This window comes from Lissotriton helveticus, chromosome 10, assembly GCF_964261635.1.
Source record: "Lissotriton helveticus chromosome 10, aLisHel1.1, whole genome shotgun sequence".
In the NCBI taxonomy this organism is placed as follows: domain Eukaryota; kingdom Metazoa; phylum Chordata; class Amphibia; order Caudata; family Salamandridae; genus Lissotriton; species Lissotriton helveticus.
The window spans coordinates 1,798,605-2,014,215 of record NC_136071.1 but is presented as its reverse complement, the minus strand read 5'-3'; the positions used below and the strand labels follow the sequence as shown (position 1 = coordinate 2,014,215).

The 215,611-nt window shown below is 51.7% G+C and overlaps 1 protein-coding gene across 4 annotated transcripts; it reads left to right on the top strand.

The window, feature by feature from the left end:
- The first annotated feature begins 22,717 nt into the window (after nucleotides 1-22,717).
- On the top strand, nucleotides 22,718-148,130 carry G6PD (glucose-6-phosphate dehydrogenase). Of its 4 annotated transcripts, none has more exons than XM_078664501.1 (13): nucleotides 22,718-22,859; nucleotides 55,551-55,687; nucleotides 89,197-89,234; nucleotides 91,044-91,152; nucleotides 94,839-95,056; nucleotides 97,557-97,715; nucleotides 98,584-98,709; nucleotides 117,383-117,476; nucleotides 121,581-121,767; nucleotides 134,369-134,604; nucleotides 135,894-135,970; nucleotides 145,022-145,114; nucleotides 146,131-148,130. In XM_078664501.1, exons 1-13 carry the CDS (start codon nucleotides 22,811-22,813, stop codon nucleotides 146,219-146,221), a joined length of 1,614 nt encoding a protein of 537 aa, XP_078520627.1. In that variant the 5' UTR covers nucleotides 22,718-22,810; the 3' UTR covers nucleotides 146,222-148,130. The 4 variants fall into 4 exon arrangements, 3 of the variants coding, with proteins under 3 accessions (XP_078520627.1, XP_078520629.1, XP_078520628.1); XM_078664503.1 differs by lacking the exon at nucleotides 22,718-22,859 and adding an exon at nucleotides 22,961-23,076; XR_013602033.1 differs by lacking the exon at nucleotides 22,718-22,859 and adding an exon at nucleotides 48,793-48,930 and having other exon boundaries at nucleotides 145,022-145,220; nucleotides 145,303-148,130.
- Nucleotides 148,131-215,611: the final 67,481 nt, after the last annotated feature.

Sequence of the window (215,611 nt, the reverse complement as noted above, 5' to 3'; positions counted from 1 at the left end):
TCAACCTGGACAAATCTCGCCCATAATTAAAAACCCCAATGCTGACCCCAATGACCTAAATAACCTCCGCCCCATCACTAACCTCCCCCTTCTCTCAAAGGTCCTTGAAAAATGTGTCCTACAACAACTAGACAAACATGTCGAAAACTTCAACCTACTCGACCCCCTTCAGTCTGGCTGCAGGAAAGGCTGCAGCACCGAAACGGCAATGCTCAATGTCATAGATGACATCCATCAATCACTCGAGACCTGCCTTCTTATGCTCCTTGATCTCTCCGCAGCGTTCGATACAGTCAACCATTCAGCCCTACTTAATGTCCTTAGCACCCGTTTCGGTCTTAATGGTACCGCCTACAAATGGTTCAACTTTTACCTACAACACCGAACTCAGCAAATCAAAATTCAAAATTGTCTCTCTAACCCCACTCCTGTCTCCCTTGGAGTCCCCCAAGGATCTATTCTCTCTCCCTCCCTCTTTAACCTCTTTATGGAACCCCTCACCCTCATTCTTAAACAAGCTGGCATCAACTACCAAGGCTACTCCCTGGAGTTTTCCCGGAACTGAAAACATCCAAACATCACGTAACATAAAGCAAAACCAAACCACTGCCAATGACTCACAACTGGAAGACCCACGTTTTAAGACTTTTCCTAAAGGAATGAAGATCAGGACTCTGTCTGATCGCGAAAGGAAGGCTGTTCCACAGCCGTGAGGCAGCTGCATGAAAAGAGCTGCCCCCTATCTGGGCCCGTAGCACCCTAGGAGTAATGATCACGAGTTGAGATGAAGATCTCAGGGTGCACTGAGGGAGATAAGGCTAAAATCTGTCCCTAAGATAAGGGGCTCCAATCTTATGGAAGGCTTTAAAGAACAGAGCCAGGGCTTTAAACTGAATTCTCTTCTGTACCGGAAGCCAATGAAGTGAAGACAGGAGCTGGGTGGTATGAGTTCTAGAACCTGTCAAGAAAAAGGCTCTGGCTGCTGAATTCTGGATCACTTGTAGTCGGCTCAGAAGATATTCAGGGAGGCCGAGATACAAGGAATTAACATCGTCCAATCTGGACATTATCAACGCCTGGACCACTGTCTTCCAGTATGGAATAGAGAGCAATGGGAGGAAATTTTGCAGCACTCTCAACAACTCAAAGCATACCCCGGCAACCGAGTGTACTTGGGCCTTCATGGAAAGAGTGGAATCCAGCTCGACGCCCAGATTTTTCACTGTGGAAACGGCCGATGCAGGGGGAGACATATCCTGGGGCCACCATTCATGCCAGATATCCGGTGGCTGAGGCCCGAAGAAGATAATCTCAGACTTCTCTGAGTTGCATTTTAAATGATTGTGACTTAACTCATGCTGACATCGTATACCTGAACAACACCCTTACCAAGATCCAAACCTGGTTCCATTCAAATCATCTCAAACTTAATCCCAATAAAACCGAAATCATTCTCTTCTTTTTTTTTTTTTTTTTTTTTTTTTATAGAGGCTTTTATAACGCGCTCTGCTACTAAATAGTATAGTATCCTGGCGCGAAGAGAAAAGAAGGGGACAGATCACAGTAAATGCAAAAGAGGGACAGCTATTAGGCATTGGTGTTGAAGAGGTAGGTTTTTAGGCCTTTCCTGAAAGCCATGATGGTAGGGGCTGTTCTCAGTTGCAGAGGCAGGGTATTCCAAGCTCTCGCTGCTCTGACAGAAATGGATTGTCCACCAAGCCTGCTATATTTGAAACTTTGGTACAGTCATTTGATGAAGATTGCTTGATCTGAGAGGGCGGTTGGGGGCATAAAGAGAGAATCTTTTTCTCAAATAGGTTGGGCCTGTTAGGTGGAGTGCTCGGTATGCTAACACAAGGATCTTGAATAAGATCCTTTGAGCCACTGGAAGCCAGTGAAGGTCTCGGAGTGGTTGGCGGACGCTAGATCTTCTGGGGATGTTAAACAGCAGCCGAACCGCAGTGTTTTGGATGACTTGGAGGCGGTGGATCAGATAGGCTGGGAGTCCGCAGTAGAGAGCATTCGCGTAATCCAATCTGGATAATATCAGAGCGCGAATGACCGTCTCCTTAGCTGATCGCGGAAGCAGAGGAAGGAATCTGCGTAGAGTTTTGAGAGTGGAGAAGCAGATTCCGGTGAGTTTTTTCAGGTGATCTTCAAATCTGAGATTATTGCTAAACCAGATTCCTAGGTTTTTTGCAGGTCCACCTGTGGATTTGGGGCTGGGAAAATCGGTGGGCCAGAGAGAATCGTAGAAGTTATCTGGGAAGGAGCCGTACAGCAGAATCTCAGATTTGCTCTCATTACACTTAAGTTGAGCCAAGGCCAGCCAGCGGAAGACCGATGATAAGCAGAATTGGACTCTCGTTGTGTCCAGGTTGTTTTTGGGCCATGTAAACAAGAGCTGGGTATCATCGGCGTAGGCCATAATTTTGGCCCCTAGCTGTTCCGCAAGATAGATAAGGGGGGTCATATAGACATTAAAAAGCAGGGGGCTTAAGGTGGAGCCCTGAGGTACGCCAGTTGAGAGTTTTTTGGGAGAGGAAGAGAAAGGCGGCATCCACACTTGCTGGGACCTGTCATCTAAGAAAGATCTTAGCCATCCGAGGGCAGGGCCAGTTATGCCTATATCTGCTAGTCTGGTAAGTAGGAGGGAGTGAGGGACCGTATCGAAGGCGGCAGAGAGGTCCAATAAAATCAGCGCCGCTCTGCCACCTCCTTCTAAGCACTCACGAATAGCCTCAGAGACCTCAACTAGGGCCGTCTCTGTGCTGAAAGCAGCTCTAAAGCCTGATTGCGCAGGGTGGAGAGCTTGAGAGTTTTCAACGAATCGGTCCAACTGTGAAAATGCAGCTTTTTCGCATATCTTTGTTAGACCTGGCAGTAAAGAAATGGGCCGGAAGTTAGCGGGAGTTTGTGGATCTAGGCCATTTTTCTTAAGGAGTGGTAGCAGTTTTGCCTGTTTCCAGCAAGCTGGGACTGTGGCGCTGGAAAAAGAGAGGTTCACAATATGCGTCACCTCTTGGCCGACTGTGTTAGCCAGGCCTGCAAGGACTCTGGCTGGGCAGGGGTCCACAGGGGAACCTGATTTTAAGGTAGCCAGAATTTTCACGACCTCAGTTGTATTCACTGGAGTGAAGAGGGCAAACTGGTCCGTAGAAGTGGGCATAGTGGGAATAGGAGTAGTCATGGAGGCTGGAAAATTGTTACATATAGTAAGCAGATCATCTTGAATTTTGTCAATTTTTTCCACAAAAAACACAGAGAGTTCTTCACACCATTTTGCCGATGAGGCTAGAAGAGGGTGAGCGGCGCAAGGGGACACAAAACTTTTGACAACAGCAAAGATTTCTGCGCTGTTGTTATTGGCCTTGGAAATGCGCCCTTCATAGTATGAGCTTTTTGCCGCTTTAATTGCAGCATAATATTTCTTTTGAGCTGTTCTAAGTTCTTTCTTGGCCTCGGGGAGGTATGCTTGTCTCCAACGTCTTTCGAGTTTTTTGCAGCCTGATTTAAGATCACGGAGGGTGTTGGAGAACCAGGGTTTAGAAGGGGAGGAGCGTCTCCCCGTTCAATAATGGATTTCTGACCTTAATGCGCTCAACTGCTCATTCACACTGTCCAACTCCGTCAAATCTCTTGGCATTTCTATCGACAACACCCTAACCCTTAACGTTCACATCGAAAACTCTGCCAAAGGAGCCCTCTTCACTCTCCGTCACCTCAAGAAAATCAAACCATTCATACCCACCGATGATTTTAAACTTGTAGTTCAGTCACTTGTTGTTTCATGTATTGATTATGGCAACAATAACTCACACATGAAAGGGGAGAGGACCTACACACAACTCTGCCACCCCGAACCCCCTAAAGCAAAACCTGTATACACAGAAAGCGGTGGAGGGGGAAAAAAACCTATACAGAAGCGTCTGAACAGTGACACATTAGTGTATTGTGAAAAACTGCCGTCACTCACACACAATGTGTGTGACATGCTTCATCATCTGGTCTGCGTCGCAGCAGGCGTAGCAGGCGTAGCCACGTACTGAGCGGAGCATAGGGAGGGGAAACATAAAATACAGAAACAGAACTCAACACAAAAAAACTAAACGTGACCTATGTTACTGTTAGAACTGTTATGAAAAAAAAGAAAATTGCATCCTTTATATAACATCAAAAAGCATAGTCGAATCTGCATGTGCTTATTGTACATTTCACTTGACTTCGTGATGTATTTGTGGCTTTCATGATTTGCAAATGCTCAATAAAAATATTTTAAAAAAACAAAAAAAAACAACAAAACGTGACAACAGTGTTCACGACACAATATAACAAACCAGGACTGGGTACAGTGAGGGCAGTTTTTCACAATACACTAATGTGTCACTGTTTTACCTTGATTATGGCAACGCCATTCTCAACGGAATCCCCAAGGTCCACCTTGCTCCAAACAAAGCTGTGCTCAACCTTGCAGCCAGGCTCACCACAGGCTGCAAACGCTTCAATCATATCTCCCAGCGCTCAAATCTCTTAAATGGCTCCGTATCGAAGGCAGATCTGCTTACAAAACTGCCTATATTACTCATAAAGCCATCCACCAAAACACTCCGCAGTACCTCTCCAAGAAACTCCTCATTGCGGGCACCACACGACCTCTGAGAAGCACCAACGCCCTCCTCTAATCCCACCTCTGCATAAAAAGGAAACCACACAATCTCGCTCCTTCTCTGGCAATGCCCCTACTATCTGGAATGCCCTCCAAAACTTCTGCGCTGTAACCTCCCCTATTCGAGGTTCAAAAAAAGACCCCAAAACCCACCTCCTCAATTACTATTGGGGATCCTAACCTGTGCCCGACTCCTGATCTCTTATCACATGCTATATTTGTTCAGTAATATATGTCCCTCTTCCTCAATTCCATTCAACCTAATTCCTCGGAATGTATGGCTCCAGCTCCTGTTTATCTATCTTGATTTGTATGATGCTCATGTTGTTCTTACTTGTCAGTCAGTCAGTCAAACAAAACTTTATTTGGTTTGTTACAACCATAAAAGTACAAGTTACCTCGTATCCTGATAAGACATGAGAAACATAACACAGCGGTATCAAAAAAAGTATTGCACATCAATATACAAATAGTTTAACTTCCTTTTTAAAATCGGAGTATTATAGCATTCTAAAGACGCATAGACCTCTCCGCACCGCTAACCGTCGCATAGACCTCTCCGCACCTCTAACCTTCTCTCCCCGTCTGACCTCGCTGACCTATGCAACTCCTACCTTCCTAATGTACCAACCCTCCACTCCCCTACGCCCCATCCCTGTTATCATAGGGACAAATAGAACCCCCTCCTCCCCCGCTTCCGCCCGACCACCGCCCCAACTCACGTCGATCCACTCTTGCCCACCTTCCATATACAACCCCACCCCACTGAAGTGCACGCTCGTCAACTGTACCTCCGCTGTCCTACACGCCACGGAAATTTCTGAAACAATCCTGAGTGAATCCATTGATATTGCATTTCTCACAGAAACTTGTCTCAATGACCACTCAACGAGCACACTTGACCTACTCTCCCCTCCTGGATACTCTATTCTTAGAAATGACCAGACAGAGTTGGGGGTGGACTAGCCATTGTCTTTAAAAATGAACTTCAGCTATCCATTGTCGCTAACCAAGGCTACTCTTCCTGCGAATACTTGAAGCTGAACTGTCAACGCAAAACTCCCTCCCAATTCGCCTACACAACATCTATCGCCCCCCGGGACCACCACAGCCCTTCATTGAGGACTTATCTGAGCTCTTGACGAAATCTGCATTATCCAACTCAAAAAATCTCTTTCCTGGGGATTTTAACCTCCATTGGAACGATATCAATGACCCCACTATCTCCCTCCTCACTACTCTTCTTGATATCAGTGAACTCAAACAACTTTGCCTATCCGCAACACACACTGAAGAAGCCATACTTGACGTCATTCTGTCTAACGAAGTTCTGACCTCCGTGACCAATATCGTCCCCATTGACTGGTCTGACCATCACCTTATATTGTTCACCATCGATACCTCTGCAAGCCTCCCCGCCTCTAAAGTAAACAGACCTAAGAAATTGACCAGAAACCTAAAAGGTATCCCCCCAGATGTTCTCCAATCTAAGCTCCAAGCTCAACTTCTTCTCATTCCTCCATCAAAAAATGCGAATGAGCTCACTGAACACTTTAACGATCCTGTCACCGGCATTCTTGACCAACTGGCCCCTCCTAAACTCAAAAACCAAAGAAATACCCCCTCCAACTCTTGGTTTAATACCGAGCTTAATAACGAAAGAAGGTCACTCAGACTGTCGGAAGGAACCAGGAGACACCAGCCCTCACCCTCCCATCTTGCACTTCTCAGACGTAATAGATCCACGTACAAAAAACACATCCTCAAGGAAAAGGCATCCTTCTTCCACACTCAACTTGATCGTGCCAAAAACAGACCCAGGGAGCTCTTCAAAATCATTCAAAACCAAACTTCCCCCGCACCTCCAAATATGACAGCCTCCTCAGCCAGATGTGAAGAAATTGCCCACTTCTTCTCGGAAGAAATTTCCAAAATTGATCAATCCTTCCTTCCCACAAAACTACCCTCCAACTCGCTCCCTAACGACCCTTCTCACCCAATCACCTCCCTACCCCCAACCACTCCACTGGCCTCTCTCCTACCACATCACCGGTTACCAACTCCCCTGACTCACAACTAAAGAACAATGCCTCCTTGCTCAACTTCCTCCCCGTCACTGAGCTAGAAGTCCTTAAAATAATTGGCAATCTTAAATCGTCCTCCCACACAAAAGACCCCGTCCCTCTAACCTTGTCCCTACCCTTAAGCACATCATCACCCCATTCTGGACCACAATCATCAACACCTCCCTCTCCACGGGCTGTGTCCCCACCTCCCTTCAACCTGGACAAATCTCGCCCATAATTAAAAACCCCAATGCTGACCCCATTGACCTAAATAATCTCCACCCCATCACTAACCTCCCCCTTCTCTCAAAGGTCCTTGAAAAATGTGTCCTACTACAACTAGACAAACACGTAGAAAACTTCAACCTACTCGACCCCCTTCAGTCTGGCTGCAGGAAAGGCTGCAGCACCGAAACGGCAATGCTCAATGTCATAGATGACACCCATCAATCACTCGAGACCTGCCTTCTTATGCTCCTTGATCTCTCCGCAGCGTTCGATACAGTCAACCATTCAGCCCTACTTAATGTCCTTAGCACCCGTTTCGGTCTTAATGGTACCGCCTACAAATGGTTCAACTTTTACCTACAACACCGAACTCAGCAAATCAAAATTCAAAATTGTCTCTCTAACCCCACTCCCGACTCCCTTGGAGTCCCCCAAGGATCTATTCTCTCTCCCTCCCTCTTTAACCTCTTTATGGAACCCCTGAATGAATGAATGAATGAATGAATGAATGAATGAATGAATGAATGAATGAATGAAAGGAGTCTTCTAAAGCACAACTTAGCCCAAGGGCATAAAGGCGCATAAGCAGGTCATGTAGAGTGGAGTAACCAGAGAAGTTCTTACAGATACACTTCAGAGAAAAGCCAGGTTTTCAATGCTTTGTGAAACAGAGCAAGAGAGGGTTGCCTCAGGAGCTCAGGGGGGAGAGAGTTCCATAATCTATGTGCAACCATGGAAAAAGCTCTACCTCCCCATTTAGCCTTTACGAACCAAGGTACCTCAAGAAGATTTTTGTTAGAGGAGCGAAGGGATCGGCTAGGAGCGTAGAGATGAATAAGTGACCTGAGACCCTCAGCACCTGTACCATAGAAAGCCCCATGGGCAAGACAAAGAATCTTGAAAGGAATCCTAGACTGAATGGGAAGCCAGTGTAGGCTTCTACGGGCTGCCGAGGCCAAGGCAAATCTGGGGAGGTTGAGAACCATCTTTGCAGCCGCGTTCTGAACCATCTGGAGGCGATGGATAAGACTCTTATTAATGCCCACATAGAGGGCATTACAGTAGTCCAGTCTTGCGGAAACTAGTGCCACTGTGGCTTTAAAAGGCATCCAGGAACGTGGGACGAGTGGCGGTGAGTGAGCAGTGGCAGGGCTCGCAGCTGCTTTGCGCGCTGTTATTGTGTACTGTGTTTTTAATTGTGCTCACGTAGCGCTTTTACGGACTGTGCTGCACAGCATACCTTCATTTTTAAAAATCTTTATTTCTGCACGGTAATTGGATGCACTCTTAGCAGTGTCTCCGCTAAAGCTAAAGCCATACCCTTAGCGGACTTAGGCTTCTAGAACCCCCCCGGACCCCCTGACTCACCAGACGCTTTGGGGTGCCTGTCTTGTCTTCCCTCCTCCACGCCTCGGTCCGACAGGGTGGCTAGCACCGTTGAGCGGAGGGCGTGGAGGTGAGAGACAGTCACTTCCGTTTCCGCCTGCGAGTGGCCGGTTAGCGGTCTAGTCGCGGTGAGACAGACGGGCTGAGGGCTTTAAAAGGAGGATGGCATACCGGGAGCGCAGCGGACGTGCGCAGCGGGCGCGACGAAGGCGCGCCGAAGTGTCGCCAAAGTCGAGCCCGTCTGCGCCCGTCCGCGGCCGGTTGCGGGCTAGGGTGACGACCCCTGGTCGTAAGATCCGCTGGTCTAAGGAGCAGCTCCTTGGCTTCCGACCGCGCACTAAATCCAAATGCATGCATGGTATGACGAGTGATGATAGGGATTGTCCTCAATGCGGCTACTGCTTTTCTACCTTGCTGCGGGACACTACGGAGCAAGCACTTTCTTGTGGCCTCCTTAATGTAAGATCATTACGCAAACATAGACTTGATGTCTATGAGATGATCCTTGATAAAAAGTTTGACCTAATGTTTCTTACGGAAACTTGGTTAGACCAGTTTTCCGACTCAGATATTATTGAGGCCACGCCGGAGAACTATTCTTGGGTTAGGCAGGATAGGCCTGAGGGGGTGGGAGGGGGGATTGCTATTATTTTTAGGAATACTTTGGGCTGTTGTTTGGAGCGCATGATGATTGTGGAGAGTGAGGCGGGAGTCTTCACGATCCAAATCAACGGGGGCACAACGATTAAAGGCTGTCTGATATATCGGCCGCCAGGGGCCTGTACTAAGTTCAGAGAGAGCCTGCTTGAAAATCTTATGGAGGCCACCCTACGCAGGGATAAATTCCTCCTTTTAGGAGACCTGAACATTCACTTAAATTGCCCTGAGGAAACAGGGGCTAAGGACTTCTGCCGGGATATGCTAGCTCTTCAACTTGAATTGAAGCTATCGGACCCCACGCACCGCCAGGGACACCTGCTGGACCCAGTTTATGCTAACTGGGGAGGTATGGAGGTGTCCGGTATAGAGCCTATCCCTTGGACAGACCACTTTTTGGTGGCATTCTCCATACAGAGCTTAAAATCCAACAAAGCGAGTCAGGCACCCCCCAACTATCTCAGGAGGAAGTGGGCCAAATTCTCGGTGAAAGATTTCAATCAAGCTTTAAGTAAGGGTGGCCAGCCGGGTGGCGAAGATATTGAAACAGTGGTCTTAAATCTGAACCAGCGCATTATTGAAGCGCTTGACCAGACAGCCCCTCTCTGCCGCACTGCCATGGGTGCTCGGAAAGAACGCTCTGCCCCATGGTATAGTAGTGAACTGAGGTTAACAAAGGCAGACTGTAGGCGAGCTGAAAGAGCATGGAGGGTGGCGTATGACAATCAGGCCAGAGAATTGTTCTTGGAAAAAAGGCGCCTGCACCATAGGCTGATCAAAAAGTCTAAGGCGGCCTACTATGCTGGACAAATCCTGGGGTCGAAGAATTCGGCCAAAGAACTCTTCGGTATTTACAAGTCTTTGACCACGGTAAAATCATCTACTGAGCCGGAGAGTTCCTCTACGGAGTCTTGTGACCGTATTGCCGAATATTTTTCAACTAAAGTCGAGAAGATCTACTCGACTTTCCCCAACCCGACAACAGGGATTGACCTCGCAGCAGCCTTTGCGGACACGGAGTCGGCAGGGCACCTCACTAACTTCTACACCCCTCCACCTGAGGACTTAGTAGTGGTGTGCCGCTCTGTTAAATCAGGGTCCCCGTGGGACCCAGTGTCTCCCAAACGCCTGGCGGAAAGCCTTGAAGTTTTGGAACCTTATATGAGGCATGTCCTGGACATCTCCTTCAGTGCGGGGAAGCTCCCTGAGGGATGGAAACAGGCGGTGGTGCTCCCGCTCCGAAAGAAACCCCACCTAGGCTTCGAGGTATTAGAGAATCTGAGGCCCATCTCCCTCCTGCCGTTTCTGTCCAAAGTGGCAGAAAAGGTGGTTAATACTCAAATTATGAAGCACGTGGAAGAGACGGGATTGCTCCACGCGACACAGTTTGGCTTCAGGCCACGCCATTCCACCGAGTCTGCCCTCCTTATGGCAACGGAACATCTGAGGGAGGGGGTGGATGCAGGCCAAACTATGGCCCTGATCTTGTTGGACCTCAGCGCGGCGTTCGACACTGTAGCTCATAACATCCTGCTACAGTGTCTGAACAGAGGTGGCATCTCTGGCACCGCGCTGAGATGGATCCAGGACTTCCTCATGGGGAGAAGCTTCCGAGTTAGGCAGGGAGACTGCTATTCAAAGGGGGTTCCCTTGGGCCAAGGCGTACCGCAGGGTTCGTCATTGAGCCCGACCCTTTTTAATATGTATGTCGCGCCGGTTGCCTCGATTGTGGAGAGTCATGGTCTCCAATTGGTCTCGTATGCCGATGATACGCAGCTGGTGATCTCCCTATCGCACACGCCCTGTCTTGCTGCCGATGGCTTCCGCTCGTGCATGAAAGATCTTGCCGAGTGGATGGCTATCAATTGTTTGAAGCTTAATGGCAACAAGACAGAGGTGCTGGTGGTGGGGAGAGCCCAGTCTGCTTGGTCGTCGGCATGGTGGCCTCCTTGTCTTGGACCAACCCCGACCCCCTGTCAAGAGGCACGCAATCTCGGGGTGTGGTTTGATGCGGATCTTACTTTTGGCCCCCAGATTAATCGGGTGGTAGGAGTCTGCTTCGGGATTTTGAAGAAGTTGAGAAAGGTCCTCGACCTGCTCCCGATTAGCGCCCGTCAAACCCTGGTTCATGCCCTGGTGACAGCTAGGTTGGATTATGGGAACCTGCTGTACCTGGGGGCTTCGGAGAAAAGCATGGCACGCCTGCAAGTGCTGCAGAATGCGGCAGCTCGTTTGATTCTTAGGCTGCCCAAAAGGGCGCCTTCTAAGGCGGCGCTTCAGAAGCTACACTGGCTCCCTGTAAGGAGAAGAGTGGAGTTTAAAGCCCTCTGTACCTGTCATCGAATTTTGAATGGCAGGGCACCCGGCCCTCTGAATAAATTGATCGAAGTGTATCAACCAACACGTGCGCTTCGATCCGCAGGGGGCGGTCTCCTTAGGATCCCTAGAGTCAAGAAAGGCCGTATGGGAGGCAGGTCCTTCAGATGCTTGGCGGCCAATAACTGGAACAAACTACCAGTGGACCTGCGCTTGGAGCCGGAGGAAGCCAGGTTCCGAGCGAGACTGAAAACATTCCTCTACACAAAATAATGGTCGGCTCTGTCTTTGTGATCCCTGCCTGCTGCCTCTTCCTCTTTCAGCGCGTGGACACGCCGGTGTGCGTAACGCAGCGCTCTACAAATGTCCCAACAACAAATGTCCCAACAACTTGTTTCCGGGCATCAGGAGACAGGTAGTGAGCAATTTTTCTAAGAACCCTGATGATACCACAACAGGTGGAGACGGTCCTACTGACCTGACGGTCAAAAGAGAGTGCGGAATCCATCAGCACCCCTAGGTTCTTAGCAAACTGACGGGGGAGGGCAGTCCCCGAGAGAAGCCGGCCCCCAGTCGTTAGACCAGATATTCTGACTGCCCCCAAAGATCAACACCTCCGTTTTCTCCCCGTTCAGTTTCAGGAATTTCTGTATCATCCACTGAGACACCGCCTCCATGCAGTTCCTAAAATTCAGGGCAGAGTCCTTCACAGGCTGCAAGACAGAGACCATTATTTGGGTGTCATCAGCGTACGACAGTACTTCCAGCCCAAAAGATCTAACTATCCTGGCAAGTGGGGCCACGTAGATGTTAAATAATGTAGGGCTCAACGAGGAGCCCTGGGGGACCCCACAATGCACAGGCTTAGGGGCAGAGAGAAACTGGCCCAGCTTCACTCTCTGTTCTCTTTCATTAAGAAAGGAAGACAGGAGGCTCAGGGCAGGACCTCCAACCCCTATATCCCGGAGGCGGGAGACCAGGATAAAAGAAGATAGGGTATCAAAAGCCGCCGTCAGGTCTAACAGGACCAGGAGAGTAGTATGGCCCTTATCGACCTGGGAGCGGATGTTGTTAACTACTGCCGTGAGGGCGATCTCAGTACTATGAGATCTCCTAAAGCCATGAAGGGCCGAGTCCCCAAGAAAGGAGCTAAGATGCCGATATGGGATTCGAACATCTTTGCCGGGGCAGGGAGGAGTGAGATAGGGCGGAGGTTTTTCAAGACCCCTGGATCTAAAGTAGGCTTCTTGCGAAGGGGTTTAACAACCGCCATCTTCCAGGAAGATGGAAATACTCCTTCCGAGATCGCATGATTCATGACATTCATGAGGGGGAGAGTAACTACATCCTGGCAGGACTTCAGGACTTTAAGCGGGCAGGGATCTAAAGGGGAACCCGATTTGGTGTTGTCCAGAAGCTGAGTCATCAGCTCAGGGGTAAGAAAGGGGAAGGACAAGAAACTGGGGGGGGGTGTCCACCAGACGGGCTCCAAACTCTAGAATGGGCCAGAGTGTCGGGAGGGGTCATACCAAGATTTAGTGATTCAAGAGAGCTAAAGATATCCACGATCTTAGAGTGGAAAAAGACCGAGATATTGTCACACAGCTCTTGAGATTCCACTATTGAGTCAGCTCCCTGGGGGAAGATAAATACTCAGTTTCAGTTTCATAAACTTTTATTCGATTATAAGTTTGTATAATCATAAAAAGTACATTTATATATAAAAACACAGGTTTGCACAATTAAAAAAGAAAAGGGTCATTTACATAGACATTTATATGTTTAAGAAACAATTTCACGACGAGTTATTATTACTGATTTTAAAAAGTTCGCCATCATTTTTGCCTCGTGAGGGGTTTTCGGTGTCTGGAGATAAGCGAGTGCTGGATATGTATATCTGAGTCCATTTAGTCGGAGAAGGGGCAAAATCCATTTTTTCCTTGCTGGACTATAGTATTTGCAGAACAAAATGACATGGACCGTTGATTGTTTAGAGAGTCCGTCACAGGGACAACATGTCATGTTCCGTGACCAGTTGTTCAATTCAGGGAATGAAACTATGCGAAAGAAAAGGTCGAACCGTAATCTTGTCAATAGGAATTTTTCATAGTTTGAAAGAAAAAACCTCAAATAGGGCTGCATCAGTTTCTCTGGCTGCAATATGCGGATTTTTTCATTTTGTATTTTAACGATCTCGGCTTGATTTCGAAGCTCTCTTAAATGTCCCATGCAGAGTTCTTTAAGTTGTTTCTTTGAGATGTCTTCTATTGAGGGTGGTTCGAGGAAATATTGCTCTCGATCTAGATCTTGGAAAAATTTATGGATATAGTTGAGCCATGGTATTTTTTCCCAGTGTGCTAGGCCAAGGCATTCGGTGATAAGGGAACGTGTTATGTGGCTTGCAGGGTTGCACCATATCCGGTGCCATAGTATGAGTGGCTGGCATCGTATGGTGTCTGTTATATATTCCATGCCCAGCTCCCGATGTGTAGATAGAGTCGGGGAGCTTTGAGGAAGGGCTAGAATATATTTGATAAAAGCGTTCTCCGTTACCTGAAGTTGATCAATGTGGCTATGGCCCCAAATGCCTGCTCCGTACGTGGCCACACTATGGCATTTTGCGTAATAGATCGTCAGCAATTCCGCTGGTGCGGGTTTACCAAGTTTCCTAGAAAAAGCACTTAGTGCTGATACTGCTCGACGAAAGTTGAGGTTCCTGGCTTCGATTGCTTTGTGCCAGGCCATTTTCTCATCCACAAGTATACCCAGATATGGGTATACCGAAGTTTTATCCAGTCTGTTATTGTTGATAAATATGGATTTTAATGCTCCCCGTTTTGGACCAATGGTCATTGTGAAGGTTTTTTTGATATTCACTTTTAGGCCTAAAGAGTCCATGTATGCCACGTATTTGCTCAGCTGTCGTTGGAGTTGGTTGGGTGTCCGAGCCAGGATGACCGAGTCATCGGCATATAAAAGAATGGGTATCGGGCGGTGTGCGATCTGTGGAAGGTCCTGGCTCCCTTCCAACATAGCCTGTTCAATCCCGTTGGTGTATAGATTGAACAGGAAGGGAGCCAGCACACACCCTTGCCGTACTCCTTGTGATATTTTGAAAGGGCGTGATAGTTCGCCACCAGTGCCATAACGAACTCGGCCCTCCGCGTTGGTGTATAGTTCCCTAAGGAAGGCTAGTATCGATGGATCCACTCCAAGGCCTGCCATGGTCTGCCACAACTTTGCATGCTGAACGCAGTCGAAAGCCGCGCTCAGGTCTACATAGACCAAGTAGATGTTACCTCCCTTCGCGCGTGTATATTTCCCGGCCAAGAGGATTAAATTTAGGGCCTGTTCCACCGTCCCCAACCCCTTCTGGAAGCCGTATTGCAGGTCTGTGATGATACTGTTTTCCTGGGCCCAAGATTGTAATCGGTCCAGGAGTAGTCGACCTGCAATCTTGCCCGTGGAATCCAGAAGGGAAATTGGTCGGTAACACGCGGGGTCGTTGCGGTCCCCTTTCTTAAATATTGGCAGAAGGGTAGATGTTGACCATGATGGGAGGAGTCCAATTTCGGTGACTGCGGACATTACCCGGGTTATTATTAATGACCAATAGTCACTTTTGTGTAGAAACAAATCCATGGGTACCCCGTCTGGGCCCGGGGCCTTACCGGTTTTTGAGGCTTTTATGGCTTTACTTATCTCAGTAACTGTAAAACGTAGGTTGATGGGATAGACGTTATTTGTTACTTGTTTCTGGCATTCTGATTGTGGCGAGTCCGTTATTGAGCCAAAGATTTTTTTAAAGTGGCTGACCCAGTCATTCTCAGTTATTGCCACATCTAAGTGGTGGGGGTCGGTGCGGTTATCCAGAAAAGGTGATCTTACTGTCTGCCAGAAAGAAATGCTATCTTTTTTTAATGCACTCTCGTGTAATTGGCGCCATAGGTCTTGCTTTATCTGTCGCCTACGTTTATTCCGAGCGTTGTTGTACTGTTTCCGCCGGTGTGAGATGAGTTGGACATCTTTGGGTTTTTGGCGAAGAGCTGCTTTGAGAGATGTAAGGGCCTTTCGACAATTGGAATCAAACCATCTCGTCGTTGGGGGTTTTAATTTATTTGATGTGTTTTTGTGTAGCTCTTCCCTTATTACTCCTTGGATGTTATTAAAAGAAGTAATAATTGATTCAGGAGATGCTTCTGCGGACAGGCAGTCAGTTAGCCATATCTGCGTTTTTGCGAATATCTTTTGAGTAGTCTCTTCAGGATCGATCTTTGACCATTTAATGGTGTAACCATTTTTCTTCTTTATGACTAATGATTGTTGGTCAAGAGAAGAGGCTTTTGCTGAATATAAACCCACTTTTCCCATGAGGAGTTCCACACTCAGGGGATAGTGGTCACTAATTGGACTGGATCCTACTTTGTAGTTTTTTAGCGAGCCTTTACAGGTGTTTGATGTTAGGATAAAATCAATGATTGTCGTACAGCCTCGCCCGTGGAAGGTAGGTAGAAATTCTTGTTCCGGGTCGACTAGTTTATTGACAAAATCTAGGTCCAACGTGAAGAGAATTTCGTTGAGCTTACTTCCGCCAGGAGTGTGAGCAAAGTGGGGAACGGGTGTTTCAAATTCGTTCTGTAGTCCACAGATCCCACTTTCGTAGTTTGAACATAGTGTTTGATTAAAGTCACCTCCCCATATGAGGTTAAACGTTATGTTGGGATTTGCGCTTTGAAATGATAGTATAAATTCCATCATTCCGTCTAAGTGAGAGCAGCGTTCTAAGGTGCCTGCATTGTTATAATAGTTTATAAGTATAAATGAATTTTCCGTTTCTTTCGTTTCTGCCACCAGTTGGGTAATTTGAATGATTTGGAAGAAAGGTGTTTCCTTTAATAATTTCACTGTAAGTGGGACAGTGTTAGAGACGTAAATTATAAGACCGCCTTTTGGTCTTCCCATGGCGCTAGGCGTTGCTTTGGTAAAGAAAGTCTTATAGCCTACTAGATGGAGAGGGGTTATACGCCAGGTCTCTTGGAGGCATAAGATTTGATAAGACCTAGCGGTGTTCAGCCATATGGGGCATGTTATTTTTGCGGTTAGGCCCGCAATATTCCAATAGGCTATATCTACGCTCATGAGTTCTTTGTTGTTCACATTGTTGACTGTTGTTGAGTTGTTAGTATTGACTTCCCTGGCTATAACTAGCTCTGTGTTTGATCTTTGACTGATATCAGCTTCTGCTAAGGGAGTACCAATCCGAGGGTCAGTTAGATGAAAGAATGGAGTCTCAGTTATAGGGGTCATCTCTGTTTGTACTACGTGTTGTTTGTCTGGCAGGGAATATTGTATGGTATCAGCTTTATGGTGACTAGATCTGTTCAGAAATGGTCAGTCGACCGTTTCGAGGCAGTCGAAACGGTTTTGAGTAGGGAAGCCATGCCATCCCTCATATGGTTGGTATGATCTACCTTGATGGTAAGGAGTTTGGCGTTCTACATACCTTTCTCTCGGTCCACCCCTAACTGGATAATCATACGGGTATTCCATCTGGTTCCACGGTTCTTGATACCATGGATCCTGATTTCGGGGATCTTTGGGTTGGTGGTGCCATACCCACGGAGGGGGGTTGCGATGTTGCTTCACTGGGGGGTAGAAGTAGGAAAGATGGCGGGCATCTATTCCCCCTTTCTTATCAAGTTGAGGCCAAGCACAAATGTAATCTACAGTAGCGGGATCTCTACAGGTCACGATGATGCAGTCACCGCGTATGTTTTTTTTCGTTTTGCCTACCCAGGCTACCCTTCGGGCTGCGGTGATCCCTCCCGAGAGATGCGATTCAAGGGGTCTGTTAATGCTAAGCCACTGCATGGTTTTATTTTTAAGTGACCATGCAGTTTCCGATATATCGTCTGTTAACTCGGGTACTCCTGTTAGTATTATTGTATGTGGAGTGGCTTCCGGGGGCAGGTGGGCAGGACGTCTAACTGTAAGGGATTTTTTTGGTGTGTTTTTGGGTATATTTTGGGGAGGCAGGGGCTTTGATGTGTGGGGTTCAGATTTCTCTGGACAAGTTCTACTAGGGTCTATATTTGCTGCTGGGCATGGAGTACTCGCTATGGTTGTGTCTGTTGACACTGTTTGCTGTACTGTTTTCTTAGGTGGTATCTCCTTCTGAGGGTGGGACGTATTCACATTGGATTCAGATATTGTGACAGATTGCTTTGAGTTCTTTTGCGCTAATGGTGCTTGGTTTGAGTGGTGAACATTTGTCTGCATCTGTGATTGATTTTGCTTTTTTGGTGCGTGTGGGATGTTACGCTGCCCTTTTATGTCTATCCGGGTATTTGAATCTAAAAGAGTGGCCGAAATTACTGTTAGCTGGGCTTCAAGATTTCTGATACTTAACTGAATTGGTTTTAGGTATTGATACAGTAAGTCTTTAGTTGTGGTAAGTACTTGTGAGGTAATACTACACGTCTTACATTGGTTGGGAAAGTTATCACTTGAAATTGCCTTGTGTGGGAGAGTTGTTTCAGGGATATATAAAATGCTATTAAGTGTTGAAGAGTTTGAATGGGACGTTGGATGGTCTTGGCAGACTAAGCTGTGTGTATCTCCACTGTTTGTAAATCGAGTTTTCGGTACAGCTCCTTCTCTCTCACCTAGCTGGGGCAGGTTGTCGGTGGTTTCGGGCTCTCCCTGAGTTTGACAGCCAGCTAAGTCGGGAGTTGCTTCTAGGTCGTCCATTGTTATGGAAAGATCCGTCTCAGAGTGCGTAACCGATAGGTCAACTACTGATGGTACGGTATTTAAGTCTGGAGCTATTAGAGTCGCCGGAAGGGATATATTCTGGGTGTTAGGATTGATTGGGGAGGCTGCATTAGCTATGGCGCCTAGTGAGGATCGCTTAGCGTTTGCACTCATAAGGTCCAAGGATACTCTCTTCTCCATGAGAGCTATACTTTGATTTATAGTCTCGTTTACCCGCGTTATAAAAAGGTCAATGGGGCCTGTCACCTGTGCTACCTCCTGAGCATGTTTGGATTTTGGTTTTGAAGTACTTCTTGTTTTTGCTGGCATATTTGCTTAACTCCTGTGTCGTGGATAAAAGAGGGGTGGCCTGGACCGGACTCTATCGGGCACTAACGGGCAACAACGGGCCCGCCCTTGGCCCGGGCTTCGCCCCGGGCTGCGTCCCGCGCGCGTCCCGCGCAGCGGGTGCCGCGAGATGTTGTAGCGGTCTGCTGGGGGCGGGGCACTGGAAGGGGGCGCGGCTCTCGCAGGAAGAGGACCAGCTGGAGATGGTGAATGCTGGTCCTCGCAGTCCTGGGGCCGGCGCCTCGACCTCCTCTGCGGCCTCGCGTTCACTCGCTCAGCAGGGCTCTGTCAGGAAAGGCTGTGCTACTCCTGTAGCTAGAAACCAGTGGCAGGAACAGGAAACAAGAGTCTCAGGACGGTGGGTCTTCCACGAGTGGCAATACTCTATAATTTTAAAAAATATCCCTAGGAGAATTAAGGGAGACAGTAATCTTGGAGAAATAATCCCTCTTTTCCTCCATGACAGCTAATTTGTAGTTCTTTAGGCGTAGTTTATGTAGTTCTTTCTCTGAGGGATCCAGCTGGGTCCTCCAGTGCCTCTCCTGTTTACGACACCCTTTTCTCAGCAGCCTAAGTCTGTCCGAGAACCAGGGGGCCGAAGGGCTCTTTCTCGCGGAGTAATACTTTTTAAAGGAGGCCACGATATCCAAAGCCCCTGAAATGGTGCTTGCGAGTTTAAGAGCAGCAGAATTGGCACCCTGCAGTTCAGCGGGCGTCAGTTTGTTCAAGTAAGGAGAGAGAGCCTTATTGTTGATGGCTTTAAGGTTCCTTCTAAGTTCCCACTTCTTAGCGTCCATGGGAGAAGAGGATGTGTCCTGAAAAGACAACTCTAATGGAACAGCCAAATGATCGGACCAGGCTAGGGGAACTGGAAGGCCCACCTTCAACCTGGGGTCATTGGAAAAAACTCTGTTGAGTGTATGCCCAGCCAGGTGGGTAGGACCTACCACCAGCTGAGTCAGATCACAGGAGTCCAGAGTATCCAATAAGGTCTTGGTATCTCTGGATTCCATATTTTCCAGGTGAAAGATCCTGACTAAAAGAAGATCTAGGGCCCGGCTGTCTATAAAACAGGAGGCCGGAGAAGGAGATAGAAGGGTTAGAGTTGATGGAAAAATAAACAGCCTGAAAAGCGTCAGGAGGAGTAGACAGAAACTCAGTACGACATATAAGAGAATCCTTATATAGAATTCCTATTCCTCCTCCACAACGACCAGTTCTATCCATCCTGGCGAGGGCATACCCAGTGGGAATAGCATCTATCAAATCTGGTCCCGAATAATCAGATGCCCAGGTCTCACCCTCATTCTTCAACAAGCAGGCATCAACTACCATGGCTACTCCCTGGAGTTTCCCGGCGCTAAAAACATCCAAACGTCACGTAACATAAAGCGAAACCAAACCACTGCCAATGACTCACAACTGGAAGACCCACGTTTTAAGACTTTTCCTAAAGGAATGAAGATCAGGTCTGATCACGAAAGGAAGGCTGTTCCACAGCCGTGAGGCAGCTGCATGAAAAGATCTGCCCCCTATACGGGCCCGTAGCACCCTAGGAGTAATGATCACGATTGAGATGAAGATCTCAGGGTGCACTGAGGGAGATAAGGCTGAAATCTGTCCCTAAAATAAGGAGCTCCAATCTTATGGAAGGCTTTAAAAAACAGAACCAAGGCTTTAAAATAAATTCTCTTCTGTACCAGAAGCCAATGAAGTGAAGACAGGAGCTGGGTGGTATGGGTTATAGAACCTGTCAAGAAAATGGCCCTGGCTGCTGAGATCTGGATCACTTGTAGTCGGCTCAGAAGATATTCAGGGAGGCCGAGATACAAGGAATTAACATAATCCAATCTGGACATTATCAACGCCTGGACCACTGTCTTCCCGTATGGAATAGAGAGCAATGGGAGGAAATTTCGCAACATTCTCAACAACTCAAAGCACACCCCGGCCACCGAGTGTACTTGGGCCTTCATAGAAAGAGTGGAATCCAGCTTGACGCCCAGATTTTTCACTTTAAAAATGGCCGATGCAGGGGGAGACATATCCTGGGGCCACCATTCATGCCAGATATCCGGTGGCTGAGGCCCGAAGAAGATAATCTCAGACTTCTCGGAGTTAGTTGCATTTTAAATGATTGTGACTTAACTCATGCTGACATCTTATACCTGAACAACACCCTTACCAAGATCCAAACCTGGTTCCATTCAAATCATCTCAAACGTAACCCCAATAAAACCGAAATCATTCTCTTCTCCCCTAAAAATAACCGTCTCCCCGTTCAATAATGGATTTCTGACCTTAATTCACTCAACTGCTCATTCACACTGTCCAACTCCGTCAAATCTCTTGGCATTTCTATCGACAACACCCTAACCCTTAACGTTCACATCAAAAACTCTGCCCACATCAAAAACTCTGCCAAAGGAGCCCTCTTCACTCTCCGTCACCTCAAGAAAATCAAACCATTCATACCCACCGATGATTTTAAACTTGTAGTTCAGTCACTTGTTGTTTCATGTATTGATTATGGTAACGCCATTCTCAACGGAATCCCCAAGGTCCGTCTTGCTCCAAACAAAGCTGTGCTCAACCTTGCAGCCAGGCTCATCACAGACTGCGAACGCTTTCATCATATCTCCCCAGCGCTCAAATCTCCTAAATGGCTCCCTATCGAAGGCAGGTCTGCTTACAAAACTGCCTGCATTACTCATAAAGCCCTCCACCAAAACACTCCGCAGTACCTCTCCAAGAAACTCCTCTTTGCGGGCACCACACGACCTCTGAGAAGCACCAACGCCCTCCTCTAATCCCACCTCTGCATAAAAAGGAAGCCACACAATCTCGCTCCTTCTCTGGCAATGCCCCTACTATCTGGAATGTCCTCCCAAAAATCCTGCGCTGTAACCCCTCCTGTTCGAGTTTCAAAAAAAGACCTCAAAACCCACCTCCTCAATTATTATTGGGTATCCTAACCTGTGCCCGACTCCTGATCTCTTATCTCATGCTACATTTGTTCAGTAATATATGTCCTTCTTCCTGAATTCTATTCCACCTAATTCCTTGGAATGTACAGCTCCGGCTCTTGTTCATCTATCTTGATTTGTATGATGCTCATGTTGTTTTTACTTTGTATAGTTCACATTCTTGTTTCTTTACCTTTTATATGCTTTAACACCTTCTCATGACGAGCTGAGCTCGTCATGAGCACGGGGGCGCTGGGCACCTCCCCCAGCACAGCGGGGGAATTACCCCCGCACGGAAGGGGTTCATACCATGTTTGCCTTATACTATCCTAATCGTGTGAAGCGCTCTGATCCCTCTGGGCCTCGCCAGCGCTATTTAAAACTTTTTAAAATAAAAATAAATAAAATAAAATGAATGCGCCCGAGTCTAATTCGTTTAACTGAAGCCGACGGACCCCGCGGCATTAAATGCATTAAAGTGCTCGGTGCGCGGCTCCCGGGCTGGGTTTGGGGGCCGATACCGTGTATCACACGGGGGCGCCCTGGCAGTGGGCATGTATGTCCTCGTGGTCATGTATGGCTCATGTCATGTGCTGCATCAGCACGCGCGTCGCCTACACCTGCACGCAGAGGAGGCGGAGCCTGAAGCGCGCGAGTGGGCGGAGTCACGCTGGGGGCGGGGCTACGCATCAGCACAGACTGCCTGCAGGCAGAGGAGGCGGAGCCTGAGGCACGCGGGTGGGCGGGGCCTCGATATAGGGGCGGGGCTACGCATCAGCGCAGGCTGCCTGCACCTGCGCGCAGAGGAGGCGGAGCCTGAGGCGCGAGAGTGGGCGGGGCTACGCTGGAGGGCGGGGCTACATCCCAGGAGCTGCATCAGCACAGGCTACCTGCACCTGCACGCATCGGAGGCGGAGCCTGAGGCACGGGTGGGCGGGGCCACGCGGGAGGGCGGGGCTACGCATCAGCGCAGGCTGCCTGCACCTGCACGCAGAGGAGGCGGAGCCCGTGGCGCGCGGGGGGGCGGGGCCACGCTGGTGGAGGGGCGGGGCTAGCGGCAGGCGTGGCAGGCGCGGCCTCATCTTATTGGGCGGGGCGAGGGAGGCGGGGTTAGCTCGTGGTGCCAGGAAGCGCTGGGGTTTGGAGGCTGACGCATGCGCAGTGCCGTGTTCGGTTCCTGCGGTGGGTGTGTCGGAGTCAGTTGAGGACGGTGGGCGTGGTTGTCTACGCCATGACATCATTGGCTCTAGAGTTTGTTTTGATAGGCGGAGCCTGCCTCTACGCTACCTGATAATAGCCCTCAGGGATTGGTGGAGCCACGCTGAGCCCCTCCCTGACCTCACGCCGCGCCTCTCACGACGTCCTCGCTTCTGTCTGTGATTGGCTGGCGCGCCTCGAGGGGGCGTGACGTCACGGCGGAGGCCATGGGCAGCAGAGCGAGCGTGAGGGTGGAGCAGGGAGCCGGGGAGCCCGGTGAGGAGGAGGGAGGGCCGGGGCAGGAAGGGGAGGAGGGGCCGGTGAGGAGGAGGAGGAGGGGAGGAGGGACCGGGGCAGGGAGGGGAGGAGGGGCCGGGGCAGGGAGGGGAGGAGGGTGCCGAAATAAATAAATAAGGCGTGTGGAGGGCGGAGGAGGGCAGCCAGCTGAGGAGGCAGCTGTGTGAGGACCAGTCGGCTCTAACGCCAAAAAGAGGTAGGATTTCAAAACTAGCACGATGACGTCACACGCCCCTGTGCTGACGTCACACGCCCCTGTGCTGACGTCACACGCCCCTGTGCTGACGTCACACGCCCACCACTGACCCTGTAAGAGTCAGGTTGAAGCTCAGCAGCCAAAACCTGGAACTCATAACTGTCGTGATATCTATGAGGGACCTCTGACCCTGCGGCCGCCTTTAACTTCACAAACAAATCACTTCAAGCCTCTTCAGTGGCGCACAGCTCAAGGTGACTGGCAGCTTTCCATACCACTCAATGCCACTCTGCTCATTGCCCACAATTACACCACACAAGCCCTCTCCAGCCACATCATGTCTTTCTACTCAATGCCACGCCATGCAAGCCCCCACCCACACAGCGCCACTCTACTCAATGCCACGCCAATCCACGCAAGTTCTGCCATCCACACAGTGCCAGGCCATTCCACACCACACAAGCCCTCCCCATCCAGGCAGTGCCCCTCTCCTCAATGCCAGCCATTCCACACACCACACAAGCCCCCCCCATCCACACAGTGCCCCTCTCCTCAATGCCACGCCATTCCACACACCACACAAGCCCCCCCATCCACACACTGCCCCTCTCCTCAATGCCAGGCCATTCCACACACCACACAAGCCCCCCCCATCCACACACTGCCCCTCTCCTCAATGCCAGGCCATTCCACACACCACACAAGCCCCCCCCATCCACACACTGCCCCTCTCCTCAATGCCAGGCCATTCCACACACCACACAAGCCCCCCCCATCCACACACTGCCCCTCTCCTCAATGCCAGGCCATTCCACACACCACACAAGCCCCCCCCCATCCACACAGTGCCCCTCTCCTCAATGCCACGCCATTCCACACACCACACAAGCCCCCCCCATCCACACACTGCCCCTCTCCTCAATGCCAGGCCATTCCACACACCACACAAGCCCCCCCCATCCACACAGTGCCCCTCTCCTCAATGCCACGCCATTCCACACACCACACAAGCCCCCCCCATCCACACACTGCCCCTCTCCTCAATGCCAGGCCATTCCACACACCACACAAGCCCCCCCCCATCCACACACTGCCCCTCTCCTCAATGCCAGGCCATTCCACACACCACACAAGCCCTCCCCATCCAGACAGTGCCACTCCACACCATACAATGCCATGCCAACCTGCCACTTCACTCAATGGCACGCAAATCCACGCCACACGATGTTACTCCACTCCACACAATGCACTCCACTCTGATGCACAGTTTCCACATCAATGATTACAGGATTCAACCTTAAAACAACATATATACAATACTGGAAATCATACTCTCTTTTCCCCAAAAACAGTTTCCACATGCGCTGGAACATTGTGTTCTCCTACCCGCAATCACCTGTTGTTGTGCAATATATTCACACTGTGGGCGACAGACATCATTTAATTAGCTGGCTAGCCAGGGCAGTGGGCAAGCTCTCAGAAATATCTCTGTCAACTCTTTGTGATAAGTGGGAATCAGAAGGGGATAGAGTAATCCATGTTCGAGAATGGGATTGTATTCTGTATACGCTTCCAGTTTCCAAGTTCAAACTTGTACAGTTCAGCAGCCTTCATAGGGCATACCTTTCCCTTCCCACGAATAGCACATTTCCCCCAGGAGCCCCTACCTGCTGTTCTTGCTGTAACTCGGTAGAAGTAGAAATGCTATACATACACTATGCTTCTGCCTGTCCCAGTCACAATATTGGTCAGTGGTTATGTTGCTCTAGTTCAAATTCCTTAGAAAAAACAGAAGACAAGAGGCGTTTGGGAAACAGGAACAGTTTGTTTAATTAAACAGTTCGGCTGGGAGAACAGTTACAGGCATACGATCTGAGTATTGTCTCAATTTACATTGGGTTGTAGCTCATCTTTTATACAAAATTACAACAACCAGTAAAAGTTAATGGCATTTCATATATGGTGAGGTGTCATGTAGTTCCTACTAATCTGTAGGATCTGCGCACTGTTTGGACAACATAAACTAGGGGCTTGGTGCCAAGACTGAATCCGGACACCCCACAGGATATGTTGGCATATAGACCAGCTAGCTCACAGTGCCACCGTAAGCCCCCCTAACCTATTAGGGAGCGAATGTTTTTCTGGCAACCACTGAACATGACAAGCCTGACCCCTCAGCAATCGTAGAAACAGTACAGAACTTTTCGCTCAGTCACTCGTGCTCACTTATTCTCTGAGAAATATACAGAGAATACACAGTGGGATTTTTTCAATAATAATTATTGAACCAACGTTATACTTGCATAAAATGTCTGGGAACGGGATTTAGAACGGGGCTTGGGACTAGGAATACAAGAGGTAGCACACATGCTGCAAATCGCAGGGCCACATTGTATACAGAGGCAGCAGCTAAATATGATCGCTACTGCAATACCTAGAAAGGACAGGACTTTCCATCCCCATGCGGAAATTATATTCCAGAACCAACCGGACCATGTCCAGGTGCCTGGATCTTGATGTAACAGATGGGCAATTTTATGGAGTCTGGTTATAGCTGAATAAACAGACGGCGCGTTATTTGGAATGAAAATGCAGCAACTAGATCCGATGACTCTACAGGCCCCGCCCCTATCGGCCAGTATGACGTCAAGGACGAGACGATTTTGCAAAACGACAAATCTCATAGCAGATTGTTCTTCGGTTAAGTTACCTAGAGCAGAGGCAGTCTCATTTACTACAGCTTCAAGGGTTCTTGTTAACCTACGGATCAGTTTACTATTCTGGACAGGTCCTACAAAGAAGAAGAAACCTTTATTGAAATCTGTATACTGTTCTAGAGTAGTTTCAGTATAATCGACAATTGGGGACTCCCTTCTATGTCTAATGTGTACTAGATGTGTGTTTCTGTGATAATCAGATGGGGCTAGGAAAACAGGTGGCAGTAGGAAGGCAATGTAACAGGTTCCCTCCCAATCGAGGGGCAGACGGACATATGCAGTTTGACCACAAATAAAATAAGAATGACGTGAAGCTTTGAAAATAGATTTCCCACTGTCACTATACTTGATAACAGTAGTACATTCACTATGACCTATGTGTACAGAACCATAACTACGGACACATAATTCGCCTTTGACAGGTAGTACTGAAATAGCAGGTAAGTCTGGAGTAGTATCAGACTGAACATTCAGGACCATGAAATTCGACGAATAATTACCTAAATTATATACTTCGTTTTCTAGATCTAAACCTGTTCTGTGGGGGAAACCTTGCTTGTCTGAGAAACATGTACTGTTAAGAAAAGACATATCTGTTGAGGATGACGTTAACGTGGACCATGCTCCACACGAACCATTGTGTGAGAATGGATAAGGAAACAGTGGCAGAACTCCCTTCGGTGTCTGGAAAGGGGGGAGTCGACCACACACCCAACAATTAGTGGCATTGCTGGTCTGGTGTGAATAATGTAACATACGGATAAATGTGTTGTTACGCATAGCGAGGCGGTAAGAATATTCGTGAGGAGGCAGATCACTAAACGTGTGCTCTACTGTAGCATTAGCAGACATATTTACATGAGGAACTGGAAAACACAGGAAAAGTGCGTAGCTGGTGCAGGAAATCATTATGCTGAGAAATAATATGAAACTCAGAAAAACGATACATTGAAGTGAACTTCGACTGACTCTCTCACTATGGGGGTCTATTTTATACATGTCAGAAACAGTCTAACCGTTTCACCTAGGGGAGGACTTATACAATCAAACTGACTGACTTATTTTACTAGACCTTAGCTTTAACTTATACTCCTGTTGCGGAGTTTTCTCTAACAAGGGAGGGGTTGTAATAATGTCTTGTGCGGGACAGTCCTTTAAAACAATGTCTTGGCAATCTTTCGAATCCTGGAAATCCTTGGAAATGTTTTTGGAGACTGATTTCAATCCATTGAAAAGTTTTACATGAGAAAGGTGGACCCACCCCTTCCTGCCTTCCAACTTGACGGCAGTACGGGTGGTCAAGAGGACCTGACGTGGCTCCTTCCAACGTGGTTCCAGCGGACTTGATCTGTCGAAATTTCGGACCATCACAAGGGAGCCTGGAACGACCTCATGCGGTGCCACCTCGGTATTGTCTGGAAATGCGGCGGCAACCTGTGAACGACATGAGTTGAGGGCAGACATCAAGGAAGCTAGGTAATCTGTCAGCATATTACATGAAACATCAGTAATACTTCGGGGTCTAGGAGTACCCCACATGTTAGGGGGGCGGCCGAATACGACCTCATACGGGGACAGACCTGATCTGGAATGTGCGACCATGCGCATATAAAATAAAGCGACTGGCAGAGCTATTAACCAGTCTACACCTTTGTCCTTACAGACTTTTGCAATACGGATTTTCAGGGTCTGATTATGTCTCTCTACGAGACCGGCTGCTTCAGGATGGCGTACACAATGGAACTTCCACTGGTACCCTAACAAAAGGGAAACGTGTTTCATGAGTTCGGATGAGAATGGCTGACCGTTATCAGAATATACGACTCTAGGGAGTCCATATCTAGGGAAAAATTCACGAACCAACTGCTTGGCAGTGGTCGCGGCTGTGTAATCTGGGACTGGATATGCTTCTGTCCACCTGGACAAAGCGCATACAACTACAAGGACATACTTGAAACCTCGACATCGCTCCATCTGAATATAATCCATCTGGAGGACCTCAAATGGGTGGTCAGGGGGCTGGAAACCACCTTGTTCCACCGGAACACTTTTACCTGGATTAAACTGACAACATATCATACAGGTGCGGACTTTCTGCTTGGCTGCAGCTCGTAAATGCTTGTTGAACCAAATGTTCTGGATACTGTCTAACATAGCTTTTTCTCCTAAATGTGCTGGACTATGTGCGGTATTGATAATGACTTGAACCATAGAGTCGGGGAGAAACCATGTGGCTCTACCCTTCGTTAGCCATCCTTGATCTGTCTGGACCCCTCCTTGTTCAGACCACTTCTTGATTTCATCGGGAGTAGCATGTAACTGGATATCTATGACATCTTGTGTAGGGTCCTTAACTGTCATGCATGTAGTCGGATCTGGAGTATGTGTCTTGTTAACTGGAATGTCTGGAGTCTGTGCGGTAAGCTTGGCTGTGCGGTCTGCTAGATCATTACCCTGGGAGATAATGTCTGTAACTTTCGTATGTGCTTTGCATTTCATGATAGCAATGGATGTCGGTAAATGTATGGCATCTAACAGGGCTTGAATAAGGAGACCATGCTGAATCTTGGTTCCATGAGAAGTCATGAAACCTCTCTCCTGCCAGAGCACTCCGAAGTCGTGTACAACTCCGAATGCGTAACGTGAATCTGTGTAAACATTAACTTTCAGGTTCTTGGCGTGTATACAGGCTTGTGTCAGAGCGACTAGCTCTGCTGCTTGAGCGGACAGAGTATCAATACGGTGTGTTTCAATAACTTCGGTGTCAGTAGTCACTGCATACGCGGCGACTAGTTCTCCTGTACTAGTTCTCATACATGAACCATCCACATAAAGTGTCAGGTCCGGATCTGATAACGGAATATCTGTCAGGTCTTGTCTTGGTTTTGTCGTAATATTAACTACTTCCACACAGTCATGTGGGTCTGGATTTGAATTAACTGATGGTAACAGTGTAGCGGGATTCAGAACGTTGCAGCGTCTAATTTCTATGTGTGGCTGGAACAGTGTCAATTCATAACCTGTTAAACGTGCAATTGTCAAGTGCTGTGTTTGTGTTCGGTTTAAAAGAACTTCTACTGAATGTGGGACTTGTACTGTCAGGGAGTGTCCTAAAACTATAGAATCACTTTGTCTGATAGCTAGTGCTGTGGCTGCAACTGACTTGAGGCACGCAGGCAACGCCTGGGCGACTGGATCTAATGTGCTAGAAAAATAAGCACAGGGCTTGTTTTGTCCTGCTTGATCTTGTGTGAGAACAGATAATGCTGTACCTTCCCGTTCAGTAACGAAAAGTGTAAAAGGCTTACTGTAGTTCGGTGTAGCTAGAACTGGAGCTTGACATAGGGCTTTCTTTAACTCGTTGAAACTAAGTGTATGGTCAGATGTCCAATGGAGGACAGTCGATGCGGCTGCCTCCTGTGTCGTTAACTGTATCAGTGGCTTGGCTAGAAATGCATACTGGGGAATCCATTGTCTACAATAAGAAGTAAGGCCGATAAAGGCACGTACCTCCTTCTGGGTTCTGGGCTGGGGAAGACTCGCTATTAACTGGATACGGTCTGGTGTCAACTGCCTACCCCTCTTGGACAGCAAGTGTCCTAAGTATACCACTTGCTGGACACAGAATTGAAGCTTCGAAGGTGACACCTTGTGCCCCATCTCGGCTAGAAAATACAGAACTGTAAGTGATGCTCGCTCGCAAGCACGTTCAGAACGGGCTGTGATCAGTAGATCATCAACATACTGGAGCAGGGCAGTGTCAGTTGGCATGTGAATGTTGTCTAGTTGTCTCTTGAGTGCTTGACTGTAAATACTAGGGCTTTCTGTGAAACCTTGAGGAGCGCGTGTGAACATATAGCTCCTTCCATTTAAACAAAATCCGAAAAGAAACTGGCTGTCTGGATGAATTGGAACACTAAAAAATGCATTCTTGAGGTCTATGACAGTGAAAAACATGGCTTCGGAATCAATGGCTGTTAACAGGGAAGAAATATCTGGGACAACTGGGTACTGAGGAATAATACATTTATTAAGCTCTCGTAAATCAATCACTAATCGATATACTGGGGGTGCATTTGGATCAGTACGTTTCATGACTGGAATGATCGGAGAATTACATACATTGGAGTCAGTTTCTACAACTACTCCTTGAGCCATGAGCTCGTCAATAATTTTAGATAAGGCTGCTACAGCCTCAGGCAGCAATCTGTACTGCCTGATTCGTGGTAACACTACACCTGGCTTGAGAGTCACACGATGGGGTGTGATTTGCATATAACCTACATCAGTTGGACCTTGCGCCCATAAGTGCTGCGGAACATTAGACAATCTTGAATCAAAATCTCGTAATACATAGTGACCCTTAAAGTCACGTAGGAACAGACGTATTCCCTCTGGGGAACAGCAAATAACTGCACCTAATTCTTTCAGTGTCTTAATGCCTAACAGATTTTCTGGACATGACTTAGTAAGTAACAGATCAGTAGTACGGGACAATGGACCTACTTCTAGAGTAACTGGCTTTGATATCTCATTAACTATTGGTTTTCCTGAAAATCCAAGGGAAACATTTCTTGAGCCTGAGAGCGGAGCCCCTGGAACTTCGGCATGACTAATTGTGGTCCTACTTGCCCCTGTATCGATCAAAAACTTTCTGTCTTTCCCTAATACTTGACTATGAACATAGGGACCTTCTTGATCTACAGGTATCTCGATGAGAGGCAAGCCTACCTCCCTCTCTAGGCTGTTTCATGAATATGACTGATACTCTGGATACTCAGACTGTGCATACTGGTACATCTGTGATGTAACATGCTGTGTTGCAGCAATAGGCTGCGGTGCGGGAACTGTCTGTTGTGCATTCTGTGACTGAGGAATCTGTGAAACTTGTTCTTGTCTCGGCGGACGTGGTCTTTCTTTAGTCTTACCAGTAGCTATATTATGTTTCAGAACTGCACACTCGTTTATAAAATGACCTGGCTGTTTACAATAATTGCAGTTCCCTTTAACGGGAGCTGCAGGATGACTGGCTTGATTCGGACCCCTCTTCTGACTGTCTTGAAGAACAGTTTGTGCAACTAGCACTTTCATTTTCGTGTCTTTCATACGTTTTCTTTCGTGTTCCTGCTCTTCCCTGATTCTATTCTGGTGATACTGGAGCATCTGGGACGGGGTATTTGCTTGCCAGGTGCTTTCGACTTTCAAAACTCGATTTTTAATTTGTGGACTTGAATTCTCGACTAATTTGGTAACGAAAAGGTGAGGGTATGACTCACTACTTGTCTTGAGACCACTGTTGATACTGAAACATTTCTCAAATCTAGAATAAAAATCACTAATATCTTCATCTTGCTTCTGTTTACAGGCTGAGATTGCATCCCAGTCTTCTTTTCTCGTTGTCAATAATCTGGGTAAAACTTGAATCAATAATTCTGGTAATTCTTTACATTTATCTCCAAGACCGGTACCTGGTACTCGTGCCTTGTCTTCAGCTTCTAGAGCTGCCCAATCGATCTTTTTCTCTCCCACCTCCCATTCCTTTTCCTTTAGCTTTTCATACACCCCTGCGGGTAACAGGACCTTTAACATTTTAATGATATCTGGGTAAGTATATTCTCCCATACGGAGCATGTCTTTTAATTCTCTATGGAACCCTGCTGGATCTTTGTCATGACAGGGAATTAATTTCTTCATTTCAAGAAGTTCCATCTTTGATATTGGAGTGTATACAAACACTCGTTGCATTACGCCACCCGCCCCTTGGACTGGGTGGACTTCTCGTAACGGATTCTGTCTGTCTATGTAGAATGATTTACTTTCTGGGGGTGAGACATGAACAAAATGCGGGTTCAGAAACGTTCTGTATTTGTGACGCTGTTCTAGAATGACACTAATTAAATCGGTACCTAAACCTCTCCATCTATACTGGAGTAACTCGTTCAGGATATCATGCAACGGACCTGGATCAGAATGTTGACCCTCATACAGAGTGATGAGGTACTGGATCATATACATACCCACCAGTCGCTGCTCGGCTGGGGGCAATTTCAGAAACATTTGTGCCACTATTTCGTCTGGAAAAGTGGTAGAATCAGTAATCCATCGGACTGCTGATCGGGCTAGTTCTTGTTCATGCATGGTACTTAATTCACTATAACCGATTCGTGATTTCAGAATGTGATCGGTAGCTTGAAATACTTGTTCTAGAGAACCTTGTTCTGGTGCTGGATGATGAAAAATAGACTTGTGTTCTAGACGTAAATGACGATCTGGAAATCTAGATTTTCCCACATACGCTATTCTGGCGGAATTCTCGTCTTCCTCTTCAGGATCAGAGATACTTTCTTTCTCGCTTACTTGTGCTGCTTTACGCTGTTCGTGTAACCTTATTATTTCTTTACGAATTTTCTTGTACATACTTTCCATGGCACTGACGGTCTTGTGCTTACCCTCGGCTATATTATCACTCCACCTTGTCAGGATTCTCATTTCGGCAGAATCTTTAGACGGGTAATCTTGTTCTCTTATTAGACAATTGATCAGGAACTTTAATATCATGAGCTGGATCTCGGCTTTCCTTTGAGACATAATCTCGCCAATACTTTCTGGATCATCCCCTGTACGGATGAAACGATATATTCTGTCTAGATCTTCTTTCATATTCGGTAAGGTGACTAGATACTCGGTCACTTTTCTTACGCGGAATGAATATAAAACCATATTATCCTCGCCTGGGACTGGATCATAGCAACATTCGGCAAGGGATTTTCTTATTTCTGCAACAGACTGATATCTGGGCGTACGCTGTGATGCTTGTGCATGTAATTCGGCTAACGTTAAACGCTTGTGTGGCGGCGGGGTTTGAGGAAGACCTCCTGCGGCCCCTAGACTGGAGTCGTCTACTGAGGCTCTACGTCCTGGCAGAGTGGGAAATGGAACTGTAGGCTGGACCGGGGGTACCGTAACAGGTACTCCGGTGTCTGGAGGAGCGGGAAGTGCCTGATTTACAGGGACTGGCGGAGCGCGAGCAGGATTTGCATATTCTGGGACTGTGTCGTCCAGATAGGACGAAATAAAAATATCAGCTGCGGTCGGTTTGTGACGTAGCTTGGTCGGAACTAATGGCGGCGGGAAATTACTGGATGCCTCTGGGGTCGCTTTTGGCAAGCCTTCGGCAAGAAGAGGATACATACCCTTAATAAGGGCATGCCTCTGTCTGTCTGACTGTTCGGCTTTGACTTGTTCACCTATCTCGATTAATTCTCTTTCTTGGGCTCGTTCCTGGGATTCTCTACTTAACTCTGACTTTCTGACTTCCTTTTCCGTTCTTCTATGAGCTTCCTTGCGCCATAACTCGATGGCATCTTTCTGTGACTGTCTGGCTTTCTTTTTCCATAATGCTTCTTCTACTCGCATGATACATTCGGCATCCCATGTACCCGATACGGGCCATCTATACTTTTCTTCTAACTGTTTGGTATACTCTACCCATAAATCTAGATACAATATGGCGCTTATGCCATGTTTCTGATACATAAAGTGACCTGGACTGTCCCTAGGCGGAACAGGAACCGCTTCCTCTAACAGACCCTTTCTAGTTTTTAACTGACGTAACTTGGAAAATATAGGCATGACTGAACTGTAATCTGGACAAAATACAATACACAATAAAAACACGAAATCACATCGCACTCATACCACAACAGTAAATTACATGAAGAACATTATAAATAACAGTTCGAACAGAATATTACCTGGAATACTGAGAACAGAAAGAGAACAGATTTCTCGAGAACGGAACAGACTAGAGTTACTGGATGCACTGCTGTAACAGTGCGGAACATACCGGTCCCATAAAGGGACACATCAAGACCCGTATCCACCTAGGTGAACACTTCGTTTGTGAGTCTGGGCACCACCAACCCACGGACCAGGAGTCAATTTAGATTGGTCCTGTCTAGATACTACCCCAGCAATGGTACTCACCGGGCAGCACGGAACGGAAGGCCTCGGACGGGACTGGACGACGGACGACGAACTTCGGACTTCGGACTTCAGTTACAGGTGGGCCTCCGGATACCTCGGACCTTGTACTCTCGGCTTGGGCTCTGGTCGGGACTCGCCGCGTTCCTCCACCGTCTCGTTCGGATGCTGGACCGCCTCCTCCGTCTCCTCCGTGGGCCTGAGGGATACTTGAGCAGAAATATCTGCCACTGCGCAGAAGAGTTCCGTCACGACTGCAGAGGGTCAGGGGGTCGGCGTGGCTTCACCGACGCGTGGGGAAAGGGCAAGTCCCTGTTCGGGCGCCATTATGTGGTATATAAATAAATAATACCGGATCTATTTTTGGATGAATGAATGAATAACAGATAGCTCAATAAAATAAGAGTCAAGATTCGAGGTAGTAGGAGTTTCTGCAGGTTTATTACAGCATAAGGACAGGATCAGGACAACCTGCATAGAACAGAGGTGACAGGGCCCAGCAGGACAACTGGGGCCCAGCAGGGGAAAAGAGGCCCAGCAGCTGCTGGGGCTAGGTCTGGGATGAGTGCGCTAACATTCAATAACAAAACACAGGCATATATACATAGCGCGAACACATAGCATTACATTGCAGTAGGCGTAGCAGTGGGTGGAGCAGAAGGTGTGACGCGTAGCAGTCGCGAAAGATAACAGTAAAAAGAGGTGTAACTGGGAGTATACATAGACATGTGATGCAAACGTAACAGAATATGTCATGAATGGGCGGAAACTTTGGAGGGGGCTACCTAAGGAGCCGGGACCTCTAACCTAATGGTGCGCGTAAACTAGCAATGACGTGTTACTAGGAGAAGCTGGGGGCTACGAACTCTGTGCTAGGAGCAGAGACTAAAGTCTGGAGGGTCGGAGCGACATGTACCTAAACCCTATCTGGTATCTGGTGTTTAGGGAACATGTTGATATAAACTAGAAGTCATGAGGGGAAAAGCTAACTTGATTCTAAGACTGGACCATGCATTATTCTACATGTAGTGCGTGATGAGGAATATTAAATGACCATTAATACAGTATTTCTCTAACGTGGAGACGAGAAGGCTAGACAATGACGGAAACTATTGATGCAGTTCAGTAGCTTAGGAATGCAGAGAGGAGGACTGAACTGATAACTGGAACTATAACATACTTTTGGCAGACTCAGAGGCAGAGCCAAGCTGCACCGGGCACTGCGAGGCAGGAAGTAAGTGAAAGGTCGAGGATACAGGTGGGGGCTGTATCGCTCCTCAGCGAGGCTTTCAGGAGACAGGAGCTGAATCTGTGGTCCGGGCCCTTTTGAGGCCTGGAAACGGGGACTTTATAATGGAATAACGTGCACACTGGGAAACGTGGCAACATTACTTTACATAGGCCTGATATTCGTAGTATTCACGAGGACTGGAAAATAGCATACTAGAGGTGGACACAACTGGAATTGCGTCATTAATCGGACATGGGGAATAACATATGCATATTGGTCATGCACACATAACATATGATGGATGAGGCGTAGGGACACAGAACATGGCAAAATTTACTTTTCCACAACACCCCCAGAGCCAGCCACACACACCCCCAGAGCCAGCCACACACACCCCCAGAGCCAGCCACACACACCCCCAGAGCCAGCCACACACACCCCCAGAGCCAGCCACACACACCCCCAGAGCCAGCCACACACACCCCCAGAGCCAGCCACACACACCCCCAGAGCCAGCCACACACACCCCCAGAGCCAGCCACACACACCCCCAGAGCCAGCCACACACACACACACAGAGCCAGCCACACACACACACACCCACACACTCAGAGCCACCCACACACTCAGAGCCACCCACACACTCAGAGCCACCCACACACTCAGAGCCACCCACACACCCAGAGCCACCCACACACCCAGAGCCACCCACACACCCAGAGCCACCCACACACCCAGAGCCACCCACACACCCAGAGCCACCCACACACCCAGAGCCACCCACACACCCAGAGCCACCCACACACCCAGAGCCACCCACACACCCAGAGCCACCCACACACCCAGAGCCACCCACACACCCAGAGCCACCCACACACCCAGAGCCACCCACACACCCAGAGCCACCCACACACCCAGAGCCCCACACACACCCAGAGCCCCACACACACCCAGAGCCCCACACACACCCAGAGCCCCACACACACCCAGAGCCCCACACACACCCAGAGCCCCACACACACCCAGAGCCCCACACACACCCAGAGCCCCACACACACCCAGAGCCCCACACACACCCAGAGCCCCACACACACCCAGAGCCCCACACACACCCAGAGCCCCACACACACCCAGAGCCCCACACACACCCAGAGCCCCACACACACCCAGAGCCCCACACACACCCAGAGCCCCACACACACCCAGAGCCCCACACACACCCAGAGCCCCACACACACCCAGAGCCCCACACACACCCAGAGCCCCACACACACCCAGAGCCCCACACACACCCAGAGCCCCACACACACCCAGAGCCCCACACACACCCAGAGCCCCACACACACCCAGAGCCCCACACACACCCAGAGCCCCACACACACCCAGAGCCCCACACACACCCAGAGCCCCACACACACCCAGAGCCCCACACACACCCAGAGCCCCACACACACCCAGAGCCCCAGACACACCCAGAGCCCCACACACACCCAGAGCCCCACACACACCCAGAGCCACACACACACCCAGAGCCACACACACACACCCAGAGCCACACACACCCACACACCCAGAGCCACACACACACACACACCCACACACACACACACACACACACCCAGAGCCACACACACACACACACCCACACACACACACACACACACACCCAGAGCCACACACACACACACACCCAGAGCCACACAAACACACACACACCCAGAGCCACACACACACACACACACACACACACACCCAGAGCCACACACACACACACACACCCAGAGCCACACACACACACACACACACACACCCAGAGCCACACACACACACACACACACACACACACACACACACACACCCAGAGCCACACACACACACACACACACACACACACACACACACACCCAGAGCCACACACACACACACCCAGAGCCACACACACACACACACACACACACACCCAGAGCCACCCACAGAGCCCACCTCTGACCCCGGTGCAACCTGAGGGGTTAAACCCTAGGTTGGGAGAATGGTGTTCTGAGGGTACCCCTCGCAGGAGGAGGAACCCTAAAAGAAGAGGTAAGGGGAGGAGAGCCTTCCCTGAGACTCCTGGTCCACCTGAGGTTGTAGACCCTAGGCTGGAGAACCAGTGGCAGTCTAGCCCTGTATCGCAGACAGGAAGAGTGGAGAGTGGCTATTATGTGCCTGGGGTTACTACCCCCCACTTTGTGAGTAGGCAGGAACCAGTGGCACCTGGGTGGCCTAGGGCCTGGTCTTGGCCGAGGGCAGCTGGAGAGTACCAGTGGGGTAGCCCAGTTAGTCCCTACAGTAGTTTTAGAAGGAACCCCAGGGGTTCACCGTGGCGTAAAACAGGAGGGTGTCCCTGCAGTTGCGGGCCAGCGTCCGTGTTTTATTGCCCCAAGCAGGGAAGCCCATCACGGTGGTGATTGGTCTGCCCTGCGTTTTGGCTGGAAGGGGGTTGTGTTGGACTTGGCCCTTAGGGCAGGTTCACCCCTAAACTTTTTGCTTTTATTTGTGACCCTGTGTTAGTGATTTTTGGGTCTCTGCGCACTTTTTCCCTGTGTCCCAGAGTAAAGTGCGTGCGTGTAGTATGGCTGGCCTGTCCTCCCATAGGAATGCATGGGGAATGTGTGTGTCCCTGGTAGTTCCTGATGCGTGGGGAGTGCAGGCTCGAGTTTAGTATGTGTGAACTCGTGAGAGTGAATGCTGCGAGATGGTATGTGCGGCATGTATGTGTCTAGTAGGGAAGTGCCACTTCCAGACATTGATGTGTGTGCAGTGAGGGTGCTGAAGCGTGATTGGCTGGAGCTGGCTGGCATGCCAGGCTCCAGGAAGTCTGGATGGGTTTGCCCGGTGGGGAGTGTGAGATTAACATGAATGATGTGTGGGAGGAGTGTACCTGTGTCCTGAATGGGCTGGGTTTTTCCCCACACAATGCTGGCTCCGCCCCCCTGTGGTGTGTCTAACGACCCTAGCCTCCCCAGTGAATGAAAGGGGTGGTTGGGCCATCAAGGGTGCTCCAAGACCAGCTGCGACTGGTCTCCCCCCCCCACCCTGCACCTACAAACAAAGGATTTCAGAGTATAAGAAGGGGCTGTGTCCCCATGAAATGTGTTCTCTTTTCTGTTCCTGCCAGAGGGGGCTGCTGCTGGGGCCAGGAGGACCTCCACTTGGACTGTCTCCCTGCCTGGAGACCCAGTGTGCTGGCTCTGGGCCCAGCCTTGCCCCCCCTGCCTGCCTCCAGCTCTTGCTGGAGCCTTGTCCTGTCCTCCAGTGCTGGGGAGCACTGAGGATTCCTTGCCTAGCGCTTGAGAGCGCTTCATTTGGCTTCTAGCGCTGTGAGCGCTTTATCGTGTCCCCTGGCGCTTGGGGAGCGCCTTTCCTTCGTGGCTAGCGCTGCTAGCACTTTGAGTACCTTCGCCGGTGCCCACCCGGCATCTGTTCGCCCCGTGTGGTGATCTAGCGGCGCGGGTGTCACCCCGCTCATTTGCCGCCTTCCTTTGTCCGTTTTACATTGCTAGTTGGAGCCAGTGCCCACCCGGCATTGCCCCGTGGTTTCACCGCCACAGCCCTGGACCGAGAGAGTGCAGCCACTGACGTCACCCGGAGAGCCGCGCTGTGATTGGTTACAGCTGCCGGAGGCTCGCCGGGCGACTCGCGATGTGATTGGCTGCGAGGACCGAGGACCGGAGAAGCAGGAAGCAGCCTGCCGCGTCTCACCGAGGCTCCCGAGTGAAGGGGAGCCCCGCCCGCGGCCCCAGCAGAGCCGCCGAGGAGCCGTCCCGCCAACGAGACAGCCGGTGAGTGGGGCCCGGGAGTGCAGATTCGGGGAGGAGGGCGTCGGGGCACATTGCCGGTGCCCGCCCCTCCCCGTCAGAGTGAAGAGCCGGTTGAGGCTCTTGGGAGCAGTTGCCCTTGTTCTGAGTCCCCCGTGAGGGACTCCAACGTGCCGCAATTGTAGTTTTGCGTCCCGAGAGACTCAAGGGGGCATTCCTTGTTTAAAGAGCCCTGAGAGGCTCGAGGGCCCATTCGATTTACGAGCCTGCGAGACTCGAGGCGCCATCTTTGTTCTTGAGCCCCGAGAGGCTCCACCGTCCGGTGGGGCAGCCTTCCTTCATTTTTGAGAGCCCCGAGAGGCTCCAGGCGCCACCTCATCGTTCTGAGAGCCCAGTGAGGCTCTGAAGGTGCCATTTGCTTAGCGAGCCCAGAGAGGCTCGAGTGCCCATTCTGTGAGAGCCTGAGAGAGGCTCAGGGCGCCATTTCTTGTCTAGAGCCCAGAGAGGCTCATCGCCCACATTTATCCTAGAGCCCAGAGAGACTCCGCAGTGCCACAGTGGTGGTTCTTGAGCCCACGAGGCTCCAACGTTGCCCTAACTTTCCTGCACCAGTTGCCCAGCACTTTGTGGGCAACTGCCACGTTTAGGCCCCCTGACTTTGGGACACAGGGCGTCCTAGCCCTAGAGAGGCCAGTTGGCCTAGGGACAGTCACAGGTGGTGACTTAAGTGAGTTTGGCGCAATTGTTATTGCTACACCTCTGAATGTGTGGATACATCATGTGTTTTCCTTCTTTCCCTTTGCTAGGTGTTATGCTTAGGTGATTGCTTTTCCTTCCATAGGTCCTGAGACTAAGGTCCTAGTTACCTGCGTGATTCGCCTAGAGTGATTAGGGTTACGTAGGAGGGGTTTACCCCTTACCAGGAAGTCCTGGTTGTGTGCTACATGTGCTATTTTGATGCTAAAGTCATTATATGATTTAGGTGCTGAGTATTGTTTCTACCAAGTATTCTTTCTAAAAGTGTTACTTCTAAAAGTGCATACCCCTGACAGTGGTCCAGGTGGCCCTGTCCTGTACATTTTCCCTTGTAAATTCCGCCCGTGCCTGTTGGCACAGTGTAACAATATGTGTGTTTTATCTAATGTATATTTATTATAATACAAAGGCTATTTTCATATAACCTTGTGTGGAGTTTCCTTTGTGGTGGGCCTTGGGAGTTGTTGCTGGGGGTGCGCGCGCAAACACTTAACTTACATCGCCTCCAAGTTTAGCTTTGCTGCTCGCGCCACGTTACCTAGAGGGTGAGCAGGGGTTATCTTGTTGTGTGACTCCCTTGCCCTGACTTGGGAATGGGGATCTCTGACTGACTTTGGCGAAAGCCCTGGCCAGCCGGGGGTCCCGTTTCCAACACATCCATGACCGTTTCAACACCATGACCGACCCGACCACGCCAGACTCCACCCCTCCTCTGAACACTCAACAACGCCAACCGCCTTACCTCCTGGTCCAACGTCGACGACGAGACACGCCAGTCATGAACTCCATCCACTCAGGATCTCTGACAGATTCGTGCCCACACCACATATTCAACAAGGCAGACGCAGCCATCTCCCCCCAACTGCGGAAGGCCATCAACATCTCCTTCGAAACAGCAACATTCCCAGAAAGCTGGAAGCACGCCGAAATCAACGCTCTTCTCAAGAAGCCCAAGGCAGACCCCAAGGACCTCAAGAACTTCCGGCCCATCTCCCTGCTCCCGTTCCCGGCGAAGGTCATCGAGAAAATCGTCAACATGCAACTGACCAGCCACCTCGAAGACAACAACATCCTGGACCCGTCCCAATCCGGATTCAGACGAAACCACAGCACCGAGACTGCCCTCATCGCCGCCACAGACGTCATCAGGCACCAATTGGACAACGGCGAAACATCAGCCCTCCTCCTCCTGAACCTCTCGATCGCCTTCGACACGGTCTGCCATCGCACTCTAAAAACACGCCTTCAAGAAGCCGGTATCCAAGAGAAGGCCCTCGACTGGACCACATGCTTCCTCTCCGGCAGATCAGAGCGTCCGCCTCCCACCCTTCTGATCCGAGGCCAACTGACATCATCTGCGGCGTCCCCTAGGGCTCCTCCCTCAGCCCAACGCTGTTCAACATCTACATGGCCCCCCCTCGCACAAGTGGCCCTCCACCACAACCTCAACATCATCTCCTACGCCGACGACACTCAGCTCATTCTCTCCCTTAACAAGGACCCACGCACCGCCAAAACCAACAACCACGACGGAATGAAGGCCATCGCCGACTGGATGAGGAGCAGCCGGCTGAAACTGAACTCTGACAAGATGGAGGTCCTCATCCTCGGACCCAACTCCTCAACCTGGGACGACTCCTGGTGGCCGACCCCTCTCTGGACAGCACCGACACCCACCGACCACGCACAAAAACTAGGATTTATCCTCGACTCCTCCCTCTCCATGTCCAAACAGGTCAACGCCGTCTCCTCCTCCTGCTACAACACCCTCCGAACGCTTCGCAGGATCTACAAGTGGATCCCGACCGAAACAAGAAGAACGGTGACACAGGCCCTCGTCAGCAGCAGGCTGGACTACGGCAACGCACTCTACGCCGGAATCCCAGCCAAACACCTACGACGACTACAGTGCATCCAAAATGCCTTGGCCGACTGATCGTCAATGTCATCCGCCGCAGCCACATCACCCCCACCTGACAAACCTACACTGGCTCCCCGTCGACAAGAGGATCACCTTCAAACTCCTCACCCACGCACACAAAGCACTCCACAACACCGGACCAGCCTACCTGAACAGCAGACTCAGCTACTACACCCCCACCCGCCAGCTCCGCTCCGCCAGCCTCGCCCTCGCCGCCGTCCCCCGCATCCAACGAATAACCTCCGGCAGCAGATCCTTCTCCTACCTCTCCGCCAAGACCTGGAACACCCTACCTACCCACCTACGACCGACCGAAGACCTACTCGCCTTCAGAAGACTTCTCAAAACCTGGCTCTTCGAGCAGTAGCGAACCCCCCCCCTCAGCGCTCTTCGAGCAGTAGCGAACCCCCCCCTCAGCGCCTTGAGACCCTCACGGGTGAGTAGCGCGCTTTACAAATAACATGATTGATGTAATTCACTCAATGACATTCTGTTGCCTGTAATTTTTTGAAAGGAAATGGCAGCCAGTATTACATGTCACAAAGTCCACAAACCCTGAAGACCTTCCCCAAAATACATCGCAGGCCCACACTTGAAGGTTGAAACGCGTCGGCGTAGATGTACACGGGGCCAACAGCAACTACCACCTGGGTCATCTTGTGCACACAAGTTGTGCAGTACGAGAGATGGAATCTAGGAGCCCATCCTGGCTTTAACTCGCGCTCTGACTCCATTCTCAACAGAGTAGCATTTTGCACTACATCTAAGAGGACTGAAGTGGTAAAATACCCAAAAAACATACATCACAGGACACTAGTCTGGCATCTGCACCCGGTCTGTTGCACGTCGGCAAACCGTATTTTTTTAATTTTTTTTTAAGACCTTTATTGCATTGTTTCACATTACACAGCTTCCAGCCTACAACCCATCGGGCCGGCCGCAACTCCACTTCAAGTTATGCATTAATTCCTAGAGAACACAGCCCCCTTGCCGTCAACCCGGGGGGTACAGCGGCGTTACAAAGTGCGTGTGCATGTGGTTCACTTTTAGAAGGCAGATCAGTGAAGGTCTGATTTTTATCTTTATATCTGTAAACATACTATACGTTTCAGTCTTTTTTAGGTAACAATAGAAACAAAACAAAAGAACAAACCCCCCCCCCCTAACACGGTCATCAAGTTACAGCATGATCGAGTCCACTGCTGTCCCGGTGATACATTGACAGCTCAGCGTGTTCCAAGAGTTTAGAGCCATTGAGAAGTGAAAGTTATTCCATATCCACTGAGCTAGCCAGCGTGGTATGTGGAGGTTCGCAGATGTTCCCCCTAAAGTCATTCCAGCTGGTCCATATTTCTACCCATTTCCGAGGGCACCCTCTTGCTACATACACTGTCTCTTCCTGCAGCATACACCAGTCCATGTCGCATTGCCAGTCTGTCAGTTTTGGTGGATTAGGGCTACCCCACAGTCTAGCAATGTTCCTTTTCGCCACCATCTGTCCAAGTGTCACCCACGTTTTCCCTATTGGTGACCGGTCTGTAGGCTCCTAGATATTGAGGAGACACCTCTTGGCTTCTGGACGAATCTCCACCTCCCACACCTCCTGCATACACTGCACCACCCTTCTCCAGTACCTTTGCACCTTTGGGCAATCCCATAATATATGGAAAAAGGTACCTGTTCCACCACAACCCCTCCTGCAGAGTCCCTCACCACCCCTCCCCACCATTTGTAATCTAGTACATGAAATATATATTCTGTGTAAGATCTTCAGTTGGATTAGTCGCAGTCGGGCTGATATCGCCACCTCCCGTGGGGAGGCAAGAGCATACATCCATTCTTCTTCATCTATTTCCAACCCGTCGGCGACCCATTTCTCTTTTAGGGGAAGGAGCATGTCTGGGGGGGTTATTGATTAATTTTTTATATGTGAGAGAGATGGCGTGTACTGTCATGTGTCCATCAAGTAATCTGTCTTCGAGCGGGGAGATTTGTGGTAATTTAGTCTCTGGTGGGATATTCGCCTGTAGGGAGTGTCGCACCTGCATGTATCTAAAATATTCGGTTTGTGCCAGCTCATACGTGTCTTGTAAGTGGGCGAATGTGTGAACCCCTTTAGGGCCCCATATATCTTTGATGCAAACCATGTTTTTAACTGTAATCAAGATATAGTGTTTGTTTTGTTGCAAATAAATAGTTTCCTTGATTAAGTCGCCACATGTATTTATGAAATGTCGTCATGTAAGTTGTGTTTTGTTTTTGTTTTTGTCCCATGTCATTACGTATGCAAATGTACAGCACGCTCTTCTTAAAAAAAAAAAATGGTGTAAAAAGAAGCAAAGAAAAAAATGATAAGATTTAAGAAAAAAGATTTGTGATTCATCTATACTACTATTATAAAGAGAGAACTGGGAACCTTTGAGGCGGGTAAACTTGGGAACCACAGCGCCAATCAACACACCCAATACATCATTGGAAACGTCAGGGTAAGCAGATGGACATAGGCTATATACCATAAAAAAATATACCTTAGAAGGGCAAAGTACGTTCTTTCACAAAGTAGTCCCTTGGAAGTAGCGCCATGTCTGAGGTGGGCGTGTGCGTTTTATGCGTGCTGACGTCACAATCACGGGTCTGCCATTTTAGTAAAGTTGTAAAGTGGTCGGCGAGGAGCCAAGAGCGGACAAGAGCGTGGCCAGAAGCGGGCAGGACAGGAGCGCCGAACCAACAGCCTCCGGAGTCCGACATGCCAAGAGCGGACAGAAATGTGGGCAGAAGCGGCCAGGAGCAAGGAAACGACACCCTGCGCACGTGATGCTGGGGAGTACGCTCTGCTGCTCCCGCTGCTGGCCGCTCTGCTGCGCGTCTCCTGCAGCGGTGCTGCCCCCAGCCCCCTTCTGCCCCAGACGTCGGGCCGGGCTGCTATTCTCGGATAAAATGATACAGTACTTCTTTCATTTCATCTTTATTCGGCATCAGTAGAGCCATAAAAGATACATACATAAGAAAAACATGCAGAGGAAGAGAATCGCAAAATGAATAAATACTTCTTGCAAAACAACACAGGGAGCGATACTGTGCAATCGAATCTCTGCCGACAACATGATGCAAACCATGTGGCGGCATAAAAATGGGATAACCCGATCAATGTACCGCGACCCCTACCCACACCATGAACCTCTAAATGATCACAGACCCCCCACAGCCTCAAGCACTGTTCGAGGTACAACACTGGCCCACTTTCGGGGGTCTGGGATCCAGTGCACCCTGACATCTTGCCCTCCATCGATTTTTCTGCATCTCACAGCTGCTTTGAGAAAGGAACAAAGTCTAAAACAAACATCGGTGCTGTATAGGAGCTGAAGATAAAACAGTGCATCCCTACGCTTCCTGAGACTCTGGGGGGGGGGGGGGGAGGGCTTTAAAAACCACTCGATAAATAACTTAAAAGGTGGAATATAACATTTGCAGAAGAGCATGAAGTGCACCAGTGTTTGCACTGACTAACCATCACATGGGCAGACTGGAAATGTCCTACCCAGGGTACCACACGCATCTGGAGAGCACAGAATCGCAGAGACGTTTTAAGGCATGGGAAAGTGGGCCCTAGCCCAGGGTCTCAGCCTCTCAAGGGGCTCCCCTATTCTGCAGAGTTTCTTGCCCTGACGACTTGAATAATTCTTGAACAGATTGTTTTAAATATCGTTTTCCTTTAATTTATTTTTAATGTTGGTGATGTATGGGAGTCTATCACAGGTATTTGGGAGAGAAATATTTGTGTTTCAACATTCATAAAAAAGGTTTCCTTTAGATCAAAACTTGACCTCACATATGAGAAATGGAAGGGAGTCACAGAGATTGTTTGCAGTAATATTAGTGAGATGCTGATGTGTTACAATCTATCTATACTACTGTTATAAAGAGAGAACTGTGTCCTTTGAGCCAGGTAAACTCGAAAAGTACACCACCAATCACAACACCCAATACAGCGTTGGGAAGGGGAGGTCCAGGAGATGGACATAGGCTATACATCAACACACCATATACATTGGGGGGGGGGGGAAAGAACGTTAGGGGAAAAGTAGTCTGTATGGGCGTATGCATACAGTGATTAGACGCGCGGTGTTCCACGTCACAATTCTTGCGAGAGGCGCAATGGCGTGTGGGCGTCGCGTTACGTAAACGCGGCGTTCGGTGTCGGACAGGAGCGCTGCAAGGAGCAAGGGACCAATACCCGGCATGCGGAAGTGCCCAGCTGATGGAGTGCCCAGTGTGGGGAGGAGCCATCGCACAATGCAAATATTGTGAGTAAGTAGTATAGATGCACACTTTACATGTTTGACGGCGTGTAAGGAGTCACACTTGACCGTGTTAGCAAAACGCTCTTTCGCGCTGAACGTGTAAATAGAGCGGGCTGTGAGTGCAGACAGTGCCATTTGCTTCTCAATGTTAGCTGGGGGGGGCCTCAGACATGTAGGCCCCGGCGCGCCCCACCGCAGCTTGCACCTCTTCATATTATCTGGGGGAATGTCTCCCATTCCAGTAAAATGTGCACCCCGCCACCTTAGGATCTGGCACCCTCGGACTGTCGCATGGCACTAGCTCCCCAAACACACCCACCCGCCGCAGGATCGCCACATCAACAGTCAAGTGAGCCCTCCTTCAGACAGCGCGGTACACTCCAACTGCACTTCGCCAACACCTGCAGGGTCAGAACAACAGGGCGGGCAGGGGTGCCGAGCCACTTCAGCGGGCCTCAGTAGAGTATGGGTTCGGACAGACACTTTAGAAGTGCACAGCAGATGAAGTGCCCAGCGCGGGGAGGAGCGGCGATGCTGGTCAGTACTACCCGGACAACGTCGGGACGGGCTGCTAGTGAATAAATATAGACTCAGTCGTAGGTATATTGTTCGGACTTGTCCAGCCGGATAGAGGTCTAGTATTTACTTGTGATTAAATATAAGAAAGGTTACACAACAATTCACAAAAGTGGGGCACAAGCCTGCACCCTACTTAGCACATGTGCAACAGACATATAGTGACAAAACTGGAACAAAAGAGCTTGTAGGCAAAAAGCATGAGGTTTGAAGTACCAGTAATTGCACAATGTCATGCCACCTCAGACCATAACAAACACCTTTACATTAGTAGTACACATTAGTTTTTGAGCTTGTATAAGGTGTTATGAGAAGTCGACGGCGTTTCGATCCGTTATCTTGATACACGGAGCATCATCAGGACATAGATATTATGCCTAACAATTGTAGCCTCAGATGCCGATAGGCTGAGCCAATTAAGGTTGTGGCAGTAGGTCCTGCTGCTTAGAAGCGGTAACGTTCTGTGATGCTGCCCTAATGTTTGACGTTAGAGGCAGAACTGTCAATACGGGCGACCAAACCGTGGTTAGGATGGGTCGGCTCAGTTTCGTCCAGGGGCCAACGGCATGATGGCCGGACAGTGGAAGGTGTAGCGGCGCAATCGCGGGGTCTACAGGGAGAATATTAGGGAAGCATCACAGAACGCTACCGCTTCTAAGCAGCAGGACCTACTGTTAGGCATAAGATCTATGTCCTGAGGATGATCCGTGTATCAAGATAACGGATCGAAACGCCGTCGACTTCTCATAACACCTTATATAAGCTCAAAAACTAATGTGTACTACTAATGTAAAGGTGTTTGTTATGGGATCCACAGCCCTCACCTGAGGTCACACAGCTCTGCTGGGGAGGCGCTGGGATCCACAGCCCTCACCTGAGGTCACACAGCTCTGCTGCGGAGGCGCTGGGATCCACAGCCCTCACCTGAGTTCACACAGTGATGCTGCGGAGGCGCTGGGATCCACAGCCCTCACCGGAGGTCACACAGCTCTGCTGCGGAGGCGCTGGGATCCACAGCCCTCGCCTGAGGTCACACAGCGATGCTGCGGAGGCGCTGGGATCCACAGCCCTCACCTGAGGTCACACAGTGATGCTGGAGAGGCGCTGGGATCCACAGCCCTCACCTGAGGTCACACAGCTCTGCTGTGGAGGCGCTGGGATCCACAGCCCTCACCTGAGGTCACACAGCTCTGCTGCAGAGGCGCTGGGATCCACAGCCCTCGCCTGAGGTCACACAGCTCTGCTGTGGTGGCGCTGGGATCCACAGCTCTCAACTGAGGTCACACAGTGATGCTGGAGAGGCGCTGGGATCCACAGCCCTCACCTGAGGTCACACAGTGATGCTGCAGAGGCGCTGGGATCCACAGCCCTCACCTGACGTCACACAGCTCTGCTGTGGAGGCGCTGGGATCCACAGCCCTCACCTGAGGTCACACAGCTCTGCTGTGGAGGCGCTGGGATCCACAGCCCTCGCCTGAGGTCACACAGTGATGCTGCGGAGGCGCTGGGATCCACAGCCCTCACCTGAGGTCACACAGTGATGCTGCGGAGGCGCTGGGATCCACAGCCCTCACCTGAGGCCACACAGCTCTGCTGCGGAGGCGCTGGGATCCACAGCCCTCACCTGAGGTCACACAGTGATGCTGCGGAGGCGCTGGGATCCACAGCCCTCACCTGAGGTCACACAGCTCTGCTGTGGAGGCGCTGGGATCCACAGCCCTCACCTGAGGTCACACAGCTCTGCTGTGGAGGCGCTGGGATCCACAGCCCTCACCTGAGGTCACACAGTGGTGCTGCGGAGGTGCTGGGATCCACAGCCCTCACCTGAGGTCACACAGCTCTGCTGCGGAGGCGCTGGGATCCACAGCCCTCACCTGAGGTCACACAGCTCTGCTGCGGAGGCGCTGGGATCCACAGCCCTCACCTGAGGTCACACAGCTCTGCTGCGGAGGCGCTGGGATCCACAGCCCTCGCCTGAGGTCACACAGTGATGCTGCGGAGGCGCTGGGATCCACAGCCCTCGCCTGAGGTCACACAGCGATGCTGCGGAGGCGCTGGGATCCACAGCCCTCACCTGAGGTCACACAGCTCTGCTGCGGAGGCGCTGGGATCCACAGCCCTCACCTGAGGTCACACAGCTCTGCTGTGGAGGCGCTGGGATCCACAGCCCTCACCTGAGGTCACACAGCTCTGCTGCGGAGGCGCTGGGATCCACAGCCCTCACCTGAGGTCACACAGCTCTGCTGCGGAGGCGCTGGGATCCACAGCCCTCGCCTGAGGTCACACAGCTCTGCTGCGGAGGCGCTGGGATCCACAGCCCTCACTCACAGCGATGCTCAGCAGAGGCTGATACCAGGGCTGTCTCCTCCCACCCCTGCTGCTGAGTCTGGGTGACTGGGCAGAGCGGCCCCTCCCTCCCTCTGGTCTGTGACTCCACCCTCGCCTGTATAAAGCCTCCGCTGCCTCTAGGCGGGTCTGTGCAGCAGCTCCGGAGCCTGAACCCTGTGCGCACCTGAAGCCGCCGCTGCAGATCGACCCGACATCGGAATGACTGAGGGCACCACGACTCCAGGTGGGCACGACTCTCTTCCCTGCGCCTCCCTGGCATGGCCCCCCTGGCACTGGCACTCATGCGTCCTCCGTGCCTCACGGGCACTCTGTGCACTCCCTGAGCCTCCCCTGTACCTCACTGGCACTCCTGTCTGTGCTTCTTTCGCACACTCATGTGCCCCCCTGTGCCTCACTGGCACTCCTGTCTGTGCTTCTTTGGCGCACACCTATGCCCCCTGTGCCTCACTGGCACTCCTGTCTGTGCTTCTTTGGCACACTCCTATGCCCCCTGTGCCTCACTGGCACTCCTGTCTGTGCTTCTTTGGCACACTCCTATGCCCCCTGTGCCTCACTGGCACTCCTGTCTGTGCTTCTTTCGCACACTCCTGTGCCCCCCTGTGCCTCACTGACACTCCTGTCTGTGCTTCTTTGGCACACTCCTGTGACCCCTGTGCCTCACTGGCACTCCTGTCTGTGCTTCTTTGGCACACTCCTGTGCCCCCCCCGTGCCTCACTGGCACTCCTGTCTGTGCTTCTTTGGCACACTCCTGTGCCCCCCGTGCCTCACTGGCACTCCTGTCTGTGCTTCTTTGGCACACTCCTATGCCCCCTGTGCCTCACTGGCACTCCTGTGCCCCCCCATGTGCCTCACTGGCACTCCTGTCTGTGCTTCTTTGGCACACTCCTGTGCCCCCCGTGCCTCACTGGCACTCCTGTCTGTGCTTCTTTGGCACACTCCTATGCCCCCTGTGCCTCACTGGCACTCCTGTGCCCCCCCATGTGCCTCACGGGCACTCCTGTCTGTGCTTCTTTGGCACACTCCTGTGCCTCACTGGCGGTCTCCTGTGCCCCCCCTGTGCCTCACTGGCACTCTCTTGCGCCCCGTGTTCTTCGCTGGCGCTTTCCTGTGCCCTCCATGTCCTGTCTTTGCGCCCTCACCCCTCTCTGCCACTTTAACTCCAGTGCCCCTTTCCCTAGCGCTCTCTGTGCCCCTGTGTCCTCTGTGCACATCTTCTCTTCATCACAGCGGTCTATGCTTCCCTGTGCACATGAGCCCCCCGCCCCCCCAGCGCCCTGGGAACCAACCTGTCTATGCTCCCATGAGCCCCCCTGCACCCTGCCCCCCCACGGCTGTGCCCCCCACTGCCCCCGTGTGTGCCTAGAGGCCCCTCTGGTGCCCCCCTTCACCTCGTGAGGTGGGCCGAGCCCCCCTCCTGTGGCCGCCCCTGCCCCCCACCCTGACCCCAGCGCATAGAAAAGGCTGAGACCCATCTAGCGCCGGAGTTGCACAACGTGAAACCAGGAAGCGCTGCTCCCTGCGCAACCGTGTGATCCTGGCGCAACCGTGTGACCCTGGGCAGATGCTGCATTTCCTCATCCATCCTTCCTTCCTCGTTGCTTCACGCGGTCCTTGTGAAACCTGTGAGCCCAGGAGTCGTGCCAGCCCAGCTCTGCCCCCTCTGCTGCCCCTAGGAGGGCGGGCAGTGGCCCTCGAGCTGCCCCTGGGCCCAGGAGTCGTGCCAGCCCAGCTCTGCCCCCTCTGCTGCCTCTAGAGGGCGGGCAGTGGCCCTCGAGCTGCCCGTGGGCCCAGGAGTCGTGCCAGCCCAGCTCTGCCTCCTCTGCTGCCTCTAGTGGGCGGGCAGTGGCCCTCGAGCTGTCCCTGGGCCCAGGAGTCGTGCCAGCCCAGCTCTGCCCCCTCTGCTGCCTCGGAGGGTGGGCAGTGGCCCTCGAGCTGTCCCTGGGCTCAGGAGTCGTGCCAGCCCAGCTCTGCCCCCTCTGCTGCCTCTGAGGGCGGGCAGTGGCCCTGGAGCTGTCCCTGGGTCCAGAAGTCGTGCCAGCCCAGCTCTGCCCCCTCTGCTGCCCCTAGGAGGGCGGGCAGTGGCCCTCGAGCTGTCCTCTTCAGACTTTACAATGCCCCCCTGCTTCCAATAACGACTCATTGGGGGTCCGGAAGCATTTAATGACTCAGTGGGGGTCCCCTGCTTCCAGTAATGACTCGGTGGGGGAGGGTGCCCCCTGCTTCCAATAATGACTCAGTGGGGGGTCCCCTGCTTCCAGTAATAACTCAGTGGGGTCCCCTGCTTCCAAAAATGACTCAGTGGGGGTCCCCCTGCTTCCAGTAATGACTCAGTGGGGGGTCCCCTGCTTCCAGTAATGACTCGGTGGGGTCCCCTGCTTCCAATAATGACTCGGTGGAGTCCCCTGCTTCCAATAATGACTCGGTGGAGTCCCCTGCTTCCAATAATGACTCTGTGGAGTCCCCTGCTTCCAATAATGACTCGGTGGAGTCCCCTGCTTCCAATAATGACTCGGTGGAGTCCCCTGCTTCCAGTAATGACTCAGTGGGGTTTCCTGCTTCCAGTAATGATTCAGTGGGGCCCCCTGCTTCCAATAACGACTCATTGGGGGTCCGGAAGCATTTAATGACTCAGTGGGGGTCCCCTGCTTCCAGTAATGACTCGGTGGGGGAGGGTGCCCCCTGCTTCCAATAATGACTCAGTGGGGGGTCCCCTGCTTCCAAAAATGACTCAGTGGGGGTCCCCCTGCTTCCAGTAATGACTCAGTGGGGGTCCCCCTGCTTCCAGTAATGACTCAGTGGGGTCCCCTGCTTCCAATAATGACTCTGTGCAGTCCCCTGCTTCCAATAATGACTCTGTGCAGTCCCCTGCTTCCAATAATGACTCGGTGGAGTCCCCTGCTTCCAATAATGACTCGGTGGAGTCCCCTGCTTCCAGTAATGACTCGGTGGGGTCCCCTGCTTCCAATAACGACTCGGTGGGGTCCCCTGCTTCCAATAACGACTCAGTGGGGTCCCCTGCTTCCAATAACGACTCAGTGGGGTCCCCTGCTTCCAATAACGACTCAGTGGGGTCCCCTGCTTCCAGTAATGACTCAGTGGGGTCCCCTGCTTCCAGTAATGACTCAGTGGGTCCCCCTGCTTCCAATAATGACTCAGTGGGTCCCCCTGCTTCCAATAATGACTCAGTGGGGGTCCCCTGCTTCCAATAATGACTCAGTGGGGTCCCCTGCTTCCAGTAATGACTCAGTGGTGTCCTCTGCTTCCAGGAATGACTCAGTGGGGTCCGCTGCTTCCAATAATGACTCGGTGGGGTCCCCGCAATCATTTAATGACTCAGTGGGGGTCCCCCTGCTTCCAAAAATGACTCAGTGGGGGTCCCCTGCTTCCAATAATGACTCAGTGGGGGTCCCCTGCTTCCAATAATGACTCAGTGGGGTCCCCTGCTTCCAATAATGACTCGGTGCAGTCCCCTGCTTCCAATAATGACTCGGTGGAGTCCCCTGCTTCCAATAATGACTCGGTGGAGTCCCCTGCTTCCAGTAATGACTCGGTGGAGTCCCCTGCTTCCAGTAATGACTCGGTGGAGTCCCCTGCTTCCAGTAATGACTCGGTGGGGTCCCCTGCTTCCAATAACGACTCAGTGGGGTCCCCTGCTTCCAATAACGACTCAGTGGGGTCCCCTGCTTCCAATAACGACTCAGTGGGGTCCCCTGCTTCCAATAACGACTCAGTGGGTCCCCCTGCTTCCAATAATGACTCAGTGGGGGTCCCCTGCTTCCAGTAATGACTCAGTGGTGTCCTCTGCTTCCAGGAATGACTCAGTGGGGTCCGCTGCTTCCAATAATGACTCGGTGGGGTCCCCGCAAGCATTTAATGACTCAGTGGGGGTCCCCCTGCTTCCAAAAATGACTCAGTGGGGGTCCCCTGCTTCCAGTAATGACTCGGTGGGGTCCCCTGCTTCCAATAATGACTCAGTGGGGTCCCCTGCTTCCAGTGATGACTCGGTGGGAGGGTCCCCTGCTTCCAGTAATGACTCAGTGGGGGTCCCCTGCTTCCAGTAATGACTCAGTGGGGGTCCCCTGCTTCTAGTGATGACTCAGTGGGGGTCCCCTGCTTCCAATAATGACTCAGTGGGGGTACCCTGCTTCCAGTGATGACTCAGTGGGGGGCACCGCAAACATTTAATGGTTCAGTGGGGGGCCTCAAAAGCCAAAAGATTAAGAACAATTCTGCATGATGAAGAAATACTTGTGTGTGAATTATGAAGACAGTTTATCATATTGTTTTATTTTTTACATGCTGCGGGCCCTGGGCTCGTCCCCTGGGCTCGTCCCCCGGGCTCGGCTCTCCCAGTTCCTTCGATGGCTCGCCCGCCTATATACATGGCCACGGGCGCACGGTTTCAAGCCGGACGCCTGGCAGGGTGCCCCTAGCCTCACCCCTCCAGGTATTGTGCCCACTCTCCTGGGGTGAATGCTAACCCCTGGCAGGGTGCCCCTAGCCTCACCCCCTGGCATGGTGCCCCTAGCCTCACCCCCCCCCCCAGGGATTGTGCCCACTCTCCTGGGGTGAATGCTAACCCCCTGGCAGGGTGCCCCTAGCCTCACCCCCCCCCCAGGGATTGTGCCCACTCTCATGGGGTGAATGCTAACCCCCTGGCAGGGTGCCCCTAGCCTCACCCCCCCTCCCCAGGGATTGTACCCCCTCTCCTGGGGTGAATGCTAACCCCCTGGCAGGGTGCCCCTAGCCTCACCCCCCCTCCCCAGGGATTGTACCCCCTCTCCTGGGGTGAATGCTAACCCCCTGGCAGGGTGCCCCTAGCCTCACCCCTCCAGGTATTGTGCCCACTCTCCTGGGGTGAATGCTAACCCCCTGGCAGGGTGCCCCTAGCCTCACCCCTCCCCAGGGATTGTGCCCACTCATGGGGTGAATGCTGACCCCCTGGCAGGGTGCCCCTAGCCTCACCCCTCCCTCCCCAGGGATGGTGCTCCCTCTCCTGGGGTGAATGCTAACCCCCGGGCAGGGTGCCCCTAGCCTCACCCTCCCCAGGGTTTGTGCCCACTCATGGGGTGAATGCTGACCCCCTGGCAGGGTGCCCCTAGCCTCACCCCTCCCTCCCCAGGGATGGTGCTCCCTCTCCTGGGGTGAATGCTAACCCCTGGCAGGGTGCCCCTAGCCTCACCCCCTGGCATGGTGCCCCTAGCCTCACCCCCCCCCCAGGGATTGTGCCCACTCTCCTGGGGTGAATGCTAACCCCCTGGCAGGGTGCCCCTAGCCTCACCCCCCCCAGGGATTGTGCCCACTCTCATGGGGTGAATGCTAACCCCCTGGCAGGGTGCCCCTAGCCTCACCCCCCCTCCCCAGGGATTGTACCCCCTCTCCTGGGGTGAATGCTAACCCCCTGGCAGGGTGCCCCTAGCCTCACCCCCCCTCCCCAGGGATTGTACCCCCTCTCCTGGGGTGAATGCTAACCCCCTGGCAGGGTGCCCCTAGCCTCACCCCTCCAGGTATTGTGCCCACTCTCCTGGGGTGAATGCTAACCCCCTGGCAGGGTGCCCCTAGCCTCACCCCTCCCCAGGGATTGTGCCCACTCATGGGGTGAATGCTGACCCCCTGGCAGGGTGCCCCTAGCCTCACCCCTCCCTCCCCAGGGATGGTGCTCCCTCTCCTGGGGTGAATGCTAACCCCCTGGCAGGGTGCCCCTAGCCTCACCCCTCCAGGTATTGTGCCCACTCTCCTGGGGTGAATGCTAACCCCCTGGCAGGGTGCCCCTAGCCTCACCCCTCCCCAGGGATTGTGCCCACTCATGGGGTGAATGCTGACCCCCTGGCAGGGTGCCCCTAGCCTCACCCCTCCCCAGGGATTGTGCCCACTCATGGGGTGAATGCTGACCCCCGGGCAGGGTGCCCCTAGCCTCACCCCTCCCTCCCCAGGGATGGTGCTCACTCATGGGGTGAATGCTGACCCCCTGGCAGGGTGCCCCTAGCCTCACCCCCCCTCCCCAGGGATTGTACCCCCTCTCCTGGGGTGAATGCTAACCCCCTGGCAGGGTGCCCCTAGCCTCACCCCCCCTCCCCAGGGATTGTACCCCCTCTCCTGGGGTGAATGCTAACCCCCTGGCAGGGTGCCCCTAGCCTCACCCCTCCAGGTATTGTGCCCACTCTCCTGGGGTGAATGCTAACCCCCTGGCAGGGTGCCCCTAGCCTCACCCCTCCCCAGGGATTGTGCCCACTCATGGGGTGAATGCTGACCCCCTGGCAGGGTGCCCCTAGCCTCACCCCTCCCTCCCCAGGGATTGTGCCCTCTCCTGGGGTGAATGCTAACCCCCTGGCAGGGTGCCCCTAGCCTCACCCCTCCCCAGGGATTGTACCCCCTCTCCTGGGGTGAATGCTAACCCCCTGGCAGGGTGCCCCTAGCCTCACCCCTCCCCAGGGATTGTACCCCCTCTCCTGGGGTGAATGCTAACCCCCTGGCAGGGTGCCCCTAGCCTCACCCCTCCAGGTATTGTGCCCACTCTCCTGGGGTGAATGCTAACCCCCTGGCAGGGTGCCCCTAGCCTCACCCCTCCCCAGGGATTGTGCCCACTCATGGGGTGAATGCTGACCCCCTGGCAGGGTGCCCCTAGCCTCACCCCTCCCTCCCCAGGGATTGTGCCCTCTCCTGGGGTGAATGCTAACCCCCTGGCAGGGTGCCCCTAGCCTCACCCCCCCTCCCCAGGGATTGTACCCCCTCTCCTGGGGTGAATGCTAACCCCTGGCAGGGTGCCCCTAGCCTCACCCCTCCCCAGGGATTGTACCCCCTCTCCTGGGGTGAATGCTAACCCTGTCCCTCTCTGCCCACAGGTGCCACCATGAGCCACAGCAGCGAGCAGGTGAACCTGAGCCGGCAGGAGGTGTGCGGGATCCTGCGGGAGGAGCTGCTCCACGACGAGGTCTTCCGCCAGGCCTACACCCACGTCTTCATCGTGGTGGGCGCGTCGGTGAGTGTGGGCCAGCCGTCTCTGCCAGTCTGTGCCAGTCTCTGCCACCTCTGTGTCCAAGGAAGGTGCTGTGACAAGTATGAGGGCTGAGAGAAGTGAGGGGGTCCTTGGTCTGAGAGACATGAGGGGGGGGCCCTTGGTCTGAGAGACATGAGGGGGGGGCCCTTGGTCTGAGAGACATGAGGGGGGGGCCCTTGGTCTGAGAGACATGAGGGGGGGGCCCTTGGTCTGAGAGACATGAGGGGGGGGCCCTTGGTCTGAGAGACATGAGGGGGGGGCCCTTGGTCTGAGAGACATGAGGGGGGGGGCCCTTGGTCTGAGAGACATACACACTGCACACCCCCGACCCCTCCAAGGTGCCGCCAAAACACTACCCACCGAGGATCACAGCACATACACACACTGCAAACCACCAACCCCTCCAAGGTGCCGCGTGCTCCCCATCCCGAACATGCGCCTCAGCTCTCCGCATAGAGGTGTGAAGCGCTGAGTAAGCGCTACAATACAACATGGAGCAACAGGGTGAAAGGTGCAGCTTGTCTTATTGTTTCTCTCTGTTCTCTGAGAGTCCATTCTAAACATTGATCAGTCATGTGGAGGATTGAGTGGTCAGACTCAACTGAGAGATGCTGCAGCGAGGACAGCCTCCTGCAGACCCTAGGAAGCCCAGACCCATTGCTCGGTAAAACTCAGCCAGAGTTTGTTTAGAGTTGGGTCAGCGCAGTCTTACCATCATACCCTTTGCTGCCTGTGCTCTGTGTCATAGCTCCTCCTCTCCCTCACCAAGGACCCCACCACCACCAGACTTCGCTTCCAGGAGGGAATGCAGAACCTTGCATCCTGGAAGAGCAAACATCTGCCTGAAGCTCATCTTGGAGAAGACAGAAGTCCTCGTCCTCAGAACCACCCCATCAGCATGGAACAACACGTGGTGGCCCACCGCCCTCGGCACCCCTCCGACCTCCACGTACCACGCCAGAAACCTCGGGAGCATACTAGACTCCTCCCTCTCCATGAACCGACTGGCCAACGCCATCGCTTCCAGCTGCTTCAAAACGCTCTGCATCCTCTATAAGACTATCAAATGGACTCCCCCCTCCCCCCCCCCCACCCCCAAGTCAAGGAAGACCGTCACCAACGCACCCATAACCAGCAGACTCGACTGCGTAAATGCCCTCTACGCCGGCATCAACATGTCTCTACTCTGCAAGCTCCAGACAATACAGAACTCCGCCGCCAGACTCCTCCTCAGCATACCCGACACAAACACATCGGCCAACACCTACACAAGCCCTACTGGCGCCCTGTCAGGAAGAGAATCACCTTCAAGATACTCGCCCACGCCTACAAATGCCACCACAACACCGGACCACAATATCTCAACAAAAGAATCACCTTCCATTTCCCCAAAAGAAACCTCTGATCTGCCAACCTCGTCCTCGACGAAACACCACGCATTAGCAGAGCCAGAACAGGCGGAAGAGCCTTATCCTACATCGCGGCCAAGACCTGGAACGAGCTCCCGATTGACATCAGACGCGCTCCCTCCCTGAACGCCTTCAGGAAGGCTCTCAAGACCTGGCTATTCGGCTGTGGACCCCCACCCCACCTACCCCCCAGCGCCTTGAGACCCTCACGGGTGAGTAGCGCGTTTACAACTCCCTGATTGATTGATTGATATATGTGGATGCTCAATGGACGTGTGCAGCACTATAGCAGGTAAAGGGACGTCAAAGCCAAGCCCATCTACGGCCATCCTGACTGAGCCGGACATCCTGCCCTCTCCATTATGACACTGCTGTCTGCTAGCACTAAAGATTGCCTCAGGGGTGATTCACAGTAGGGAATGGAATAATCAATGGGCATTAGGCAGCAATCAAGACGTGACACCGTATTTAGTTAAAAATGATACCCATGTACCTACTTGTTAGAAATGGTACATCTGAAAGAGACACGTTAGTGAAAGATTCCTTACCTTAGAATATCCCCAGGCGTCGGACTGGATCCGGAAATTTTTGCGTAGCAGTACCCTTGCGCGTTGGTAGGCGTTGTCTGCGGCTCCGCGTTCGGCGTCGTGGGCGTCGTGATGACGTCGTCTGAGTACTTAGGCGCCGCCTCCGCGTGCTGACGTCAGTTCTTTTTTCCGCGCCAGCAGCGCAGATCCAGAAAAAGTGGTACCGTAGTCACTTTTTGACTAAAACTTTTTGATTTTTTGATCATTCTTTTTCGAAGTCTTCGACTCCAAACGGTGCCGGTAGGGATGCCAGGTTTTAAGCCCTGTGAGGATTGCGACCGGCTGATGTCGGTCACCGACCCTCACCCTCGGTGTCTCCACTGTCTCGGCGTCGACCACGATGACAAGACCTGTTCCGACTGCCGGGCCCTGACTTCGAAGGCTAGACGGGAGCGGTCCCGTAAGCGGCTCGAACTCCGGCAGTCGGCCCCGCGCCAAGAGAGGTCCCGGTCCGGACGGAGGCCGAGGGACCGGTCGCGGGAGAGGAGCCATCGGAGCTCCGGGAGTCGACATCACTCCTCCGGGTCGAAGTCGTCAGGTAAGCACAAGAAATCGAAGAGACGTCATCGCTCTTCCGACTCCCCCCCCCTCCCCCCCCCCCCCGACGCGGCCGGGGGTTCAGGTGGCATTGCCCACGCGGCTCCGTCGGAGTCGCCGCGTCCGGCCTCATACCCTCCGGTCCCTGGGCCTAACGCGGCGCCGGAGGAGATCGAGCGGTTCCTCATGGCCATGAGGTCCCTCTCTCCTCAGACTGGCTCCGCGGCGCCTTCGGGCCCAGCGGACCCGTCTGGGGGTCCTAGTGGGTCAGGGGCTATGGCCCTGACGCCGTCTGGTGTTTCGGCTCCGACGCCGCCAGCGCCTTCGGGCCCGGCGCCGCAGAGCCCCGCTGGATCCGGTTCCGGATCCGGGTCGTCGCCGCTGGACTTAAAGACCTCCCCGGCGCCGGCCCCTCAGGTGTCACCCCCGGCGCCGTCCTCGGGCGGCGCCGTCCCCGATGCCTCCCTTGACCCGGCGCTGGAGCGACGCCGCTGGGCGCCGCTTTCGACGCCGTTCGGAGAGTTCACTTTCCATGAACAGGCCCCATCCTTTGCTAACCCTGAGTACCAGGAAATGGGTGATGAGGAGGATTGGGAGGGGTCTGAGGACCCTCTGGCACGTGAATGCCAGTCTCATGAGGACTGGGCAGGTGAACTTGGGGAGGCCAGTGGTATTGACACTTCGCCAGACACTGGCTTTGTCTCACCTCCTACCGTGGCTACGGAGGAGGGGGCAACCTATAGTGTGGTGTTGATGAGGGCGGCCAAGGCCTTGGGCCTTGAGCTCCCCGTCGCGGCCGTGAGGACTAACCTCCTCACTGAGGTCCTTAAGCCGCAGTCATGCTCAGCCAAGCCTCTGCTGCCGTTTAACGAGGCCTTAACCGACGTTCTTTTGGGCATTGGTCCAAGCCCGCTACGGGTTCGCCCGTAGATAGGAACGTGGCCAGACGCCACCGCCCGGCTCCGGGCGACCCATGTTTCCTGTCCACCCACCCCACCCCCGAGAGCCTGGTCATCCAGGCCTCCAATTCCCAGACCGCATTCCTGTCGGCTACGCCGGACAGGGAATCCAAGAGGTACGAGGAGTACGGTAAAAAGATCTTCTCCCTTAGTCTGGGACTGCGGTCTTCCAACACCGCATGCCTCTTGGGCCGCTACACCCACTCTCTGTGGGATACGGTTGCGGAAGTGCTGCCAGAGTGTCCGTTGGAGGTACGGGCCAAACTCAGCCAAGCCCTTGTGGAGGGCCGGGATGCAGCCAGATATTCTATCCGGTGTGGGCTGGATACCACCGACTCACTAGGTAGAGCGATGGCAACGACAGTGGCGGTCAGACGCCACGCCTGGTTGAGGTCCGCCAACTTTTCGGCCGATGTCCAAAACACACTGATGTACATGCCGTTTGATGGCCGTCGCCTTTTTGGCGACAAGGCAGACCATGCGCTTGAGCGCTTTAAGGACTCCAGGGCTACGGCCAAGTCCTTGGGCCTCTCGGCCCCGCGCCAGCAATCGGCTGCCTTTCCCTCCTTTCGTGGCCACCGAAGGGGTGTACCCACACGTGCTGCCAGCCACGCTCCGCAGGGTAATACCCAACGCGGTGGCGGCCGTGGAAACCGCTGTGGTGGCGGTCGGGGTCAACGGCGGTCAGTCCACACCCTCCCCCGCAGCATCGGCCTCAAAACCCTCCTAGTCCGTGCTTTCAGGCCCATGTGACGCCAGTGGGGGGCAGGGTTCGCCATCACCACCTCCACTGGCGCACTGTCACGTGGGACAGGTGGGTGCTGCAGATCGTCCGAAGGGGCTACTCCCTCCCCTTCGAGGCGACTTCTCCAGCCATGCCACCGCAGAACCACCGTGTATCGGGGGATCATTTGCGACTTCTTCAGGAGGAAGTTACGGCCCTCTTGGCCAAGGGGACCATCGAGCGCGTTCCTGGGCCAGAAGTAGGGTGTGGTTGCTACTCCCACTACTTTCTGGTACCCAAGAAGGGCAAAGGGGGCCTACGCCCTATCTTGGACCTACGGAACGTCAACGGCTTCCTCCGGAAGGAGAGGTTCAAAATGCTGACTCTGGCTCAGGTCTTAGCTGCCCTGGACCCAGGAGACTGGATGGCAGCGTTGGACTTGCAGGACGCTTATTTCCACATCCCCGTCCTGCCGGCCCACCGGCACTACCTGCGGTTCACGGTTGGCCATGAGCACTTTCAGTATACCGTGCTCCCCTTCGGCCTTACCAGCGCCCCACGGGTGTTCACAAAGGTGATGGCGATGGTCGCAGCTCATCTGCGCAGGTTAGGGGTTTCAGTCTTCCCCTACCTCGACGACTGGCTGTTGAAGACGGGCTCACCCCAGACAGTCATCAGTCACCTCCAGACTACGGCCGACCTCCTGCAGCAGCTGGGGTGCTCCATCAATATGCCAAAGTCACACCTCTGTCCCTCTCAGAAGCTCCTCTTCATCGGAGCGGTTCTCGACTCGGCGCGGTTTCGGGTTTCTCCACCCGAACAGCGGGTCCGGGATATTCAGGCTCTGATTCCGATATTTCAGCCTTTATCCCGGGTCTCTGTCAGGTTGACGCTGCGGCTTCTGGGGCTGATGGCCTCCTGCATCCTACTGGTGCATCACGCCAGGTGGCGGATGCGGGCTCTGCAGTGGGACCTGAAGTTTCAGTGGGCCCAGCATCAGGGCAACCTGCCCGACCACGTCCTGATCTCGGAGGGCACTGCGACACAGCTGCAGTGGTGACTCACGGACCGCGATTGGGTCAGCGGCAGATCCCTCTCCCTTCCCCAACCGGAGCACGTAGTTGTGACGGACGCGTCCCTCCAGGGCTGGGGAGGCCACATGGGAGAGGCAGAGATCAGAGGCCTCTGGTCTCCGGCGGAGGCCCGGCTCCACATCAACCTTTTGGAGTTGCGGGCGATTCGTCTAGCACTGAAAGCATTCCTCCCCTCTGTCCGGGGGAGTGTAGTGCAGGTGTTCACGGACAACACCACCGCCATGTGGTACTGCAACAAACAAGGCGGGGTGGGGTCGTGGACCCTTTGCCAGGAGGCTCTGCGCCTCTGGCAGTGGCTGGAACGCCAGGGCGTGACCCTGGTGGCTCAACACCTGGCAGGTTCTCTGAACGCCAGGGCGGACGAGTTCAGCCGTCGGTGCATGATGGATCACGAATGGCGTCTGAACTCGGACGTGGCGCAAGGCCTCTTTCAGCGATGGGGAGAGCCTTGGTTAGATCTATTCGCCACCGAAGTGAACGCGCAATGTCATCAGTTCTGTGCGTTGGAATTTCCAAGGCGGCACTCGCTCAGAGACGCTTTTCGTCGCGAGTGGAGTTGCGGTCTGTTGTACGCCTTTCCGCCTATACCACTTCTGCCCAGAGTGCTGAAGAAGATCAAGCGCGACCGGGCCCAAGTCATCCTTGTGGCTCCGGACTGGGCACGAAGGTACTGGTATCCCGAGCTACTCAGTATGTCAGTCGATCCCCCGGTTCGTCTGCCTCTTCAGGAGGACCTTCTGTCGCAGCAGCAGGGGACGGTCCTCCACCCGAACCTGTCTAGTCTCCACCTCCATGCTTGGAGATTGAGCGGCGACAGTTGAGGCCATTTGACTTGCCTCCTGAAGTCTGTAATGTCATTCTGGCAGCCAGGCGTCCCTCCACAAAGTCGGTATACGGCTGCAGGTGGAACAGATTTGTGGCATGGTGCACAGCAAAGGCTGTGGATCCTCTTGCTGCCCCTCGCTCTGAGGTTCTTCTCTTCCTCCTTTCTCTTGCCCAGCAGGGCTCTGCTCTGGGCACTATCAAGGGCTACCTTTCTGCCCTTTCAGCCTTTCTAAGGCTGCCTGATCAACCTTCTTTGTTCAAGTCCCCTATTGTAAACAGATTTCTAAAGGGCATCACACACACGTTCCCTCCTGTTCTGTTTGTGATGCCTCAGTGGGACTTGAACCTGGTTCTTACATTTCTGATGTGCGCTCCCTTTGAGCCACTTCACAACTGTCCTCTCCGCCTTCTAACTCTGAAGACTGCTTTCCTGTTTGCCATCACCTCTGCCAGGAGAGTGAGTGAGCTCCAGGCCTTTTCTTGTACTCCTTTCCTTTCTGTCCATCCGGACAAGGTTGTGTTACGTACTAAGCCATCTTTCCTGCCCAAGGTTGTCACAGCCTTCCACATCGGGCAGTCCATCACCTTGCCAACCTTCTTTCCGCCTCCGCACCCTTCTAAAGAGGAAGAGCGGCTCCACCGTCTGGACCCAAAACGTGCGCTCTCATTCTACTTGGAACGCACATGCCAGTTCCGGGTGGATGACCAACTCTTTGTTGGTTACGTGGGCGCTAAGAAGGGGGAAAGCCGTGCACAAGAGGACCATCTCCCTGTGGATCATCTTGTGTATCCAGGCATGTTACTCCTTGGCTAAAAAGGAGCCTCCTGTTGGATTGCGGGCTCATTCCACCCGAGCCAATGCGACTACAACTGCCCTGGGCCGGGGAGTGCCCTTACAAGACATCTGTCAGGCAGCTACGTGGGCATCACTGCACACGTTTGCAAGACACTACTGCCTGGACAGCCAAGTCCGGAGGGATGGCTTCTTTGGCCGTTCTGTCCTCAAGGACTTTCTGGTGTGATTATTGGTTCGCAGACCCACCACCGGGGTTGGTATTGCTGTGGTATCTATTCTAAGGTAAGTAATCTATCACTAACCTGTCTCTTTCAGAGTCACAAGTCACTACTTGTGTAACGATATATCTTTAAGAGACATTAGTTAGTGATAGATTCCTTACCGACCCACCCATCCTCCCCGTTCTGCGAACCGATATCTAGGGTTAGGGTTACCCCCTTTCAGGGCCCTAGTTTCAATGGCACCAGGGTTGGTTTTTAACATGGCTCAGCGCTTCTGGCGCGGAAAAGCTGTGTCTAAGAACTGACGTCAGCTCGTGGAGGCGGCGTCTAAGTACTCCGACGACGTCATCACGGCGCCCACGACGCCGACGACTGACGCGGAGCCGCAGACGACGCCTACTGACGCGCAAGGGTACTGCTACACAAAAATTTCCGGATCCGGTCTGACGCCTGGGGATATTCTAAGGTAAGGAATCTATCACTAACTAATGTCTCTTACAGATATATCGTTACACAAGTAGTAACTTGTGCTTCTGGTTGGCTGGAGTCTGCACCTCAGCCAGGCAGAACCCACCACTCTAGTCAGGGCAAGGGAGTTACACACCCAAGACAACACCTGCTCACCCCCTTGGTAGCTTGGCAGAGCAGACAGGCTTATCCCAGAGGCAATGTGTAAAGCGTTTGCGCAACACACACACACCAGTTACACACTAGGCACACCACAAAAGAGACTCCACACAAGGTTATATAAAAATATCCATATATTGTGTATAAAGCGATGGCCACAGTTACATGAACCACAAGTCACTTTGCCAACTAGGCAATTATCATAAACATCACAGTTCGTGCAATAAAGTAAAGTTCGAGGCATATGAGCTGCAGATTACACACTGTGCATAGATTGCCACCTAGTGTTGGGCCTGGATGCTTGCACTTGTTTTTGTCCTGAAAAGTTCTTTGGAAGTCACGAGGTAGGTGACTCCTCCTTTGGATCACTTTGCGCATGGGCATCGGCTCCATCCTCAGATTGTTTTTTTCCGCCACCAGGCTCGGATGGGTTTCCTGCACTCCGTGTTGGAACTAGGGGTGGGCGGAATTTGCGTAATCGCCTTACGCAAATCTCCGCGAAATAGTAAAACATCTTCGCGAACACGCAGAAATTCCTCGAACACGCGGAATTGCTCGTTCGCGATGCTTTTTTACTGTTCGCAATCGCTGTTTGCGTGCTCGGGGGAAATATCTCGCTAACACGCATTTTGAGAACGCAAACAAGCAAAGATTTCGCGAAGTCGCGGAACGCAGAATTTTGGGCAATTTCACGTTCTCCGCGGAATGTAAAATTACCCAAATTCCGCGAGCGTAACGGAATTTACCGCCCAGGCCTAGTTGGAACTGATTTTCCTTTGGCGCGCAATCCTCACTTACTCAGATGGTATTGTTTCGAACGCGTTTCCAAGCGACGCTACTCCAACTCCGAATTCTTCGATTCCGGTCGTCGACGAGGCCTCCTCTTCCAGCTTATGGAAAGGACGCCATTTAAAAGATGTCCTCTATGTGGGTCGAAGTTTCCCCACACCGATCTACATGAGGTGTGCAACCTTTGCCTCTCACCGGAGCACGAGGCCAGAGTCTGTTCGGCGTATGCCTCTTTCCATTCCAAGAAAACAATTCGAGATCGACTAACTCAAAGAACAATGGCTCGCTTGTCAGCTTCCATCCCAGACGACATTTTCGAAGAGGGTGTTGACGTCCCAGAGCAACTGCAAGAACATGGCGTTGACAGCAACTCCGAAGATTCAGAAGTCGAGGACATCACTCCGGCGGAGAGGGTTGTAAGTAAGAACGGCAACCCCAACCCTTCCTCGACACCTTCCAAAAAGGCTTCGGTCACACCCTCTCCTTCGGGCACTGGGTGCACACAGAGAGACTGCTTCCCATGCCCTGCCTTTGAGCTTGGCAAAGAAGCCTAATAAGTCTTTGGGCGACTCTGGCTCGAGTCAGCCTACCCGCGGTGCCGGAGCACACCTACCGGCACCGAAAAAGAAGCCATCTTCTTCCTCCACGCTAGCTGCTTCCACATCTAAGCACTCCGCGCCAAAGACTGGCACTGGCTCCTCGGCACTTAAACCACACTCGGAGCCGAGCAAGAAATTGCCACTCAAAGCACTCGACTCCCACACTTCGGAGCCGAAAAATCCCTCGGAACCGAAAAAAGCTTCAGAGCCGGAAAAGCCCTCGGAACCAAAAAAACCTTCTGAACCGAAAAAGACAATTGTTCCATCAAGCAAAGACATTGCCAAGGAACATGTTTCAAAGCCAAGAGATGCTCAAAGTTTGGTGCCCAAAAAACCTTCGGCACCCAAGGATCTACCCTCTACAGAGGGCCTATTCCGTCCAGACCCTACGCAAAAGACTCTGTTTAAATATCCTAAGATGTGGTCTACTGACTCCTACATCTAAGAAAAAACCACTAGACGCACCTGCACTGGCTCCTCATCCTAAGAAGGACATTGCAACATCTCCTCTAAGGATACCTTCACCTTCTCCTCCTCCTACTCCTCCATCTAACATTCCCTCACCACAACCTCCAAGACCACATCACTCCCCCATACCATCTCCTACTCCGTTACCAGATGGCGATGGGGACACTCCTAATGACACAGGGGATGGCGCAGACAGTGAGCCACCAGATAATTCTACTCCACCTGGCTCACCTGACCCTTGGAATGACTATAGCACCCCAGATGTCCCACAAGAAGACGTATATGCCTCCAGGCCTTCCCCACCAGAAGACACTATGGGGTTTAACCAACTTGTACATAGGGCTGCCCAATATCATGGGGTTGACCTGCATACTGACCCAGTGGAGGAAGACTTCCTTCTGGATACCTTTGACAATACACAAAGGTCAACTTCAATTTTACCCATGCTTAAAGGTGTTATTAAGCACGCATCAGAAGTCTTCCAAGATCCGGTTAGGTCTCAAATCATCAACCCCTGAATCGAAAAGAAGTGTAAAGCTGCCCCTTCTGATCCAGCATACATTAAAGGCCCTGCATCATTAGCAACCCTTGTAGTCTCCAACGCATGCAAGAGAGCAAATTCACAAACGTCGGGCGAGGCTCCCCCGCCAGATAAAGAGTCTAAGCTCCTTGACGCATCAGGGAAAAGAACAGCGTCGCAGGCTGCAAACATCTGGCGTATTGCAAATACTCAAGCATTACCTGCAAGATGCAATAGGGCACATTATGAAGAATTAGAATCCATCACGCAGCACCTTCCAGATAAATATAAAAATAGGGCAAATGAGCTTATACAAGAGGGAAAAAATATCACTAATACCTCTATTCGCTGTGCCCTAGATGCTGCGGGTACTGCTTCAAGGGCAATTAATACCAGTGTCTTTTTGCGTAGACCTGCTTGGCTACGCATTTCAGGTTATAACCTGAAGTACAAAGTGGCATCCTCAACCAACCCTTTGATCAACACTTATTTGGGCCTAATATGGACGCATCCCTTGGAAAAATGAAAAAAGATAGACACAGCTAAATCTATGGGAGCCCTGCAGTCGCAGGCTCCCAGACGTTCTTTTCAATGCTCATCTTACAGAAGCACCAACAGAGGATACTCCTCAGATTCTACCTCTTACAAAGCCCCTACCCAATCCACCTATGGCAGAGGCTACCAAAGAGGAGGTTACAGGGGAAACAATAACAAAGGCAGAGGCAAAACTAACAACTCCCGCTCTGCCTCCACCCCCGCCCAATGACTTTCCCCCGCTTCCCCCACCACATTCCACTCGGGGGAAGACTACAACAATTCCTTCCTGTCTGGACCTCAGACAGGTGGGTGCGACAAATAATTCAATCAGGTTACTGTCTAGAAATAACATGTACCCCCCCAAACATACCACCCAGACCGCGACCAATGTCACAAGAACATTTAGTTCTACTAAGACGAGAGGTAACCTCTCTCCTACAAAAAAGCACAATAGAATTCGTTCCATTGCATCAATAAAACAAGGGAGTCTACTCCTCGTACTTTCTTATCCCAAAAAAGGACGGCTCTCTCAGGCCTATTCGAGACCTCAGACCACTTCCACATGGTCACACTTCAGCAGGTCCTTCCTCTTCTGTTACAAAACGACTTCCTTGCTACCCTAGACCTCAAGGACGCCTATTTCCACATTCCTATTCACACAGCTCACATAAACTATCTCAGATTTGTACTAGACGGTCAGCACTATCAATTCAAAGTGCTCCCGTTCGGAGTCACAACAGCACCAAGAGTGTTTACCAAGTGCCTAGCAGTAGTAGCAGCACACTTACGAAGACAGCCCATTCATGTCTTCCCATATCTCGACGACTGGCTCATAAAAGCCAGCTCACACAGTCGGTGTGTACAACACACTCACACCACCAATCAATTACTTCACGACTTGGGGTTCACAATAAACCACACCAAGTCTCACCTACAACTGTCCCATGTACAACAATATCTCGGTGCCACAATAAATACCTCAACAGCGCTCGCTTATCCCTGTCCTGTCAGGATAACAAATATGCAAGCCCTACTAACAAAATTCCAACCGCAACACTCTCTTCCAGCCCGAGTGTTCATGCAACTCATAGGAATGATGGCTTCTTGCATATTCATAGTACCTCATGCAAGGCTACAAATGCGTCCTATTCAAGAGTGCCTAGCACGACAATGGAACAAGGCTCCAGGTCAATTGACAGACCTAGTGTTGGTAGACTGTCGAACTCACCGCTCTCTGCAATGGTGGAATGCCAAAAATCTTTCCACGGGCCGACCGTTCCTAGAGCCAGTCCATCAAATAGTCATAACAACGGACGCATCGCTCCCCGGCTGGGGAGCTCACCTACTGCAGCACACCATGCAGGGCAGGTGGATGCCGCAACAGAAGTTACTCCACATCAATCACCTAGAGTTACTAGCCCTATTTTTAGCACTAAATGCATTTCAAAAATAAATATCGGGCAAAGCTGACTTAGTCCGCACTGACGACTTGACAGCCATGTACTACATAAACAAACAGGGGGACACAAACTCTCTGCAACTCTCTGTTAGTGCAGCAGATTTGGAGATGGGCCATACCACTAAAGATTTTTCTCTTAGCCCAACATGTTCCAGGAGTACAAAACTCCATAGCAGATCTGTTAAGCTGTCAAACGCAACAGATTCACGAGTGGGAACTTCATCCACAGGTCCTTCAACCATTCTTTCAGATGTGGGGACAACCTCAGATAGACCTCTTCGCTACCCACAAATGCAAAATGCCCAAGCTTCGCCGCCAGATATCCACACCCGCTGTCCAAAGGCGATGCGATATGGATAAACTGGTCCTGCAAATTTGCGTACGCTTTTCCACCTCTCCCACTACTTTCATTAGTGGTACGCAAACTACAACAGCATTCCCGGACATTCATTCTGGTTGCTCCAACTTGAGCCAGACAACCGTGGTACACCACACTGCTGCAACTTTCTGTGGTACCACACCAAAAGCTGTATCTATCTCCACGCTTATTAACCCAGAACCATGGAGAGATCAGACACCCGGACCCAGCTCAACTTGGCGATCTGGCTCCTGAAATCATAGAGTTAGGTTACCTTAACCTTACCCCAGAATGTATGAACGTTATTAAAGAAGCTAGACGTCCCACCACTAGGGCATGTTATGCAGCCAAGTGGAAACGTTTTGTAATATACTGTCAAAACAACCAAACCAATCCTTTAGATGTGTCTATTCAACACATCTTAGGATACTTACTACACCTCCAAAAATGTAACTTAGAGTACACGTCTATTAGGCTGCACCTTGCTGCCATTGCAGCATACCTACAAAATAGACAACATCTATCACTTTTTAGAGTACCTGCCTTAAAGGCTTGTTCGAGGCATGTGGGCGTCTGAATTCATATCTTAGCATAGATCGCCGCCTAGTGTTGGGTCCGGATGTTTGCACCTTGTTGTCTTTGAAGAGTCTTTGAAGTATTACGAGATAGGTGACTCCTCCCCTGGACTACAGTGCGCATGGGCATCTTCTCCATCATCCGATTGTTTTTTTTTCCGCCATTGGGTTCGGATGCACTTCGACAGCTCCAACTTCGGGACCGAAGTTTTCCAACTTTCTAAGGCCAAAACCTTCTACATTCAACGGTATGGTTTCCGCTCAGTATCCCTCGACTCGACAACACTTCCACTTCTCTCCGGTCGTCGACGTGGGCCGTTGGGCCTTTTCGACGCCATGTGAGCCTCCTGCTGATGGAAAGGACCCAGTTTAAAAAATGCCCAGTGTGGATCCAAATTTCCACACAGTTATAAGCATAAAGTTTGCAACAGGTGCCTATCTCCGGAGCACAACGAAGAACACTGTCCAGCTTGTGCTCTGTTCCGGTCAAAGAAAACTATCCGAAACCGAAGAGCTGCTCGACAAGAAATGCAGCGGCAGGCACTAGAACCGGAAAACATTTTCGACGACGAACATGAACTCCCAGAGGCGGAGGGCTCTGAAGACCTGGAAATAGTCGCCGTAGAGGACCAGCCGGACTCCGATGACCAGATCACACCGGGGCAAACCGTGAGTACCAAAGCCCCTACCCTGCCTCCACCTCCACACAAGGCTCCGGTCAAAGCATCGCCTAAAAGCCTTAGCCGCTACCGAAACACCGCTTCAGAAGCCCCGCCTTCCGGCTTGGCTCCGAAGACCACACCCAAGCCTTCCGGTACCCCGGGAATGAGCAAAACACTTCCCAAAGTGGCCTCAGCATCGAGCAAAACTGCTCAACCCAAAAAAGTCGTCTAGCACAAAAAAGCCATCGACCCAAAAACGGCCGCAGAGCCGAAAACGGTGTCAACACCAAGAAGGTCGTCGATCCGAAGAAGGCCGTCGACCCCAAGAAGGCCGCAGATCCGGAAAAGGCCGTAGATCCTGAAAAGGCCATTGAGCCAAAGAAGGCCGTCGAGCCGAAAAAGGGCGTTGAGCCGAAGAAGGCTGCCCATCATACAAAAGACGTCCAGTCTAAAGACACTCGACCCGAACAAATCCGTCCAGCCGAAAAAAGCTCCACACCCTGTGTACTTCCTATGCTAAAGGAGTACTAAAGCACGCACCAGACATCTTTAAAGACCCAGCCAGAGCGCGTGTCCTCAATCCAAGAATTGAGAAAAAATATAAACCGGCCCCTACAAACCCCTCTTATATCAGGTCTCAGCTACCACTAGACTCCCTAGTTGTATCTAATGCTAGGAAAAGAGCAAATTCACAAACAGGTGATGCTCCACCTCCTGACAAGGAGTCATACATTTTAGAAGCCTCAGGGAAAAGAGTGGCCTCTCAGGCAGCAAGCACTCGGAGGATTGCCAATACCCAAACTCTGACAGAGCACACTGTGACCAACTGGAGGGATTATTACAACACCTACCGGAACCCTAAAAGCAAAAGCAAACAACCTAATACAGGAAGGGAAATTCATCACTAACGCATCCATAAAATGCGCCCTTGATGTAGCTGATACAGCGGCTAGGTCTGTCAACACTAGTGTGTTGCTACGCCGGCATGCCTGGCTCGGCATCTCAGGTTTTAAGAATGAGGTGCAATCTACCATACTCAATCAACCCATTAACCAAGATTTCTTATTTGGCCCTGCGGTTGATACCATCTTAGAAAAGATGAAAAAAGATACTGACACCACTAAGTCCATGGGTGCACTTCAATTTCAACCGTCTAGGAGCTCCTTTCGTCGCTCCTCCTTTCGAGGCTCAGACAGAGGCAACACATCACAAACATCTTCATCATTCAAGAGCACTACACAAGGCACCTTTAATAAAGGTTCCAATAGAGGAGGTTATAGAGGGAACTGTAACAAGGGCAGAGGACGTGGTAATAACACCCGAGCCTCCACCGCCAACAGTGACTTTCTCACACTCCCTCCAGACCTCTTAACACCAGTCGGAGGCAGAATAACACAATTCCTACCAGTCTGGAAGGCTATCACTTCAGACAGGTGGGTGAGACAAATTATCCAGTATGGTTACTGCCTGGAACTCACTTCTACTCCACCCAACATACCACCCAAACACCGTCCAATGTCCAAAGAACACATCACGCTGTTACAACAGGAGGTCCTATCCATGCTAGAAAAGGGTGCCATAGAGCCAGTCCCATTACAACATCAAGGGACAGGGGTATACTCTCTATACTTCCTCATTAACCAAAAAAGACGGGTCCCTCAGACCAATATTAGACCTCAGACCTTTGAACCAATACATACTCTCAGATCATTTCCATATGATCACTCGACAACAGGTACTCCCACTACTCCAGCAAGGCGACTTCCTCGCCACATTAGACCTCAAGGATGCATACTTTCACATCCCCATACATCCAGCTCACAGAAGATACCGGAGGTTCACAATCGAAGGTCAGCACTATCAATTCAAAGTTCTCCCCTTCGGAGTAACTACAGCACCAAGGGTTTTTACAAAATGCCTAGCAGTAGTAGCAGCACACCTCAGAAGGCAACACATCCATGTATTCCCCTACCTCGACGATTGGCTCATAAAAGCCAACTCATACGCAGTGTGCCAGCCATACCTCACAGACAATCCAGCTACTGCACAGTCTATGATTTTCCATAAATTACCCAAAATCACATCTGCAACCCTCCCACATACAGCAATATCTGGGAGCTACAATAGACACCTCCGTAGCAAAGGCATATCGAAATCCAACCAGGATAGCCAACATACAGTCTCTCATTCAAAAATTTCAGCCACAACACTCCCTGCCAGCTCGAGTGTTCATGCAGCTTATAGGCATGATGGCCTCCTGCATATTCATCGACCCTCATATTCTGCTTCAAATGCGCCCCTTACAGGAATGCCTAGCACGCCAGTGGAACCAGGCTCAGGGACAATTAAAAGACCTAGTGTTGGTAGACAGTCACACTTACCGCTCTCTGCAGTGGTGGAACCCACAAAACCTTTCCAAGGGGCGACTGTTCCAAGAGCCGGTTCCACAGGTAGTATTAACAGCGGACGCATCACTGACAGGTTGGGGAGCCCATCTCCTTCAATATACAGTCCAAGGTCTCTGGACAGTCAAACAAAAGACTCTACATATAAACCACTTAGAGTTACAAGCAGTATTCCTAGCAATGAGAGCCTTTCAGAAATACGTGCGCAACAAGGCTGTGTTAATCCGGACGGACAACACGACAGCCATGTAAAACATCCAAAAACGGGGGGGGGGGGGGACACACTCTCAGCAACTCTCACCTAGCACAGAGCATATGGAAGTGGGCAATTCCACAAAACATTTATCTCCTGGCAGAACACCTCCCAGGGATAGACCACCAGATAGCAGACCTACTAAGCCGACAGTCGGCAGGTACACGAATGGGAGATTCATCCTCAAGTTCTCAAACCATTCTTCCAAAAGTGGGGACATCCAGACATAGATCTGTTTGCCACAAACAAACTCAAAATGCCCGTCCTTCGCCGCAGGTTCCCACACCCGTTGTCACAAGGCAATGCGATATGGATGAACTGGTCAGGCAGATTTGCGTATGCTTTTCCACCAACCACACTGATTCCATTAGTGGCACGCAAACGAAGGCAACAGTCACTCACAATGATCCTGGTTGCTCCCACATGGGCAAGACAGCCATGGTACACAACGCTCCTAGAACTCTCAGTGGTTCCTCACCAAAGACTGTGCCTCACGCCACAACTTCTAACACAGAACAATGGCGAAATCAGACATCCAGATCCCAATCGGATGAACCTAGCGATCTGGCTCCTGAGGTCTTAGAGTTCGGATATCTTAACTTGCCTCCAGACTCTATGAACATTATCAAGGAAGCAAGACGCCCCACTACCAGAGCATGTTACGCAGCTAAATGGAAGAGATTTGTTATTTATAGTAATAATAACCAAATCGATCCATTGGATGCTTCCATCCAAAATGTAATCTGTTACCTGCTACATATTCAGAGATGTAACAAAGCACACTCATCCATGAGGCTACACCTCGCTGCTATAGCAGCTTATCTTCGAAACAGACAACACTTGTCCCTATTCAGAATCCCACCTATCAAAGCTTTTATGGAGGGACTTAAAAGAATTATCCCTCCAAAGCATCCACCTTCGCCAGTCTGGAACTTAAACATAGTACTTACCAGACTCATGGGACCTTCCTTCGAACCACTTCATTCATGTGAACTACAATTCTTAACAAGGAAGGTGGCGTTTTTAATTGCTATTACCTCCCTCAGATGAGTGAGTGAGCTACAGGCACTAACCATTCAGGAACTTTTTATGCAAATACACAACCATAAGGTAGTGCTTCGTACAAACCCTACATTTATGCTAGAAGTTATATCCACTTTCCATATCAATCAGTCCATAGAATTGCCAGTTTTCTTTCAAAACCTGCAATCCGTGGCTGAAAGAGTTCTACTCACACTAGACGTTAAAAGAGCTCTGTTATATTACGTTGACAGAACAATATCATTCAGAAAGACAAAGCAACTATTTGTCGCTTTTTCACCACAACATAAGGGTAATCCCATTTCCAAAGCAGGATTAGCCAGATGGATAGTTAAATGCATTCAAATATGCTATCAAAAGGCAAAACGCACTCTAACAGTTCCCTCGAAAGCACACTCTACGCGCAAAATGGGGGCATCCATGGCTTTCCTAGGAAATATTCCCTTAGACATATGTAGAGCAGCTACATGGTCACCATACACACTTTCACTAAACACTACTGTGTTGATGTGCAAGCTAAGCAACAAGCTGCTGTAGGCCAAGCTGTCCTTAAAACTCTTTTTCAAACCACTGCAGCTGATACAGGCGACCACTACTAGAGGAGATACTGCTATACAGTCTATGCACAGATATGAATTTAGCAGCCCACATGCCTCGAACTGAATATGCTACTTACCAGTATGCATCTGTGCGTGGCATGTAGGGCTGCAGACATTCATATCGCCCGCCCTCCTCCCCGGTACCTGTCGCAGCTGCAGCATTATCTCTGGCATGCCCATCTCTTACTTTACTATACTCCATCTTTGCCACAATGGCGAAAAACAATCTGGGGATGGAGAAGATGCCCATGCGCACTGTAGTCCAGGGGAGGAGCCACCTATCTCGTGATACTTCGAAGACTCTTCCAAGACAACAAGGCGCAATCATCCGGACCCAACGCTAGGCGGCGATCTATGCACAGATATGAATGTCAGCAGCCCTACATGCCAAGAACAGATGCATACTGGTAAGTAGCATTTGCTTTATAGAGGGCCTCAAAAGAATAATTCCACCTAGAACACCACCTTCACCCGTGTGAAATCTGAACATTGTTCTCACAAGGTTAATGGGACCTCCATTTGAACCTTTACATAAATGTGCGCTGCAATTCTTAACTTGGAAAGTAGCTTTCCTAGTAGCTATTACCTCTCTCAGAAGAGTTAGTGAGATGCAAGCATTCACCATTCAAGGACTTTTTCTGCAAATGCACCACAAGAAAGTTGTTCTACGAACGAATCCTAAATTCCTTCCAAAAGTCATTTCACCTCAATCTGTAGAGCTGCCAGTTTTCTTCTCGCAGCCACAAACAGTCGCAGAAAGAGCTCTTCATACCTTGGATGTCAAAAGTGCGTTACTCTACTATATTGAAAGAACACAACCTTTTCGCAAAACAAAACAACTTTGTGTGTCCTTTTCACCACCACATAAAGGCAACCTTAGCTCAAAATCACGGATAGCTAGGTGGATTGTCAAATGCGTACAGATTTGTTACCACAAAGCTAAACGTACGCTATCTGTTCCTCCTAAAGCCCACTCAACCAGAAAGATAGGGGCTTCAATGGCATTTTTAGGGAACATTCCCCTAGACGATCTATGCAGAGCAGCTACATGGCTTACACCGCACACATTCACAAAGCACTATAGATGTGCAAACTAAACAAGCTACTGTGGGCCAGGCTGTACTCAAAACACTGTTTCAAACTACTGCAACAGATACGGGTGGTCGCCGCTAGGTGTGGGTACTGCTATACAATCTATGCACAGTGTGTAATCTGCAGCTCATATACCTCGAACGGAAAATGCTACTTCCCAGTATGCATCTGTTCTTGGCCTGTAGAGCTGCAGAGTTACACACGCCCACCCGCCTCCCCGGCTACCTTTATCTTAATTAAATACAGCTTGCATGGGCATCCTTCCTTTTGTTGCAAAGCTCCATCATTTCCCTAATGGCGAAAAACAATCTGGGGATGGAGCCGATGCCCATGCGCAGTATCACCCAAAGGAGGAGTCACCTATCCCGTGACATCACAAGACTTTTCTACAACAAAAACAAACTGCAAACATCCGGGCCCAACACTAGGTGGCGATCTATGCACAATGTGTAACTCTGCAGCTCTACATGCCAAGAACAGTTGCATACTGGTAAGTAGCATTTTCCTTATGTTGCACACGTCATCAAAAATCACCATCACGGTACATATTGGGAGATCCTGAAATGAGACTGTTATCCTGTCATTGCAAGGAATCAAACGACATGCGTCCTAATATCAGGGTACTTACTGTGAAGCATGTTGAGCCAAAAACACACAACTTCTCATATGTCAGCCTGATAACATGGCATGAAATGCAGGAATCATGAGTAGTGGGCATGCAATGCCATGACTTGGTACTTGTTCTCCTGGAAATGCAAGCGTGATGCGTATCAGACCAGCAGCATATGTAATGCAAGTTAGAATTGGCACCGGAGCATACGAATGATCATATCTCCTACCATACGTAGGGCTCCTACCACTGCCCCCAAGGGATGTAAAAATATAGGGGAGGGGGCCTGAGGGGGCCCACCCACTGAAGGATTCATGCGGAGAAGCCCTGCTCGGTCCTCCTCGCTGTCGCACCAAAGCTCCGCCAGGGACCCTGGATGGCGGGATATCCCCCGTGGTGCTTTAAAATCAGCGGAGCAGTTACTGTCATTTCTGCGTAGGGGCACCGTAACCTTCTCTCTCTTCAGGAAGGTGCAGTATGGCCTTAGGGCTCTGCCAGCTGCCGCGCCCGCACTGCAGCAAGAGGAGTCGTGCTCCTATATGGCCACCAAGACGGGTCGGAATGAGTCGAGGAAGACGTCTGCAGCCTCGCACACAGGGGCCGCTTTCCTAAGGTTAGTCGTGCTGTCGGCTGGTTCCGAGTGGCTGATAGGGCTGGGGTGTGCTGGGATTGGCTCCGCTTCGGGTGCTGGGCCCTGCCTTCTGCAGGCCTAGGCATTGCCTACCAATGCGGGGGGCTTCGGCTCGGGCTTTCTTCGGCATCTCTGCGGCTGTGGCCGTACACACCATCGGTGGAGTTGGGGAGCCCTTCACCTCCAAGCTCTCCCCTCCTGCTGCCCTCTAATACCAGGCACAGGGCAGCGCTGAACGCGCTCCAGCGATAGAAATGCAGACCTCCTGCTCCACGCTCGGGCGGTAGGACAGAGGGCTCCACACACCCTGCTGAAAGCGTAAGCTTGTGCCTCACAGTGAAGCACTCAACACATGCTTACTTCTCTGCAGAAGGTAAATGGACAGCCCAGTCCTCCTCCTGCTCCAGACAGGAGCCGCCACTGCAGGCCTGGCCCACCCCATGCACCGCTGGGACAGCGCTGCTCCAGACCGGAGCAGCCACTGCAGGCCTGGCCCACCCCATGCACCGCTGGGACAGCGCTGCTCACATCGTGCTCGCAGCCGCCCATCCAGGCAGGCCACTTGTAGATCCAACAAGGATCTTTTTCTGAAGATTTTGATTTCCCTGAGACTTCAAATAGGTGGCAAGCACACACAAGCCCTTGGAGATTCCCTTCTCAAGCAGGATATCACAGCAGGGCAAAAAGTCAGTCCTCCTCCAGCACAGACCGAAGCAGCAAGTGCAGGCCACCCCACAACTCCCACAGAACAGGCATCACTCCTCGCACAGTCCTTCCGCTCTTCTAGGCAGGGTCCTCTTGTTTCTTGAAGTAATCTAAATCTTGGGGTTTAAGTTCCAATACTTACACCCCATTTTGTCATTGTTCTCTTTGTGGCAAGGGTCTCTGAACCCGGTCCAAACCAGTTCTGTCCTCCCTGTTGCAGCATGACCACAGGGGGTGGAGACCGCACTCTGCAAAAGAGACGCAGCCTCTTCAGGTGCAATGAAAACTCCTCTAAATGCCGACCAGGTCCATTCAGCCCAGCGATGAGTCACCCACGCAAGGCGGGCGCACCTCAACCCCTCGTGTGTCTGTCAAGAGGGAATGCACATCCCCAGCTCCTGTCACTCCGAAACCAGACGCTGAATACACAAACAGTCCGAGGCACGCAGAATGGTAAAGCAAGAAAATGTCCACTTTCTAAAAGTGGCGTTTTCCAACACACCATTTAAAAAACACCTTTACCAAAAAGTGCATTCTGAGTTCAGAGGGCCTAAAGTCCATTTTTCAATTTTTCACAATTGAAAGTTATACACATGAAATGTTAGTGCCACCCCAATGAGTCTATGGGACAGACATCCTTACAATAGTGAAAAACGAAATGCACAGTGTTTCACTATCAGGACCTGTCACACACACCAGTATATGTCCTACCTTTCACCTACACTGCACCCTGCCCGTGCACTTTACTAGGCACTTACCAGTAAATCCAATGTGCCAATCATAGATATAGGTGATGGGGCTTCGACATCTGCTCATATGCCGACGATCCGCAACTACTGATCCTTCTGGATGACACGACTTGCTAACGCTGACACTAAGAGCAAGTAATTAACTGCCTCACCGAAGTCGCAACTTGGATGACCGATTACTGCCTAAAGCGAAATGCTGGAAAACCCGAGATGTTGCTCTTCGGGGGTGCACACTCAATTTGGGACAGCAGCTGGTGGTCCCAAGCGTTGGGAACCGCCCCTCAACCCAAGCGAAACATCTGGGCATCCTATTCGATAATGCTCTATCCATGCAGGACCAAGTACGTACGTTATGTGGAAAAAGTTTCGCTATTCTGAAACTTTTCTGCAGACCTTTCCCTTGGATTCCTCTGAATTGCAGAAAAACGGTCACCCAGGCCCTTTTTCTGAGTAGACTGGACTACGGAAATGTACTTTACGTGGGCATGCCCGATTACATGCCCGATTACCTTTTTTCTCGCCTTCAAGTAGTCCAAAACACAGCCGCTAGACTGATCTGTAATAAAAACAGATCCAGTTCAGCATCCGACAGCATGCAGGCGCTACACTGGCTGTCGGTGCGACAAAGAGCCGAATTCAAGCTCCTCTGCCATGCTCACAGAACTTTGCATAAGACCGGCTCACACATTTTGCGAGACAAAATGGCATTTCTCGTCCCATCACGTAACCTGGGATCGCGCCATCAGGCCCTTGCAAAGGTCAAACGTACCTCCAGGGTCAGGATGGGAGTTCGCTCCTTTTCTAGGTCAGCCGCTGTTCTGTGGAGTGACCTCCCACTTGACTTGCGCCTGACAGACGACTATCTGCTTTTTAGAAAGAAACTAAAAACCTTCCTGTTCCCCAGATACGGAGTCGATTAGTCATTCATTAAGAACAGCCCACGCCGCAATCAAATACCCTCTTTCTTACACCGCTCTGTGTGCTATCCTAGCGCCGTGATGACCTTCAGGATGAATGGTGCACTCTACAAATATCCAATCAGAATCACAATTTACACACAGAGCATATGCACTTTAGCACTGATCAGCAGCAGTAACGCGCCCAGAATCCTATAGCCAGCAAAACATGGTCTGAAATATAGGCAGGCAAAAGGCAAAGATGTTGGGGATAAACCTGCCAAAGGGCCAGGTCTAATATTACTCATCTTGAATGTTGCGGTCGTGGCCTTCAGTCTGGCTGCTGTGCTTCATATTAGATCCCTTCCCCAACTCCAAGAAGGCCGCCTTTTGTTACTTACTGAATACAAGGCAGCGTTGTGCGTGTGACAGAGCTGGGCGAATGAAGGTTCTGGCCACACGTTGGTGGTGGTATTCCCACCGGCTTTGAGGTGATACATAAAGACAGGAATAACCGAGCAGGAGGTGGATTTCACTCATTTATAAAGAACACTCAAAGATGACTGCAGATCGTTTGATCAAACCCAATGTGTGCTCGTTGGAGGTTATGGGCTGTGAAAAGACCTTCTCAGCCTCCGATTGTATCCATTATTTGATCCTTTACAGAGTACAGGGTGCTCCAGACTCTTTTTGGGAAAAGCTCGGAGAAAAAGAGTCCGGGTTTTTATTGGCTAAAATATTCCCAGGTGTCTGTCCAGGCTGATTTTAACCTTTTGCTTGACTCCTAAGCAGGCGTTCATCAGTGTTTCTGATCTCAGGACTTCGACCTAATGCGAATCATTAATTAACCCCCGCGTGGCCTCACATCAGACCTTGTTTTGGGATCCGCTGGCAAAAGGTTAAAATCAGTCCTGCTTTCCTGGCCTTTTTTCTCAGCATGAAGAGAGGTGGACGGAAGAAGCATTTCTAGTTCACGTTTGATATTGTTTCTACTGTTCCCTTAAAAAGGAAAAGGCTCATATCAATCCCACTCCATGTTAGTGTTGGAGTGAGAGGAGCTATGAAAAGCCTCCAAATATTCTCAGAGGGGTGGGGAATAACCCTCCAATGGTGGACTCTAAAGCCTTGTTTTCTTAGTTTAATTTTGTTTTCTGTGGCATTTAAGAGTCCGTACTGACCAGTGCCACCAGAGCTCCTTGTGGGCGACCCTCCCAGCTGTGGGTCCACCTCTCCATGCTGAGAAAGAAAGAGCAGGAAGGGGCTGGTGTCGATCTTATGACAACCCTGCAGTGGCAGCTTTTAAATGAGTTTAGAAGCTACTGAAAGTGTAGTTGTCCAGCTAAATGTTCCTCCCTTTGAACCCTAATTAACACCTCTAACTCGACAGGACCCTGTTCAAAGTGCTTGGAGAGCTTCTAACCCAGCTTGCTCTTCTACCACAATCATTCCTACCCAGAAACAAGTTTAAAAAAGTGTCTCATCTTATATAAAGCTTCAACGTATCCCAGTGACAGAGAAGATAGGATTCATGAAGGGGTGGCTTCCACGACGACAAGAAGGCTCAAAAGTGAGCCTGATCTGAACTTCTCAGGAGGACAACCCGGTCCAAGACCTGGAGCCTGTCGCGTCCGGATTTCCTGGTGATGTTTGCCTGATCCGAGCTCCTCAGGAGGACAACCCGGTCCAAGGCCTGGAGCCTGTCGCGTCAGGAGCTCCTGGTGATGTTTACCCGACCAGAATTGTACATGACACGGCAGAAATAGTGACTCCTGCTGTCGCAGTCATCCAGCACCATCGTTTGCGTCTGGGCCGTGCCAGTAAAATGGAGAGAGTTGTTAAACTGCTGCTGGAAAATAAAAGCAACCGCCACCCAGTGTTTGAGACCAGTGACCGGCCAGTATCTCTCCGGTCTTCTGTCTCAAATGTAGGCGATAAGAATCTTGCTAAGTGGCTTTCAAATCTATTATATAACAAATGAATCTACTGGCGGTAGCTCCAACTGGGTTTCGACCTCAGGTGGGCACCGAAAGTGTTCTGTGTCCATCGTGAATGAGTTACGGTGGAGTCTGGGCCGTGGATATGGACAAATGTCATCCTCCTCCAGCTCTCCGCAGTGTTTGAGACGGTCGTCCATGCATCATGATCACCCATCTGGCAGAGACCGGCCTGTCATGGTCCGCCTTTGCACGATTCTCTTCGTTCTTGACCAGTAGAAGTGACTTATCAATGTCTTTAGGTTCAAGGTAACTCTGTTGAAATGAGAGTCCCCCGAGCTCCTCTTTGCTCTGGTTTTGTGTAACCTTTGTGTTCAGCCGTTGATTCTTCGGACTCCTTGCTTTGGCGATGGACCTTACTGCGTCTGCGGACGCCGCTTCGCTTGCTGGCTTCAGCTGTCCTACTGGATAGGTTTTGCAGTTTCTTAAGCCCGGCCCGTGCTGCTGTCCAAACCTGGAGGAGTAACTATTTGTTAAAATTGAATGGAGACAACTTTAAATATTTGGCCCTGGCGCCTTATGGAACATCAGTTTCTGAACAATGAACTTGTTTGCCAACAAATTCAATCACTGGGATAAGAAACCTAGGCCTTAAACAGACATGTCTTTGTAGACACAAATTAATGCTGTGGTGTCGTCATGTTTCTTTAGAAGTAAACTCTTTAGGAGAAGTATCCGCGTCATCCCATCGTTGCGTCGGGCTGTGGGGGTCACTTCAGCCATCCTTTCCACGATCACTGTCCGTGCCAAGTGCCTGTTGACGGGCTTCACTGACGCGGGATCTCTGACATTCGAGCACATCACTCAAGCCAGGAATAACTTTACTGCCTTCTAGTTAAGCTTCAAGTTAATAAATGTACTTTTTAAGGCTTTATGCCTGCCCTGAAAGCAAAAAGCTATTCTGGTGCCCCCCCCCCCCCTCTCATGACAAACGTCACCAAATGTAGCCCTTGGTGGATTTTGGGATCTCCCTGGGAGTCTGAGCAGTTGTTCCCAATTCAAGAAATCCTAAGAGGAAAGTCTTTTCCTTCGAAGGCTTGGAACCATCTCCCAAGTGACCTCAAACCAATCGGGATCACAGAGTCTTTGGCAAGAAATTAAAACCTGGGGGGAGGAGCTACGCTACGAATCAAGATGGCCGCGTAAGCTCCCGGCTCCGCTGACCTCCGCCAGCAGCTCGATTATCCTGTCTTCAATCCTGACCTTACACCTGATTTCCTTGTTTATGAAGGTCTACTGCTTCTAAAGGTGCAATCCCGAGATTTCTACCTCATCGGCTGACGAAGATACGCCGTGTTTCCATTCTCGGCCTAACAACGTGTGGAAGCCGGGGCCTCGATTTCTAGACTATCCGGGTCAGAGTTGAACAACATCGGCCGTGAGACCTGGACTGAGCCCGGTCTCCCGAAGAGTGCCTGAATTGTTGACTTTTTGTGACGATCCTTTGAACGATCTACACCGAGGACACACCAGCGTGCCACGCCGGCTGCTGTGGTTGGGGTCCGGTGCCCGGAGACCTTGCTGCCCTCCCGGGGTCGACGGGCTGGGGCCCTCTCTGACGGCGAAGGTGTGTTCTGTAAGACGAGGAGCGCCCATTCCTTGATATCAGATTTGCGTGGCCTGCGACTCCGGAGCAGCCGGCCTCCGGGGTTCAAGTCCGGCTCTGTCGCCTATTGAGAGGGGATGGAGCGGACGGAAGGCGCGCCATCGCTGCAGGCCGTTGTGGCCGCCATTGGGGCGCTCCATTCGCACAGTCGCTGTGTACCGGACACTGATGGTGAAAGTGGACGGTATCCTGGAACCTGAGGACGACACCTCGATTGGTTTCCAGCTAGAGATGGTACCAGCGGTGCATTGCACATCAGAGGTCGAGATCCCCGTGCATCACCCGGAGTTCATGAACCTTGACGGTCCCCTATTACCGTCAAGCCAGCCCGTGCTTCTCGCTAGCGTCTCTTGCCTGATCCTGCTGCCGCCTAACGCATCTATAGACCGTCTTCCATGTTGCTACGAGTTCCTTGGTGATGGTTTGGGATACTCGCTGTTTTTGGACACCTTTCCTCGTTCGAGCCGTGAACTTTTATCCTGTATTCGATCCTCCTGTGCTGACAAGAACTTTTGTGGACGCTTTGCTTTTTCCTTCAAAATGGCGGCTCGAGTGGCAAAGACTCTTATGACGGACCGTACTGGCCAGGGCTGAACTTTATCGCTGGGTTCCGATACAATAGCTTTTAGCGATGCCGGGGTTGTGCCTATATTGTGACGAGAATTGGGTGGTTGTTGTTTATCCTCCCCTGACTGGTTTGTATAATTGCTAAATATTGATTTTACCATGTCTCGGGGTGGTCGCTGTTGGCGGGGGGTACGGGAGACCGGGAGTGTTTGCTTTCTCCTCCTCCGCTTTCTCCTCCTCCGCTTTCTCTTTTCCCTTCCTTTAGGGTAGTTCTTGGGCGACAGGCACGCTGCTAGTGGGGTTAGGCCGTAGCCATTGCAGGGGTGCAGGGTGGGGTTTTTTATTTTGCCTTCTTTTGTTCTATGGCCCCTTTTGTCTTTTCTTTTTCCTTCTACGAGAGATGGGCTGTTTATTTTTCACGAATCCTTTATTGTCCGGGTGTCTTCGCTGGCTTAATTATCCTGTAACATTGTGGACGAGGTCACGCGGGTGGGATTGCTTTGATTGCTTAATAGATTGCTTATTTCCTATTTCCGTTATGTGTACCCGTGATAGGCCTTTTACTTACAGTGATTATTATTTGTATATTTCCCCCGCCTGGCCCTGTTCTGTATTTTACTGCGAAACACCTGATATCTGTATTGCCTGCTCTTGTCTTACTGTTAAAATAAAAAATATATAAAAAAAAAACATTAAAAAAAATTAAAACCTATCTTTTTGTCAGAATACAAAGACAATTGTGACCTACCTGTTAAGATCACTTCCGGGTAGTCTGTGACACAATGCTGGTATTTTGCTCCTTCTTTTCCTTGAGCTCTTCTAGCGCCAAGATGCCTCTGTGGTGTAGGGTTGTGCTTAATAAGTATTTTATTTACTTAGTCATTCATACTCGTATTTGACATCCTCTCGTGTCAGCCTGGTGGACTCTGACAGTCGGATCTGCCCCACCACGCCCCCTCTTCTTTACTTCTCCTGCCTTGTTTCCGTGCCTTCCCTATCTTGTCGTGATGCCTTCCTCACTTGCTTCCCCGCTTCCTCCTGTCCACTTCCACCTCACTCTCTTCTCCTTGCTCCCTCTCCCCTTTCACTGTGTCCTGCTCCTTGCCTCTCTCGTCTCTCCCTCTCCTCTCCCCTTTCACAGTGTCCTGCTCCTTGCCTCTCTTGTCTCTCCCTCTCCTCTTTCTCTGTGTCCTGCTCCTTGCCTCTCTTGTCTCTCTCCCTCTCCTCTCCTCTCCCCTTTCTCTGAGTCCTGCTCCTTGCCTCTCTTGTCTCTCCGTCTCCTTCCCTCTCACTATGCCATGCTTCTTCGCTCCCTTCCTCCCCTGTGCCTCTCACCATGCCCCCTCCTTTGCCCCTGATCCTCTCTCCTGTCAGGGGTTCTAGCTGTAATCTGCTGGAACTGGTCATTGTCCCCATGGCTCACAGTGCACATATTCCCTTCCTTGTGTCTCTCATCATGCCATGCTCCCTCCATTGCCTCCCCCCCCCCCACAGCCTCCATTGTACAGACCCCCTCCTTCCCTTCTGCTGAGTCACTGCCGCTTGCAGTCATCTCTGCCCTTCTTTCACCTGCAGTCTCTTTCCCTCCTGTGCACTCAGCTGCCTTTGTTGTGATAATTCCAGTCAAACAGTGCTGAGAGGCCTTCTGGCGAGCATGACCCTTCCTTGTGCACACAGAGTGCCGCACCCTGGGCCTGACTTCGCTTGCAGGAGAGAAACTCCCCAAAGCCCTTCTTGCCTGAGCATCTCTCTCGAAGGGGGTGTTTGTGGAGGGGTTTGACTTGTTTCTTGTAGATCTGCCCTCAACCAGCTTCCCCCTGCAGCGGGGGTGAGAGAGCCAAGCACCTAGAGGACGTGTATCCCCCTAGATGGCGCAATACTTGTGGCCTGTCACTCCAGTGGAAGGCCACAGTCACCACAGACTGCCCAGCACCCCTGGCACAGGTTCCACTAGGGGCAGCATGCCTGGTGGCTCATGTCCTCAGTCCTGGTGTCTGAGGGCCACAGGTGCTTATCTCCAGGATTGGTTGCGGAGTGGGCCTTTACGTGTCCTGTGTGCCTGGACCCCACCTCGGCTCTTGTGACCCTTCCATGACCTCAGGTGGTTCTCAGTGCTTGTGCCACCTGCACCCAAGTCTGGTGGGAGCGCATGTAATGTTTCCACAGTACCCCAGTTTCTGATGGATACATCTGCCAGTGGATTCCTCACCTTGTGAATATTCCCTGCGCCAGCAGCATTCGGAATTTTTTTGTAGCTCTCCATGCCGACGTCACATAACCATGGCTCTGCTCACGACTCCACTGACGTCACTGGAGCCGTAAGAGCCTCGTCGGCGTGATGACGTCGGTTCCCTTTTTTCCGCGCCGTCGACGCGAACGGTTTTTCTAGGACTCAGTAGTTTCACTTGCTACTTTGTGTTTCTGGCTGTATTTCTGAGCTTCTTGTTTCCTTTCAAGGATGGCGTCAAGGAAGTCCGGGTTCAAGCCCTGCAGGGAGTGCGGAGGACATATGTCCACTACAGATCCGCATGAAGATTGTGTTTGGTGTCTGTCGTCGGATCACGATGTCGAGGGATGTGCCTGCTGTAGGAAAATGAATCTGAAGGCATTGAAGGAGAGAGAAGCGAAACTCTTCGTGGCGAAGATGAGGAAGGAGAAAAGAGGTAGAAGGTCGAGGTCGAGGTCAAGGTCGAGCTTGAAGTAGACGTCGGGACATGCTTCGAGAGCCAAGAAGCATAAGAAGAGGCATTTTGCAAAACGCCATTCTGATAGAGAAGTGGCGCCGAAGTCGACCTCTCCAGCTCGTTTACGCCGTAAGGACTTCGTGTCTCCTTCTCCCTCGAATCCGTCTTCTCTTGCAAGATCGGCTTCTCCTGCAGCCTCTCCAGCTCGATCTCCGACGCCGGTTCATTCACCGACTTCGGAACATTCTCCAGCTCCAGTGGAAGAGGTTCCTGTGCCGGATGAGCAGGCGACTCCATTGGCTCTGCCATCGGCTGGCCCGAACACGCTAACACCTGCATCATAATCTGCCCTGGGGGCCTATCCTCCTTTCCCTGGCCCGGGTCAAGATCCATGGCATTATCTTAATGGTATGTATGGAGTATTCCATAGAGCTATGTACACCTCTGGAGCACCTTCGAGTCCTATGGGTCCATTAGCGTTTAATCTGGGGGTTCCTCAGGCCTATGCCCAGGCCGCTTTCATGCCATTTCTTCCGGCGTCGGACGTCCACGCCGTTTCCATCATCTCCGGCGCAGTCAGCTCAACATTGTTCGGCGCAGGCTGTGCCGACAGATCCGTGTACGACGCCGGCTCCAGATAAATCTGAGTCCGTCTTGGCTCCACCGACGCCGGTACCTAGAATGAGGTCTAGGAGAGAAGCCCAGAGGGTTATAGAGGAGCAGAGGTTTCGTATGGAAGAAATGGAGGAAGGTGAGGTTCAAGATTCAGATGACTATTTTGGAGAGTTAAGGGAAGCAAGTGGCCTTGATGTGTCTCCAGAGTGGGACTTTCGCCTACATCTGATGCTCCATCAAAGGATGTGGTCCCCTAACACACAGTGATAAAAGCAGCAGAACCTTTGGATCATTCAGCTTCCCACTGCTGAATTTAAATCCAACATTTTGACTGAAGTTCTTCATTCACGTTCTTCTGTAATGGAGCCTTTACTGCCATTCAATGAGGCGATCACTGAGCCTGTAATGGAGGTCTGGCGCAAGCCATTTTCAGCTCCGGCAATTTCTAAATCCATTGCCAGGAGATACAGGGCGGCTTCAGGGGATCATGACTCTTTATCATCCCATCCTTCTCCTGAAAGCCTTGTGGTTCAAGCTGCCTGCTCAAAAATATCTTCTGGTGCCTTTTCACAAGTTCCGGCTGACAGGGAGTCAAAGAAACTCAACCAGTCTGCTAAAAAAGAGTTTTCCTCGGCAAGCATGGCCCGAAGTCCACTAATGCTACCTGTCTTTTGGGTCGCTATAGCCATGCTTTAATGGACTCGGCGAAACAGCTTGCACCTAAGTTGTCCGAAGAAGATAGAAAAAACTTTAATGAGGTCTTGCAAGATACTCAAGCGGCTGCTCGTCCGGTCATACAAAGTGGTTTAGACACTGCTGACTCTGTCGCCAGAATCATGGGATCTTCTGTGGCTACTAGGAGTGCATGGCTGAAATCAGTGCATTAGAAGACTGCCTCCCTGCTCCTCTCGCACCTCTTCCTCTATTGTACGATGTAGAGATGCGGGAGGAGCAGGGAGGTCGTCTTCTAATGCACAGATGGTTCATTGATAAGCCATTAAAGGCGGACTTCAACTATAAGCAACGCTGGTATTAAGACATAGTCACATGCGCAACCCAGGCCTTGTCCCTTTATTAGTTACCTTGTGAAATAACACAGACCTCGGTGGCTCCCTTGCACATACGTACATCCGAAAATTTAAGGTTTGCTAACTCAAGAGGATTTTCATTCCGTTCATGTGATGGAACAAAGTTTATGAAACTTAAGAAGAGCGCTTCAAATTATCGAGAAGTCTATTGACCCTTTGAGGGCTCGCTTATCCAATATCCTTCAATTTGCTCTTTCTTTAGCCCAGCAGGGTTTTGTGGTGGCTACTGTGAAGGCTACTGTGAAGGGCTATTGATCGACTTTGTCGGCGTTCCTTTGTTTGCCGGACCAGCCGTCTTTGTTTAACCCCTTCACTGCGGCGGCTATTCCGCCGCAGTGCTAAGGGGGCGGGGCGGGCGCGCGGCGGCCGCATGCTGGTGACGGAACCGCTCCGTCACCAGCGTCGGTTGAGCTATGCTGGTGACGGAGCGGTTCCGTCATGGCCCGCCCCGCTCAATAGAACCCTCAGCGCAGGCGGGAATTCGCGCCGCGCATGAGCGTTCTATCGAGCGGGGCGGGCCATGACGGAACCGCTCCGTCATCAGCACAGCGCACCCGCAGCTGATGACGGAGCGGTTCCGTCATCAGCATGCAAAGGGTTAAGTCACCTATTGTGTTACGGTTCATTAAGGGTCTTACTAACAAATTTCCGCCCACTCCATTTATTGTGCCGCAATGGGACTTAAATCTTGTCTTAACCTACTTGATGGGTTCTCCCTTTGAGCCTTTGCACAAGTGTCCCTTGAGACTTTTGTCTTTTAAAACTGTATTTCTTATTGCCATTACCTCGGCAAGGAGGGTAAGTGAGCTTCAAGCTCCGAGTGCGAAACCCCCATTCTTGACCATTCATGCTGATAGAATGGTACTCAGGACCAGGGCTGCTTTTCTGCCTAAAGTGGTAACTCCCTTCCATATGGGGCAATCCATTACCCTTCCTTTCTTTTATCCTCCCCCCTCACCCTTCCAAGGAGGGTCACCGTTTGGACCCCAAGAGGGCTGTGAGTTTTTACCTCGATAGGACTAAGGACTATCGTGTGGATGACCAGCTCTTCGTGGGTTTTGCTGGCTGCAGGAAAGGCAGAGCAGTGCACAAGCGCACCCTTTCCAGGTGGATTATCTTGTGCATCAAGATTTGTTACTCTTTGGTTGGTAAGGAACCTCCAGAGGGTTTAAGAGCTCATTCTACCAGGGCAAAGTCTTCTACGTCTGTTTTATCTAGAGGTGTTCCTGTGGAGGACATTTGTAGAGCGGCACCTTGGGCCGCCCTCCACACTTCGGGAAGCATTACTGCTTAGATTCCGAAGTGAGGAGGGATGGACACTTTGCGCGTTCGATCCTCAGGACTGTTTGGTATAGGAGTGGACACCCTCCTCCGGGAGTGGGGACTGCTGTGGGACTCTATTCACAAGGTGAGGAATCCACTGGCAGATGTATCCATCAGAAGAACAAGTTACTCACCTTCGGTAACGCTTTTTCTGGTGGATACAGTATCTGCCTGTGGATTCCTCACTGACCCACCCACCTCCCCGTTGTCTACCCTTGTATACCTGCAATTATGTTGTTTTATAACTTATTTTCAAAGAAAATAAGTAATTCCTTTTGCATTACTGCATTGACTTAACACTTTGTGTGTTGGTTTGAATACTGTGTACACTGTGTATATTTGTGTTGGTCCGCCGATGTGCCTCGCAGGCACGGAAAAAAAGGGCGGAACTGACATGCCGACGAGGCTCTTATGGCTCCAGTGACGTCAGCGGAGTCGTGAGTGGAGCCATGGTTCTGTGACATCTTCCTCGTCGGCGTGGAGAGCTACAAAAAATTTCCGAATGCTGCTGGCGCAGGGGATATTCACAAGGTGAGGAAACCACAGTCAGATACTGTATCCACCAGAAAAAGCGTTACCGAAGGTAAGTAACTTGTTTGTTAGTGGGATCTCGTAGGCTTGGAGGATCTAGAAGAGGCTTCCTTGACAGGAGACCACCTCAGTAGCCACCCCAAGGGCAGGGTCGTGCGAGGTCCTTGTAATCCTATAGGTGTCTACGGGGGCCTTGGAGGAGGGTTTGAGGGCATCTGTGACCGCGGGTCCTTTGGTTTCCATGTTAGTGGTGATTTGTGCGTGATATCAAATTAACATAACATGTTACATGTGTATGTGAGCATCTTTCGACTTGTGATTTGACCCTGAAACCTGCTTTTCTTGTTGTCTGGCAGGGAGACTTGGCCAAGAAGAAAATCTACCCGACACTCTGGTGAGTCTACAGGGGGCGCCACTCTTCTTATTCACGGGCCCTCCGGGGGGGGGGGGGTGCCTCTGTCTGTGTCCACTAAACCACTAACCCGTTCAGCAAGGGCATCACTTCCCCATTGGATTACTCCCAACCCATTGAGCAAGTGGATTTCACTGTCCCTGCCCAGTCACCCCTAACCCATCCATCAAGGGGGCAACACTCTTATCCATCTTCCCCAAAACCACCTGCAGCAGGCTCCCTTTCTATCCGCCTGCATCTAAACCATCCAACAGAGGGCGCTACCCTCCCACCCCCCCCACCGCCCAAACCCATCCACCAGCAGACGATCCTGTCCCTATCAACCGATCCCAAACCCATCCATCAGGAGGCGTTACTCTACATACCCGGTTAACCCTAAACCTTCCATCCAGAGGCTCTACTCTTTACACCCGGTTACCCCCTAACCCGTCCATCCGGGGATGCCATTTCTCTCTATCCACCGAGCCCTTCTAGTAGCAGGATCTACCATCCCTAGCAGTTATCCATAACCTATCGAGCAAGGGCTGGCACCACGCTCCATGTCCAGTCACCCCTAAAGCACCTGACAGCAGACTCCCCTTTCCCTGTCGAAGTACCTCTGAACCCATCCCTCAGGGGGCGCTACTCTCCACACCTGATTACCCTGTAATCCATCCCTTGGGGGTTTTACTCTATCTGGTTACCCCTAACACACCTGGCTCCCCTGTGCATCTACCTTTTAACCCGTCCATCAGGGGGTGCCGGCCACTCTCCTTATCCACCTGTATTCTTCCCAGGGGTGTTCATCCATGCAGGACAGCGTGACCCCCCATAAAAAGCTCAGTGCTTGTTTAAGCCTGCAAGATTGCCCAGGTTGTCCTCTGCTTTGTGAGACTGTGCTTCTTCTGCCCTGTGAGACCACCCGTCACTGTCTGTACTCTGAAACCACCCAGCACAGTCTCCTCCTAGGACAGTGTGGGCCTCTTTCACCCGAATATGATGTTCCTGCCTGTATCCCACAATGCTTATACAATTCTACGTGGCCCGCCCACAAAAAACAAGAGTCCGTTCACTCAATGATGAATCACACCAATCTGTGTTTCTCCTATCTTTATTTCCTTATTTGATTTCTGCAGTAGCCCGGCTCTCTGCTGGTTGCCGCACCATATATTGATATCATTCCTGGCTTCAGATAAGTGCGGTATCGTTTCCTAGATCCTTGTGTGAATCATTTGCTGTATCCCACAATGCATTGCTAGCTCTCTACTTTTCATGATTCTGTTCAGGACTCCCTTTCATTCCTTATAGATAGTCCTAGGCTTTCTTTCAGAAAAGAGGCCACTCTGGGTTTGCTCCCGTCCTCTTGACGGAACTCAGTTTTTCTCTTATCCCTTAGCCAAGAACTGGGGTTGCTGTTTTCCCTGTGAAAGAGCCCAGGCATAGATTCCCCCCCCCCCCCCCCCCCAATGAAATAGCCCTGGCAGAGATCTCCCCAACCCCCAATGAACCAGACCAGGCAAAGATATTTCACCCATGCAAACAGCTGTTGGTTTCTCCTGTCCCCAAGAGACCGCCCAGGTTTGCTCTCCTGTGGTTGCCCCGGTCTCATGAGGCAGCATCTTTTGGTTGTCCCTGTCCCCAAGAGACAGCCAGGTTTCGCTCTCTTAGCTATGTAAAGAGAGCCCAGGGTTCACTCTCTAACCTGTGCAAAGCGCCTGGGGTTTATCGCGTGGACATTGGAGGGCCCAGCCTGTGCCCCCGCTCCACAGTAATCATTTCCTGCTTTTGAAAGCTTTTGCTCTCTGCCTCTAGGTGGCTGTATAATGATGGCCTGCTGCCTGAAGACACCTACATTGTTGGCTACGCCAGGTCAAAGATCACAGTAGAGGACATCCGGAAGCAAAGCCAGCCCAATTTCAAGGTATTGTGTGTAAAAGATGGATGAGATGCTAGGAGGGGCTGGAGGAGGTGAGAGCAGCAGCATGGAAGCCTGAGCTGAGGGGCGTCGTAGAGCTGGGGGGTCGGTATGGAAGGGTTAAGAAGGGTAGGATGGAAGGTACGGTGAGGCTGGCCGCTCTCCAGGGCTGCTCTGAGAGGCTGGCCGCTCTCCAGGGCTGCTCTGAGAGGCTGGCCGCTCTCCGGGGCTGCTCTGAGAGGCTGGCCGCTCTCCGGGGCTGCTCTGAGAGGCTGGCCGCTCTCCGGGGCTGCTCTGAGAGGCTGGCCGCTCTCCGGGGCTGCTCTGAGAGGCTGGCCGCTCTCCGGGGCTGCTCTGAGAGGCTGGCCGCTCTCCGGGGCTGCTCTGAGAGGCTGGCCGCTCTCCGGGGCTGCTCTGAGAGGCTGGCCGCTCTCCGGGGCTGCTCTGAGAGGCTGGCCGCTCTCCGGGGCTGCTCTGAGAGGCTGGCCGCTCTCCGGGGCTGCTCTGAGAGGCTGGCCGCTCTCCGGGGCTGCTCTGAGAGGCTGGCCGCTCTCCGGGGCTGCTCTGAGAGGCTGGCCGCTCTCCGGGGCTGCTCTGAGAGGCTGGCCGCTCTCCGGGGCTGCTCTGAGAGGCTGGCCGCTCTCCGGGGCTGCTCTGAGAGGCTGGCCGCTCTCCGGGGCTGCTCTGAGAGGCTGGCCGCTCTCCGGGGCTGCTCTGAGAGGCTGGCCGGTCTCCGGAGCTGCTCTGAGAGGCTGGCCGGTCTCCGGAGCTGCTCTGAGAGGCTGGCCGGTCTCCGGAGCTGCTCTGAGAGGCTCACCGGTCTCCAGGGCTGCTCTGAGAGGCTCGCCGGTCTCCAGGGCTGCTCTGAGAGGCTGGCCGGTCTGCTGAGCTGCTCTGAGCGGCTTGCCGGAACCCTGTCGGAGCAGCCTGGAGTTCCTTTATGTCGCAACCGTGGTTAACCAGTTCTGTTACCAGATTACATCCCCAGTGTATTCTTTACGCACCAGCGTTTGGATAAAGCCTTAAGATGATGCTCTGTGGCCGGTGCCATCCTAGGGGCATGCTTCGCTCGACAGACCTGGTGTTCTTGACCTGAAACTCTGGGTGTTTAAAAGATCCAGGATTTTGGTTCTTTCATTTGGTGAGAAATTAAAGAAAATTCATCTCTAACAATTGTAAGAATTGCTCCATGGTCCTTAAATTAGATTTTTTTCTTCTGGCATCAATAATCCCACATAAGACCTGAAGAAGAGCCAGCAGCGAAACACGTGTCGTCTGTGGGACGACATCAGCTATATTTTTACAAATTCAGGATTATGCTGTTGGAGTGAGATACATTGAGAAAGGAAATCTTTACAATAGACGTATAAAGTATATTATGGTTTATATCTTTTTTTTTTTTCTCTTTGTGATGCTAATAAAAGAAATGTTCATAAATATTTCCTAATTTGGATTTGGGACTCTTTTACTGATTGAATAGATACATTGCCTAAGACTTTCATTAGAAGCGTAGTGTTTAGATCCGATAGATTACTGATCCCTTAGATTGAGTTGCACGGGGCCAGTCAGATCTGGAATCTATGTTTTTGTGTTTCATAGAAATCCTGTTATGCTTATGTGATAATCCTGGACTCTAAATTATAAAGATTATGCATTTTCTCATGTACACTCTGGTCTGAGTAATGTATGTTCTCAAATGTCGTTGAAGAGTCTATGCTGATTGGTCGGTAGGTAGTCATTTAGAACTTTCTGCTGTATTGTGCTGAGGGTGGCTGCCAGGTGGTATCTGTGGGGAAGAGTTGAGCCTTGCGGCTCGGACATTTGTTTGGGTGGTGGGTGGGTACTGTGAGCCACAAGAACAGCAGTTGTGACGGTCACGTGTACTGCGTCTGCAATGCTGTACTTATTCTGTTCACACATTCAGGGCTCTAACATGGTGTCTTGCGCAGTGCCCAATTCAGGGCTCCTAGAAGGGTGTTTTATGCAGTGCCAAATTTAGGGCTCTAAGAGGGTGTGTTATGCAATACCCTGTTTGGGGCTGTGAGAGGGTGTGTTATGCAATGCCCATTTTGGGGCTGTCAGAGGGTGTCTTCTGCAGGGCCTAGTTTGGATGCATTAAGAGTGTCTTGTGCAGTGCATAATTTGGGGCTGTCATAGTGTCTTGTGCATTGCCCAGTTTGGGGTTGTCAGAGGGTGGTTTCTGCAGTCCCTCGTTTGGGTGCACTAAGTTTTTTGTGTAGGGCCTAGTTTGGGGCTGCCAGAGGGTGTCTTATGCGTTGCCTAGTTTGGGGCTGTCATAGGGTGGCTTGTGCAGTGCCTAGTTTGGGGCTGTCAGAGGGTGTCTTATGGTTGCCTAGTTTGGGGCTGTTTCCGGGTGTCTTATTCAGTGCCCCAGTTCCAGGGTGTCTTCTGCCCTGCTGCAGTTCAGGGCCCTGAGCAGGCGTTCAAGTTCAAAAATGTGTATAGCGCGCTACTCACCCAGAGGGTCTCAAGGCGCTTGAGGGGGGGGGGGTACTTTACTTATCGAATATCCAAGTTTTTAGTTGCTTTCTCAAGGAGGGGTGGTTCTGTGTAAGTCGGAGGTGGGTGGGGAGAGAATTCCAGGTTTTGGCCGCTAAGTAGGAGAAAAGGATCTTCCCCCCCCATGGTGGATCTATGGATGCGCGGAATTGCGTCGAGGGCTTGATTGGACGATCGTAGTTAGCGGGTGGGGGTGTAAAAGGACAGGCGCGTGTTGAGGCATTCGGGTCCTAGGTCGTAGAGGGCTTTGTGTGCGTGGGTGAGGAGACGGAACGTTATTCTCTTGTTGACGGGAGCCAGTGGAGGTCTTTCAGGTGGCCGGAAATGTGAGTGTGACGGGGGATGTCCAATATGAGTCTGGCTGAGGCGTTTTGGATGCGTTGGAGTTTTTTCTGTAATTTGGCTGTGGTTCCGGCGTAAAGGGTGTTTCCGTAATCCAGTCAGCTTGTGACCAGTGCGTGGGTGACCGTTTTTCTTGTTTCGGTGGGGATCCAACGGAAGTTTTTTTTGAGCTTGCGAAGGATGTTGAAGCATGATGATGAGACTGCGTTGACTTGTCTGGTCATCGAGAGGGAGGAGTCCAGGATGAAGCCTAGGTTACGTGCGTGGTCCGTTGGTATGGGTGCGGTTCCCAGGGCCGGTGGCCACCATGAGTCGTCCCAAGCAGAGGGGGATGAGCCTAAGATGAGGACTTCCGTTTTGTCCGAGTTCAGTTTTAAACGGCTGTTTTTCATCCACTCGGCTACATCTTTCATTCCTTCGTGTAAGTTGGTTTTAGCGGTGTTTGGGTCTTTGGTGAGGGAGAGGATCAGCTGGGTGTCGTCTGCGTAGGAGGTGATGTTGTGTTGGCACGCGATGGATGCGAGGGGATTCATGTATACGTTGAAGAGGGTGGGACTGAGTGATGATCCTTGTGGTACGCCGCAGATGACTTCGGTGGCCTCTGATCTAAAAGGGGGAGGCGAACTCTCTGGGTTCTTCCGGTGAGGAACGAGATGATCCAGTCCAATGCTTTTCCTTGTATTCCGACGTTACTGAGGCGTTGTATGAGGGTGCTATGACCTCTGGCTTCTCGGTGGGTTTCTGATGTGGGATCCAGTGGCCTCTGGGAGGCCTTGTTGGCTGTGCCACTGACTCTGCATTTGTTTTTCTTGCTTCTGTTTCCTCTTCAGGCCACCGCTGCGGATCAGCAGAAACTTGAGAAGTTCTTTGCCCGAAACTCTTATATCTCTGGCCAGTACAACGATCGGACGTCCTTTGAGAAGCTCAACACCCACATCAGTTCTCTGCCCAACGGCAAGATTGCGAACCGCCTCTTCTACCTCGCCCTGCCTCCCAGTGTCTACGAGGATGTGACCAGGAACATCCGGCTGACCTGCATGAGCACCGAGTGAGAGCCGCTGCTGTGGTTGAGAGGGGAGGAGCTGCCTGGGAGGGCCTGAGGGTCTCTAGACAATCATGAGGGCATTAAAGGGTCTCTAGACCATCATGAGGGCATTAAAGGGTCTCTAGACCATCATGACGGCAATAAAGGGTCTCAAGACAATCATGAGGGCATTAAAGGGTCTCCAGACCATCATGAGGGCATTAAAGGGTCTCCAGACCATCATGAGGGCATTAAAGGGTCTCTAGACTATCAGGAGGGCATGAAAGGGTCTCTAGACCATCATGAGGGCATTAAAGGGTCTCTAGACCATCATGAGGGCATTAAAGGGTCTCTAGACAATCATGAGGGCATTAAAGGGTCTCTAGACCATCATGACGGCAATAAAGGGTCTCAAGACAATCATGAGGGCATTAAAGGGTCTCCAGACCGTCATGAGGGCATTAAAGGGTCTCCAGACCATCATGAGGGCATTAAAGGGTCTCTAGACTATCAGGAGGGCATGAAAGGGTCTCTAGACCATCATGAGGGCATTAAAGGGTCTCTAGACCATCATGAGGGCATTAAAGGGTCTCTAGACAATCATGAGGGCATTAAAGGGTCTCTAGACCATCATGAGGGCATTAAAGGGTCTCTAGACCATCATGAGGGCATTAAAGGGTCTCTAGACCATCATGAGGGCATTAAAGGGTCTCCAGACACTCACGAGGGCATTAAAGGGTCTCCAGACCATCATGGGGGCATTAAAGGGTCTCCAGACCATCATGGGGGCATTAAAGGGTCTCTAGACCATCATGGGGGCATTAAAGGGTCTCTAGACCATCATGAGGGCATTAAAGGGTCTCTAGACCATCACGAGGGCATTAGAGGGTCTCTAGACCATCACGAGGGCATTAGAGGGTCTCTAGACCATCACGAGGGCATTAAAGGGTCTCTAGACCATCATGAGGGCATTAAAGGGTCTCTAGACCATCACGAGGGCATTAAAGGGTCTCTAGACCATCACGAGGGCATTAAAGGGTCTCTAGACCATCACGAGAGCATTAAAGGGTCTCTAGACCATCACGAGGGCATTAAAGGGTCTCTAGACCATCACGAGGGCATTAAAGGGTCTCTAGACCATCACGAGGGCATTAAAGGGTCTCTAGACCGTCCTGAGGGCATTAAAGGGTCTCCAGACAGTCCTGAGGGCATTAAAGGGTCTCCAGACAGTCCTGAGGGCATTAAAGGGTCTCCAGACCATCCTGAGGGCATTAAAGGGTCTCCAGACCATCCTGAGGGCATTAAAGGGTCTCTAGACCATCCTGAGGGCATTAAAGGGTCTCCAGACCATCCTGAGGGCATTAAAGGGTCTCTAGACAATCATGAGGGCATTAGAGGGTCTCCAGACCATCATGAGGGCATTAAAGGGTCTCCAGACCATCATGAGGGCATTAAAGGGTCTCTAGACAATCCTGAGGGCACGAAAGGGTCTCTAGACCATCCTGAGGGCATTAAAGGGTCTTTAGACAATCATGAGGGCATTAGAGGGTCTCCAGACCATCATGAGGGCATTAAAGGGTCTCCAGACCATCATGAGGGCATTAAAGGGTCTCTAGACAATCATGAGGGCATTAAAGGGTCTCTAGACCATCCTGAGGGCATTAAAGGGTCTCTAGACAATCATGAGGGCATTAGAGGGTCTCCAGACCATCATGAGGGCATTAAAGGGTCTCTAGACAATCATGAGGGCATGAAAGGGTCTCTAGACCATCCTGAGGGCATTAGAGGGTCTCTAGACAATCATGAGGGCATTAGAGGGTCTCCAGACCATCATGAGGGCATTAAAGGGTCTCCAGACCATCATGAGGGCATTAAAGGGTCTCTAGACCATCATGAGGGCATTAAAGGGTCTCTAGACCATCCTGAGGGCATTAAAGGGTCTCCAGACAATCATTGGGGCATTAAAGGGTCTCTAGACAGTCCTGAGGGCATTAAAGGGTCTCTAGACCATCATGAGGGCATTAAAGGGTCTCTAGACCATCATGAGGGCATTAAAGGGTCTCTAGACCATCATGAGGGCATTAAAGGGTCTCTAGACAATCATGAGGGAAGGAAAGGGTCTCTAGACAATCATGAGGGGACTGAGGGGCTTCAGGGCTGTGAGGGTTCTTGTAAGACGCCCAGGAGGACAGGGTAAGACCTGCTCCTTCTGTTTGTGGGGCTCATAGCTGGTCCTGAGGGTCTCTCGTCACTACTAAGGGGACTGAGGTGTTTCTGGGCTGGTTGAAGGAGATCTGAGGGCTGCTGTGAGGCGTCCATGAGCAGAGTGAGCTCTGCTGATTCTGCGTGAGGGACTCTGAGCTGTCTGGCAGTGCCCGACGGCTCTCGGGGCTTGTTGTGAGGCCTCCAGAGCACAGGATGTAACATCAGAGATGTTGGTGTCTTCCTCTCTGGTGTCTTCCTTTCTGTTGGTGTCTTCCTCAACCCTGGTCCTTATTCTTCTCTTTCTTGGGTTTCTCTACAGAGGATGGAACCGGGTCATTGTGGAGAAGCCCTTCGGGAAGGATCTGGACAGTTCCAACAAGCTGTCCAATCACATCTCATCGCTCTTCAAAGAGGAGCAGATCTACCGCATCGATCACTACCTGGGGAAAGAGATGGTGCAGAACCTCATGGTGCTGAGGTGAGTCCCTCATGACCCTTCTTGTGTGTCCCTCACCACCCTCTTGTGTGTCCCTCTCGCCCCTCATTGTGGTGATTTGAACCCTCTGTTTCTTGTAGTTCTCTGGTGTTCTCTCGCATGTTGTGTTCCCCACATGGTGTTTCTAAGGTCACAGCGTGTCCCTGTGTGACGCTTGTGTGGCTGTGGTGATCTTTGTATCCTTCTTGGTGCTGCAGTAAGCGCTGTGTGTCGAGCCCTGTCTTCCTTCATGATGTTGCAGTGAGCCCTGTGTGAAGCGTGCGAGGCTCTCTTGCTTATCACCCCCTTGTCTCTTGCTTCTCGCCCCCTGCTCTCTCGCTTCTCGCCCCCTGCTCCCTCGCTTCTCGCCCCCTGCTCCCTCGCTTCTCGCCCCCTGCTCCCTCGCGTCTCGCCCCCTGCTCCCTCGCGTCTCGCCCCCTGCTCCCTCGCGTCTCGCCCCCTGCTCCCTCGCGTCTCGCCCCCTGCTCCCTCGCGTCTCGCCCCCTGCTCCCTCGCGTCTCGCCCCCTGCTCCCTCGCGTCTCGCCCCCTGCTCCCTCGCGTCTCGCCCCCTGCTCCCTCGCGTCTCGCCCCCTGCTCCCTCGCGTCTCGCCCCCTGCTCCCTCGCGTCTCGCCCCCTGCTCCCTCGCGTCTCGCCCCCTGCTCCCTCGCGTCTCGCCCCCTGCTCCCTCGCGTCTCGCCCCCTGCTCTCTCGCGTCTCGCCCCCTGCTCTCTCGCGTCTCGCCCCCTGCTCTCTCGCGTCTCGCCCCCTGCTCTCTCGCGTCTCGCCCCCTGCTCTCTCGCGTCTCGCCCCCTGCTCTCTCGCGTCTCGCCCCCTGCGCTCTCGCGTCTCACCCCCTGCTCTCTCCCCAGGTTTGGTAACCGCATCTTTGGCCCCATCTGGAATCGAGACAACATTGGGTGTGTGGTGCTGACCTTCAAGGAGCCCTTTGGAACTGAAGGTCGCGGGGGTTACTTCGACGAGTTTGGGATCATTCGGTAAGTACAAAACTAAGGCCTGTTTGAGGTTTTGTAGGGGGCCCCATGGTTTCTTCAACTTTGCTTAGCCTATATAATCCGCTGGCATTGTTTTCTCTAAACCCCTTTCCTTCCTGAAGTATCCACGAAGGCTGCACCATGCTGTACTGTATCGGGGAGCACAGACCCCTCCTTTATACACATGGTATAGTCCTCCTGTATGGTGTGTGCCAGAGCCCTGGGCACTGCTTAGGGGTCCACTTAAAATTCTTGGGGGTGCCTTGGTTTTCTCCAGGTTTAAAGTATCCAAGACCATCATAAGTCGCTGTGCTGGTGACCCGAAGTGCAGCGACCCACACTTGTCCGCCATCTTCAAACTTAAGTTTCCCTTAATTATTTTTGAAAAAGTAACTATATAGCAAACATTCCATTTTTAAATGCCATCTCTCTCAAGAAGAAACGTTATACAAAAGGCTAAACATAAAATACTGCAACCTTGATGTACAAAAAGATTCTTATTTATTCATAAATTTTTAGTTAAGTGATTGCATCAAGTAATCTTATATCATTAAGTACATTCATTTACAATATTTGGGAACGATTTAAGTGAGAATAAATTCATAATATACAATGCAATTTACAAAACAGAACAACAGAAAAACAGAAACATAATATACAACAAGTCACACTGGACCGGTCAAAATTCTATAGTAATGGGCAAAGCGGTTGGTTGAGACTACGCGCGTTTCGGCAAGTTGCCTTCATCAGGTGACCGTCATTCGCACAACAGACTGGACAAAACACAGGACAAATAACTGTCAAGCTGATAGGGATCAAAAGTTATAGATCTGTTCGAGATCGTTTCTCACTTTGGTTGGTAGTTGATCCTTCAAATCAATGGTATTGTCTTGATTGCGTAGTTAATCTTGTGTTCCGAACAAATAACATATTTGCTCGTCGGGTTCTTCAACTCGCTTCCATGGCCTACGGGCCACACCCGGTCGGGCCTCTTCTACTTTTACAGAATTTTCGGAGCGTGAGCTGCTGATGGAACACACTCCATTCCATTTCTGTCCGAATTGCTGCTCCAAATACCCTCAAACCGACCAACGTTCAGTTTGCCATTTATTGCCTCTCGCCCGATCATCGAGAGGATACCTGTGAGATCGACGGGCCTGTCGTCAAATGCTTTGCAGACAAGCAGATGACTCATCGGAAATCTTTAGTTGACTGGAGGAAGAAGAATAAGAAGAGGCAGCAGCCCAAGGGAAATCCCTGTCCATCCATGATTCCGACTCTGGTACAGACATAGAACAAGATTCAGCCAGTCACAAGTCCGCTCAGAAACATCGGACCATGAGTGCAACTGCCGCGATCAAAAATCAAAAAAACTGTTCCATCCGAAAAAACTGCTCACGGTTCGCCACTTCAGAAAAGACATACAGATTTGGAACCCCACCCTCTGGCTTGGCTGCGAAATCTCGTCCTACAGCAGGGGCCTCCACTCCCTCAAAGTCCGATTCGGCTCCTCACTGAACTTCCACTTTGGTTCTGAAAGGCAAAAGTCATGGTGCTTTGGGTCCGACCACATCGGCACCGAAACATTTTTCGGGTCCAAAATGTTACACATTCGGACCAAAAACGTCACTCAAACCAATCCTCGATGTTACGCAGTAATTGCTTGTTCCGAGGCAAAGAATATTGCTAATTCAACCTGGAATTTACACGATAATTCTTCAGCCGGCAAAGCCTCAGTCCTTCAAAAGACAATTTGCTTTTGAAGAGGCTATAGACATTCCTGTGCAACCTTTCAAAAGAAGAAAAAGGATATTGCTACTAGCCCTTTACACATTCCCATGCCTACGTCAATAAACCCACCAATACCACTCCCAGCAACCACTCCACCACCTGATTCAATTTTTTGTGGATGAGAGGCAACATAAATTAGATTAAGTTATAAAAGCAAAATCAGATTAACAGTGAGTCTTGTGTTGGTATTCTTCTTTTATTTTCAGTCGTGTTGTTGGTATGCACAGAAATAGAATCAGCCAACGCGTTTCGCCCAGAGAATGGGCTTCTTCAGGGCTGTAAATATTGTGTATATATCAGTATTTTAAATCAAAGAACATACCAGAATTCCACAGAAAGGTTGCTCCGATAGTTTAAGAAAGGCGAAGAGAGAGAGAAGAAAATGGAAAGAGTGGTGATTGTATTTAGAGTGGTGGCGGGGAAAGAGTTGGTGCAAGTGACCTGGAGAGAGAGTTTGAGCAACAGGCACTCTCTGCCGTTTTCCACAGTGCGGTATGGTGGCGCTCGCTCAACTGCTTTACTTTAGGAAACATGCGCGTTTACGTAGCTCTGCCGTATACTATACTGCGAGCTACCCCCTATGCTCACCTTCGATCTCACTCCAGATATATATGGCACTCTCTAACGTGGTATGACGGCACTCGCTGAACTTTTTCAATCAGTGTAACATGGATTCTCATCCACAAAAAATTGCTATATTTTCCATGATCTACTGGCAGCAGGTCGTTTGAGGTGGGCAATATACGATAATAATCCCGTGACTTGTCCTGGTGGTGCTGTCTGCTAGAACCCAGCTGCTTGCTCCCACAAGAATTTCACTACCTGATTCACCACAAGATTCTGAAGCAGGCAACATGTCCCCTCATTCACCCATCATAGGTGAGCATGATATCATGCCAGAGGACACATATCCTGGGGATGCTTATGACGGAGCGTCACGGGGGCATACAGACCCGCACCTTCACCCCACACGTCCATGAGCACCGGATGTTGCCTCTGCCTACCAAGATCTAATAGACAGAGCTGCAGCTTTTCATAACGTGCCTTTACATAAAGATCCTATGGAAGATGACTTCCTTTCGGAACACTATCCACTGCTCAAAGGGGGTCACAATGTTTACCACTCCTTAAAGGAGTGCTACGTCATGCAGGCGACATTTTTAAGGCCCCTGTAAAGACACAAATCAGAACACCACGAGTGGATAAAATATATAAGGCTGTACCATCTGATCCTCTGTACTTTAGGGGACAATTAACACCGGACTCGCTGGTAGTGGCTAATACACGCAAAAGAGCAAACTCCAAAACAACTGAGGTGACACCTCCCGCAGAATGGAGTAAAAAATGATTGACGCCTCAGGTAAAAGGATAGCAGCACAGTCTGCTAGTCAGTGGCGTATTGCCAACGTGCGGCTCTTTTAACTCATTACGACGGGACTCTTTGGGATGAAATGGAGGAGTTCATTCAACATCTCCAGAAGAATACAAGAACAAGCATTTACAATGCAATGGTTTTGCCTTTGTTAAAGTTAGAGCTATTGGCATTGCTCTTGACATTATTTTTATTTATGTGTTTTTTTTAAAACATAAATAAATGGCATTGTCATTTACAATGCCAATAGCTTAAATCGCTCGCAAATGCATGACCTCTTGCATTTTACACCCACACACAGAGTCTGAATCTGCACTCTGAATCTGCACTCTGAATCTGCACTCTGAATCTGCACTCTGAATCTGCACTCTGAATCTGCACTACAGGCTTTGCCAATGCTTCTTTGGTGACACAACCCTAGTATAATGGACTAGCTGTAACCTTCATGCCATGCTTAGTCTACCTGTTGAAGAAGGGCACGAATACTCTTAGAAACCAATAATTTCATACTTAAAAGCGACCATTTCCTCATCTGTCATATAAAATTGTTATTGCGCATGTATTTTTGTGCAGTATAAAACAGTCTGTTCATTGCCAGCGCTTGTGGATGCGTGTGAGCAGACCTGGAAATAAAACTCCTCCCAATAGCCCAAGGTCTAGTAAAATGTTACCAGCGCAAGTTGAATTCTGACTGCAATCAATTATCTTCACAGGGATTGTTATGCGTGAAAAATTGGGAGCCGCCCAATGTTTAGGGCATAATTCAGAGCTATGTGGTAATGTTCAAGTGCATGTTTTCCCACTTTAAAGCAACCAGTTAAACTCCATCCTGCCTTGTCCCACACTTTGAAGTGTGGGTTCCTAGAAATACTGGTGGCCAAGCTTTACTTGCACCCTGAATGCGCGTAACACTATCCCGCAGAGCCGAGCAGGTGTTAAGAGTTTATACGCTTGTAGAAATAATGCGCTTAGAAGCACCTGTGGAAAATGTAACATTGACTGAATGCTGATTCAGACGCTCTCCGTCCTCGTACAGAAAATTGTTATTGCGCATGTATTTTTGTGCAGTATAAAACAGTCTGTTCTTCGAGAGGGACGGGGGGAGGGGGGCGGGAGAGGACACGGACGACGGGAGACACCGGAGCAGGAAGGCGGGTGCCGGCAATGCCTGCTGTTTATCGAGAGGGACGGGGGGAGGGGGGCGGGAGAGGACACGGACGGCGGGAGACACCGGAGCAGGAAGGCGGGTGCCGGCAATGCCGGAACAGATTCGGGGGCGTTCCCGGCTTTTGGCTGACGTCGCGTGACGTAGCCAAAAGCCAAAAATTCTCGGGAACGCCCCCGAATCTGGTCCGGCATTGACGGACAGGCCCGTCTTCCAATGGCTAGCCTCCATTTATGGAGCTAGCCAATGAAAGACGGAGGCCGTTCCTGTCTCCCGTATACAAGGTTTTCGCCTGCGCGAAAAAGATGCGCAGAAGCGCATCTTTTCGCCAGGCAAAACCTAAAAAAAGAGGTGGGGGACACTGTCACCGGAAGTGACGTCACAACAGGAAATGACGTCACGAAAGGTGGCTGGCCCCATCGGGCTCATTGCCTCCCCTCGCTTACCCCTTAGATGCGATTGCATTTGAGAAGTCAGCGCGTGATCAGCGTGCTCGTGAGCTCCGATCTCGATCCAGAGAGGCTTAATAGTGAAGCCCAGCTGTTTGTCAGGGGGGACGGCGTCCACCCAGTAAAGTAAGTGGGGGGACGCCGTCCACCCGCGTGGTACCCTGACTCGAGCCATATACATACATCTGAGCATAGGCGTATAGGTTCCAATCCATATACATACATCTGAGCATAGGCGTATAGGTTCCAATCCATATACATACATCTGAGCATAGGCGTATAGGTACCAATCCATATACATACATCTGAGCATAGGCGTATAGGTTCCAATCCATATACATACATCTGAGCATAGGCGTATAGGTTCCAATCCATATACATACATCTGAGCATAGGCGTATAGGTACCAATCCATATACATACATCTGAGCATAGGCGTATAGGTTCCAATCCATATACATACATCTGAGCATAGGCGTATAGGTACCAATCCATATACATACATCTGTGCAGAGGAGTATATGCACCAATATAAATATATGACCTTTTGAAGATGTCACTAGTCAAGAAAATTAAAAGAATACAATGACAGTGAGATAGATTAATTTGCACAGGATCACATAACTGGGGAAACAGAGGAGCTGTGATTGGAACTCCAGCTTCTTATACATATAGACGACTATCTAACCTCTGGGTTCAGATGCATTTGATTTTGAATACGCTGTGCGCATTGCAAGAATAAACAACTTAAAACCCCACGTTATGCCCCAGCAGTGCGCTTCATTCTGTGAGTAATAAGTGTAGTTATTACAGAGTAGTTCTAACCAGACGCATACAGCGCTCAGCATGCCTGGCATGTATAGCGCTGCTCTGTTTGTTTCATATTTACAATGTTTTACGTGCTTCCGGGGAAGCATCTCTTGACACTCTTTCGCTTGCGTCTCTGATGAAAAGCGGCTGCTTTGTATTCTGCATGTTTTCATAAACAACTGCACAAAACTCCCCGTAAAAAGACAAACTCGTCCCGGCTAATGAGCTGATGGTATCTGCGGAGAGCGCGCGCAGCTCTCAGCAGCCGGCAGAAAATTGTTTTATGTCAAGGACCGGATTGAGAACAAGTTTAGCGTCCATAGTCCGCACAAAACAACCCCCACCTATCACAAAAACAGGAAAGATAAAACATATTATCAAAAGTCCAACCACAGAATATTGCTGTACAAGTGCACACACTTGCTGTGTCTATTACAATAACTGCACAGACCCCCTACAATGACAGGGGTGATTTGTTTAACACTCCCACCCACAGCCCTGTAATAAACTGGTACATAATTCGAAATCGAACCCAAAATGTTTCACGAGAACCTATTTGAAAGCAGCTGTTTATTCCGTAAAGTGCGGGGCTCGTGTTGTTTCTGGGCACAGGCCTGTTTTGGCAGATAATGAAACTGGTGGAGAAGGAGGTCACGTGACAGCTCTGCTCACACAGTGTGGGCACGTGGGCATCAGAAGTCAGTCAGTCCCCTTGAAGGGAGGCCTGCACACTCCTCGGGGCAGATGCTTCCATGTTTGTTAGCACACACGGGGTTACACATAATTTCTTACTTTCTTTCAATATCTTCCATTTTTTGGTGACATGAGTTTCAAATTTTATTATACAACTTTGTAAAGAATTCACAGTTTTTAACCTATGGATATTTCATCATATTGTACAATGTTATTTTTGGTATAATTGTTTTATTGATGTCTTAATAAAATGTTTACTTTTAAACTGAAACAAAGGGTTCCAAGTCAGCCACCAAAGTCCTGTGGTCAGCGTGGATCGCCCTTGCTGTGCCAATTGCCAACCAGTAAATTGATTTTTCAGGAGCATAAAATACACGATGCATAGATTTCTCAGTCAAGCCAATGGAACCGGAAAGTACACAAATGTAGTGATGACAGTACCACGTGGTGTGACTGAGCTCCTGACAGTGGACGCCACCAGGCAAGCCCCTCCTGTGTGCAGTGCTACCTGCAGGGGGCGACACTCCTGCCGTGCCCTGGGGTGGCGGCATGTTTTCTGCAACAAATGCACACGGGACGCTGCAATAAAGGTCGAAGTCGGTAGGCAAAGACATATGTGCACTTACCCACACCAAAGTGTGGCTATAAAGGTGCAACACACTGCTGCAAGGGATGCTGCAGAGAAGCTTCCTGCAGCCACTGGTTAACTTCAGGACTGTTTACTGCCCACGTGCCGTGCAGTGCTCTAATGTACATTGCGCTTCAAACGCAAGCACTGGGCCAGGAAGGGCAGAGGCTGTCAGCTTTTCAAGAACTGACTGCTCGTAAACGTATCGTATGTGAATATGCTGAATATACGGCCGGGTATCAGAGTCGGGGCCCCAGGGGTCAACGCGGGGTCACCCATGCCTGGGACAGACATAAAATATTCTTTTTTTTTTTTTTCAGTTTTATATAGCGCGAACTCGACCCGAAGGTATCAGAGCGCTTTACATGTGCACCCAGTGCAATCCAGACGGACACATTCATGTTGTTAAGCACGGGGAGATTCAGGGATGTGCCCAGAATCACAGGATGTTGAGCGTCTCTGCCGAGACTCCAAACTGGTTCCCCAGCTTTAAAGTCGGCTGCTCTAGCCCTTAATCCACATCCTCTTCAGGTAATGAAGGGGATATCCTGATTTAAGACCGTTTTATGGCTGCCATAAGCCAGGTGAAACGGCCTGATCCATGCAGGGTTTTACCCTCAGAAAATCTTTCGAAAGTTTCAACGCACAGCTGTTAGTCTGTCTTAAATGTCGGGAAATTACTTGTAAATAAGGCCCAAATGTCATAGGATTGTATAGCTCTGTATAACTCGGGCCTCTCACAGGTTTAAGGCAGTTTTAGCATTTCTGGACTTGACTTGCAAAGGATTTTGCCTGACTCCAACATGGAGGTTTCCTTGATGAATCGACCACAATTTAATGGTTTAGGACATTCTTAAGACATGCTGCCCTAACTACCTAAAACACTGTTTCTGAATGTAGGATAGTCTCGCTCCTAAAACAACCGTTTCTTTCTTTAGACGATAGTAACTGTGACTTAAGCCGGTGAAAACTGTGCAAAACCGACCCTACTAAAGCATCATTTCAGGGTCCAAGGGATGCCCCCGCCATGAAAAGGACGTCCCGCCGTGACCAGCGCCGGTTGATCGAAAAGATCACACTAAAAATAGAGGTAGTAAGAGCTTTGGGCGGTGTAGACACTATACTGAACACAATACACAAGCCACAACGGTGCAGAAACACCGAATGTAAACAGCTGCGTGCGCCAGCGGCGCGAGTCCCCCTACCTGCACATGCCGGCGCTATAATAATCACTCAAACTACGGGTCAATAGCGCAAAGGGAGAATTCTTCGAAGTGGTCCCGGGGCGGCGGAGCGTCGTCCAATCACGGGCGCCGGGCACTCTATCACAAGTAAACAATTGAGATTCGGGGGCGTTCCCGGCTTTTGGCTGACGTCGCGTGACGTCGGCAAAAGCCAAAGAATCTCGGGAACGCCCCCGAATCTGGTCCGGCATTGACGGACAGACCCCTCGTCCAATGGCTAGCCTCCATTTATGGAGCTAGCCAATCGGAGGAGGGGGCGTATCCCGACCCACACTCACAACTCAAGAGGTTTTTTTGGCACATGCGCAAAGCGCATGGCCAGTCAAAACCTAAAAAGGGTTCTGAAGTTGTTAATGAGGGAAAGCTAATCACCAGTAACGCATAATATGTGCACTAGACTCTGCAGCTAGAGGAATTAACACCAGCATTATTTTACGTAGCAATGCTTGGCTCCGGCTCTAAACCTGAAGACCCACAGGCCATTCTTAATCTCCCCTTTGACGAGGAGCACCTCTTTGACCCTCAAGTAGACACAGCCACTGAAAAAACGAAAAAGGACACTGATGTCGCTAAATCAATGGGGCCCTTACAAACCCCCACATATCGGGGGTCCTTTTATAGGCCCAATTTCAAACACGGTGGTCAATCTGCCTCCATCAACACCCCAGGCTTTTTCTATAAAATCAGAGGCCGTCCTCCACTTGTAAAACCTTTTACGGGGGCCTACAAAGGAAATAATTGCAAGGGCTGAGATCACAGAAATAATATCAGGACCGCAAATACAAACGCCAAACAAGGACTTTCTTTCCAGTCTCCCGGGCCACTTACACCCGTCGAAGAACATCTTCAGAATTTTTTACCGGCATGGAAATCGATCACAACCGATCAATGGGTGTTGGACATTATTCAACATGGCTATTGTTTGGAGCTCATCACAACTCCTCCAAATATTCCACCTCGCAAACACAAACTATCCATACAGCACCAAGCTCTCCTCCAACAGGAGAGTCCAGCTCTGTTACTCAAAGGGGCTATAGAGCCAGTCCTAAAACAGTATCACAGAACAGGGGTATATTCATTGTACTTCCTCGTTCCCAAAAAAGACGTCTCACTTCGACCCATTCTCGACCTCAGACCATTCAATCTTCAAATCCTATCGGAACACTTCCACATGGTCACTCTCCAGGAAGTGATGCCACTATTGCAAAAAAGGCGACTTTGTGGCCTCTTTAGACCTAAAGGATGCCGATTTCCACATACCCTTGCACCCCTCACACCGGAAATTCATATGGTTTCTCTTCCAAGGAAAACAGTATCAATACAAGGTTCTTCCCTTTGGGGTCACCACTGCACAACGGGTATTCACAAATGCCTAGCAGCAGTGGCGGCACATCTGCGCAGATGAAACATACATGTGTTTCCTTAATTTGGACGATTGGCTAATGAAAGCAAACCACTCCCAACTTTGCAAACAGCATACACTAAAAACGCTCACCCTAATACATCAACTAGGGTTTACCATTAATCTGCAAAACTCACACCTTCAACTAACTCCAGTACAGCCATATTTAGGAGCTCTGCTCAACGCTCACTTGGAACTAGCGTACCCAAATACAGACCGGATACAAAACATTGTGTCACGAATCCAACACCTTCAGACCCAAGTCACAGTCAGAATACTCATGTGACTTTTAGGCATGATGGCCTCCTGCATCGCAATAGGCCCACATGACTGTTTACATACGAGACCGCTGCAAGAATGTCTCTCACGTCAGAGGACACAGGGTCAGCTACACGAGCTAGAGTTGAGACAGCCGCACACATCATTCTCTGCAGTGGTGGACTTCACAAAACCTGTCCAAAGGGCGGCCGTTTCTAGACCCAGTTCCCTAAGACATTCTCACAATGGACGCTTCACTAAAGGGTTGGGGAGCTCACCTTCAACAATCTTGCGATTCACAGGGTATGGGACCCCAAATACCAGGGTCTCCATATCAGTTACCCGAGCAATGAAAGCCTTCCTACCTCCCCCTGCACTAAGTTGTCCGAATCCGATTGTGTAGACAATACATTGTTGTCATATTGTCCAAACAGGAGGGGTGACGAACTCTCAGCAGTTATCCTGCTTTGTCCAAACCCAAATCATTTTGCATTTGGCGATACATCACAACATTCCTATTCTGGCAGAACATGTACCAGGGACAAGCGATCAAGCTGCAGACCAGCTCAGCAGGACGCAGCAACAAGTCCACAAATGGGAACTCCACCCCAAAGTTCTCCTGCCGTACTTTCAAAAATGGGGATTTCCACAAATGGATCTGTTTGCAACCCCAGAGAATGTAAAGATTCCCAAGCTTCGTGTCCAGGTTCCCCCCTACCCCCCCCCCCCCATACCCAAGGGGGTGTGGATGAACTGGTCCGGGATATTTGCCGACGCTTTTCCACTTCTCCCAGTACTTCCATTAGTGGTCAGAAAGCTCCGGCAGACATCACTCACCCTAGAGCTCATAGCTCCAACATGGGCTCGTCAGTCATGGTTCACCACGCCACTGGAACTCTCCGTAGTCCCACACAAGAAGCTTCGCCTCAACCCGGAGCTTCTCACACAGAACCGTGGCTGAATAAGACATCCCAATCCCAGGGAGGTGAACCGTGCGATACGGCTCCTGAAGTCATAGAGTTTGGATGCTTAAATTTCTCACAGCAATATATGGCGATTCTTAAACAAGCTCGTAGGCCTAGGACGAGACTCTGCTGTGCTGCCAAAGGGAAACTAGTTGTTTTATACTGACAGTATCAAAAGGTTAACCCATTACAAGCACAGGTACAAACAATTCTTTCATATTTGCTGCATCTTCAAACTTCAGCACCGGCCAGCACCGACAACACCCTGACCACCGCCGAACACCTGCATTTCCAGATCCACACCGACCCGAACACCACCCTCAGAGGCACCCTGATCTACCGACCCCCGGGACCACGCACACAATTCAGCGAGGACATCGCCGACTTCGTCAGCCCGCACGCCCTCCCCTCCACCGACTACATCCTCCTGGGGGACCTCAACTTCCACCTGGAGAACAACAACGACCGCAACACCAGCTCCCTGCTCGACAACCTCGCCAATCTTGGACTCAAGCAGCTGGTGTCCACCCCCACCCACCTCGCCGGACACACACTCGACGCAGTCTTCTCCTCCAGCCCAGACATCGACTTCAGCCACGCCACAGAGCTTCAATGGACGGACCACAGCTGCGTCCACTTCACCTTCAAGAGAACGACGACCCACCACCACCAGCAACAGACCGCCCGCAGAAGCTGGAACAAGATCACAGCAGACCAGCTCGCCACCTCCCTGAGCCAGCACCCTCCTGCCAGCTCAGCAAACCCCAGCTAGGCCGCCGACAACCTCACGAAGTGGATCAGCATCTGCGCGGACGAGCTCGCCCCGCTAAGGACCCCGCCCAGCAGACCCGGCAGCAAGAAAGCCCCATGGTTCACCGACGAACTCAAGAGCTCCAAGAAGAACTGCCGAGCCCTCGAGTCTGGAGAAGGGAACCTACACCGAACAACAGGACCACCTTCAAGCTGGCCACCCGGAAGCACCACCAGCTGATCCGCGCCGCCAAGAAAACTGCATTCAAGGACCGACTGGACAACAACGCACACAACTGCAAGGAACTCTTCAACATCGTGAAAGAGCTATCCAACCCCAGCGCAGGAAACAATGACATCACCCCATCGCAAGACCTCTGCAACTCCCTCGCGTCATACTTCCACAACAAGATCGCGGACATACACAACAGCTTCAGCAACCAACCAACGCACACCAGGACCGAACAACCACCCCCCACCGCCACCCTCCACGCCTGGACCCCGATCAGCACCGAAGACACCATCCAAACGATGAACTCCATCCACTCCGGATCACCGACTGACCCCTGCCCTCACTACGTCTTCAACAAGGCCGACGCTGTCATCGCACCCCACCTGCGAGACATCATCAACACATCCTTCGACACCGCCACCTTCCCTGAGAGCTGGAAGCACGCCGAACTCAGCGCTCTACTCAAGAAACCCACAGCGGACCCCACCGAACTCAAGAATTACCGCCCCATCTCGCTCCTCCCGTTTCCAGCCAAAGTCATCGAGAAGACCGTCAACAAGCAGATGGCCGCCTTCCTCGAGACGAATGGATCCCTCGACCCCTCACAGTCCGGCTTCCGAGCCAATCACAGCACCGAGACCGCCCTCATCGCCGCCACCGATGACATCCGAGCCCTGATGGACAATGGAGAAACAGCGGCCCTCATCCTCCTAGACCTCTCCGCGGCATTCGACACTGTCTGCCACCGCACCCTAGTACAGCGCCTCAGCAACGTCGGAATCCAGGACAAGGCGCTGGAATGGATCATCCCCTTCCTCGACGGAAGAACACAGAGATTCCGCCTCCCACCGTACAAGTCAGAGGCATCCGAAGTCATCTGCGGCGTCCCTCAAGGATCCTCTCTGAGCCCCACCCTCTTCAACGTCTACATGAGCCCCCTCGCGGCCATCGCACGCCAACACAACCTCAGCATAATCTCCTACGCCGACGACACCCAGCTGATCCTCTCCCTGACCAACGACCCAGCCGCCACCAGAGCCGACCTGCACGAAGGGATGAAAGAGGTAGCCGAGTGGATGACGACCAGCCGCCTGAAACTGAACTCCGACAAGACGGAGGTCCTCATCCTGGGCTCTTCACCCTCCGCCTGGGACGACTCCTGGTGGCCTCCCGCCCTGGGCACCGCACCCAAACCAACAGACCATGCACGCAACCTGGGCTTCATCCTGGACTCCTCCCTCTCCATGACCAGGCAAGTCAACAACGTCTCCTCGGCGTGCTTCAACATCCTACGCATGCTACGGAAGATCTTCTGGTGGATCCCCACCGAGACCAGGAAAACCGTCACCCAGGCCCTCGTCACTAGCCGACTGGACTACGGCAACGCCCTCTACGCCGGTACCACCGCCAAGCTCCAGAAGAGACTCCAGCGGATCCAGAACGCCTCTGCCAGACTCATCCTCGACATCCCACGAACCAGCCACATCTCCGGACACCTGAGAGACCTTCACTGGCTCCCCGTCAACAAAAGAATCACCTTCCGCCTCCTCACCCACGCACACAAAGCCCTACACGACCAAGGCCCGAGCTACCTCAACAGCCGAATCAACTTCTACGCTCCCAAACGCCACCTCCGATCAGCCAGCCACGCCCTCGCCGCCGTCCCCCGCATCCGAAGAGCGACTACAGGAGGAAGGTCCTTCTCCTACCTGGCCGCCAAAACCTGGAACTCCCTCCCGACCGACCTGCGCCTGACCCAAGACCACCTCTCCTTCAGGAAGAAGCTGAAGACCTGGCTGTTCGAGCAGTAGCGGCACCCCCCCTCCCCCAGCGCCTTGAGACCCTACGGGTATGTAGTGCGCTCTATAAATGTCATTGGTTGATTGATTGATTGATTGAGTTCTAGCCTTTCAAACTTCAGGTCGAGCCTACACTTCAATACGCCTACACCGTGCTGCCATTGCAGCCTACTCACAAAATAGGCAGCATTTATCTCTGTTTAGAATACCTGCATTAAGGCAGTTATGGAAGGACTTAAGAGTAATTTCAGCTAGGGTTCTACCTGCACCAGCATGCAATCTTAATATTGTACTAACCAGGCTCATGGGGCCTCCGGTTGAGCCGCTACATTTGTGCCAAAACCAATATTTGTTTTGGTTAAAGTAAGCAAATAGCGCACAAAAAGAAAAAGGATAGAAAATGCTGCTACCTAGATGTGGCAGCCATATGTTTGCATTATTATAATCATAAAAATCACATATATTCCCAGTAGAACATTTCTGGTGCTTCTCAGCAGGTGGGTGTACCTACAACAGGTCTAGAGATGGTTTATAGTTTTAGTCCGCCTCACCGGTAAATACATGATCCTTATTGCTGCAAATAAGTTACTATTGGATTTGAATTATTACAGCTTGAAGACAAAGTTTAAAAACACAAGGGTGACTAAAATAATGAATGAATAATGGGAATCAAAAGCACTGACCAACTATTGGCCCACCAGCCCTGGCAGTGACATGCCTGTCTTTTGACACAGATGTGGACACGTGATCAGACAAAATGCCTCCTTCGCTCACTGCGCAGCAGGTCCAATGGGCTGAAGTGGGCTGACCCGTTGTCGCATGCTGCGTGATGTGATTGGGTGCAAACAAAACGTGAACGACCGTTGAACAGACCACTGGATGAGCAGGGCTGCCCCAACGTATCACAATGATGTATACGCGCATCTGCTTTTATTCGTGTATTTACATCACAGGAGGCTGCTGAGGCCGTTAAAGCAGTCGCTAGGCTAGATGAAAACATGCCTCCAGAGAAGTTATGTTCAAACCAGACCCACAAAGGTGACCCAGACGTGCTAATAGATCCAGCATCAACAACTCAGGCTTTTACCCCTAAAACAGTTCAGAGACGCTTCAACATCAAACTTTTGGGAACGAACTCTTGAAAAGGCAGCTTTTGAGGTGGCAATTAATACAGTCCCTGCAATCAAAAGCGAAGCAGATTCTTGGGACAAATGTTCCTCATGACTTGATGACAAAAACGTTTTGTTCTCTCCCAAACATTTTTCTGTACTATGGTGTGACATTCCTCTTTTTTCAGTCAGGCATGTCCATTCAAGGTGACCCATGTTACTTTGATTATCGGATCTGTGCAGACAACCAAAGTGTGTCCCTTCCTGAGCGGGCGGTCACTACTGCCCCCTCCAGCTGGGCTCTCCAGGCATGGGTGGCAGTGTGATTCTTGTCAGGGCCCAGGCCTTACACACATGCCCTAGTAATGAGGCTGCCAAGCAGTTCTCGCCACTGACCGGTGGCGACTGAGTGATTCTCTTCCAGCAAAAGGAGAACATTCCCTAGCCTGCCCCAGACTGCAGAGAGGAAGACTGCATATTCAAAGCCAGTGTGTGGAGAGTCCAGATCTGCATCTGTCGAAGACTGGCTAACCTGTGTCTCCGGAGAGCCTGTTACTAGACTTTGCAGGGCCTGAGGAGCGGGTCTGTTCAGTACGGACGGGCTGCACAGTTCAACGGGTGCCAGCTCTCACAGTTCAACGGGTGCCAGCTCTCACAGTTCAACGGGTGCCAGCTCTCACAGTTCAACGGGTGCCAGCTCTCACAGTTCAACGGGTGCCAGCTCTCACAGTTCAACGGGTGCCAGCTCTCACAGTTCAACGGGTGCCAGCTCTCACAGTTCAACGGGTGCCAGCTCTCACAGTACCGCAGTGCCCAGGACATGTTCCCCAAAGATCCCGGAAGACGTGGTAATCCAAGGAAGGGCGTAGAAGACATGCACGATGGAGGCAGAGAAGGCAGCAATTCTTAGGGTCTGCATAGGGGAGAACTCCAGATGATCTGTGCAATAACACGGGGTCTCTGGCATGGAGGAGACCCTTAGGAAATACCCGAGATCAAGAGTGCTCTGTAGCAAAGGTCCATGAAGGAGGGAAACTGTCACAAGGGACCACAGGTGGCAAAGAGGGTGAGAAATACCCACAGTCAGAAACAAATCCTCAGAACGGTGACTGATGAAGCCACAGCCATGAGTCTGCCCAACACCCGAGACAAGGACAACAGATGCGCAGCAGCATCTAACTATAACAGACCGCTGTGGGCACTGACGTGCAGGCCGCTTACTTTAATTAATACCTGTGATGGTGACTTCACAGCAATGCAAGCCCGCGAGCTGCCGCAGCGTGGACTTTCAGCGGCGTGTGATGAGATCAGTTGCCACAAAAGAAGATGAGTGCCCTGCCCATCGCCCTGACACGCATGAACAGGGCTGTGCTAAGGGGAGCACAGCGGCCCCTGGCACTGGGCCTGTAGTAGCCATACAGGTCACTGTGCATGGATCTCTGGCTCTTTTGTCCGAACCCTGACGCAAATCTGGATACTGGTTAGACTCCGCAGAGGCCCTTGAGGAGAGCTCTTGAAACCAACTGTTCTTCCAGGCCCTTCTCTGCGTCGCGGAGACCTGCTTGTGATTCAAGCCGCACAAACTCCTCGCTTTAAGAAAAGCATCCTGGCACCAAGCGTCCTCTTAAGACCAGCCACTGGTTCTCGTTGTTTAAGCCATTATCATTAAGCGGCTACTAAGATATGTAGGAAGCCTCGCTAGCCATGCACCTGTGGTAGCAGTAAAGGCTTGTTGGTGGCCTGCTGGCAGACATCGCCACAAAACCTCACCACTATGCTGACGATACACAACTCTACTTGAAGTCTCCTCCAAACACCAAACTCCTCAAACACTGCCTGCACCTCAGCCAAATCTGATCGTCCACAACATTGGCTCTCTTTACCGCCCGCGTCATCCTCGAATCCTGGTAGACTCTGGCAATGGCTGTTAGTGGCTGTGGGCACTTACATAAGGTCTGTTTCTGAATGTTTCATAAGCACAGGCTCCTTTTCTGCTCTTTTCAGGCTGAGAAAGGTGCACCACACAAAGGCTGTTACCGGAGTAGGCGGTCAAAACAGGTTTTTGAGGCATCTGAGTGAAGTTCGAAGGAATATGTTAATTGTTTAACATCAAAGAGGAGAGACAAGTAGAGAAAATCACAGTGGACAGAAGACTTGACAGTGGGAGGACGAGGGGTACAGCCCAGGTGACGTTTTAAGGGAGTATGAAATAAAAGTCTGAGTAGAATCATGCACGTGTAATAGTTGAATCAAAGACAACATTGTAGAATTATTGCATTTGCAGTTCAGCAAACCAAGAGAGAGAGAACACCACTTGATGAATTGGCATTGCATTGTTATTTGAATAAACTCAAGGAGATGATGGTCGGAGCGCTGAAACCTTTCAGACACTCACCCGCAGTCAACTGATCTGGGTTGAATCCATCGTCGTTCTTTAGCCCACTCTGCCACCCCAGTTCAGACATGGCTATATGCAAATCAGTCTGACCATGTGCCTCATGGGAACAGTCCAGCCCGAACTGCCAAGCCATGCCTTCCCTGGACCGGAAACAAGCATCCGAGGACCGGTTTCTGGCATTCCAGCCGTCTTCAGCCCGGCTTACTTGAATCCAGTGGCAAAGTGAGCAAGGGACTCACGTCTGAGCATACCCTGACACACTTATGGTGAACAAAGAAAAACCAAAGGTGGTGATGGACGGAGCGTAGGAAGCGAGGGTTAGAGGGACGTCTGGTGTAATCGCTGCTCAGAAGTCCAGGAGTTTGTGAATGCTGTCTCTCTCTCTCTATCTCTCCTCTCTCTCTCTCTCTCGCCCTCTCTCGCCCTCTCTCGCCCTCTCTCGCCCTCTCTCGCCCTCTCTCGCCCTCTCTCGCCCTCTCTCGCCCTCTCTCGCCCTCTCTCGCCCTCTCTCGCCCTCTCTCGCCCTCTCTCGCCCTCTCTCGCCCTCTCTCGCGCTCTCTCTCTCTCGCTCTCTCTCGCTCTCTCTCGCTCTCTCTCTCTCGCTCTCTCTCTCTCGCTCTCTCTCGCGCTCTCTCTCGCGCTCTCTCGCGCTCTCTCTCGCTCTCTCTCGCTCTCTCTCGCTCTCTCTCGCTCTCTCTCGCTCTCTCTCGCTCTCTCTCGCTCTCTCTCGCTCTCTCTCGCTCTCTCTCGCTCTCTCTCGCTCTCTCTCGCTCTCTCTCGCTCTCTCTCGCTCCCTCTCGCTCTCTCTCGCTCTCTCTCGCTCCCTCTCGCTCCCTCTCGCTCCCTCTCGCTCTCCTTCTCCCTCTCGCTCTCCCTCTCCCTCTCGCTCTCCTTCTCCCTCTCGCTCTCCTTCTCCCTCTCGCTCTCCTTCTCCCTCTCGCTCTCCTTCTCCCTCTCGCTCTCCTTCTCCCTCTCGCTCTCCTTCTCCCTCTCGCTCTCCTTCTCCCTCTCGCTCTCCTTCTCCCTCTCGCTCTCCTTCTCCCTCTCGCTCTCCTTCTCCCTCTCGCTCTCCTTCTCCCTCTCGCTCTCCTTCTCCCTCTCGCTCTCCTTCTCCCTCTCGCTCTCCTTCTCCCTCTCCTTCTCCCTCTCGCTCTCCTTCTCCCTCTCGCTCTCCTTCTCCCTCTCGCTCTCCTTCTCCCTCTCGCTCTCCTTCTCCCTCTCGCTCTCCTTCTCCCTCTCGCTCTCCTTCTCCCTCTCGCTCTCCTTCTCCCTCTCGCTCTCCTTCTCCCTCTCGCTCTCCTTCTCCCTCTCGCTCTCCTTCTCCCTCTCGCTCTCCTTCTCCCTCTCGCTCTCCTTCTCCCTCTCGCTCTCCTTCTCCCTCTCGCTCTCCTTCTCCCTCTCGCTCTCCTTCTCCCTCTCGCTCTCCTTCTCCCTCTCTCTACCTCTCGCTCTCCTTCTCCCTCTCTCTACCTCTCGCTCTCCTTCTCCCTCCTTGTCTCTCGCTCTATCTCACATTGGTTTCTCTCTCTCTCTCCCTCCTTCTCTCCCTCTCTCTATCTCACATTGGCTTCTCTCTCTAGCTCACATTGGTTTCTCTCTCTCTCCCTCCAGAGATGTCATGCAGAACCACCTCCTACAGATGCTGTGTCTTGTGGCCATGGAGAAGCCCTGCTCTACCGACTCCGATGACGTCCGTGATGAAAAGGTTGGTCCCCAACTGACAGCTGCGTTTTTGCTCAAGCGAGGATGAGACGTGGGATTGGTACCAGGGTGGGAATTTGGCCGAGACCCTTGCTTTCAACTGCTTCATGGTATCCGCACACTGCCAACTCCGTTCTGGGTAAGAAAGCGCATAGAGGAGAGTGCTAACCTTCGGATACCCTAGCGCTGCAGCCTGACATCTCGCCACTCCTGCCAAGTACTCCTGCTCGGTGTCGGTTCTTGGTGCACCGGTGAAATGATCCACCAGGCCCGGCCCAGCCTTCTCCATATGAGCCGCCCTCCATGCTGCATGTTCGCACGACGATGCTGTGCTACCATTTGCACTCAAACTCACTCAAATAACTGCCTGTTTGAGGCGGGTGTGCTGTAGATTCACATGCTTGGAAACATCTGGCTATGCATGTGAATCTACAGCTCTGCATGTGAATCTACAGCTCTGCATGCCAAGAACAGATGCTTACTCAGCAATCCTTGCAGGACACCGAGTCTAGGGCCGCAGCACTCATTTCAGAACTCTGAGCCCAGGGTCGCAGCACTCCCACCAGGACTCTGAGCCCAGGGTCGCAGCACTCCCACCAGGACTCTGAGCCCAGGGTCGCAGCACTCCCACCAGGACTCTGAGCCCAGGGTCGCAGCACTCCCACCAGGACTCTGAGCCCAGGGTCGCAGCACTCCCACCAGGACTCTGAGCCCAGGGTCGCAGCACTCCCACCAGGACTCTGAGCCCAGGGTCGCAGCACTCCCACCAGGACTCTGAGCCCAGGGTCGCAGCACTCCCACCAGGACTCTGAGCCCAGGGTCGCAGCACTCCCACCAGGACTCTGAGCCCAGGGTCGCAGCACTCCCACCAGGACTCTGAGCCCAGGGTCGCAGCACTCCCACCAGGACTCTGAGCCCAGGGTCGCAGCACTCCCACCAGGACTCTGAGCCCAGGGTCGCAGCACTCCCACCAGGACTCTGAGCCCAGGGTCGCAGCACTCCCACCAGGACTCTGAGCCCAGGGTCGCAGCACTCCCACCAGGACTCTGAGCCCAGGGTCGCAGCACTCCCACCAGGACTCTGAGCTCAGTGCCGCAGCATTTATTCCAGCTCCTGACTGAAGCCGAGCGCCTCCGCCTCCCATCAGAGGGTGCCAGGGACGGCCTGAAAGAGTTCACTTACTTGAATGTCATTGTCTGTGCCGCGGGGCGGGCGGTGGGTGCTGTACAATGTAGGGTCTATTGTGGGGCTTCAGTGGTAGGGTCTGATGCAGGGTCAATCAATCAATCATTTGTAGAGCGCACTACTCACCGCGAAGGTCTCAAGGTGCTAGGGGGGGGGGGGGGGGCTGCTACTGGTCGAACAGCCAGGTCTTGAGAAGTCTCCTGAAGGTCAGCAGGTCCTGGGTCTGGCGCAGCTGGATGGGGAGGCTGTTCCATGTCTTGGCGGCCGTGGAGTGCTTTGTGGGCGGGGGTGAGGAGCTTGAAGGTGATCCTCTTGTTGACGGGGAGCCAGTGCAGGGCCCTCAGGTGGGTGGTGATGTGGCTGGGGATGTCTATGATGAGGCGTGCGGCGGTGTTCTGTGTGCGTTGGAGTTTTGTCTGGAGTTTGGCCGTGGTTCCCGCGTTGAGGGCGTTGCCGTAGTCCAGCCTGCTGGTGACGAGGGCCTGGGTGACTGTCCTGGTTCCGGTGGGGATCCATCTGTAGATCTTGCGAAGCATGCGGAGGGTGTTGATGTAGGAGGAGGAGACAGTGTTGACTTGCTGGGTCATAGACAGTGCTGAGCCCAGGATGAACCCCGGGTTGCCTGCATGGTCAGTAGGTGTCGGCGCAGCTCCCAGCGAGGCTGGCCACCAGGAGTCGTCTCAGGCGGAGGGGATGGAGCCGAGGATGAGGACCTCCGTCTTGTCAGTTTCAGGCGACTGTTCTTCATCCATTCGGCGACGGCCTTCATTCCTTTGTGGAAGTTGGTTTTGGCAATGGCGGGGTCTTTCATGAGGGAGAGGAACAGCTGCGTGTTGTCAGCATACGAGACGATGTTGAGGTTGTGTGATCGGACGATGTTGGCGAGTGGTGTCATGTAGATGTTGAAAGGGTCGGGCTGAGGGATGAACCTTGGGGTACGCCGCAGGTGATTTTGGTGGCTTCGGATTGGAATGGAGGGAGGCAGACTCTTTGGGTTCTGTTGGTGAGGAAGGAGTTGATCCAGTTCATGGCTTTGTCGCGGATTACTGCCTTGTGGAGGCGTGTCCGTACGGTGCGGTGGCAGACGGTGTCGAAGGCGGACGGCAGGTCCAAGAGGATGTGGGCAGCGGTTTCGCCGTTGTCCAGCAGGGTTCAGATGTCGGTGGCGGCGATGAGGGCGGTTTCGGTGCTGTGGTTGCTGCTGAGTCCGGATTGGGACGAGTCCAGGGTGTTCTCTTCGAGGAAGCGGGTCAGTTGTCTGTTGACAATCTTCTTGATGACTTTCGCAGGGAACAGGAGCAGGGAGATGGGCCTGAAGTTCTTGATGTCCTTTGGGTCTGCCTTGGGTTTCTTGAGTAGGGCATTGATCTCGGAGTGTTTCCAACTCTCCGGGAAGGTGGCGAACTTGAAGGAGCTGTTGAAGATCTTCCGGAGTTGGGGTGCGATGATTGGGCTCGCTTTGTTGAAGATGTGGTGAGGGCAGGGGTCTTGCCGGAGTGGATGCTGTTCATGGTGTCCTCGTAGTTGACGTGGTTCCAGGAGAGCAGTACGCCGGTGTGGCTGGGTGGCGGTGGGTCTGAGGTGTCAGCGGCTGACTGGGGGGGCTGAGTGTTTAAGCTGTCGTGGATGTCTATGATCTCGTGGTGGAAGAAGGTGGCTAGAGTCGCAGGGTTCTTGTGATGGCAGGATGTCGTTGGAGCTGGGGTTGGCGAGTTCCTTCACGATGTTGAAGAGCTCTTTGCTGTTGTGTGCGTAGTTGTCGATGCGTTCCTTGAAGGAGGTCCTTTTGATGGTTCGAATGAGTTGGTGCCTGCTGCTGGTGTTCTTGAGGGCTGCATGGTTGTCCGGTGTCTGTTCGTGGCGCCACCTCTTCTCGAGTCTTCGGCAGGTCTGCTTGGATGCCTGGAGGTCGGTGATGAACCAGATGGCCCTTCTGTCGGTGCATCTGTTTGAAGGTTTCTTGATCGGGGGCGAGGGCATTCGTCGATCCACTGCCAGAGGGTACGTGTGGCTGTGTCGGTGTGGTCAATTGGTGGGTCTCGGGCGGGGGTGGTGATTAGCTGGTTTTTGGTGATATTGTTCCAGCTGCAGTGGGGGATTCGTTGCAGGTGGTTGTGTGCTGTGTTTTTCTTGAAGGAGAAGTGGATGCAGCGGTGGTCAGTCCAGTGGGGTTCGGTGGTGTGGCTGAAGGTGATGTGGTTGCTGGCGGAAAAGATAGGGTCGAGCGTGTGTCCGGCGGAGTGTGTGGGTGTTGTGACGAGCTGTTTGAGTCCGAGGTTGGTGAGGTTGTTGACCAGGACGGTGGAGTTGCTGTCGTTGGCGTTCTCGAGGTGGAAGTTCAGGTCTCCGAGGAGTATGTAGTCTGTGGAGGCCAAGGCGTGCAAGCTCACTATATCGGTGATGGAGTCGCTGAACTGGGGCCGAGGTCCGGGGGGGTCTGTATACGACGGTTCCTCTGAGGGTGGTGTTGGGATCGATGTTGATCTGGAAGTGCAGGTGTTCGGCGGAGCTGAGGGTGTCTTCGGTGCTGGTTGATATTCTGTGGGTGTTCTTGTGGACGATGGCGATTCCTCCTCCCGGTCTGTTCGTGCGGTCCCTGCGGGTGATCTTGTAGCCATCCGGGATGGCTATGGCTTGTACTGAACGGAATCCACTGGTGTCTGCTGTGTAAGGTGACTGTTTCTGTGGTGTTCATTCTAACATTTGCAGTGTGGGATCTATGGTGTGTGGTGTCTGCAGGTGCTCGTTGTAGGTTTTGCAGTGTAGGCGATCTGTTGCAGGGTGGCTGTTAATTGTGGCGAGATGTTCATTGTGCGGTTTACAGTGTGGTCTGCACACTGCGCTTTGTCAGTTGTGGTGTCTGCAGTATGTGGTGCCCGCTGTGCTCGCTTGCATCACTGGTAACACAGATGTTCCCCTTTAGGTGAAGGTTCTGAAGTGCATCTCCGAGGTGACAACGAATGATGTGGTCCTGGGACAGTACGTGGGGAACCCTAAAGGAGAAGGAGAGGCCCGGAAGGGTTACCTCGATGACCCCACAGTGCCCGCCGGCACCACCACGGCCACCTTTGCTACGGCTGTGCTCTATGTACACAACGAGAGATGGGATGGTGAGTACAGACAGGCGTGGAAGTTAGCGGGCAGTGACTGAGGCGGAGTAAAAGACGTGAAGTGGGAGTGTTAGAGAGTGGAAGAAAGAGGTGGTTGAGGGGCCTGAGAAGAGGAGAGGATAAGAAAGCCTGGTGAGATGTGGGATTTTACATGGATGGAGGAGGAAACTGGATGTGGCAAAAACTGGTGGCACGAAGGGACAGAGCTGGAACTAGGATACAACTGTGAGGGAGAGGTGAAAGGCTCTTGGATTAAGGTCACTCCAGCGAGGCTCCCACAGTCACTGCCTCTGACGCACACAATTATTAAACCCATTTAATCGATGTTAAGAGATATTCTGAAGCCCCCCTGGCAGAGCAGACCCACCAGAGGCTGCTCTGAGATCGTGTTTATCACTTGAATGTTTTGTTTCAGCTCGATTGTCCTGCATGCGTCACAGACTCCGGCAAAACAAAGAAACCAACTTCTATTCTTGTCCCCACACCTGATTCGCAATAAAGGATTTCATGAGATCCAAAGCCTTCTAATAAGTCTATCCTTAATTTCTGGTCGGAGTCGCCAACAGGACCGTAAGATCTGTTTAGAGAGCAGTATTTAAAAATTTGCCCGCAAACGTAGCCCTGGCCCAAGTCGCTGGGCGAGAGGTCCGATTCCTTCCAGCGCTGATGTTTCGTCCTGGTCCGTTTGTAGTTCCTACGGGCAAGGTTATGGCTTAAAGGAATGAGATCCCTGAAAGGATAACTCATTGATTTTCTGAACGTTGGACTGCGCCACTTCCCCTTGTGATAACCAGTTGGGTTTGTTAAGCATCACAACAGTGTTTACACATTGAAGCTGTATCTCCTTGCTTCATTATCACTCCCTGATCCCTCCGGGTTGTTACTTGCTTCTCTTCTCGCGCCCCTGGTGTACACATGAGCATCTCGTCGTTTGATTTTATGATCCTCTTTCTGTTTTCCCTTCTCACCTGTGATTTAAACGTCCTTAAAGACAACTGAGAAGCGCTTTTTATTTGTTCCCCCGCAGTAAACTGCCTGATGGGGGGGGGAGCACCACACTGCTCCCTCACCCATATTAGAGCATGGCGTGTGCCACCTCGCCATGCTAACGGTCAGTGGTAGCCATTTGCTTAGACAACATTTGCTGGCACGCGCCTGACTGAGACCGTTACCTGTGGATCCAACAGCACTCATTCTAACTCCGCAGACTTCGGCCTGCACCTCATCACCCACACTATGCTCGTTTAAGCGAACCCCGCTACCGCTCTCTGTGTAGTCGTTACCTGTTGGGTACCATTTTGTGAAATTAATTTTGCCTTTCTCTCAGTTAGATGTTTCTGTTCAACCTTAAAGTTGCTACAAGAGAGCCCCTGAATGAATATAGAACCGGCACACAGGTAGTGATTCTGCAGGCCGTGCTGCATGATTTTACTATATTCACTGGTCTGCATCACGTTGAGAGCACAGAGCACTTCTCCGCCGCAGTAACATCACAGAACACCTTCAAGAAGTCCCCTGGCTCCCAGTCACTTTCTAGCCCCTCACACATGCCTACAAAGCCCTCCACAAACCATGGCCAGCATATCTGAACCACCGCTCCTCATTCCACGTACCCACCAGACGCCTCTGCTCCGCCCAACTGGCCCTGGCCACCGCCACAGATCTACAAGACTAGAACTGGAGGAAGATCCTTCTCCTACCTTGCTGCCGAACCTGGAACCCCATGCCTCCTGACTCGGGCAATCCCCGTCGCTGACCCAATTTAGGAAGCATCTTGAGACCTGGCTCTTTGACTGAACCCCAGCGCCCAGACGGCTCCGCAGCCTTCCCCCGCTCCTTAAGACCCTCAAGGCTGAGTAGCTGTGCTTTACAAACCCCCGATTGATGAATTGTTTCCGAAGAATCGTGAATGTGTGAAGCCAGTTTCCAGTTGGCTAGACATGTGCAAGCAGGAGCGGAGTATGCTCACGTTTGTTTGTGCTTTTCATTTGTAATAAACCTACATTTTGAGGCATGTGTGCTGTAGATACACATGCTTTACATACTCCTGCCATCTAGTGTTGGGTCCAGATGTTTGCAAGATGTTTTTCTTAGAAGAAGTCTTTCCTAGTCACAAGGTAAGGTGACTCCTCCTTTGGGTGATACTGCGCATAGGTATCAACTCCATTGTTGGATCTTTTTTTTCTCGCCATTGGGTTCAGACGTGTATTGATGCGCTCCGGTTCGAAACTGTCCTTCGGGTTCCCCCGCTGCACAATCCACTCTACCCTCTACGGTATTATCATACACGTTCTCCTCTTCGCTTATCTATTCGATCAGGAGAGTCTCTAATCTTCAATCGAATACATCGTAGGTGGCCTCCGGGCCTAGTCATGTCGATCCACCCCTCTGTCAATGGAACGGACTCCGTTTCAATTCTGTCCTCTGTGCCACTCCAAGTACCCTTGCACCGATCTACACCAGGTCTGCAACTTGTGCTTATCACTGGAGAAACAAGGAAGAAGACTGTGAGCCTGTCGTTCGTTCAGGTCGAAAAAGACACTTCGAGATCGTCGGGCCCAACAACGAGAAAAGCAAAGCCAAGGCACTCAACAGGCTCCGGATATCTTCAGAGAAGAATCCAAATAGGAAGAAGCAGCAGCTCCAGAAGAAAAGGAGGCCTTCTCAATCCCAGAATTAGATTCAGACTTCGAGATCGAGTTGGAGTCAGAAGACTTTCCAGCGGGACAGGGTATCGTGAATACCAAAACCCCCATACTCCAAAAACAATCGTTTACCAAACATAAGGCTTCGGCACCACCTCGGCCTTCGGGCCTTGGTCTGCACCGAGACGATGTTTCTGACACCCCTCTCGGGCCCGGCACCAAAACAATGGTCAAACCTTCCGGTTTGAGATCGAGCTGAGATAGATAATCTTCGAACCTGAAACAGTCCGCTCCGAAAGACAAATCTGGTTTGGGCCTGAAATCCTCCGTTTTGAAACAAAGGCCCGCTTTGGAGCCGAAACCTTACGCTTCCAACGACAAGTCGGGTTCGGCACCAAAACTTTTGACGCCGAAAGCGAAAGAAGATATTTCAGATTCCCCGGAATCAATCTTTGACATTATAAAGGACAGATTGGATCCAAAGCAGAAACAGCTTTGTTCGAGGCATGTGGGCTGCTAAATTCATATCTAGTGCATAGATCGCCGCCTAGTGTTGGGTCCGGATGATTGCACATTGTTGTCCTGGAAGAGTCTTCGAAGTATCACGAGATAGGTGGCTCCTCCCCTGGACTACAGTGCACATGGGCATCGACTCCATCCCCAGATTGTTTTTTTCCGCCATTGGGTTCGGATGTGGTTCTCGACGTCTCCGTGTCGGAACCGATAAACTTTGTTCTTAAGGCCAAAAGGCCTTCGTTACCAGCGTCGGTATTGTTTACTCACGGTCTCGAGCGTCGTCCGACTCTGAGCCGGAAATCTACGGAGTCTAGTTACTCTTCGCACTTCGAGGCCCTCTCGTCGCAGCAAGACCCGACGACCTTAACATGGAGCGGAGCCCGTTTAAGTTCTGCCCCGTCTGTGGATCCGAATATCCACACATCGATGTGCATCCGGTCTGTAATAAATGCCTGTCACCGGACCACAACAAAGACGACTGCATGGCCTGCTCAAAATTCAGGTCAAAGAAGACGCTCAAGCATTGGCGCGCGGCGCGCCTCGAGGCCCAGCGAGCGACACCGGCACCCGACAACATATTCGACGACCCTGCGGAGGAAGGCGGTGGCCATCATCTCCAAATTTCACCACCGTCGACGGAGGTCCAGTCCGTTCCCGAGGAACAGGTCGAAGGACAGGACCAGGACATTGAATACGTCGAGGAGGTAGGGGACGACGAAGAAGTTTATGGGGCCGCGGAAGATAGCTCAGAGGAAGAGCTATGCCCCGAAGTCTATATTACACAGGCTCAGGTCACGGGATCGCCACTCGGCCTTACCCACGACCCTGCACCGCTATCCCCGGCCCCGCATTCTAGCCCGGCCACGGACACTCAAGCGGAGCCGCCATCCAACGTATCGAAACCGAAACCTTCGGTTTCTACAACACCCAAGATGGCCGACGACCAGGCAAAATCGAAACCGAAACTAGCGGATTCGACAAAACCTAAATTGGCCGACGTCCAGCAGAAAACGAAACTGAAACTAACGGACTCGACAACTTCTAAGATGGCCGACGTCCCACAAAAAATATCGAAGCCTGCTCCTTCATCGACTCCGTCCACCTCCGGTCCACAGAAGTCAAAGAAGGCTATCGAGCCAACAGCGCCGCAGAAGGTGCACAAGGACTCATCCTCCAAGAAGGGCATCTGTCAGTCGGCCTCTGTTGCTCCGGCACGGATGTCGAAGTCTGTTCACACGCCTTCAGACGCTCCTACGGCGCCGTCAACTAAACGCCCCGTCGAACAAAAATCGACTACAGGCCACGACCCGAAGGCCGCAGCCACTACGCATCGGCACAAGGATGTCGGAAATGCAGCATCGGCATCTGCGCCAAAGCCTACAACGGAGCCGCGCCGCGTTGCAGCTGAAGAATCGTCGACGCAAATACCGTCGACACCGAGGGACTCCGACGCTACCGGACACCGAACGTCGGCTACGACACCCTCCGCCTCCTTCACTAAACAAGTCACCGACTCCCTGAAAAGGATTCGAGAAAAGACTTTGTCGGCGACGGCTCCCACGCCATCGGCTCCAAAAGAGGTTGACACTCCTCAGAAGTCTTCAACCAAGCTTATTTACACTCTTCCACCAAAGGTGCCACCAAAGGCATTTGCACCTAAATCGGTGCCAAAGACTTCGGCTCCTTCGACGCTTCAAGCCTCAGAAGAACACTCTGAGCATTTCATCAATGCCCAAACAGGGAAACTGACCCTTTACAAAAGGAAGATCGCTTCCCAACCACTGGAATCCTATGTTATTCCACTGAAGAAAAAGAGGCCAGCACAGGACATTCCTGCCCTTATTGAGCCTATCCTACCACCACCCAGAAGAAGTCCATCACCTTCCCCAAACCAATCAGGGGGAGAGGGTGATGAGGAAGACGACCAATACAATTTCCCAGTGGACAATGACCCTGATGTTCAGCAGGACACATATGACGACACTGGGGACCAAGGTGGCCAGCAGGTGGTACAAGATCCACAAGGTTTTGTGCCACGTACATCTCCAACAGAGGATTCTGCAGCATTTAATGCTTTAATCGAACGGGCAGCGGCAAATCATAATGTGGACATGCATGCTGACCCGGTGGAGGAAGATTTCCTGTTTGACACTTTCTCTGTCTCAGAGAGAACAGTTAAAATTCTTCCTATGCTCAAAGGTGTCCTTAAACATGCCCCAGAGATCTTTAAGGAACCAACCAGGGCAAGAGTGGTGAACCCACGTATCGAGAAAAAATACAGGCCAGCACCTGGAGATCCTGCATATATTCGAGCAGTTGCCTCTAGACTCGTTGGTGGTCGCCAATGCCCGCAAAAGGGCAAACTCCCAAACTACGGGTGAAGCTCCTCCCCCTGACAAGGAGTCGAAAGTGCTTGAGGCATCTGGCAAAAGGGTGGCTGCGCAGGCTGCCAATGTATGGCGTATAGCGAACACACAGGCACTATTAGCGCGTTACGATAGGGCGCATTACGACACCCTAGAACAGCTCCTTCAACATCTACCTGAGTATAAAGAAGCAGCAGAAATGCTTATACAAGAGGGAAAGCTTATATCAAACGATGCAATAAAATGTGCACTTGATGTGGCTGACACAGCGGCTAGGGGAATTAACACTAGCGTCATGCTCAGGCGACAAGCTTGGCTTCGTATATCTGGATTTAAGCCTGACATCCAAACTACTATCCTCAACCAGCCCGTCAATCGAGACAGAATGTTTGGCCCAGATGTAGACACCACACTTGAAAAGATTAAGAAAGACAACGAGACTGCTAAGTCCATGGGGGCACTTCAGTCACAACAGTTCAGGGGCAGCACTTTTCGTCGCTCAGGAGCACGTGGTGTTACCAGAGGACACTTGGGTCAACAATCACAATTTTCAAAGGGTACTGCACAATCCTCCTACCCCAAGCAGGGTAGAGGGGGATACAGAGGTAACAGTGCCAAGGGCAGAGGCCGAGGGAACAACAACTCCCGTTCCTCTGCCGCCAACAAACAGTGACTCTGTCACTGCCCCCCGAACATCCAACACCTGTCGGGGGAAGACTCCAGCAGTTCCTGCCAGTCTGGACATCCATCACAACAGACAGGTGGGTGCGAAAACTTATCCAATACGGTTACTGTTTGGAGTTAACGTCCACTCCTCCCAACATTCCCCCAAGGCACCGTCCTATGTCGGCAGAGCACTTGCACTTATTGCAGCAGGAAGTCTTGGTGATGCTGCAAAAAGGTGCAATCGAGCTCGTACCAGTGGAAGAGGAAGGCACAGGAGTCTATTCCCTGTACTTCCTCATCCCAAAAAAGGACGGATCCCTCAGACCTATTCTGGATCTACGCCCCCTCAACATGTACATACTGTCAGAACATTTTCACATGCTGACACTGCAACAAATTCTTCCCCTGCTAAATCAAGGGGACTTCCTAGCAACCTTAGACCTCAAGGATGCTTATTTCCACATCCCACTCCACCCATCCCACAGACGGTACCTCCGGTTCACCATTCAAAACAGGCACTATCGGTTCAAAGTCCTACCCTTCGGGGTAACAACTGCCCCCAGAGTGTTTACGAAGTGTCTGGCGACAGTGGCGGCGCACCTCAGGAGGCAGAACATACACGTCTACCCGTACCTAGACGACTGGCTTGTTCAAGCAAAGTCGGAACAGTGCGCCGCGGACATGTCCCACACTATTCAACTCCTGCACAGTCTGGGGTTCTCGCTCAACTACCCAAAGTCGCACCTTCAACCAGCCCATGTGCGGCAGTATCTGGGCGCGACAATAAACACCCTGACTGCTATGGCTCAGCCAAACCCAGCCAGGATCAACAGCATTCAGTCACTGATCCAGAGGTTCAGACCGCAACACTCCCTGCCAGCGAGAGTGTTCATGCAGTTGATAGGCATGATGGCCTCCTGCATCTTCATAGTCCCGCACGCAAGGTTGCATATGCGTCCGCTCCAAGAATGCTCGGCGAATCAGTGGACACAGGCTCGGGGACAACTGACAGACCTAGTGTTGGTGACCGGTCGGGCATACAACTCTCTGCATTGGTGGAATCCACACAACCTTTGCAAGGGACGACCGTTCCAAGAGCCTGTGCCACAGATTATCCTGACAACGGACGCATCTCTCCAAGGGTGGGGAGCTCATGTGCTCCACTACACGGTGCAGGGACTGTGGTCCACACAACAACAGAAGTTGCACATCAACTACCTGGAGTTGATGACAATCTTCATGGCAATGAAGTCCTTCAAGGTACATTTGTGCAACAAAGTCGTGTTGATCCGGACGGACAACATGACGGCCATGTACTACATCCAGAAGCAGGGAGGTACTCACTCACCACAGCTGTCTCATCTGGCTCAGAGCATGTGGAAGTGGGCCATTCAGAGGAACATTTTCCTCATGGCGGAACACCTCCCCGGCAAGGACAATCAGATGGCGGATCTGCTCAGCAGGTACAGCCATCAAATGCACGAGTGGGAGATACATCCATCAGTGCTCCACCCGTACTTCCAGCAGTGGGGTCTTCCAGAGATAGACCTGTTTGCCACAAGGGAAAACGCAAAATGCCAAAGCTTTGCCGCCAGGTTCCCTCACCCGGAATCGCAGGGGAATGCGATATGGATGAACTGGTCAGGCAAATTTGCGTACGCTTTTCCCCCAGCGCCTCTCATTCCGCTGGTGGCAAGAAAGCTAAAGCAACACTCGATGACTCTCATCCTGGTTGCTCCAACATGGGCACGCCAACCATGGTACACCACGTTTCTAGAACTTTCCGTGGTACCGCATCAAAGGCTGCTACTCGCACCCAGGCTCTTGACGCAGAACCATGGCGACATTCAGCATCCAGATCCGCAACAGCTCAATCTGGCGATCTGGCTCCTGAGGTCTTAGAATTTGGCTACCTCAACCTGCCTCCTGAATGCATGGACGCCCACGACCCACGGAAGCCCACGACCAGAGCTTGGTATGCTGCAAAATGGAAGCGATTTGTCATTTACTGTACAGACAACAATATCAACCCGCTAGATGCATCTATTCCTAACATCATCTGCTATTTGTTACATCTTTACAAATGCAATCTAGCGTACGCTTCCATTCGGATCCATCTATCCGCCATAGCGGCTTATCTCCAGAATAGGCAGCATCTCTCTGTTTTCAGGGTGCCTGCCATTAAAGCCTTCCTAGAGGGGCTGAAACGAGTCATTCCTCCTAGAACTCCACCAGCTCCTGTGTGGAACCTCAATGTGGTCCTCACTAGGCTGATGGGCCCACCTTTCGAGCCACTGCACTCATGCGAACTTCAGGTTCGAGGCATGTGGGCTGCTAAATTCATATCTTTTGCATTAGATCGCCGCCTAGTGTTGGGTCCGGATCTAACGTGGAAAGTGGCTTTTCTCGTTGCTATCACGTCGCTCAGACGTGTTAGTGAGCTGCAAGCGCTCACAATACAAGAGCCATTTATCCAAATACATTCTAACAGGTTGGTGCTCCGCACTAACCCCAAATTCCTTCCAAAGGTGGTGTCACAGTTTCATATCAACCAAACTATTGACCTGCCTGCATTTTTCCAAAACCCACAAACGGTAGCAGAAAGAATGCTTCATACATTAGACGTTAGGAGGGCGCTAATGTACTACATTGACCGAACACAACCATTTAGGGAGACACAACAACTTTTTGTTGCCTTCTCCGCACAACACAAAGGCAACCCTATTTCCAAAGCAGGAATAGCCAGATGGATAGTTAAGTGCATTCAAATCTGTTATCAAAAGGCTAAACGTACTTTAACAATACCCCCAAGAGCGCACTCCACATGCAAATTGGGGGCCTCCATGGCTTTCCTGGGGAACATTCCTTTAGAAGACATTTGTAGAGCAGCCACATGGTCCACACCACACACATTTACCAAACATTACTGTGTGGATGTGCATTCAAAACAGCAAGCAGCTGTAGGACAGGCTGTTCTCAAAACACTCTTTCAGACTTCTGCAGCTGGCACGGGCAACCGCCCTTAATGGAGGGACTGCTGTGTATTCTATGCACTAGATATGAATTTAGCAGCCCACATGCCTCGAACTGAATATGCTACTTACCAGTATGCATCTGTTCTTGGCATGTAGGGCTGCTAACATTCATATCGCTCGCCCTCCTCCCCGGCGCCCGTAGCGGCTGCAGACTTTTCTTGCATTCAATCTCTAGCATGGCCATCGCTTACACTATTACACTCCATCTTTGCCACAATGGCTAAAAACAATCTGGGGATGGAGTCGATGCCCATGCGCACTGTAGTCCAGGGGAGGAGCCACCGATCTCGTGATACTTCGAAGACTCTTCCAGGACAACAATGTGCGATCATCCGGACCCAACACTAGGCGGCGATCTATGCACTAGATATGAATGTTAGAAGCCCACATGCCAAGAACAGATGCATACTGGTAAGTAGCATATTCAATATCAATCCAGACACTGGTCATATATTAGCCAAAGCTCCTTCCAAGAGGAAAGTCAGTTCAGAGGACACTGGATACAAGATCCCTCTTAAGAAGAAGAAGCACATTGCTACAAGTCCTATCCATTCTTCTTTGCCATCCTTTCCACCACCTCCACCGTCCTCACCTTTACCAATACTGCCCGGCTCAGATCCATTACACATAACACAACAGGGATCTTCTCACACACAGACTGATTTAGGAGATGGGGGTGATAATGACTATGACAATGTTCCTTTACCTACAGATCCATCGGATGATTCTAATATTGATCACCCCCATTGATAATGATCCAGACCTATATCCTGCGAAACCTTCACCTCCAGATGATAAGGTTTCCTATCTGGAGCTAATTCCCAGAGCAGCCGCATATCCTGTCTAGCAGTCGTAGCAGCACATGTCAGAAGACAACAGGTTTATGTCTTCCCATATCTGGACGACAGGCTCATCAGAGCCAGCACACACCAAAAGTGTCTACACCACACTCCGACTACATTAGACCTACTCTACTAATTGGGTTTCAGTCAGTGCTCAGAATTCTCACCTTCAGCCTTCACCAATACAGTCCTATCTAGGAGCGACTCTAAACACTTGACCAGCTCTAGCCACTCCCAATGCAGCAAAAAATCTGAATATTCAATCTCTGCTAATGCAGTTTCAGGCCAATCAATACTGAGCAGTCCAGACGTACATGTAACTGCTAGGAATGATGGCATCATACATCGCAATATGCCTCATGTGAAGTTACACATGCGTCCCCTACAAGAGTGCTTAGCAGGTCAGTGGAACCACTCTCACGGTCAATTAACAAATCCAGTGTTGGTGGACGGCCGCACCCATTACTCTCTGCAGTGGTGGAACGCATCAAACTTATCAAAAGGGCGGCCCCTCATCGACCCTGTGCCACCGATCATCCTAACAGCAGACGCGTCCCTCACCGGTCGGGGTGCCCATCTTTACAATTTGACGAATCAAGGTCTCTGGAACAAGTACAAAGCTCTGCACATCAACGATCTAGAGCTTTTTTTTTTTTTACAGAGTTTTATATTGCGGAAACTTGACCCAAAGGTATAAGTATCAGAGCGCTTTTCAAGAGCTCCAGTTGTGTTACATGAGGGCACGTTCATTTTTGTTAGGCCCGGGGGGATTAAGTGTTGTGCCCAGAATCACAGGATGTTGCACATCCTTGCCGAGACTCGGTTCCCCAGATTTGAGGTTGACCGCCCTAGCTGTTAAGCCATCTCCTCTCCCCTAGCTTCTTGCTGTATATCTAGCACTGAAAGCGTTTCCGTCTCATTTCGTAGGGAAAGTTGAAGGATTTGTGTAGTCTAGTGTATTTTGAGGGAGGAGCCAGGAACCATTGCCCGACTGTTCTCAGTATTAAGGTTTTTATCTGAGGATTGTTCAGTTAATTCAAAACTCATTTGTGCCAGCGTTCTAAATATGTCTTGAAATCATTATAAAATAATAATTTTCTTATTAATTTTCTTGTTCAAATCACTGATTGCACTTTGCTGATGTGCTTCAGCACACATGCTCTTACTGTTAGCATAGCTGTCTTGCTTGCCATCCTACCATCCTATGCCAGGACCACAGAAGCCACCATGAGGAAGCTTCCGCAGTCACTGAGCATTGAAAGATCACAATGAAAGACTTGGGAGGCGACGGGTTTATCTGGGCGTACACCAGTGGACCTCGTCAAGGAGGTCCAGCCAGGCAGATTCCAGAGGCCGGCCCGCTTGATGCTATATGTAGCTCACTCTGGTGGCTCAGTGAGATAATGCACCCACTGCAGGGATCTGAGTGACCTCACAGTCACCGGTTCAAATCCAGGCCGGTCTACTTAGCTCTTCATCCTTCAAAGATACTCTTTTAGGTGAAGGTGTGCTTTACATATACATGTTACTTTATAGGCCTTCCACGCACCCTTCTGAAAAGAAGTGCAGGTAAATATGAGTTTCCTGCTCTCATCCAGGGGCAAAGGATTCGGCAAGTCTTTCTAGGGCTCTCCCCCCTGGAGTGACTTCCCCACCTCCCAACGCACTGAGGCGTTCCTGAGGGTTTGAAGTCTTCAAAGCACATCACATGATGTTTTCAGAGGGTATGGAGGTATTTGCTGCGCTGTGTGCCCCCGCCCATCTAAACCTGGCCCCTAGGAACATTTGAGGTTCACACAAAGTAAAAGGTTCGTTTTCTAGGCAGAAGCACCCCCATAGCAGGCATCAGGGTATTACTTTGTCCTTCACAACAAGGCCTTTCATTGTATTCTCGGCACAGAAGAGGTGCCCAAAGAGCTGGCAATCCTACACCCAGGCTGTGTCCGAGGGCCAGCTGAACCCTACCGGGCCCTCAGACCAGATCTAGGGGTACATCACAGGAACGTCTCCCCTCAAAGCTCTCGAAGGCACAGCCAAACCGCTCAGGATCTGTAGGAGACCTTTCATTATAGAAACCTGGTGTGTACAGCTGCCCTAATAAAGCCGTCTTAAGCATAGCTGCATCACCCCAAAGCTACATTATATGCCCATAACTGTCCGTGCAGAGGACTGCCAGCCGTGCAGCTCACCACAGTTCACGAGCATGAACTGCACTCACCATGGATTCAACACACTGCTCAGGACAATCTGGAGAGAAAAGGAATGGAAAGAATAGAGCTGGAGGGGAGCGTGGGGCAGTGAGAGGAGGATGATACTGGATGAAAGGGAGAGCCAAGGGTGTTTGGAAAGGGTAAAGTTTAGTAAGTAGGAGGGCATGACTTGAGGGAGGGAGTAATGAAGGTAGTTGGGGACCTGAAGTGAGGGAGGTGGGAAGAGGACATGGTCTGAGGCTTGGAGTTAGGACAGGACTCGGTGAACAGGGTGTGAGATGCCTTATGCATGACCTGACCTCTGAACCTTCTCAATCCCAGGTGTACCCTTCATCCTCCGCTGCGGTAAAGCCCTCAATGAGCGTAAGGCTGAAGTGCGGCTTCAGTTCCGTGACGTCCCTGGCGATATCTTCAATCAGCAGTGCAAGCGCAACGAGCTGGTGATCCGCGTTCAGCCCAACGAAGCCGTCTATGCCAAAATGATGACCAAGAAGCCCGGAATGTTCTTCAACCCCGAAGAGTCTGAGCTGGACCTCACCTACGGCAACCGGTACAAGGTGAGCGGAATTTGTACCTAGGACTGTTTGAGCCTTAGTATCTGGGACTGTTAAGGTCTGTTAAATCTAGGACTACAGAAGTCTGTATTATATGGGAACTTTAGGGATCTGTTTTATCTGGGACTGCCGGGGTCTGTAGCGTGTGGGACTGCCGGGGTCTGTAGCGTGTGGGACTGCCGGGGTCTGTAGCGTGTGGGACTGCCGGGGTCTGTAGCGTGTGGGACTGCCGGGGTCTGTAGCGTGTGGGACTGCCGGGGTCTGTAGCGTGTGGGACTGCCGGGGTCTGTAGCGTGTGGGACTGCCGGGGTCTGTAGCGTGTGGGACTGCCGGGGTCTGTAGCGTGTGGGTCTGTTAAATCTAGGACTACTGAAGCCTGTACCATATGGGAACTTTTGGGGTCCGTAATATCAGGGATTGCTGGGGTCGGTAGTATCTGGGACTTCTGGGGACTCTAGTATCCAAAACAGCTAAAAGTTTTGTCATAAAATCCCAAATCGGATCCTTTCCGCACCATAATCTAGATTTCTGCCAAATTTTATGAAAATTTGTTGGGTCGTTTTGACACCACACTTGTCTAAAAAGGCTGTGGAAAATGCATTGGTTCAAAAACACGTTTTGGAACCTCCCTGTTTTTCATTGTCCCTCTTAACGAATCAAGAAACTTAGCATATATATCGCCAGGGTGGATAAAGGAATAATTTTCTAGAAAAGGAGGGGTCCAAAAGAGACTCCAAGGCTATATCAGTTTTCACTTAGTTTGTGTGAGAGACACACTCAAAAACTCTGGACCTCTTGAGTTTTGAACAGATAAAGTCTTTAAAGGGTGGCGAGTGTGTTTACAAGAAATCTTCTTTTCATCAGGCTGAATCCTTACTCATGTAAATTGAGTCAAAAAGTCAATTTTTTTATAGAAAGGAGATCTTTATTGATTCAGGTAAAAGCATGAACAGCCGACACGTGTTTCGCCCCCTTTGGCGATTCGTGCCAGGGCTTTTTCAAGGCTATTTACATCTGAGTCTGCTCATTGCAGTTCTTCCTCATTATTACGCTGGTTTAAAAAAACATCCGATTTTTCAACAGTATAGATTTGTAAAGGGAAATCCCTAAGTTCCGAAGTTAGGTGCCTGCAGGTTGTTCCTTCCGCGTGTGCACGCTGTATCCTGTCTGCTGCGGCCAGGCTGTATCCTGTCGGCTGCCACCAGGCTGTATCCTGTCGTCTGTCGCCACTCTGTGTCCTGTGTTTCCACCTCTTCTGTTACTCACTCATATGGCTTGTTCTCTCTCACCAGGATGTGAAGTTGCCGGACGCTTATGAGCGGCTGATCTTGGACGTGTTCTGTGGTAATCAAATGCACTTTGTTCGCAGGTGAGTGGCAGCTGCGAGACTGTGCTCTTGGTATGCTCAGCATCTTTTGTGTTTTGTTCAAAGAGTCCTTTAACTGCTGCATGGTTTTTCTCCTCTGTGTCCTCTGTGTCTAGAGAGCCCATCACTTAGACACAGGGCTGTGGAACATTCACCAGCACCTGGCACCACCCATAATGTCTTTAATATAGCCTTATAGCCCGCAGTAGCGGGCTATACTGGCTAGTAAAGGCCCGCTACCGCGTTAAAGGCCCGAGCCGAAGGCGAGGGACTTTGCGTGACTTTAATAGCCGGTAGAGCCCTGCTACGAAGGGCTATAAGGCTATTAGAACATTCTGCCCTCCAGTGGCAGAATGTTCTAACAAATAAAACAAAGTCCTCTCGAAGCGAAACCTTTGTAAGACATTGGAATGTTTCTCTGGGGGCCTTTACCGGCCTGTAGAAGCAGGGAGCACTCCATTGTCTACAATGGAGCTCCCAACATTACAATGTTCTAATATATTTCAAAAAGTTGTTTGTGACTGTGACGAAAGACTCTCCAAACAGGTGAAAGTTCTCTTTTGCTTCTGAAACTTTAAAGCCTCCTTTATATGGTGACAACATGCCATCTGGGTGTGGATTTTTAAGCACATCCCTGGCAGCTGCATAGAGCTGCATAGGGTTATCTCGGCGGTGAGCGCAGTGTAAAGTGCACGACACTGGCCTGGCAGTGCGTAGGCATTCAGAGCATCTGTGGGAAAGGGGGTTGAAGGCTCGTTGGGTCTGTGGGACAGGAGGTTGAAGGCTCGTCGGGTCAGTGGGACAGGGGGTTGAAGGCTCGTCTGGTTTGTGGTACAGGGGGTTGAAGGGTCGGTCGGGTCTGTGGGACAGGGGGTTGAAGGCTTGGTCGGGTCTGTAGGACAGGGGGTTGAAGGCTCGTCGGGTCTGTGGGACAGGGGGTTGAAGGCTCGTCGGGTCTGTGGGACAGGAGGTTGAAGGCTCGTCGGGTCAGTGGGACAGGGGGTTGAAGGCTCGGTCGGGTCTGTAGGACAGGGGGTTGAAAGCTCGTCGGGTCTGTGGGACAGGGGGTTGAAGGCTCGTCGGGTCTGTGGGACAGGAGGTTGAAGGCTCGTCGGGTCTGTGGGACAGGAGGTTGAAGGCTCGTCGGGTCTGTGGGACAGGGGGTTGAAGGCTCGGTAGGGTCTGTGGGACAGGGGGTTGAAGGCTCGGTAGGGTCTGTGGGACAGGAGGTTGAAGGCTCGGTCGGGTCTGTGGGACAGGGGGTTGAAGGCTCGGTAGGGTCTGTGGGACAGGGGGTTGAAGGCTCGGTAGGGTCTGTGGGACAGGGGGTTGAAGGCTCGTCTGGTCTGTGGGACAGGGTTGAAGGCTCGTCTGGTCTGGGACAGGGGGTTGAAGGCTCGTCTGGTCTGTGGGACAGGGGGTTGAAGGCTCGGTAGGGTCTGTGGGACAGGAGGTTGAAGGCTCGTCGGGTCTGTGGGACAGGGGGTTGAAGGCTCGTCTGGTTTGTGGGACAGGGGGTTGAAGGCTTGGTCGGGTCTGTGGGACAGGGGGTTGAAGGCTTGGTCGGGTCTGTGGGACAGGGGGTTGAAGGCTTGGTCGGGTCTGTGGGACAGGGGGTTGAAGGCTTGGTCGGGTCTGTGGGACAGGGGGTTGAAGGCTTGGTCGGGGTCTGTGGGACGGGGTTGAAGGCTCGGTCGGGTCTGTGGGACAGGGGGTTGAAGGCTCGTCGGGTCTGTGGGACAGGGGGTTGAAGGCTCGGTAGGGTCTGTGGGACAGAGGGTTGAAGGCTCGGTAGGGTCTGTGGGACAGGGGGTTGAAGGCTCGGTAGGGTCTGTGGGACAGAGGGTTGAAGGCTCGGTAGGGTCTGTGGGACAGGGGGTTGAAGGCTCGGTAGGGTCTGTGGGACAGAGGGTTGAAGGCTCGGTAGGGTCTGTGGGACAGGGGGTTGAAGGCTCGGTAGGGTCTGTGGGACAGGGGGTTGAAGGCTCGGTAGGGTCTGTGGGACGGGGTTGAAGGCTCGGTAGGGTCTGTGGGACAGGGGGTTGAAGGCTCGTCGGGTCTGTGGGACAGGGGGTTGAAGGCTCGTCTGGTCTGGGGGACAGGGGGTTGAAGGCTTGGTAGGGTCTGTGGGACAGGGGGTTGAAGGGTCGGTGGGGTCTGTGGGACAGGGGGTTGAAGGCTCGTCGGGTCTGTGGGACAGGGGGTTGAAGGCTCGTCTGGTCTGTGGGACGGGGTTGAAGGCTCGTCGGGTCTGTGGGATAGGGGGTTGAAGGCTCGGTAGCGTCTGTGGGACAAGGGGTTGAAGGCTCGTCGGGTCTGTGGGACAAGGGGTTGAAGGCTCGGTAGGGTCTGTGGGACAGGGGGTTGAAGGCTCGTCGGGTCTGTGGGACAGGGGGTTGAAGGCTCGGTAGGGTCTGTGGGACGGGGGTTGAAGGCTCGTCTGGTCTGTGGGACAGGGTGTTGAAGGCTCGTCGGGTCTGTGGGACAGGGGGTTGAAGGCTCGGAAGGGCCTGTGGGACAGGGGGTTGAAGGCTCGTCGGGTCTGTGGGACAGGGTGTTTAAGGCTCGTCGGGTCTGTGGGACAGGGGGTTGAAGGCTCTGTAGGGTCTGTGGGACAGGGGGTTGAAGGCTCGTTGGGTCTGTGGGACAGGGGGTTGAAGGCTCGGTCGGGTCTGTGGGACAGGGGGTTGAAGGCTCGGTCGGGTCTGTGGGACAGGGGGTTGAAGGCTCGGTCGGGTCTGTGGGACAGGGGGTTGAAGGCTCGGTAGGGTCTGTGGGACAGGGGGTTGAAGGCTCGGTAGGGTCTGTGGGACAGGGGGTTGAAGGCTCGGTAGGGTCTGTGGGACAGGGGGTTGAAGGCTCGTCTGGTCTGTGGGACAGGGTTGAAGGCTCGTCTGGTCTGGGATAGGGGGTTGAAGGCTCGTCTGGTCTGTGGGACAGGGTTGAAGGCTCGTCTGGTCTGGGATAGGGGGTTGAAGGCTCGTCTGGTCTGTGGGACAGGGTTGAAGGCTCGTCTGGTCTGGGATAGGGGGTTGAAGGCTCGTCGGGTCTGTGGGACAGGGGGTTGAAGGCTCGGTAGGGTCTGTGGGACAGGGGGTTGAAGGCTCGGTAGGGTCTGTGGGAAAGGGCGTTGAAGGCTCGGTCGGGTCTGTGGGACAGGGGGTTGAAGGCTCGGTCGGGTCTGTGGGACAGGGGGTTGAAGGCTCGGTCGGGTCTGTGGGACAGGGGGTTGAAGGCTCGGTCGGGTCTGTGGGACAGGGGGTTGAAGGCTCGGTCGGGTCTGTGGGACAGGGGGTTGAAGGCTCGGTCGGGTCTGTGGGACAGGGGGTTGAAGGCTCGGTAGGGTCTGTGGGACAGGGGGTTGAAGGCTCGGTAGGGTCTGTGGGACAGGGGGTTGAAGGCTCGGTAGGGTCTGTGGGACAGGGGGTTGAAGGCTCGGTAGGGTCTGTGGGACAGGGGGTCGAAGGCTCGGGAGGGTCTGTGGGACAGGGAGTTGAAGGCTCGGTAGGGTCTGTGGGACAGGGAGTTGAAGGCTCGGTAGGGTCTGTGGGACAGGGGGTTGAAGGCTCGGTAGGGTCTGTGGGACAGGGGGTTGAAGGCTCGGTAGGGTCTGTGGGACAGGGGGTTGAAGGCTCGGTAGGGTCTGTGGGACAGGGGGTTGAAGGCTCGGTAGGGTCTGTGGGACAGGGGGTTGAAGGCTCGGTAGGGTCTGTGGGACATGGGGTTGAAGGCTCGTCTGGTCTGTGGGATAGGGGGTTGAAGGCTCGGTAGCGTCTGTGGGACAGGGGGTTGAAGGCTCGTCGGGTCTGTGGGACAGGGGGGTTAAAGGCTCGGTAGGGTCTGTGGGCCAGGGGGTGAAGGCTCAGTCTGGTCTGTGGGACAGGGGGCTGAAGGCTCGGTAGGGTCTGTGGGACAGGGGGCTGAAGGCTCGGTAGGGTCTGTGGGACAGGGGGTTGAAGGCTCGGTAGGGTCTGTGGGACAGGGGGTTGAAGGCTCGGTAGGGTCTGTGGGACAGGGGGTTGAAGGCTCGTCGGGTCTGTGGGACAGGGGGTTGAAGGCTCGTCGGGTCTGTGGGACAGGGGGTTGAAGGCTCGGTAGGGTCTGTGGGACAGGGGGTTGAAGGCTCGGTAGGGTCTGTGGGAAAGGGCGTTGAAGGCTCGGTCGGGTCTGTGGGACAGGGGGTTGAAGGCTCGGTCGGGTCTGTGGGACAGGGGGTTGAAGGCTCGGTCGGGTCTGTGGGACAGGGGGTTGAAGGCTCGGTCGGGTCTGTGGGACAGGGGGTTGAAGGCTCGGTGGGGTCTGTGGGACAGGGGGTTGAAGGCTCGGTAGGGTCTGTGGGACAGGGGGTTGAAGGCTCGGTAGGGTCTGTGGGACAGGGGGTTGAAGGCTCGGTAGGGTCTGTGGGACAGGGGGTTGAAGGCTCGTCGGGTCTGTGGGACAGGGGGTTGAAGGCTCGGTAGGGTCTGTGGGACAGGGGGTTGAAGGCTCGGTAGGGTCTGTGGGAAAGGGCGTTGAAGGCTCGGTCGGGTCTGTGGGACAGGGGGTTGAAGGCTCGGTCGGGTCTGTGGGACAGGGGGTTGAAGGCTCGGTCGGGTCTGTGGGACAGGGGGTTGAAGGCTCGGTCGGGTCTGTGGGACAGGGGGTTGAAGGCTCGGTCGGGTCTGTGGGACAGGGGGTTGAAGGCTCGGTAGGGTCTGTGGGACAGGGGGTTGAAGGCTCGGTAGGGTCTGTGGGACAGGGGGTTGAAGGCTCGGTAGGGTCTGTGGCACAGGGGGTTGAAGGCTCGGTAGGGTCTGTGGGACAGGGGGTTGAAGGCTCGGTCGGGTCTGTGGGACAGGGGGTTGAAGGCTCGGTAGGGTCTGTGGGACAGGGGGTTGAAGGCTCGGTAGGGTCTGTGGGACAGGGGGTTGAAGGCTCGGTCGGGTCTGTGGGACAGGGGGTTGAAGGCTCGGTAGGATCTGGGGGACAGGGGGTTGAATGCTCGTGGGGGTCTGTGCGACAGGGGGTTGAAGGCTCGTCGGGTCTGTGCGACAGGGGGTTGAAGGCTCGTCTGGTCTGTGGGACAGGGGGTTGAAGGCTCGGTTGGGTCTGTGGGACAGGGGGTTGAAGGCTCGGTAGGGTCTGTGGGACAGAGGGTTGAAGGCTCGGTCGGGTCTGTGGGACAGGGGGTTGAAGGCTCGGTAGGGTCTGTGGGACAGGGGGTTGAAGGCTCGGTAGGGTCTGTGGGACAGGGGGTTGAAGGCTCGGTAGGGTCTGTGGGACAGGGGGTTGAAGGCTCGGTAGGGTCTGTGGGACAGGGGTTGAAGGCTCGGTAGGGTCTGTGGGACAGGGGGTTGAAGGCTCGGTAGGGTCTGTGGGACAGGGGGTTTGAAGGCTCGGTAGGGTCTGTGGGACAGGGTATTTAGGGCTCGGTAGGGTCTGGGACAGGGGGTTGAAGGCTCGGTAGGGTCTGTGGGACAGGGGGTTGAAGGCTCGGTAGGGTCTGTGGGACAGGGGGTTGAAGGCTCGGTAGGGTCTGTGGGACAGGGGGTTGAAGGCTCGGTAGGGTCTGTGGGACAGGGGGTTGAAGGCTCGGTAGGGTCTGTGGTACAGGGGGTTGAAGGCTCGGTAGGGTCTGTGGGACAGAGGGTTGAAGGCTCGGTAGGGTCTGTGGGACAGGGGGTTGAAGGCTCGGTAGCGTCTGTGGGACAGGAAGTTGAAGGCTCGGTAGCGTCTGTGGGACAGGGGGTTGAAGGCTCGGTAGGGTCTGTGGGACAGAGGGTTGAAGGCTCGGTAGGGTCTGTGGGACAGGGTTGAAGGCTTGGTAGGCTCTGTGGGACAGGGGGTTGAAGGCTCGGTAGGCTCTGTGGGACAGGGGGTTGAAGGCTCGGTAGGCTCTGTGGGACAGGGGGTTGAAGGCTCGGTAGGGTCTGTGGGACAGGGGGTTGAAGGCTCGGTAGGGTCTGTGGGACAGGGGGTTGAAGGCTCGGTAGGGTCTGTGGGACAGGGGGTTGAAGGCTCGGTAGGGTCTGTGGGACAGGGGGTTGAAGGCTCGGTAGGGTCTGTGGGACAGGGGGTTGAAGGCTCGGTAGGGTCTGTGGGACAGGGGGTTGAAGGCTCGGTAGGGTCTGTGGGACAGGGTTGAAGGCTTGGTAGGCTCTGTGGGACAGGGGGTTGAAGGCTCGGTAGGGTCTGTGGGACAGGGTTGAAGGCTTGGTAGGCTCTGTGGGACAGGGGGTTGAAGGCTCGGTAGGGTCTGTGGGACAGGGGGTTGAAGGCTCGGTAGGGTCTGTGGGACAGGGGGTTGAAGGCTCGGTAGGGTCTGTGGTACAGGGGGTTGAAGGCTCGGTAGGGTCTGTGGGACAGGGGGTTGAAGGCTCGGTCGGGTCTGTGGGACAGGGGGTTGAAGGCTCGGTAGGGTCTGTGGGACAGGGGGTTGAAGGCTCGGTCGGGTCTGTGGGACAGGGGGTTGAAGGCTCGGTAGGGTCTGTGGGACAGGGGGTTGAAGGCTCGGTAGGGTCTGTGGGACAGGGGGTTGAAGGCTCGGTAGGGTCTGTGGGACAGAGGGTTGAAGGCTCGGTAGGGTCTGTGGGACAGGGGGTTGAAGGCTCGGTAGCGTCTGTGGGACAGGGGGTTGAAGGCTCGGTAGGGTCTGTGGGACAGGGGGCGCATGGGAATAGAGGTGCCATCGATGAGCTGCTGTTGTTTGGAGGGGCTTTAAGGTCTCGGAGAGTGGTTGCGTGTTTTTGGAGTCCTGCTCCATGTAAAGGTGGACCTGCAGCGGGTCCCGCGTCTAAAGGCGTGTGATCTTCAGGAGAGGGTGGGGCGGTGTCATGGAGGGTAGTAGTGGAGGGGGTTCGGTTGGATTGGGTGTGCTCCACCTTGGGAGTATGGGATGTGCTCAAGGTGGGGTTTGGGGTACAATCTTGGGTTAGGCCTGGCAGTGTGCACGGTGAGGGGCCGTGTTCCAGTGCGGCCGCTGGCTAGGGTGGTCGGACGGGGCTTTTCTTCCTATGGCATGTGTGGGGGGGCGGGGTGGGGGGGGGGTAATAGTGCAACGTGAGGCAGCGGAGTCCTGGCGGTGGATGGAATCTGAACTAACGCCGGAGGTGGGCGTGGGGATCATGTCCATCTTGTGACAGTAAGACCAGCAGCGACGGTCAAGGATGGTGAGGTGATGGTCTGTCACTTGAACAGCACATGTTCCCTGTCCTGGATATCGATCTGGAGACCTCCCCTCTGAACCTTTGGGAGAGTAGTCCAGATGTAATTGTGATTGATTTTGTAATGTGTAGGTGACGAAGGAAGTTTCTCCATCTTGCTGAGCATTTTGAGTATAAGTAAAGTCTGTTTTCGGGTTGTCGGTGTAGTAGGTATTGCCTATAAGTTTCTCCGGAAGTTGTTTGAGTAGTTTGTGTTTTAACTTTGTCATTGCATTGTTTGATTTAGGTGAATATTCTGAAGTGTTCGTTCCTCCACACAAGGGATTCATGGCTTTATGTGTTGCCAAGTTTGCATTGTCTGTGGTGGTGGCTGCCCGAGCTGGTAATGCTTATGCTGTTTGTAACATTTAAAAGAGAGAGCGCGAGGCTTAGCAGGAGTCTACCGACTCGTTCATCAGGTTTTTCTTGTTCATGCCCTGTGGCTTTCTGGAAGTGAATAGATCGCGTGCATCTTGCGTCAACAACTGTATATGTGTCTTCTTGTGTGTATATACATGTTCTGTATGTGTGCAGTGTTACTACATTTACAGATGCGGCTGCGTAGCTCAGCTTGATGCAAGAGGTAGCCCAGACAGACATTCGCCAATGTGACTTCTACAACAGGTGAACAACAAAGAGAGACAAAAAGGGCTTTGAAGGCCCAGCTTACGGGCCCTAATACTAGTAACAAAGAAAGGCGTATGCAGTTCCTCGGGGGCTGACAGTGACTCAAGGAATGAGTGCAAGTGACTGGCTATCAGGGAGGAGGATGGGGCATTCCTCCTTTCGAATTAAGGCCCTCACACACCCAGCCAGCTGGGTGTCACGCTTCATCATCGGGCGTGCTCCTCGTCTGGTCGGCACTGCAATACCCGACAGGCACCCTCAGTGGGGGCCCTTTAGCGGAGAACTTTTATCCTTACCGTATGGTGAGTGTGTGTAAGGGGCCCTAAAGTGTAGACGTGTAGTGTTGTGGTTTCTAAAAAAGAGAGCAAGTGAGTTAAAACCGGGAGAGGGGGGATCGGGGCAACTCATTTAATAATCGTGTCTACCAGCCTGGTTAAAAGGAGTGATGGCGACTGTCTATAGTGATGTTATAGGCAGTTGCTCTAAGCTTCATGTGGTCAACATGGTTCTTGCCCTGGTCGTCCCAAGAAGGATCTGGCGGCAAGTAGAAGGGGCCGCTGCAGAGATCCGTAAAGGTGTGGGAGCAGAGGCCTTGATGATGGGTCTCTGTCTAAGAATCACAGGCCTGACAGAGGTCTCTGTAGGAATAGGAATCCAGGCTTCATGGTGAGTCCTCGCGCAGGATAAGGAATGCTCGTGAAATGTGCTGGTGAAGTGCGCTGGTGAAGTGCGCTGGTGAAGAGCGCTACTGATGGGCCTCAGTCTTGGGAGCTGGTCTTTGAGGAAGAGGAGATCTCACTACAGAGAACAGCAGATCCCAGGTTTGCGTGTTTATCCTTTCCTTGTGGCTCTGCCTCCTCCTGTGGTTCAGGGTTGAGCTTCCTCTTCTGTTCGGTGTTTGAGTCTTTATGAAGATACCATGATGGCGAGGACAGTGTCAGCTCTCACCTGTTCTCTATCAAGGAGCCTTCATTGAATGAATGAACAGCCCCCCCACACCCCCAAGAGCCATAGAGAGGGAACTTCCTTGGCATTCTGCTATTCTCAGGGGAGTGTCCACATGAACGGGAGTGTCTAACAGACTGCGTCGAGACTGTGGCTTCTTTGCTGCCTTAAAGGCACAGACCAGTAACTTTCCATTGTTCTAGGTGTTTTATTACATGCTCTGTATGATGTTCAGAAATCCTGTGGGTTATGGGATTTAAACTATAACAAACTATGAATACTATTTTTTTTATCTTGGCAGTGATGAACTGAGAGAAGCCTGGCGGATATTCACTCCTCTTCTCCACACAGTGGAGGCGGAAAAGAAGCCGCCGACCCCCTACGAGTATGGCAGGTAAGACGAGAGCCGCCGCTGCGAAGGGGTCCCAAGTGTCTGCGCGCAGTGGTCCATGCGCCAGCAGAACTCGCGGACAGTAGAAGGGTAATGCACAGAACCACAGGCGTCGGAGGCCTGGGTGTACCACAGGCGTCGGAGGCCTGGGTGTATACCACAGGCGTCGGAGGCCTGGGTGTATACCACAGGCGTCGGAGGCCTGGGTGTATACCACAGGCGTCGGAGGCCTGGGTGTATACCACAGGCGTCGGAGGCCTGGGTGTATACCACAGGCGTCGGAGGCCTGGGTGTATACCACAGGCGTCGGAGGCCTGGGTGTATACCACAGGCGTCGGAGGCCTGGGTGTACCACACGCCACACGCATTGTAGTGTCTCCGTCCAGAATCTTCTTGTACAAGTGTTTTTCCTGGTCTCCCCTCACTTGCCAGCAGGCTTTGCTCTCCACTTCCAAGCGTCTTGTAGAAATGGTACCTCCTTCTGTTTTCCTCCCCCAAGAGCATGATATCTTTAGCGCTGCTTCTACCGGAGTCACTGAAAAGTTGCTTTTCTCTCCTTGTTGTAATAGTGCTGTAATATTTAGGGCAGCGTCTGTTTTGTTCGCAGCTCGCTTGCACATGGTGGGTTCTTTTATTTTTCTCCATATTCACTGTCTTTCAAGCAGTTCAGGTATTGCTTCTGGCTGCCTTAAATAATGGCCTAAACGCCATACCGGTCACGTGTGTGAGATACGGTTGGACGCAGCCATCATGGGATGGATATTCTATTTCGTTCAGTGCATTTGTCATACTGTTTTTTTTTTTTTTGCAGACCATACTAGTCTTTAACTTTAGCTTTTACACTGTCTCTTGAGAGTATAACAGAAGTTTCTTTGGGATTGAGAGTTTTCGGTGTCTAATGCCAGCGTCCGGTGCACATTTTTCATGGCCTGGTCTTGGTCAGTGAGAGGCACATGCGACCATGCCAGTCCGTGTAGATATGGATCAGATACTAATACTGAGATCTGTCTTCCTTGCAGCCGCGGCCCGCCAGAAGCAGATGAGCTGATGAAGAAGGTGGGATTCCGTTATGAAGGAACGTACAAGTGGGTGAACCCAAACAAGCTCTGAATCCAGGACCTAGAACAATGGAAAGTGGAGTAAAGAAGAAAGCTCGTAGCTCTCCAGGACATTAGCCCGGCCTGCACCCCTTTTTTCCAGAGCATTTTCCTGTTCCTGGAGGCCCCTCTGGGCCACACTTTCTTACTGTCTGACTTCAGTGTCTAATGGTGGCTTCGCATATCGGGTGGTGGCTTTGATTTGTTTTGTTTTTTACCTGTTGTAATGTGGCCCTCTCCGGTTGCTCACAGGGATCACATGGGGTAGGTTACTTGTTGCTTTGCTGTGTGTGCAGTGTGGGGCAGCGGGTGGACCTGTCGTCACACACTGTAGACCATTCTGCTCTCACTGGCACATGAACGCAGTGAGAGGCTGAAGATTCACCCGTAGGACCTCAGTCCTTCTCGATAGGGCCACGATTGCTGCCAAATCAAGGAGTTGCTGTTCTGAATCGCCCAAGTACTGGGTCCATATATCCACTGTCCCATGTAGGGCCCCTTGTGATAACCTACATGAGGTCACCACTATACCTACTCGTACCTCCCACCGCCCTCTCTTTGGGCCACTTCCAAGAACCCCTTCCTTGAGAACCTTTTTGGGGATCTTCCCAAACCAGCCCTTTTCCAACCCCACCATGCACACCTATTTTGAGCTGAACCCTATGCAGAAGAGTCCCCTTCTGGCCCCTCTGCAGCCCTCATAAAATACATTTGAGGACCCCAGGAAATGTTGTAAAGAACTGTAAAGACACCTTTCGAATAATTGCACACCCCAGTGCGCTTGGCACCTTGAGGGTCCAGTTCTGAGAAATTAAAGGTATCTTTGAAGACACCAAACTAATTCCTAAACCACAGCCTGTCCCTTTTTAGATTCCCTGCATACGCAGAGAAGAATCCGTCTTTACGGTGCCTCTTTTCAGACGCTGTAGAAGAACCTCTTGACGAGCTGAGGGGCCCATTATGGGGCCTCTCTTGCCTGTGCCGGAGCCCCTTCTCCAGTTCAAAAGCCTCCTCATGGTCTTTAGAGTTGCTCTTTCTAGGCCTGGGCTGGAGCCCCTTCTATGCTTTACTGAAGACCCCTGGCATGTAGAGGCAATCTTTCTGGCCCATGCTGGTTCATTTTGGCCCATGCCAGAGGCCGGTCTCAACTGTAAGAGCCTTTGTTTGACTGCGTCCAAGCCCCCTTTTGAAGAGGAACACTTTCATGGCATGTGCCACAACAGTTTGTTGTTCCTCTCATTTGCTGTGCTAGTCACCCTGTTCTTTGTCTCCGAGATTGCTGGTCATGCCTGTCTCTTGACATCTCAGCGGACAGGTCGAAGGGGACCACATGTCTTCAAGTGAGACTCGGCCACCGTAGCATTCTCACTCCTTCCTTCCATATGGGAGCTTTGGTGACCAGCCAATACGTCGGTTACGCTTCGGAATCTGCACTTAGTTCTGGGGCTCTCCTGGTCCTACACACCTAATGTTCATGAGTTCCATTTGTTGAGCCAGTCTGCGTTCTCCGTGGTGGTGAATACGAGCAAGTACTCCAGCTCCAGGACGCCAGACTTTGACCCTCCATCCCACCCTCCATGGTACATCCCAGACCATGTACACTTCCCTGCACTCTCACTTGTTCATCGACCCACACCTGGCAGGCACGTCACCTCATGATTGTTACATTCCACGTGAGCTGCAGGGCTGTTCTGATGTGTCCCAGGAGAAGCCTCTGCTCCCCCTTGGAGAGGGGCTGTACTAACGCGACACAACCCAGGGGCCTGCTTTGCTTCTGTGTGCCGGTGCTACCAGGTCTCCTCGTCTACAGCTTTTGGCATCAAGATACTGAAAATGGCCTCCGCTTCATAGGCATTTATAGCTTGTGACTTATTTTGTACCAACCTAATAGTGTTACTTTATTAAATAAGGTTTTTGGCAAATCTGTTGCGTTCATTTCTTTGTTGTCTGTAAATAAAAGTGTGAATTTGTGACTCGTCGTTTGATGCACGTCTGTGAGAGCCCAGCTCCGTAATTGGCTCCTCGTTGGATTCTTTTGCAGCAGACAGAGAGAGCCCGAGCTTAGCTGCAACTGAAATGAAATGAAATGAATTTGTACTTGTAAAGCGCACTGCTGCCCCAGCAACGGGGCGTCCTGGCGCTGTACTCATACCGCTGAGGAACCGTTCCTGGCTTTTCCCTGTGAAATGTCCACTCCTGGGCACCCCCAAGGTGAAGCCAGGCATCCTTAGCGCTGCTGGGGCCGTTGTGGAGATTAAGCAAGCTATTGCCCAGAGTTGCAGAGTGGGACCCATGATTAGACTAGGCACCGCGGCGAGAATTATCAGGTCCGGGGAAATTGAGTGCAAGAGCCGCCGAGGCGGGAATTGAACCCTGGTCCCGGACCAGACCTCTGCATCAGGGTCTGCCGCTCTAACCATTGAGCCACACTTCTCCACCTGTAGTGCCTGTAAGAGTGGTTTCTGTGCCTCCTCTCTTCTGTCTTGGATTTTGTAGCTGCTCCATTGTGTGCTGGCTTGCCTGGCCTGGCCTGTCTAGTAGCCAATATTCTATTCAGTCCACCTAGAGCTGCACCGACTGGCCTTTGCGGTGGGCTCCAGGACACGTCTGATTTATTTTGTATTCCGTATGATGGCATGCTTGTGCCAACTGAGACAAAGATTTTTCAGTGATGGCGCAGCTGATCGGGAGAGATGACGGTGCGATGAAAGAGACAACCGACATGTTTCGAGTTGTTGGTAGTATCTGCTGTGTTTGGAGGAATCCTTGCTATCAAACTTAGGAGGTACATTGTTTTGGGGTTGCCATTTAAATGCACTTTATGAAGTGGCAGGCTGTTTTGGAGTGTCTTTCTTAAAACAATATACCCACTGACATTTCTTCATATGCTTCTTTAGAGCCTGTATAAGGTTTTGTGCTGTAGGAACCATGGAAGCTGAGGTTTAAGAAAGAGCAAGATGAGAATGGCGGGCAAGGCAACAAAACACTAGTTTCTGCTTGCACATGTGTTTTTATCTGAACTGCACAACAGACAGGGGGTCTGCTTTGGTCTAGTCTCTTTCATAAATACAGTTAGGGCTGTTCGCGAAATTCCTAATCATGCTCATTATTGCACCGTTCATGCCATTGGTTTTCTTTCCTGCGGCCTCCATGGACCTCTTCAGCCAATCTTTCCTGTACCTCGATGACTGGCTGCCGAAAGCAAGCTAACTGCAGCTCGGTTCATACTACCTACAAACCCCTGTGTTACTGATGTCCATCCTGAGGCTCTCCATCCGTGAGCCCAAATCCAGTCGGTGCAGACGATTCCCTTTGTTGGGGCCACCTGGACTCAGTTGCTCTGAAGGCCCCGAAGCGTATTGTCTCCCCGGGTACCCCATCCCTTGGGGCATGTTCTAATGTTGGTGGGTGCCCATCTGGGGCATCCACCAAGCAGCCCGTTGCGGGCTGGGGGGGGGGGGGGGTGTAACACCTAGCCCCGGCGGCCCCAGCCGGCACCCGCATGCACCCATCCTGGATCCTGCGGAAGCCAGCATTGCTTCCGCCCAGTGGAAACCGCTGTTTATGCTTGTTCCCGCTCTGTTAGTTTTCTCCCAGCAAGACGAAGCATTTTTAAAGCTCCCATCTGGTGAGAGCAGACGTGTCTTTCCTGTCCCAGGGTGGGCTCCCCGAGACAGTCTGCGAGCCGGCCCTGGGGAATGGGGTCCCCATGACCTTAAGAGGCTCAGGAGGGGAGTACCAGAGCACCCACTTAAAAATGAAAAAAAAACATGGCCTGTGGTGGCTGGGAAGCCACGGTGGCCTAGGGGCTCCCTCCATACCCTCCGACATGGACCAAAAAGGTGAGGGTGCCCTGAGTGGTCACCAGGGCACCCAGAAAAAATCTAAAAAAACCCTGCCTGTGCCCTAAATTAACTATAAATTACATCCTGGCCATGCAATGCACTGCTATTCCCTCCAATATTACATCACTTATTTCATGTTCTATGACGCCTTGGATCTCATCTGAAATGACATCATTGATGACAACTCAGCACATGGCGTGTGCCTGCGTTAAATGTTCCTTTAGGGCACCAGTTACACTTACTTAAAATAATTATAATTGATGAATTTCAGTGGTTTTGATTGTTAAAAGCGGTAGGTTTTTACTGACATTTTCACCTAAATAGAACGTCCCTTTAACCTCTGTTTGTTTCAGTGAAAATATATATATTACCTAATTGCGGTCACCAATAGGTGGTTATAGTTAGGACCAGAGTTTCCATAGGAAAAGCGTTTTTTATTTTGCCAATAACTTTGGCGATGCTTGACGAATCTTCACTGAATTTTCAAAAAACGTCCCCTTTTTGGTTCAGCTGCTGTGTTAAAGGTTTGGGGTGATTCATCAAGCAGGGGCCGAGAAAAAAGGGGGAGTCCCCAAACATAACTAACAGAATTATACCAAATTGGATAGAAAGCTAGAGGGTAGTCCGGAGAACATGCTGTTCGAGGCATATGAGCTGCAGATACTACACTTAGCATTAGATTGCTACCTGGTGTTGGGCTCGGATGATTGCATGTTGTTGTCGTTTTGGAAGAAGTCTTTGTAGTCACGAGATAGGTGACTCCTCCCTTGGACGATAGTGCGCATGGGCATCGGCTCCATCCTTAGATTGTTTTTTCCGCCTCTGGGTTTGGATGAAAGTTTTCCGCTCCGGCTAGAAATAGACTTTTCCAGCACTTCGAAGCGCAAAGACTTACTAAAAACTACTTTCGATATCGATTAACATTGTTTCAACTCCATCAGCTCGATTCCGTTCGTCAACGCGGGCTGTTGGGCCTATCCACGCGGTGAGGCCTACACCTCATGGAAAGGACGCCGTTCAAGAGATGTCCCTGGTGTGGAGCGAAGTTTCCACACAGTGACCACCACGAGGTCTGCAACCTGTGCTTATCGCCAGAACACGACGAATCCAGCTGTACAGCCTGCGCGTCCTTTCAATCCAAGAAAACCATCAGAGATCGGTGGGCCTGTCGACACGACATGCAGAGATCAACTCCGGAACCGGTAGATATCTTCGACGAGGAGGTTCCGCACGTTCCCGAAGAAGATTCCGATGACCTCCAAATCGTATCAGAGGCAGACGACTCAGATGACTCCATACCATCGGGTCAGCGTGTGAGTACTACTGCCCCTGCACCACATACAGCACCCAGATCTAAGGCAAAGGTCAATACTCTGCCTCCGGAGCCCAGTCGCGACCGAAAGACCCCTTCGACAGCCCCGCCATCGAGCCTGGTTCCAAAGAAAGTCATTAAGCCTTCTGGTAGCTCGGTGCCGAGCAAGCCTCACGTGCCGATCCCACAAATTCCCTCGGCACCGAAACCGAAAGAAATCTCTGCTCCGAAACTGTCGACTTCTAAAGACAAAGGTATGAAGCCAGCGTCCGAAGCCGACGAGACCAGCTTCCACTCCGAAACCATAGTCTTCGGTGCCAAAACCGACAAGGCCTCATTCCGAAGCGTCCAAGCCCTCAAAACAGCCTACGACACCGAAAACAACACCTTCGGTGCCGAAAACTACGCCAAAGGACACTGTAACACCACCTAAGGCTAAAGAGAAGCAGCAACCTCGTCCAGAACCGAAGAAATCGACGCCGACAAAGGTTCCACAAGGAGAAGACCTTTATCAACCAGATCCTCTGCAAAAGAAGATCTGCATTGACCCAAAGACAGGTCATGTATCCACTACATCACACAAAAAGAGGAAGGCAGATGGAACACCCACACCTGTAGTTCCTGCCAAGAAGGACTCTGCCACATCTTCTATGCCCCCTTCTTCTCCTATACTTCCTTCTCCTTCATCCCCTGTTCCTCCTAATAATTCACCACAGAGATCTCCTCCACAGTCTCCTCTTTTTATCCCCACACTCACCTCAAAATGATGAGAATAGTTTAGGAAGAGGGATACACAGATGAGCCTTTCCCATACCCTATAGATACAGACTGGGAGTACCCAAACCCACAGGATGTGCCAGATATTCCTGACCCACTGTCCTACTCTTCAAAACCTTTTCCCCCAGAAGATAACATTGGTTTTGGTCACCTGTTGAACAGAGCTGCCATTTACCATGGGGTCACTATGCATTCTGATGAGGCAGAAGATTTTCTGTTAGACACATTCAAACAATCTCAAAGGTCGGTTCAAATTCTTCCCATGATTAAAGGTGTAATCAAACATGCTCCAGAGATATTTAAAGACCCTGTACGTACTAGGATCCTAAACCCTAGAATTGAAAAAAAAGTATAGGCCTGCACCTGCAGATCCAGCCTACATTAAAGGACAACTACCATTAGATTCACTAGTTGTGTCAAATGCTAGAAAAAGGGCAAACTCACAAACTGCAGGCGAGGCTCCCCCACCTGACAAAGAATCCAAGGTAATAGAAGCTTCAGGCAAAAGAGTAGCTGCGCAAGCTACCAACATATGGCGAATAGCTAATACACAAGCCCTGCTTTCAAGATATGATAGGGCTCGTTATGATCAGTTAGAGAAACTACTAGAACATCTACCTGACCAATATAAAACACAGGCACGCGACCGTATACACGAAGGCAAGCTAATTTCTAATGCCTCAATCAAGTGCGCACTAGATGTAGCAGATACTGCATCTAGAGCTGTAAATACTAGTGTCGTACTTAGGAGACCTGCGTGGCTACGCATTTCAGGATTTAAACAGGAAGTGCAAACTACCATTTAAAATCAACCATTTAATCAAAATCAGCTGTTTGGACCAGAGGTAGACACAGCACTGGAAAAGATGAAGGATACAGACACTGCCAAATCTATGGGGGCTTTACAGTCCACACAAACTAGAGGTTCCTTTCGTCGCTCCTTCTATAGAGGGGGTGCCAAACAAACTGGTGCAGACAACACAACATCCTTCAAATCTAACACACAAACATCCTCTAACAAGGGATATTTCAGAGGAGTATATAGAGGGAATAACAACAAAGGAAGAGGTTGGGGTAACAACCATAATCGAACCTCTTCCACCACAAAACAGTGACTTCCCTCTGCTCCCCCAACAGCATTCCACTCCTGTGGGGGGGCAGATTAACGCAATTCCTGCATGTCTGGAATTCCATCATGTTGGAAATGGGATCCTGGGCTGGCCAGGGCTTTCGCCAAAGTCAGTCAGAGACCACCACACCCAAGTCAGGGCAAGGGAGTTACACGCCAAGATAACCCCTACTCACCCTCTAGGTAACGTGGCGCGAGCAGCAAGGCTAAACTTGGAGGCGATGTAGGCTAAGTATTTGCGCACGCACCCCAGCAACAACAACCAAAGGCCCACCACAAAGGAAACTCCACACAAGGTTATATAAAAAATAGCCTTTGTATTACACCAAAACACATTAGATAAAACACACACTTTACAATGTGCCAGGGGCACGGGCAGAATTTACAGGGGATATGTACAAGACAGGGCCACCTGGACCACTGTCAGGAATCAGAAGTAGCACTTTCAGAAATAGCACTTAGAAGGTAAAATATAAATGTACTTTAGCACAAAATAGCACACAACCAGTATCTACTGGTAACAGGACCTCACTAGCACCACCTGTACTAGGGAGAAAACAACCACCTATGTATTACAATACCTGTAGGGGTGTAAGAGGAAAACACATGATGCAATGCATAACATTCATTCAGAGGTGTAAAGGCACATGACGCATAAACAATACATTCAGAGGTGCAAAAACAATAACAATTGCGCCAAACTCACGTAAGTCACCACCTGTGACTGTCCCTAGGCCAACTGGCCTCTCTGGGGCTAGGACGCCCTGTGTCCAAAGTCAGGGTCCTAAACGTAGCAGTTGCCCACAAAGTGCTGGGCAACTGGTGCAATTGAGAAGGATGTGGCCACCCACTAGAGCCTCGCAGGCTCTGGCAAATAGAATTTCCCCTAGAACCTCTCTGGGCTCAAAATGAATCACAGATGCAGCCTCACTGGGCTGTGGGGGTCCCTCACGGGGGACCCGGAACACTGGTAGTGCCTCAAGCCTCTCTTAGGCTCATCGAACACTAAATGCCCTTCTTGAGCCTCTCTGGGCTCAAAACACAAAGGGGGGGGGGCTCACGAGCCTCTCTGGGCTCTGCAAAACAACTGGTGCCCCCGGGGCACCTCGTGGCTCCAAGAAAAATGCCCCTGAGCCTCGCAGGCTCCAACCAACAAATGCCGCCTTTTCGAGCCTCTCTGGGCTCTGGGACACTGGGGGCGCTGTAAGGCAATGGTGCGCCCTGAGCCTCTCGGGGCTCAAGACACAAAGCGCGAGGTCGCGCTACCGAGGGGCGGGGGGGGCGGACACCGACAGTGTGTCCCGGCGCCCCTCCCGTGTCTGGTGCACTCACCGGCTTCCGGTGCAGGTCCGGGGCTCCTCTCCAGCTCGGGGAGCCTCGGGCGGCCCCCGCAGGCAGCGCCTTCTTCTGGTCTGCCAATCAGAACACAGGTCACCCGGCGAGCCTCCCGCAGCCACAGCCAATGGCAGCGCGGCTCCCGGGTGACGTCAGCAGCTGCTCCGTGGCTTCTCCTCGGCTCTGGGAAAGGCGGGGCTGCTTCCTCCGGGCTGCGGCGGTGCTTTTCACCCGGGGTAAAGGCGGTGTGGGCAGCCGCTCGAATGTTCCAAACCAGCGAGGTGGGCACTCGCTTTACAAGGTCGATAAGGCGCTCCCAAGCGCCAGGGGGCAATCACAGCGCTCCCAAGCGCTACAATTCAAAATAAAGCGCTCTCAGCGCTGGGGTGAAGGCACAGCGCTCCCAAGCGCTACAAGCCAAATAAAGCGCTCTTAAGCGCTATAAGTAAAATAAAGCGTTCCCAGGTGCCCTCAGTAAGCAGGGCAGAGTCCCAGCAGTCCTTGGGCAGGCAGGGGGGACAAGGCTGGGCCCAGAGCCAGCACACTGGGTCTCCAGGCAGGGAGACACCCCAAGTGGCGGTCCTCTGGCCCAGCGACAGCAGCAACAGCCCCCTCAGGATCCTGGAAGAGAACAACTTCAGTGGGGACACAGCCCCATTTTTATACAGTGCATTCCTTTGTCTGAGGGTGCAGAGTGGGGGCGGAACCAGTCGCAGCTGGTTCTTGAGTACTCTGTTTACCTCAACCACCCTCTCTATTCACTGGCAGGGCTTGGGTCATTAGACACACCACAGGGGGGCGGAGCCAGCATTGTGTGGGGAAAACCCAGCCCATCCAGGACACAGGTACACTCCTCCCACACATTACTCATGCAGATCTCCCACTCACCACCGGGCAGACCCATCCAGACTTCCTGGAGCCTGGCATGCCAGCCAGCTCCAGCCAATCACACGCCAGCACCCTCACAGCACACGTACAGCCATGTCTAGAAATGGCGCTTCGCTACTAGACACATACATGCTGCATACACCGTTGCGCAGCATTCACTCACACGAGTTCACACATACCAGACTCAAGCCTGTACACCCCACGCATCAGGAACTACCAGGGACACATACATTCCCCATGCATTCCTATGGGCGGGCAGGCCTAGCTCAGCACATGCACTCAGAGTGCGCACGCACTTTCCACTGGGACACAGTGAAAGTGCGCAGAATCCAAAAATCACCATCTCCAGGTCACCATTTCAAGCAAAAAGTCTAGGGGTGAACCTGCCCTAAGGGCCAAAGTCCAACATAACCCCCTTCCAGCCAAAACGCAGGGGAGACCAATCACCACCGTGATGGACTTCCCTGCTTGGGGCGATAGAACACGGACGCGGGCCCGCAACTGCAGGGACACCCTCCTGTTCTATGCCACGGTGAACCCATGGGATTCCTTCTCAACACACTGTCTGGACCAACTGGGCTACCCCACTGGTACTCCCAAGTTGTCCGCGGCCAGGACCAGGCCCTGGGCCACCCAGGTGCCACTGGTCCATGCCAATTCGCAGAGCGGGGGTAGTAACCCCTGGCAAATAGGAGCCATTCTCCACTCTTCCTGTCTGCAAGGCAGGACTAGACTGCCACTGGTTCTCCAGCCTAAGGCCTACAACCTCAGGCGGACCAGGAGTCTCAGGGAAGGCTCTCCTCCCCTTACCTCTTCTTCTAGCGTTCCTCCTCCCTCTGCGAGGGGTACCCCTAGAACGCCATTCCAACCCAGGACTTATCCACTCAGGTTGCACCGGGGTCAGAGGTGGGCTCTCCCACCCTCTGCACCCCCTTCCAGAGGTCTGCCCTCTCCCACCTGGAGAAGTTCCTCTGGAAGAAGAACCGGTCAGGACACTGGTTACAGTCGTCCTACCCTTCAGGTCAGGCTGATCCTGAACCTGGCCTTCCAACTTCTGGTCTAAGACCTTCGGTGGAACAATTGCCTGGCACTCCAGGACTTCTGGGGACTTACACTCCATCCCCCTGAGGCTAACAAATGTCACATCTGTTGTGTGACTGTCTGTCTGGCGCAGATCTCCCGCCCTCTGTCCACCTGACAGTGCGTGAAGATCCCCCAGACCAGAAGTGGTGTCACCATGGTCACTACACGGGAACCTAGCCCAACTGGGTAGTCCCTGACCCACTGGGGAACTCCCCCAATCACTCCTCACTCTGGACTCCTGTACCCTCCCTATCGGAGCGGTACTGCCAGACTCTAGAACCACAGGAGCTCTGGTTACAGACGCTCCAGGTCCTCTACTCACTAGGAGATCCTCCTCAACTGGGTTAACAGGACAGCCTAGGTCCCCAACCTGGTGTTCCCTCAAGAAACCACCCAGGTTCTGAGACAGGGCTTCGGGCCTCTGGGGGCTCTCAGCCACCCACTGACTCCTGCTCCACTGAGCCAGGCAGTCAGCCCCTACACCCTTCTCACTATACTGGGACCTCGCTGGGCTACACTGAGCCTCTTCCACCACGCTGGGCTGGAAGATCCCTGACCCACTACTTTTGGAGTCACTCACCAATGACTCTACAGAACCTCTGGTCCCTTCCCAGCGGTCTGCTTCCTCTGCCAGCTCACATGGTTCAGACAATCCACACCCTAACAGGTGTTGGCGCAACCCTGGTGAACAACAACTGAGCAACTGCTCTCTGAGAAACACATCGAACAATAGGTCCCAATCACATTTCGTGGGCTCCCGTACCCAATCACACAGGGCTTCACAACAGTCATCCTCAAAGTCTTCCCAAGACTGATGAGACGGTTTCCTAAGGTTCCTAAACCTCAACCTATTCTCCTCCTCTGGGGAAACAGGAACCATACTCTGGGAACTGGGACTTTCTAGACTGAGATTTAAATAGCTGCCACCACTGGACCCAACCCTCCCTGGGGGATCCAGAAACTCAACACTGCGCGCAGGGGATAGTCTACCCTCCAGAGCTACTTTGCCTCTGGTGGCGGCCCTCTCAGCCTCCTCTATCCTGTCCTGCGCTAAGACCCTCTCGGTCTCCAGCTGTTGCTTCTTAACCTCCAGCTGTTGCTTTCTAATGCCCAGCTGTGCCATAGCCTGGGCATGCTCCAACCTGAGCCTCTCTAAAGCCAGCTGGTGCTCCCTTTCTCTCCTCCTATCTTCCAGCTCCTCTGGGGACAGGGAAAGGGATGAGGCGCTGCCTCCTAAACTGGACCCAGCAAGGGACTCCCTATCTATGGGGTCCTCACTATCTGCTGGCGTCCCTGTGCTATCATCTTCTCCCTCCTCCTCAGACTCTTCAGGGCTCCCCTCTGACCCACCACCCTCATGGTGTGAGACCAGGGCCCTCTCCTCACTGTGCTCACGCTCCCAGTCCTCCTTCTGCCATTGGATTAGGTTACCCCTAAGTTGGGACTGGGTGTCTGACTCATTCACTGCAATGTCTCTCTCTTCGCAAAACTCTCTCAGTTCATGCAAAAACAGACCCCAGACATTAAAAGCAGACTCCATCTTGGCAAGATGCTCACAGACACGTGCAACACAGGGGACTGAACAATCTGAAGTAAGAGGACACAATTCCAAAACTTCAACAATCTCCTTATCAAAGAGAACTCATACTCATGCGACCAGGAAAACACACCATTCATCCACACACACCCTCCCCTCGGATCGGTAAGGCAGTTTCTACCACCCCTGACTTCTCAACCTGACCAAAAGCGACACGGGTACCAAACTCTGGAAGCAGGGCGGGGGACAAATGTACTGAACACAATCAAATGACACTCTTCAGGAGAAGAAACAATGGAATTTCAAAAACAATCCCCTAAAATGTGGTCATCTAAAATGCAGAGTTTTGTGGTATGGCCAGTTACTACTAAGGTACAACGCAAACACAAATCCTTATCCCGCCGCTTGCTGCCAATGTTGGAAATGGGATCCCCGGCTGGCCAGGGCTTTCGCCAAAGTCAGTCAGAGACCACCACACCCAAGTCAGGGCAAGGGAGTTACACGCCAAGATAACCCCTACTCACCCTCTAGGTAACGTGGCGCGAGCAGAAGGCTAAACTTGGAGGCGATGTAGGCTAAGTATTTGCGCACGCACCCCAGCAACAACAACCAAAGGCCCACCACAAAGGAAACTCCACACAAGGTTATATAAAAAATAGCCTTTGTATTACACCAAAACACATTAGATAAAACACACACTTTACAATGTGCCAGAGGCACGGGCAGAATTTACAGGGGATATGTACAAGACAGGGCCACCTGGACCACTGTCAGGAATCAGAAGTAGCACTTTCAGAAATAGCACTTAGAAGGTAAAATATAAATGTACTTTAGCACAAAATAGCACACAACCAGTATCTACTGGTACCAGGACCTCACTAGCACCACCTGTACTAGGGAGAAAACAACCACCTATGTATTACAATACCTGTAGGGGTGTAAGAGGAAAACACATGATGCAATGCATAACATTCATTCAGAGGTGTAAAGGCACATGACGCATTAACAATACATTCAGAGGTGCAAAAACAATAACAATTGCGCCAAACTCACGTAAGTCACCACCTGTGACTGTCCCTAGGCCAACTGGCCTCTCTGGGGCTAGGACGCCCTGTGTCCAAAGTCAGGGTCCTAAACGTAGCAGTTGCCCACAAAGTGCTGGGCAACTGGTGCAATTGAGAAGGATGTGGCCACCCACTAGAGCCTCGCAGGCTCTGGCAAATAGAATTTCCCCTAGAACCTCTCTGGGCTCAAAATGAATCACAGATGCAGCCTCACTGGGCTGTGGGGGTCCCTCACGGGGGACCCGGAACACTGGTAGTGCCTCAAGCCTCTCTTAGGCTCATCGAACACTAAATGCCCTTCTTGAGCCTCTCTGGGCTCAAAACACAAAGGGGGGGGGGGCTCACGAGCCTCTCTGGGCTCTGCAAAACAACTGGTGCCCCCGGGGCACCTCGTGGCTCCAAGAAAAATGCCCCTGAGCCTCGCAGGCTCCAACCAACAAATGCCGCCTTTTCGAGCCTCTCTGGGACACTGGGGGCGCTGTAAGGCAATGGTGCGCCCTGAGCCTCTCGGGGCTCAAGACACAAAGCGCGAGGTCGCGCTACCGAGGGGCGGGGGGGGCGGACACCGACAGTGTGTCCCGGCGCCCCTCCCGTGTCTGGTGCACTCACCGGCTTCCGGTGCAGGTCCGGGGCTCCTCTCCAGCTCGGGGAGCCTCGGGCGGCCCCCGCAGGCAGCGCCTTCTTCTGGTCTGCCAATCAGAACACAGGTCACCCGGCGAGCCTCCCGCAGCCACAGCCAATGGCAGCGCGGCTCCCGGGTGACGTCAGCAGCTGCTCCGTGGCTTCTCCTCGGCTCTGGGAAAGGCGGGGCTGCTTCCTCCGGGCTGCGGCGGTGCTTTTCACCCGGGGTAAAGGCGGTGTGGGCAGCCGCTCGAATGTTCCAAACCAGCGAGGTGGGCACTCGCTTTACAAGGTCGATAAGGCGCTCCCAAGCGCCAGGGGGCAATCACAGCGCTCCCAAGCGCTACAATTCAAAATAAAGCGCTCTCAGCGCTGGGGTGAAGGCACAGCGCTCCCAAGCGCTACAAGCCAAATAAAGCGCTCTTAAGCGCTATAAGTAAAATAAAGCGTTCCCAGGTGCCCTCAGTAAGCAGGGCAGAGTCCCAGCAGTCCTTGGGCAGGCAGGGGGGACAAGGCTGGGCCCAGAGCCAGCACACTGGGTCTCCAGGCAGGGAGACACCCCAAGTGGCGGTCCTCTGGCCCAGCGACAGCAGCAACAGCCCCCTCAGGATCCTGGAAGAGAACAACTTCAGTGGGGACACAGCCCCATTTTTATACAGTGCATTCCTTTGTCTGAGGGTGCAGAGTGGGGGCGGAACCAGTCGCAGCTGGTTCTTGAGTACTCTGTTTACCTCAACCACCCTCTCTATTCACTGGCAGGGCTTGGGTCATTAGACACACCACAGGGAGGCGGAGCCAGCATTGTGTGGGGAAAACCCAGCCCATCCAGGACACAGGTACACTCCTCCCACACATTACTCATGCAGATCTCCCACTCACCACCGGGCAGACCCATCCAGACTTCCTGGAGCCTGGCATGCCAGCCAGCTCCAGCCAATCACACGCCAGCACCCTCACAGCACACGTACAGCCATGTCTAGAAATGGCGCTTCGCTACTAGACACATACATGCTGCATACACCGTTGCGCAGCATTCACTCACACGAGTTCACACATACCAGACTCAAGCCTGTACACCCCACGCATCAGGAACTACCAGGGACACATACATTCCCCATGCATTCCTATGGGCGGGCAGGCCTAGCTCAGCACATGCACTCAGAGTGCGCACGCACTTTCCACTGGGACACAGTGAAAGTGCGCAGAATCCAAAAATCACCATCTCCAGGTCACCATTTCAAGCAAAAAGTCTAGGGGTGAACCTGCCCTAAGGGCCAAAGTCCAACACATCACAACAGACAGGTGGGTAAGACAGATTATCCAGTATGGCTACTGGCTAGAACTTACAGCAACCCCTCCACACATACCACCCAGACAGCGTCCAATGTCTATAGAACACCTCACTCTGCTCAAACAAGAAGTTCTGTCACTTCTACAGAAGGACGAAATACAAATAATTCCTTTACAAGAACAAGGAACAGGGGTTTACTCGCTGTATTTTCTAATTCCCAAGAAGGATGGGACACTAAGACCAATTCTCGACCTCAGGCCCCTCAATCATTACATACAATCAGATCATTTTCATATAATCACTTTACAACAAGTGCTCCCACTGCTGCAACAGGGCGATTTCCTTACAACACTAGATCTAAAGGACGCCTACTTCCACATTCCTATACATCCTACTCACAAAGTATTTAAGGTTTCTACTGGAAGGACAACATTACCAGTTCAAAGTCCTTCCATTCGGAGTGACAACTGCACCACAAGTGTTCACAAAGTGCCTAGCAGTAGTAGCAGCACATCTCAGAAGACAACAAATACATGTTGTTGGACTTGGGCCTTGTGGCAGGTTCACCCCTGAACTTTTTGCCTTAAATTATAGTGATTTCTGTCCTTTGCGCACTTTGACACTGTGGCGCAGTGTAAAGTGCGTGCTCTCCCTGAGTGCGTGTGTGAGATTGGCCTGCCCTCCCATAGGAATGCATGGGGAATGTCTGTGTCCCTGGTAGTTCCTGGTGCGTGAGGTGTGCATGGTCAAGTTTGGTATGTGTGAACTCGGGGGAGTGAATGCTGCGAGATGGTGTATGCAGCATGTATGTGTCTAGTAGGGAAGCGCCATTTCTAGACATGGCTGTACGTGTGCTGTGAGGGTGCTGGCGTGTGATTGGCTGGAGCTGGCTGGGATGCCAGGCTCCAGGAAGTCTGTGTGGGTCTGCCCCGGTGGTGAGTGGGAGATTAGCATGAGTGATGTGTGGGAGGAGTGTACCTGTGTCCTGGATGGGCTGGGTTTTCCCCACACAATGCTGGCTCCGCCCCCCTGTGGTGTGACTGATGACCCTAGCCCTGCCTGTGAATAGAATGGGTGGTTGGGCCATCAACAGTACTCCCAGACCAGCTGCGACTGGTTCTGCCCCCACCCTGCACCTAAAGACAAAGAGAAAGGTGTATAAAAGAGGGGCTGTGACCCCATGAAAATGTTCTTGTTTGCTGCTTGAATCTTGCCAGGGGCGTGCTGCTGCTTGGGCTCAGGGATGGCTTGCCTCCCTGAGCCCTGCCCAGCCCCTGGACTTCTGATGACCACCTCCTGAAGGACTTTGTGGCTGTTTGTGCCTTCATAGCGCTGGGAGCGCTATATTTTCCTTCCTAGCGCTTGGGAGCGCTGTATCCTGCATATAGCGCTGGAGGCGCTGTATTCATGCCCACAGCGCTTGGGAGCGCTGTTTATTCAAGCCGGTGCCCACCCGACATTTTCCCCGTTCTGAGAAGGGCCCCTGGGCCCCAGCGAGTGCCTACCTCGCTTGATTGCTGTTTATTTAATCTCTGGAGGGTGCCACCCCTCTTTAATGCCCCCGAGATTCACCGCCGCGGCCCGAGCGCCACAAAACAGGAAGCCAGGCACTACTGTGCCTGACGCGGGGCGGGACTTCCGGTTTGCCGGAGGAAGTCCCGCCGCGCTGCGATTGGCCAGCGCCACCAGGATGAGGAGTTTGACCCGGAGCCTTGCAGTTCCCCCTTGTGCCCCGGTCCCGAGATGGGGGACCGGGTGAAGATGAGAGAGCGAGCGGGCGGGGCTCCCATGAGGTGAGGGAGAGCCCTGCTCGCTACCAGAGGATGTCCGCCGAGGCCCCCGTGAGCGAGGGAGAGCCCCGGCAGACTGCTGCCAGAGACCCGGTGAGTGTGTGCTAAAGGGGGAGGAGGGCGTCGGGGCACATTGCCGGTGCCCGCCCCTCCCCTCCATAGAGAGACCCTGTGTGTCCCGAGGCCCGTGAGGCCTCCAGCAATGCCGAGTCCCCCGAGAGGGACTCCGCCTACCCCCCCACCTTGCTAGTGAGCCCCGAGAGGCTCTGAGATGCTGAGCCCTGCGAGGCTCCCCCGCTGTTGCCCGGAGCCCCGAGAGGCTCCCAGATGTTGAGCCCCAAGAGGCTCCTTTGTTCTCTTGAGCCCGAGAGGCTCCCCAGTTGTCCTCGAGTCCCCCGAGAGGGACTCCAACGTGGAAGGGGCTGCATTGCTTCATTGTGAGCCCGGAAAGGCTCAAAGGGGCATTCTGATCTACTGAGAGCCCACGAGGGCCCGGGGGCATTGTTATGGTGATGTCTTAAGCCCGTGAGGCTCCTGAGGGCCCCCCCCCTTGATATCGAGTCCCCAGAGGGGGGACTCCAGAAAAGGCCCCCACCCTATTCCTGAGCCCTAGAGAGGCTCCAACGACAGGGGCATGTTTGTTGTCAGAGCCACAGAGGCTCAAGGGGGCAATATTGCTGAAGCCCCGAGGCCACCGAGGGCCGGTTGCGATCCAGAGTCCCCAGAGGGGGGACTCCAACGCTCAGGGGGCATCCTTGTTTTACGAGCCCAGAGAGGCTCGAGTGCCAGTTATTCTGAGAGCCAGATGGCTCAATGTGGCGCAGTGTTCCTGAGGGGCTAGTGAGGGCCCCTGGCGCAGATTTGTTTCCAGCTGCCCAGCAATTAGTGGGCAGCTGCACCGTTTAGGTATTTTGCTTTTAGGAGGGACATGTACTCTGGACTTAGGAGTGAGGCGCACTCCTTCACCCCTGGCCTTTTCCCAGCTGCGCAGCACTTAGTGCCAGCTGCAGCGTTTAGGCCCCCCTGTTCTGTCCCTCAGCTGCCCAGCAAGTAGTGGGCAGCTGCTACGTTTAGGTTCTGGCGCAGTGGCGCAACCTGGACTTTGTGAGTTCTGCGCTAAAGGTTTAGATGCTGTTATGATCTATGTCCTATTGCTTTTGGGTGTTAGGAAATGTACAATGTGTAGTATGTTTTGCGCACCCTGTGTTCTGCACCTCTGAATGTGTTGTTGATACATTATGTGCCCTGTTCCTTACACCGCTGAACGTGTGTTGATGCGTCATGTGTTTTGTCCCCAGGTCTATGCCCCTACTTGTATTGTGATACTGAGGGGGTTGTTCTTGCTAGTGCAGGTGGTGCTAGTAAGGTCCTGGTTCCCTGCGTGACCTGTTCCTAGGGTGGTTAGGATTGCGTAGGGGGGACTTACCAGTTACCAGTGGGTACTGGTTTTGTGCTTTATGTCCTATTTTGTGTTACAGTGATCTTCTGTTATAAGTGATCCCAAGGGCTTGATACTAAGCTTGCCCCCTGACCAGAGTCCCAGGACCAGTGGACTCTATGGTGCCTTCCCTGCCAAATTGATGGGACTTGTCTGATCTCCCTGGGCCCCTGGGGCCTCGCTGAAGTGTGCCTAGCTCGTTCCCCTCGGCAGCTCGTGCCGGCAGCCCGTCCAAGCCTCGAGCAGCGCCGCTCTCCCCTGAGCCGCGCCGCTACGCTGGGTCGCCCGCATCCTGCCTCCCCCTCCTCTTCTGAGCCGCACACATTGGTCGCCCCAGAGAAACGCTTGTACCGTGCCGGCAGCCCGTCCAAGCCTCGAGCAGCGCCGCTCTCCCCTGAGCCGCGCCGCTTCGCTGGGTCGCCCGCTCAAGTTTACTAAGGAGGTCACTCGCATTATCCCGTGCAACCAGGACGGAAGGTACTGTTTGATAGGCTATGTTCTAAGTTCTAGGCCTACAAGTATTGTATTGTTACTTCTAAAAGTGCTGATTCCTGACAGTGGTCCAGGTGGCCCTGTCTTGTAAATAATCCCTTGTAAATTCTGCCCGTGCCTCTGGCACATTGTAAAGAGTGTGTTTTATCTAATGTGTTTTGGTGTAATACAAAGGCTATTTTTATATAAACCTTGTGTGGAGTTTCCTTTGTGGTGGGCCTTTGGTTGTTGTTGCTGGGGTGCGTGCGCAAATACTTAGCCTACATCGCCTCCAAGTTTAGCCTTGCTGCTCGCGCCACGTTACCTAGAGGGTGAGTAGGGGTTATCTTGGCGTGTAACTCCCTTGCCCTGACTTGGGGGTGGTGGTCTCTGACTGACTTTGGCGAAAGCCCTGGCCAGCCGGGGATCCCATTTCCAACACATGTCTTCCCTTACCTCGACGATTGACTCATAAAAGCCAAATCATTCAATCAGTGTGTCCAACACACACATCGGACAATTCAAACATTGCACGACTTAGGGTTCACAATCAACTACAGCAAGTCGCACCTGCAACCCTCTCCTATACATCAGTATCTAGGGGCTACAATAAACATGTCTACAGCTCTAGCGTATCCCAGTCCAGCAAATATACAGAGCATTCAAGCCTTGGTCACAGCCTTCCAACACCAACAATCTCTGCAAGCCAGAGTGTTCATGAGACTAATAGGCATGATGGCATCTTGCATCTTCATCGTACCATATGCAAGACTGCAAATGCCTCCGTTACAAGAATGTCTAGCACGACAGTGGAACCAGGCTCAAGGTCAACTAACAGACCTGGTGTTGGTAGACAGCCGCACACATCGCTCTCTGCAGTGGTGGAACACCAAAAACTTGATAAAAGGGGCGGCCGTTCCTCAAACCTGTTCCACAACTAGTGCTCACAGCAGACTCATCTCTTACAGGATGGAGAGCCCATCTCCTACATCATACAACTCAAGGACAATGGTACAGTCAACAAGTACAGAACAAAGCTGTCTTAATCCGTACGGACAACATGACAGCCATGTATTATATACAAAAACAGGGGGGGGGGACACACTCTACAACTGTCCCAGCTCGCACAGAACATTTGGAGATGGGCCATTCCACAGAACATATATCTGTTGGCAGAGCACCTTCCAGGGGTTCACAATCCGATAGCAGATCTGTTGAGTCGGCAGACGCAACAAATTCACGAATGGGAACTACATCCACAAGTTCTTCAACCATTCTTCCACAAGTGGGGTCATCCAGACAAAGATCTGTTCGCGGCACACGAAAACGCAAAATGCCCAACCTTCGCCGCCAGGTTTCCACACCCTCTGTCCAAGGGCAAGGCGATATGGATGAACTGGTCAGGCAGATTTGCGTACGCTTTTACGCCAATACCACTAATACCATTAGTAGTACGCAAGCCCAGACAGCAGTCTCTCAAATTAATCCTGGTAGCTCCCACATGGGCACGCCAACCGTGGTTCACCATGCTGCTAGAACTCTAGTTCCACACCAAAAGTTATGACTTACTCCATCCCTGCTAACGCAGAACCATGGAGACATCCAGATCCAAATCAACTGAATTTAGCGATCTGGCTCCTGAAGTCTTAGAGTTTGGTTACCTTAACCTACCACCAGACTGTATGAACATCATTAAAGAGGCCAGGAGACCTACTACCAGAGCTTGTTATGCTGCTAAATGGAAGAGATTTGCCATTTATTGCAACAATAACCAAATTGATCCCCTGGATGCTTCCATCCTATCATTTGCTACCTCTTACATTTACAAAGATGTAACTTGGCATATTTAGCCATACGCCTGCACCTTGCAGCAATTCCAGCATATTTACAAAATAGACAACATCTGTCTTTTTTTGAGTACCTACAATTAAAGCATTTATGGAAGGATTGAAAAGAATCATTCCACCCAGGTTACCACCTTCTCCAGTGTGGAACTTCAACGTTGTTCTCACAAGACTCATGGGACCCCCTTTTGAGCCTTTACATAAATGTGAACTGCAATTCCTCATGTGGAAAACAGCTTTCCTTATTGCTATTACCTCTCTTAGAAGAGTAAGTGAGATACAAGCTTTCTGTTAAGACACGCGTCGTCTGAGTCGAGGAACAAGAGGAGAACTACATGAACCAGGAGCAAGGCCGCCCGAACTACAATCCCCAGAAGGCCGTGCGAGACAGTCGCGTTGAGAGGGCGTGCCCATTTAAGCAACCCGGACGCCAGCAGTAGGCGTCGAATATTTTGAACTTCCCCGCGAGTAAGGAGAGGCGGCCAAGCGGAAGGTGAGCTCCGTGTTATTCGGCGGCTTGGGACAGGAGTCGGGAACAAACGGTGAGGAACAACTGAAGCCGAGTCAGTGTCAGCGGGGCTCCGCTTCACGCTCGGTGGGACGTAGAGTGTACTCCGTTCTGCTCCGACCCCTTGTCAGTCCCCGCTCGAGGGTTCTCGAGCATAAAGGACAACGGTCCTTTAGATACGTCCGCCAGTCCCCGCTCGAGGGTTCGAGCTCGTGGACTCCGGTCCTTTGAGGATATACGCCAGTCCCCGCTCGAGGGTAACAAGCATATTTTGAACTCCGGTTTGCTCCGACCATTTGTCAGTCCCCGCTCGAGGGTTCTCGAGCAGATGGTCCTTGGACGTGACCAGTGGCCAGTCCCCGCTCGAGGTTATCGAGTTAACAGGGCAAGGTCCCTTGCTGAGACCTGTGGCCAGTCCCCGCTCGAGGGTTATCGAGCGTGGAGGACATCCTTGGCGTTTGCCCTCCGTTGGACGCGTGTCAGGACTGACACGCATGCGGAGGACGATTACGCGTTTACATTACGAGGAAAGACGCCTCGCGTGGCATTGTCGGCCATTATTTAGCACGGGGTCCTCTGTTGGAAGGTGCTAGGACTAGCATCATTGCAGAGGACGGTTTGACACTGTACCTAACATTAGAGCACTCTTGCTTTGCTTATGATATGGCCGTTAAACAAGCCTGAATAAAGAGCTTGTTTACTTCACCTATCGGTCTGGCACCTCATTTGTGAGTGAACAGGTGTGGTGTGGGGGTTTCGACTGCGTTACTCGATCCCGAGGGAAGCAGGATTACACATTCACTATACAAGAACCATTCTTACAACTACATCGTAACAAAGTGGTTTTAAGAACTAATCCAAACTTTCTTCCAAAAGTCATTACTCCTTTTCATTTAAACCAATCTGTGAAGTTACCAGTGTTTTTCCAAACCCCTGACTCTGTAGCGGAGAGAGCTCTAAACACACTAGATTTAAAAAGAGCTCTTCTCTATTATATTGATAGGAGCAAATCTTTTCGTAAAACAAAGCAATTGTTCCAAGAGCTCCAAGAAGAACTGCCGAGCCCTCGAGAAAGTCTGGAGAAGGGAACCGACACCGGACAACAGGACCTCCCTCAAACTTGCCACCCGGAAACACCACCAGCTGATCCGCGCCGCCAAGAGAACAGCATTCAAGGACCGGTTGGACAACAACGCACACAACTGCAAGGAACTCTTCAACATCGTGAAAGAGCTTTCCAACCCCAGCGCAGGAAACAACGACATCACCCCATCGCAAGACCTCTGCAACTCCCTCGCGTCATACTTCCACAACAAGATCGCGGACATACACAACCGCTTCAACAACCAACCAACGCACACCATGACCGAACAACCACCCCCCACCACCACCCTCCACGCCTGGACCCCGATCAGCACCGAAGACACCATCCGCACGATGAACTCCATCCACTCCGGATCACCGACCGACCCCTGCCCTCACCACATCTTCAACAAGGCCGACGCTGTCATCGCACCCCACCTGCGAGACATCAACACATCCTTCGACACCACCATCTTCCCGGAGAGCTGGAAACACGCCGAACTCAGCGCTCTACTCAAGAAACCAACAGCGGACCCCACCGACCTCAAGAATTACCGCCCCATCTCGCTCCTCCCGTTTCCAGCCAAAGTCATCGAGAAGACCGTCAACAAGCAGATGGCCGCCTTCCTCGAGACAAACGGAGCTCTCGACCCCTCACAGTCCGGCTTCCGAGCCAACCACAGCACCGAGACCGCCCTCATCGCCGCCACCGATGACATCCGAGCCCTGATGGACAATGGAGAAACAGCGGCCCTCATCCTCCTAGACCTCTCCGCGGCATTCGACACGGTCTGCCACCGCACCCTAGTACGGCGCCTCAGCAACATCGGAATCCAGGACAAGGCGCTGGAATGGATCATCTCCTTCCTCGACGGAAGAACACAGAGAGTCTGCCTACCACCGTACAAGTCAGAGGCCTCCGAAGTCATCTGCGGCGTCCCCCAAGGATCATCTCTGAGCCCCACCCTCTTCAACGTCTACATGAGCCCCCTCGCGGCCATCGTACGCAAACACAACCTCAGCATAATCTCCTACGCCGACGACACCCAGCTGATCCTCTCCCTGACCAACGACCCCGCCGCCGCCAGAGCCAACCTGCACGAAGGGATGAAAGAGGTAGCCGAGTGGATGACGACCAGCCGCCTGAAACTGAACTCGGACAAGACGGAGGTCCTCATCCTGGGCTCCTCACCCTCCGCCTGGGACGACTCCTGGTGGCCTCCCGCCCTGGGCACCGCACCCAAACCGACAGACCATGCACGAAACCTGGGCTTCATCCTGGACTCCTCCCTCTCCATGACCAGGCAAGTCAACAACGTCTCCTCGGCGTGCTTCAACATCCTACGCATGCTACGGAAGATCTTCTGGTGGATCCCCACCGAGACCAGAAAGACCGTCACCCAGGCCCTCGTCACCAGCCGACTGGACTACGGCAACGCCCTCTACGCCGGTACCACCGCCAAGCTCCAGAAGAGACTCCAGCGGATCCAGAACGCCTCAGCCAGACTCATCCTCGACATCCCACGAACCAGCCACATCTCCGGACCTCTGAGAGACCTTCACTGGCTCCCCGTCAACAAAAGAATCACCTTCCGCCTCCTCACCCACGCACACAAAGCCCTACACGACCAAGGCCCGAGCTACCTCAACAGCCGAGTCAACTTCTACGCTCCGAAACGCCACCTCCGATCAGCCAACCACGCCCTCGCCGCCGTCCCCCGCATCCGAAGAGCGACTACAGGAGGAAGGTCCTTCTCCTACCTGGCCGTCAAGACCTGGAACTCCCTCCCGACCGACCTGCGCCTGACCCAAGACCACCTCTCCTTCAGGAAGAAGCTGAAGACCTGGCTGTTCGAGCATCCTCCTGGATTCATTGTAATTTGATGCTGGGGGCCACGCCACCTCCCTGGGACTTTTATTAGAGATAATGCAGGGGAGCCATGCACCCCCGGTGCCCCCCACCTCCCTGAGGCTTTCATTAGAGATCATGCTCAGCCTCCAGGACCACCACCTCCCAGGACTTTAATTGCACATAATGGGGAGGGGGGGTTGGGGGTCGGCTATGCCCCCCTCCAGCCACAGGCCTGGGGACCACCACCTTCACGGGGCTCCATCATACAGTGGATGGGGGCCGCGTGCCACCGCTCCTGGAGCCAAAGATGGCCCTGGGGACCACCCCCCCCTAGGTCCGGATCCAGCAATGCCTCGGGTGCCCACCCCCAGGATATTTCAGTTGGCTATGTTTTGTCGGGAATGCCGCTTCCGCCACGCCATAGCAAAATGTGGACGGCCATAGCCTACGTCCACAAACCCCTGTATCCAGCTCACCCGGAGCTACTTCCGCTCCTTGATAATCAACCAGCACTTCCAGTTCAAACATTGCCCTTTGGAGTCTTCTCAGCCCCAAGGATCTTCCCCAAATGCCTAGTGGTAATCGAGGTGGAAGGTTTCTCGGTTCTTTGGGGCCCAAAGACGCACCAGAGGGAGTCGGTAGGAAACCGAAGAGCCGGAGCATAGCTGTGAGGGACTCTTCCATCTGGCATGACGTGGCTGAAGGCCGCCGGAACTCTGGTTGAGCCGGAAATAGCAATTGAATCGGCTCCGAAGTTGGCAGACTTCGGGAGCAGGCCTGGGACTGTTGGCGATGCCCACGTGTCTGAGGTCAGTGGGACTGGCGAGAAGGAGCAGAAAGCTGCTTCACCTTAGGTTTTTTGTGCCTTCCTGAGAACTTGGAATACGATGAAGACTGGTCTCGAACGACTGTCCGCTCATGAAATCAGAACAGGACCATAATCGCAGCTTTGACTTGGAGCTGTCCGCACGCTACAGCTGGTGCTTGGGGTCATAGTCTCACCTCACGTTCCTTGATTGCTTTGGGGGCATCAGCACTCAGGATCAGCAGGTCTTGGAGTCTTGGTCCAACCCCAGACACCACAGGCACATCTGGTGGAGATCTATCACAGACAGCTGGTTACAACAGTCCTTGCAGAGTTTAAATCCTGCCATCTTTAGGGGCGACATCTCTTGCACGCTGTTAGGAACTTAAAGGGAAGTAATAAAAAGTGGTCCTTGCGAGATGAGAGAAGCTCTGGATCCTCGTCTGTAAGATGCGGAAAGAAAGGAACTGATCTTGGCGTGTGGGAGCGGCGCCTAGCCTGGCCCAGCAGTGATTTCTGTAGTGCAACAGCATCAGTGCAGAGCCACAAGATGCCCCCCTCTGGCACACACGGGCATTGCTGAAAAGTTTCTGTATCCAGTCTGTCACCTGGGGATTATTCCAAAGGTGAGGAATCTGATGCTAGAAGTCTCTATCAGGAACAGGCGAGGTGGCAATACAGAGTGAGTGTTTCACGGTTGTCTGGGGTTAAAGAGCGTGTGCCCACCTGCACTGGCCTGGACTCACTGCCCAAACAGACCACGCACCATTCAAGTGATGAAGGAAGAAATCACCAGCCTAACCAGTCAGCTGACTCCCAACCCATCAAGCCTCGTCCTACATGCGTGGGCCTGACCTTACAGCCGAGACCGAGTCCTCAGGCGGATTGAATGGCGTGAGGAGAATCCCCAATGCTGCGATCCTCCATTGACAAATCTCATTATCTCCATCGTTAACCAGTACTTTCCATGCTAGTATCCCTACATGGACGAGCTTCATTAAGCGCTTAGCGTTCATATTATAGTGCTCCTCTTAGTTCAGAACATCCCTGTAAAAATGGGATACAGTTCATCGAGTTGGAACCTTTTATCTCACGGAAGAGATCAGGCTACGCCACCACTAGATGTAGTATGGCCACTCTCTAAGATAAAAACTGGATATCATCACTGAATTATTTGTGGCCTTTTCCTGACGAAGGCCCTTTCGAGGGCCGAAACGCCCGTAGAGCACAACAGTCAATTGTATTAGTGCCACACTGTTTTGCTCTCTCATATATGTGATAATTGATAATCAAATCAATATCGCTATCAAAGTTTTTCACAATATTTTAAACGAGCTCATTTTTGGGTGAAGTATGATTGCTGATGTGATTGAGATCGTATGGATGGATTATTTTATTACTTCTCATATCATTAATAAAAACATATTTTTGATAAAAACAATATCTGTTGGTTCTTTCTTTAAATCTAAATGATATTGTAATGTGACTGTATTACTCGTGTTGCCTTAAGTCTTTATAGTGACTTACAGTCGAGACTGACCACCAACCTTTTGAGTGAAGTGGAACGGGGAGCCCAGCAGGCCTCACCCTACACCTGGGTCTAGTCTTACAGCCCAGACAGACCACAAGTCTTTTGAGTGATGAGGAAGGTTTAACTACTTGAGTCGAGATCTAGAGGGGTGCCAATGCTGCGTCTTCTTGTGCTTGGCGACATCGCTTCTCCTTGCTTTCCCTGATGGCTTTGGGTTTATCGATGCTCTGTCTCCACAGGTTTGAAGTCGTGGTCTGTCCCCATAGGCAAATCTGTAGGGGATCTGTCTCGGACATCTGTTTGCGACAGTCCTTGCAGGGTTTAAAATCTCTCATCCTAGGGGTAATTTTCCTTGCATGCAGTTAGAAATTTGGAAGATAGTCATAAAACGCGGACTCTGAGACACGAGAGAAGCTCTGGATCCGCATCTGTAAGGGACAGAAAGAAAGGACCTGCACTTCGTTTCTGGAGTGGAATGGCGTCCTTGCACAGCCACGAGGCGATACCTTCTGGTATGCAGAAGGATGGCTGAAGAGTTTCCGGATCCAGTCTGACGCCTGGGGAATACTCAAATGGTGAGGAATCTGCAGCTAGAAGTCTCTACCAGAGAGAGACCGGGCAGAAATGCTGAGTGAGTGCTTCACAGTCTGAGGTTGCTGGGGTTCAAGAGCGCACTCCCTACCTGCTTGCGCCCGGTCGTACAGCCCAGACAGACCACCAACCCTTCCAGATTGAGGTGTCTTTCACTGGCCGGGACCATCCACAATGATAAAACTACAAAGGTAGCAAAGACAACTCTTAACACTGGAGGTAACATCTCCCGGCAAGGTTTCACCTCTACCCCCAAGTCACCAATTAGACCTGGAGGAGTCGGACACAGTCGGCCTTTTGGGCAAGCACACAGCCCATCAGACCTCCAGGTCAAATACCAGGATGAAGACGAAATGGAAGAAGAGGAGCAATATTATAAAAATGAGTATGGCCGTCCCAGGAGGCATTATGAGCACTATCGATATCCTGCTCATCCACGACCCAGGCGTGATGAGGTCCACGTGCCCATGACGCTCGTCTAAGATCTGCAGGCCAAGCTGCAAGACTACAGAAAGAGGATCCTTGAACCTCCGCAGGAGCAACCCGTGGTACCACCTCGACCTACCTCTCCTACTACAAGGCACATTCGTGCAGCTATCACGCCGAGGATGACACACGTGTCTAATCTAGCTGCCGCACCAGGGAAGACCCAACATCAGAAGATAAAAGAGAAGGCGAGATCCCGGAACCTCAACCTCCAAGGGGTGAGTGGGATGATTACCGTATCCCCGCTCCGTCGCCCCATCTCCACATCCTTCAGATTCTCCCCCAGAGGACATCAGGGGCTTTCATGATTTTTTTTTTATAAATATATTTTTATTGCAGATTCAGAAAATGTACAATCAATTGGTCCGACAGTCCCACCGCACACATGTATCCTGTACAGATCATAAATGAAGCCGCACACAGCCATTCAGCCCACATCTCGGAGGTCGGGCGGCGATAGCTAGGAAGAACTAGTAACGGAAAACCAAAAGGAAGGAAGCAGTGACACTGTTCGGCAAGACAATCAATGATCTGCTTTTCTAGATCTCCCAAATACTGAACCCCCCCCAAGTAACCTGTCCTATATCTCCAATGACGTTTGCGGATGAACAGTGTCAACTTGCTACGTGTTCTCCCCCACCTAGGTGGCCCCCCATCTCAGGCGTCCCAGTGAGAGACAAACTCAATGTATAGTTCCCACGAGGTGGCCCCCTGATCAACTGCAGCACTCAAATGTCGGCCGTAGACATCTAGCGCCCTGTCATCTCCCATATCTTCGATAAGACCCTCAGCCCCCCACCCCATCCTCCCCCCCCCCCCCCCCCCCCAACTGCTACTGGTGTGGGCCTGAATCATAACAAACTGCATCGGACGAAACCTGAAGGATCAACATTAATCTATCAGTGCATCACATGGATTCCCTGCCAGACCTACCCTCCTTAGTCCTCCTCTGGTATCAGGCAATTACCCAGTGACTGCACCAACCCCTCCCATGCCCGCGCCATATCAGGGGCTTTCATGATTGAATGGACCCACGGCAACTAGATTCCACCGCCCAACTTCTGTTAAAAAAATCAGACTGGGGGGGCGTGGCTTGTAGCCGGAGAGAATGGTCGCACTCTGAGGCGGCTCCACGGCCCGTACAGCTAACCTGCCTTCAGGCCTTCGCTAGTGCTTCCTCCGTGCCCAGGGTCGATTGGAGACACATCACTGCCTCTCTGGGTGCTCCCGCCAGACCCCTGTTGCCCGCTGGATCTCCCTAGCTGCCGCGAGCGGATCCCGGCGATCGGACCGCATCGGCCCAAGATGGCGGCCGCAACTATCCGGCTATCCGCACAATACTCCGAGGCCGCCCCACACACCGACAGGTCCTAATTGAGCACAGATTGCCCAGCCGAGTCTCGGGGAGGCGATTCCCCCTCATTGCAGCCCGTCCACGCATCGGTGGCCCCCACGGATGAGGAGCAGAGCGATAGTCAACGGCCTCCCCCACCCACCCGGCGTCAACATCTAAGCGAGTATCCGGCTCTGGGCCTACCGCCGGGGACCCTTCTTCAGCGTCTGCTGCTGCTGATTTCCCCCGCCCTGAAACAGAGCGACTGGGCCCGCGTCCACACCTGACGACCCACCCCTCACTCACACCCTAATCCAAATGGCAGCGAAGGGGAGGAGTAAGTGAACCACTGGGGCCCGCAACGACTCCACGACTCATTATCTTGGGCCTGTTAAGGCGTGCTGCACCAGACGCTCGCCTCTCCAGCTCACCTGCTGCATCTACCACCGGAGCACACCCCCATCACTGGTGACGCCCAGCGATAGTTGAAACCAAACGCTGTGATGCTCCACTCCCTCTGGGACCTTCCAACTGCCCGGAGAGGCACTTGCTGCTGTCCTGTATCCTGCTTGCTGGCCTCGCAGTGAGTTGTTCCTCCTGATCCCTAGCTCCTTGCCCATAAACGGCTCCTTTGGTTTGCCTCCACCTGGGCCTTGGAAAATCACGGCCCCCTCCGAAACTGGGACCGCAGAAACGGGGGGTGCGCTTCCTTGTCCCCTCCAGATCAACAGCGTGCAGCTCCCCCTCCCCCCCCCTTCTTTTCTCCTCCAGCGATTACGCCTCACGGACTTCCACCTCAGCAACCCCCTGCAGGACCTATTCTCAAGATGGCCTCCAATAAAGGGAATCTGCCTTCCAACCAAAGGCAACTTAACAAGCTATCGTGGGGCTCCAAGGGGGAACCTAAAGACACGGCTCCAGACGCTACCCTCAAGGCGGCGACCCCCCCTCCGCAAGTGAGGCCCTCCCCCACCCTGGACGATGTCATGGAGGCAATTGCGGGGGTCCGCTCCTCATTGGAAACCCGCATTGATTCGGTAAACATAGAAGTGACATTGTTACGTGCAGACCTTCGTAAAATGGACTCTAAAGTGAAAGACATTGAAATCAAAACCGTGGCACTCGTCGATGATACCTCCACACTGCAACAGCAGATAACCCAACTACAGAAACCGCAGCATCAAATGGAGGTGCTCCTTGATGATTACGAAGGACGCGCTCGGCGCAACAATCTCCGCATCCTGGGTGTTCCGGAGCGCCTTGAAGAGCCGGCTGCTGATCTCTTCGTGGAGAAACTGGTCCTACAACACCTTCAGCCAAAGCACCTCCAACTATTTCTCCATATGTTATGTTATGTTATGCACTTTTGTATTGCGCACAGCTGCCCCAGCTAAGGGGCGTCCTGGCGCATGGCAGGCAAAGTGCAACAGATTAGCAGAAACACAACACAGATAAAAGAGTTTATTTAAAAAGGAAAGTTTTCAGTGCTTTGCGGAAGGCCAAGAGGTCATCCAATAGCCGCAAGTCCACTGGGAGGGAATTCCAGAGTTCAGCCGCCCTAACCCGGAAAGAGCGACCACCAACCCGACACAGCCTGTATTGGGGAACCACCGCGAGAGCTTGGCTTCCCGATCTCAGAGCACGGGAAGGAACATACCACGACAGGAGATCAGCAAGAATTGGCGGACCTACTCCCCTCAAGATCTTAAACGCCAAGCACAACACCTTAAACTGGATGCGTGATTTGATGGGGAGCCAATGCAAAGATCTCAAGACTCCCGAGACAGAACTCCTTCGAGGTAAGCCAACAATGGCTCTCGCCGCGGCATTCTGCGCGCGTTGGAGGCGGGTGGTCTCAGCCACATTGGTCCCTACCAGAAGCGAGCTGGCATAGTCCAGGCGAGATAATACCGTGGCCTGGACTATCAGCTGCCTGGTACCACGGTCAAAGAACTTAAGAATGGGCCTCAGCGACCGCAAGATACCGAAACAGCAGGCCGCGATTTTCTTCGAATGGCCCTCATAGCTAAGAGCAGGATCCATCCAAACTCCCAGATTCCTAAGTTCAGTGACCGGGATAGGGGCCGGCCCCAGTTCAACGGGCCACCACTTGTCCCCCCCACAGTTCCGCCCTCCTGCCAACGATCATGATCTCGGTTTTCTTCGCGTTGAGCTGGAGACAGTTGTTCTTCATCCAGCTTGCCACCGCCCTGAGTCCACTCTGAAACCTGGGGGCATCCCGGTCTGCATCCCCGCTGATAGTAACCGCTAGCTGAGTATCGTCAGCATACGAGACCATAGTCATGTCCGATTGCTTGACGATCTCAGCCAGCGGTCTCGCGTACAGATTGAACAACGTGGGACTCAGCGAGGAGCCTTGCGGGACCCCCTGTCTCAGAGGAAGGAATTGGGACTGGAACGGTGGCAGAGCAACGCTAAAGAAACGATCGTTCAGGAAAGAGCGAAACCACTGGAGGGCAGAACCACCCAGCCCACTCTCCTCCAGGCGATGCAACAGGATAGGATGGGACACGGTGTCGAACGCGGCGCTCAGATCTAATAAAACGAGCGCCGCTGTCTGCCCCGCATCCATCACTGTGCGCAGGTGTTCAGCCATGGAGAGAAGGGCGGTCTCCGTGCTGTGACCAGCACGGAAGCCATTTTGGGTGGGATCCAAGATGTTAACCTGGATAAGGTGGGCCAAGAGAACTTTGTTGACATGGGCCTCCATTACTTTGGTAGGCCAGGGAAGCAAAGAGATAGGCCGATAGTTTTCGGGCTTGTCTGGGTCCAATGAGGGTTTCTTTAGAATGGGAGAAACCACCGCCCGCTTCCAACTAAGGGGGACCGTGCCCGACTCCAACGAGATGTTGATCAAGGAGTGTACCACGGTCCGACCCAAGAACGACTCATCTCTAAAGAGAGCCGAACTAAGAGGGTCAGCGGGGGACCCAGATTTCACCTGCTTTGCCAAGATGTCAAACCCTTCAGATGTCAACAGGGGCAGCGCGTGCAGGGCCGTGTCCCCACAGATGGAAATCGGAGACTCAACTGGGGGTCCTGTAGATGGAAAGGTCTTATAGATGTTTTGGACCTTTTCCTGAAAGAACTCCGCAAGGGCCTCACAATGTGCAGTGGAGCCAATCGTCGGGGCACCAGGGCGCTTAGCTAGAAGGTCCTTCATCAATTTGAAAATAGTTTTCGAGGGATTAGAGCTGTTGCCAACTTCGGCAGTATAGTAGGCTGCCCGAGCACGGCACACAGCCCGATGGTACACTTTGACGGAGGCGAGATAAATAGCTTTTTTCCCCAAATCGTACGCCTTCCGCCAAGCCCTCTCTGCACGCCTACAGCTACCCTTGAGCACACGTAGGGCGCCATCGTACCAGGGGCTAGATTCTCTAGCACTGGTCTTACAGGCGGTAAGTGGAATAAGCGCATCTAGCGCCTTGCAGATCCACGCGCAGAACCCATCGTAACCTGAATCAACCGTTACAACCGGGTCTAATGGCTCTGCAGCGAGGACACGGTGCAGATCTTCCAACCGTAATTTACCCCAATGCCGCCTTACGACCAGCTTGGCAGGAGGAATAACAATCCTACCTGGTAAAGGGGTACTAATGGCGACCAAAGAGTGGTCAGTCCAGCCCAGGGGCGAGACGGCGGTGACAGAAGCGTCTGCCAAATAGAAAGGGCCAACAGGGTCCCAGGGGGTAAACCGAAGCCGGGCGCCCCCCCCGCCCTATCGTGGCCCGTGTGCAACTTCCGTGACCGAGATGTCATCCTCCAGACGGTATGAGCGGGACCACCTTGACAATGCACAGATTACGATCTTCCCAGACTTCGCCATGAAAGTACAAGCTCGTCGACGCAGTTTCCTGGAAGTGAAGAAGGCACTCAGTGCACAATCCATCAAATACTCCATGTTGTTTCCCGCGAAGCTCCGTATTGAATCAGACGGCAAGACCTGGTTCTTTGAGTCCTCGGCTGAGGTGTGGGACTGGCTAGAGGGGTGGCGTCAGTCGGCAACCACCCAGCATCGGCGCAGGAAGTCCGCAGATCGCACTGACGAAATGGGGCCAACGGACAGTCAGGACATGTTCACAGACAACGTGCAAGAGGAGAAGTGACTTGGGAGTCCAAGACTAATCGAACAATTAGATCACTCTTCCTCGAGCCGACTGGCTCCACACCGTTCGTGACGCTGCTCCTGCCCGCCATGAGGCTACACGCTGGCCTTTAGAATAGGTCACCACTCTCTCATAGGTCCGTCATGGTGCCTCTGCTGCTGGGACTCTCCAAGTTCATCAGGACGGCCTTCAGACACTATTTCCTGCCTCCCTGGCAGTGACCTCCTCGCTATTTCGACCCTCAGACTGCTCTCCTGGATCGCTGCTTTGCACCAAACCATGTAGCTCATTGACCCTTTAAACTGAAAAACAGTCCACCTCATACCTGCAGCACGCCTTGACTCCTATGTATCCTTTTGCTGTTTTTTTTCATTTTGTACAGGTTGCTCCGCCTGTTGTTTCCGAGTGGCCTATGGTTGATTCTGTTCTAACGGACTACTCTCAGGTGGGGCAAACTTACTCTCCTAATACCCTTCCAAGGGGGAACAAATCTTGGCCCCAGAAGCCATTTATAAATTATGGGGAGGTGTTAACGATGTGCTCAAGAAAGATGTGAACTGATATAGACTCTGTCTATCTTTCCCATGTCAATAGTTAACTACGGTTTGGGTACACTAGCGGCGCTTTCGGACGCTGCCCCTCGCCTGGACAGATTTACACGGGACCCTGGGCGTGGGGCTGACCTGGGCCTACATGTTATCAGTTCAGTTTGAAAGTGCTTTATTCGGTATATATATATATATATATATATATATATATATATATATATATATATATAACCATATAGCAACAGTTCATAAAAATACATATACATCGTTGAATTACATCAGGCTCTGTAATGACATATACCAATTAAAACTAATTTCCAGCACGTGTGCAAATTTTGCAATGATCAGGTGCATTTATAGTGCACTCATTCAGTTGGACATGTGCAAACTAGCAATATGAAAGTGCCCGTTAGTACAATCAGCTAATTATGCATGTGCAAACTTGCAGAACTAAAGTGCTTCAGAATCCGGGCCATTTTATAAATTCATACAATGATTGACTTTCTTGCAGAAATACATTTTAAAATATATGTAGCCACATAGAAACATATATCTGGGTTCTCTAAATTAAACACCAATAACATTGCTGCCTTAGTATTGCGCATGTTATATTTTAAAAAGATGGGTTTTAGATAAAATTTTCTATAGGAAGTATAAAATTTACAAAACAGCATAAAATGGCAGCTACTCTGCTTGGAGCTTCCATCACAGGGGCATGTTCCTGGTTTCATGATTAGTGGAAATGCCACAAGATGGTGCACAATTCCTAGGCGTAAGCGGGATAGTACAAAGCGGTGGGAATTTTTAGTAACTACACTTAAATACAGTTGAAAACCTTCGTTAACATTATGATCTAGATAAAAGTTAAACGTGCTTTGTTTTACATATTTAGTCATTCTGGTACTTTTGGTGTATTTTAAGAAAGACATTTTAAGCTCTTTTTTGATAAGCTTATCCCCATTATAGGTTCTTCAAAGATATCATATTCAAAGAGAGTCTTATACCCTTTATCGGATGTGACACAACTATGGTATATTAGAACAGTGGTCGAGTTTCAAACAATCATTAATCACATCCTGTGTGAATTTTGTTTCGTCTTTGGACCAGATTGATCGCCATAGGGCCAAGGCACGCAGGTCTATTAAATCCTTGACATATTCTAATCCTACTTCCCTAGGTATTAATTCGTTTGAAGCCGCAGTCGGGGCACAAAGCAATCGTTTCAGGAAGGCATTTTCTTCTTGCTGTATTTGGTTGCCACTCTGTGTATGATATCCCCAAATCCCTGCCCCATACAGGGCTGATGATGTACACCTAGAATTATATATGGACACCATTGCTTGAATTCTACGGCCCCCTAATTTTGCTGAAAATCTAAAAACACCATTAATATTTCTAACCATTTTAAAACGTACACTCTCTTGTTCATTAACCCACCTCCCGTCTCCTGAGAATGTAATGCCCAGATAACAACATTTCTTTACAGATTCCAACTTCTCCCGCTCTAAATAAAAGGTCCTGCTGTTTCTTGTCTTCTTGCCACAGGTCATTAAGACAGTTTTTTCTTTATTGATTATCAACTTTCTACTCTCAGTGAAAGTATGGAACTTATTTATTAGGCTTTGCAGGCCATTTTGTGTCCGGGAGAGAAGGACCGCGTCATCCGCGTATAAAAGAATTGGAATGGGGTTACCATTTATGATAGGGGCATCTGCTTGGACGGTTCTCAGAATTTGATCTATCTGATTAATAAATAAGGAAAATAAAAGTGGGGCAAGAAAACATCCTTGTCGAATGCCTCTATTAATTTTGAACAAAGGTGTACATTCTCCCGCTGGCCCAAATCTAACTTTACAGGACAAATTTTCATACAGTCTGGCCTGCAGGTGGACAATTTCAATCGGGGCACCCATTTCTAACAAAACCAACCATAGGAGCGAGTGTTCCACCAGATCGAATGCCGAACTCAGATCAGCAAATCACAGAAATAGGTTACCCCCTTTAACCCTTGTGTACTTGCTGACTATGAGTTCCAGGTTCACACACTGCTCCATCGTTCCCAACCCCCTCCTGAACCCATACTGCACTGGGGATAAGATGTTTTTTTCCTCAACCCAGGCTTCCAACCTTTGAAGGAGGACTCGACTAAGGATTTTAATTGATGAGTCTAGGAGCGAGTAGGGCGGTAATTACGTGCCTCTGATCTGGAACCTTTCTTGTAGAGGGGTACAATAATAGATTGACCCCATGTTGATGGGAGTCTATCTTCTATAGCAGCATTAAAATATCGTGTAAGTATTGGTGCCCATAGGTGTATTTCATGTTTATAAAAATCCATGGGCACCCCGTCCGGACCCGGGGCTTTGCCACCTTTACTATTTTTTATCGATTCAATAACTTCGGATAGGGTCACAGTTAACTGCATTTTCCCCCAATTCGTACTAGGCACAACATCTATGGTTACAATTTGCCCATCTAGATTAAAATCAGAATTAAAAATCCCTGTAAAATGGGTAATCCAAGCGCGGCAGCTTACATGCGAAGTGATTTCAGGAATGTTATCATTCTTTAATAATGGGCTGTTTACAGTTTCCCAGAATAGTTTATGATTTTTTGTTTCTGCTGCCATATCCAGGGTGGACCAAGCTTCGTTTTGAAGTTCTAGTTTTCTCGTGGCCAGGGCAGTTTTGTAGTTATGGCGCTCCTTTTTAATTTTAACTGTGTCTCTAGGCCTAGTGTCAAGAGCAATTTTAAGTTTGTTTAATGACAAGGCGCAATGCTTGTCAAACCATACCACTTTTATTTTATTTAGTTTTCTACTCCGGGCAGTAAGTGAGGCATCAATTGCTTTAGTTATATTCTGAAAATTCACAATTAGATTTCCTGTTGACCCTTTAGGTGCCAAACAATAACCTACTTCCCTCCTACATTTTGAAAGTACATCCATCATAAATTTAGCGGGGTCAATTCTAATCCACTTTATTCTCATGCCGTTTGGTCTTTCAGCTGAGATTCCTTGGATAGGTCTCCCATAGGCATGAGTTTATGGCCCCCATCCAAATAGTACCAGTGATATACTATTGTGGTCACTCACTGGTTGCACATCTATCCAGACATTGGTGTAAACTGAGTCATTAGACATCAAGATGTGATCAATATTAGAATGGGTGTCCTGCCCTCTGAACGACGGACAAACTTCATTATTTTTATTCTTAGTGCAGTCTAGTAGTCCTAAATCTAATTTAGCTACTAGGTTATTCAAAGCACTACCATAATTAGTGTGTGGGAAATGGTTAAAGATGACACTACCTCCCCTACAATACTCCCCTTGATGACCACAGATCCCCTTCTGTGCATGGCTACATGCTTGAATATTAAAATCTCCTGCCCAAATGATTACAGGGGAGTTACTTGATAAATCTAATACTCCCTGTACTGCCTGCTCTATATCCCGTACAATCATGCCCCGATTAGGTCCAATGATATTATTGTAAAAGTTTATTACAACTAGGTCCCTTTCTTTTTTGTGTACAAGGTGCAAGATTGATGCACACGGGGCCACCTCCACATAACTACCAAAACTGAACTCGGTTAAGGAGTTCGATATCAGTGTCAATAGCCCGCCTTTAGCTCTTCCTGCTATGGAAGCAGTTGCATCAATACTATATGATGTGTACCCCTCAGCTTGTATTTGGGCTTTGTGCCATGTCTCCTGGAGGCAGATTATATCATGGCCGTATGTGATGAAACTGTTCCAAAAGGGCGTACCGATTTTAGCAGCAATTCCCGCAATATTCCAGGTTATAAACATTAAGCCTTCAGCAGTATTAGCATGGGTGATGTCATCTGGCTCCCCCATGTCAGGTATTTCTAGACTCTCCCCCAAATTTGTGTCTATAGCCGGGGTTACATCAGGATAGTTAATTTAATCAGTTTCATGCTGTTCATTGCTTATTGACCCTACTATGTTGTCCCCTTCTTCCATTTCTATAAACCGTAACCCAAGATCATTTTCAACATCATCGGCAATTCCCCTAGATACGACTACTTCAGAATGGGGCGGTATAATTTGGTCCTTCAGTCAGTCGTTTTCATCTAATGAGCCAAACACCTCGGGATTGCAAAATGTTCCCATATATTATGAAATGGGGCAGAGACATAAGCTGCTTTGTATGGGTTATGGTAGGTATCTCTCTGAAAGTCAGCAATCTGAACTGTGGCATATTTCCCCGACTGGCCTCTATAGAAGTAATCTAAGGGGAGCAGTGTTGTATTGTACTCCTGTTTGGAAGGCGCGGGAGCATTAAGGATCGAATCTCTGGTCCAGTCAGGGGTTCTAAAGTTTATGACTATGCAATCATCATTTATTTCCTTTTTACTAGGCCCCACCCATCCTACTCTCTGTGTAGAAATGATCTGATTTGCCCCACGCATTGGAAATCTACAGTTATGAGTGAGCCAATGCAGTGTTTTATTCTTGAGACTTTGCTGATTTTCAAACTGGGTGGGCTTAAGCTTTGGTACGTTGGCGAGGATAGCTACATATGCACTGCTTTCAGGTGGCAAATTTATCACCGCGGGAATTATATTACCGGTGATGTTACGTTTAGGCGCTACCCTGTCCATTTTATTAAATCCTGTATTACCTTTATCCATTTGTACAAAAACAGGTTTCTGCCCCATTGTTACATTGGGGACAGATGGCTTTGCCGAATTGGAACAACATTAACCACAGTAGGGTGACTAACTGTTTTTGTTCGACTGACCGCCGAAATGTTGGTGGACTTAGCCTTTTGGGCACTAGTTGTGGGATGCTTGATGTGCATGCTCAGTTGTTCTAGCAGGTCTAAATTAGCTATTCCTAACTTTTCTAGGGTCTCCACCTTTTGCTTAAGGCGCTCAACCTTTCAGTCACTGGTGTAATATGTGATTTTACTAGCTGCTCAAGCTGTGATAATAAATTTGGTTGAACTGTGCTTTGGTTTTCAATCAGTTGCAGATTACCACTCTGTTGTAAACCATTTCCTGCCCCCCCTTGTAACTGGGTTGTGTTGGTTGCCTTCCTCTTTCTACTTCTATATCCCCTCCTAAGTCTGTTTGAAGTTACCAACTTCCTTTTAGGTACTGTTCTACGTATGGAGCGGCCAGTTTCATGGTCACTCATACTGTATGATGGACTCATATTCACTGTTCCATCTGACAAATTAATATCATTGGTTGCACAATCATCTACGTCCACTCTAGCATTGGACACCTCAATAATTGTGGGAGGAGAAAAAGTCTCACTGGGCTGTAGAATGGGAGTTAATGACAGTCTATTTTGCCGGGTTGGACACTCGGAAGGTGACTGTTGTTGAGTGTCCACATAGTTCGTGCCATTCCCTGGTAGATCCACATAGGAGCCTAATAGGATTGAATCCTGTGATATAGACGTAATTGTAGTTATATCAACAGGTATATTGGATCCTTGCGTAGGCTGGTTTATTAGGCATAGACTCCGTGGTAACGACAGGCGTCTTTCAGTATTTTCTATAGCTGTGACAACAACCCCAATGGTTTGTTGCAACATTTTGTCGATGGCAGTTAGAGTTGGAAGTGGGGTTGTTGCCTGTGCTAATTTCCTTGATGTTGAACGAGTGGACATTGATGTCTTTTTAACCATGATTAAGGTAGGTGTATTTATAGGTTATTTTGCAAGGGACACAGTTTGTTCACAATCGGGTAAGCAAATGAGTAGGTTTTACCTTAGGCGGCGATCTGTTGGTGGAATCAAGGGGTATGGCCCAGAACAGACTCTGGGGGCCTAAGAGGGCCCGCCCTTTGCCCGGGCTTCGCCTGCGCGCGTCCCGCGTGCACGTATGTAGATGATTCCTAAATAGGGAGTGCTGGGGGGCAGGGCGGGAAGAGGACCCAGGTGCGGCCGGTGTCTGAGGCGCAGAGCAACCTGGTCCTCGCAGTCCCGCAGTGGAGAAAGACGAAGCCCCAACTCTGCGTTTGTCCAGGTGAGAGGCAGCAGGCTGTAACTTGCAGGAAGCGTCCGGAAAGGGTTTCACCAAAGTCTTTAGCCTCGAGCGGCACCCCTGTATCTATTTAAGCAGGATTTTAAGTATCATGAGGAGACCTGATCATCTACTGAAATGTTGTAAAACAGTACTCAAAATCGAAACAGCTTTTGCTTAGTGCCTGTAGTTCACTGAAGTCCTATTTCGTTGTCAATAATTTCTACTATGTGAATGCTACTGCTGATTTCAGTTGTTTATGATTGCACTAGACGATATCATCCTGTCAATAGCTGACAAGGGCACCTTCGGCTCTCCACGCACCTCATCAATGTTCGGATGGGCGACAGGCACTCTGCCTAGTTGGGGAGTGGATAGTTTCATGTCCGCGGGCAGGGGTGCAGGGAGGGGGGGGGGGCGGAGGGGAAGTAGCAAGGGGGGTGAGTTTGGGAGGGATGGGAGTTGTTGGGAAGTTTATGAAGAAACTGATATGGTTTCTGTTTTTGTTTTTGTTCACACATTGCAGAGGATTCTTGATCATGGAGCGTGTCATACAGCAGGCTGCAACCTCACGCACCACCTATTGCGACTTCTTGAATACAAGCCCAGCTACACATCGCCATATGCAATCACGGTACACTTATTGCCCAAAATTTGGGTGTGCTGGGCCTCGCAAATGCTCCACCGCAGCCCCCTTCTCAAGAGTCATTTCCTACAAGATACACTCTTTGCACCACAAACCATTGATCCGTGCACAATCTCAATTCTCTAGGCCACCATGACACCCCCATTGACAATGTCCCTCGCCATCATGACGTGGAACTTTAACGGCCTTGGCAATAGAATAAAAAGAGGGGTGGTTATGCAATATCTCAAACGCCATTCTCCAGACCTGGTTCTCCTCCAAGAAATGCACCTAATGGGCAATGCGTGCCAAGCACTACACTGGGGAGGCTATAAACTACTCGTACACGCAGGCTTCACCTCTGGGTCTAGAGGGACCGGTATCCTGGTTCGGAGGAATGTGGCCCTGACATGTACAAAAACATGGGCTGACCCCCTGGATCGCTTCGCTGTACTGGAGGCCACCTGGGAAGGCAAACCACTGAATGTCATTTTGGTCTACATCCCTCCAGCCCTAGGCACAGCCGCACTACAGACCCTACAGTGACTAATGCTCGACCTCCCGCAGGGACCCTTGCTTATCGGAGGCGATTTCAATATGACGATGAATGATGCCCAAGACTGGCACCCCCAGCGTCCTTCGCACAAGTCGAGCTCAGACCTATTTGACTTCACGCAAACAATGGGGCTTGAACATCTGTGGCGCCTGTCCCACCGACTACCCCATACTTTACATACTACTCCAACGCCCATAACAGCAACTCTCGCATAGACTACTTATTCTCTCCTACCACTAATCTGGAGTTCTTTCGTCATCCGGAAGGGCTCCCCAGAGGGATCTCCGACCACTCCCCACTCACTGTGAAGTTCACGCACCACCGTCAAAAGACACGCGGCCCCATAATCATTACGCCCTGGCTCTTGAAAATCCCTGACATAAAAGATAGCTTGCTAGAACATACCGAATACTACTTCGCAAAAAATGTGGGCTCCGTGACTTCGGCCATAACAATATGGGAAGCATACAAAGCATTGATCAAGGGTAAGGCGCTAGCCCTCAAAACTGGCTACATCCACAAACAAAATGAACACCTACTGCAAGTAGAAACAGACCTTACCGACCTGGAATCTCTCCACAACACGAGCCCCACAGACGAGACAGCGGCCCACCTCCGCGCGAAACAATTAGAATATAAAGCATTGGCTCTCGAAAAGGCGCAAGCCAAGCTCTTGAAAACCCGTCATTGCGTTTACGAACTCGGGGACAGAGCGGGTAAAATGCTTGCGTGGCTCAAAGCGTGAACAGGGACCTCGCTGGATCCCAGAACTGACCCTGCCAGATCGGTCTCCTGTCACGGACCCGGGCGATATAGCGGAGGCCTTTGCCACCCACCTAGAAGGGGATTACACAGCCAGAGCTCACTACAAAGCTGAAGAGTCTAAACTACTCCTAGCCGAAATGAGACTTCCCACTCTTTCTGAGCCTGACGTACAGGAGTTGGAGGCAGACCTCACGGCGGAGGAAGTTGGAAATGCCTTGTTTTCTATCCAATCAGGCAAGGCTATGGGCCCCAGTGGTGTCCCAGTTGAGTTTTTAAAGGGCATGGCAGGTGAGATCCTCCCACACCTCAAAGCAATGTTTGAAGAGAGGCGCGATATAGGATGCCTGCCGCTGGACCAGCGGCTGGCATCAATAGTGGTCATTCGCAAGCCCAATAAACCGGCTGATGACTGCAGCTCCTACCGACCAATCTCTCTATCAACGCCGAAGTAAAAGTCCTGGCTAAGCTCCTTGCCACCAGACTCATGACAGTCCTCCCCGACTTGATACACGAAGATCAGTTGGGCTTCTTACCGGGCCCCAATACTGCGCTTAACCTCCGTCGAGTCCACAATGTCATGAGCAGGATACCACACTTACAGGAAGATGCAGCTATCCTCTCCCTAGACGCAACTCTTGCCTTCGATTCTATTGAATGGTCATATCTCTTCGAGGTACTACTCCGCTATGGCTTTGGTCCCAAATTCATACAATGGATCCGGCTACTGTACACGGATCTTTGGGGTCAGGTTTACGTCAACGGACACACGTCCAGGCGCTTTCCCTTACACAGAGGTACAAGACAGGGATGCCCTCTGTCCCCCCTGTTGTTTGCACTCACCCTTGAACCCCTGGCTCATTGGATCAGGACCGACAATTCCATCCGAGGCCTCCGATGGAATGCTGACACGATCGACAAGATTTCGCTGTACGCGGATGACATCCTCGTATACATCTCCTCCCCAAACAGCCTGCTACATGTTGTCACTAACTTTGGCAAATACTCTGGCTTCTCTATTAATTGGTCTAAATCGATACTCTATGTTTTACATGGCCCACCCCCACCCCTCCCACGAGGCTACTCAATTGAAATCGCCCGGGACGGATTTAAATATCTGGGAATTTTTGTTACCCCGGACCCCCAAATATTTCACGACCGTATCCTAAAAGGCCCACTCCAGAGACTCCATAGCGACATCTCGCATTGGAGAACAGTCCCCCTCTCTCTCCCGGGTAGAGCTGCCCTATTTAAGATTCTAGCACTCCCTCGATTTCTGTATGCCCTACAAAATTGCCCATTTCCCATAGCTGACTCCTATTTCGACTCGCTGGAAGGAGACCTCCGCCTCCTTCTGTGGGATGGCGGTTCTCCCCGCATTGCCCTCATCTCACTCATGCAGGGGTGGTACGATGGAGGGATTGCCCTTCCCAATGTCCGCCTCTACTATTGGGCCACTCAGCTGGTCGCCACCAACTCATGGATCTACGGTTCGCCCACGAACCCTGCTTTTCACTTGGAGAGATACCAGACGGGCCGTGGTGGCTACCTCGAGGCTCTATACGGCAAACATTCCCGAACCCGATATATCGGCCCGATGTCCCACATGATATCAATTTGGCACCGTGCGTACAAGCGACTCGGATGGACCAACACCCTCACACTGTTCACCCCACGTTGGACCTCACACAAGCTAGGCACCCTATGTCATTATCGAGGGTTCGATAAATGGGAAACAATAGGCATATCCACTATTGGCGACATGCTTCGTAAGGGCAAATTGCTGACATTTGAAGAGTTACAAACCACATATGACCTGGCACACTCGGAGAATTTTCGATACCTCCAAATTAAACACGCCATACTCACCAACGTCCCGGACCTCCCTTCTCTCCCACAATCCTCGCCCCTCGAAGACAGACTCCTATCAGAACCCCTTCAGGCCAAAGCAATATCCTGCACTTACCTCAAACTATGTAACAACATGCCAAACACTTTCCACCTCCTGCAAGACAAATGGCAGATAGACATCGGAGTCTTAGATGAGGTAGAATGGCAATCGGCATTGATGTCCCCGCGCGCTTCAGCTATCAATCACAGATTCCGATTAATACAGTTAAATATATTGCACAGAACATACATGTCTGGTCCCCTTCTGGACAGAATAGGCAGACGCTCATCTGATCTGTCTCCGTGACTGTGGTCTGACTGGTACCTTCTACCACATTCTATGGGAATGTCCAGCGATCCAGGACTTCTGGAAACGCGCCATTCAGAAAATGACTGATGCAATAGGGAAGCCTGTTCCCCTGACCCCCAAATGTGCACTTCTTAATGTAAGGGACCCCCACAGATCTAACTGCAATAGAACAGCAATGGGCGGCTCTGGGCTACCTCTTGCTGAAGCGTGAGATAGCCATGCAATGGGGCTCACCATCTAAACCGCTCCTGATTAGGTGGGTGGCCGCAATGGATGTGTGCTTGCTGTCTGAGAAAATGGTTTACAAGATCAGGGGATGCCCTGGAGTTTGGGATAAGAAATGGGGATGATGGAATGCTTATAGAGGCGAATTGTGTACTTCCCCCTCAGCAGACATGAAAATGACCGGGCCTAATATCCCTCTGTAACTGTGATTGTACTACACTGCTGTAATGAACGTGCTCTGTGACAAGATTGTAACTGTGATTGCTTTGATAAATACTACCTCTGCTTTTGATCAATAAAGTTTTTTAAAAAAAAATCAGACTGTTTTCTTTATGACTTCGAAGAACAAGCAAGGTAGTCAGTCGGAGCTGTCACCATCATTGACTACATCTGGGAGGGGGAGGTAAAATAATGAAGAACCCAGCCGCAGTGCCACCTCGCATTGATAAAAAGTACAGGGCTCCTGAGGATACCGCCGCTTGCCTCACCGGTCATCCCAAGCCAGATTCAGTTATTTCACAAGCGGCGCAACGTCGCTCTAAGAATCCTTCTGCACTTATCTACACCACCAGACAAAGAAGGCCGGCAATTAGACAACATTGGAAAGAGGTTTTCCTTCAGGTCTGCCATCACCTTTCCACACCACTGGAGTCAAGCTATCCAGGCTGATGAAGGCTGATGGCCAGAAACCGGTCCTTGGATGCTTGATTCCGGTCTGGGAAAGACATGGCTTGGTAGTTGGGACTGGACTGTTCCCATGAGGCACAGGGTCAGAGCTGATTTGCATATAGCCAGTGTCTAACCCAGGGTGGTGTGGAGTGCAAAAAAACGATGGAGTTAGGCCCCGATCCTTGTACTGGGGTGAATGTGTGACATTGTTCTACATTCTGTCGATCAACTGTGTTTTTTGCAATCACCTTTCGAGCAGCCAACTGTCCAGCAATGCAGGGTCGATACGATCGGCAGATGTGGTCGGGTATCAGCAGTCTCATTGACCTAGTGACTGATGACAAAAAGGCAGAAGCAAGAAAAATCTTGTTAGCTGGTGGCAATTTAAACTGGCACGGCTAGGTTCCAGGACACCCTCCAATTCAAGAAATTGCCCTTTCGAGGACTTGTGGAAGAGGTTTTTCAACCTACCGATAGGCTATCAACACTCCCAGCAATACCAACCCTTCCAATTTCAATACAGACCTGCCTACCAATAGACATACCATCAACCGCCCTGCCAAACAATGCCCTTGCTGGAAACCACTCTCCCAGGTCGAGAGACAGGTCATAAAAAGTGACCAAGACCAGGTGTTGGCTACATCCAGTTCCCATCCTGCGAATGCAAAAACTGCCACCTACCTCCAATGGAGAGTGAGACCATCAGACAAATGGGTATTGGACCTGGTCGCCTATGGGCAGAGACCATCAACCAATCCTCCAAGGGGAGCTCACCCACCTGGTCTTCACTTATTGGGAAAAGAAGCCCTCATAATGCTTGCGAAGGTAGCAATAGGCATGGGAATTTACTCCTGTTTTTTCCTTGTAAGAAAGAAAACCTAGACCTCAGGAAGCAAAACAAATTCTTATGCAAGCAATCCTTCCGCATGATGACTCTCTCGGACATCCTGCACCTGTTAAACACTGGAGACTACGTGACCTCTCTGGACCTACATGATGCCTATTTCTACATTCCTATACATCCCAAAGACCGCAAATATCTCTGCTTCACCGTAGTCAGTACCCATTACCAGTTCAGGGTCCACCCATTCAGCCTCAAATCAGCACCCGAAATATTCACCAAATGTCTGTCCCCAGTAGCAGCTACTCTCAGAAAACAAGGTCATCGGGTGTTCCCCTGCCTGGACTAATGGCTTCTAAACCCTTAACACCACGGCAAGCATCCAAAGCTACAAAAGCTTGCCTCTCGTTTCACAGTCTTATTGTAAACTATCCAAAATCCTCAACTTTTCCAAGACAGACAAAGGGGCAGATTTATGAGGCCCTTGCGCCACGTTTACGCCGCTGTTGCGTCACGCAAGGCGGCGTAAACGTGGCGCATCCCTACGAACGATTTACAACGTGACGCAGCTAGGCAGATGCGTCACGTTGTAAAGCCCTGCGCCGCTTGTGGGCGTTCCGGCGCAGGGTGGGCGTTCCGGGGCAGGTGCGCCTCGCAAAAGTGGCTGAGTGAAATCTATAAGATTTCACTCAGTCACTTTCAGGCCAATGCTGCGTCAAAAGCCTGCGCCTGCTTGAAGCAGGCGTAGGTCTTGATGCAGCATTGGTCAGATAGGGCACCCCGAGCTTGCTGGAGTTGTGTCGCGCCTGCGACGCAACTCCAGCAATGCGCCGCCTTTACGGTACAGATGCGTCACGCATCTGTGCCGTTTTTGCCCCATGGTGCGCCGCATTGTAAATGCGGCGCACCATGGGTGGCGGAGCTGTGGCGCACTGTGGCGCACATTAACTGGCGCATCCCTAGGGATGCCCCAGTTAACATAAATCTGCCCCAAAGTTTCTAGAAGCCAACCTCGATACAAAACAAAGCCTTTCTCTTGCAGGACAGACATCGAAGGTTAATAAATTTGGCGGGAACAAAAAATCCAAAAAAAGGGTTGTTTCAGTGCGGCTGTACGAGTCACTGCTGGGCATGATCTCTTCAACAACAACCTGGTCCCGCTGGTGCGACTGAAGCAGAGGCCATTGCAAGAGGAGCTGCAAGCACAATGTATCCAATCGGAAGGGTCGTTCGAAGACTTGATAAACATCACCCTGAAAATGGGGGAAGCGTTGGTGTGGTGGTCTCCGATACCTACTCTTTCGAAAGGCTTCCAATTTTTGGATTTGGTACCCGACTTCCTCATCACCATTGATGCCTCTCTCAATGCAGATCAACTGCTTGGAGCTGAAAGCGATAGATATCTTTTCCTCCAAGAATAGCAGGAGCCTCGGTGCTGGTACGTATGGATAATACAACCAACATGTTTTATATCAACAACCAAGGAGGTACAAGGTTGCTTACACTGTCGCAGGAAGCCCAAGAGCTTTGAAGTTGGCTTACAACACACAGTATATCTCTGAAGACCGAGCGCGTGCCATGTTGTTGTTTCGATTAAAGAAACGTGTGGGGGCGAGTGTGTGACAGCGTTTATGGGCGACTTTAACTGCTATATTTGTCAAAACATCTCAAGGGGTTTGTGTGACTTTCCTCCCCTACAAGAAAATGAAAATGAAATGGAGGATGACATTCCAAATCATTTTTTACATACAAATATAGGGGAATTATTAAATAATTTCATGGCTTCCTTCAATTTAGACTTTGCAAATGTTCTTTCTTTCCCTCTGAAATCTTTTAAACCCACCTTTCATGGCAGAGCAGTAAACTCTACTATTGATTTTATCCTTTTCTCAAAGATGCATGCTTCCTTAATATCTTGTTGGGACACTCTTGATAAATCTATTTGGTGACCACTATCCTCTGGCCCTATCCGTTGTGTTACCCCTTCCCAGTATTAGACAAGAAAATCCCAAAACTAACTATGAACAACCCATCAAACCGGGGTCATTAAATGGATATACCCTTAAATGGGATAAAATCAATCCAGCCAATCTCCTTAAAAATTTATTGAAGCTGAGGTGGGAGAAGGTACACATATGTTTGACTATAAATGAACAGCCCCAATCTATTCTGGAAGCTTTTCTGAAAATACAGGATAGTCTCAAACAACTTCTTACAAAACAGTTTAAGTCAGGACCTATTACCCCAAAAGGGTGGTTCGACAAAGACTGCTCAAGAGCTTTAAAATCACTGAAGAAAGCTCTACATACAACACCAAAGTCAATAATGGAGATACGTCAGGCCAGACTCCGATATCATCTAGCCATCAAAAATAGGAAAAAATCTTTGAAGGTGGAAGCGTGGCAGACCCTTTTGAAAACCAGTGAAAATCGCGACCCCTCAGCCTTCTGGAAATTTCTAAACACCCCACTTCCATGGGTAAAAATGCCCGAGAGGCTTTTGGACCTTGCAATTGATGGAGATACATGGGCTGCTTATTTCCAAGAATTATACAGTAAACCAACTTCATTAAATACCACCACATCGGATTCCATTCTCCCCTCATATATAACCACAAGGCTTATGAATGTTGGCTATAAGGGAGACCCCTTCCGGGAAGGCACCTGGTCCGGACGCTAGCCCCGCAGATGTTTTCAAGGCTGAAATATACTTTTGGGCACCAATTCTAACTGCTGCTTTGAACTCTGCGAATGCTTTTGGCCAAATTCCAACTTGGGCTGAAGCAATAGTGATACCCATATATAAAAAAGGAGATAGGCACCTGCCATCGTGTTATCGGCCAATCTCCTTGCTCGACTCTTTAATGAAGATCGCGGGTCGAATCATTCTGAAACGTTTACACAAATGGACGGAAGAGGAGGATATACTCTCAAAACTCCAATATGGCTTTCGAACTGGAAGGGGCACAGTCGAGCAGAGCTTGAGTTTACATCTTATTATGTCTAAATATGTAGAGGTAAAGAAGGGCAACCTCTATGTAACATATATAGACTTAAGCTCAGCATTTGACTGTGTGGTCCACGAACAGCTATGGAAAGTCCTTGAGCACCTAGGGATGGATCCATCAATCCTCACTTTCATTATGAAACTTTATAGAGATGAGGGTGCCAGGGTGCGGTTTGGCCTGAAAGGAGAATGTTCACCAAGGATTACCATCAATAGAGGGGTTAGGCAGGGGTGCATTTTAGCCCCCCTGCTTTTTTCCCTCTATATAAACGCCATTGGGGAACATTTGAAAAAATATCGAATGTGATTATCCGAAAGTGGGAGGCCAAGCTATCCCAATCTTGTTGTATGCCGATGATGCGGCTATTCTTTCCCAAACAAGATTGGGGCTACAAAGAGCGGTCGCCGCATTCACTGATTTCATGCAAGAAAGGGGCTTAAAAGTGAACATCGGGAAGACCTTTTCTATGGCATGTAGTAAGGGAATAAAGGAAATTCCATGTCCCATATTCATTAAGGACCCAAGACTGGAGCCAGTTCACAATTTCACGTATCTGGGTATATGTATCCATAGGAAGGTGTCATGGCAGTCTGCTGTCAAACAAGGAAACTCGCTCTTGTTAGAGCAATTGGGGGGCTTCGCGATTTCGCAAGTAAAATAGGAGGGAGGCCAGTAAAACAGCTTATTATGATATATAAAGCTAAATGTGTCTCAACAGCGATTTATGGGGCCGGCCTGTGGGGTATTGACAAGAATATCTTATCAATCCAAATAGCGGAAAATAACTTCCTGAGGTATTTGCTAGCGACATCAAAAGCAACATCGGTCTATATGATTCGCATGGAGCTAGGCCTACCGTTTATCACAGACCTAATTAAAGTTGAGCCACCCCTCTTGTGGCATAAAATCTGGACCACCCCTGAGACTGCTCTAAATCGAGAAATAATAATGGATATTTTCAATTTGGAGGGGGTAAAACATATGAAATGGTTAGCATATGTAAAAAGGTCTTTCATGACATTGGTCGGCCTGAGTATTATACCGACCCAACGACATTGGAGCACATTTCAAGGAAAAACCTGAGAAAGACATTATTGGATCACCTGGAAGCCAAAAGGTGGGCTACTCAGAAACTAAATAAAACAATCCAGGTTTATCAAAGGATTACCCTGAATAAGGGGTTACAACTATATCTCTCTACTGATTTTTCTTGTTTTACTAGAATGCTGCTCACCAGATTTAGACTGGGTTCCTTTTTTCGTTTTATAACATTTCCTTCATGCAATGATTGGTCTCGAAACTTGGGCTTTTGCCCTTGTGACGACATTTCTGTCCAATCAAATATCCATTTTATATTATTTTGTACTTACTATATGATCCCTAGAAAATCTTTGTTGAGACCTTTATTGAAGAGATGGGGACTAAGGTCTTGCAGAGATGCGTTTGAGCGTCTACAAGAGTTGGAGGATAGGGATGTCATACGTATAATGGAGCACTATTTAAAATTGTTACATAAATTCAGGAATACGTTACAAGGGTCTATGTGAATTTGCAGTTCGATAAGACTCCTATGTATATTAGTTTTTCTCTTGACACCTTGCTTTCACTAAACACTTCTAATGAAAATGTCTTTTTAATTCTATATTTTTAATGATAATCATGTTTTAATTGTAAAGTTACCTTTTTTTTTTAATACATGTTATGAATGCTTTTATGATATCCATTGTGAATATCGAATAAAGCTTATTTTGAATTTGAATTTGACCGAGCGCGCGTCCGGAGTTAACAACGTCTTGCCGGACACGCGCAGTTGAGCCAAAGACGATTGCCACAAGTGGGAACTGGATCAATCAGAACTAGACAAAATATTTTCACTGTGGGACAAACCAGCATTGGATCTCTTTGCGACACCCAAGAACCTCAAATGCTGATTGTATGTCAGTCAGTACCCGCTCCCAGGGTTGGCGACGATGCCCTTTTGATGAGATGGTCCGGGATGTATGCATATGTTTTCTCCCCTTCCCTTTCACACAGAGGTTCCTCAACAAGATGAAAATGGAGCAGCCACCTCATCCTGGTTGCTCCCAAGCAGCCCAAGCAACATTGGTTTATGGAGCTCCTCCTGCTGTGGGGTCCAATCCTATTCGCCTATCGTCAACACAGACCCTGCTAACGAGGAACGAGGGCAAGACCCTACCCCCGGAAGCAGCTTCTCTCCATTTGCATGCATGGTGGTGCCTGAATCCTACAAATTCAGAGACTTGGATATCCCTCAGGCCTGTAGAGAGATTCTATCCAAAGCAAGAGTGGAAGCCACAAACAGCGGACGTGGCAAACACTCGGTGGCAGGAGATGCTGCTACTAGATGCGTGTGAAAGCAGATGACTGTAACTCTTGCCTGAATTTTTATATTGTATTCTCACTAACTTCTTACCTGCACTGTTCTCCCTGGCCCGGTCCGACGCGGCAAGTGCTGATTGTTCGGAGGGCTTCCTGGGAGCAGTAACACACTTTCTGTTGGGCAGCGCTCTAGCCTTCGCGCCACCAACACTACTTAGTTGACAGCTCATGCAGCGGACGCGTGCAGCGGGCGCGCTTAGGGCGCTCCAACAGCAAGCCAGTCTGTGCCCGGCCGGGACACACGTCCAGAACCCATGGTAATTTTCATAATACAAACTTTAGCTATAATGCTCAGACGCTGCGGAATCTAAGGGCGGCCCCGGGTTCTAAATGTCGACACTCAATGTGCCCTGCCAACAGTCCCTCAAACTGCCCTTACTGCATTTTTAAACTTCACCCTCATAATAAGGATGTCCAGGTGACCAACCCCCCATTAAAAAAAATATATTTTAAAGTGCCGCTCCCTCCCCAAGCATTCAGTTGAACTTATTCTTCTTATGGAAGATCTTAAACCTGACGCCCTATTCCTGACTGAGACCTGGTTGCAGGACGAAGCTGACCCAGCTATCATCCAGATCCTACAACTGGGGTACCTATTACATAGAGCGGACCATAAGACTGGAAGAGGCGGGGGTCTAGCGATAGTTTTTAAAGATCACTGCTGTCGATCCTCAGTTGAGGAGTTACCTGACTGTGAAAGTATGAATTTATCACTAGAATTTTCATATACGATTACTTTCTCTGGTCTGCTACTCTATCGGCCCTCAGAACCTACTGGTAAATTTCTTAACAGACTCCCGACCCTCGTCGCCAAATTAGCACCAACCCCGGCGAATTTTACAGTTCTTGGGGACCTTAATATCCACCTAGATGACCCCCTTGACCATTCGGCAATAGACCTTCTATCAGCTCTTCAAATTGTACAGAAGGTCTTTGACCCACGCACATCAAGGGTCCTCTCCTTGACGCTGTGCTCAGTAATGATCAGAAGCTTCACGTGGGCATCCCTATGCCTCTTCTGTGGACTGACCATTCACTTGTTCTCTCCGTTCCACTGCTGGAAAGGAAATGGTCCAATCTCTCCGTCAGTCAGTGGACCACCTCGCTAACTCCCACTACCCCCACTTTTGACCCAGATCCTGAAAAGGCCAACAGCAATTTCAATTCCTGGATATGTAAATCTCTAGACTCACTACTTCCAATTAAACTTTCCTATAAGAAATCGAAACAAAGATTGGCACCATGGTTTTCCCCTAAATTAAGAGAACTCAAACAAACATGTAGGAAACTCGAAAGGTGCTGGAGGCAGAACCTAGAAGGAGAAATATTTATAGAGGCAATCGGAAACTACAAGGCCGAAATCAAAATTGCGCAATCCGCATTTTATGAGGTCAGTATTAGTGCGGCCGTGAACTCACCCAAGGAGATTTTCTGGATTGCCAAATCCCTCATTAGTATGCTACAAAAACTCCCCAACCCAAAAGATGCTCAAGCTCGCTGCAACAAGCAGGCGGAATACTTTTACCAAACAATTCAGCTAATATCTCAATCCTTTATGCCTTGCCAGGATGAGTCTGTAACTTTTGGCACTGAGGGCTCCCATTCTGATTCATGGTGCTCTCGAACAGAGTTTCCTCTGCTTGATGAGGGTTTGTTGAACTCTAATCTCAAGGGTAACATCAGGTTCACCCACGGACCCCGCTTCTCCGCACTATCTCACTCTAGTTACTGATGTAATCCGTCCGGTAATCCTGAATGCTCTCAATGCCTCCATCACTTCGTGAAAGGTGCCACTGGCATGGAAATGTGCCCAGGTCAGAGCCTTAGTGAAAAAACCTAACCTGGACACTTCTCACTTGGCTAATTATCGCCCCATCTCCCTTCTCCCCTGGTTGGGCAAGCTGCTTGAGAGACATGTTAACACCACCTTAGTTAACTACCTGGAGTCCAACAACTTACTCCATGACTCCCAGCCAGGATTTCGTCCCAAGCTTGGGACAGAAACGGCTCTCTTGGCAGTGACAGAAGAGGCTCGGAGGCTTCTGGATCAGGGCGGCACAGCCGCCTTTGACACTGTGGATCAAAACATCTTGCTCACGCGACTAAAACATCTGTGTGTGACAGACCTGGCTATCACTTGGCTTCAGTCCTTTTTGAAATATCGATTTTTCCAGGTATTGGGGGGTGCTGCCTCCTCAAACCGATGGCCTCTTAGCTGTGGGGTTCCCCAGGGTTCTTCCTTGAGCCCCACGCTTTTCAACGCCTATATGGAGCCGCTCTATGCAGATGATACCCAACTGGTGGTGGTGCTAAACCACCCTGAGGGGTCATCGTGCACCCTGGGCACCTGCCTACAAGCGGTAGCCGAATGGATAGCACTATCTCACCTTAAGCTAAATGGGGACAAGACAGAGTTAATGTTTCTGGGCAAGTCTCCTTCACCCACCCCGGCTTCTGTGTGGCCGACTTGTCTTGGCACTATGCTGGCCCCAAAGGATCAGATCAAGAGCCTAGGCATATGGCTTGACAGCTCCCTCCGTTTTAAATCACCAAGCCACCAACCTCTGCTACCTGCTTCGGCCTGATGAGGATGTTGAGGAAAATTCTTCCTCTACTCCCCTTTCAGGCCCGTAGGATTATGGTGCAAGCCCTCATCCTGTCCCGCCTAGACTACGGGAATGGTTTGTATATCGGTGCTCTGTTGGCCACCATCAAAAAACTGAAAGTGACCCAGAATTGTGCGGCCCGCTTACTCCTGGAAATTCCGCTGAGACACTCAGCGACTCCTGCACTGAAGAAACTTCACTGGCTGCCAATTCAGTCCAGAATACGATTCAAGGCCATGTGCCTGGCTCATAGGGCCATTTGGAAAACAGGTCCTGCCATTATTCACTCCTTTTTTACCCCCTATCAACCCTCTAGAAGTCTGCGATCTAGCACAGCCTTCTTCGCTACCCTGAGGAAAGTACGGAGATCCAGATGGGGTGGACGTTCCTTTTCTTGGAATGCCTCCATTTTTTGGAACTCCCTGCCCCCCCACTCTGCACAGTGAACCTAACTTACAGATCTTCCAAAGCCTCCATTCGAACCTATTCACAAATCGGACCTGAAGCACCTCACGTGTTAGGTCGCTTTACTGTTGGTTCTCGCTTCGACTAGAAGAGTCTGCGAGATGCGGGCTTTCACAACGCAGGAACCTATCTTGCATTTCACTCATGATGATGTGCTTTTCAGAACAAACCCAAAATTCATCCCCAAGGTTCCATCACACTTTTATCTCAATTAACCTATCATACTACATACTTTTTCCCCCAAATCTGGCATCTACGGCTGAAAGGTCTCTCCATACATTGGACATCAAACGGTGTCTAAAATTCTATCCATATCTTACTAAACCTCTTTGAAAATCCGATCAACTGTTGGTCCCTTATGGGAAATCCTGACAAGGTACTGTAGTGACGAAAGCAACCATCACCAGATGGATTCTGCTACCATTCGGTTTTGCCACTCAAAAGCTGGCAAACCATTCGCAGCGAAGGCGCACTCCACTTCGCCTGCTCTGTTTGCAGGCGTTCTGCTTGTGACGATATTCCGTGCTTCGATGTGGAAGAGCACCCACACCTTCACGCAGCACTACCGCCTGGACTCGGCACAGCGCAGCGATGCAGCCATAGGACAGGCGGTGTTGTGTCATCTGCTCCAATTAGGTGAACCTCTGTAACTAGGTGATTAATAATGTCTATTAGGATACATATGACATTGTTGTATGCTGCATGATTCTTTTATCATATATGGGCTATTTATGCAATGTTATGGATAAATATGTATTAGACGGTTACCCATCCTCCTCAAAGGATACTTACATAACTAAAATGTTCACTTACAATAAGTGCTTGCTATTCTGATTCAAGCATGTGAATCTATAAAAGATCCAATACTGGAGAAGAAAATGAGTCACCTGTAACTACGGTTCTCAAGTATTGGTATCTTTCATAGATTCACATGTGACGCACCCTCCTCCCCGGAGAGGCTCTCCTTACAGCTCACACTTTGATGACGGACAACGATTCAAGCATGTGAATCTATGAAAGATCCAACACTGGAGAAGAACATGAGTCACCTGTAACTACGGTTCTCAAGTATTGGTATCTTTCATAGATTCACATGTGACGCACCCTCCTCCCCGGAGAGGCTCTCCTTATAGCTCACACTGTGACGACGGAGCCTCATTTATGGGGGTATGACGGTGGGCAGCGCAGGAAGTCCCCTTGCTGTACTGTCCTACGTTAACGTGAAAGGGCTGGAATGCACCGTGTTATCTACTCTGGTCCATTCCTTTCCTTTCCCCCTGTGCTCGCACAGTTTTGGCAGCCTCGTGCTAACGCAGGCGCACGTACACCACGCTGCCAGGGTGCCCGTGTTGTCAGGTGGATTGTTTTTGTGCAGTGAGGGCAATCCTGAGAGGCGGTGTCCTCTTTCGATGTGTGCTGCGGAGCACACATGGAAAGAGGAATACATGAGTTATTTCTCCTCATTACACCTCATCTCGGGGGCGTAAGGTTTTGGCGTTTTCCCAGGTTTACATGCGCTGCATGAAAGGGAGATCAAGATATGACGCATTCCTGCCCTCTGCCCGCGCTGGCGCACACGCTGATACCTAGCGCCAGTGCAGGCACCCTTGCACCATGGTGAAGGGAGCCTGCATTGAGGGCACGATTGATTTTGTACAGGAAGGGACTCCTTCCCGCACAAAATCAATCCTTCGAGGCAGTTTCCTCTTTGTGTGTGTGCTGCAGTCCGCAGCACACATGCAAAAAGGAAGAAACCCCCTCCTCCACCTCACCCAATGTTAGGATTCCGCGGCTTCTACCAATGGAGACCTGCTTTCCTCGACCTCCAGATGTTGGCCCATCCAGCTGTTCTACCTGCGGCTGCGTCCTTTTTGTAAAGTGCCTTGTTTCTGAATGCTGCTATAAACATGTAAGTGTATATTTAGATAAACAAGGCAGCTTGATATACTGTAAATAGATTGATTTTATTGTGTATAAGTAATTTATCAAGGTTGTTTGGTTTCAAAGTTTATGTAACACTTTTCGGAATTACATCTGTTATGTGTTATTTGAGTCATTCTGCTTGTGCTCTTTATATGTACTTTATGAATATTAATCAATAATTGAATAAAGATTTTTATTCATTCAAGGACAACTCCTGCCTCTTGATTGAAGACACCTTTTTACCTTTGACCCCTGAACCAGGGCCAGTTGACCCTTAATCCCATCCTTGGAGACTGGGGTCTTTCACTGGTCCACAGTGTGCTGGCTGGTGGTATTACAGGGGTGTGAGTGGACCCCACCTGTGATGTCCCCTCTCTTTCACTGGTCCACAGTGTGCTCTCTGCTGGTGTTACAGGGGTGTGAGTGGACCCCACCTGTGATGTCCTCTCTTCCACTGGTCCACAGTGTGCTCTCTGGTGGTATTACAGGGGTGTGAGTGGACCCCACCTGTGATGTCCCCTCTTTCTCTGGTCCACAGTGTGCTCTCTGGTGGTATTACAGGGGTGTGAGTGGACCCCACCTGTGATGTCCCCTCTCTTTCACTGGTCCACAGTGTGCTCTCTGCTGGTGTTACAGGGGTGTGAGTGGACCCCACCTGTGATGTCCTCTCTTCCACTGGTCCACAGTGTGCTCTCTGGTGGTATTACAGGGGTGTGAGTGGACCCCACCTGTGATGTCCCCTCTTTCTCTGGTCCACAGTGTGCTCTCTGGTGGTATTACAGGGGTGTGAGTGGACCCCACCTGTGATGTCCCCTCTCTTTCACTGGTCCACAGTGTGCTCTCTGGTGTTACGGGGGTGTGAGTGGACCCCACCTGTGGTGTCCCCTCTCTTTCACTGGCCCACAGTGTGCTCTCTGGTGGTATTACAGGGGGTGAGTGGACCCCACCTGTGATGTCCCCTCTTTCACTGGTCCACAGTGTGCTCTCTGGTGGTATTACAGGGGTGTGAGTGGACCCCACCTGTGGTGTCCCCTCTCTTTCACTGGCCCACAGTGTGCTCTCTGGTGGTGTTACAGGGGTGTGAGTGGACTCCACCTGTGATGTCCTCTCTTTCACTGGCCCACAGTGTGCTCTCTGGTGGTATTACAGGGGTGTGAGTGGACCCCACCTGTGATGTCCCCTCTCTTTCACTGGCCCACAGTGTGCTCTCTGGTGGTATTACAGGGGTGTGAGTGGACCCCACCTGTGATGTCCCCTCTCTTTCACTGGCCCACAGTGTGCTCTCTGGTGGTATTACAGGGGTGCGAGTGGACCCCACCTGTGAGGTCCCCTCTCTTCCACTGGCCCACAGTGTGCTCTCTGGTGGTATTACAGGGGTGTGAGTGGACCCCACCTGTGATGTCCCCTCTTTCACTGTCCCACAGTGTGCTCTCTGGTGGTATTACAGGGGTGTGAGTGGACCCCACCTGTGAGGTCCCCTCTCTTTCACTGGTCCACAGTGTGCTCTCTGGTGGTATTACAGGGGTGTGAGTGGACCCCACCTGTGAGGTCCCCTCTTTCACTGGTCCACAGTGTGCTCTCTGGTGGTATTACAGGGGGTGTGAGTGGACCCCTCCTGTGATGTCCCCTCTTCCACTGGTCCACAGTGTGCTCTCTGGTGGTATTACAGGGGTGTGAGTGGACCCCACCTGTGGTGTCCCCTCTCTTCCACTGGTCCACAGTGTGCTCTCTGGTGGTATTACAGGGGTGCGAGTGGACCCCACCTGTGATGTCCCCTCTTTCACTGGTCCACAGTGTGCTCTCTGGTGGTATTACAGGGGTGTGAGTGGACCCCACCTGTGATGTCCCCTCTCTTTCACTGGTCCACAGTGTGCTCTCTGGTGGTATTACAGGGGTGTGAGTGGACCCCACCTGTGGTGTCCTCTCTTTCACTGGTCCACAGTGTGCTCTCTGGTGGTATTACAGGGGTGTGAGTGGACCCCACCTGTGAGGTCCCCTCTCTTCCACTGGTCCACAGTGTGCTCTCTGGTGGTATTACAGGGGTGTGAGTGGACCCCACCTGTGGTGTCCCCTCTTTCACTGGTCCACAGTGTGCTCTCTGCTGGTATTACAGGGGTGTGAGTGGACCCCACCTGTGAGGTCCCCTCTCTTCCACTGGTCCACAGTGTGCTCTCTGGTGGTATTACAGGGGTGTGAGTGGACCCCACCTGTGATGTCCTCTCTTTCACTGGCCCACAGTGTGCTCTCTGGTGCTATTACAGGGGTGTGAGTGGACCCCACCTGTGATGTCCCCTCTTCCACTGGTCCACAGTGTGCTCTCTGGTGGTATTACAGGGGTGTGAGTGGACCCCACCTGTGATGTCCCCTCTTCCACTGGTCCACAGTGTGCTCTCTGGTGGTGTTACAGGGGTGTGAGTGGACCCCACCTGTGATGTCCCCTCTTTCACTGGTCCACAGTGTGCTCTCTGGTGGTGTTACAGGGGTGTGAGTGGACCCCACCTGTGATGTCCCCTCTTCCACTGGTCCACAGTGTGCTCTCTGGTGGTATTACAGGGGTGTGAGTGGACCCCACCTGTGATGTCCCCTCTTTCACTGGTCCACAGTGTGCTCTCTGCTGGTATTACAGGGGTGTGAGTGGACCCCACCTGTGATGTCCTCTCTTCCACTGGTCCACAGTGTGCTCTCTGGTGGTATTACAGGGGTGTGAGTGGACCCCACCTGTGGTGTCCCCTCTCTTTCACTGGCCTACAGTGTGCTCTCTGGTGGTATTACAGGGGTGTGAGTGGACCCCACCTGTGATGTCCCCTCTTTCACTGGTCCACAGTGTGCTCTCTGGTGGTATTACAGGGGTGTGAGTGGACCCCACCTGTGAGGTCCCCTCTCTTCCACTGGTCCACAGTGTGCTCTCTGGTGGTATTACAGGGGTGTGAGTGGACCCCACCTGTGATGTCCCCTCTCTTTCACTGGTCCACAGTGTGCTCTCTGGTGGTATTACAGGGGTGTGAGTGGACCCCACCTGTGATGTCCCCTCTTTCACTGGTCCACAGTGTGCTCTCTGGTGGTATTACAGGGGTGTGAGTGGACCCCACCTGTGATGTCCCCTCTCTTTCACTGGCCCACAGTGTGCTCTCTGGTGGTATTACAGGGGTGTGAGTGGACCCCACCTGTGATGTCCCCTCTTTCACTGGTCCACAGTGTGCTCTCTGGTGGTATTACAGGGGTGTGAGTGGACCCCACCTGTGATGTCCCCTCTTTCACTGGTCCACAGTGTGCTCTCTGCTGGTATTACAGGGGTGTGAGTGGACCCCACCTGTGATGTCCCCTCTTTCACTGGTCCACAGTGTGCTCTCTGCTGGTATTACAGGGGTGTGAGTGGACCCCACCTGTGGTGTCCCCTCTCTTCCACTGGTCCACAGTGTGCTCTCTGGTGGTATTACAGGGGGTGTGAGTGGACCCCACCTGTGGTGTCCCCTCTCTTTCACTGGTCCACAGTGTGCTCTCTGGTGGTATTACAGGGGTGTGAGTGGACCCCTCCTGTGATGTCCCCTCTTTCACTGGTCCACAGTGTGCGCTCTGGTGGTATTACAGGGGTGTGAGTGGACCCCTCCTGTGATGTCCCCTCTTTCACTGGCCCAGTGTGCTCTCTGGTGGTGTTACAGGGGTGTGAGTGGACCCCACCTGTGAGGTCCCCTCTCTTCCACTGGTCCACAGTGTGCTGGCTGCTGGTATTACAGGGGTGTGAGTGGACCCCACCTGTGATGTCCCCTCTCTTTCACTGGCCCAGTGTGTGCTCTCTGGTGGTATTACAGGGGTGTGAGTGGACCCCACCTGTGAGGTCCCCTCTTCCACTGGTCCACAGTGTGCTCTCTGGTGGTATTACAGGGGTGTGAGTGGACCCCACCTGTGAGGTCCCCTCTTCCACTGGTCCACAGTGTCCTCTCTGCTGGTATTACAGGGCTGTGAGTGGACCCCACCTGTGATGTCCCCTCTCTTTCACTGGTCCACAGTGTGCTCTCTGGTGGTATTACAGGGGTGTGAGTGGACCCCACCTGTGATGTCCTCTCTTCCACTGGTCCACAGTGTGCTGGCTGCTGGTATTACAGGGGTGTGAGTGGACCCCACCTGTGATGTCCCCTCTCTTTCACTGGCCCAGTGTGTGCTCTCTGGTGGTATTACAGGGGTGTGAGTGGACCCCACCTGTGGTGTCCCCTCTCTTTCACTGGTCCAGTGTGCTCTCTGGTGGTATTACAGGGGTGCGAGTGGACCCCACCTGTGATGTCCCCTCTTCCACTGGTCCACAGTGTGCTCTCTGGTGGTATTACAGGGGTGTGAGTGGACCCCACCTGTGGTGTCCCCTCTCTTCCACTGGTCCACAGTGTGCTCTCTGGTGGTATTACAGGGGTGCGAGTGGACCCCACCTGTGATGTCCCCTCTCTTCCACTGGTCCACAGTGTGCTCTCTGGTGGTATTACAGGGGTGTGAGTGGACCCCACCTGTGGTGTCCCCTCTCTTTCACTGCTCCACAGTGTGCTCTCTGCTGGTATTACAGGGGTGTGAGTGGACCCCACCTGTGAGGTCCCCTCTCTTCCACTGGTCCACAGTGTGCTCTCTGGTGGTATTACAGGGGTGTGAGTGGACCCCACCTGTGAGGTCCCCTCTCTTCCACTGGTCCACAGTGTGCTCTCTGGTGGTATTACAGGGGGTGTGAGTGGACCCCACCTGTGATGTCCCCTCTTTCACTGGTCCACAGTGTGCTCTCTGGTGGTATTACAGGGGTGTGAGTGGACCCCACCTGTGATGTCCCCTCTTTCACTGCTCCACAGTGTGCTCTCTGGTGGTATTACAGGGGTGTGAGTGGACCCCACCTGTGATGTCCCCTCTTTCACTGGTCCACAGTGTGCTCTCTGGTGGTATTACAGGGGTGTGAGTGGACCCCACCTGTGATGTCCCCTCTCTTCCACTGGTCCACAGTGTGCTCTCTGGTGGTATTACAGGGGTGTGAGTGGACCCCACCTGTGGTGTCCCCTCTCTTCCACTGGTCCACAGTGTGCTCTCTGGTGGTATTACAGGGGTGTGAGTGGACCCCACCTGTGGTGTCCCCTCTCTTCCACTGGTCCACAGTGTGCTCTCTGGTGGTATTACAGGGGTGTGAGTGGACCCCACCTGTGGTGTCCCCTCTCTTTCACTGGTCCACAGTGTGCTCTCTGGTGGTATTACAGGGGTGCGAGTGGACCCCACCTGTGATGTCCTCTCTTTCACTGCTCCACAGTGTGCTCTCTGCTGGTATTACAGGGGTGTGAGTGGACCCCACCTGTGATGTCCCCTCTTCCACTGGTCCACAGTGTGCTCTCTGGTGGTATTACAGGGGTGTGAGTGGACCCCACCTGTGGTGTCCCCTCTCTTCCACTGGTCCACAGTGTGCTCTCTGGTGGTATTACAGGGGTGTGAGTGGACCCCACCTGTGGTGTCCCCTCTCTTTCACTGGTCCACAGTGTGCTCTCTGGTGATATTACAGGGGTGTGAGTGGACCCCACCTGTGGTGTCCCCTCTCACTGGTCCACAGTGTGCTCTCTGGTGGTATTACAGGGGTGTGAGTGGACCCCACCTGTGATGTCCCCTCTCTTTCACTGGCCCACAGTGTGCTCTCTGGTGGTATTACTGGGGTGTGAGTGGACCCCACCTGTGAGGTCCCCTCTCTTCCACTGGTCCACAGTGTGCTCTCTGGTGGTATTACAGGGGTGTGAGTGGACCCCACCTGTGGTGTCCCCTCTCTTCCACTGGCCCACAGTGTGCTCTCTGGTGGTATTACAGGGGTGTGAGTGGACCCCACCTGTGATGTCCCCTCTCTTTCACTGGCCCACAGTGTGCTCTCTGGTGGTATTACAGGGGTGTGAGTGGACCCCACCTGTGATGTCCCCTCTTTCACTGGTCCACAGTGTGCTCCCTGCTGGTGGTATTACAGGGGTGTGAGTGGACCCCACCTGTGATGTCCCCTCTTTCACTGGTCCACAGTGTGCTCTCTGGTGGTATTACAGGGGTGTGAGTGGACCCCACCTGTGATGTCCCCTCTCTTTCACTGGTCCACAGTGTGCTCTCTGGTGGTATTACAGGGGTGTGAGTGGACCCCACCTGTGATGTCCCCTCTCTTTCACTGGCCCACAGTGTGCTCTCTGGTGGTATTACAGGGGTGTGAGTGGACCCCACCTGTGAGGTCCCCTCTCTTTCACTGGCCCACAGTGTGCTCTCTGGTGGTATTACAGGGGGTGAGTGGACCCCACCTGTGATGTCCCCTCTCTTTCACTGGCCCACAGTGTGCTCTCTGGTGGTATTACAGGGGTGTGAGTGGACCCCACCTGTGAGGTCCCCTCTCTTTCACTGGCCCACAGTGTGCTCTCTGGTGGTATTACAGGGGTGTGAGTGGACCCCACCTGTGGTGTCCCCTCTCTTTCACTGGCCCACAGTGTGCTCTCTGGTGGTATTACAGGGGTGTGAGTGGACCCCACCTGTGAGGTCCCCTCTCTTCCACTGGCCCACAGTGTGCTCTCTGCTGGTATTACAGGGGTGTGAGTGGACCCCACCTGTGAGGTCCCCTCTCTTCCACTGGTCCACAGTGTGCTCTCTGGTGGTATTACAGGGGTGTGAGTGGACCCCACCTGTGAGGTCCCCTCTCTTCCACTGGTCCACAGTGTGCTCTCTGGTGGTATTACAGGGGTGTGAGTGGACCCCACCTGTGAGGTCCCCTCTTTCACTGGCCCACAGTGTGCTCTCTGCTGGTATTACAGGGGTGTGAGTGGACCCCACCTGTGATGTCCCCTCTTTCACTGGCCCACAGTGTGCTCTCTGCTGGTATTACAGGGGTGTGAGTGGACCCCACCTGTGGTGTCCCCTCTCTTTCACTGGTCCACAGTGTGCTCTCTGGTGGTATTACAGGGGTGTGAGTGGACCCCACCTGTGATGTCCCCTCTCTTCCACTGGTCCACAGTGTGCTCTCTGGTGGTATTACAGGGGTGTGAGTGGACCCCACCTGTGAGGTCCTCTCTTTCACTGGTCCACAGTGTGCTCTCTGGTGGTATTACAGGGGTGTGAGTGGACCCCACCTGTGATGTCCCCTCTTTCACTGTCCCACAGTGTGCTCTCTGCTGGTATTACAGGGGTGTGAGTGGACCCCACCTGTGAGGTCCCCTCTCTTTCACTGGTCCACAGTGTGCTCTCTGGTGGTATTACAGGGGTGTGAGTGGACCCCACCTGTGATGTCCCCTCTCTTTCACTGGTCCACAGTGTGCTCTCTGGTGGTATTACAGGGGGTGTGAGTGGACCCCACCTGTGAGGTCCCCTCTCTTCCACTGGTCCACAGTGTGCTCTCTGGTGGTATTACAGGGGGTGTGAGTGGACCCCACCTGTGGTGTCCCCTCTTTCACTGGTCCACAGTGTGCTCTCTGGTGGTATTACAGGGTGTGAGTGGACCCCACCTGTGATGTCCCCTCTTTCACTGGCCCACAGTTTGCTGGCTGGTGGTATTACAGGGGTGTGAGTGGACCCCACCTGTGAGGTCCCCTCTTTCACTGGTCCACAGTGTGCTCTCTGCTGGTATTACAGGGGTGTGAGTGGACCCCACCTGTGGTGTCCCCTCTTTCACTGGTCCACAGTGTGCTCTCTGGTGGTATTACAGGGTGTGAGTGGACCCCACCTGTGATGTCCCCTCTTTCACTGGCCCACAGTTTGCTGGCTGGTGGTATTACAGGGGTGTGAGTGGACCCCACCTGTGAGGTCCCCTCTTTCACTGGTCCACAGTGTGCTCTCTGCTGGTATTACAGGGGTGTGAGTGGACCCCACCTGTGATGTCACCTCTTTCACTGGTCCACAGTGTGCTCTCTGGTGGTATTACAGGGGTGTGAGTGGACCCCACCTGTGATGTCCCCTCTTCCACTGGTCCACAGTGTGCTCTCTGGTGGTATTACAGGGGTGTGAGTGGACCCCACCTGTGATGTCCCCTCTCTTTCACGGGTCCACAGTGTGCTCTCTGGTGGTATTACAGGGGTGTGAGTGGACCCCACCTGTGATGTCCCCTCTCTTTCACTGGCCCACTGTGTGCTCTCTGGTGGTATTACAGGGGTGTGAGTGGACCCCACCTGTGAGGTCCCCTCTCTTCCACTGGTCCACAGTGTGCTCTCTGCTGGTATTACAGGGGTGTGAGTGGACCCCACCTGTGATGTCCCCTCTTTCACTGACCCACAGTGTGCTCTCTGGTGGTATTACAGGGGTGTGAGTGGACCCCACCTGTGAGGTCCCCTCTCTTCCACTGGTCCACAGTGTGCTCTCTGCTGGTATTACAGGGGTGTGAGTGGACCCCACCTGTGAGGTCCCCTCTCTTCCACTGGTCCACAGTGTGCTCTCTGGTGGTATTACAGGGGTGTGAGTGGACCCCACCTGTGATGTCCTCTCTCTTTCACTGACCCACAGTGTGCTCTCTGGTGGTATTACAGGGGTGTGAGTGGACCCCACCTGTGATGTCCTCTCTTTCACTGGTCCACAGTGTGCTCTCTGGTGGTATTACAGGGGTGTGAGTGGACCCCACCTGTGATGTCCCCTCTTTCTCTGGTCCACAGTGTGCTCTCTGGTGGTATTACAGGGGTGTGAGTGGACCCCACCTGTGAGGTCCCCTCTCTTCCACTGGTCCACAGTGTGCTCTCTGCTGGTATTACAGGGGTGTGAGTGGACCCCACCTGTGAGGTCCCCTCTCTTTCACTGGTCCACAGTGTGCTCTCTGGTGGTATTACAGGGGTGTGAGTGGACCCCACCTGTGAGGTCCCCTCTCTTCCACTGGTCCACAGTGTGCTCTCTGCTGGTATTACAGGGGTGTGAGTGGACCCCACCTGTGAGGTCCCCTCTCTTTCACTGGTCCACAGTGTGCTCTCTGCTGGTATTACAGGGGTGTGAGTGGACCCCACCTGTGGTGTCCCCTCTTCCACTGGTCCACAGTGTGCTCTCTGCTGGTATTACAGGGGTGTGAGTGGACCCCACCTGTGATGTCCTCTCTCTTCCACTGGTCCACAGTGTGCTCTCTGGTGGTATTACAGGGGTGTGAGTGGACCCCACCTGTGATGTCCCCTCTTTCACTGGTCCACAGTGTGCTCTCTGGTGGTATTAAGGGGTGTGAGTGGACCCCACCTGTGATGTCCCCTCTCTTTCACTGGTCCACAGTGTGCTCTCTGCTGGTATTACAGGGGGTGTGAGTGGACCCCACCTGTGATGTCCCCTCTTTCACTGGCCCACAGTGTGCTCTCTGCTGGTATTACAGGGGTGTGAGTGGACCCCACCTGTGGTGTCCCCTCTCTTTCACTGGTCCACAGTGTGCTCTCTGCTGGTATTACAGGGGTGTGAGTGGACCCCACCTGTGAGGTCCCCTCTCTTCCACTGGTCCACAGTGTGCTCTCTGCTGGTATTACAGGGGTGTGAGTGGACCCCACCTGTGATGTCCTCTCTCTTCCACTGGTCCACAGTGTGCTCTCTGGTGGTATTACAGGGGTGTGAGTGGACCCCACCTGTGATGTCCCCTCTTCCACTGGTCCACAGTGTGCTCTCTGCTGGTATTACAGGGGTGTGAGTGGACCCCACCTGTGATGTCCCCTCTCTTTCACTGCTCCACAGTGTGCTCTCTGCTGGTATTACAGGGGTGTGAGTGGACCCCACCTGTGATGTCCCCTCTCTTTCACTGGTCCACAGTGTGCTCTCTGGTGGTATTACAGGGGTGTGAGTGGACCCCACCTGTGATGTCCCCTCTCTTTCACTGGTCCACAGTGTGCTCTCTGGTGGTATTACAGGGGTGTGAGTGGACCCCACCTGTGGTGTCCCCTCTCTTTCACTGGTCCACAGTGTGCTCTCTGGTGGTATTACAGGGGTGTGAGTGGACCCCACCTGTGATGTCCCCTCTTTCACTGGTCCACAGTGTGCTCTCTGCTGGTGTTACAGGGGTGTGAGTGGACCCCACCTGTGATGTCCCCTCTCTTTCACTGGTCCACAGTGTGCTCCCTGCTGGTGGTATTACAGGGGTGTGAGTGGACCCCACCTGTGATGTCCCCTCTTTCACTGGTCCACAGTGTGCTCTCTGGTGGTATTACAGGGGTGTGAGTGGACTCCACCTGTGGTGTCCCCTCTCTTTCACTGGTCCACAGTGTGCTCTCTGGTGGTATTACAGGGGTGTGAGTGGACCCCACCTGTGATGTCCCCTCTCTTCCACTGGCCCACAGTGTGCTCTCTGGTGGTATTACAGGGGTGTGAGTGGACCCCACCTGTGAGGTCCCCTCTCTTCCACTGGTCCACAGTGTGCTCTCTGCTGGTATTACAGGGGTGTGAGTGGACTCCACCTGTGATGTCCCCTCTCTTTCTCTGGTTCACAGTGTGCTCTCTGGTGGTATTACAGGGGTGTGAGTGGACCCCACCTGTGATGTCCCCTCTCTTTCACTGGTCCACAGTGTGCTCCCTGCTGGTGGTATTACAGGGGTGTGAGTGGACCCCACCTGTGATGTCCCCTCTTTCACTGGTCCACAGTGTGCTCTCTGGTGGTATTACAGGGGTGTGAGTGGACTCCACCTGTGGTGTCCCCTCTCTTTCACTGGTCCACAGTGTGCTCTCTGGTGGTATTACAGGGGTGTGAGTGGACCCCACCTGTGATGTCCCCTCTCTTCCACTGGCCCACAGTGTGCTCTCTGGTGGTATTACAGGGGTGTGAGTGGACCCCACCTGTGAGGTCCCCTCTCTTCCACTGGTCCACAGTGTGCTCTCTGCTGGTATTACAGGGGTGTGAGTGGACTCCACCTGTGATGTCCCCTCTCTTTCTCTGGTTCACAGTGTGCTCTCTGGTGGTATTACAGGGGTGTGAGTGGACCCCACCTGTGAGGTCCCCTCTCTTTCACTGGTCCACAGTGTGCTCCCTGCTGGTGGTATTACAGGGGTGTGAGTGGACCCCACCTGTGAGGTCCCCTCTCTTTCACTGGTCCACAGTGTGCTCTCTGGTGGTATTACAGGGGTGTGAGTGGACCCCACCTGTGGTGTCCCCTCTCTTTCACTGGCCCACAGTGTGCTCTCTGGTGGGATTACAGGGGTGTGAGTGGACCCCACCTGTGATGTCCCCTCTCTTTCACTGGTCCACAGTGTGCTCTCTGCTGGTATTACAGGGGTGTGAGTGGACCCCACCTGTGAGGTCCCCTCTCTTTCACTGGTCCACAGTGTGCTCTCTGGTGGTATTACAGGGGTGTGAGTGGACCCCACCTGTGATGTCCTCTCTTTCACTGGCCCACAGTGTGCTCTCTGCTGGTATTACAGGGGGTGAGTGGACCCCACCTGTGGTGTCCCCTCTCTTCCACTGGTCCACAGTGTGCTCTCTGGTGGTATTACAGGGGTGTGAGTGGACCCCACCTGTGGTGTCCCCTCTCTTCCACTGGTCCACAGTGTGCTCTCTGCTGGTATTACAGGGGGTGAGTGGACCCCACCTGTGGTGTCCCCTCTCTTCCACTGGTCCACAGTGTGCTCTCTGGTGGTATTACAGGGGTGTGAGTGGACCCCACCTGTGGTGTCCCCTCTCTTTCACTGGTCCACAGTGTGCTCTCTGCTGGTATTACAGGGGTGTGAGTGGACCCCACCTGTGAGGTCCCCTCTCTTTCACTGGTCCACAGTGTGCTCTCTGCTGGTATTACAGGGGTGTGAGTGGACCCCACCTGTGGTGTCCCCTCTCTTTCACTGGTCCACAGTGTGCTCTCTGCTGGTATTACAGGGGTGTGAGTGGACCCCACCTGTGGTGTCCCCTCTCTTTCACTGGTCCACAGTGTGCTCTCTGCTGGTATTACAGGGGGTGAGTGGACCCCACCTGTGGTGTCCCCTCTCTTCCACTGGTCCACAGTGTGCTCTCTGGTGGTATTACAGGGGTGTGAGTGGACCCCACCTGTGGTGTCCCCTCTCTTCCACTGGTCCACAGTGTGCTCTCTGGTGGTATTACAGGGGTGTGAGTGGACCCCACCTGTGGTGTCCCCTCTCTTTCACTGTCCCACAGTGTGCTCTCTGCTGGTATTACAGGGGTGTGAGTGGACCCCACCTGTGATGTCCCCTCTTCCACTGGTCCACAGTGTGCTCTCTGGTGGTATTACAGGGGTGTGAGTGGACCCCACCTGTGGTGTCCCCTCTCTTCCACTGGTCCACAGTGTGCTCTCTGGTGGTATTACAGGGGTGTGAGTGGACCCCACCTGTGGTGTCCCCTCTCTTTCACTGTCCCACAGTGTGCTCTCTGCTGGTATTACAGGGGGTGAGTGGACCCCACCTGTGGTGTCCCCTCTCTTCCACTGGTCCACAGTGTGCTCTCTGGTGGTATTACAGGGGGTGAGTGGACCCCACCTGTGATGTCCCCTCTTCCACTGGTCCACAGTGTGCTCTCTGGTGGTATTACAGGGGTGTGAGTGGACCCCACCTGTGGTGTCCCCTCTCTTCCACTGGTCCACAGTGTGCTCTCTGGTGGTATTACAGGGGTGTGAGTGGACCCCACCTGTGATGTCCCCTCTCTTTCACTGGTCCACGGTGTGCTGGCTGGTGGTGTGAGTGGACCCCACCTGTGATGTCCCCTCTCTTTCACTGGCCCACAGTGTGCTCTCTGGTGGTATTACAGGGGTGTGAGTGGACCCCACCTGTGATGTCCCCTCTCTTTCACTGGTCCACGGTGTGCTGGCTGGTGGTATTACAGGGGTGTGAGTGGACCCCACCTGTGATGTCCCCTCTCTTTCACTGGTCCACGGTGTGCTCTCTGGTGGTATTACAGGGGTGTGAGTGGACCCCACCTGTGATGTCCCCTCTTTCACTGGTCCAGTGTGCTCTCTGCTGGTATTACAGGGGTGTGAGTGGACCCCACCTGTGATGTCCCCTCTCTTTCACTGGTCCACGGTGTGCTGGCTGGTGGTATTACAGGGGTGTGAGTGGACCCCACCTGTGATGTCCCCTCTCTTTCACTGGTCCACGGTGTGCTCTCTGGTGGTATTACAGGGGTGTGAGTGGACCCCACCTGTGATGTCCCCTCTTTCACTGGTCCGGTGTGCTCTCTGCTGGTATTACAGGAGTGTGAGTGGACCCCACCTGTGATGTCCCCTCTTTCACTGGTCCACAGTGTGCTCTCTGCTGGTATTACAGGGGTGTGAGTGGACCCCACCTGTGGTGTCCCCTCTTTCACTGGTCCACAGTGTGCTCTCTGGTGGTATTACAGGAGTGTGAGTGGACCCCACCTGTGATGTCCCCTCTTTCACTGGCCCACAGTGTGCTCTCTGGTGGTATTACAGGGGTGTGAGTGGACCCCACCTGTGAGGTCCCCTCTCTTCCACTGGCCCACTGTGTGCTCTCTGCTGGTATTACAGGGGTGTGAGTGGACCCCACCTGTGATGTCCTCTCTTTCACTGGTCCACAGTGTGCTCTCTGGTGGTATTACAGGGGGTGTGAGTGGACCCCACCTGTGATGTCCTCTCTTTCACTGGCCCACAGTTTGCTCTCTGGTGGTATTACAGGGGTGTGAGTGGACCCCACCTGTGATGTCCCCTCTTCCACTGGTCCACAGTGTGCTCTCTGCTGGTATTACAGGGGTGTGAGTGGACCCCACCTGTGATGTCCCCTCTCTTTCACTGCTCCACAGTGTGCTCTCTGCTGGTATTACAGGGGTGTGAGTGGACCCCACCTGTGATGTCCCCTCTCTTTCACTGGTCCACAGTGTGCTCTCTGGTGGTATTACAGGGGTGTGAGTGGACCCCACCTGTGATGTCCCCTCTCTTTCACTGGTCCACAGTGTGCTCTCTGGTGGTATTACAG

What these genes read in the sequence shown, in the direction of transcription:
- G6PD (XM_078664501.1), top strand. Translation starts at nt 22,811, where the DNA reads ATGGGCAGCAGAGCGAGCGTGAGGGTGGAGCAGGGAGCCGGGGAGCCC. An exon ending in AAAGCCAGCCCAATTTCAAG is followed by an intron (nt 91,153 to 94,838) that starts GTATTGTGTGTA and finishes TTTCCTCTTCAG; the next exon opens with GCCACCGCTGCGGATCAGCA. An exon ending in ACCCCCTACGAGTATGGCAG is followed by an intron (nt 145,115 to 146,130) that starts GTAAGACGAGAG and finishes TCTTCCTTGCAG; the next exon opens with CCGCGGCCCGCCAGAAGCAG.